Source organism: Caretta caretta, chromosome 3 (assembly GCF_965140235.1).
Source record: "Caretta caretta isolate rCarCar2 chromosome 3, rCarCar1.hap1, whole genome shotgun sequence".
Taxonomy (NCBI): domain Eukaryota; kingdom Metazoa; phylum Chordata; order Testudines; family Cheloniidae; genus Caretta; species Caretta caretta.
In genome coordinates this window covers 195036887-195306136 of record NC_134208.1, presented here as the reverse complement: position 1 = coordinate 195306136, position 269250 = coordinate 195036887, and the positions used below count along the sequence as shown (strand labels likewise).

General features: G+C 43.2%; 1 protein-coding gene and 1 long non-coding RNA gene across 4 annotated transcripts; one reads left to right on the top strand and one right to left on the bottom strand.

The window, feature by feature from the left end:
* Positions 1-34178: 34178 nt before the first annotated feature.
* On the bottom strand, positions 34179-119178 carry SPRED2 (sprouty related EVH1 domain containing 2). 3 transcript variants are annotated; one of them, XM_048842706.2, is made up of 6 exons: positions 118807-119178; positions 64311-64488; positions 63195-63363; positions 60397-60461; positions 38157-38306; positions 34179-37498 (listed from the first exon to the last, which is right to left on the bottom strand). In XM_048842706.2, the coding sequence occupies exons 1-6, from the start codon at positions 118851-118853 to the stop codon at positions 36845-36847; spliced, it is 1263 nt and encodes a 420-aa protein (XP_048698663.1). In that variant the 5' UTR covers positions 118854-119178; the 3' UTR covers positions 34179-36844. The 3 variants fall into 3 exon arrangements, with proteins under 3 accessions (XP_048698663.1, XP_048698664.1, XP_048698665.1); XM_048842707.2 differs by having other exon boundaries at positions 34179-37495; XM_048842708.2 differs by lacking the exon at positions 118807-119178 and adding an exon at positions 80471-80593.
* A 2425-nt stretch (positions 119179-121603) lies between these two features.
* On the top strand, positions 121604-229628 carry LOC142071465 (uncharacterized). The gene is made up of 5 exons (XR_012667497.1): positions 121604-121698; positions 140313-140438; positions 194292-194422; positions 214417-214626; positions 228587-229628. It is a non-coding gene; the product is annotated as an uncharacterized LOC142071465 (long non-coding RNA).
* Positions 229629-269250: the final 39622 nt, after the last annotated feature.

Below are 269250 nucleotides of genomic sequence, written 5' to 3'. Positions count from 1 at the left end.
ATATTTCCCAGATCTCTAAAACAATGAATAGCAGTGTTGTTTAAGATTACCATTACGGCTTACATCCTCCTTGGACTGGAAGCCTTGGGAGGAAGCCTTTATCTATGCTTCTGGGGCAGAAGTACATGATTAGTGGCTAGCCTATCATAAGAAGCCCCAGGGGAGCAAAGAGGACTGGACGTGAAGGAAGGAAGGAAATTGTGTTGGATAAACAAAAAAGAGCCTCAGGAAAGCATTTGAGATGGGCAAGACTTTGTAAAAAGTCAAATGCTCAAGGGACTTATTTGAGTCCTAGCTAATATTTAAACCTTTTTAAAAAGGAATAAAAAGCTTAAGTAGATGAGGCTTGAGCTAAAACTGAATTAATAACATAGCAGGTTCATGTTTCTGTATATTTAGTTATGTTCTAAGCCAACATATTAATAGTTTTAAATATAAATAGCAAGTTTGAGAGCACATGTGTCCATTTGACTTTAATTTCCCAGGGCTGAATTTGAATTAAACGAACAAACAAGAAGTGACAATACAAACCACTTGTAATTTGAGTTGAATGATTAATATTAATTATTTGGTTGACAGTGGCACTTACAGGCCCCCGCTGAGCTCAGGACCCTGCTGTGGTAGGTACTATATAAAGATACAGAGGAGACCGTCCCGTCCTCTGAAAGGAACATCTACACTTCAGTCTGGATGTGTAAATTCCAGCCCAAGGAGACATAGCCGGGCTCACTCGCATCAAGTCAGCGCACTAAAAACAGTGTGTGTCCACAGCAGCATGAGAGGCTAGCCGCCCCAAGTACATTCCCTTCAGAGACCCTAGGGGTGTACTTGTCTGCTCCCATTGTTCTTATTTTTAGCGTGCTCACTCAATTGGAGCTGACACAAGTATGTCTGCTCAAGCTGGAATTTACAGCTCCAGTGTAGATATACCAACAGTCTACACAGATGAGAGATACAAAGGGCGGAGAGGAAATAGAGGTGACAGGACTTGCCCAAAGGTCATGCAGTGGCAGATCCAAAAGTATAACTCAGGTTTACCGACTGCCAGTGCAGTGGCCTTGTTACTAGACCACATGGTCTCTAATTACAATGATAACTGGATTAAAAAGGACCTATGAATGGAAAAGTGGGACTGGAAATCAGACAGACTCATTCTATAGCTATTCCTCTGCTTTTATTTTACAGGGGGGGACACAAATCCGGAACTACTCACCCCTGTACTGAAACAATTCACCATATGCTCCCTCTATCACCAAGGAAAAGGTGCTGGTTCAAATGCAAATTTGCCCTCCAAAAACCCCAACATGTAATTTTCAAGGGAGAAGACATTTACAGGACAAATATTACACCATCATCAAGTTATCCCACCATCAAGTTTGCCAAGAGCTAATAATCAAAAGGGTACGTTGCAGTTTTAAGTCGTCTTTATGCAGCTGTTCTTGTCAGGGGGATAGGGGACTGGCTAGTGTTGTGTCTAAATTTGTTGCAGGTTTCATACATGTAAACAAAAGAGGTTGGGTAGACAATCTGGGGCCTCCTTAAATTAGCTCCAGGGAGATCTGTCAAATGTAACTCAATGTTTAAAAAACAAAAACAAAAGAAAGCGGCTATCCAAGCTAAAAGTGTGTTCAATGATTTTCAGTTTATTGGCAATTAAGCACAGATTTGAAAGCAACATTATTGCACATGCTGAATTACAACTGTAAAAATGGATCACATTTGTTTTATTGTGTTTGATTCCCAGGCTATGATGTTACAGTTTTCTATTACTGTGCAGTTCCGATAACTGCAAGATTTAATTGCCTGTAAAACCACTCGCTTGCTACACAGACAGTAGCGTTTACATAAAAAACAAACAGGGAAAATCCCTCTTTAGGGGCAAATTCTGTTCTCAGTGTCACCAGAGTACAGCAGAAATAACTGCACTGAAGTCAAAGTTACTGTGGATTTACTGTGTACCACGTGACAATTTGATCCTTTTGCAAACATGAGCACTGTGTTACAAACCTGGCTTTAGAAAGAAATGACAACTGCACCAGCATTTGTGGGGGGTGGGCGAGAGATTTGTCCAGTAACATCGTATTTGCAAATTGACACAAACTGCATGACCATGCACAGAGAGGGATCGATCATATTCCCACTCAAATGAGTGTTAAAACACCCATTGACTGACATGATGCAGGATCAGGCCCATATGAAGGAGCTCAACTTGAAAAGGCAGAAAGGCTCTTTTGTGACCAGAGCCCTTGCTTTCTTTTCCATATATGTTCTGTAAAATATATACATCTACTATAAAAGTCACAGCAAACGCTCTCCCACTTGGACCACTGCGGGGCTGCTGGATCTGCTCAGTATATGGGGAGAAGACACTGTGCAGTCCCAGCTGTACTTGAGCCATAGGAATTTTGATACCTATGGGCACATTTCTCGAGGCTTGTGTGAAAAGGGCTATGATCAGGACACAGTGCAATGCAGAGCAAAGATAAAGGAGCTGAGGCAGGCGTACCATAAGGCAAACCATTGCTCTGGTGCTTCACCTAAGACCTGCCAGTTCTATAAGGAGCTGGATGCGATCTTTGGTAGTGACCCCACCTCCACCACCAAGAGCACTGTAGATATTTTGGCAGGTCTGGAGGCAGTGGAAAGAGGACCCAACCTGGAGAAAGTAGTCACTGACGAAGAGGTGGAGTTAGACAACCATATGGAGCTCCTGGTGAGGTCGCCTGGTGGGGCAGGCAGCCAGGAACTGTTCACCACTCCGGAGCTGTCTAGCAACTCTCAGCAGTTGCTCTCCAGTGAGCAAGAAGCAGGAGAGGAGACACCTGGTAAGTGGCTGTGGTTTGTGTAGTGCAGAGGTGGGTTCAGGGTATAGAAATGTATAAGGCTGGCTGTGTTTCTGTGAGCTGGACATTTCCCTGGGTAGCTAATCAGTATAGCAGAACAGGGTATTGATGCATGCTGAGATCTCCCAGGACTCCTCCAGAGAGATCTCCAGGAAAGTTTCCTGGAGATACTCAGTAATCCTCTGCTGAAGGTTCCTTGGCAGAGCTGCTTTTTTCCTTCCCCATTGTAGGAAACTTTCCTGTGCCATTCGGCAATCACTTGTGCAGGGACCAAAGTGGCACACAGGTGACCAGCATAGGGAGCAGGGCGGAAGCCACAAGTGTAGTAGATGTACCCTCGCCTCCCTGCTTACCCTCAGCAGTGAGAGGTCTGCTACAATGAACCCCGCCTATGGACAAGTGTGGGAGAATTTTATTTTTTCCCTAGGCGGCTTGCAGAATGCTCTTTTCCCCCCCATGTAGAGCACACTCCCCCCCCAGCCAACACTCACCATGCTTTGGTGTTTGTAGACATGTGTGCTTGCCAAGGGTGAGTGAGAAAGTGACTGTTATGTTGCAAAAGGTGTATTTAACTGAAATGTTTCAATGCTGTGAGTGAATTTAACAATCATGCTTCTGTGCATTGTTCCTTGTGCTTTGGCAGATGTGGCCTTCAGGAACACCCCCACATATACACCAGCCGAGTATCTCCGCCAGATAAGAAAGTGCCCAAGACCCAGCAAAGAAGACATGTTCCGGGCCATACTGCACTGCTCCAATGCAGAGAAAAGGGAACGTAAGGCATAGAGGGAAGCTGAAAGGCAGGACAGAAAAGAAGATCAGGAGTTTGTTAAGGACACTACTGAGCAGGTGATTAAAGTCACGGAGGAGCAAACGCAGATGCTGAAGTCCTTAATAATTCTGCAGACTGAGCAGGTACGGGCGTGCCTGCCCGCCCCTGCAGCACATTCAGAACCCTTCTCCATGCCCCCCCTCCCCTGAAACTCCGCCCGCACAGTCCTTTCCACTTTCCGGGACGTCTTAGCTTCCCCTTCACTCCACCCCCTGGGACAACTTTCAGAATGATAGCTGGACCTACACAGAGCTCTAAAAGTCTGCCCTTCCCTGGCACCTCCTTTCCGTGTGTGTGTGGGGGGGGGGGGGGGGGGGGGATGGCAGCTGTTCTTGTGCAATAAAAGCAAAGTTTTTGAAGGGTAACATCTTTATTTGTTTCCTACGAATTGAGATAGCAGGCACTGCCAATACAGACACAGGCGGTTTAATCCTGTGCTTGCTGGAATGTAAGGCTCCAAAATGTCACCATTGCTTCCTAGGACAACTACATGTAATGTAACATTGCAGCACCAATCACAGGGATATACATTGCTGGTTTTCATTTTCCAAGTGTTGCTTCAAAGCCTCCCTGATTCGACTTGCCCCACTCTGGGCCCCTCTGACAGCCCTGGTATCTGGCTGCTCAAAATCAGCAGCCAAGCAGTCTGCCTCAACACTCCACCCCTGAGCAAGCTTTTTACCCTTAGCTTCACAAAGATTATGCAATGTACAACAAGCAGCTATGACCATGGGAATATTATCCTCATTGAGGTCTAGCCTGCCATAAAGGCATCACCAGCGCATCTGCCAAAGGCACATTCCACTGTCATCCACCACCTACTCAGCCTGTTTTTGAACTGCTCCTTACTGCTGTCCAGGTTTCCCGTGTAAGGTTTCATGAGCCACGGCTGTAAGGGGTATACTGGGTCTCCCAAGATCACTATAGGCAGTTCAACATCCCCCACTGTAATCTTCTGGTCTGGAAAGAAAATCCCCGCTTGTAGCTTTCTATACAGGCTGGTGATCCTGAAGATATGTGCGTCATGTACCTTCCCAGACCGCCCTGTGTTGTCGTCAGTGAAACGCCCATGGTGATCCACAAGTGCCTACAACACCATAGAGAAGTACCACTTCCTATTGACGTACTCCATTGCAAGGTGGTCTGGTGTCAAAATTGGAAAAAATGTGTGCCATCTATCGCCCCTCCACAGTTCAGGAAACCCATTTCTGCAAAGCCATCCACTATTTCATGCACATTTCCCAGAATCATGATCCTTCATAGCAGGATGCGATTAATTGCCCTGCACACTTGCATTAATGTAGCCCCAACGGTTGACTTCCCGACTCCAAACTGATTTGCGACTGACTAGTAGCAGGGTGGAGTTGCCAGCTTCCACACAGCAATTGCCACACGCTTCTCTACCCCTGGGACAACTCTCATTCCGGTGTCCTTGCGTCGCAGGGCTGGGGCGAGCTCCGCGCACAGTTCCAGGAAGGTGGCTTTCTGCATCCGAAAGTTCTATAGCCGCTGTTCGTCATCCGAGACCTGCATGACGATGTGATCCCACCGTTCGGTGCTTGTTTCCTGAGCCCAAAAGCAATGATCCACCATCTGCAGCTGCTCTGTGAATGCCAAAAGCACTACAAAGTTGCTCCTATCCATATCCTACAGCATGTCAGGCAAGCGGGAGTCATCTTCAGTTAGGAACTTCACGATTAACTGCACTGCCATCTGTGATGTCTTCATGACAGTTATCAGAGCATAGGAGAGCAGTGCGGGATCCATCCCTTCTCACAAAGATGCCGGGGTGCACAGCAAAGAAGGGCTGTTGAAAAATGCTGCAAAAGAAAGCCAGAAGCCCATGGAATGCTGGGTCAGAAAGCAATGCATCATGGGACATTGAGCCCAATCCCAAGATGCGCCACGATCTGCTCTGCCTTCCCACAAGACATAGCAGCAGAAGGTGTCAAGCTGGACTGTGGGATAGGTACCCACAGCGCACTGCTCACACTGTCAATGTTAGTGCCCCCACTGAGGATGCGCTCTGCTGATAGAGGGAGTGAGTGTGAACATGCAATACCCTTTTTTATTATAGTGCTTTTTGAGTGTCGACATAACTTTTGTCAACAAAACTCTGTAGTGTAGACAAGGCCGGTTACATATACAAGGCCTTGGTATTGCTGGGTGTGAATGGGCCTGATGGGTGTGAATGGGCCTTGCAGTCAATTAGAGCTCTATGCAGCACAGTCTTCTTCGTATAAGTCACAGCTTGCATTGCACAAGGCAAGAGGCAGGGGTGAAAACCTGGCCTTACTAGAGCTAATGGGAGTTTTGCCATCAACTTCTCTGGGGCCAGGATTTCCCCCCCACAGGTCTTTGTATAGGGTGCAGTCACATTTTGCTTTTAAGTGTACAAGACCTTAGGGGAAAATGCTGAGTTTGCCCTTAATAACGTAAGACACTTCTTTTGCACTCGGCAGGGGTTTTATTTTCCCTGAGCAGTATATAATTAATCAAATTATGCCCAAACCATACAAGAAATATTCCAGATGGCACCACAGCATGTAAAAGAGGCCCAGAGTACAACCAGTCTGGGAATATTTCTACAGAGAACTAGCAAAAGGTACAAATTACTTCGTGGGATGACCATTTGTGAAGTGTGTGCTAGGACTGATGACATCTGCAAGAGTAGGGAAAACACAGTAGAGTGGCTAGTCATTAGAGCAGGAAAATGGAAGGCAGGGCTGACGGGTATGCCTTCGACTGGGCATGTTGCTTCATTTATTTGTGCCTCAGGTTATCTAGCTATAAACTAGGTGTCATTGTTCAAAAATATTGTGAGGCTTTGTCAGAGTCAGAAAAAAGGCAGAACAGAGTCAGCAGTGGCAAAATAATTAAATTAATAGGCAGCAGGCTTAAAGCAAACACAAGAAAGTATGTCTTCACACACACAGTCAACCTGTGGAACTCATTGCCAGGGGAAGTTGAAAAGGCCAAGAGTAAAAACTGGGTTCAAAAATAATTAGATAAGATCATGGAGGATAGGTCCATCAATGACTATTAGCCAAGAGGTCAGGGATCCAACCCCATGCTGTGTGTGTCTCTTAGCCTTGGACTGTCTGAAGTTGGGACTAGACAAGAGGGGATGGATCATTTGACAATTGCCCTGTTCTGTCCATCCCCTCTGAAGCATATGGCACCATCCCCTGTTGGAAGACAAGATACTGGGTGAGATGGACCACTGATCTGACCCAATATGGCCGTTCTTATGTAAAATAGCAAATTTGAAACACGTGAAGGTCAGACTTTAGTCCAACGTGGAGTGTCTATTTAAGCTTGATAAAATTTCCCAAGGGGACAGGAGTAAAACTCCTCCTCTTTCCTTGCATAAAAGCTTGTTAAGTTTCAAATATCTAAACCACAGACACATCACTGCCCCTCCCCCTCCAAACACAGAGAAACCCAAACACAGGCCGCACGGTAAAGGGGTAGAAAGGCAGCTAAGGAAAAAGGGGGTTGGGGAATACATGCATACAAAGCAGGCCTGTAGAATTGCATACCGAAGAGCAGATGATAGCATTACTTATTTTCACAGACAGCTACTTAGCTGTCAACATAAGGAACAGCCATGAATAGAGAACGGCAGACAAGGCATAAATTACAAGGCCAACTAAAAAGAGAATATGGATCACGTACTACTTTAAAAGGCAGACCAGATGTCTTCAGATGCATTGAACTGTTCGTTCGGCAAGAAGAAACGCTTTCCAGATCGGCTAACTAAGATTACAGTGCATGCTTTCTCTGCTCAGTTGAACGGAGCTCCTCCACTGTGGGGCGAGTCTTTCAGCAACCGGGGCTGTTTGCAGTTAAAAAAAAAATTATTTTTATATATAAAGGAGTGAGCGAATCCATCCAAGTACGTATTGGAACAAAAATGACAAAGAGCTGTGGGTCTGCTTGCCTCCTAACTTCAGGCTCAGTTTTTCAGAGATCTAAGAAAGCCTCTCATGTCTGCGCATGTCTGATTTCGCCTGTAAATTGCCAATTCCATATTTTGTCCCAAGTGCCTAGAGATACGTAGTATCCCCAGCTGACCTGCCCACACCTCTGGGCTAAGTCATCTGGGTGCAGAGGTGCACCTATCTTGGGAAATTCAGGCCCCAGAGCTTATATGGCTGGTCGTCCCCACACATCCCCTTTGCAGTCCCACCTAGCCAACTATCTGGCACAAACCCCAGTTCTCTGCATGTCAGCATGAGTCTAGTCAATCTGAGAGAGGATTACTGCTTTTGCTGGATCACGTTCACCATTCCATTTAAGTGGATTAATGGAGGTTAGCTCCAATTTAGCCCTGCACAGCACTAGCCAAGTCACATTAAGTTCTCTACTACTGGCAGTATTTTTGCTTTTCCCTTGTCATGATGCATTCTTAATAGACTTGTGTGCAAAAGCAGCTTTGTAATGTCTTAGGCTCCTGGTTTCCAACATAGATTTGGCATGTCAAGAACGCTATGAATATTTAGACCTATAGTTTGCTTGAACTCACACAGAATTGACATTAACCCTTTCTTGACTCTGTTATCACCAGTCCTGGGAGACTGGCATACGTACACCATTCCTATATGGATACTCCCCTGCCCTTACAATAGACCTGTCTGTACCCCACGAGCTAGGTCAACACAAAACCACCATTATCTTTGGATTCTTTACATTAACCTCAGGATTAGACTGCTTTGAGGAATTAAAAGCTGGTGAAGGTGTGGTGTTTTCAACAGAGGACTTTAAACACACTCCTCCTTCCCTATGTTATGAAATGAAGGCATAAATTGTTGTAATGCACTGAAATGAAGACACCCATTATTATTATTAATAATTATCAGGGCCCCATTGTGCTAGGGGCTGTACATACACCAATTAAGAGACAATCTCTGCCCTGAAGAGCTTGCAATCTAAATAATGGGCACCTGAGACAGAGAGACTAAGTGACTAGCCCAGGGTCACATGAGAAGTCTATAACAGAGCTGGAAATTGAACCCAGCTCTCCTGAGTCCCAGTCCAGTGCCTTAACCAGAGATCATCCTTCCTCATGAGAAATTTACTCTTTAAGACAGCTATTTATATTTTTTAAATACACTTCCTACTCCATCATGCTACATAGTAGCCTTTACCGAATAGCCAAATAATCTTATTAGTGTTTTCCTGTCATTACTTCCCCATCCCCTCTCCTACTTCAGTGAGTCACACTGGGATTGGTTTGCAAGATCTGAGAGACAGGGATCACGTAATCCAATCTGTACAGTGAGGAACCCAGCATACTCTTGGGTGCTGCAAACTAGTAGGAACAGATGTATGGGGCTAGGTTTTAAACACCCAATCCAAACCTATTCCAGCATCATCTTCTAGTAGGGTTGCCAACTCTGACTAAAGCTATTCTGAGAGATTTCCCCCCCCCCCAACATGACAATGTCATTTTCTTAAAATATTTTATTAAAATCTCCTGGATTGCTTTCAATAGACTGCTGCCGATTCCGGGAGACTCCAGGCAAAACCTGGAGGGTTGGCAACCCTATCTTCTAGCGTGATGTTTGCCTTTGGACCTAAGTACAATACAAATGCAAACGTGTTGAGGGGAGTCACTTGCAACATGTTGTACCACAGTTTGGCTAATTCCTGGTTTTGTTTTACAGTACAGACAGGAGCTAAGCCAACTTTGTAAGAAGCGTTGTAAAGCCTTGCCATGGTCCTGACATCGATGCAAAGCTTGTGTAAATAGGATCTTCTAGAGCATCACTTGTGGTATATAGTGTCTTCCACAGCTTCATATGAAGTTGTATGGGTATCTTCCTCCTTCTCAAATACATCTGAGAAGTATTTACATTTAAAGGAAATACATTTAAAGTGTATAAGCTTGGGAGGAAACCATGTTATTTTAAATTAAATTTTATACAGATATATTACCTTTCAACCCAAAACCACTTTTCAAATGATATATAATAACTTTACTCAGCATGGAAATGCAGCTACCTCTGGGGTCCATAGCAAGAGTATATCTCAGTGTAGGATAGGAAACAAGAAAAATGCTATTCTCCCTTTGAAAACGTAAGCATATAAATTAAACTTTGGGCAAAACAAATAAGAGGGATCTGAAATTTGGAGGCCCACATTTGAAAAAAGTGCACATGCAAAAGTCCAATTTGCATAAGCACAAACAATAGGAATTTATGTGCAAACTCAGCTTGCAAATCAGGCAACTTTTTCAAATGTAGGCCACAATCCTGCAAAGATACATGCCTGGGCTTAACTTTACACACCATGAAGAGTTCCATTGACACGAGGGGGGTTACTCATAGGGCATTAAAGTTAAGCATGTTTGGCACCTTCAGCCATAAATGACCTCATGTAGTGAGGACCTCAATTTTACATCTCCTCTGAGAAAACACACCAACCTCCAGTTGCAGCGTCCCCCTAGACCACATTAGGATATTGTTCCAGATGGCAGCTCAAAGGGAAGCATCTCTTCCCAAACCCTGACACTGCTGGACTTAGTTGGTGAGCACCATCCAAGGTACTACGTGGACTCACTTGTGAAATCAGAAGTGATCAAAGCCTGAAGGTGTAGAGAGGTGTTTTATGTGAGAACATATTTCTGAGGCTTCTGAAGCTAAACTGCAGCTAACCTGACCTACTCGAACGTGTCAATGTGCTAATGTTTGGACCAGATTCAGTGGAGCTCTCGCGTTTGAGTTGTTACTAACAGCAAGACCCAACTATCTTAAGCTTGCTGTAGTCCAGGTATAATTCTCATTACTGATGTGAAAGCCGAAGGAAATCTCTTGACATCACTGACTTTCAGACTTCTCCCAGTTAATGGAAAGATGAGGTACGGGATGGAAAAATATATGAGCAGACTGTTCGTTTTGGCAACAAACAAAAGCAAATCATCCACCTACAACACTTCAGTGATACATCCTATACTCGGAGGTTGAATTATCAGATCATGTGGCTAACCCTGCAGCCAGAGCTAGACTGAAAATTACTTGATATGTGCCTCTCTCCAGACTGGGAAAACTTTCCACATTCCATCACGTAGGCTGCATCAGAGTATACGATTTAAAACCTCCCAACTTGTATATGGCCTTTCAGACTCTTGGATGAAAGTGCTTTACACAATGTACTGGGGGGAGGGATAGCTCAGTGGTTTGAGCATTGGCCTGCTAAACTCAGGGTTGTGAGTTCAATCCTTGAGGGGGCCATTTAGGGATTTGGGGCAAAAATTGGGGAGTGGTCCTGCTTTGAGCAGGGGGTTGGACTAGATGATCTCTTGAGGTCCCTTCCAACCCTGATATTCTATGATCACTAGCACTATTATACTGCGAGCTACACTAAGGCACAGATGATAGGGCCCACATTTTCAAAATGTCACTAAGTTTAGGTGCTCAGCTTGATACATCCAGGCCTGATTTCCAGAGGCGCTGAGCGCCTGTCGCTCATGTTAATGTCAGCGAGAAAACCAGGATCTAGGTCTCAAATTGGGCTCCAACGTTAGTGGATCTATTTGGGACTTTTAGACTTCGCCTTTTCCAAAGTCATGCATTCAGTCAGTGGTAGAACAGCAAATGGAGCAAGGGTCGGCAACCTTTCAGAAGTGGTGTGCCGAGTCTTCATTTATTCACTCTAATTTAAGGTTTCGCATGCCAGTAACACATTTTAACGTTTTTAGAAGGTCTCTTTCTACACGTCTAGAATATATAACTAAACTATTGTTGTATGTAAAGTAAATAAGGTTTTTAAAATGTTTAAGAAACTTCATTTAAAATTACATTAAAAGGCAGAGCCCCCCCGGACCGGTGGCCAGGACCCGGGCAGTGTGAGTGCCACTGAAAATCAGCTCGCGTGCCGCCTTTGGCACACATGCCATAGGTTGCCTACCCCTGAAATAGATTTGTTATGACTCAAGCTCTATCAGGTTCTATTACCCGATTTCCACAGGCTAAACAATAGGTAATAGGCAGAGAAGAATGAGGGGGGATTTGAGAGCTGCTTTCAACTACCTGAAAGGGGGTTCCAGAGAGGATGGATCTAGACTGTTCTCCGTGGTAGCTGATGATAGAACAAGGAGTAATGGTCTCAAGTTGCAGTGGGGGAGGTTTAGGTTGGATATTAGGAAAAAACTTTTTCGCTAGGAGGGTGGTGAAACACTGGAATGCGTTACCTAGGGAGGTGGTGGAATCTCCTTCCTTAAAAATATCTAAGGTCAGGCTTGACAAAGCCCTGACTGGGATGATTTAGTTGGGGATTGGTCCTGCTTTGAGCAGGGGGTTGGACTAGATGACCTCCTGAGGTCCCTTCCAACCCTGATATTCTACGATACCTCAACTGACCTACTTTCATGAGTTAGTCAAGCAAGAATAATCATCTACTCCTGCTTTCATCAAAACCAATGGCTGATCTTCTGCTGATGTCATTTGGAAGCAGGATCACAACTTTGGCCCTTATACTGTACAGGGACTGTGATGGTCTCTCAGGCTGCAGAGGTTACGAACAAGTTGTCCTTTCATATCGGTTTATAAGGGAGGAGAAAGTGTACAGAAAAGCTTTCCACAAATCTAAAATAAACAGAGGCATTTTTGTATTGTTCTATATTGTATGTATTGGCCAGGATTTTAGAAAAAATAAATATTTAGATAAGTTTCCAAATACCAGGCCTAGAGTGAAACCCTGGCTTCACTCAGTGAAAGATTTGCCACGGATTTCAATCAGACTAAGATTGCAGCCCTGATTTTAAAAAGTGCTGAGAACCTAGCAGTTCTTCTTGACTTCAGTGGGAGCTGTGAATGCTCAGCATCACTCAAAATCAGGCCACTTTTATTTAGGATCCTAAATGTGGCCCTGATAATGATACAGGTCTATGGTACAATTATTTCTGAAACTAAGGGATAGGTGAGGCCCAGAAAACGAGTATCTTGAATCCGGTCTAATCATACTCACTGAAAATGATCAAACAAACATGCTCCTCCATCCTCACTGTCATATGTCCACCTAGGATTATTGTGTGTCCTTTTTGGCAGCCAAGAGCACACAGGGAAACTATACAAGAATAAGAATGTACCACTCTTAGCAGGGAAAACTGGAAGATACATAACAGAACTTCAGAACACTTATTAGCTGAGAGAGAAAAGAATAATGATAACACAACAGCCACAACCAGTTGCAAAATGGCAGCTTTAGGGCTGCAGCTGCTTCGCGCTGCCAAATTTATAGGGCTAGCTGTCGCAAAGCATGCTGGGAAAAACCGGTTACTAACCCTTCCGCAACTGTTGTTCTTCGAGAGGTGTTGCATACGTCCATTCCAATGTAGGTGTGTGCACATCCCACGCACAGTCGTCGGAAATTTTTCCCCTCAGTGGTATCTGTTAGTTGGCTCTCAGGCCTTCTGGTGCCATGTGGACATAGTACCAGTATACAGGGCCCTGCCAACCTCTCGCCCCAAGTTCCTTCTTTCTGGCCAACTCTGCTAAGAGGGATAGGAGGGCAAGTCTTGGAATGGACATGTGCAACACAACTCGAAGAACTACAATTACGGAAAGGGTAGTAATTGTTTGTTCCTCGTTGAGTGCTTGCACATGTCCACTCCAATGTGGACAGACTCCCAAGCAGTTGTATCGGTAGTGAGCTTGGAGTTCATGGACACGGTGACTGCAATACAGCTTGACCAAATCTGCCATCGCCCCTGGCCTGCTGAGTGATGGCATAATGAGAAGAAAATCTGTGCACCGACCACCAAGTCGCTGCTCTGCAAATGCTCCGAATAGCGAGCGGTGCCAGAAACGCCACTGAAGATGCTTGTGCTCTTGTGGAGTGGGTAATTAGGACAGATGGAGGTGGAACACCCACCAGCTTGTAGCACATGTGGATACACAGTGAGATTCTCTGAGCTGAGATGAGGAGACCCTTCATCCTATCTGCAACTCCTACAAAAAGCTGGGTGGATTTCCAGAACGGTTTGGTCGTTTCTATGTAGAAGGCTAGTGCATGCCTAACGTTTAATGAGTGGAGTCTCTGCTCCTCCCTGTTCGCATGTGGCTTTGGAGAGAAAACCAGCAGGATGATTGCTTGTTAGCTATGAAACTGGGAGACCACCTTTGTAAGGAAAGCAGGGTGTGGATGCACCTGCACCTTATCCTTAAACAAAACAGTGTAGGGTGGCTCTGAAGTGAAGGCCCGGATCTCTGAAACTCATCTGGCTGAAGTAAGAGCCACTAAGAAGGTCATCTTCCAGGAGAGGTATAGCAGAAAGCATGCTGCCATTGGCTCAAACAGGAGGCCTGCAAGCTTTGATACGACCAGGTTGAGGTCCCAGGGGGGACTGGCTGTTGCACTCTTAAGATCTCTAAGGAAATTGTTAGAAATATTGTTTGAAAAAAAAGTGGATCAGTCATTCACCCAAGGGTGAAAAGCCAAGATCTCTGCCAGGTAGACTCTAATTGATGAAACAGTTAAACCCTGCAGTTTTAAGTGCAGTAGGTACTCTAGAATGAACAGCAATGACCATAGTGTAGGTAAGACACCCCTCTGGGAAGACCCGACAGAGAACCGCTTCCATTTCAACTGGTAAGTGGCCCTGGTGCAGGGCTTTCTGCTTCCTCAGAGAACCTCACAGACCTACTGAGCAGGCTAGTTCTGCAGGGTTTAGCCATGGAGCTTCCAGGCTGTCAGGTGGAGGGACCTGAGGTTTGGTTGGAGCAGACAACTGTGGTCTTGAGAGATCAGGTCTGGATGAACAGGTAGTGGGATCAGTGACGCCACTGAGAGGTCCAGCAGAGTGGCAAACCAGTGCTGGTGGGGCCAAGTCAGAGCTATCAGGATGATCTTCAGCAGAACCTTGTGTACTAGCGGAATAGGAGGGAACGCATAGAACATGGAAGGAGGAAAGTGTCTGCGGGGGACCTGGGGCTGTGACTCAGAAGGGAACAGATCTGGTGACACATCCTATTGTGCCTTGTCATGAACAGATCCACCTGGGGAGTCACCCTCTGCTGGAAAACAACCTCTGTGACATCTGAGCGAAGGGACCATTCAGGGTGATCTGCTAGCTCGTTTTGTGCTCCTGGTAGGTAGGTAGGCCTCAAGGAGAATCGAATGGGCTAAGCAAAATTCCCACAACTGATGACCCACAAATGACCCCTGACACAGGGGGGAAGAGAGAGCTCCTCCCTGCATGTTTATATAGAACATGGCCATCGTGTTGTGTGTGGGAACCGACACTTCTTTGTCTGTAACATGAGGCAGGAACATCTGGCAAGCCAGGCGGACTGCCCTAAGCTCCCTGACGTTGATGAGCAGAGAGCGCTCCTCCAGGGACCGAAGGCCTTGAGTTCCGAAGGGATCTAAGTGAGCTCCCCAGCCCAGTGCTGACGCGACTGCGACCAGGGACAGTGATGGATGGGGCTGTGAGAGAAGAATGCCAGTGCAAACCACCAGTGGGTCCAGCCACCAATAAAGGGAGGCAAGAACCAAATGAGGAACCGTGAGGACCATATACAGATGGTGGCAATTTGGTGAGCACACTGAAGCCAGCTACGCCTAGAGAGGTCTGTGGCGTAGTCTCATGTACTGCACTAGATAAGTACATGTGGCTCAAAAGCCTCAGGCAACTCCACGCTGTCATAACTGAGTGCACCTCAGGGATCACCATGAGTGCCACAACTGCTTGAAACCACCCTTCTGGGAGCAAGGCTCTGGCCTGGACAGAGTCGAGCACTTCTGATAAACTCCATCTTCTGTACTGGGGTAAGGATGGATTTCTGAGTATTTACAAGCAGATCCAGGTCCCAGAAGGTCAACTGGATGAAGTGAACGCTGGATTCCACCTGAGCCCTGGTCTGGTCTCTGAGCCCTGGTCTACCCCAGTTGCTGGGGTAAGGGTACACCTGCACCCCTTGCCTTCTCAAGAAGGCCACTACAACTGAGATGCATTTTGTAAACACTCGCGGGGCTGCTGACAGGCCAAACGGGGGAAACTGTGAATAAGTAGTGCATGTGATCTAAAATGAATTTGAGGAACCTTCTGTGTCCCTGAAAAATTGAAATGTGAAAATAGGCGTCTCTCAAATTAAGGGCAGTGTACCAGTCCCCTGGATCTAGGGAGGGGATGATGGAAGCCAACAAGACCATGCAGAACTTTAGCTTCTTGAGGTAACTGTTGAGCTGGAGCAGGTCCAGGGTAAGTCTGAGACCTCCCTTGGCATTTAGGATTAGGAAATAATGGAAGTGGACCCCTTACCCCTTAAATTCCATGAAGCCTCTTCCACAGCTCACACCTGTAGGAGTGACTGCAGCTCCTGTGCCAGAAGTTGCTCCTGAGAGAATTCTCTGAGGATTGGAGCAGGGCAGGTAGAACTGAATTGGAAGGTATATCCATCCCACTTCTACCATGCTTAGTACCCAAAGCTCTGTAGCATGCCCAGAGGAAGAGGGACAAGCAGTCCACAAACAAGGGGTAAACTGCATCTGAAGTCTGACTGGTACGGCATCCTCGAATGCCCCATCAAAAAGGCCTGCTTAGAGCCCCATGAATGTCGGGGAGGGGCAGGCATTGATGTCAAGGACGGGAGTGGAGGGCCTGAAGCCCCTGATTTTCTTCCTGAGAGTCCTGCCAGGCTGGCAGAGGGAAGAACTGGGAGGACTGCTGGGACGATATTGCTTTCTTGAAGTCTCCAGAGTGTTTAAGCCCAGAGACTTCAAAGTAGCTCTGGCATCCTTGAGGCCATAGAGCTTGGGTGTCTGTCTGCTCTGAGAAGAGCAAAGTGCCCTCAAAAGGGAAGGTCCGGGAGGAACCTCTTGCAGGAGGACTGAGGAAGCCATGGATCTGGAAAACTCCCAATTGGCATCTTGGGGCAATGAGGCCTTAAAATTTAACAAGGAATCCCACTGTTAAAGTTGTATCTGCTCAGGATTGCTAACCAACAAGCGCTCATGAGCTGCAGGCCCCCAGTTGAGCAGATCTTCCCCCCAAACAGGTCCAACTTTGTGTCCTTTGCTTTGCAGGGGTCACCCCTTGCAAACCTTGCCACTCACACTCATTGACTGCAGAGACCACAAGAGATCCCGGACCAGAGTAGGTATACAGGAATTCATACCCTTGAGCCAGGACCAAGTGATTCTTGGCCTTCTTGGTCGTGTGAGGTAGGGATGCTGAGGATTGCCACAGGGCTTTAATTGGGACCATGATGACCTCATTGAGAGGAAGAGCCAATCTTGACAGGCCTGCTGCGGTCAAGATGTCCACCAAGGAGTCAGTCCACCACGTCTTCTACGTGTATGCCTAGGTTTTGGACCACCCTCTTCAGCATTCCTGGTGGGCCTTATAGTCGTTGAGGGAGGGTGACCTGCCTGCTCCTGCCACAGCCTCATCAGGAGAAGAGGAGGAGGAGGCCGCCAAACACTGGCAGAGGGCCTTCCTCCTCACCTTCGACACCAACCAGATCCCATGGCATTGGTTCCTGGTGCTCACTCCTGGCCTCAGTACTGGAGTCTGGATTGGGTGCTGCCTGAAGGGGAGGAATTCTTCCCTCAGAGGCCACCAAACAGGAGCACCTCAATTGCAGCCCCTGCATTTAGGGAAACCCCATGCATTCCAGAATGGCCATTGCATGGGTACCAGCCAATGCCCTGGAGATCGACAGCCCTCCTTGGCCTGGGTCCAGCACCGGGTAGCACTGACGTGAGGTGTGATGGGATCAACTCCTGTCATGAGAGGAGTACACCTCCGACTCTGAAGATGAGAAGTCTGTGCCCAGCGACCATGGAGGAGTGGCCCTGACTGGTGCTGGAGAGGGGAAGAGTGGGACTGAGCCATCATGGCCGGTTTCCTCTCAGACAGCACCAAGGGCCTCAGTGCCAAATGGTAGGCTGCAGCCTCGTGTATTCTTCTGCCTGTCAGCACTGATACCACCAACTCTTGCACTGCTGTCAATGCCGGTATTGAGAGAGAGAGAGGAGGTCTCTTGCCACAGCAAAGGACTCTGGGTTTGAGGGTATTGCCATACCACAAGTACCGATGGGATGTCCAGCAAATGGGCTGGAGACAAAGGTGCAGACTGAGCTGCTAGAACTGCAGAGTGGCCTGACAAGGATTGCACTTCACTCTGGACTCTGTGCCTGCCCCTTTTCGGGGTCAGGGAACATCCTCTCTCAGCTGACAGCTTCTTTTGATTCTTCCTCAGCACTGGAGATGGAGAGCAGTGCCGAGACTCCTGGAGGGCAGGAGGAGCACTTCTCATGGATGCAGAGATGCTCGGAACCAAGTTGGAATGGTCTGGCTCCAAAGGAATTCAGCCTAGCCTCCCAATCCTTTTTAGAACAGGGCTTGAAGTCCCTGCAAATTTTGCAGCAGTCCCTGATGTGAGCTTCCCCCAAGCACTTGTGACAGCTGGAGTGTGGGTCGCTCAGGGGCATGGCCTTGCTGCAGGAGGCACAAGGCTTGAAGCCCAGCAAACAAGGCATGGTGCCGAGAGAACTTGGCTAATCACAGAGAACACTAACGACGAATACTTCATAACTATAAACAACAACTATCTACAATTTAGAAGAAACAAAGTCCACTGAGAAAGACCTACAAAAGTAAGGTAATCCCAGTTCTAATGACTATCCTGGGTGGTAAGAAGGAACTGAGGAGGCAGACAGGGCTCTTTATACCAGCACTAGAAGCATGCAGTCGGCAACAGAGCCGACTGAGGGGAAAATTTCTGGTGACTGTGCTTGGGGTGCACACACCCCTACATTGGAATGGATATGTGCAAACACTTGAAGAAGAAAAAGGGTTCCTGTCAGAGGATGACCCAGCACTGGGGAAGTCCCCACAAAAGGTGTTCCACAGGGATGCTGGAATTAGGGGTGCTGGGGGTGCAGAAGCAGCACCCCCTGGCTTGACGTGGTTTCTATCATATAATTTACAGTTGTGTTCAATGGCTCTTAGCACCCCTACTATACAAATTGTTCCAACACTGCTCGTGTCCCTGGGTGAAGGGCTGCTTTGCTGTGGTGTGGAGGAATTACATACATTGTAAGTGTTTTGTGCTCAATGAACAACCTCTTTATCATTGTTACAGTAGATAGGGGACACAATTATGAGTCATATAAAGCTTTGTGCTTCAGAGCAAAAACCAACCACTAACTGCCTGGGCTTGGTAAGAAATATCCTCTATGGGCAGGTCATTCTAACAAGGAGTTTCTTGCATCTTCCTTCTGAAGTTATTGGTTACAGTTGGAGACAAGATCCCAGCCTAATAGGCCATGGGTCTGTTCCAGCATGGCAGTTTCTATGTTCCACACTATTGAATGTTTGGTACAGCTAGCTAATAAAGATAAACGCTAGCCCATTCCCAGCACACCTCCCTTCTAGGGAGGATTGCAGTGACATTTTCAACAAGATGTTGCATCAAAATAGTGGGAAGATAACATCTGTAGGAATCTCCTTTATATTCGTTACCACAGAGGCCTCTCTCTCTCTATCACACAGAACCTACACATTCATAAGGGTCTAGCTTTATTCCCCATGACAGTTGCAGTGTAACAGAGCAAGTCCACCATTTCACAGCACTGTACAGATCATAGCAGCATTCTCTCACTACCCCTCTCCCTGGTTACTTTCAGCACTGTCAGTCACATCTGTAGATCACAGTCCTTCCATTAGGAAGCCGGGGCTTGCATGTTGAGCCTTCTTGAAGATTTATTTCAAAAGCTCAGATAGTCACAAAAGGCAGTTGCTCCACTAGAAAGGTATCAAATTTTCTGTGAGTTCAAAAACTGTTTCTGCTCAGCATCTGGATTCTCTACTCCTCATGCCACAGCTTTACAACCACTTCCTTCACGAATTTGCAATAACCTCAGCATGGATGGCACCTTTTCAGATCTAAGTTGTGTGAAGGGGTTTACCTTTTTTTTTTTTTTTTAAAAAACAAGCTCCTTTCAGGGATGCTCATTTCAGTGCTTGCCATCATGTAGCAACCCTCGTGTGCTTAGACTTTCATTCACCGGATAGTGTTTTAAAGAAACTGTCAACTTGAAAGCTAACCAGATTAAAAACAAACAAACAAACAAAAAAACACAAATTTAAAGTGGTTTGAGGGACTACACCTTCTCTGAATGCTCCTGCCAATTTGTGTGTCTTTAAATCAGGGCTTCTTTTTGTTTTATAGTGTTTCTCTCTTTCCTGGTGGTGTTTGAAAGTCTCATGAGGACAAGGAAAACTGACCAAATTAACACTGAAATGGTGAGACTGTCTATAAGGAAAGTGCTGTCAAATGCAGTGTGAACAAACGGGATAAATATCAACAACATTCTGATCTCTTTTGTTTTGTTCTACAATTTGACTCTCTCACATTCATTCCACGAGCTCAGGTGTTACGAGCGACAATGGCAGGTACATCCTTTGCAGACAGATGTGATATCAGTTGACAGCGTGGCTTTTAGGGGACCTGGAGTTTTCTCTCTTGCATTTTCCACACTTCTCTTTGAAATTTTAGCTTGCAAACATACTTGTGCTTAAACCCGAGCTCCATCTGGTTCCCAGTGCATTCTCTTCCTGCAGCTGGTTCCTAACCATGCGGAATGTGTGATGTTCTCGTAGCAGCATACTGTTATCACCCACGGAGTTATGACTCCACAGCTGCGGACGGTGGCTCTTATTTCATACACAAATCTTTAAAGCTGATGTGCTATGGGCGATGTAAATTCCTTTTCATGGGCGGTGTCCATAGCCATGGTAACATCCCATCGGAAGTGGGGAAGAACGTAAGGCCTAGGAAACTGTGGGAGGTTCACCTTATGGAGTTCCCAGTGAATGTGCCTCTTTGGGAGAAGGGCTTGGAGACCACAGAGAAAGCAAGGGGCGTGGCATCCAAACCAAATCCCAGGAGTGAAATCCTACCCCATGGAAGTCAATGGGAGTTTTGCCAGTGACTGCAGTTGGATTAGGATTTCGTCCCAGGGATAAATGGGGAATGGCAGCTCCAGCCTTGTCTATGTGCTGTTTTTTGCTGACCCTCTCCCACCTGCATTGGGAAAAATAAAACTAAATTCAAAGCCTGTGAAAACACCTGCTCAGTAAATTATTTGTATCTTTACTGCGTATTTAAGTTTTAAATTAAATTGACATAGTTTTGCCACTAACTCCCCGAGATCCTGCATTTTCTCCTCCATCTTCTGCACGGCAATCTGCCAGTCCCCCTCAGGGTATGTCTACACAACAAAAAAAAACCCAAAACCAAAAAAAACCGAACCCATCCTTTGGCAGTGAATCTCAGAGCCCAGATCAACTAACTTGGGCTTGCAAGGCTTACACTGTGTGGCTAAAAATAGCAGCGTAGACGTTTGGACTCAGGCTGGTGGTCAGGCTCCGAGACCCTCCCCCCTTGCCAGGTTTCAGAGTCCGGCCTCCTGTCTGAGCAGGAACATCTACATTGCAAGCCTGACTCAGTTGACTCAGGCTCTGAGACTCCCTGCCGGGTTTTATTTTTTTGCCGAGCAGATGTACCCTCATTCTCCCAGACGTCTAGTGTCCCTTACCCATAGGGTATGACCCTGTTAGACGCACAGGTGGGACAGATGTCTGTATCACAAAGCACTCCACTCCAATTAGCACTCAGGGAGGATATGCATTCACACACCCTACTCTAGAGTACATTTGGCCAGACAGGGAAGGGGCGTGGGATGGTATATGACTGCTACCCATGCTGTGGATGGAGGAAGCCATTTTCCAGTGGCGTTAATCTGGCACCTTTATAATTCCTTGCCAAAAGATCATTCAGGAACATCCCTTCATCTCAGCTGGTTGAATGCACAGGACCAGTACACCCAAGATGTACCGACTTCCTGGCATAACCACAGCTTAGTAGCTGTGTTGTTGCTTATTACTGTCCACTTGTAAACAACCATAATTGCCATTCAGCATTGAGCTAACAAGCAAGAGAGAACTAGGCTGATATACCTTCCAGTTGGGTGACAGATGTTTGCTTCACGGTATCAATAAATAAACGTGTTTTCCTTTTCCCCTTTGGAAGGCTTCCCTTTTCTGGGGTTGAGCCTGGCCAAAGGCCAGTGCGGATCTGGGGTTTTCCTCAACACATTCACATTCATTGAAGCACACCCTAACCAAGCAGAGAGCTCCTTTGGTGAGTCCCAATCCTGGGGCTGTTGCAGGGAAGCCTCTTTCATTGTTGTCAAGCCACAAGGGGCTGCCATGCAGCTGGAGTTCGTTTTTTAAAAGATTCACCATGTCATGCGTTTTCAGCTCATTTTGATAATTTCAAGATTCTGCCTCCGTAGCAATTTCCCCCTCACCTTTTTCTTTTTGCAGCCTGAACCTTAGCAATGCTAATCTCTAGCCATTCCTCTTTGAACATCAGCACCTGCTGGGGAGAGGAGGGCTGGGCATGGACATGATAGAAGCTGTAGGGTGCTCAGCACTTTTGAATCAAGATCTTTAGTCCGTTGCCTAAATATGGACTTAGGACATTGTGTTTTAAAACTTGGCTTCAACTTTTACGTATATTTTATAGATGGGGCAGCACACACTGCAGCTCAGGCTGACTTCCGGTTTCGATTCTAATCCACCTTTTTCAGTTGTTCATAACTTTTTAAACACAAATTCCTTTCAGTTTGAAATTTCCCAACCATATCTTTTTGAAAATTTGGAACAAAAACAATGGTGCTGATTCTGAGATGTGTGCATTAAAAATACTATGCTCCCAACAGAACATCTTCAAAACACGGTTGAAGTTTGGACTTTCTACCTTGGCTTGTTTCATATTCTTAATAAACCACATTTGAAGAAAAATAAGTAGAGACTAGAAGTTTAAAGTTGTGCTTGTGAAGTCAGAAATGTCACATGAGGGCAGAAGAATTTTGCTATGTAAACTTTTAAAACAGGTTGCATTTTTAATGCATCCAGAGTCTGAATCCTCCCAGAGCTAAAGGTGATCTGAATTTAGGTGGTCTCAAATGTAAAGGTGACTTGGATTTGGAAAGTTGTCAAACTTGATACTTCAGGATCAAGAAACTGAAAATTCCATTGGCAAATGTCCCCGCCCTCTTCTCTTTTTAGAAAACTGAACAAGAAAATTCCATCCAAAAACTCAACCAAATAAGCCGACATTAACGCAGCATTCTGGTAGAGAAATCAAGAACTCTAATGTCAGGAAATGCACCATTGAGATTGAAAGCTCAATATTAAAACCATCCCTTGCCTTAAATATATTTTGGTCAACTGTGAATACTATCATAACTTAACAAATGTAGATGTTGAAACAGAAATTCCAGTTTATAATACACTGTGTACTTGACAAATATGATAGTGGTCTAAGGATAAACCACATTTTAAGAGTATATTATATTGCAAAAGGGGGAGAATTCAGACTGAGTTTAACTCAGTGTTTGTTGACTTTGGAGTGGTTGATTTCACTCCAAAGTGTATTTACTGATATATCAGTATACAGTTATCAGTCACACATGCAGGCACAAAGATACTTTTGGTTTTATAGTGCTTTAAAAAGTTACACCAGTCAAAAGTACTGATGTTGTCATCTTGTCTTACCCTGCATAGACAGTGGGCTGCACTCAATGATCAAATAGAAATCAGACCCAAGTCTGTCAACTCTTGTTTACAGGCAAGAAATGGCAGAATCAGATGAATGACACTGACTGGCTGTGCATGAATGCAGGGAGGCTTGCTAAAAATATTTGGAGAGATTTAAGTGCACCGCACCAAAAATACATGCATAGTTTCCACCATTGTAAATATCTAGTCTCTGGTCAAGAGCCAAGCATTTTTATATTTATTTCCACTTGTGCCATCAAGCCATTGAGGAATTTAATCTCATCATTCAAAATGTTAAGAAAACAGCTAAAGGCACATCATCCTGGGCTAGGATGAGGTATTAGAAAGTTGTTCATTCCTTTAAGCATCATGCGCTGAAAGCATTGAACCATCTCTGGTGTTAGTTTTGCAATCAGAGTCTGCCACTTTGTTTGTAAGAACGGGTTGGTCATTTATGAAGCCAAGTTTTATCCATAATAAATTTTGGGAACACACACAACAATGGATATGCTAATGGCTATCTCATGCGTAAGCTTCAACTGTCATGACAGCTGGCTGGCAATTCACATTCCAGCTGGAATTAGCCCAAGACCCTGATTTACGTGTTCTATACTAATTGAGACAATTGGTTTGTTTCATGCTCCATCTAGAAAGTTGGTTGTGTAACCCAAAACTTCGCAAGCAGAAAGCCTGCTAGCAAGAAAGGAAAGATGGTCTTGTGTTAAGGCCTAGTCTAGAATGCAGACTACTTTTGTTCAATTCTTGGCTCTAACACAGATTTCTTGTATGACCTTAGCTATGTCACTTAAGCTCAGTTTAAGTGACATAGCTAAGGTCTCAGGTCCCCACCTGTGAAATGGGGATAAATAACACTTCCGTTATCTGCCTCGTCTATTTAGATAGGCTATTTGAGGACAGGGACTGTCTCTTACTATGTGTGCTTACCACAATAAGACCCCAGTCTTGGCTGGAGCCAATAGTAAATTTAGTATTAAGTAGCACCTAATATTTCATAACAATGTCAGAGCTCCTGGTCCCTGTGATGAGAAGGTGAAAAGCATCCTGGGCTCCTGGAAAGTTGCAAGAGGTGGGAACAACCATAACCATGCTAATCAGTGGCAGAGTGAGAGAGGCGGGTATAGTTATACTGAAAGAGCAATGGATGTGTGCAGACAGGGATGATTCGGAGGAAGGCTTATTCCCCCACCTACACATTAATTAGTTGGTTACAAACCTGTTTTTATTATTTACTAGGTTCTAAAAAAAAGCAGCCATGAGCTTTGTATCTCCTGGCTAAAGGGTTCTGTCCCTGATGGTAACAGTGTGGTGTGGAAATTATTCAACTAAAATACTTAATGATCAGGCAACATTAAGAATCTGACCTAGAAGAAACCTCCCTTGTGTGTATTACAGAGGTTGTATAGATGGAGAGAGATGTATTAAACAGCTACCTACCTCTGGCTGTTCCAGCCGTCTCATGGCTGATTTCCCTTCTCTCCAATCCAGGTAACAATCTGATAGAATCATAGAATATCAGGATTGGAAGGACCTCAGGAGGTCATCCTGTCCAACCCCTTGCTCAGAGCAGGACCAATCCCCAATTTTTGCCCCAGATCCCTAAATGGCCCCCTTAAGGATTAAACTCACAACCCTGGGTTTAGCAGGGCAATGCTCAAACCACTGAGCTAGCCCTCTTCCCCACACCCAATCCAAGGGCTTTCTGCAGCAGACTCCTTCACTTTGGTCTGCAGCTTCCTTTTATATGGGCCAGCTGGGCCCTGATTGGCTGATCCAGATGCTGTCTGCAGCCACAGCCCTAATTGGCTGTTTCCCCTGCATCCACTCCTTTGGCTGCCTGCTGCTCAGCCTCCCTAGGCTGGTTTTAACCCTCTCAGGGCCGGTGCGGGGCAGGTGCCCCGTTGCAGCATGGTATAGAACTTTTTACACAAGCACAAACGCAACATGTGAGGAACAATAATATTATGTAGGCAAGAATCGTGCTATAAACTAAACATTATGTAATATATTGCACTAGCTGGATTGTAAAAAAAAAAAATCTTCCTCATGCTAGGCAGAGAAATGGTGCTCTTATCCCATTGATCTAAAGGGGAGCTGGGGTCAGGCCCTTCATATTTATTATTTCAGTCTCCCACTTCATTTTAAACTCTTAAACTGACCCCCTTATGCTTCCTCACTTATTTCAGTGGCAGGACTTGCGGACGGTTTAAACTGAATCCTGAGCTGATTAGCTGAGACAGGTTCATGAATGAACCAGATAGAATAAAAACAAGGGTGTAGAACAAAAGGTGTGTCAGACTGTGGATTGCTACACAACAAGGACCTATTTACAGCTGAACCAGCACCTGCGTGGAGACTTCTTCTCCCATTTAACGTCACTTAAAGGTTGCTGTTGAACGTCTGATGATAAAAATAGCTAGTAAGTATGCATAATAAACCTGTACATTATTTTGCATCATATACAGATAAAGCAGCCCCTAAAACCAAACTGCAATGTGTGATATTTTGATTGGAGAGTGGTGAACTCAGCAATTGCAATTCAGTGTACTATACACATCCCTACTCTAATTAAATTACCCTTTAGACTCACCTCTTTTGGGGGCAAGAATAATTACTTATTGTATAGTCGTATAGAATTTAGCTTAATAGTGGTAAGCTTGTACCTAAGCTAAATTATGACTAAATTGGCATCACTGAATTTGGTGGGATAAATCTCATGACTGGAATATTGGTACTGAAGGGTATAGCTTGTTCAGGGAGGACAGACCAGGAAAAACGGGAGCAGGTGTTGCATTATACTTCAAGAATATATATACTTGTTCTGAGGTCAAGGAGGGGAGAAGCAGATGAGCTGAAAGTGTCTGGGTGAAGATAAAAGGGGCAAAAGAAAAAAAACATGGTAGGAGGTCTACTATCGACCATCAAATCAGGAGGAAGAGATGGTGGATGAGGCATTTCTAGAACAAAACAAATATCCAAAAGACAAGATCTGGTAGTAATGGGGGCTTTAAGTAACCAGACATCCGTTGGAAAGGTAAAACAACATAACACACCATGTCCCATAAGTTCTTGGAAGATATTGGGGACAACTTCTTGTTTCAGAAGGTGAAGGAAGTAATTAGGGGGACAGACATTTTAGACTTGATTCTGACTAACAGGAAGGAATTGGATGTGAACCTGAAGACTGAAAGCAATTACGGTGAAAGTGATCATCATGAAATGATAGATTTTATGATTCTAAGAAAAGGAGGAAGTGAGAGTAGCAGAAGGAGGAGGATGGAAAAATTCAAAAAAGAAGACTATTTACAAAATCCGAAGTGGTAGGTATGGACCCCGGGAAGAAAATCTAAGGGAAAAAGGAGTTCAGAAGAGCTGGCAGTTTCTCAGAGACAATATAAGAGGCACAACAGCAAACTACCCAATGCAAAGGAAATTATAGGAAGAATAGTAAGAGCCCAAAAAGTCTCCATCAGGAGTTCTTTAATAATCTAACAATCGAAAAGGAATCCTACAAAAAGTGGAAACACAGATAAAGGGCATTTCCAGTTATTGGTCTGGGCTTAGAATTGGAAGCTTGTATTTCTGAATGTAAACAATATGATCACACTCTTCCTGACTATGACTTGTTGAGGTGGTACCTCCTAACATAAAAATGTGTGGGGAATGTTTATGGCTAGAAGGAATTCCTATAGTGGAGGGGTATCTCCTGATTTAGGAGGATTCACATATACAGAATACCGAGCAGACACATTAGTGCCTTGATGATGGATGCATGTCCCATGGATTGGGGGAATGCATGTTCCAGCTTTTTGGTGATGCCTTTTTAACAGACTGGAACATTTCAGTTACTCCAGTAGTAAATCTTCAGAAAGTGAGTTACTTCTTTGAGTCACAGGTTGACGTTATGGAAGAGGACAACAGAGACTAAGAGAGGATATATATGGCCCTGTAAAGGTCAAAGCAAGGAAGGAGGAAAGAAATCTCATGTCATGAGGCCACCTGAAAACATGCTGCACCAAAAGGCCCAAGAAACAAAGCTGAAGAGTTCATGCCAGAACTACAGGGACAGAATGTGCTGAACTGCGAGTTGCAGCCTTTTAAGAGTAACCATGTCCTCAGTCCAGGAAGCATAGATTCCCTGTTTGTGGGGTTAACGGCAATGCAGGCCACAGGATCGTCTATGCAATGATAGCCCTGCTAAACACAAGTCCTGACTCACATTGCAAATACTACTAAGGTGGTCTGCAGAGATTGTGTGGGCTGAGACAGAAAAACGTTAACAAAATCAGACCTAGAATCTTTGAAAAGCTGCAATAAATGCCGTAAGTCAGGCCAGTTAGGTTATACATCTAAAAGGTTTCTCTGCTTTGTGGATGGATGCAGACTTAGGTAGCATGCCTTTGTTCAAAAAGGGCTATTTGAAATGCTTTAAAAGGACATTCTTAGTTCGGAGCATGTCCCATTGCACACTCCATTCCACAAAATATTGACCACAGTTCCGTTACTCTTCAGGCATAAAAAACAAATGGCAACGAATTAAATAATGTAAATAATTAAATTGGCACTCTTGTATGTCACTTCAATATTCGTTTACTGGAAAAACAGCTGGTATTTTCAAAAGTGCTCAGTGTTAGCCTAACTCTGCTCCCATTGAATTAGATGGCAAAAGGTACAATTTACTCACCTACCCATAATTTTTCTGTCTCTGAACTGAGTACTTGGTACTCTGTGATCCATTACATCTGGATCCCCTTTTTCCAAGCATGGAGGCACCTCTCTTTTTTTTTTTTTTAAACCTCTCTCTCTAGTTTCACAATGTAGTAACAGCCGGTGGTACTGTTCAGAGACCTGATTGCCACTCTAGCGTACGCTGGAAAAGGGTTGTGGTTACAGCTATACCAGCAAACTCTCTTAGTGTAGACACAGCACTCTTTTGCTAGTCCCGGTTTATACCAGTTTCACTGGATGAAATAAACTCTGGAGCATAACTGCGCCTACACGAGGGCTTTTCTTTAATATAGAAAAGCTACAAGTGTGAAGAGAGGATTCCAATTCCCACAATGCGGTAAGAGGGCATGGCCTCCTATAACCTCTCATGGAACACATGGTGATATAGGACGACTGTGCAGGTTAACGGCCACTGCTGAGGAAAAACATACAGCTCCGGCGCATGACACACATGTGCACCCGCTTTTGGAATACATATAGGGCCCAAGATGTCTCCATCTCTCCCTCTTCTAAAGGAATCCCCTGTAAGGGAAAAAAAGGAAGTATTTAAATATTTCCCCCCCGATTAGAGGATGCCCTGGGTTATGTCTCTCAGAGCAACAAAGTGTGCACTTTAGAGAGAGAAAAATTTATGATAAGTCAAATTGACTTTTCTCCCTTGTGAGCTCTGGGTGCTCTGTGATCTGTTACAACCGGGCAGTAGCCAGCAGTAAAACCAATCTCCAAAACAATCATCAATAAAAAACTGAGCCAAGAGGAAAAACAGTTTTTATCTGCAGATGAGCTTTTATTGTTTAACTTTTGCTTTTCTTCTCCCTTTCCCACCATATACAAGGTGCAGGCCTCAGAATCACCTCATCTGGGATAAAAATTGCACATAAGGACTGCAGGTGGGTAAGACCTCAGACTTAGTTCCTCTCCTGGCCAATGCAATTGCTAATGGGGACAGTATTTTAACAGAAAGTACAGGGAAAATCCCTCCATATATTAAAAAAAAGAAGGTTCAGAGATTACCTAAAGCATCACATCATTCTACCACTCTCCTGACAGTGTCTTGGGTGCTGCACAAAAGGGTAAGAAGTGGAGAAGGCAACAAGACTCAGCCCCAATAAAGAGCCTTTCTAAGAGCAACTCCAGTATCTCTCTGGTTGAAACACAATGATTCTTGTCCTTTCAAGAGCACCATGAAGATCAAGTTCTCAGAATCCCTTGAAATGCCCAGATTTGGGGACAGTTTCTAGATCTGAGCAGGAAGCCCACAAACTATCCTGAATATTCTCCTGTAAACTGAGAGGTTTTGACAAGAAACTCAAGTGCTGTAGGTCTGAAGGGAGAGAATCCTGGAATAGAAATTACCTACAGACCAGGAGCTTCAAAGGTGCTTAGCTAATGTATTTAGGAGTCAGAGACTATGGGTGCCTGGGCCACCATAACTGATAACTGCTTGAGGACTCAATGGTTTTAGGCAGTGTGGCCTAGTGGATCGGACATTGGATTAGGACTCAGGAAAGCTAGGTTCAATTCACAACTGCTGCTTTGCCGGGTGACCTTAGGCAAGTCACTTCCTTCCATTTTTCCATCACTAACATAGCAATAATGATACTGCCCTCATCTGTAGAGCACTTTGACATCTAGGAATGAAAAGCAACATAAAATAACTAGTTTTATTCTCATATATCCAACTGGCATCTGCTTAGTCAGGTGACCTACAGGCTGCTCTTACTGTCCTTAGTGAGGGCTTGGTAAGCACCCAGCATAGCGTGGGCACTTCCGTAAACAAACAATAAGTAATAAATCAACAAAACTTCCTGCTCTAGGAGCAAGAAAATTTCCCTTGCTTCATTCAGGATTCTTAATGTGTCCTGAGGGGGCACTATTGGTTGCTTCTTATGTGAATGGCAACCAAATTCAGAGGAAATCTTGAGAGGGAAAAGCACCTTCTTAGCTGCTTGCTACTGTAGGAAGTTGTTCTGATGAGTTTCTCGGGACAAACATGTACCTTGAATTGAATAGGGCCCGTTAAAGCTCCCTCAGTGATGCAGAAGGTTCCTGATTCTGGAAATTCCATGGACAATCAGGAACACGTGTAGAATACAGCAGTGCGTCGCCATCACAGAATAGATTTTAATCCAATCACTGTCTCAAAGTAAGTGGAGTACTTGGGGAGTTCCCAGAAAAAATACAAACTGTGAAATATTTCCTTGGGCAACTGTACTAGAACCAGGAATGTCTGCTAGAATGTCCAGAGGCAGGTCAGATCTGAGTGAGAGGACACTAGGGAACACCTCTGAAAATAGATGAAGGCAAGGGACTTAAACAGTTGGAAGGCCCAGTCAGTATGTACAGATAATATTTTGTATTGGTGGACCATCAAGTCATCTCTGAGCTTTCAGTCATAGACTGGACATCAGCTATATTGGTAGACTGGTAAGCCCAGGAGGGGAGAGAAGCCAAAGGCAAAGCGCAGGTAGCACTGGCAAATTGGCACATGAGGACAGGCTCCCCCAATCTCGAAGCGAAGTTTAACAGAATGGTCTGAACTTCATGCAGAAATGGGCTTTGCACATTGTCATTCAGCCTGGAGAGAAACAATACTGGACAGAACTTGTCTGTTCTCTCCCAGCTAGCCAGTGTCTTGAATGAACCCCCTCTCCCTGCATTCTCTCTCTCTCACACAAATAGTTCTCAGGAAAAGGAGTAACTGTTTCTGGTGAAATAAAGTCTGCAATTGCCTGTTTACTTTTCCCAAGGAAGGAGAGGAACTTGAAAGTCTATGGAGAGATTCTCTCAGGTAGTTTTGAGCCTATCAGTCTGATACGGATTTGTAATTGGATTTGGAAGGCTTGAAAGCTATGGAAGAAAGCTTTGTTCTAAGTGAAAAAACGGTGGAAACCAAGGTGTTTTTTACTCTCCTTCTACTCCTGTTTTGTCTCATATACCCTTTTGGGGTGTTTTTTTGGTTACAGTACACTAAGGCATCTTACAGAAGGCGTGAACTGACCACCTCAGAAATGGCAGAGGCCCCAATCTACTGGGCATCCCAGTCTCACAGCTGTAAAGAATGCTGTTTCCACAGCTACAGCTTTTGCTGCTGTCCCAGTCTGTGGCCTGCCCTTTGGAAAGACAAGGGAATCAAACCAACCTGATAGCTTTCTTTGACAGGGTAACAAGCCTTGTGGGTAAGAGGGAAGCGGTAGATGTGGTATATCTTGACTTTAGTAAGGCTTTTGATACTGTCTCGCATGACCTGCTCATAAACAAACTAGATGGAATACAGCCTAGATGGAGCTACTGTAAGGTGGGTACATAACTGGTTGGAAAATCATTCCCAGAGAGTAGTTATCAGTGGTTCACAGTTATGCTGGAAGGGCATAACAAGTGGAGTCCCGCAGGGATCAGTTCTGTTCAATATCTTCATCAATGATTTAGATAATGGTATAGAGAGTACATTTATAAAGTTTGTGGATGATACCAAGCTGGAAGGGGTTGCAAGTGCTTTGGAGGCTAGGATTAAAATTCAAAATGATCTGGAGAAACTGGAGAAATGGTCTGAAGTAAACAGGATGAAATTCAATAAGGACAAATGCAAAGTACTCCACTTAGGAAGGAACAATCTATCATTGCACACATACAAAATGGGAAAAGACTGCCCAGGAAGGAGTACTGCAGAAAGGGATCTGGGCGTCATAGTGGATCACAAGCTAAATATGAGTCAACAGTGTAACTCTTGCAAAAAAAGCAAACATAATTCTGGGATGTATTAGCAGGAGTACTATAAGCAAGACACGAGAAGTAATTCTTCTTCTCTACTCTGCGCTGATTAGGCCTCAACTGGAGTATTATGCCAGTTCTGGGCACCAAATTTCAGGAAAGATGTGGACAAATTGGAGAAAGTCCAGAGAAGAGCAAGAAAAATTATTAAAGGTCTAGAAAACATGACCTATGAGGGAAGATTGAAAAAAATGGATTTGTTTAGTCTGGAGAAGAGAAGACTGAGGGGGGACATAACAGTTTTCAAGTATGTAAAAGGTTGTTACAAGGAGGAGGAAGAAAAATTGTTTTTCTTAACCTCTGAGAACAGGACAAGAAGCAATGGGCTTAAATTGCAGCAAGGGAGTTTTAGGCTGGACATTAGGAAAAACTTCCTGTCAGACTGGTTAAGCACTGGAATAAATTGCCTAGGGAGGTGGTGGAATCTCCATCACTGGGGATTTTTAAGAGGTTGGACAAACACCTGTCAGGGATGGTCTATAATATAGTCCTGCCTTGAGTGCAGAAAACTGGACTTGATGACCTCTTGAGGTCCCTTCCAGTTCTATGATTCTGTTCTATGTGAGCGCAGTGTAGAAGCCCCTTATTCATGCAGTAATGCTTTATGAGCTTTAAAGTGTCACGGAAGTGGTTTTAAAAACACCTGTACAACACAACGGTGTGCTCTCCTCACTTAACAATGGGATTTTAGCGTCGGATCGTAGCCTTTCTGATTGTCCACTGGAACTGGCAGGCTGATGGTAGGAGCAACTAGATACTCAGCAGTGTGGCTTAGATGAAAGCTGTCAGGTTCAACAGGATGGATGGCTAGGCCAAATTGGAATACACAAAGGGAAACTGGAAAGAGAAAATCTTCTACCTGCAGATTCCAGCTATTTTGGTATATGCAGTGGTGTTGTAGTCATGTCCGTCCCAGGATATTAGATAGACAAGGTGGGTGAGGTAATATTTTTTATTGGACCTTCTATTGGGGAGAGACAAGCTATTTTGGTGGCATATGCAAGCTAGCTGTATGGGCTGGGGTGCTGTGCTGCATTGTTAAGACAAAGCAATCAGTGGGTGTGGTAAGCAAACAAAAATGGCAGGCTGGGTAAGACCACACTGTCCACAGGGAGGCCAAACAGAAAGTATGCTGGAACGAAAAGGATAGCAGTATGGGCTACATCATGAAGAACAAGGCTGCACTTGAGGGAGCCACAGGAATTGAGGGTTAATTTGCACCAGCAGGCTGGTAGAATGGGCCAGACTCTCTGACTGGGAGACGGAGGGGAGAGAAATACATTGGAAAGAGTGGGGAAAAGAAAGTGGCACAATAGCGGGCTAAGTTGTGCTGCAGAAACCCACATCTGAGGGAGCGGAGAAACCCGTCGGGCTGCCATGATCATGATGTCACGGGAACTGGTACCAAATATAGGGAAGCCGAGCCATTTGAATGTGTGTGTTTTGGGTTTCTTTGGTGTAAACTCTGGTTTTGGTTTCAGAGTCTGTAAGAGTGAGAGCGGCCCTCAGATGGAGGGGGCTGACAGAATCAGTGAGGGGATGGGGTTTCAAGAGATCAGGCAGGATTGGATAAAACCCCTTTCTGGAATTATTGGGGTAAAAAATCTGGCTACTGAGGCAGTCTGAAAAGGGTAGTGGTGGTGGGGGTGTGTGTTCCTGTGCTGTGGGTTTTCCATAACTTTCTAACTTACCAGCTTCTTAGTGACACTCCTGGACTCAGTATTTCACCCCAGTCAGAACAGCAAATGTCCTTGGCTGGGTTTGGGGCTCTCTAGCTTGTTGCTTCCAAAACGCCAGATCCCTTGCTGCTGAATTTCCACCCCAAACAGTTCAAAGCTTGCCTTCCACCACTGCTACGGTTGGGAGTCAGCCAAGGCTGCCATGTGTCACCTTGCTGTACAGTGACGGAGACCCAGAGTTCCTGTGATCTTAATTGGGCCTGCTACAGAAAAATCAAAACCAAACACAATGGGAAGCCTGGAGACACAAAGAGGAGAGTCCTAGGAGAATCTCTTGCTTCTTTGAGTGGAGATGAGGCACTGGGAGACAGCCAAGTCTCTGAACAGCTCCACCCGCTGGCAGTACATTGTCACTCTAGACTAGAGGGAGAGGAAACTCCATCCTTGGAAAATGAGGAACTCAGTTATAATAGAGCATCAGGTGCCCAAGAGGAAAAAATCCCCATTGACCTCACTGGATGCAGATTTAGGCCAGTGTTGAATGCAATCAAAAATCCCACGCTAACTGGAGGAATTGGCATCATGTGTTTGCCTGGCTTAAAAAAAAAAAATTCTTCCTTTATCCCCTCCCCTCCCATGATCAGTTCTCTCTTTTGAGTCACCCGTATTTGTAACAATGCTAGGTCCCGGTCTCGTTTCCAGATTTGCAAATAATGTAAGCAGCAGCATTTTGATACGATGTATTTATATTTACATGGACTATGCTGATCATACATATTAGAAACAATAAAAAAAGAAGTTAACTAAAATGTACATCATACACTTGTGTATATATATATTTTTTACACAGAGGTAAAAAGGCTTATAAAAAATCAATACAACAGGGTTTTAACTTTTAGTATACAGATACATTATGGATGTAGGCTTCAGGCACTTTCATTTGTTAATGTGAGCAATAGCTTGAAAAAAACCTCTTCACAACCGAAAAAAATTTTGGTTAATGTTTTGTTACCACAGATACAAAAATAAAATCTGGAGAATGTCTCTCAAATGATTGATGTCAGTATTGCAAAGCTGACTGGGAAAACACGACACACTGTTCAGCTGCAGTGTGGAGACCAATGAGAAATATTTACAAAGAACGCCTCCATTTTCTACCCTTGTGCCCTTACACCATTGCCTTCACAATCCAAAGAAAATGTGTAACAAGATCTACAAGTATTACAAAAACCAAGAGGGGTAAGGAAGAGGGATTTTTAAAAAGACGACATACATAAAGGCTTGGAGTATGTCTGATTTAGTTAAATAAATAGGGGCACTTAATAGAGACTTGACAAAAAACTGTAAGATCTCTTCTTAGTGTTGTGCTTTGTAGAGGCAAGACCTTACAGATGTTTGTTTATATGAGGCTGGCTTGATGTTTACTAGACATCATTGAGAGATTTGTCATTTGCGATCAGGCACAAAATATTTATATTCCATTCAGTGAACCCAGACACATTACACCAAGAGCAAAAATCCCTCCCTTTCTATTATCATTCCATTTTTTTTTTTTAACCTAAACCCAGCAACTGCTGCAAATTAAGTTTACCAAACTCTACAGTCTATAAGCACGTTGCATAATTAACGGATGGTTTACAAAAAGCTGTGATTAACTCTCAGAGGAACATTCCAACTCGAAAGAATGGCAAGCATTTCTTAAATCTATTTGGCAAAAATAAAAAGTTCCTTTCCTTTAAGACTGATGTCAATGTGCAATAAGAGGGAGGGAAGGGGCATGCATCCACTGGCAATTTACTGCAGAAAAAAATTATGGCAGGAACAGCAGTGCCAGCTTTGACAAGCCAATCCCTAGCTGCCTCAAAATATTCAGATTGTACTATGCTAGTTATAGCTAACTGATCTAAATCTTTTTTGTTTTTTATTTTAATAAAAATTATTTGGCTATTCCTTGTAATATATTAGAAAAATACTCTTTTCCCAGCTAATTACAAGCCTTGTACACAAGACATGACAGTAACATTTTTTTTTTTAAAGTATTCTCATCTTGCTGTATGCATAACACAACTCTCTGGATCCACTTTCAGTATCTGGGTTGTGAGCTGGGAGGAGAAGGGTGTAGGAGACACTTTGGCCCCAATCGCACAAACACTTACTCATATGATGAACTTTACACCTGTGAGTAAGTGCTTCTAAAGTCAACGGGACTACTCACATGTATAAAAGCAGCACATGCATAAGCATTTACAGGGTCAGGTCCTTAGTCAGGAAATGGGAGTGGTAGTTATTTGTAGGCTTTTTATTTTAAATACATATTCTGAGTTACTCTAACATGTGGATTTCATTGTGAATGTAAAATTCTCATGCACATGTATTTATTCTGTAGACCAAAATTTAATTTAAAAATATATTTTTTCTGCATAATCCAACACTTGTTCAATGTTTCTCAAAATCACAATGGGTTATGCTACTACTTCTGTGGTTGCACTGGCTATCTTGTTAATTCTTTGCATAACAACGAGAAGAATTTTTATTCAGCTGAAATATTAGTGTTTTATTCTCAAATAAAGACATAGCAGGGTAATGAAAAGCTCCTTCCCGTTATGTAGAATTCCAAAACTAAAGTTTTATTTGCAAAATTATTTAAGAAAAAAGCCTAAATTTAAATTTCCCTTTCAAGTATTGATCTGAAATGAATGCAGTTTGGGGGACTTTCAGATTCTCAAAAGTTAACTGAAATTAAGGCTCATTTCCCACATTTCAGTTAATATTTGAAATTTAACATCAGAGAAATAATTTAAGATGTCTGACAAAAGAAATGATTATGGACTCTAACGAGAAACTGCAGCTTACATGAATATTTTGGCTTTAGAAAACAAACAGTGACAGCAATACTGTGTTGTGGTACAAGTTTGTTACTAGAACACCTTCTATACATACAATAACTGATCGCAGGTTAAAATACTTTCCGGGTGGGATTTCATTCCATTACACTATATTTCTCAAAGTGCCGATGCTTGCTACGTCTAGATGGTACTGCTCAAGGCAAGCTACGGCAAGACAGATCCATATTAGAGATGTTCTAAAATCCACCACCATCCACAGTTCATATCTCAGAGTCCTTTTAACTGAAAAAATATAAACATGTACACGACATTCTGTTCGATTACAGATTAATAATACAAAAGTCTATGCTGTAGGTTAGTTTGTTAGAACACTTGAAGAGCAAATCAATGCAGAGTGGCCCATGAAAAACCAAACATAAATGATCCAAGTGGTTTCTGGACTCTGTTGGGCACACAGGCTGCATCAAAATATAAAGGATTTGAATGCTCCAAACCAACGTGCTCCTTAACTACAGGGAAAGCATAACACAATTTAAACTTGTGTGTAGTCATCCAGCTGCTTTGTGTTTCCCACCACAGCACCTGCACATAACCCCACAGTGGTAACAAGCCCGAAGGGGCAAGTAACAGCACATACATGGGGCAAAGAAAGACAAGGCGATAAGGGCCATCCACCGGAGGCAAAACTTTTCATCACTGGTGTCACATGAACAAGGGTCTGTATAGTCTCCTTCTGGATCAGACATACAGTGATACAGCATACTGTCCGCACACCACATACAGCTGACTCGACGGATGCAACTTCTGACGCGGTCTGGTGCGTCCTGACACTGACCCCGCCTATTTTCCTCATGATTGAATATGTCCCTGCAATACACGCACCGCGATCTCTCTCCATCTTCCTTCCGTCTTGGTTTGAACTTGACAGGCTGAGTCTTTATCGCAGCACCCTTTATATCTTCACCCGGGTCAAAGTCTGAGCTGTCTACGTAAGGATAATTGTAATCGTGTTTTGAGGCATCACTTTTGGCAAAACGTACGTACGAGTCCACATCATCAGCATCGATGTACTTCCCTCGCGACGGGGCATGGCGGTAGTCCTCATAACCTGTCATCCAAATCTTTTCCCGAGGGTTAATGCGCACTATCTCCTCATCATCATCTGGAAAGCTGACGTGTCGATAGGACCTTTGTATTGACTGCTGGAGAAAAGGCAAACAGTTAATTTTTCTATCAAGAACTGGCAGAGACTTTTGACATTTTTGATCAAGTGCTACTAAGCATCAGTAGTGCATTTGGGAAATAAATTTTAATCAGTGTTTTCTTAGTTTTTTTAAAATTTATCTTGATCACACACATTATTAAAATGATAAAATTAACTTAATTTTCTTTTTTTTTGTATGCTACTAAACTGTGATTAACAAAATAGACAAACCACTTTCACTTTATACTGTGCCTCACTTTCTGCACTAGCATGGTGGTAACAAGCTTTTACATGCTGTGACCCTACGTGGCAACAGAAAATAGCTTCAGAACCTGCATCCCATCTAGACATAAGGAAAGGCATGCTGCTCACTATGCCCCCTCTCACATGTACAATATGCACATATTTGTAACCACCACAGGGACAGAGCCCCAGATTAAGAATCCACATGCCAGCCCAATGCTGCAGTTGTTTGTTGCAGACAGCACAGGTGAGTGTTCAAATTCCAATTTTTTAAAAAAACCCAACCTCCTCTTCACTGAAAACTTTTAAAAACAAAATTCATAAGTCTCTTAATATCAGACTATTTAAGAACTTGATGCTTGAACTTTCTCACAGTATCCCTTTAAGTAAGCAGCAATTAATAAGAAGCTCACTTGTTCTAGTTGGTAGTGGTCAGAGCTATACTGGTCGTGAACGTGACCATGAGTGCAAATTCTGCGATGTTCGCAGGGTGTGGGAGAGGCTAGTATCCGCAGAGGCTGTTCCCTTTTTTGAGAAGAATTAGAAGAGCTGTCTGTAGCATTCTATTTTAAAAGGGAAGGAAAAGATAATTAATTCATACAGCCATATATTACTGCATATAGCTTTGAGATACATGCAGGAACTCAGGTATCGGCAATATTGGCAACACAAAAAAGCAGACACCATTATACAGGTAATCTGCCCCTAAATTCTAGAAAAAAGCAGATGGATCTATATGTAGGTCACAGAAGTTGCTACCACAGACAGAAAATACAATATGCCATAGCCTATGAGTGCTTGGTGAGAGAACACAATTTCTATTTGCCTGGTATGTTATTTGTTGTAATGTACATTAGAAAGCAGGATGTTCATGCTATAACTCCTTCTGGATGGCAAAAATTAGCTGATTGCATCATTTAAAGGAATTTAAATAGGATGCAATCAGACAATGTTAGGTGTGACTAACTGATTTATGCACACAGACTAGATAGTCAGGCTGCAGAAGATTTAGTAATGGTCTTTTGCAGGTTTAAAAAAAAGTCAATTGGAACCTTCTTTGCAGTTCTCTAAGCATTTGCCTAACACTAATGGGTCACAAACTACTTACATAGAATGATCAACTTTTTAAGCTGTTTTTTTTAAAGTTCTCACCAATCTCAAAATTCAGTGAATATTCTTTAATTTTCAAAAGATACGTCCAGTGTTCTTCTAGCCCAGATCTTGCCTAGAGTCTTGAAGTTTTTTGGGTCTGATACTACTGCATCACTGCGTTGCAATGAGTATCTCAACAAATGGGTGATACATCATGTACTGCCATCAAGATCTATCACAAGACCTGCAGCTTCATATTAAGATTATTTCTCCCGCAAGAGAAATTCCAAGGGGTCTTAACCAGCATCTCTATTTGATCATAGATTTGAGGATATAACAAATAACTTCATGTGCAATCTTGATTGAGAACTCTGAATCTGATGTGCAAACAATATGCCCACCATATTGATGCAGACCATCCATTGAGCCTGTTTCAGAAACTGGTCCAGCTTTTCACCTGTACCATAAATAATCCAGAGTGTGATTTATTTAACAAGTTCTCTTCCACTTGCATGAAATCCTTCATTGTATCAGCACTGAAACTGGCAGAAGTGCCCGAACACCTCATTGCACCTGTTGGCACCCCTGCCAAGAAGTACTGGGAGAGTGGAAGGAACGGATGGCAAGAGAAGTCACAAACATTGCCTAGATACCAACGAGAAACACTGTACTGTTGCATAAGCCTGGAGTTGTATTGATGCAGGTGTCTTGAAGTGTCAGAGAAAAATCCCTGCAGGATAACAATCCACGGCCAACAAGAGTATGAAGCTGTTAATTAGTATACAGCCCATCACCATTTTTTTGCCTCCCATGATGCCATGGCATATGATTTTAAAAAGCATTTTATGCTGCAACTGATGTACGAGCTGGGATTTCTGTTGCTTGTGCGCTAGCAGTCTTCCCTCTCACTTCAGTCACTGCATGCCACCAGTACGCTTCTTGGGGATGCGTTTAGAGAAATGTGTGCCTCTGGGGCCATTTCACAAAAAGTGGCGGAAAAGCGTGCTACACCATTCCAAAGCATCGCTAGAGAGGTCTGTAGGAGGATCAATATTCTTCCTCAGAGCCATCTAAAACCAGTTCAGTTCCATTAGTTCATGAAGGTAGACCGTCAAACCTGAAACTGAAGGAGGCAACACTCTGTCCACAACGTGAGTATACATATCAGTACTCCCCTACCTCCACTCATCTCAAACACTAGGACTGCTGAAGAAGTTGAACTGCTAACCCCATGGCACAGTCCCATGACAATCATTGGTGACCAAGAAATCCCAGGCTGTTTCAGGCTTGTTATCCACATGGACGCTGAAGTCACCAAGCACAATTATTAAATACGGGGTAAGTGAAAATGTGAGTTACCCACATTTATAAAAGGAGTGTGCGTATAATGTGTCAGATACGGTTGGTGGGGAAGAAAATACAAATTATCCAGTTTCTGTGTGAAAAGATCTCTATTATAACACTGCAGTAGGTTTGCTTAAAAAAAATGCTTAACTTACATTTCCTTCTCAGAATTTGAGACGTTCCTTTTTCAAATGACTTCGTCATTTACAATTTTAAAAGCCTAGTCAATATATGTCATTAGTGAAGAGCAGTGTGTTAATCATTTACTACAGTCCATTTCCCACTAAATGTGTTTGTTGCTCAAGAATGGCTAATCAGGTGTCTGAGTAATATCCTGAGATAAGCACTGATCACAGAACAAGATGAGAAAAGACTACTTCCCAACAGTGACAAAACTGGACTGGTCACCTTGCCTCTGCTGGCTTTTCAGAATAGTTTCACCATTTGTTATGCAATATACAGGATGACTATATAAAGAAATTTGAAAGATTCATGCTGAAAATATGAAGCAATGCAATTTGAGGCAGGGTCAGAAGTCAGTTGCTCAAGGGAAGTAATGAAAGCCTTACCACTTGGGATTTTTAAAAGCAGACTGAATAGGGCACTAAGAAGTGTGCTGTCAAGAATGATTCTTGAATGATACAATAAGCCTTTCTAGATTTTATGATTCCACAAAATAAAGTAATCATGCTTTTAAAGTTAGTCAGGAGATACACGAATAATAGCCTAAACATAATCTGAATCTACATTACATTAGCTTGTTCGTCGTCTTTTTTTTTTTTAAGCATAAAACAAACATCACTAGCTGACCAATGCTCTGTGTTGCTTTACACTGCTTTGCTCACTTCCCTGTGTTATGCAATCCCATCTGCTGAATCAACCATGTTTGGTTTGGAATGTGGGTGGAGACAGAACCACTCTCTCATATCCCCTTCTCTCCGCCCATCTCACGCTTGCCGCTGAAGTGTCCCAGAGCCCCACCAGCCACCACCATTCTCAGACAGCAGGAAGATGCATGGAGACAGTCCAACATCTTTCCCCAGCCTCCCTTTTCACGTTGGGAAGGATGAGCAAAACTAATCATTCCTTTTCTTAAGCAAGTTATTCCTCTTCCCACCAACCTCCAAGTATCCACAGGGATGGGGGGACTTCTCCTCTCACCAGCAGCAGTGGTGTTTTGGAGAGCCACTCTTTGAGGCTCCAGAGAGAGAGAGAGTGTATGTGTGTGTGTGTAGTCAAGTGAGTTATAGTTTTGCATGTGTTTGAACTTGTACTGATGCAGCTGCCTTAAAGTGTCAGAAAAAGACTATCACTGCAGGATAACACAAAAGATGGGTGCACAACAGGGTGAAGAAGGATGACTGCACAGCTAACATCCTCTAGAGAGAGTAATTTTGAGGCCTGTGCAGAGCTGCAGAGCCAACTGATCTTCATCCCAAACAGGAGCAATAGTGATCAATCATTAGGACAATGTATCCTGCTCTCCCAGGGAGAGGCTGTTTAAGCAGTAGGGCTGGTGAGGAGGGACAAAGACCTAACAGGTCAGGAGATTGCAAGTTCTCTTGATTGACAGCTTCCTCCAACCACCTACACATCTGTGAGGATCTTCTATGTGGAATCTACCCCTTTGTGTATTTACTATAGTCAGATGCACTAATTTAAGAGGAGTAGCACAAGCTATTTCTTCTTATATGACTCTCTTTATCCAGTTGGATCATTGGGGGAAAAAAAACTGAAATGGCAACACCATGGAAGAAAAACCACAATATCTGGGCACATAAAATAAATGATCAGACAACTATTGGGTTAAGTTTGTGTCTGCAGTTTCTCTGCAGACAATCCGTCTGGTTTACACTATTTTAATGTGTGTAGTTTGTGCACAATTTCAATAGCTCGATTGGGGTGCAACCATCTTTCCAATGAATTCATGAGATGTCATTCTCCCAAGATTCCTTCAGTTAAATCTTATAAGAGCAAGTCCCCAAGTTGGGATGAAGCTCTCAGGAAAAGACTAGTGCCTTTGCACTTTTGATTTTGGTAGAAGTGAGGGGAGAAGAAAATACTTTCTTCTTGTGTCATAACACACCAGTTCCTCCCTCATCAATGAGATTTTACATACATAACCCCCACCCACCAAGAAATATTTTGCAGGATCAGATTTTCAAGTCACATCTAACATTGTATTTGTTGTGCTTGTAAAAAGGCCAGGTTGAAAATCCCTTGAGAATTTGGGCTGTAAAGTGAGAGAATAAAAAAAAAATTAAAAAAAGTTAAAATTATAAAATGATTTCTTGCGAACACAGGCAAACTGAAGTGACTAAAAACCAAAACTAGTCAAAGAACACATTTTTGCCAAGAACTTGTAAGGTAAGTGGTTATTGGATAACCCTGAAAGCGATGCTGCATAAGGACAGATTTAAGAAAAAGACTGTACATTTAAAAAATATCACTACACAACTGCGGTAATACACAGAAACCTGAAGCAAATGTGAGATTGTCTTTCCACGGAGTTCAGAGAAGATTTGAGTGTACACAGATAACCGTGGTTACAGTAAACCTGGGTTAGGATTTTCTAAAACAGGAATAGGACTACAATTTCTTAAATGATTGGACAGTTTCCTAGTCACTATTTATACAAATAGCAAAATATAAGTTTAGCAAGTTAGTTTTAATATTACCTTTTTGTTTGTTGGAGTGGTAACATATAGTGGCAAGATTACTCCCATGACTGTGCTGTGTTAAATCAACATAACTTAATGCAACGTTTACATGGATTCTGTGCACAAAATCTTCTGATTAAACTGCATCTTAGTCTGCTTCTGGTATTATTAAGTTCTCTCTTATGTTGTACAAGGCTTGATTAAGACTCCCTCACACTACTAGCATGGTAGAAGGGGACTTAGTATATATGAGAATCAGGCGCATGAGAAGTTTAATTAGAATGGTACATGGTGTCAAATGTGCATAGAGTAAAAGCTCTGAGTTTTTTCTGTGTTCTTTAAATACTCTTGACTAATTGTCACTGATACAAGGTGTCAGACATGTCTCTTAAAAGCAGAGGACAGAATAGAGTTTTCACAACAGAAAAAGCAATTTTAATGTCAACAAATTTTAAAGTAAGAAATTTGTGAATTAAAGCCACCATTCTAATACGATCTATAATCATCTTGTATGTTCTCATATCCTGGACACATTTGGTAAGGAAAGGTCTCACTTTCTAACTTTCAAGAAGTTGATATAAAAGGAGTAGTGAAAAAAGTTATATGGGATGTTATTCAGTTATATGGGAAGTTATGCTGACAGCAATGGCTAAAGCTATCGCATGTTACAGTGATGAGTGCGGTACAACAACCTAGACAGAAAAGAATGTTCTTTCAGCCTACAAGTTCTGTTTATGAGACTCCGGAGAGTCTCTCGTTATTTGGGCATCTTCTCTTTGTGCCTTGCCTCTGCCTTAATAGATTTCTCTTTAGTAAGATTAACTAGATTATTTCACTGGGAACATGGACATTGTCATGTACCTTAAAAATCACACCCCTTTCCTCTTCAAAATCTTTGGTGGTTGTTTAACTTAACCCTCTGTGCAAAGAAGGAGAGCCTGCCCTTGTGAGGAGGGGTACTTACTGCATGGTAACAAGCTTTGTAGTGTTGCCACACTGCATCGTTAGTATATTAGTAAGTGCACAAGCAAGTACTTTCAGTAATTAATTTTTTCAGGCCTCGAAAGAGCATTCTGGTGACAGCTTATGACAGTCTGTAGAATCAAGAGCTGAGTCTGCATGTTCTCATTTACAGAGATCTGCTTCAAGATTAGCAAAGACACCCCTTTTAGAGCTGATGGTAGGACAGGCCTTTTCAGGTGACTAAACACCCAATGTTACTTACAGGCTTATCTTTCAGAAATCTGTATACACACTACCAAGGCAAGAGGAACTAATTGGGAAAAGAGCACTCGTGGGCGTGCACACACGCACAAGCAATGAGTAACTTTGTTCTGTGTCCATCTGCTGGTAGGAGCATATAACACGAGAAAATTCTACAAAACTAGCTATTTGATAGCAACTGTCATTCCAAGAAAACCTGGAATTAAAAAACCTTAAACAAAACCAAGTTAACTGAGCTAAAAAATTGTGCATCCACCCACACGTTAAAGGGTTTGCTCTTTATAACTTTTTAAAAAAAACCATGAATTCAGCTGCACACAGTTCATCAGACTGAACTGATACTTTAAGTCAATAAGAGGGTCATTTATTTAATTATAACTATCCACATTATTTTAGCTGGAATCCATCACCAAAATAGAACTCAACAGCTGATGCAAACTTTTTAAATTCTCTCACTGCATGCCTTGCAAATATGTTAAGCTTTGTTTAAAAAGGCAGTAGTATTTATTTATTACGAACTTATCTTTTTGCAGAAATAAGCAGAGGATGAAGTAACCGCCTACTTATAATCACTTCTGATTTGATTTTCATAAAACATTTACAAGATGCAGGGAAATCAGGCCCTTGACAAATCTCATGAAGCAGGTAGATGAGGGAGGAGGGTTATTAGATGCAGTCGTTTACAATGGATTTCTACACTATGCAGAGTTAAATTTTCAGTCCCCCACACTCAGATAAGCTGATGACACGTATTCTTCCTCTCCATCTATTAGCAATACGTTTCTATAGAAAAAGTTGATTACCATGAAATATTACAGTAACCCTCTTCCACTTCCTTAGTGGACCACACTAAAAGAAGAGGATTGAATGGAAGTGTTTGCTCTAGGTTTTAAAAAAAAATTTTTGTTTGGTTGCTGACTCATCAAAACACATTCATTGTTTAGCTTTATTAAAACGTCACAAAGAGATTTGCCTTCTCCTTTGAGAACTTTCTGCAACATTTAAGAGAATAAAACCAAATTATGGTTGGTTTAACAACTCTCCTGTGTGCATTTCCAAGTAGACTGAAATCTTTGCATGTTTTCTTCAAGTTACTAGAGACAAGGGAAATCAAACCAGATTTGTCTATGTTTAAAAGAGCATGTGGAAATTACAGCCTCTCTCCTGAAGAGTGGTGGTTAGATAGTCATTTGCCCTGTGGTTCTGAATCAACCCTCTTCCTGTCATCACTAAGACAGATGGTCCAAGCTAGCACCAGGAGGCAAATTCCCCTCCCCCCACTTTAAATTACAGAGGCCAGGAGGCCAGGCACAGCTTCATCCACTAATTCCAGATTCCACTTCCCTCCAGCATTCTCCTCAGGCTTCACTAACATTGTTGTGTTATACACTGAAAGGCAATTCCCTAATCCTTTTTACTGTGGTAACAGGAAGTTGTCAATCATCTCCTTGTCAGGCTGCCAAGGCTGCCTCTCTTTCAGACCATGTTTACATGCTAAGTTTGGCCGGCTCAGTGTGTCACCTTCAAGAGCAGAAGGCAGAACTGAATGACGAGCAAGAAACAGAAATTTCTGGCTGCTCCTCTGCGCGGATTGCTAGCTCTCTTAATTCTAAATACGTACCCCAGAGCCAAGGAAACTAATGACGTCTGTTTTAACATATCAGAAGAATGGCTCGCCATTTACGAACCTATCTTCTTATTGAGAACAACTTCCTTAGTTATATGTAATACATAACAGAAGTTTTCAGCCTTTACTACTTTGTGAAATTTTCAAGTATCTTAAGAGCCAAAAGACAACAAAACATTTGTGTGTATTTTACAGTTTAGATATTAGTGTAAAGAGCTGTGTCCATAGATTAAAAAGGTTTCAGAGTAGCAGCTGTGTTAGTCTGTATTCGCAAAAAGAAAAGGAGTACTTGTGGCACCTTAGAGACTAACAAATTTATTTGAGCATGAGCTTTCGTGAGCTACAGCTCACTTCATCGGATCACTTAAATGCATCCGATGAAGTGAGCTGTAGCTCACGAAAGCTCATGCTCAAATAAATTTGTTAGTCTCTAAGGTGCCACAAGTACTCCTTCTCCTTTTTCATAGATTAAAAAGAATCCTGACCGGAGGGCAGAATCAGATAAACCCTATCTTACATGTAGAACTATTATCATTCCTGTTACTTCCACTGAATGCATCCGATGAAGTGAGCTGTAGCTCATGAAAGCTTATGCTCAAATAAATTTGTTAGTCTCTAAGGTGCCACAAGTCCGCCTTTTCTTTTTGCAGATACAGACTAACATGGCTGCTACTCAAACCAGTCTGGCTATGTTACTGTTACTCTACTCTCACTCACCTAATATATTTATTTCAGGATGCACACTAATCATATAGACTCTTCTGGGTAACTTCAGCAGGATTTAAGGAGGGGCAAAAGACTATAATTGCTGAGCCACGGTCCACACAAGTATACAGAATTTCCTGAAGGGACACCAAGAGGACATCTAGTTCATCCCTGACTGATGTTAGTCTAACCTGTTCTTAAAACCTCCAGTGATGGGAGTTTCCACAGCCTCCCTAGATAACCTAGTCTAGTGATTTAACTATATACAAATTATTTTACAAATAAAGTTCTCTCCTCCCCCATACTCTCCCACCCAAAACAAAGCAATGGGATTTATTACTTTAACCAGCTGTGACCCACATACATTTTAGCAACAACACACAAAGGGCTTATCTAAACTAGGATAAAAAGATGTATTTCAGAAATGTGTTGGCCAACATGTTTTAATTCACTAGAGCAGTGGTCCCCAAACTGTGGGGTGCATCCCCTAGGGGGGCGGAGAGGGACGTTTGTGTGGGGGTGCACGGCGGAGCCTGGGCCAGCCCCCACTGGGGGCAAAGAGGGAGTGCCACCCAGCCTCACTCTGCCCCGCCCCCTACTCTGCCCCTAGCCTGGTCCAGCTCTGGTCCCAGCCACAGCTCCACTCTGCTCCTGCTTTGCCCCCACCCCAGCTCTGCCCTCATTCCCCCCCAGCCCAGCTTCTCCCCTATCCCCAGTTCTGCCCCCAGCTCTGCCATCAGCCCAAGCTCCTCTGCTGAGCCAACTGTGCAGTAATGGAGGGGGAGCGTGGACAGATTCCATTATTGGTAATGGGGGGTGTGGCAGGAAAAGTTTGAGCACCACTGCACTAGAGTATCCAGGACACATTGTATGTGTGTCAGTTGGTTGAGGTGAACCTCAAGGGGTGCCTAGGGTTCACTTTGACCAACTAGCACATGCTAAAACAAAACTTGTCCTGCTTACAACAGTGTTAAAATGTGTTAGCTAACACATTTTAAAAATACACCTTTTTAAAAAATCTTGTTTTAGACAAACCCAAAGGCTAAATCTAAACAAACTCAGCGTGCTGTTAGACATGATGTAATCTTCCAAGCAGATACATGATGTCCGTCTTATTCTCTCACACCTACTATAAAAATAGAAAGCTTCCATACAACCTCTTCTTCTCCATTCCAAAAACCCTGTGCTTAAAATCAGACCTACAATTATTTAAACAAACCAACAAGGTCAGAGAGATTTGGACTGCCACCCTTAACTATACTCTGTCTACATAGTGCATAGGTTCCTTGGGTAATTTTAAATAGCAGAGACAGACTGGATAGAGTTACAAAGTCGGATTCTCCAGTCTGCCAAGTTCGCTTGTAGTGCTTATGCAGCATAAAATGAACTGAAAGTGGCTGGAGACAGCTAAGTTGCCCCCTTCTCCAACCACATTTCCATCCACCTCAGAACTTGCCTGTCAGTGTAACTGGAGGGTTGGGGCGTCAGAGTTTGTACAGCTTCATAAAGTTTTAGCTACTGCAGTTTTAAAATTCAAAGTCCCACTGTCAACAAGCATCATTCAGGATCACCTTGTGACAAATCAAGTGTGAAGCTCGACTGTGTGAGTGTGTGCCCTTTTCAATTGTCACTGGTTGAGTTCAAGAGTGTTAAAAGAAACACAAAACTAAGACAAGCTGGAAATACCCTTTCCCACTGCTTGGTTTGCATGAAGAGAGGTGTTAAAACTAACACAAAAGCGTTTTGAGGCTAGATCTCAGAATTAAGTAGGGTCATTTCAATACAGACATTTGCCCTTACAAAATTATTTTTCCAAACTAGAGAAACCGAGACACTTTCAAGTGATATATGAAAGTGTGAGTTTGCTACAATACATTCATTCAGAACACAGGTTTATTCACCTAGGCGAGAGACAGCAACTTTGAAAACGGCGACTGTTCAATTCATTTTGACCTCTGGCAGCATTCACAGCACAGCCCAAATGATGTATTTTATGATCTGAAGGAGGATGCATTTTTCTCAGGTTAGAAATCTCAGATATAGGAGCATTATGCGTGTGATGGTTCTTGGTATTCTGAAGAATACCTGATTGCTTCCCATTACAATTATATATAATAAAGCAATTAAATGTAATGCACAAAACCAAAACAATCATCATATGAAATAGTGTTGCCATCGTCCGTTAACCTGAGGTGCTAGGCTCATGGGGCTGGCAGGGCGTTTCTCATTAAAAAGCTGCCCCCAAATTCCCACACTGGCCGTTAAATAAAAAAAAAAGGAAAACAATATAAAATGATGCCTAACTGGCACATCTTATTACAAAGCTTACATGTTTTGGCAAGATACAACCGTAAGGAAACTTACATCACTGCAAGAGACCACTTTTCAATTTCCTACAGGATATATCACTGTCCCACTGCAAACCTGACTGCATATGTATATGGGAAGATAGAGAGCCAGGAAATACACTATAAAACTGTTTTTAGAGAAGGGAACTGGAGGCAACAGAAATTGCTTCTTTTAGGTAAAGGAAAAGTAGTTTAGCACAATTAATAACTACTATGAATTATAGAAAAACTGCATGTTAGCAGAATCCATTACTAGAAAGTGTGTGTGGACTGTAGATATTATTTACAGATTTGCTGAAAAATTCAGCATTGAAAACAAATGCTATATGTGCCTCTTTACACATACAGTAGAACCTCAGAGTTACGAACACCTTGGGGATGGAGATTGTTCGTAACGATGAATAAAATATTATGGTTGTTCTTTCAAAAGTTTACAACTGAACACTGATTTAATACAGCTTTGAAACTTTACTATGCAGAAGAAAAATGCTGCTTTCCCTTTATTTTTTTAGGTTTCAGAGTAACAGCCGTGTTAGTCTGTATTCGCAAAAAGAAAAGGAGTACTTGTGGCACCTTAGAGACTAACCAATTTATTTGAGCATGAGCTTTCGTGAGCTACAGCTCACTTCATCAGATGCATACCGTGGAAACTGTAGCAGACTTTATATATACACAGAGAATATGAAACAATACCTCCTCCCACCCCACTGTCCTGCTGGTAATAGCTTATCTAAAGTGATCATCAGGTGGGCCATTTCCAGCACAAATCCAGGTTTTCTCACCTTCCACCCCCCCCCCCACAAATTCACTCTCCTGCTGGTGCTAGCCCATCCAAAGTGACAACTCTTTACATAATCAAGTCGGGCTATTTCCTGCACAAATCCAGGTTTTCTCACATCCCCCCCACCCCCATACACACACAAACTCACTCTCCTGCTGGTAATAGCTCATCTAAACTGACCACTCTCCAAGTTTAAATCCAAGTTAAACCAGAACATCTGGGGGGGGGGGGGGGAGGGTAGAAAAAAACAAGAGGAAACAGGCTACCTTGCATAATGATTTAGCCACTCCCAGTCTCTATTTAAGCCTAAATTAATAGTATCCAATTTGCAAATGAATTCCAATTCAGCAGTTTCTCGCTGGAGTCTGGATTTGAAGTTTTTTTGTTTTAAGATAGCGACCTTCATGTCTGTGATTGCGTGACCAGAGAGATTGAAGTGTTCTCCGACTGGTTTATGAATGTTATAATTCTTGACATCTGATTTGTGTCCATTGATTCTTTTACGTAGAGACTGTCCAGTTTGACCAATGTACATGGCAGAGGGGCATTGCTGGCACATGATGGCATATATCACATTGGTGGATGTGCAGGTGAACGAGCCTCTGATAGTGTGGCTGATGTTATTAGGCCCTGTGATGGTGTCCCCTGAATAGATATGTGGGCACAATTGGCAACGGGCTTTGTTGCAAGGATAAGTTCCTGGGTTAGTGGTTCTGTTGTGTGGTATGTGGTTGTTGGTGAGTATTTGCTTCAGGTTGCGGGGCTGTCTGTAGGCAAGGACTGGCCTGTCTCCCAAGACTTGTGAGAGTGTTGGGTCATCCTTTAGGATAGGTTGTAGATCCTTAATAATGCGTTGGAGGGGTTTTAGTTGGGGGCTGAAGGTGACCGCTAGTGGCGTTCTGTTATTTTCTTTGGATGGGCTAGCACCAGCAGGAGAGTGAATTTGTGTGGGGGGGTGGAGGGTGAGAAAACCTGGATTTGTGCTGGAAATGGCCCACCTGATGATCACTTTAGATAAGCTATTACCAGCAGGACAGTGGGGTGGGAGGAGGTATTGTTTCATATTCTCTGTGTATATATAAAGTCTGCTACAGTTTCCACGGTATGCATCTGATGAAGTGAGCTGTAGCTCACGAAAGCTCATGCTCAAATAAATTGGTTAGTCTCTAAGATGCCACAAGTACTCCTTTTCTTTTTATTTTTTTAGTAGTTTGTGTTTAGCAGTATGGTACTGCAGAGACCATTCTGCCCACATAAAGTTACTGAAGCACTGGTATGTAAGTGCTTTGTCAAGCACTTTGAGGTGTTTGGAGAATACTTTTCACTTCACCTGTTCCCTAAAACATTTTCAGAACTGTGTGGTGAAATTCACAGACAGTGAAATGGCAGGGTGATTTGGTGAAAAGGGATGGAAGTTATTGTTTTAAGGCCTGAAACTCATACAACAGAGGATGTGTGGTTCAGAACACTTTAGAGCTACCAATTCCATTTTCCTACACTCTTGGAACAAAATCCAGCTTCACTCTCCAGTGATAATAATTTGGTTGCTTTTTAAGTTTTTTTTTCTTTAAAAGTAACTAAATCTTAGTCACATTTTAAAAACCTCTACCTTGCAACCATTTCCCCCAAGGGTTGAGCTTGCTACATGTAAATAAATTGGGGGCGGGAGGGGGAGATCAGTTAAATATATTAGAATGAATCCATTTTATGCACTACATATCTATGCAACTTTCACCACAGTGGATTTTATGACTGATCCTCTCTAATCTACAAACTGCAATGGAATATAGATACTTTATAGCCGGAACTATATGATTATTCTTGTAGTTTAATCAGTTTAGGAACATAGGAATTGCCATCTCAGCTCATACCAATCATCTGTCTAGCCCAGTATCAAATGCTTCAGAAGAAATCATAACTTGATTGTATTGGCAGCAAATTTAATTTTAATGTAGCTTTTTTCAACCTATCTACTAAAAAAACCCAAAACACTGTGGACAAAGGCAGAATCATGCCTTAACATGACACAGACGTGAATGAGAGAAGGTCCCACACTTAACAAGGGATTTAATTTTTGAAGTGACTTCCTACAGTAAAAATCTTTCCAACTAGTGGAGGTTCCCTGTTGATTGCCCAGGACTAGTTAGTAGCATAATTAATCTGGTCAGATAGTCCACCTCTCCATGGTGAGGCAGGGTCCAGTATACCTAGACCATCCCTAACAGGTGTTTGTCTAAGGTGGTCTTAAAAGCCTCCAGTGACAGGTATTCCACAACCTCCCTTGGTAACCTATTCCAGTACTTACCCAGCTTAAAAAGACTGTCCTCTAACATCTAATCTAAATTTCCCTTGCTGCAGATCAAAAACGATTATTTCCAGTCCTTCCTCAGTGGACATGGAGAACAACTGAACATTGGCCTCTTTATTACAGCCCTTAATATATTTGATAACTGTTAGAAGGTCCTCTCAGTCTTCTTTTCTCAAGGTTCAACATGCCTTTAAAAAAACCCAAAAAACCAAAAATCTGTTCCTCACAGGTGCTCTACTCTCTGAGCAGAGCAGAACAATTATCTCCCGTGTCTTACATATGATACTCCTGTTGATAATACACTCTGGTATATTAGCTTTTTATGCAAATACTCCATATTATTCGGTCATATTCAATGTGTAATCCACTATAACCCCCAAGATAGAGGAGAATAAGAAAAATCAAGTCGTAAGTTCTGTATATTCAACACTTATTCATCCACCCACACATCTCAATATTCTCTCATATCTCTGCCACAGAGTATGTATGGGTCATAAATATAAAGGGAAGGGTAAACACCTTTAAAATCCCTCCTGGCCAGAGGAAAAACCCTTTCACCTGTAAAGGGTTAAGAAGCTAGGATAACCTCGCTGACACCTGACCAAAATGACCAATGAGGAGACAAGATACTTTCAAAAGCTGGAGGGGGGGAGAAACAAAGGCTCTCTCTGTCTATGTGATGCTTTTGCCGGGGACAGAACAGGAATGGAGTCTTAGAACTTAGTAAGTAATCTAGCTAGATATGCGTTAGATTCTGTTTTCTTTAAATGGCTGAGAAAATAAGCTGTGTAGATTCCTGTTTTTGTGTCTTTTTGTAACTTAAGGTTTTGCCTAGAGGGATTCGCTATGTTTTGAATCTAATTACCCTGTAAGGTATTTACCATCCCGATTTTACAGAGGTGATTCTTTTACTTTTTCTTCTATTAAAATTCTTCTTTTAAGAACCTGATTACTTTTTCATTGTTCTTAAGATCCAAGGGTTTGGGTCTGTGTTCGCCTGTGCAAATTGGTGAGGATTTTTATCAAGCCTTCCCCAGGAAAGGGGGTGTAGGGTTTGGGAGGATTTTGGGGGGAAAGACGTTTCTAAGTGGGCTTTTTCCCGGTTATATATTTTTTAGACGCTTGGTGGTGGCAGCAATAAAGTCCAAGGGCAAAGGGTAAAATAGTTTGTACCTTGGGGAAGTTTTAACCTAAGCTGGTAAAAATAAGCTTAGGGGGTTTTCATGCAGGTCCCCACATCTGTACCCTAGAGTTCAGAGTGGGGAAGGAACCTTGACAGTATGCAATTCAGGAGGATTCCATTAGAGGTAGGAAGCATTGTCAAAACACAAGACATCTTAGTGTCAATAGAAAGAAAAGAATTATCACCAAACTGTACATGAGACTTATTATGGGGACGTAAAATTCAGCGATCAGTCTGTTGGAACAAATGAAGACAGAGATCTGGAAGAAGTGATGAGGCAGGAAGGATGAGAGTTGTACTAAGATACAGGAACATTTGGCCAGTGTAAGTTTGGCATTCAAGTAATGGGTTCTGATGCACAGTAATAAGTTTTGTTTAATGCAAAATACTTAAGTACCAAAAAAATCTTATCTACTTCTAAGTCTTTCATTTTTCTTCTTTTGATAAAGCAAAGAGGTTTTTTTTTTTTTTGAATGAGGATTTGGGGAGGGGATCAGGTTCACTTTTCTCAGCTGGTATTTTCGACCCAAACGGAACAGCTGTGGTTTGCATGCGAGCCCAAAAGCCAACCTCAGAGGATGTGGGTGGGAGTTCTGAGCCCACAGTCATACATACAGAACAGCAACAGGAACCAGGAGCAGCAGCTACGGTTGGTTGCTAAGCAGCAGTAAGAACATAGGCAACATATCACCTGATTTCACTGTTGTGGCTTTTCCCTGAACTCTGCCCAGCCTATAGAAGAGTCAAGCTGGACGGTGGAAACTGTCTAGTCCTCTTGGCCTTTGCCCTGCCCTGTAAAGAAGCACATTGCCTTTCTGCCACTATCTCATAGCCCTGTGAAGGGAAGCCACAACCTGCTGCTGCTGCTCAAGCTGCTGTCCAAACTAATGCAGGAGTTGGTGCGGACAGAAGAATCCTACCACCCTTCAGCGTTGTCCACAGAGAGTCCCTTCCCCCAGAACAAACAGACTACATTGTTTTCTGACAAAAAAAAAAAAGTATATTCCAAATTTAAATACAACTTAAAAAAATATCCTGTGGCCAGTAACAAATTCTTTAATGAGGTTCTAAGTATTATCTCTTAAAAAAAATGGCAGTGGTTCTTGACAAGAACTCTCTGAGTGTGAACTGACATGCTAGCAAGAAAAATCAGATTTAGTGCATATTCAACTTACATAAATCTTATGAATCTTAAAACTGGTGCCTTAGTGCACTTGAGACCCACATGGGAGATGAAAGTAGGGGAAAGGTTTCATGGAAAGGCAGTGGGACAAGATCTGTTTTTTAAATTATAAAACAATGAGAGATGGAAAAAAAAAAAAAAAAGCCTGCAGTGTTAACATTTGACATAATCTGTAATGACATGGCAGGTAATCGGGTCTGAGACCTAAACGGTTATTAGCAGCAGCCAAACCACGTGATAAACACCCAACAACCTCACAATTTTATCCCCGGGCTATGGGAATTTGTGATTATACATGCCTATTGAGAAAATGCAAGAGAAAAAAGGATCATTCTCGACACGTACTTTAGGGCTATCTCAACCGAATGTTCAGTATACTAAGTGAAAGATCCAACGTATTCCACAGCAGGCTGGACCTATGTTCTAGTTCAAGGATTCTATCTAACGTATTTGTATGTTCCCCAACTCACTCCTTCACTGTAGTATCTGAGAACCTCACAGTCTTAAAATGTATTTATCCTCACAACTCCCCTTTGAGATAGGAGAATACTCTGACCCCCATTTTACATATGGGGAACTAAAGCACAAAGACTTGCCTACAATCCCACAAGAAGTCTGTGTGGGAGCAGGGAATTGAACCCAGCTGTCCAGAGTCCTAGGCTAGCAGTATAACTAGGGCTCTACCAAATTCATGGTCCATTTTGGTCAATTTCACAGTCAGAGGATTTTAAAAATAGTAAATATCATGATCTCAGCTATTTAAACCTGAAATTTCATGGTGTTGTAATTGTAGGGGTCCTGACCCAAAAAAGAGGAGGGGTGGGGTTGCAAGTTTATTGTAGGGAGGGTTGCGGTACTGCTACCCCTATTTCTGTGCAGCTGCTGGCAGAAGCACTGCCTTCAGAGCTGGGCAGCTGGAAAGTGGCAGCTGCTGGCCAGGAGCCCAGCTCTGAAGGCAGAGCTGCCGCCAGCAGCAGTGCAGAAGTAAGGATGGCAAGGTACGGTATGGCCACCCTTACTTCTGCACTGCAGCCTGCAGAGCTGGGACCTTAGGCATCAGTCACCGCTCTTCGGCCACCCAGCTCTGAAGGCAGCGCAGAAGTAAGGGTGGCAATTCAGCGACCCCCCTAAAATAACCTTGTGACCCTCCTTCAACTCCCTTTTGGGTCAGGACCCGCAATTTGAGAAATGCTGGTCTCCTCAGTGAAATCTGTAAAAGCACACAAAAGACCAGATTTCATGGTCCATGACGCGTTTTTCACGGCCATGAATTTGGTAGCGCTGCAAGTATAACCACCATCGTTCCTCTTTAGATTATAGATTCTGCAGGACTCTGGTGTAGCAGATTGGAGATTCTTCAGCAGTTTCATTTAAATGGAGAGGTTTTGATTAAATATTAAAATAGTCAGTACTGTAGCATGTGTTAGAATTTGATACCAAAGTAACTATTTTACATTGGCATATTAACAATTGAATGTGGGAGGGGGGAGAAAAGAGAGAAAGATATTTGTATTTATAAAACAGAACTACATTGAGGAAGTTGTCAAGGGGAAAGCTAGAGAGTTTTTCTGCCACTGGGTCCACTTCTGGCACACAGGAAGGCTACTTGGATTTATACGATACACAGATCAGACCAATGTTTCTGCTAAGATTGTCAACAGGTTTCAGAATTAACAACCACTATTTATTTCAATGGGCTGTTTACACTGCTCAGAGCTATTCCTTCACACATTCTGCAGACTCAGGAAGACACACTCCATCGTTCAGTGGACAAAGTTCTCGTTTTTCAGTTGATAATCATATGGGAGAAAACCTTTTTTTTAATTTTAATTTTTAAAAGTGAAAGCTTAGATTTTGAAAAATAATTCTCCAGCAAGGGATGGAGGATTCAGCTGTAAATTCTGTGGCTGCAGAAGCACAGAATACATTGTGTCTGAAGTATAAGTGATACTTCCGAATTGAAGAACATTTAATTGAGGAAGGCAGTCTGCATGTAGACTGGATTAGTGAAGGCAAACAGAACAATCCCAGATCCTTGGAAAGACAGTGCTCCCCCAATGGAAACAGAATGGATGGCTAGCCTTACTCAGATTGCATCTCTTGAGAGGAAAATTTATAATATACAGGGACATGTGAAATTTATTTGCAAACATATGGAAAACATTTATGGATTCTAGTGAGGGTCTGGAATTAAAGTAATACTACTATATACCCGTTGAACCTAAATGAAGGTTTCATCTTTAAAACATGCATTTTACCTGCAAGCCAGTCATTAGTTTATGTAGTCTTTCGGGGTGTTTTGTTTTCTGTTCAGGTATGGCTTTGGCTTTCAATGAGGGAGGGAAAATTTATCAAATAATTATAGGTCTAATTCCCTCGTTCCCACCCCCTCCACTTACTTCCAGCCATATTATTTACCACTACATGAAGTGAACAGAACTAACCATACAAAAGCACTATTATCCTGTGGTGTCCGCTGAAAGGATCAGACTTTGGTGCCTATCTATGCTAGGGATTTTGCATTGATATAATTACATTGGTAATTTAAACGGTCAGTGTAGACACACCTCAAACTGGAGTAAGCTACACTGGTGCAACTCTGTTTTACACCAGAGTACTGCATCTAGACTGGGGTTTTACATACATGTAGCTATATTGATACAAATATCTCCAGTATATACAGGTCCTTCGACTGAACAGATTATGGTTGGGATTTTTAAAAGTGACTTTGTGCTCTTACATCATCTGGGCACTTTTGAAAAATCTCACCATAGGTATGTTTTTTAAGTTGTTATGGTTTTATAAAATATATAAGTACACTAAAAAGAGAAGTAATGCATCTTCATCTTGAAGAGCCTCATAAGAGAACGCTGATGACATCCTACTAGTGCATACAACAAAGGTAATTTTTCTTCATTCTCTTTCAGTCTTAAAGGACTAAACAGTAAGCAAATAAATAAATAAATAAATAAATCCTAACCAAAACACAATTTTGTGGCCTGACAAGGTCCCTTCACTCCATCATCATAAATCCCAGCTCCCTGATGAGATGAGCTATAAATTAACAGTCCAAAACCTCTTAAAGATACTGGAAAGGGAAAGTTCAAGTTTGAGTTCTTTTACTAACTTGGGCAACCAAAGAGGACAACTTGACAACAACACTCATTGACTATTGGAGCAATATCATAAATTGTGAACGGATGGCTTAAATGGTGGCAGAGTAGCCAATCACCTGATACAAATGCTTTCCTGCTTCACAAGTACAGTAAAAGCTGTTTTATCTGGCACTTCACTAACCAGAAGTCCTATAAACCGGCATTTCTGATCTTCACTGAAATTCTGGTTTATAGTCCGGCGCAGGAGGCGGTGCGGGGTTCCAGATCCGGGGGGGGGGGGGGAGCGCTCACCTCGGGTGGTTCACCGCAAGTGGCGACCTGTCCCAGCTACTCCTAGGCAGGTGGCTCCGCACGCTTCCCCTGCCCCACCCTGAGCATAGCTCCGAAGCTCCCATTGGCTGGGAACCATGGCCAATGGAAGCCGTGGGGGTGGCGCCTGTTGGTGGAGGCAGCGTGCGGAGCCACCTGCTGCACTTCCGCATAGGAGTCGCTGGGACAGGTCACCGCTTCCGGGGAGCCACCTGAAGTGAGCGCCACCCAGATTCAGCACCCTGCACCCTCTCCTGTGTCCCAACCCACTCCCCGAAGCCCCCTCCAACACCCAAACGTCCTCCCTCTTAGTTAACCGGAATTTTTCACTTACCGGCTCCTCCCATTCCCCCAACATGCTGGATAAAACAACTTTTACTGTACTATGGATTACATGAGATTCAACGTTACGGTCAACAGAGTGGCACAGAAACAGCCTTCTAGAGACTATCAACAGCTACAAAAGACAACCCAAAGCATAGCCACCTACAATTAGTGAAAAATGGACATGGCCCTTGGAAACCCAAAGACTTAGCAACCTTACTTTTAGTACATAAATCAACACATTATCTTGTTGATAGAACTGCCAGACAGGTTGAAACAGAAGAACCCGAGGCATAAACTTCCACCATTCATCTTAAGTGGATGCTGATCACAGCTAAGTTTTGACTATTTGCATGCTAAGATTATCAATAAACGTAGCCTGAAGGACATCATGGAGCTTGACTGTTTCGAGTGTAATTATATGAAAGAGGTGAATCTTGGGTCCCACCCCCCGCAACAAATCTCAAGATGCACATGAATAACCCATCACTATAATAATAATATGTCTACAGATACCTTATATGTGTGCTTCACTGGGAGTCAAGTGGGAAAAAAATTAGTTTATTTTTCAGTTCTGGCTTTGAACACTAAATGGAGGATTGATGGTATATTTAAAGTAGCTGCTGCACAATTTATCCAGCTTTCCTAACACAAACATTAAACTACTGCCAACACTTGTTCCTATCTAAAAAACAAAGCACCCCAACTTTCTATTCCCCTAGAATCTAGACATGGGCCCAAAACTAAATATTATGGACAAAACCATGGGAATTTTCAGGCCTCAGTTACTTCCATGGATCCATCTGGTCCCTCAACAAATTGGACTGATTTTAGGACGAATATCCTTAGCTATTTTCCACATTTCCCTTTAAAGCACTTAAAAAGCAATGTAAATGGAACGTTCATTTGGCAGCTTCAACATCTCTAACACGGCTAACAAAGCTGACCTGTACGCATGACAAGTTTTGAGTACCTCCACTTTACAACAAACGCTCAAACGCAATACACAAGCCTGAAGAGACGTATGCATTTCAAATGGCACCAGAACATTGTTTTCAAGGATCTTGTAACTCTTGGATAAATACTACAAAAGAGTAAAGCACTCTGGCTCCAATGAGGCCTTACCCTCTCCCATCTCGGATTCTATAAATCACTTCTGGCAGGTAGCTGGGAAGCAGCTGCTAATGATAGTTTTGCTCTGGAGCACAGGAAGTCACCTTTTAACCCTGCCTGCTGTTGTTTGTCTCTTAGAACTGTGACAAAAGAACAGATGTGAACAACATGCCAACTGTCAAGAGGATCTGGTCAAAACACTACAGGAAACCTGTCCAGACCCACACCATGCTTCTAATGGAAGCTCAGCTAAATTCATCTTGAGCTACCTTTCAGCTTTGGGCTCTCCCCTCCCCCACCCCAGCCCCCAAGCCTGACATTCACAGGATTTAACTGAATGTTTCCTGCTCCATTTCCTCCCTCCATTATCCTAGATATGCAGAAAAAGCACATTTTTGAAATGAGAAATAAATGAAATATTTTCACACTTTCACAGCAATGAAATGCAGTGTTAAAGTATATTTGTTACATCTACTTTGGATTCTGAAGATATCCACCTTTAACCCTCTGCTTTCTCCAATGTTTTTCAACAAACAGTTCATTTACAATGTAAAGAAGGTGGGTATGCGCATTACTGGAGCTGAGCAAATAATCTGAGCAAATAATCTTAATTTAGCTGTTTTTCTGCCCATGGAATAATATCCATGACCTGACTGAAATTTCATTTTATATATTTATTCAACCTTTTTAGCTTATGGATGGGACAGGGACACTGTCTTTTAGGAAAGCTCCAGACACATTTTTGATGCTACTACAAAATAAAATAAGAAACTACCATGATAAACAAGAACAAATAATAATGAATGGCTGACTTTCTACTGTTATGTAGTTGCTATTGGTCAGTAAGTCACAAGATCTGGTTTGCTCCCCAATTTGAATAAGCTTGGATGGACTTCTTACGTTAATGCTTGCACAAGCAAATTTAAAATTCAGTTTTCATGAGTAACCACAAACATGACTTCAAAATTTGATTTCCAGAAACACGCCGGTAACACTCAACGTCTCTAAAACTAGCAGACAGCTAACACAAAACATGAACTCCACCAAAGCCAAGTCATTTGAAAATTAAATTAAAACCTGTATTTTATTTTTTTGGCATTATCTACTCAGCTCTGTGACACTACGAACATTTGTTCTACATGCGATACTACAGTGATGACAATGGGAGGACTTTAGAAGGCTGAATCTTCTTTTGGGCCATGGAAGGCAGAAGATGAACAGAGAAATATCACTTACAGACATTAAAGAAAATCATGATGATGAAAAAAGGGCCATTCAAAATTGATCAAGTGAACCACAGTGCAAAAGAGAACAATTTCAAACTAACTTTACTTACTGTGAAGACATCATCATCACCAATCTCAGCCTCATTGTGGATCGTTGAAGAGGAAGTAGTAGATCCTAGAAAAACATTATTAAAATATATGACATTTCTAAACATCAGATATTTTTAAATTAAAAATTGGTGGATTTTATTTGGATTTTGACCACTGGGATTATCATGGACCATTACATTCTCCAGATGAACTCACACAATAAAATTATGAAGTGAGAAAGTGGTACCAAATTAACAAAAAGAAAAGTATGTCTATTGCTAAGTAGGTTAGAAAGGTGACAACCAGAAAAAGTTCCTATGGCTACCCGTACTATTAGGTCACGGCAGAATAATGATAAGCACTTACAATCATATAGTATTTTCATTTTCAAAATGTGATAAAAGTATAATGAATGAACATTTAGGGCCAGATCTTCCAACTAATGTAAATCAATGGAGCTACACTGAATTACATCAAGCTAAGGATCTGACCTCTGAAGTCAGAAAACTTATTGATTTTACTAAAACAAACAAAACATACAAAAAAGCTCAATCAGAAAGGGAGTCAATCTTTAGCATTCAGGAAGTAATGACCTACCCTGAAGAATTTTTGTTTTAAAAGATATTTGTCAGAGAGCTCTCTCTCTCCTTCTCACCTCCCCCCTGTAAACAAAACATGTAAGAACTGACAGAAGAAAGAACAAAAACAGGCAGAAGAATACATTAATTTGAGGAGCTTCTGATTAACCTTGTGGTAACTATTAGGGTTTAATATGAAATTTGCAAATTTCATCCAAGAATCCTTCCTTCATCTCATTTAACATTTTATGCATTTAAAAAGGGACACTGCGGTATTCTCTACATTTTGGGGGGGAAAAATAAACTCTGTATGTGGGCTTTTAATATTAAGCCAGAATAATCACCAAACTTTATTGTACCAAAACTCTCTCCCTCCCACATCGCACACAGTTTTTTTTACTGCTTATGAGTGCTGAGCTTTTAGTAACTTTTTTTTTTAATTAAGTTGTTTGTACTGGGGCAGACAATGAGTTACATTAACTCTGAAAGATTTTAGAAGTTAATCTTATTTGTGGCATGCTAACCTGAGTTGAGTATTCATGAAGACATGCAGAGTTAAAGGCAAAATTTTCACCTAATGAGCAATGTGCATACATATTCAGGTTGAAAGCCCAGCCCCCATGACTCCAGAGCTGTACAACATCACTAATACCAAACAGAATTTCTGTAGTTCTGATACTTCAAGAAACAAGCTAAGGATTAAGTTTTGCTTATAAGAATATTTGAATGCAGTGAAGCTTCAAATGCATATGCTTGGTTGTGCTAATTTGACCAGATTTCATAGACAGTACTGAGATACAGTGACTCAAATCCAGAACTTTGAGAACTAGTTATTGGTTTTAATTTGGATAGCCCTATTTGGAAGTTAAGTAAGAGTGCATCCATCAGGCTTAGTCTGTTCTGTTAATGTGATAAACACAGATGCACTGATTTTGAACAGTAGCTAAAAAATAGCCACACAGCTTTAAATTTATACTTGAATCTTGAATTCTACTCTACTTCAATACATCTTCAGTTAGGAGTTGCTGCCATGTACAAATGTCCTCAAATACCATTTTATTACCATTTCCCTTCAATACAGAGTATATACATTATTAATATATTGAGATTCAGTGTGAATTATATTATAGAAGATACCACATTTAATGCCCCAAAGAGCTTACAGTTTATATGAGACAAACAAGAAAAGGAATACAGTTCAGAAGCATAGGGCCTAATCCTACTCCCATGGATTTCCGTGGCACAGGGTCAAGCATATAATGCATGAATGACCACTGACAATTTGATCTCACCTCTCAGTGGAGCATCACTGAAAGGTCTGCTTTAACGGAGGGAACTGAGTGATAAGGCATGGACGAGAAGTTAGAGTGCCATGTATTTGTGATGGGACAGCTAAAAATGTTCAAAAATTAAAGATCCCAAAATATAAGGAACTAGATTTTTTGCAAACATATCCTAAACTTAATCAACTGTTAATATTTATTCCAGTCATTCAGAAAAAAAGGATAGCGTTGGCATCACAACTACCTACGTATCAAATAATTGATTAATTATTTTTCACTGAAATGAGAACAAAATACAGGATAATTTTGATTTGAAGATACATTTTGATTCTCGTTTGATGGCAATATAATGCAAAAAGGAAATGTTTATAACAACCTCAAAGTATGTACCATTCTTTTTAATTAAAATAAAATTTTTGATGGGATAAAAAATATGAAGCCTTCAAGCACTACAGTTCTCCAATTAAGTTGAGATTTAACATAATTAATTTTGTCGAAGAAAAAATCCTTATGATTCATTCAAGTCCACATAGGAATTCATACGATAATTTAACAAAGCACAACAAAAACATATCATGAAATAATTTCCAGTGCAGCATTAGCTGCATGTACAGAAAAGGGACCTAAAAGACAAGATGTGAAATACCGGTACTTTGTTCTTTTGCTAGCTATAGTTAGATCCACAGCTATAAGTAATGCATCTTTTCATCCTAGGTCTTGATGGATGAGGGTACATAGGGATGGGAAACTCTGAAGAAATGCCTGAGTTAAATCCTTCCCTCCCCAAGAGGCTACTAATCTAATTTTCTGCTGAACAAGAACTAAACTTTATTTTAAAGGCTAATTGGCTGACCGCAGTAAGAAATGTGAGAAATGCATTCAAGTTAGCTTGAGTCCTGTCTCTGGAACCTCTCCTCTGCAAAGAAACAAGCAGAATGCTGATACAAGCTTCAGTACCTTCATTGAGGTCTTCAATTGCTTTCCGCACTCCTCTATCAAATGCTCGTGCATCGGCAGGACTTTGAAAAGTGAGCCCAAACTTCCTGTTGTCAACCTTCCAGTGATGAAATGTAGGATTTGCTTTAGTATAGACCAAGTCCTTTTTTACAAAGCATTCCAATACCACCTAAAAAGTTTCAGCACAAAAGTAAGGTTACATTTATACTTGAAGGGCAGGGTTGTCACTGTTTTAGTACAGACCAGAATCTCCTGCCCCACAATCTCCCCAACACAAAACAAGCAAGTTATAAATCTGTTACTCTGGTGAGAGAATATCGTTCAATATAAAATCATGTCAAAAGCAGTTATAAGTGAAACAATCACTTTAAAAATCCCAGCTCTCTTGACAACAAGACCTTCTTAAATCTACACTATACCGTCCACTTTTATTCAAACACCTATTCTAAACCTGTACCAAACCACTTTGCAAGAGGTGGATTTTTAAGCTTTTCCATTTTATAACTGGGTATCCTAGAAGCAACAAGAAAAACTAACCAACAGGGAATTAAAACAACAGTTGTTTTTTTAAACTTCCAATTCATATTTGAATATAAGTTTTATTCATTTTATTTTGTGCAATAAAAGAAGTCTTCTAAAAAAAAGCTATTGGAAGGAACTGAGCTTGTCAATTCATAAAAAGACAACTTGTCCTCACATTCTTACTCTACCTTGAATAGCATGCAGCATAAATAATTCATTGCCATTTTAAAGGCTTGCACTGCATTACTCAGTACAACGTGACTGGCTTCATGAATTCTTTACACTTCAGTTCACTTCTCACATATTCTTATCAGGTCTTAGAAAAATAAATGTGTCAGTTTCATGTTTTAGGAATTAAAGGTGGACTTTACATATTGCTGTTCAACATGCAATTGCTATTTCAAGGAGATAACATGGCAACCTAAAAAGCAGATCATGATAATTTATTGTTCATTTGAATTAGGATGGGGTTACTTTGCACAATCTGGCATTGCTTTCCAGTTTTTTTTGTTCGGTTTTGAAACTCCTAAAGATATGTTGATTTTGGGTAGCTTTCCTAAGAAAACAGACAAAAGTTGAATTAGGTTCTATTACCAGCTTGTCTTTTTGCCTTTCCCCATGGATTAGAAATCCACTTCTTCCGCTGCCCTCTGGGTAAACGACCTTGCAGACGCCAACTTTACTGAGTCCGCCTCCTTCTTGCGGTAACCATCCCCCACTGGAGTCATCTCGGGTCATAACCACAGCTTTGACTCGCACAATATAGCTGTCACTGTAACAACAACAACAAAAATAACTGTGTGAGATTACATATAATCTTACAAGAGTTTTATTTATTGCAATATTTAGAAAGTACGGATCTAGACTCCAGGTACTTGCAGAGCAATTTCAAGTTTTATCTGAGGATACACCTTTACCCTGATATAATGTGGTCCTCGGGAGCCAAAAAATCTTACCGCATTAGAGGTGAAACCACGTTATATCGAATGTGCTTTGGCCTCGAACATTTCCGTTATTATTAGTCACTCCCCGCCCCCTGACTGACCCCTCAGAACCCCCGACCCATCCAACCCCCCCGCCCCCGGCTCCCTGTCCCTGACTGCCCCGACCCCTATCCACACCCCTGCCCCCTGACAGGCCCCCCGCGACTCCCACGCCCCCATTTCCCATCCCCTGACTTCCCCGTCCCCAGAACCTCCAAACCATCCAACCTCTTTTGCTCCCTGTCCCCTGACCGCCCCCCGAGACCCTCTGCCCCTTATCCAACCCCTCAGCCATGGCCCGGCACTCTTCACACGCCGCTCAGAGCAGCGTGTCGGAGCCAGACACGCTGACGCGCCAATCTGCCGGAGCGCGCGGCCCCGCCCCGCCCCCCAGAGCGCTGCTTTACTGCGTTATATCCAAATTCATGTTATATCGGGTCATGTTAAATTGGGTCATGTTATATCGGGGTAGAGGTGTAGATATGAAAGTGTTTATAGCAGATGTTCTTTACTGGCAGTTGCTATACAAAACAGCCACTATACAAACAGCAGTAATTGCCCAGTCTAATTTCAGGAGCTCAACACACCACAATCAAGCTTGAAGCCTTTTACCCCAGCACATCGGGAAAAGACCTTGAATGGGAGACAAGCCTTGCAACATGCCCCGCAGATCTACAGATGTGGGCTCTATTGGGCTACAAAGAGAAGAAAGTTCCAGGGCTGAATACTCCTTGCTGAAAAGCATCCTGCCAGTAGTCCCCTCTTGAGCAGGGGAAAGGATTCTAGCTCTAGTGACTCCCATGATCACAACTGCTGAAGTATCACACAGGGAGAGTGGGAACTTGTCAGATACCAGCGTCCAAAACATGTAGGGCTACCTCCCACCCTGAACACATTAAATTACATTTGGAAACTCATCTGCAACTAGCATAACATGCTCCCTGAGAGAAAGAATGAACCTTGCAATATCCTACGTAAGCATGCCCTCTGGGCACAGGAACAACTTGCCCAACACTAATCTTTAGGATCACACAAGAACACTAAGGCAGCTCCACCTACCCCGTAGGGAACATAGTGTTCCACCAAGATCTCATGGGCAGCGTTGGAAGCAGCTCACAGAGCTAAGAGAATCAGTGCTGATACCTGACAAGGAGCAGATCAACCAGTGCAATTTCCATACTATACCCAGGCCTGAAACAAGAGTGGAATCAAGGAAATCTGAGGATTTCTGACACTGCTAGACTTGTCTCACCATTTAGAGATGTTACTGAAAGCAAAAGGAGAGTAGTCTTGTCACCTTAAGAGCGTTCCCTTCGAGAGACACCCATAAATGCATTAGTTTCACCAGTCTTAGCTGGCAACCAAAACAAGACTTTCACACATCATGGAAGAGAGTCCAAACAGAAGGTGGCAGAGGTCAGTCCTGGACAAAGGCGTAATTACTACCCCATTTACCACCAATCTGAGTCAAAAACCCTCTATGTCTAGCATGTGGCCAGTTGTACTGACTGATCCTAAGGATAGTTCTAGTGGCCATCAGGTCCCTGAAACTGAAGAGTCACCATGCACGTCAACAAGCATAATCACAATCGGTTCCGATGCTACAACCGACATCTGATCACCTCATACAGAGACACTGTAGCACATTAGTGAGCCTTGTGGACCTGCACTAGTCTCACTTTTTTTTACTGGGGAATATTAATGAGGAGTATGCTTGTAAATTAATTGACCCACTGCATAAGGGTAGGAAAATACAGAAGAGAAAACTAATTACTTGATCTAGTAAGTTTTCAACACACTGTCAAATCAAACAGACCCAAAAGTTTGTACTAGTAAATGACACAACCTGTTCAGCCCCCAAAACATACTGTCCATAAAAAGGAAGGTAAATCTATGCAGCATTCCCAAAGGATGCCTTTCAAAATAGTTAGACTTCAACCTGAGGGATGAGGCTTGAAATTTATTTTTTGCGAAAGTTCTTGGCATCTGAACAAACTGACAGTATCTCTTTAAACTTGACAAGATCCGGCTAAGGTTAATAGAAAGGCAGCACCATTCGTCCTTATACATGTAGTAAACCGGTTTTTTAAAATTTACCAACACACAGTTAATATTTCATTAAAAGTTGTTGGTGTTTGATGTATCACTTGCATTTCTCAAATGCAGCCAGGCTCTAATATCTAGTAAGTCAACAACCGTGGTCTTGCTTTTAGCTTAGCGACATGACTCGGAAAACATTTGTTAAAAATAAATATCCTGTTTATTTCATGTTTCCCTCTCCCTTTAATGGTTTATTTTCCACTTTAAATAACTTCAAAAATATGTTTAAAAATAAGCTTTGCATGTAGTCCAAAATTACCATCGCCCAAAAACCAACCAGTACTTCATGCTTATTTGCATCCTATGGATTTTACATACACAACTAAGTCAGTCTGGCCACTGGGGAACAGCAGAGAAATAGCATGAGAAACTTTGGTACAATAAAGACTCTCTCTAAACACTAAAGTGAAATTAATGCAATGATTTATGAAAAATAAAAGTCAAAAGGAGGACTTCTTACCTATTAATAAGTAATAATAAGGCTTATTACAGATCAACCACCTGGTTCACTTTGCAGTCCTTTGGTACTGTTATGGTGTGACCTCAACACCAGTGTACCCCCTTGCGTGACGGTGTGATGGGCGTACAGGGTGTGATCCCCAGTATGCAGTCTGCTTGTATGCAACTCAGAGGTAACAGAAGTTCAAACTATTTCCCAAAGTCTCTTCAAAAATCAACCCTTCCTCGTCTACCCTCACCCTTCTTGTAACTCCAGACTCTTCTTTCACTGCTAGTATTTGACCACTAGCCCCTCAGACAGAATCTCCCTGAGGGATCTGTTCTCCTGCAGACTCAGGCCCCTTCACAGGCGACCTAGCTCCTTCAGATGATGAATCCTAAGTGTCCATTACCTGATGCCTCTTAGGCCCACCTCTCTAGTGGAGAAGCAACTAATTACAGCACAGTGCAATAGATGTAACTAGAACGTAAGAACATAAAACAGCCATACTGGGTCAGACCAAAGGTCCATCTAGCTCAGTATCTGTCTTCCGACAGTGGCCAATGCCAGGTGCCCCAGAGGGAATGAACAGAACAGGCAATCATCAAATAATCCATCCCGTTGCCCGTTCCCAGCTTCTGGCAAACAGAGGCTAGGGACACCATCCGTGTCCATCCTGGCTAATAGCCATTGATGGACCTACCCTCCATGAACTTATCTAGTTCTTTTTTGAACCCTGCTATAGTCTTGGCCTTCACAACATCCTCTGACAAGGAGTTCTACAGGTTGACTGTGCACTGTGTGAAGAAATACTTCCTTTTGTTTGCTTTAAACCTGCTGCCTATTAAATTTCATTTGGTGACCCCTAGTTCTTGTGTTATGAGTAAGAGTAAATTAACACCTCCTTATTTACTTTTTCCACACCAGTCATGATTTTATAGACCGCTATCATATCCCCCCTTAGTCGTCTATTTTCCAAGCTGAAAAGTCCCAGTCTTATTAATCTCTCCTCATATGGCAGCCATACTAATTGTCTCCTAACCCCTTTTATCTTGTGATGGGGTTTTGCCTTGTCACAGGTATGCTAAAAGCAAATTCCAAGACAGGAGTGTATCTAAAAGACACCCCAACTAGCACTGTTCTGTATTTTAGCCACAGGATGCACACAGAGACTAGTAGGAAACAGGAGAAAAGAAACGGCGACAAGTAAAATTATTTTTCTCCTGCACCCCCCAGTTCAGTTTGGTCACTTGGTATGTCAAAAACAGTACCCAGAGCAGAAAGGCAGAGATCTGAGATCTACTTGGCTGTATCATGCAGAATCTGTCTTCTGACGAAAGCCTTCATAGAGGCCTGACAGTTTAGCTTATGATAGTGATAAAGGTATGGATCGATGCCTATGCTGTTGCCCTGCAGAGTTCATAACAGAACTCCTCTTTTCCTAGAAGATCCAACCACCCACTCAGAAAATCTTCAGAAGTCACCCAAAAACAGAGAGTATCCTAAGGAAACTGGAAGACCTATCAAGTTTGGCAAAACATAGGAGTCTGCCACACAGTGGAGCCTCTGGGTATATCAGGAGTTACGTAGTCTGTTTTGTGGTGATGGAGAGTTCTAGAAAAGTCTCTCCATAACGGTTTCCTTTTGATCAGATTTATCTACTGGACTTTTGGTTCTCTTATTGGATTTGCATGCAATACAGCTTCGTAAGGACTGTCTAATGGTTTAAGTATGGCTTTTATTCCCCTATACACAGCCCTGTACAAGGTAGAGTTTCACCTTCTGTTTGCCCTGGGCCTCTGCCATTACTTTTTCATTGGCTCTCCATGACGTTTTCCAACATATTTTGATGTTGTCATAAGCGGCTTTGCTTGGACATCTGCTTTTAATAAAGTCATATATGCCTGCATTGCTGCCCATAGCTCTGACTGATATGCAAAGCATCCGTAGAATGGAGATTAAGTGGCTAGGGATGTCTTCAGAAATCTTGCTCCCAGCCCTCAAGACATTGAAGCCTTCTATAGCAGAACGTCAGATGAGCATGTCCAGAGTCTGATCCAGACATTAGTATTTTCCCAGTAAAATGTGTTATGCAGCCAATGGCTTCTACTAAAAATAGTTTCTAAATTTGATTCACAGTAACTTTTAAAAAATTGATTTGCTCCACTCTGGATACCAAGTGGCCAATTTACATATGCTACATTCTTTTCAAACAAAAAATTGACTGGCTTCTAGAAAACATTCTCTATGGTAATGTTTGAACTCTCTACTCCTGTGCTTTGTTTTTCATACAGTTTCTCTCTATGCATTAGATTATCTCTACACATTGATTACTCAAGATTAACTATTTGTCTTTCTTCCCCAATTCCCTCTGGTTTTTCTAAGTTTGCATTCCTTCTATTTTGGGCTTAACTGCTTCTATATTACATCCTTTAGTGTTATCAGGGAGTATCCATGGAATTTCAGCCTTTATTTTAAGAAAGAGACACGAACACAATCTTAAAAATACTCTTCCATAGAACAAATGGCCTGTTTCCTTTTTTTTTAAACTTCTTGAGTGTATTATAGCTCAGACTAACATTTTCTATACAATCTAGTACAAACTTTCTAGTCAGAATTCAGAGCCTTTCCCCTTCCTGAAACAGCACTGCTAGGAACTTTCTAAAATTTGTTAATTTTGCCTTTGCTTGATTTAACGACTAATTCCGATCACCAATATTTCAGATTTCTATGGTTTAAAGGTTGCATGTTTCCATTATCTCAGATAATTCTCTCTCGTCATTGACAAGCTTCCCATGTTCTTCAGTTTTAAATATTAGTAAAACTCTGGGCTTGAATAGTATTTTTAAACTACCCTCCCCCTCATATTTACATTCTCGTGGGGGCATTAAGTGAATCATATGGCTTTTATTAAAACATCTGTGCTGATGTTCTGACCTGTGGCTCTTTTACAACCTTTAGTACCAAGGCCTGCAACTGTATCTTAGTGTATAACAGCTCCCTGACTAGGCCCTGGTCTACACTAGGACTTTAGGTCGAATTTAGCAGCGTTAAATCAATGTAAACCTGCACCCGTCCACATGATGAAGCCCTTTATTTTGACTTAAAGGGCTCTTAAAATCGATTTCCTTACTCCACCCTGACAAGTGGATTAGCGCTTAAATCGGCCTTGCCGGGTCGAATTTGGGATACTGTGGACACAATTCGACGGTATTGGCCTCCGGGAGCTATCCCAGAGTGCTGCATTGTGACTGCTCTGGACAGCACTCTCAACTCAGATGCACGATTGTTTGCCGTTGCTCTGACGCAGGGAGGGGCGACTGACGACACGGCTTACAGGGCTGGCTTACAGGGAGTTAAAATCAACAAAGGGGGTGGCTTTACATCAAGGAGTATTTCAGGCAGGACTTCACAGAGGGTTCCAATAAGAAATGGTGCACCTAAGTTATTGTTCTTATTGGAACAAGGAGGTTAGTCTGGCCTCTGATTGATACATGGCTAGATTTACCTTGCTGCACCTTCTCTGTGAGTGACTGCAGTGTGACCTAGAGGAATGAGTCCCCTAGACGGGGGCCAGGGGGTGGTTTGCAAATGAGTACAAAACAAATCTCATCTATTCCTTGTTTTGATACACTCCATCTATCTTTTATATCTTTGGCTGGCAGCAGACAGTGCAGAAGGACTGCATGCCATCCACATCTCATGGCTGCTCGGCGGAAGATGGTACAAGAGGACTGCTAGCAATCCGTATCATCTGCCTGCTCACCATAAGATGGTTCAATAGGACTGACTGCAGGACTAAAGAGAATGACCTGATCAAGTCACTCCAAATTTAGTCCCTGTGCCCATGTCTGCCCAGGCGCTCCTGATCGACTTCACAGAGGTGACCAGGAGCACCTCGGACATGACGATGACGGCTACCAGTCCTATTGCACCGTCTGCTGCCACAAGGCAATGGGTTGCTGCTGCTGTGTAGCAATGCAGTACCGCGTCTGCCAGCACCCAGGAGACATATGGTGATAGTGAGCTGAGCAGGCTCCATGCTTGCCGTGGTATGGCGTCTGCACAGGTAACTCAGGAAAAAAGGCGCGAAAGGATTGTCTGCCATTGCTTTCATGGAAGGAGGGAGGGAGGGAACGGGGGCCTGACGATATGTACCCAGAACCACCCGCGACAATGTTTTAGCCTGATCAGGCATTGGGATCTTAATCCAGAATTCCAATGGGCAGCGGAGACTGCGGGAACTGTGGGATAGCTACCCACAGTGCAACGCTCCGGAAGTCGACTCTAGCCTCGGTACTGTGGAAGCACTCCGCCGAGTTAATGCACTTAGAGCATTTTCTGTGGGGACACACACACTCGAATATATAAAACAGATTTCTAAAAAATCGACTTCTATAAATTCGACCTAATTTCGTAGTGTAGACATACCCTAGATGTCTCAATCTGACACTGAACGTGGGAAAAGACAGACACTTTGTTAATTGTCACTGACGGTTACACTACTGAATCATATTCTGTGAAAGTTGGTTTGGTTGGATTGTACCCAATGTCATCAGCCAGGAATGTCTTAGAAGTTTGATCCAAGTCTACTCAAACCAATGAAGAGACTCAAATAGGCTTTGGATCAGGCCCCACATCTGGAAATTGCATAAGGCCAAAAAGTCATCCCAAGGACACTGCCACAGGGACGTGGACATGGACACGAATTAAGTCAGACCGAACTACAGAGTGAAGAACACAGAAAAACTGAATATGGAGGTTAGCTGGTAACAAATACAATTCAATAGAATACTGGTATAAAGTGTGAACTACTAAAAAAAGAGAACATTAAACGTATTTTCACCTGACTGCAGACAAGTGATAGAGCAGCCAGGTAGACTGGTTTGAATGACAAGTGGCTGGACTAATGTTATAGCAGCTAAAAATGGTTGTTTAAAGACTTAAGATTATAATTGATAAGAATCCGAACTGAAGGAACCAACATGCGATGAAAGAAATACATTTCAAAAATATGCCCCAAATCCCTGTTTTCTACAGTTGTCCAGGGCAGTGTATAGATAAATGCAGGTTCTATAGAGAAAGACATGACTTCTCCATTTTAAAGACTGTAACTTCAGGGGACTCAGGCTTTTTCATCCGGAGACAAATCTAATTTCCGCCCTGAAAATGAGATCTTTATCCCCCTTTGCCATAGCAAAAGCAACACTGCCGGACAATACTTTCCAGCTTGTGAGACAGGAAGAATACTAAATTGCTCTCCTAATACAGTCAGTTGGAATTCTGTCTACAGCTGTTACCAGAAGGTCACATTTACATTGTACGCTCTTTAGAGCAGGGACAGGCTCTCCTCCTTCATGTATCACCAGACACAGCACTGTCACTATTTCCAGATATACTAACTATTAAAAAAGACCTAGGACAATAATTATTCTTTGGTTCCACTATTAAGGCACTGAGATAGAACTCAGGAGACCTGGGGTCAACTTCTAGTTCTGCCAAACTTCACTTAATGTCTCTATGCCTAAGGTCTCCATCCATAAAATGGAAGCAGCGATGCTTTTCTATTCCACAACAGCATAGATAAATACCTGGGAGGTGTTCAGCTAATATAGTGTTGGGTCATATAAGTATCTAAATTCTTCTGTATGCAAACTGTTTATTTTCTTTGCAATATAATTTCAGGTAACTGCATTATGGCCTTGACTAGTTGCAAGCAACTCATTCTCTATAGTTAAATAATAATAATTTACAAATCCTATGTGAGCATTCAGAGCAGCAAGAAACTCAGGATCTTGTTGATACATCCATCTACTTTTATTGTGCTGCAGCCATTTTTTTCAGGAGATCTATTCAGAGCACGTACAATATTTGATTAACTTCCATTTATAGTATATTGAATGCCATTAAGGTTAGATAAAGGGCAGACTTCTACTGTTAGAGTAAAACTACTAGAGGAACTGGAAGTGGCTTAAATTCTTCCCATTTTATTGGCCTCTAAAAACTTTAAGACTGCCCTTAATTGCTGGGTTTGTTTAAGGCCTACATACTATTCTGTTTGTACAATCAACTCTAGGGCACCAAGTTGATGGACTCTCCCACACTGACTGCAGAGCAGATTTCCCACTTCCTCACAAGTGACTGTGGAGGTATAGTGGCCCTGAGGAGCCAGATGGGGCTTGACAGTCCAAATGAGTTACTGGACACTCTGTCAGAGGCTGCCTCAACTTTTATGCGCCTCTCCATATTGGTTTCCCCTGCATTAGAGCACCCCACGGTGCCTGCTTGATTTTTGAGGCTAGAAGCTGATTTTTTCTGTGGGAGCTTCAGACCTCTTTGCCCCACTCAGATCTGGGGTCCTGTCAAAGGGTGAAACAGTCATTCTGCTCGCCTGTGGGGCTTTCTTGACTAACCACCGTCTACAGGGATTAATGGCCACCTGGTGGCTGTACCTTCCCTGCCCTTCTATGAAGGCCGACCTCAGAGGACAATGCCATAGGCCCCCAGCTGCTGATCGTGATTCACCACAGCCATGTCTCCTCCTCCTCCATCTCCTCTTAAATCTGATGTGGCTTTTGGTTCAATTAAGTACTTTTGAAGTCCCGAAATATTTTTAAGGTTAGCATTATACTGTGATTCTTAAAAGGAAATTGATTGTCCTTAGCATTTTGGACCTCTTCGAAAAAAACAACAGCATGTAATTCTTCAGGACGGATTCCCCTTCACACATGCCCCCCTGAAGATTATTTTTAAAAATACTGTAACAGTGCACCAGATGTTGGAGCACATGCCCAACCCCAGTGCCCTCATAACAGTCACGGTCCCTTTAAAACTGGAGTTTGTAGTCACAGGAGCAAGCATATTGAGTGGAGTCCCACAGGGATCAGTTCTGTGTCCAGTTCTGTTCAATATCTTCATCAATGGTTTAGATAATGTCAGAGAGTACACCTATAATGTTTGTGAACAATATCAAGCTGGGAGGGGTTACAAGTACTTTGGAGGATAGGATTAAAATTCAAAATGATCTGGACAAACTGGAGAAATGGTCTGAAGTAAATAGGATGAAATTCAGTAAAGATAAATGCAAAGTACTCCATTTAGGAAGGAACCATCAGTTGCACACATACAAAATGGGAAATGACTGCCTAGGAAGGAGTTGTGTGGAAAGGAATATAGGGGTCATAGTGGATCACAAGCTAAATATGAGTGAACAGTGTAAATATGAGTCAACAGTGTGCAAAAAAAGAGCAAACATCATTCTGGGATATATTTGCAGGAGTGTTCTAAGACAGACATGAGAAGTAATTCTTCCACTCTACTCCACGCTGATTAGGCCTCAACTGGAGTATTGTGTTCAGTTCTGGGTGCCACATTTCAGGAAAGATGTGGACAAATTGGAAAAAGTCCAGAGAAGAGCAACAAAAATGATTAAAGGTCAAGAAAACATGACCCTATGAGGGAAGACTGAAAAAATTGGGTTTGTTTCGTCTGGAGAAAGAGAAGACTGAGGGGGGACATGATAATAGTTTTCAAGTACATAAAAGGTTGTTAAAAAGAGGAGGGAGAAAAATTGTTTTTCTTACCCTTGGAGGATAGGATAAGAAGCAGCGGGCTTAAATTGCAGCAAGGGAGGTTTAGGTTGGACATTAGGAAAAACTTCTTAACCGTCAGGGTGGTTAACCACTGGTGGTTAACACCTGTCAGGGAGCTCTATAATACTTAGTCCTGCCATGAGTGCAGGGGACTGGACTAGACGACTTCTTTAGATTCCTTCCAGTCCTATGATTCTATGACCTATAGGAAGACTGATAACTGGGTTCCTGCCTCCTAGGCAGGAGAGGATCAAGGAAGACCCAGCTTGTGTTTCTCCATAGCAGTCAGGAGAGGTTTCCATGGGGGAGGGATGTCACCTCTTCTCTCTTCCCTCCAGCTTATGGAAAGCAAGGGGAGGTTTTGTTACTAAATGTTTGCGCTTTTTGCATCTTCCGTTACTAAAATTCACCATGAGGCAAGGGATATCAAACTAAACTCAAGTGTTAAGGCCTTATTTGGACTGCACCAGATGGTGGGGGGGAAGGTGTAAGCTGATGAATGTGCCCACTGGCTCTGGTCCTAATGAAGAAAGTCTTAATTTCTTGAGGCATCAGAGTCTTGCCAATGGGGCAAGAACAAAGTATTGCAGAAGAAAATAAAGTCCAGGAGCCAGAAGTCTTTCAACATCACTGTCACCAAAGGACAACTTTGGAATCTGAATCAGAAGAACCTAATGAGGAATTCCAGGAAAGACTCTTATAGCTTCAAAGGCTTCAGGCAGGCAAGCAGTCATCCAGATCTTTTACACTCAATCCTTTCTTTTGAAGTGAAGGAAAGGTCGATCTGAGTTAAAAGGTAGTAAGAGCATTAAGAAATACATCCTTATCAGCTAAATGCCTGGACATTCAAAGTAAAGGTTTCCAACATTTGAAGTAATCTGAAAAGTGGAAAGTGTGCAAATTCAACAGTTAAGGTCAACCTAACAGCCTTAACTCTGCACTCATAATGCTGCTAGCCTCCTGCTAACCTCAGAGTTACACACACCTCTGAAATGGAGGCCGTTTATAACTCTGAAATGTTCACAACTCTGAACAAAATGTTACGGTTCTTCTTTCAAAAGCTTACAACTGAACATTGACTTAATACAGCTTTGAAGCTTTACTATGGAGGAAAAAAATACTGCTTTTACCCATCTTAATTTAAATGAAACAAGCACAGTTTCCTTACTTTGTCAAATCTTCTTTTTAGCCTTTCCTGTATTTTTCAGTAGTTTCTGTTTAACACAGTGCTGTACAGTGTTCGCTTCTTTCCCCCCCCCCATCTCTACTGCTTGATTGCGTACTTCTAGTTCCAAATGAGATGTGTGGGTGACTGGTCAGTTCGTAACTCTGGCGTTAAGTAACTGAGGTTCTACTGTAGTTATTTTAGGTCTTCCTGAAGACAGATTTGAGATGCTTTGCAGAGCAGGCATTGTGAATTCCTGCCATTTGCTCTAGGATACTATGATACCACCAACCTATATGCTAAAATTAAACATGTAGGTGGGAAGTAAAGGAAAAAGGGACTGAACTGGTAGAATAGGTGAGCAAGGGAACTGCTGCAGTTAGGGTTGCCAACTTTCTAGCCGCACAAAACCAAACACCCTAGCTCTGCCCCTTCCCACGAGGCCCTGCCCCCCGCTCACTACATTCCCCCTCCCTCGGTGGCTCGCTCTCCCCCACTTTCACTGGGCTGGGATGTGGGAGGGCTCTTACTGGGGCTGCGGGCTCCAGAGGGTAGGGCAGAAATGAGAGGTTCAGGGTGCGGGAAGGGGCTCTGGGCTGGGACAGGGAGTTGGGGTGCAGGAGGGGGTGAGAACTCCTGCTGGGGGTGCAGACTCTGGAGTGGGGCAGGGGAATGAGTGATTGGGGGTACAGGAGGGGGCTCTAAGCTGGAGCAGAGGGATTTGGAGTGCGGGGGGGGGCTGTGGGTTGAGGCAGAGGGTTGGGGTGCAGGAGGGGGTGAGGGCTCTGGGCTGTGGTTCAGGGTTGGGCTCTGGGCTGGAGATGAGGTGTTTGGGGTTCAGGAAGGGGCTCCGGGTTTGGCGGGCGGGCTCAGGGCTGGGATGGGGGTTGGGGCTCGGGCTAGCCTTGGGCAGTTCCCTGTCAGTGGCACAGTGGGGGGTGGGAGGGGCGCTAAGGCAGGCTGCCTGCTTGTCCTGGCACCCAGTGGTGCTGGAACATTTTTAGTAGTGGGGGTGCTGAAAGCCAGCCCCCTTACCCCATCCATCACACCCCCCCCCCCCTCCTGAGGCTTGGAACAGGGCTGTGTCTCCGGGAGAGAGGGACCTGGACATGGATAAGGGGGCCAAGGCCACAGCTGGGGGCGGGTCTGGGGCCAGGATCGGAGCCCTGGGCAGGGGCCAGCAGCCGGGACCCCATGCGCGGGGCCAAGAGCAGAGCCCCAGCTGTGAGGCCAGATGCAGGGCTCCGGGTTTGGGGGCAGCAGTTGGGGCCCCAGGACCAGAGCCCTGGGTGAGGGGCCAGCGGGCCCCACGAGCAGAGGCCTGAGCACAGGGCCAGTGGCTGGGAGGCAGGGCGTAGCCGTGGAAACCACGCCCCGCACCTCTACTTCCCACACCTATGCTGGCACCGCACGCAGCAAACAGCCAGCAGGTCCGGGTCCTAGGCGGGGGACCCAGGAGGCTCCATGCGCCGCTGTCTCCCACAGGCACCTCCTCCTGCTGGCCCGGTCCCAGGCAATGGGAGTGCGGAGCCGGTGCTTGGGGCAAGGGCAGCGCGCAGAACCCCGTGCCTCCCCTGGCCTAGGAGCTGGACCTGCTGGCTGTTTCCGGGGCGCAGTGTGGCGTCAGCCAGGACAGGTAGGGACTAGCCTGCCTTAGCCCTGCCAACTGGATTTTTAACAGTCCCGTCGCCAGAGCTGACCGGAGCCTCCAGGGTCCCTTTTCAACCAGGTATTCTGATCAAAAACCAGTCACCTGGTCTCCCTAGCTGCAGTGCTTGAGTGTCTGACTGGAGAGAAGCAGCTCTGAAGAAGGCCTAGTAGCAGCGTTGTGAGTAGGTGAGTAAGAAGGACAAAGCTGTGAACATCAGTGAAAGGTATATTGGCATGGATGGTGGCAAATGAAGTGTTCATTTACGTTTTTAAACTCAATTAAGAGACTCTTTTTGAATGCGATATTTCTCCTCTCACACATTGTCAGTTTAGAGTAACACAAAACAGAGAATAAAATGAAGTTTGAGGAAATTCAAGTACCATATATACTCGATCATAAGCCAGTTTGTTTATAAGCTAAGCCCCCCAAGATGGATAAGTAAAATTGGAAAATTTTTATGACCCATTCATAAGCCGACCCTATAATTCAGGAGTCAGCAAACTCTGTCTCCCAGGCCATCAGGATAAGCTGCTGGTGGGCTAAGATGGTTTGTTTACCTCGAGCGTCCGCAGGCACGGAGGTAAACCTAAGTAAACCTGATGGGCCAGGACAGCAACTGGTGAGGAAATTTTTTTTTTCGGGGGGGGGGGGGGGGGGGGGGAGGAGAAGCTGGGTGTCAGGGGAGAGCAGCGTGGCCAGAAGCGGAGAGACTCTGGCCCTGCCTCTTCCCTTCTGGCTCTGTTGGCTGTGGTACCTCTCCTTGCCCCCTCCGTTGCGGGGAAGGGCTGTGTCCCACCTCTCCCGCTCTATACCCGTTCATAAGCCGACCCCCTTCTCTGATGCTTCCCTTTTTTTACTAAAAAAAATTCAGCTTATGAACGAGTACATATGGTAAGTTTCCGTTTACTAAATTTGTGATGCTCATTGTTTGCTTCAATGATGATCTAGAAAACCATATGGAAATTTTAGCTGCATTGTAAGGTCAGTTTTAAAGCATAGTTACAATTTTATAATACCAGTCAAACTACTGTTCAAAGCTGTTTTAGAGAGATTCTCATTGAAACTTCGTTCAGTGTTTGTTGTGGCAGTAATAATGGATTATTAGATTATTTATTTGCGTAGAGACTTGTCTTAAAATACCAAATTGTTACATTTAAACAGACTAATTATTCAATTAATCATTTCAGTTGTACATAAACTCTGGGACACACATTCAAGAAGCAGCAAAAGAAATTCAGTTTAAACTAATAGTTTTTGAATGATGCACCCTGTCTCATATTAAAATGCAAGGGCAATGACAAGCAGAGTAGAAGAGAAAAATCTAAACTAAGATATCCCAGATTTTACACAAGACCACTGCTGATTTGGGCAGAAAATCCTTGTAGATTTCAACAAAATTCCCCACAGATTTCTGTTGCTCATTACTATTATCCCCTGTTGTAATTAGCATGTTATTGCACGACAGATGGCATTTGTTTCATAGCATATGCAAGATAAATGAAGAGTGCTCGTTTAGTATGTCCAGCCAAATAAACAGGCAATTCAAGAATTGCATCATGAATTACAATATTTTTAAACCAGCCTTACCTACTTTCATCCTTTGCTACACACCGATCATAAAAATCCCATTATATTTATTCTGCTTAAACTAAAGCAAGCAATGACATGGTTTGAATGAGTAATTATCAGCAAAAATAATAAATAATGCTAACACACACTTATGGGGGGTTTCATCTCAAGACGGCCCCGTTTTACAGATAAGGAAATGGAGGTACAGAGAAAAAAAATGCAACTTGCCCAAGATCATAGAGCAAGTCAATGGAAGAGCTGGGCAGAAAACCCTAACCTCCTGACTCCCAGTCCTGTGCCATTTCTACTGGATCCTTGTCTTTTACAAATGAGATTTTTCTTGTGATCCTGTACATAGGTATCACAACCGCAAACGAACAGAAATTCAGTACGCCAGACATCAAGTCATCTCCTTATTCCCAACAATTTTCAGTTTCAGAGGCTAGAGCTTCTGGTCCTGATGCAGCCATATTAGTGAACCGGCATGGGGAAGCTTACACAAAAACACGTCTGTCTCCAACTATAGCCATTACTCCTTAAACATTTGATACATTACAAATTTTAGATGATTGATAAATGTGGTATATACACAGGTTTGAAACGTACAAATCAGCAATTCAGACAATACTTTTAGTGCATGTAAAATATATTTTTTTCATTCGGCTTCATTTGGTGAATGCAGAATGCATCTTTTATTTCAATCAGAAATCTTCACTTTAGTACATATATTACAATATAACAGACTAATCTGTAAGAATATTTTGCAGATACACGAAGGCTATTTCAGTAATTCAGCACAAGCTCATTCTAATTCACAAAAAATAAAAAAGGATATATACCATGAACACATTCACAATTTAAGTATTTTCCAGGTAAATAAATCATAAAAATTATGCTCCTAAGTTATATAAACATAGTATAGCATGCACAATTCAATCCACCTTCCTTCTCTTCCTAACCCCTCACATCAATTACTGCCCATGAAGAGGGGGCACCCACCTAGACAAGTTGTTTCCTAGGCAGCATCTATTTTCCTCTCAGAATTTTATGAAAGGATGAAGATTAAAAGATTGATATTACTTATGAAAACTGACATATTAAGCATAAATGAAAAAATATATGTTCCTTAGAAGAAGTCACACAGTATTTACTTACAGATCATGTACAGAATTAAAGAGAACCAGAGGAAGAAAGGGGAGGCAGAGAAAAAGGAAATGTAAAAATGAAATCATAGGTATCAAGAGAATACATATACCTGCTGGGAGATGCCATTTCTTCTACATTTTATACCCAGGGTGCTCTGTCTTACCATTATTACCACTATAAACCTTCTGATAAAATGGATCGTCTTTTGCTGACCTGAGTACCAGCTGGCTGCCTGAAAAGTGGCTTCCCCCCATGTATGATTCAGTCTCCTTGACAAATATACTGCATTGTACTAGATGAGTCATCAGAGGGTTATTCTGCATATTATTGGCCTGTTGTATCATTACTCATATTCAACATCCTGCTTCTCAGAATTGAGGCACGCTGAACTGACTGAAGATCTCTGCCCCCTTGCCATCCCAGTTCAATGCTATGTTTTTTTAAAGAAAATTCTGTAGCTACCATTAATTAGTAATTCAGCAATTTCATAATAGCTCACGAACACACTGCTAAAATCAGTCAGAAATTACACAGAATCATTATCAGTGAATTGTCCCAAATTACAAAGAGGTTCAAAGTTGAAAGCAGGTATAATCTCTTTAGTGACTCCAAATTGCACTTTGTGCTAGCTGTTTATGCTGAATAATGTTCACATTATATCATGTTAATCCTAAAAGTTCTAACTACTTGACACTTCTGTAAGCAGCAATCTGCACCTATCAATGGGCTGGTCTACGATACAATTTATAATAGCGTTTTAGTACGTGTTCACGGACGTGATTACAAATTGCAGTGTAAACAAGATCAATGTATTTCCAAGTACCACATATAGTTAAATGCAAAAGAAACTGGAATTAGCATAATGTTAACATTGAAGTTCTCAAGTCAGGAAATTCCCAAAAGTTTCTACCACAGTGTTGGCCACACATATCACATGTAGCATTTCTTATTCCTGTTTTTCTTATTAAATGTAGAATAGAATGTATTACTACTTAGGTTTGTCTTTATTATATAATATACAGTACATGTAACTTTTAAAGTCACAATTCAAGAAAGCCCTTAAGCACATGTTTAATTTTAAGCATGAAATCAATGAGACTTAAGAACATGCTTATAATTAAAAACATGTTTAAGGGCTTTAGTGAATTGGGGTTTTCATGCTTACTCACCCTTAAAGTTACACACATTTCTTTGGATTTAAATTTCCCCATTTTTTTTTTCTGAAAACAACAATGCTTCTACAGAACTGCCTTAGCATTTTTTTTCCTGCCATGTTTAACACTTGTGAAAATTCCAGCTCTAAAAATATTTATAACTTTAAAGTAGTGACCTGATTTATGAATGAATAATTTTCCTTACAGACAGACAAGTCTGAAGATTCCAGCTTCAGCCATTTTTGAGTAATCCAAGCTCAAAGTGTGTAATCAGAACATAAGGTAAAATTATTTTCCCCTTGATGTTCGCATAACTCAAAAATATTGCACAAGCTTCTTTTAAGAAGCCTGGGAGAGTTCAGTCCAAAAGATGACAAAGTTATGAGAAATGAAAGGTGTTTAGAACAGAAAAATACATTTTATTTTAAACTACAGCAGTCTCTATGCAGGACAAGTGAAAATGCCAGGGTGACCCATTTATAACATTGCTTTATTTTGTAGCATACACAGGACTCTAATCATATTCCCAAGCCTTGCTAGAGACTTGGATAGCACAAAACAGGAACTACACATTTTAACTTTGTTGTAACTAGGTCAACTGACAACTGTGTTGTACCCTATCCCGAACTCTTCTGTTCATAGTGTAGAAAGGCCCTTAAATTTGATGGGTAATTGTTTTCACTAAAAAGGGGGACAATTAAGGTATGACCTCATGAAAGATCAACAGTGGCATGGCATATCTTGATGTGCGAATATTTACAACTTCCTTATATACAAACAGATGGTGGCCTGCCCTGCATATTTGTGCAGGGGTGTAAGTTGATGCTTTACTTTCCTGTTCTGGCTTCCCAGGTCGATGGGGGTAGGGAAAGAAGCAGGCTCTGCAGAACCACTATCTCCATTCCTAGAAAGGTGGCTCTGGCCCACCAATGCACTGGGCAGTGCAGCTGCACCAGGGAGATATACCTTGAATCAAATATAGAGCTGGCACAGGTTATGTCTCCTTGGAGAAAGGGGAGATCTGGAAGATTGAATGATAGTCTCCTTACAGGGCTGCTCCTGAAAGACAGACTATAATACTGGCTAAACTTCTTTTCTGTTTAAGAATTGTTTCAAAGAAACTGAATTCTAAAATTAGATCCATTAATCCGAGGATCAGAGAAACCTAAGTGTGAAAGCCAAAAGAGTGAAACAAAAAACTAGGGAGTTAATTTTGCTGCACCATCTGGTTTTCAAAGATTCTTCTAAAGCAGAGATAAAATACAGAATATTATGTAGCTTGTAATGGAATATCAGCCTAGCTTGTCACTCTTTCAAATACCCTCCAGGTTTGAAGATATACTACCCAAACTTCAGCTCCCAGTTTGGCAACAGCGCTACAATCCTTAAAAAAAAAACCAACCCACCAGTGTTTGAGACTAAATGCATGTATTCCCACTTGTTTTGTGCTGCATTGACTATCCTCTAACATTTTAGTATGCTTCCTGACTTGGACTACGGTGTGACTGTTCTAATATATGGACATTCTTTCTAATTTGGAGTGGAACACATAGTTTTGCTACTAGAAGACTAAAGTAAACATTACAATTGCACAGTTAACAAGGCACTACATCTGTGTTCCACTGCCTATATGCCCACAACAAGCCCAGTTCAAAGAGCTGAGGCAGTGATCTGGGCAAGAGGAGACTATTTTCCCTGTGGCTATTGGAGTAATTACAGTTAAGGAGAAGGAAGTCAACCACTTAAAAAAAACAAAACAAAAACAAGTAATTTTAACAGGATTAACATTTAACAGCGAAACATTAAAAATGGGTCACTTGTCCAGTGGTGCTGTGTTTTATCTGTATGTCTAAGACATTTTTTTTTTTAAAAGAAAGCGCACCTTAAAAGGAGTACTAAACAACCTTTAAAGTCTTCACTTTGAACAATTTTCTCTCCAGAATTTAATGGGTGCCTATTACTTCCATACACCCTTCCTTGCCCACAAAGGTTTCCAGTGAAACCTTTCTCCAAGTCACATTGTACTCAAAAGTTGTGATCAGAGCAGTGATGGGAAGAGAATGCTCTAGTCTTACACCCTTAAAAATCATGTCAAATCTTACAATATGCTTATCTCAAAAACAGTTGAAAGTCTACTTATTTGTAGTCAGGTAGTGTTGAAAACATCCCAACCAATAGCAGGATCCCACTATGCTACACACTTAATTTGCTGGTGAAAAAAAGCAAGACTATAAAAATGACTAGATCTAATATAATGAGGTAATTCTCTCAGGGTTGTTCTTTTACAGCCATGTTATTCCAAAGTTATATCCCTAAGTATATTAGGCAACTAGGCTTCATAGCGTAGACAAAGCATTTCATAAGAGACAAATGGTCTATAAACATCAGGCGTGAAGCATTTTTTTTTTAAACCTGGTTATAACATGATTTTGATTCTGTCCAGAGTCAGGGCCAGACAATGTTTACAACTCACAGTTCCCCCACTACATTAAATGTCATTACTTAAGCATTTCATAGCGCAGAGGGTCCTAATGCCTTGGAGTTTAACTAGAAGCTGTTATAGGGAAATCAAATATTTATTTTTGGTACCACCATTGGACGAAGAAAAAGGTATCAAGGATTCCTTCCCTCTACTTCCTGCAAGGATACCTCAGCAGCAGTGGCCTCTTCCTATTCTCCACTCCCTCACACACGACCAGCAGCAAGTGCTTTCAAACTTAATTTTTTAATATTTTTATAACGAAGTCCCTGGACAATAACAGCAGGCCTGAAACTACCCTATCACTAACCTCACAGTCACACCACTTTATGCTCCTCCCACCACCCTGGTGCTCCACACAAGAGGAGTTCCAGACAGCGGCAGCACTGCGATCTAGTCACCATGGGAAGCAGAGGAAGTGATGTTGCATTCTGACAATGGAAGTGTTTCCTATTCCCCCTAAAGCTCTAAAGGGCTACAGTTTTTCATCCCCTGACACTGACAGAATGCTCACAAATGTTATAATTCTTGTAAATATTCTGGAATTCAGGTGTTTTAGAATGACAGCAAACCAAACTGGCTGCTCTTCCAAACTGAAAATTAGCAGCAATTTCCTGCTAGCAAACCTGGGGGATGTTAGAAGACCACACCACTCCCTCCTGCCACTTGCCAGTGGTGAGAAAACACATGGTCACGCAGCGGGTTATATCTAACAGATTTGAATGGTACGTGTGTTTGGGAGAAAAAGAGGAGGAAAATGGGAGACTGATTTCTACTGTCTCAGAAAATTTTCCCCAAAGCTGGGAGCTCCTGAACCCTGTTACTCTAAAGGTGTAAACAAAATACCCACAGTGAAAGACCAGCAAAACTAGGATGAGAAAACCAGGTGAGCAAAGTCAAAGTAAACTGCATATTCGATAAACTTGAGAGAGTTTGGACAACAGCCCTTGAGGATCGTAGAGTGAAATCCTGACCGTAATGAAGTCAATAGTAAACATTCCCATTGACTTCAATAGTGTTAAGATTTCACATCTTGTCTCCTACTTGTCAGAATACTGAAAGAAGCTAAAGGCCATTACACTTTTTAAAACTGTCTTTTGAGAGCCTCCCTACCTGAGGCTCAGAAGGATTTCACATTAAAAATCAAATGGGCTCTTCAGGTCAAACCAGTACAATGGTACAAGCTGAGACCAATGATGTTACTGGTGAAGTAAACACTTAACTCAGAGCTAGAGTACTACTAATTCTTAGGAAACGAGTTTCTCTCCTTTAAGGAAGTAAAAGAGAAACTGCTTGAGAACTTCTGGATTTCCCTGTGTTTTATTATTTTCAGAGTTTTCTACCCTTGAAGAGATTTTTTTTTTTTTTAAAACAACAGAAGCTTTGGCCTTTCGAATGCAACCATTTCTCTTTAGATGATCCCTAGAAGCTTTATAGGAGACTGTACAGGGTTCTCACAAGAAGTCTCCCCTTAAAAAAGGGCAATCGTGATTGTTTGGAAATCAGAGCAGCGTGCTCAACTCCAGTTTGACTCTTCACAAATTGTTTCATTTCATGTGAAAATATATTTGGGCTGCTTAAATATGCTACATATGCCAGTATAATGTCACTACTAAATGGTAACCACAAGTACAAAGGTGACCCCCCCCCCCCAGTACATCAACAGATGCTGGAGAATGTGTGTACCAAAAGGCAAACAGTATCATATACGGTGGGCTTGTACCAACATTTCCTGTCCACTTCTAGTCTACGAATCTGGAAACGATTGCAGGCATTCCTTCAAACACCTGGGTATTGTGCACACTTGACAATTCCATGATCTAATGTAGATGGACACCCCGTTATTAAATAAACGGGTCCAGATGACATGACAAGTTGCAGAGGTAATATTCCTTGCAGCTTCAAACTGAAAAATCCACTTGCTTGACAACCATGGCAACAAAATGTATTTGTTTAAAAGTATCCACCTCAATACTATTGAGGCCAATGGCTCTCAGCAATTTGTGACAGCTACATTTACTTGTTTGTGTATGAGATTTAGGATCTTTTAGATAAAAAGATAAAAGAATTTACATTCTCTTCAATTTTGTGCATAATAATTATTGCTGCGATGGATATTTTAAAGAATGCTGTAAGATTTCAACCGGAGGTCAGAGGGATTTGTTTTTCTGCTTGTTTTCTTTGAAAACGAAAAGAAAAGTTAGCATCTTGCCAGATTCCATGTATTTATTAGCCGTTTCTGAACTGGACGTTTTAAATGGATACTACACACCAAACTGAAGACCCTCCATACCAAGAAAGCACCAGTTTATAACATATGCTTTTCTTCTAACCACACCAATCTTCAGTATTTTTCAGAATATACACAATGACGTTTTCTGTGTCCACCCTTTGTCAACATTGTGGTTTCCATTTTCCTGTGAGAACAGCACCAGCGAGGGCAACCTATGACTTTCCTTATGAGGTACTTGCTTGTCAGAAGTGAGATTTCCCCCCTCCCTTCTTAAATTTTTAAGATAAACTTAACTCAAAGGCAGGCAGGAGGGTGGGGATTACCTACCTTCTGACTTGTCACCCCATTCACCCAAAAATAATAGTTGCTAGGATGGTGACTAGAATGTGTGGCTGAATTTTGCTGACAATTTCACAAAATGTTGAACATTTTCATTTTGCCCATTTTTCCTACCTGAATTTCACTTGCCCTAATTGTGGGTATATCCAAACCACATGTATTTAGCGGATGCTAGTGGAACAATGGATGCTTACCTGGACCCCAAATTGCCAAATTTTGCCCAAATCCAGATTTATTTCAGGTAATGGTGACATAATATTCCCCAATGTTTTGTTATACCAATAAATTAAAAACCAGCAGGATCTTATTAAAGGGAAAAAGGCAAAATACATTTATTGTGAATACAGAAAGAATCATAGTAAGCAGTTATAGTTATAGTTATAACATTCCATTCAATCTCATATTTATTCACACATTCATTCATACAAACACACACAGGTTCTGCAAGGTTGTTATCATAGTTACCAGCCTTAGAGTTGCTCATGCCAAGCCACTGGCCAGGTGGCTTGGACATGAGGAGGGAGCAGGGCCTTGTCAGATGCTCATCTGATGCTCCTGGAAGTTGGTTTTCAGAATCAGACCCCAAAGTTCTCACTTTCTAGAGTCTATTTTTATAGGAATTTCTTCGTATGCCAGTCTATGGGAATTGCTTCATCATGCTGTTGCTGAATCAATCAGCAGATGGCACACTCCTGACGGCTCCGTGCTGCCAGATGTTATCTTGTTCTTTGGTTCTCCCATTCTTGAGGCTGTTGGGTGGATTCCAGTCTGCCCTCCGGGGGTCCTCTGGTTATTTTCACTTGACGCCTTCTTCAGCTGATGGACACTGGATTCTTAGGCTGGCACCTCTCTGATCATTCAGTTATTATCCACACCAAGCATCCATCCACATACACCCTCTATCTCTATTTAAATCACAATTGTTAATACAAGAAAAGGCGGGGAGTCTCTGGGTGCTGTTTCTGTTGTTAGAGTATTGCTTTGAGTCTCTCTCTCCATGAATTGCTTTGAGAACAGACTCTGTCTTAGAATGTACTAACACAATTAGCAGCTTGCAAGTTTCACACACAGAGGGAGAGAAACAGTACCAAAAACCAAGAGACCTCTTAATTAATAATACCCTGGAATTTAGACTATGGGGAATCAAACTCATTTGTGATTTTAATACAGAACTTCTTTAATATGATCCAACATAGGACCCCAAATTGCCAAATTTTGCCCAAATCCAGATTTATTTCAGGTAATGGTGACATAATATTCCCCAATGTTTTACAGAAAGAGCAAAACAGACTTCTGTGCACAAGCTAAAAATCGGGGCTTCACCCAGTTACACTATGTCTATATTGTCTCTGGAACTGGAGGAATGACAAAAGGGAAAATTCTACACTTAAAAGGTACACGGTTCTACTTTGAAATGGACACACTTTTGGATCAATTTCCCAGCAGGAAAATGCAGAGATACAGCATGAAAATAAATCACACCAGAGGTTACACACCAAGTTGAATAAAAATGGTCAGTACTTCACTCTGCATAATGAACATGCATCAAAGGAACAGATCAGCCTTGTTAAAATGTTAAAATGCATAAAGTAAACAAAATCTTTTAAAAAGGCTGATCTAATGGCAATGTGTTCCCCAGGTGCCATGGTGAGGTCACGTACACAGATGGAAGGTCCATGCCCAGTATTCGAACAGGATGTTTTGGCTCAGAAACAAGGTGATTAAGCAAACACAAACTGCCAAGTGGATTATCCGAAGTCCTGCAACCACTAGAAATGAATTTTCAGAGAGTACATATTGTTGGTAATTACATGGTAATATACATATGCTATCCTTCTTAAAATAATTAATATATACATCTCAGAATAATTAACAGGGGGACTGGACATCATAATTCACTTGCCGATACAGTTAACATCCTGTACCAAATCCACATCTCCTTGAATCTAACCAAGTGATGCTTCCAGTATTTAATATAAGGGGCTGCTTCAGAGGTCACATGTCTAAAATAGAATAATTTTGTTTTGTACAGGAGCAGAAGAAAACCACAAAGATTATGCCTTTTTATCTTCAGCTACCATCTGCAACTAATAAAAATCTATTCCTTATGTCTGAAGTCCACATCAGATTTCCATGTAATTAGAAAATCTGGAGGTTCTTGGCAGTATTAAACATTAGGATCTATAAAGGACTGGATAAAAAGGAAGCCAGACAGGATCCCTTTTTTATCCAGAGTAAGTTGCCCGTTTACCAGTGCCAGCATCACAGCAATGCAAACTTTCAAACCCACATTTTCTCCACAGCAAGTGCAGCGTGGAGGAGGAGATAAGTCACTACAACTGGGATATCAGGGATAGTGGTGTAATTCAGCACATGCCACAGAAACTTAACATGTTGCCAAGAAAAGTGTAAGTTACTGGAGGCCTAACAGATCAACCCAGCTTTAATGGATTTAGCGATTTTAAGAAGTTGGTGCTTAATGCAAGAGTTCAATTCCAAACAGAAAGTCTAGGCAGAAAGCCAGCTACTCATCCACAAATGGAATTTGCATAACCACATGAACAGTTCAGGAATCCTTCCCCATTTCTATGGGGGTTCTTAAGTCCAAGCATTCTGTGTTGAGCTTTAGCCCATCTGTTTATTCAGAGGCAGCAACTCTTTCTACTCTCTCAAACTGGCCACTAACCTGCTTTTCATTTGCTCAATCACCATGGCATTTACACTGTTTAGAAAGATGGGATAGGCAAGCTTCATGCAAGGCTACAGCTGATGCCAATCCACGGAAAGTCCAGCAGGAAATGTTCTGGGAACTTGTTCACTTATCTCACAGAGATGAAGAGTGACATACTGATCTCCAGCAAAGGCTGGGAAGTCACTGTACTCCAGGTTAATTAGCCCATCACACTACCAATATCTTGAGTTTTAAGTCGTGGACTCCCATCCCCATTTCTCTAATATGCTGGGCTGTGGGTTTGGTTTGACAGCATCTTCCACTGTCCAGTAGCCATCGAAGTATAAGGTGTTGTGAAAGACAGCAGAACAATTATAAAAACACCACATTATGTCCCATCTACAATGGAGGCAAACAACATGCTAACTGAAAATTTTAAAACCACGTTTTTTACCACAGTGTTTTCTGTAGCACATACAAGCCCCTTCAACAGTACTACATCCCATTAGCTAGCATGTTCTCCTCCTCTATAAAATAGAGAATGTTTTTATAGTCCTTGATTACACAGTGAGCTGTTCAACAGTGGAGCTGAGAACTGATTTTCCTGAGAGCAGCATCTGAAGCCTACTCCTCTCCCCAAAGAAGATAATTTGTTTCTGTGGTCTAGTTACACTAATCCAAAATTATGACTTCTCCTTAAACCCATCAGTCAAGGCAGAGGCAGCCAGTCAACAGTCAAGATTTTCACACCCATCAATTCTGGGTTAGAATACAGAAACCACATTCACAATTTGGATCATTAAGACTGAATCAAAAGTTACATAATGGGTCTGTAGTGGATTCTGGAGTTGATCCCCATCCCCTACATAAATATATTTTAGGGGGACTAAAAGACATCTATTCAAAAACTGAGCTTAGTTTAGCTGGATGGAGAACAAGTTAATAGCATAGTTAAGAGAATGACTGCTCCCATCTCACTGAAGATGTTCAAGAAAACAAGGGGTCTGGGTTTAGTACAATAGTACAAACTGTTGATTAAAAGTTAATACCTCACTTATGTAGGCCCTTCCAACCAATGATTCCAGTGAAATATCATGTCAGTCTTGGAGCTGATATTAGATGGAGCAGTATCCCTTCTGCAGAACCAGGCAGTGTGCAGACAAAAGGATTCTAGTTGCACTTACTACTGAATATTAAATTTAGCTAAAGTAGTGGCTAGCCAAAACTAACACAAAGATAGTGACCTCTGGAATTTGGGGCTACATGCAGATGTCCTAAAGGATGCCATTGGCTAAAACATACAAAAGGCACTTTAACCCGCCAACAATGCTTCATTGAGATTTTTCTAGCAAAAAGCTTTATTACTATGGACAATTTCCTATCATTCAGAGCAAAATTTAAAAAAGAACTAATAAAAACTAATTTGATAAAGACAGATAAGCATGTACAGGAAATACTTCTAGGAAAGTCCTGGTCCTCTGAAGATTATTAATCTACAGTACTGGAGACAAAACCATGCCTGAGGAAATAAGCTAACTATGAAAATAGGAAGAAGTAGAAGTTTATTTTTTTAAATGTTATTTTGAGTGAATATTTGTTTTTGTGAAGCTAAAGATATTGGCAAAACCCTCCCAGCTGCAGGTCCTACTACTCTATACAAGGACAGTTGCAACAAAAGCATCTTTACACAAGCCCACCACAGACCTCTGTTCCTTGCCCAGAAAGGCCACGTTCCAAATCTACAAGCTATTTACCTCACTAGCCACAGATATTGCTATTCACCTAGTTTAGAAACCTTTACAAGTCATAATGTTGGCACTGTAGCTAAAGGTGCATAGATGATAATACAACAAAATAGGGTTCCTTTTCCATTGGCTTTTCCTAAAATAATATGCTGAATTACTAATCTGTTGACAGCTTTCCTCAGGTAAATGCTGTATTACAGACGCAGTGTCAGAGTTTGGTACTATAGCCACAGATTTGACCAGTCATGACAAGTTGTGCAATTAAGGTAAAAGTTTCCATTAAAGACAATTATTGCACATGAGCAAATAAAGACAAGCTAAACTCATTCTACACACAGAATCACTTCATTTCACACACATTCTTTATTTGAAAAATTAACTTGTTTGGTATTGCCTTACTGGTTCACCCAACAGTCATTTTGGTTTAGAAAATGTCCCACAATGCGGTAGGGTGCTGCAAGAAAGATGGACTTAAACTGGGATAACTGGGGATAGGGCTTCTTTAGGCACTGCCTGAAATCAGGGCAACAGGCAATTGTCTGGGTGGCAAATCACCAAAAGAGTCCTGCAATTAAAAGATTTATAATATTAAAAGAAAGGAATAAAAATCAATTAAAAAGAAAGAAAACCAAAAAATGGTTAAGTCTGCTTCACACAAGCTAACCTGGTTATATTTGATTGCTAACACTAACATTTTCTTCCTTTTCTGAAGCATGTATTTACTGTCTTCTACAAGAATCCAACAGACACACAGTAAACTATATACAAAATAAATATTTTGAAACAATTAAACTTGTCCTTACATAGTACATCTGAGGAATAGTGCAGTTCTGGATGACCTGTGGTGCTGTATACATTTTTGTTGTTTTTAATCACAAACCCCCAAACAACTTAAACCCACATCCATTTGTTCTATTCCAGTAGCTATTTTAAAGTATCAAGTGAACCTTCATATAATCTGGGAGCCACAAGAAATCTGAGAATTTAAGAATAAACTTAAGGTGAAAACTAAAATAAAGAGGAGTGAAGCCCATGTGTAAAACCCTGACAATGGAGCGCAGTAAGCATAGAAAAATTTGATCTTACTTTCAAAGAAAATGTTCTCTTCTCTGATCCACAATGCCATCTTCTTGTTTCCGAAGATAGTGCCATTAATGAATGGCAAAATGATTTATTTTGTGGATAATGGGCACCCCAAGTTTCTTTGGTTATAGTGAGACTCCTGGTGTCTGATGTTAGAGAATGATGAATTCCAGAACATCTTCACCAAAGCAGGAAGTGACAAAGAATTTCAAAGCCGAGGAAGTTCCTAAATACTGTAGGTCAGCTGCAACTTGTTTGTACTGAAAGCATTCAACAGTCTGAACTGGGACATTCTTCTCTTACTTTGGAGAATAACTCAAATTGTGTCGGCTTTGCCGTTTCATCTTTAATACAGTCTATATCTCCAAATTAACTATTCGTTTCCTGCAGTATTCCAGTTGGAGTTGCACTCTAACCAAACTACGAACATAAATTAACAATTGTTTCGTGTACACAACTTAAATAACTGTTTGGTACCCAAACTATAAAGTACCACACCACAGTATTTATATTTTACATACCTCAACTTGTACAAGTTATTGCTGCAATTTAAAAGAGATTAAAAATAGCCAAACTAACACAGAAATAAAGATTTGGCTGTAATATACCTTAACAGGTATGAAAAGTAAACAACTTCAAATGTTCTCTCAAAATAAATATTCCGCTAACTAGCTTAACACAGTGTAAAACTTCAAAGTGTGCCCCTTTCAGAGTATAGTTATAGTCAAGAAACTAAGTCCCATTCCATATTCCATACCTACTGCATATGAAGTGCCCCCAATATTTATTCACTGTCAAGTGTTTTCAGTTTACAGGTCAAATAATTATTTTACAAAATTCTGCTTATGCCAATTTGCTTTATGACCTGATGCATGTATAAAGTGAAACTTTGTTCTGCCTCATGCTTTGTCACTAAATAAGAGATTTTGCAAATATACAGTTCATTTGCACCAACACTTAGTTTCTCACAAAAATAGGGCTGGAGTTATAATTGAAAAGTGACTCTAAAAATACTCATTTTACATAGCTGTTCCCCCAAGACTGCTTTTTTAAAGTATGTAAAAGCACCCTGACCCAGGGAAATACGCTAAAATAAATGCTAAAATAAAATAATAAATAAAATAAAAGCCAAAATAAATAAATAAAAATGATATGCTAAAATAAAAAATGGCTTATTTAATATTGCTTGCTTTCCTGACAGTTAAATATTTACTGGGTTAGGACTTGCCCAGCCACTACAGAATTACAAGCTGTGCTCTGTTCTGCCTTACACACCAACATCGTTAGCTAAGTTTAGGTTTTTTTTTTTTTTAAAAAAGGGCAACCCTTAAAGTTGAGATTAAGGTGGTACAAACACAATCTTTGTCATGCCTCTCCAAAAAACCACCTCGTGCACCTGCTGACGAAAGGAGGAAGCAGCAAATGAAGATATGTATCAGTGGAGAGAGAGGAGCCCTCTTGTCTCTCAGACATTTGCCAGACAGAGACGACAATCCCTCAACCCTGCCCCTTATCCCCCGCTCAAATCCCAAGACAGCCCCAGGAGAAGGGAGTGCGAGTGCCACTGAGGGGGTCAAGAAACTGACATGCAGTGAAGCAAACCTGCCCAGCGTGCTCACATTTACTTCAGTTAACACATACAGCTGCAGCCACATTGACCCCACAGGCAGGAGGCGGCAGCATTGACTCTGGTTCGGAAGGTGGATGAGGGGGGAGGGTCTGGGTAGGCCTTAAAAATTTGGCTCCAGCAGACTTCTACTCCCCAGACCCTCCATCTTCTCCTCTTGAGAATCCAGGTACCTGAGGGCAAGGAAAACTGCACCCTATGTCTTGAACCAAGACCGGAGGTAATTTGCTTAACTTATTTCCTCTCCAGCTCTCATTGGAGGAAAACCTGGGAGTGCTGCCCTCTGTGAAATACTGTATAGCACTCTGGATCTCTTTGGCTTCTCCTTCCCTCCCCAATCCCCAACATACTGCCATATCTGATCATTTGGTTAGGGCAGGGGGGAGGGAGAGGAAGCCTACCTCTGTCATAAGCCAGTGGGAGTCTTCTTTCCTAGCAGCAGGAAGAATTGAGAAATTAGACTTGGGAGAGCATTCCGTATCTGTGCATACAGTTTTGTTTTAGTTTTAAATTACATGTAGAAAAAAGCAGAAAACACCTACACTACAAGTGACCTTACTTTGATTATAACATGCCCAATAAAATGTTAAGAAATTCCCTTTTCTGGCATTAAAATAAATAAAATTAAATATAGCCTAAAAATCCCTTTAAAATGTGTAAAGGTTTTTCTGCTCTTTTTTGATATTTATAAGGATCTTTTCAGCCAGGAAGAAATTGGCCGGGGGCGGGACAGTGGAAAGTGACTGCCCACCAATGCTGTTTGATGCACAAAATAAGCCAACTGAAAACAAGAGAGAAAAAAATATTTCACTAATCTTAGGCATTACAATTTAACAGCAGATTCAAAATCTACAGGAAAGTGATTTTCAAGTTGATAGTGTCCTTTGGGAGGGGACCTTCATTTTCCCTTAGGTAGTCAATGTTGAAGTGAATTTTATAAGCAAACAGAGAAACTGCACTACTTTTTGCTCAGGAAAAGGGTGGTCATGAATCAAAACATAGGAGAGATTAAAAAAACCAAAACACTGATGCTCTCTACACGACATGCAACCCTTCCCTTTTCACAAGGGTTTCATTAATTCTAATTTGAGCATCCTCTAACAGAACTTAATATTTTTGAAGTATAGAAATAGTAGCCTGGCCTCAGTGCTTTGATACATTGCAGTGGTACAGGGAGCATCAGTGAAATTAATACACTTGCACAGGACAAAAATAAGCCACTATTGACTTTAATGTGTACCAGGCTAATCATTGTTAAACAGGTTCTCTTCTATCAGGTTATGTTAAAATCATATCAGTATCTTCCCCCAAGAAGCAGAATTTTAGAGCACTAAACCTCTCATTTTGTTCTCAATTTAAATGCCAATGCTGTGTCAAAAAACCACATTTTGCAAATATTTAAATAGCCAGTACATAATTTTTAAAACCATGTTTTTCAGAATTTAGATTCAGCATCAATATGCTTTACTGGATTATATGTGGATATTCTAGGCTCTACTCACAGTCCTTTCCTTGGGAATTTGTGTATTGCCAACACATACATTATAACGATTCCCTTCCCAACAGGATGAGAATTGGTGTGTTATACCAATATACAGAAGCTTCATCCACTTTCACTAGCTTCTCTATTATCAATTCTCCTCCCTCCAGAAGTATTTGCAGAGAGAAAGAGAGAGAGAGAGCGCGCACAAGTGCAACCACCAGTGAAAGGAACAAGTGAGTGGGCTTGATGCTGGAGATTCGCCAGTACTGCATAGAGGTGGCTACTCACAGCCTGCTGCCAGGAGCAGCTCAAGAGGAAAGCACTATCACAGATCCCTGGGTGGTTCTTCATAAGCAGCAACGCTGTTCCCGAAGGTTTGTTGAATACCCTGACTTCCAACTCACTGCAGTTCCTCCGACCCAATATTCGGAAGTCCCCTTACAGTCAGACTCATTGGACTGCCAAGGTCCCTTTGTACACCGCACAGTTAAGACTCCCTTCTCCCTCAAGCCTGCAGTAGGAGAAGAGAATTAATATAGGTATTGTGCTGGTCCCACAAGCAAAGAATCTTAGCAAAGAGTCAGTTCCTTGGAATTGCTCTCACACAAGTCAAAGTCTTCTCAACTTCCATCCTCCCTAAGAGAGCTTGTTTCATGCTATGAAGTGGAGGATGGGACTAGGCAATAAATCCAACCTAAAATTAAAACTATTAAAATCAAATAATCCTCAGCGAGTGGTTTACTAAGGGGAGCAGAATTTAAAAATGTGAGATTTGCAAGCGGGAACAATACTTAAATTGCTTACAAACATTTATTGTAAACCTTTCTCTGTTCCGTGCAAAAAACTTTACAGCTGAAGTCCACCTATTTCTGGTCTCATCTTTATTTGTTCTAGGAGATGGGAAAGAAAATATTCAGGTTACCAACCTGCTTCAAAGGAAGAAATTGTGCAGTACTTCTTCACAACAAGTGACTGGTACTAAATTAGTTGGGCTCCCACCTTGTGTCTTGTTAGCGTATTGCATGCCAATTAGTGTGCACTGCACTAGGGGGCCAGTCTCCATTTTCTTCCCTCCACCTGCCAATAATTAGCACATCAGGTACTTCAGGCTAGAGTCAACAATGGCCCCTCAAATCCCTTTTAATGCATTAAAAAAAAAAGCATTTAAAAGATTAAAAGCTATTAGCAACTTTCTGAATAGCTGGAGAAAGGCTTTGTCAGAGACAACCTTTCCGCACCACAGTCATTTTTCACCTGTGTGCACTATCCCAAAGCTACATTCAGAAAGTCCTAGAAATGCATTTTTAAAAATACACTGCGCTCACCATGGTTCTCAAAGAGAGCTCTCAGCAAAGGCTAGTCAAAGAGCTTCTCAGTTTGCTTATCAGAGACCAACTCCTCTGGAGATTCTCATGGCTTCTAGATTCTGTACAGCTGTGGTTGCCTTATGTCCATGAAGCCACAATAAACCATTCTTCCCTTCATCCGTTCTGTGTAAACAGTTTAGATACTGATTTATAAGGAATCAATTGCCTTCAAATGTCACTGTACACCTTTCTCCCTGCCTTTAAAAAGCCTACGTGGTTCTCAACTAGGGGTCCAGCCCCCTGGGGGGCTGAGAGCAGGTTTCAGGGGGGCCGCTAAGCAGGGCCAGCATTAGACTTGCTGGGACCCAAGATAGAAAGCCGAAGCCCCATCCCATGGGGCTGAAGCCCAGGACCCTAAGCCCTGCCACCTTGGGCTGAAGCCGAAGCCTGAGCAATGTAGCTTCATGAGGGCCCCTGTGGCATGAGGCCCCCAGGCAACTGTCGTACTTGCTACCCCCTAACATCGGCCCTGGCTTTTATATGCAGAAAGCCAGTTATTGTGGCACAGGTGGGCCATGGAGTTTTTAGAGCATGTTGTGGGGGAGGGGGCTCAGAAAGAAAAAGGGTGAGAACCCCTAAGTCTAAGAGGCAAAGAAAAAACAAACAATTAAGTCAATCAGTATTTGACACCAGCACATACTTACAGGGAAACTAGTCAGATTCATGCCAACTTAAGTCATAACGATGATCCAAGTCAGTAATACTGGGCTATGTCTACACTAGCCCTTTTGTCAGTAACACTTTTGTCGGACGGGGTGTGAAAAAAACTACACCCCGGACTGACCTAAGTTTCACCGACAAAAGTGCCAGTGTGGAGATGTCTCCTGCTTATGCTGCTCGTTGGAGGTGGTTTTAATTTCGCTGGCAGGAGAGCATCTGTAAGGTCCGTAGTGTAGACATAGCCTGAAACCTCAGTGGTTCAGGAGCCAAACTGGCAATCAACATTACCCAGAAGAGTCACAGTAGTATGAATTCATTGTTTTTGTTTACTATTTACACATATTATTCTCACAGCAAAATGACTGAGAACAATTATTTTATCAGCTACAATTAGTTAGTATCATAATAAAAGTATCCTTATTGGTGAATAACTTATATTGGTGAATAATTAAATCTCACAGTGTTTTAATATCATGTGCTGCAAAGAGCTGCAGGAGACACATTAAAGAGCCACTTGCAATTCGTGAGCCTCAGTCTGAGTATAACTGATCTAAATAGAAGACATGAAAAGTTTGCTGGACACCTGCTAGCTCAAAGGCTAAATCTATAACTAGGGAGATGCCAAAGACAAAGGTCACAAAAACTCACTGATGAGAAGCCCATCACCATTCTGACCAGCAAATACTGCTAAGGAGGAAGGTACCAAAAATGCTGCCCCTGGATCCTGCTTGGGGCTTCTTGTTTCTTTCCCGTATGTGACAAATAAGTATCTCATAGAATTTCATGCTCCACCCACCCTCTATAGCTATTAAAAGGGACTGTTGTCTCTCTCCTGCTTTCCAGACTCCTGGGGCTACTCCTGGTGGGGCTGGACAGGATCTCCCCCATTTTACAATTCCTCCAGCCTTTATTTTTTGGATGGTCCTTCAGTTCCTCACTCTGAAGCGGCTCTTAGTTTTTCCAAACAGCAGCATGAAATGGACATGGTTCTTCTCAGTTTCACAGTTGCTCACATGGTTCTGGAAAGCAATAGCAGTTAAATTGACCAGAGTCTTATTTCAATCTGCTGGTGTTTGGCCAACCAATGCAAATAGCATTGGCTGAAGAGGTCATTGCACTGGTTCATATTGTTCATACCTGCAAGGTTAAATTTTATCTTATGTCAAATGACAGCTTAATTTTTTGGTTCAAGTCCCATTGCTTGTTAGGGCAAGTTATTCACCTGAGGCAAGTAGATTTTTCAAGCTTAAATCAGAACATAAACCACACTGAAGAACTTAATAGTTAACTGAAATACCGCACCAACTCAACGTGTGTTCTGAACATCTTTCAGGACGGTGAAACTCCAAGAGTGGGAGTAATTTGGGGTGGGGAGGATTAGTGTTTAATTTGAGAAAGAAGGAACATATTCAGCACACCTCTGAGTTAAAACAAAATTATTCTGTCCAAATTCATGGTTAAGAGGGATCTGCAGCATGCTCTGAAGTTATGACATGCCCAATTCACATTTTAGCACCTTCTATGGCATGCTGCGGATAGGACCCAGATGACAAAACTGATTACATTTGCAGGTCTATGCAAAATGCTGCATACATGAACCTCATGTAAAGTTCACATAATTCCTGGAGTGTTTGAATTTCTCCAAATTACTAATTGTACATCTGTGGCAACCCTATCTGTGTTATACTTTTTCAAGGGAAACTCTATCTTAGATTCAATTATCAGCTTAAAATATTTGGTCAACATGACAGAAAGCTGAAAAAAAGAAAAAGTCAACCAAAATACCTATAGCTTTTGCTTGCAAAGCACAGGTTTGGAATCTAGACAAATGTGTATCAGTCATTACTAGCCTAAATTAGAACAATGATCTTTACAATATCAAGCACTGACATGTCTAGGGAACTCATTCTGTGTTTGTAAACCTGAATGGTTTCTTTGAGGTACCAAAACTTGAATGTAGCCAAAGGGCTTGCTGGGAACTGAAGCTTATTACCATACAGGAAAATTTGGATCTGGCAAGCCACTCCCCAGTCAGACAAAAATATTGGGAATATGCCTTTGTATAACAGAATTATTGGCTTCAAGTCCAGAACACGGAAAATGGCTTCGAGATCAGGGCCAAAAAGGGACTCGAGAGAGTTGCTCTCTACTGAATGATTTCATCTGAAGTGTGGTCATACAGAAACACACAACAACTAGCCACAGGGTTTTGTTTGTTTGTTTGCTTTGTGACTGGAGGGAAAAAAGAGACATTCACCACTTACCATATTTAGAACTTTCAGGCAAATGGCTTTAACAAAGTGAAAGCAAATCTACAATGGGAAGTTACTACACACAGAAAACAGAGGTTTTTCTTGATTATGCACATAGAGGAGTTTAGTATAGGCTAGTATTTTGATGATGTCCTTGAATGGATCACAAACCCACATTCCTACAAAGTATCTGTATGTATTGATTTTATCCTAAAATGTCTTGCACATATGTGTGGGTTTACTCCTTTGAGAATTCCCCTCTTCCCTCACTCCCCAAAAAAACAAACCCCAAACCAAAATTCAAGGTCTACAGTTTGTGGCTATAACATTCACTAAATTATTAAATACAAGCTAACTTTCAAAGATACCAGCTGTGATGGTAGTTACTCAGCTTAAATAAAGGAAAGAAATTCAGAGAAGGGCTGGCATCTCCTGTCATTCCTGCACTGACTTATTCATTGCTTTTGCAACTCTAAACTTATGGACAAAGTGCCATTTTAAACAGAACAACCTTCCTTCTTCAGGTGTCTCCACTTTCACCTGTTTGTGACAAAACCATGACACATCTGAACTATTTTAAATATTTGGAGTAATTAGCAATGACTTAAAGTAGATGAGTGAGCACAAGACTGGGAGCCAGGAAACTCTACATTCTCATCATAGGTTTCAGAGTAGCAGCCGTGTTAGTCTGTATCCACAAAAAGAAAAGGATTACTTGTGGCACCTTAGAGACCAACAAATTTACTTGAGCATAAGCTTTTGTGAGCTACAGCTCACACTAACAATTTTATTTGAGCATAAGCTTGAAGTGAGCTGTAGCTCACGAAAGCTTATGTTCAAATAAATTTGTTAGTCTCTAAGGTGCCACGAGTACTCCTTTTCTTTTTGCGGATTCTCATCATAGCTCTCATATCAACTCCCTTGGAAGCTTGGGCAAGTAACAGTCTCTCTTCCTCAGTTTTCTCCATTTCTAAAAGAGGGGAATCCCCTAGCTTACAGGGTTATTGAAGGCTTGACTGTTTGTAAAGCAGTTGGAAGATGAAAAAGAACTACTGTAAATAATGTGATCACAATCTCTGCCATTCCAGGTCTTTACCTCTCCAGAGAAAAGCCTACCAAATGCATCCAACCAATGCTGCTATGTGCACAAATGACAGAGAGAAGAACCCGTAGAATCAAACTCACTAGTAGCAGGACTTGAATCCAGTATCGTGACATGGAATACCATGCCACTCTCTTGTACCGACTCCTCTGAACATACGTGTGTAAATATTTCCAGTTACTATTGTATCTGGCCTGAGGCAACTAATTATTTCAAACAGGCAAGGTTTCCATTGTGATTATTACAACTCCTCCTGTTTTAAAGAGATACTTTCAATGAATTCACAAGTTTGAATGACACATTTAGCAGATGTCAGCCCGTATCATGACTGGTATGCATTAAATAATGAACCTTTATGATCATTAAGATTAAGGCACAGTCCAGATTTCTAATATTCCACTGTGCATACTTTGGAACACTTCTACTGAAGTCAGACCAGGCCTCATTCTACCACCCTTACTCACATTGTATAGCACACCATACTAGGCAAGTGGTGCCATTAACTTCAATAACGCTATCCGCATAGTAAGATATCACATCTTGTCAGCAAGGGTGGGCGAATTAAGCTCCAAGATTTTGCCACAATACGGAGGCCAGGTCTACACTCAAAAGTTAAGTTGACCCAGATGTGTCATTCAGGGTGTGAGAAAATTCCACACCCTGAGCGACATAGTGAAGACGGCCTAACCCCTGGTGTAGCTGGTGCTAGGTTGACGGAAGAATTCTTGTCGACCTAGCTACCACCTACTGGTGAGGTGGATTAACTACGTTGATGGGAGAATCCCTCCTGTCACTTTAGTGAGTGGCTACACTGAAGTGCTACAGCACTGCAGCTGTGTCACTGTAGTGTTTCCAGTGTAGACTAGCCCTGAGATAGCAGGATTCTTGTGAATCTGCATATTTGCATACAGAGAAGAACAGATTAGAGGCACAGTAAGGGATACCATGCAGAGGGTGTGCCAAGCTTCACAGCGTACCTAGGACTTTAATTAATAGCAAAATAAGGTTGAGGCAGTGGATTGCTAAGGATCAAGTTTAACCCCTTTGGTGGTTACATGCACATATCATAAAAAATTGGCATAGAGATGTTGCCCTTTTCAGATTATGAAAATTAGTTGGACCTTGGCTTCATGGCCTGTAACACTACATGAAGCAAAAAAACGGTCACTCAAATGCACGGCACATTCTATGTCATTATTTAAAGAAAGTGACTAAGCCAACAATTAAACTAGTATCTATAGAACATTCAACAGTTCTGGGGAAAGTTTACATTCAGACAATAACGTCAGGCATTTCTGTTCAGTAGAAAGTGTTGAACTAACCTAATTCTTCATTCTAAATCTGAAAGTAAAGTGTTCTCTACACAATATGGATTTATTTTTTTTTTTTTTGGTTATAGCTTGTGTTTTGATTGGTGGCAGCCATGCTGCTCACCTCATAATATTTTATGTATAATATTTTACTTGAGAAGAAGATCCAGCATTCTTCTATGTTCAAGATGAGTTTTAATGCCACTTTCAAAGTATTCTTAACACTTTGTTCCATTTAACTTTCATTTACGAAATATAAAGGAGGCATCCTCTTTGGACACAAGCTCTCGGCCACCGTCACATGGTCAGCCCCTAAACAACTGTCTTCTCCACATGCAAGGGGTGCACCTCTAGGTGCTCTTGAATATCTTTGCAGGTGACTACATGAGCACAGTAAGCGCAGTTTTGAGCATCTGCTTTACAACACTGAGCTGCCACAATCACTGCAAAGAAAAACACAACCCAGACTACTGGCATGGAACAAGGAAGGGACTTGGTTGAGTATGAACAAGGACATACTGAATCTTATTTAAATGGCAGTCTGAGCTAGGGTAAATCCTGCCAAGTGCTTGGTTTCTGTATAGTAGTTTGAGCCAATTAAAAAAAAAAAAAAAGGAACAAACTAATATCCAATATCTTTAAGCGAGAATCCCCTTTAGTGAAGATAGGAGTAAACATTTGGCTACTCTACTGTACCACAGTCTGCATGACTTTGGTTAGTAGCAGAAGTCTCTCTTGCACACAGCCAGGTTACAGAAGCTAAGAGTTACTGTTTTACACAGATCAAAGAGAGAGACTTCTTGACCTCCAAGAAAGTCAAAGTAGCACCAGATGAAAATGTCCCAGTGAAAATTTTGGAGTATGAAGGAATTCCCTACCCGAAGCAAACACCTAAACATGGGCAAAGATGACTAAAATGTGAAAGATCACCTTGACTGTTCCAAATAAATCAAACACCTGGTATCTAGCTCTCATATGCTCCATGTGAAATTTTTTAAACAGCAAGTTCACTCATTCTTTGGAAATTTGGAATCCTACAAAAGAAGCAAGTTTTGAGCTCAAAAGGGAGCTAAGTCCCACTGACTTTCAATTAAACTTTTGCAAATGGGACTTGCATGCTTTTAAAAATTTTACCCCTTATCAAAATTGTCCTTGGAAATAACTTACGTATTGATTGTTATTATAAATCAGTCATTGAAAGTGCCATTCTTAACTTAAGCAGCATACTGCATGCTAGTTCACATTACAAAGAAACAGACAATAAAAGATGTAATGTTGATCACTGTAACAGGACTTGGGTGGCCAGGCAGTCTAGTGGTTAGAACACCTGGCTCTCAGCCCCCTACTGGCTGACTGGCTTCAGCCTTTAAGGCTGGGGTGAGGGGAGGGAGACCCGGGCCCTCTCCCAGGGAGGCGTCCAGGGCAGGGAGTCAAAATCTGCTGCCCTGGGCTACTTCCTACCAGTCTATTCAGTTTGGGGTGTGGCCCCTCTAGTCTAAGCTGCAGGGCGGCTTGCTTCCCACAGGATTCCCTCTGGGACCAGAGGATGCCTTGCTGCGGTCCTAGACTACTTTAGGCAGGACAGCTGCAAGTTGGCGAGGGCAAGCCTCACAATGTTTCTGTGGTTTGCTCACTCAGTTTCCCTATGCTGGGGGTTCCTCTGTAGCCTCCCTTGGCTGGGAAACCAGTACTTACTTCCAGGGGGCTGCCCTGACTGGCAGGTACCGGTGCTCTATCCCTTCAGGCAGAGAGACAACCAGCTTCTGCCTCTTTGCCAGTCAGCCCTGAACGGAACGTCCTTCTTTTATTCCCCCTCCAGGCCTGGCATCGGCTGCAGGTATAGCGGAGTGGGGCTAGCTGGGCCCAAAGGCTTTCTTTAACCCCTGCTGTGCTGGCTGGCAGTTTCTCTGCTTCATGAAAATCATTAACACCACAGCAAGTTAGAGGAAAATTATTCTAAGGAGCCTAAGACTATTTTCTGTTGAAATGAATAATGGAATAATGAAAACGCATGGGGTCCTTCAGTCATGTTGAAGAGGACTTCAGTAGCATAAAAAGTTGAGGGGCTTGTCCCCCTTCTCATCTTCAGTCGTTGCACTAAGGTGTAGGGTGGAATGCTATTCTTTGTATTTTCACAAAACAATCTTCCCAGCAAATTCACTTGCAGAATGAGCAGGCTGCTGCTCTATAGTGCCATGGATTTATGTTGAGTTCTGTGTACCCTTGCCTACAGCTGCAGCCTTTCATGAAGAAACATGCTTGCCAAACAGACGCACGGATAAGCAAGACATTTAGCTGATTGTCTTAAATCCTCCGGCAAGGTTTACTTTCATAAGATATGTTTGTGGGGATTTCTATTTTAAGGTTTGTGGCTAGACCTGAGTGGAAAAAAAGTAACCTCTTTCACAAAAGACTTTGCTACTTGAAATTTGGTCTGAGGGCAAACTATCCTGAAGATGCAGACACTGGAAGCACCAGTGGGCTGCTGATGAAGTGGGAGGGTGAGCTGGCAGGTATGAAACCAGGTATAAGTAATCCACCTCCCAGAGAAGCGGTAGCTAGGCAGACGAAAGAATTTTTCCATCAACCTAGCACTATCTACATGGGGGTTAGGTCGGCTTAACTATGTTGCTTAGGGGGGTGGATTTTTCACACCCCTGAGCAATGTAGGTGGGTAGACCTAACTCTTTAGTGCAGACCAGAACTAAGCATTATAAGTATTATTTAAGGATAATTATTCCCCTTTGAGAAACATACAGAATATTTTTCTATTAGCTACTCTGGACATCCATGCAGTTTCTACTTCAAGTATTTTATTCAGATATCAAGAATCTATTGGTTGCTGGTGTAACACTATTATTTGCCCACACTAATATCCACATTAAATACACCTCAAAAGCACCGGTGTAATCAGGAAAATAAAGTGTCATTTAACAATTATATCACCAACATCAGTAGAGGGCATATGCACACCAAGGATATTATTTTGTAGCAGTAACATCTAAGAAGGAAGTTACCCCTCATGCTCACTGCTGGTTTATAACAGTGTTCTGCTTGCTCAGATCAAATGCCCAAAGCTCTCTCTTTGAACTAAGTTAAACAGCCACATCTGAACTATGCTGCATGGACTCCAAGGCGCATATATTGTATTCTTCCCATCAAATGAAGATAGTGTATATAAAAAATATAGCAATGAAATATTTATTGCATGTGTTCTTTTCTGACCTCACAGCATGCTGGGATAAGCTGTTCCTCTAATAACTTGATAAAGGTAGCCTATACTTCCATAGTGATATGAGTGCTCGTGCACACATCCCCAACATGCCAAGCCCACAAGAATTATTTTTCACTAAGCTATTATTAAATATCTGAATGCTATTCAGACTAGGACACAAGACAGTATGAAATTGTACTACCCTTTTAAAGTGCTGAAATTTGGTATATTTGGCTAGCTTTATTCTTGCATGTGAGAATAATCACGAACTGGTCCAGAGCTACTGAAATTATTTTTAGTTTAGCATCTCATATATGTGTGTGCACGTGCACAAGGGAAGAGCACATGAGATAAAAGCCACAGCCAAGCTATCATAAATACAAAATACTTTATGGATCTTAAGTTATCAATAAACAACATATCTCCAAATTCACTACAGTTATTAACTTGGGGAATATTCTTGGCTACTATTATTTTGAAAAATGAATTAGAAACTGGTTAAATGAATAATCTTTTGAATTAACTTTTTAAAAGTAAATGGTTACAATGTATTTGACAGGTCTGCTTCTTTATGAACATTTCAGTTTGATATCTAAAAGGTGTACTTATTTTCCAGTATGTACTTTTATCAGGCAATTTTGGAGGGGCAGGTACATTGGAATTTTGTTTTTAGGCATTTACCAAAGGTGATCTGCAACAAAATTTAAGTCTGGTCATTACAAATAAGGTCGAGGCATACAGGTTGGAATTTTCAGAGGCACCTCAGGGAGTTAGGCCCTTGGCTATCTTAACTCCCTAGACACCTTTGAAAATCCCAGGCATACTGATTTCTTTTACAGATGCTCCGAAGTTATGTTCCACTAGCTCCAGCTCCAAGTGATGCCCCAACTATCAAGAGCCCCACTGGAACCTGGCCCATTAATGGAGACTATTCCCCCTTCCAGTCATTAGTTGTATACATTATTGAATATCAAAAAGCTATTTTAAAAGGTTAAGGTTATTAGTAACCAACCACTCAGAAGTCTGGAAATGTCAGGCAACTTTAATTTGATCCCCTGGCGCACATACACTATGCGCATGTCTACACTGCAATAAAAACATGTGGCACCAACTCTCAGAGCCCAGGTCAGCTGACTTAGACTTGTAGGGCCAAAAATAGCAGCATAGAAATTTTGGCTCGGGCTGGAGCCCAGGCTCCGACACTCTGCAAGAGGGGTACAAAAGACAGCTTCTTGTGTGAAAAGGATTGCAAAACAGACACAAGGATAGAGTCTCACCTTCTATTTTTTGCTTTTGTCGATTTGTGTCTCACTTAATTATCTTTATGTTTTTAAATCCTCCTTTTGAAAAAGCAATCCATCTAGAATAACGAGAGTGATGATCCCCAGAAACCTTATGACTTATTACATTTAAACTGATGCAAATTATATAAATACAGGAAGAACTTGTAGAAACATGAACTAACTTGACTAATGGCTCAGAAGTAGCTGTTGAGGTCTACTGTGTAATTTGTTTTTAGGAAGTATTTTTAAAAGGCACCTCACCTATGTGATAAGATCTTTAGAGCTATTATAGTTTATGTAAGTACATGGAAGAATGTTAAAAAGAAACCAGTCTTGCAAAACCCTCACTAGTAGACATAGTGCTTACAATGAGAATCTTTCTATGACCTCCTGCAGCATTTGGTCCTCAGTGTGTATATCAGACTCCACTCAGAAAGATGCTACATACATACAATATTGCAGGTCTCAGTAATACAGAGTCCTATCCTGCAGATAACTAAGTAGTTCTGCTGAGATATGGAACTACTTGTTTAAGTAAAGTCACTCATATGCATTAAGTGTTAGTTGGAGCTATCTTTCTTTATTTACATATACGTCTTCAAGGAAAATAAGAATCATGATTTACAAAATTTCCTTACAACCACCACCACTTTCCATTATTAAAATTGTAAGCATTTTAAAAGTCTCTGTTATTTTTGTCTTGTCTCCTATTAGCTTACTTTCTGCATTTCAGTCAGTTGGGACAATAAAAATAGATTTGTCATCATCACTTTTGTGAAGTCAGTTTTTAATCAATTTTACTTTCTGGTTCTCATGCACAATGCCACAATCTCTGGTTTGAAAACATGATGGGGAAAAGTTTATTTCTTTAAAATAACTGTTTCTATAGGATTTATGTCCCTGGAAGCTTTACTAATCGCCACTTTATAAAAGCTTACTTTTTACAAAATTTAAAGTTTGAACTAATTTGACTGACAGTATCTCTTATTTCTAAGTTTAATTGATTTTATTTGGACTAATTATTTGACAACTTTCATTTTAAAACCAAGTTGATTTAAGTCATATGAATACAAAAGAGTATCAAAAGTATTCCTTACAAAAAGGACAAACGCCAACATAATTTATTACCTTTCCTCCTGCCTCCCTCCGGCCACCGATAAAATAAATAGTCTCATTTTAATAGCATGTAAAAAAGGGGAGGACAGGCAAAAGAATACAACTAGCCTGCTACCCTGTTGTGCCAAGTTTTAGTCAGGGGTGAATTATGATGGCATAGTTATGAATCCTGAAATATAAAGTTTTCACTACAAATTGTTAAGTATAAAAGCACCAGCATGCACCACTAAAATATTAAGCGTCAAACTACTACGGTCTGAATCAAACTACTACCACTGACTCACTGGGTGGCCTTGGGAGAGTCACTTAGCCTCTCTATCTTAGCTTCCTACCTAAGAGACAGAGTTGGTAATACAAGAGCAAGCCTGCTGTGGCAATGAAGTTAATCTTAGAAATACGGTACCAAACTTTGAACATTTAAAGTTCTATACATTTAACAGAGTCCTTAAAATTAAATAAATGATTTCATAAACTTCTAGGGCTCAAAGGACAAGATGGTCTATTTACCCTCATACAAGCATTTAAAAGTCAGCCTATTTGTAAATAGCTTGCAACAGCCCATGTAGAAGCCATGCAGGAATGTTTGAATTTATGCTCTCATTAACCCTATGGATGCCTCCTGGCATCCTTCCATTGCACTACTTGGCTAACAATATAGGACAAATGTCTAGCTGGTGCTTTGAAAAGCAGTTTTAAAGATTATGAGAGTTATCAGCTTTAGTTCCAGTGTTGTGGGCTGCCAATTCCCACTCTAAAGTCACTAGGAAGAAGTCCTGTTGCCAAAGGAGAAGAGGATGTGCAAGAGGAAATACACTGAGGCCTGCCCCTGCTGCAACCTAATATCGGAGCATTAGCCAACAGAGTCACAACCTTAACTCACTTTTGTCTCAACTTGAGGCAAAACACACTCCTCTTTATATGTTGTAACTTGAAGTATTAGTAACCTTATAGCAGCTTTGGGGCATACCTTTCTGCTCACAAACCACATAAACAGGTAGATTACTTTCCACGTGTTAAAATGCAGGAGCACCAAATTGTTAAGACATGTTAATGGAAAAAAATATACTGAAAACATGGGTGAATTAGCTTCCTGGCTTTCACTGAACATAGCACGTGACATAGTCAGCTATGGAAGCAATGTGATAGGGCATTAAAACACCGCTCATAGAGAACATTTGGTGTCACCCAGTAGGGACCACTCTATAGGTGCTGTTTGGCAGCACTTCAGCTGCAAGAAACAATTCATTACTGATTTTTCACAATGCAGACCACTCTGCCTGTTTCTGAGTGGTGTTTAAAAGAAAAAAATAAATACATACAAGAGGAATCCCTAGCAGAAGGGTGAACGGGTGGCCTTTTTGAGTTTGGGTGATCTTTTTAGAACTGCTTTTTCCACTGCATAAGGACAAAAGAAAAAGATACCATATGAGTCAGTGAACTATAGTCTCATCTGGAGACTCTAGTTTAAAATAACCTTTAGGTCACAAGTGAAGTGGTGTTAATGGTATCAATCTAATCCTCAATGTGCATTAATCCAGATAATAAAGCCACAGTTTAGTACAATTACAAATGCTGAAGGCAAGGGAGGAACCAGACTGGTGTTGTAGGCCACAGACAGAGGGCACTTGGTCAGCTGTTTGGGGAAGAACGAAAAGAGATTTCCTCTAGCGTTTGAGACTCTTCAGTGCCATCATCAGACTTCATGAATACAATTTAAAGAAATTTTAATAAAAATGAAAACAATATTTTCCCCACAACAGTAACTACTACACATACCTGTTTAAATAAGTACATTGGCAGTTAAATTATTCAATATTATAAAATTACTGAACAGGAAACTAATCTTGCTCAGCTACTAATAGTTTATTAAAGCGATGCTACGCATTTCAATATATGACAAAAAACAGAGTCCGGGGTGTTTTCTAATAGAATTTAGACTAATTTGAAACTCTAAGCATATTTTTTTATTCTGAACAATACTACTATTAAAATCTAAATGTTTCCAAGTCTTCACATGCATTGAAGTGCAAAGCAGAATTCTCTTACAAATTTAGGCCCTGATCCAGCAATAGGGCTCCAAAAAAGTGCAGGGGTCTGTCTGTACAAAGCAGCTTGCAGGATGGGGACCTTCACTTTCACATCGTACTTACTGATGTTTAAAAGCTGCCATCAGCTTTTGCACAAGACTCTGACTTCAGTGGGAGTCCCTCATAAAGAAAAGGGATGCAGAACATAAATTATCCAAGTAATATCTGGCACAAACGTTACGGCTTTCTACGTAGGGAAATCCTCCAGCGCAGCTATAGTGGAAGAATTATTCTGGAATAAAGTCACTTTCATTTCAGAATACAGTGTCCACACAGGGAGTTAAACCAGTATAGATAGAGCAGAACTCTTATAAGTCTTTCAGTATAGCCATGCTGGTCAATTTCCCCATGTAAACAAGCCCTTACTGTGTTTCTTTTTAAATGGGGTTGGGGGTGAGAATTAGTAAGACCAAACAAATGCAACGGCAAAAGGAAGAGGAAGAAGGGAGAAGAAAGAAGGAAGAGTGTATGGAAGGCAGGGATAACAAGGCAGAAAGCAGAGGTATCAAGGAAGAAAAGCAGGAGGAGTCTGAGGAAAAACAATTGGGGGGTGGGAGGGGGGAGAAGTGTCCCAAAATCAAGTAAGGAGCTGACTTCACAGACTAAGAGTTTGGAAGATGCTCCGGTATCCTTTGCTCTCACTTGGAGTGAGGAGGGCCTTCATTTCTAGTGGCTGGTTCTGCAGCTGGGAGCTGCTCCTCTTCTTTCCCCTAGGCCTTATGACTGGGGAAAAGTTACAATACCCCCTCTTCAGTTCCTGTTGTGCGTAGTGTACATTTGTTGGTGATTCCATTTTCAGTCCATTTCAGTCTATTTGGCAAAGGAAATAAAAGTGCAAGGATTCTCCTTATACTCCTATTTGCTACATTTCAATCCTAAATATTTCATAGCAGTCCAGTGATGAAAGACTTGCAGAGAAAACAAAGAGAATTAGCCATCCATTCACCTCAACTAAATGGATAACTGGCCTAAGTATTGTGTTTCTGGCTCTCTGTGCACAAGATGCAAAGCCAGGTAGGCTAGAAATTCACTCATCATTTCACAGATTCTACTAAATGAAACATATACCCTCACATCAGAGCTTACATACCATCATTTCTTGCTGTCTACACTACCATGGCAGTTTAAATACACAGACTCACTAGTCTGTTCAGCAAATAGGTTACGTAACAAAGACTCCACCTGCAGTTTCTGATTATGTAGCTCTGTGTGTGCCCATAACATAAACTTGTATTCATGTAAATTTCAGTTTCTCATAGGAAGGCATTATTCTGCCTTTTAACAAACATGCCCAATCCGCTGAAGTCAGCAGGAGCTGCACATATCTTCTTGAGCAGAATCTAGTCCCAAGATACAAGAATATATAGGGTGCAGCCTTGCAAGGCTACAAGTCTTCTTAATCCCTTGACTTCAGTGGAAGTTGAGTGCACCCAGAATACGACAGGCTTGAGTCCCTGTTTTATACCATTTGCTTTGGATTTGTTCTAAATGGCAACAGTCCCTCTGAAGATATAAAAGGTATTCAACTGCCTGACGACTCCTCTCCCAGGTTTTACTCAACTGGAGGATAATTTCCTCCCCTCCAGCACAGTGCGAGATGATGAGTAGAGTTCATTTAATAAACCTGACAGTGAGTGTTGGGAAGCAGAATAATTGGATGGCTCAAGGGATTTATAGTGGCATTCAGTTGCCTTTTGTCTGAGCTGTAGCTCATGAAAGCTCATGCTCAAATAAATTGGTTAGTCTCTAAGGTGCCACAAGTACTCCTTTTCTTTTTGCGAATACAGACTAACACGGCTGTTACTCTGAAAACTGGTTCTAATATGGCTCAGTCTGAGAGACTACAAGTGAGTGCCATCCAATGGTGGTTTGCTGGCCTAACACACAAAGTTATAATTTAAATCCAGCTCTCAGAGAGCTACATTAAAAACATTCCACTACATTGGAGACTCTTGTTTGCAACGTTAGGATTTAATAAACCCGCAGAGGAAATAAACCTTTCAGCCCTAAGTGGCTGTTTTGCCAGGTCAGGAATGGGGCACATTGCAGGGCGGTCCATTGCCACTGCCTGGGCTGCATCTGGTTTATAAGTAGCAAACAACCTCTAGGTCCAGGGCTGTCAACCTGAGAACCACACCTGCCCAGAAACAACAAAAAAGTTTAAAAGGATGTACGGACTATGGACTTTTTTGTCTAACTGAAGTCAAATTATTTGATTCTCCCTTATCACCTCAGCTTCCCAATACCTGAACTTGCTGTTCTGTAAGCTGAGCTTGTCTGTAATTCAGAGTCAAGTGCTACCTCTGGTGAGAAATACGGTGCACTTCTACCAGCTCTGTTCCTCCCCTGTTGTCTTGACCTCTCTTCCTCTTGCTTTCTCACTTGACCATGTGCCACATATCCTCCCCATAAACCATTCAGGATGTAGCATAAATACATAAATAAACAAACCTAGGAGTCCCTTTAAAGCCCTGGCCTGGGATAAGGAAGTAGAAGGTGCTAGATTCAATTATCACAGCTCATTAAGAACTTCCCTTGAAAACAGTTAGTTCTCAATGTAATTGAATCCATTAGCTAGTTACTTGTAGTATTTTTTAAAGTAACGTATAAACATCAGAAATAATCATATTACATTTTTAGGCCACAGAGTGAATGGTTACATTTTGGCAAGCCTGCATTTCCTGTCCCAAGCGCAAGCAATGATGTCACGACACACAGTATGGCCAGTGTCTTCCTGCACAGCTTGTACTCATGACCAAAAAAAAAAAAAAAAAAGCAATCAGTTGTTTATTACATCTAGGAGAAAGCAGTCAGTAATGTGCAATACACAAAGTTACTATGAAAATGAGACAAGTCTAATTCTAAAGGGCAACCTTAACGCTTCACTATGTTCAGTATTCACAGTAAGCACAGTGATGATTTATGGTTTTGGGATCAGTGTATCTAAGGGCTTGGCTACACTTGCGAGTTACAGCGCAGTAAAGGAGCCCCGGGCGCACTAGCTCACTACCCGTCCACACTGGCAAGGCACGTAGAGCGCTCTGACTCTGCGGCTACAGAGCTGCTGGTTCTCCACCTCGGCAAGTGGAATAACATTTGCTGCGCCCCTGCTGGAGCGCCGCGGCACCAGTGTGGACGAGGTGTTGCTTTACTGCGCTCTGATCAGCCTCTGGAAACGTCCCATAATCCTCTTAAGTCAAGTGGCCACTCTTATCATTGTTTTTGAATCGCTCCAGGAATGCGGATATGCCCTTTGAAAGCTCCGTTTCTGACAGCTGGCTGTTCTTCTGCTCCGAGACAAAGCAAACCATTAGTGTGGAATGCTCTGTGTGTGTGAGAGGCGCACCGGGGGTGGGGGGAAGAGGGAGGTCTGCTGCTGTCTGAACTTACAAGACAGCATGCTGACATGCTCTCAGCCCCCCAAAAACCCACTCTCTCTTCCCCCACATACACACAACACACTCCCTGTCACACTCCACCCCCGCCCCATCTGAAAAGCACACTGCAGTCACTTGCATGCTGGGATAGCTGCCCATAATGCGCCGCTCCCAATGCCGCTGCAAGTGTTGCAAATGTGGCCACGCCAGTGCGCTTGAAGCTGTCAGTGTGGACAGACAGCAGCGCTTTCCCTACTGTGCACTCTGAAGGCTGGTTTAACTCAAAGCATTCTACATTTGCAAGTGTAGCCATGCCCTGACAATAAAACCAGCTGCAAAACATGCCAATGCAAAGTTAATATTCCACTTTAAATTGTTATTTGAAACATTTCAAGAGGATTGCTAGTCATATTTGCAAAGTTTGGGATGTGTCTCTACTGTTTCTAGGACCAAGTTTCTGCAAGGTCAGCGTACCATGGCACAATTGCTACAGACTTCCATAAAGCAACTTTGACACTTCTAATCAGAGTCACAAACTATTTGCTCCCCAGCCAACTTAATGCCATGAATAAGCTACAGGTGCCTGGTGGAGGAGCTAAGGCCAGTTTATTTCTGAAGGAGAGCATCCACACAAGGTGTCAAGGTTCCTTCCCCATTCTGAACTCTAGGGTACAGATGTGGGAACCCGCATGAAAGACACCCTAAGCTTATTCTTACCAGCTTAGGTTAAAAACTTCCCCAAAGTACAAACTTTACCTTGTCCTTGAACAGTATGCTGCCACCACCAAGCGTTTTAAACAAAGAACAGGGAAAGGACCACTTGGAGACTTCTTCCCCCCCCAAAATATCCCTGCAAGCCCTACTCACCCCCTTTCCTGGGGAGGCTTGAGAATAATATCCTAACTAATTGGTTACAAAATCATCAAAGACCCAAACCCCTGGATCTTGGAACAATGGAAAAATCAGTCAGGTTCTTAAAAGAAGGATTTTATTAAAAAAAAGAAAGGTAAAAATCATTTCTGTAAAATCCGGATGGAAAATACTTTACAGGGTATTCAGATTCAAAACACAGAGGATCGCCCTCTGGGCAAAACCTTAAAGTTACAGAAAACAGGAATAAACCTCCCTCTTAACACAGGGAAAATTCACATAAAACAAAAGATAAACTAATCCGCCTTGCTTGGCTTACCTATACTGGAGACTTGGATTAGGATGGGTTGGAGAAGATGGATTTCTGTCTGGCCTCTCTCAGTCCCAAGAGAGAACAACCACGTAAACAAAGAGCACAAACAAAAGCCTCCCCCCCCCCAAAGATTTGAAAGTATCTTGTCCCCTTATTGGTCCTTTGGGTCAGGTGCCAGCCAGGTTAGCTGAGCTCCTTAACCCTTTACAGGTAACAGGATGCTGGCCAGGAGGGATTTTATAGCACTGTATACGGAAAGGTGGTTACCCTTCTCTTTATATTTATGACACAAGGGTTTAATGTGCTATAACTTCACATTTTAAGTTAATTTGTCTTAACTTTCCTGAGTGTCCCCATATAGACAAGCCCCGAGACTAACTTAATTATCTTGACACAGTACAACAAACAACACTACACACAAACAAATCTCATTTTCTGACCTTTTCCATTTAATTACTTCCTGTGACTTCTTCTGGAACTGGGGGTATGCATTATGCTCAATGAAAGTAGCATTAAATATAACAATCTTTTTGTACATGCAAATTCTGATGGAATCTTATATTCTTCCCAGTGAAACCTGTAAACACAACACCAGCAATGTGCATTTAGGATTTGAGTTACATATTACCTGCCCATTTCTTGAAAATAAATTAACATCTGTACAGAACACAGAATCAACTAACCTATAGTCTTCAATTCTAAAGACAATTGTAGTGGAATGGCCCAGAGGAACATGGAATTTAACATTTTTTTTTTATATATCTCCTAGCTTCAATTCACTCAACACTACATCTTAATTAGGTTTAAGTTTTATTAAATATTCGCAAGCCCATTAACACCAACATGAATTAGAAGTACTGTGGTGATATGCAGATGGGGAAAGGAATGGGGACAGAAATAAAGCTCTAGAAGCAGAAAGAGGCATTCTGTGCAATGACAAATGCACCTTCAAATATTGATCTTAATGTTTCAAACACTCAGTTTGGATTTACAAATGGTTACAGAGTTGTTCCAAAGTTTGCTCAGCTCAATACACTAAAACAAAAACAAAACAAAAAATTACCTTGAAGAAGGTTGTTTTAGAATACATCTCAACAGTGGCCATTTTTGTAATCTAGTTACATTTGCTCGTAGTGTACTCAGTGAAACTAGAATAACTAAGCAAATCAGAGCCAGATATCAAGGGCAAATAGAAGAGCTTATTACCACTGTTCGGCGAGCTTAAGGAAATTGATCAGAGTATTGGTCCTTACTTCTTTTTCCTGAAGTGAAAAACAACGTACAAGTCACAACTTCAGCAACACTATCCATCAGTTTAGGATAGGAGGTGAAGAATTACTTATAAAGGAAATTACAGAGAATATTGAGGCAAGTCATAATGTAAACTGCCTGAGTTGTACTGCATCAAGCCATGTTTCACCAGAACAAACAAGAATACTCTTGCAAATACTTGCTCAGGATGTTTAACGACCACAAGTGGTCAGGACCTTTGTTTTACATTTGACCTGAAAGGCAGCACCTCCAATAGCCATGATGACAATTAGCACTATATGGGGAAACTGGTTCAACAGTAACTCAGACTAAAGAGCGCTGCCCACTGAGGCTCCAGCACCACTTCCACTCGCCCATGAGATTTTCTTGTACATCACACATTTAAGTAATGGCCAGGGACAGCTTTGCTTGGTTAAACTGTGACGATCCCAGGGCAAACTAGTGTGGCATTGCTTCCCGCCCCCTGGCAAAAAAACCCTGTCAAAATAAAATAGTCATGAGTTAGTTTCCTTTTTAAAAGCGTGACCGAAATGTAAGTCTAAACAGTGGGACAGTTAAAGGGAAAAATGATTCTAAAACAAATCAAAATGAACCACTGAAAAACAAAGCATCAGATTTCTGAACAGAATTCTCTCAATTTTGTAATATGCTGTTTTAAATCAACATCCATCCTGGCACCAACCCCCAAATGCACTTAGAATACTCTGTCTTCTAATACCATAAAAAGTACAATATTGTTTAATTAGATAAAAGAGCATAAATACATAACCACTAACCACCTTAATCCACTGTAAACCAGAAAGTTAATTTCTCCACTACAGACTAACTGTGCTTAGACGTGGCCTAATAGGCTGGAAAGCGTGGCAACCATTTTTTGTAATACTACTAAAAAACCCACCTTAGAGTTTTTGTTTTAAACCTAACTTAATTAGTGGAAAAAATCCATACGATAAACTGGACTCTTACTTGGAAGAATTGCCATAGTCTGCTAGACTTCAAAATAATTTATTATTAATCTAGCCGATCACAATTTCAGAAGCTATGCATATAGTTTACAGCTTCTCCATTGAGAAATGTGAAAAATATAATCCCTCTTAACACCTGGGTTGAAGTTAAAAGCCATTTCCTTCACCACTCTTTCTGCCTCAACCTGATTTAGTGTTGGTTCGGTTTTTAGTTATAGCGATAACATTTGACACTCCACTGAACTACCATTTTTATTGTAAACAGGAATAAAGCTGTACATTTTTTACAATGTTTTAAAGTACCTGTGAGCAGCTGGGTATTTTAAGTATGGGGCTAATGCCAAATACTGGAGCATATATCCATTTTATATGCTGAGACTCACTTTTCTGTCTGACAAACCCAGAAAAAGATAGCCAGGAACAATGTTTTGGTGAGTACATCTCTTAAATAGGTTTCTGTAATATTACAGTAACATCTTTGTTAATTTATTTTTGAGACCAGTCTTCTCAATAATTATGAAATAAATGCAAACATGGCATTCCCAGCATTTACCCACAAAACAATCTTGTAGAAGTATTAATCTATTTATTTGCAAATACTGTTAACACTGACAGGTTTAACTGGAGAACAAGAAAAAAGCATTACAATATTGGAGGAGTTCAGCTCTTTCTACTCTGTTGCTATTGAAATAGAAGTGTCATGCTAACAGTCTGAGTTGTATATTAAATATCTTGTTCATTTTATTGATGACTACTGCCATATTGCACTGCAGGAAGGTTACATACCTAAGACTTGACTTGATCCTGCAAACGCTAAAGAACATGTGCTTTATGTAAATTTAAACATGCATGTAAGTGACTGCAGAATCCGAGCCATTATTATAATTGCCACAATGGAACAGTTGAATAAATTATACTACAACTCCTTTTTTCTTCAACCATGTCAAATCAAGATTTCTGGACAAAATGTGAGGGCATGGGTCTGAAGAACTCATTACTAAATATGCATACAAAGATTGTAAGCTGCAGAAAGCAGAGGGTAGTGCACTTTTAATAGGCATTTCCCCACACCAATTACTTTTAAGCAGAGTCCAATGTTATTTGATGGTTTGACATTTAACCTTTTATTTAGGTCTACTACCATTCCTTGCATATGATGGGCAAGGTTCATTATTTGCAACAGGTATATATATACACCCAGTGGAATCCCCTAGTCAAGTGGGGATACCGCATTCCTGCACCAATCTTCACGCAAACGAAGAGGCAGGAACCGCTCTTCCGAACGCGTTGATGGCCACCCAAATTAGGGGCAACAGTAACACTATGCTCCCCACGCCTGCGAGATTACACCTTCGACATCGACCGCACCTCGCCTATGCTGCAAAACTGAGTCACTTCCCCTTCAGCGGAGCGCATGGAGGAGGAGGTGGTTTGGGGCCCACGAGTGTTGTTTTTTCTGTAGAGGGAGAGTTTCCCAGCCAGGCAAAGCCGCTCCCCGCCAGGCCCTGCGGGCAGCAGCCGCGCACCAGGCAGCCGGAGCGAGTGAATGGGACAGGCTGAAGGTTACCGGATTTGTGAATGCCAGGATCATGTGACAATAACGGGAACCGTCCTATTCACAAACAGCCGCCGCCGCCGCCGCGCCACTGGCTGAGCCGGCCCACGGGGCAGGGAGAGGCGAGCTCTGCCCCTGCCCGCCTCCAGCCATGCACCCTGCCCGGCGGGGGAGGCCGAGCCCAGCCCCAGGGCAGGCTCCGCGGGGGTGTTGCAGCGCCCGCCGGCAGGCCAGGCACGCTCCGCCGGGCGCCCCGGACCGCCCCGTTCGCACGGGACCGCCGCCGCCCCAGGCCCAAGCCGCTGCTGGGTCTCCGCGGCAGCCCCGCGGGGCCGCTCCGCCAGCGGCCAGCCCCGCACGCCGCGCCAGGCCCTCGCCTGTCTGGACGGGGCTTTTTTTTTTTTTTTTTATGAATGAAAATGTGGTATGCAAATGAGGCGATTCAAGAAAAAAGAAATGGCGGATGTGAGGGCTGCAGCGCGCACACCCCGGGGGAGGGGACTGCCCAGGCTGGAGGCACGGGCCGGGGGCTTCCAAGAACCAGGCTGGGAGAGCCGGGAGCGGGGGGGGACAGGGTTAGTAGGACCGTTCATATGGCCCAGGCACAGACAACACACTGGGCCTCCCCGGCCGCGGGACCTTCCTGCCCCCTCCCCGCCAGCAACAAAGGCTGCAGAGACACGCACCGTGCACCCAGTGCACCCAGCAGGGGCCCTGCAACCAGCAAAGGGGGGCGGGGGGGCGCACAGGCTGGGCATGGCTGCAGGGCGCAGCAGGCATGCACCGCCCCCGCTGGCTTGGCCCGGGGTACCCCCCAGCAGCCCTTCCACGCACAAGTGCCGTAAGTTTGCCCTCCCCCCCCCCAGGTGTTTCTCTCCCGTCACTTACTCGTCTGGGTGGGTTTCCTCGGTCATTTTCTCCACCTCTAGGCTCATCCGCCGCCGCGGGCAGCCGGGCTGCGCCTCCGCATCTTCCTGGGCTTCACATTGCGGGGGAGGCCGCCCGGCTGCGGGCGGGGGCTCGGGGCGGGCCCGGTCAGCGGGCGGCGGCACGAGGAGCAGCAGCAGCAGCAGCGCCCGGGTGCAGCCGGCGGCCCCGCGCGAGCCCCATCCCCGCCTCAGTCACTCCATGGCCGAGGCGCGCGCCGCCGCCGACGGCAGGAGGAAGCTGGGCGGAAGCGATGACGTGATCGGGCAGCCCCGCCGCTGCCAAAGCCGCCGCCGCGCGGCAGCCTCCACGCCCGCCGGAGCGCGGGGACTGCGGAGCCCGAGCGAGCCGGGGAGGGGCGGAGACGCGTCTGCGAACTAGGACCTCCCCCTACCTCCTTCTCCAGCCGGCCGGCCGGGCCCAGCCGCGCTCGGCGTGCACGGGGCGGCGCTGCGCCAGCCGCCGCCTCTGCTCCCCGTAGTGCCGGCCGTGCCCCTCCCGCTGCGTGGGCTCCCCCCCACTCGTGTAACCCCGGCCGGGCCCCTCCCGCTGCGTGGGCTCGCCCCCCCCACTCGTGTAACCCTGGCCGGGCCCCTCCCGCTGCGTGGGCTCGCCCCCCCCACTCGTGTAACCCCGGCCGGGCCCCTCCCGCTGCGTGGGCTCCCCCCCACTCGTGTAACCCCGGCCGGGCCCCTCCCGCTGCGTGGGCTCCCCCCCACTCGTGTAACCCCGGCCGGGCCCCTCCCGCTGCGTGGGCTCCCCCCCACTCGTGTAACCCCGGCCGGGCCCCTCCCGCTGCGTGGGCTCCCCCCCACTCGTGTAACCCCGGCCGGGCCCCTCCCGCTGCGTGGGCTCGCCCCCCCCCACTCGTGTAACCCCGGCCGGGCCCCTCCCGCTGCGTGGGCTCGCCCCCCCCACTCGTGTAACCCCGGCCGGGCCCCTCCCGCTGCGTGGGCTCGCCCCCCCCCCCACTCGTGTAACCCCGGCCGGGCCCCTCCCGCTGCGTGGGCTCGCCCCCCCCCACTCGTGTAACCCCGGCCGGGCCCCTCCCGCTGCGTGGGCTCGCCCCCCCCCACTCGTGTAACCCCGGCCGGGCCCCTCTTGTTGCGTGGGCTCGCCCCCCCCACTCGTGTAACCCCGGCCGGGCCCCTCCCGCTGCGTGGGCTCCCCCCCACTCGTGTAACCCCGGCCGGGCCCCTCCCGCTGCGTGGGCTCGCCCCCCCCCACTCGTGTAACCCCGGCCGGGCCCCTCCCGCTGCGTGGGCTCGCCCCCCCCCACTCGTGTAACCCCGGCCGGGCCCCTCCCGCTGCGTGGGCTCGCCCCCCCCCACTCGTGTAACCCCGGCCGGGGCCCACCCGCTGCGTGGGCTCGCCCCCCCCCCCACTCGTGTAACCCCGGCCGGGCCCCTCCCGCTGTGTGGGCTCGCCCCCCCCCACTCGTGTAACCCCGGCCGGGCCCCTCCCGCTGTGTGGGCTCGCCCCCCCCCCCACTCGTGTAACCCCGGCCGGGCCCCTCCCGCTGCGTGGGCTCCCTCCCACTCGTGTAACCCCGGCCGGGCCCGCCCCGCTGCGTGGGGTCGCCCCCCCCCCCACTCGTGTAACCCTGGCCGGGCCCCTCCCGCTGCATGGGCTTCCCTCGCACCCATGGCAGCGGGGCCTCTCCTGCTGCATAGGATCCCTTGTAGAACCCCAGCCCTCAATACTGCATGGTGTCCCCCAGATAACCACAGCAGAGTCTCGCTGTGCTGCATGGATGCCCCGGTGTAACCTCAGCTGGGCCCTTCTGTGCTGTATGTGATCCCCCTGTATCTCCAGCCCCCTGTACACCATGGGATCCACCCCAGCTAATCCCACCCAGGTTCCTCCGTGCTTCACGGGATCCCCCCGTGTAACCTTGGATGGGTCCCTCCGTGCTGCATGGGATTCCCCCCCGTTTAACCTTACCCTGTACCCCCAGCCTCCTGTGTAGTATGGGACTCCCCACAGATCATCCCAGCCTGGCTGCTCTGTGCTGCATGGGATCCTTCAGACATCCCCAGCTCTCAGGACTGTATGGGCTCCCCCAGCTGAGCCCTCCCCACTTTGCATGGGATCCCCCATATAACCCCAGTCCCCTGTACTGCATTGAGTCCCCAGATAACCCCAGCCCCTCAGTAAAGTATTGGATCCCCCATATTACCCCAGCCGCGCAGTAGTGGTTCTGCCCCCTATACAATCCCATCTGTCTCAAAAATGCATTTGCTTCTGTATAAATCGAGCCTCTTGATGCATCTGATACCCCATATAACTCAACCCCACAATATAACCCTGGCCCCCTCAATAATGCATCTGATCCCTCGTGAAACCCAAGACCCCAGGAATACATCTGCCCCTATATAACCACAGCTCTGTCTCAAAAATGCATCTGCCTTCATATAACCCCATACCCTTCAATAACACATCTGATACCCCATATAATCCAAGCTTCTAAGGACGTATCTCTCTCTTATAACCCCATTCCCTGGAGCCTCAGATCCTATGCTTATTTTAAGGGACAATATCTGTAACTGCCCCCCCCCCCCCCCACCACCACACACACACACACACCCTTAGTATCTTTGCAGGAATGTCTTCCACACCCATGTGTTTCAAAGCAGTTAAAAGGCGCACCTTTTATGTTCCCTTCCCAAATACCCCTACTCGGAGCTGCCAGATATGAATGGGGAAGGCTCTTGCTCCTGCCCACCAAACGCAAAGGCCATTCATGCAAACAGAGCTGGAGCAGCGATTCTGTCCTCAGCTCACCCCCTTGTGCTCAGGGACTGCAGCATTTGCTATAGCACTAGGCAGCTGTGCACACGCTGGGACACCCTGGTAAGTGGTAATGCGGGAGATAAGGGATTTTTTTTTCACTTTCTTTGCTTCTAGGGTTGTAAATCAAATCCCTTCATGTTAGTTTCATGCATTTGATTTGTTTTTGCATTTTTCATTGATTTTTGTCTTGTTTTCTGTTTGCCTTCATTTCACTTCCCAGGGAGCTCTTTGCTGTGGTGCCAGGTGGTTTGGTGGAGTTCAACACACTCTCCCCCAAGCAGCGTCATGCTTTATAATAATAGTAATGCTTGGTACTTGTCTTCACACAAGTCTGTAAGCTGCATTGAATGATACTGGCATTGTAAAAGAATGAATAATAATGTTATATATTTATATTACTTCCATATTTTCAGCACTATATAAATATAGCACCTTATTACAGCAGATCCTCTATTTTACAAACCAATTGGGGATTGAGGTGTTCATAAAACTGAATATCTCACAATTACAGTAGGCATGGTGTATAAGTTCCAGTGCATCACTTTCTTGCAGTTCTTCAAACCACTGCAAATCGATTTCCAATGCATTGAAGGCATCAGAACGTGAGGGATGTTAACTTGTTCTTCATCAACATCACATTTGTTCTGTATTTTGTTTCTTCCTGTTTGGAAAAATACTTCATATCACTGGTTTTTCGTAAGATTGTTGTTTGTAAACTTGAAGTTCTACTGTGTTTCCAAGTATTAGAGGGGTAGCCGTGTTAGTCTGTATCCACAAAAACAACAAGGAATCCAGTGGCACCTTAAAGACTAACAGATTTATTTGGGCATAAGCTTTCATGGGTAAAAACCCCACTTCTTTAGATGCATGGAGTTTGTTTTTGTATTTCCAAGGGTCTCAAAGCACTTTACAGAATAAAGTACTTACTTTATAGATTAAATCAAAAGCCTGTACTATAAAAGCTAGGCTATACACAGACACAATGTACTATAATGGCTCCTCCAGGAGCCTTCCAACATGTTTTGCTTAACTTTTAATTGAAGAAACTTGTTTATACATCTAATCAGACAGCAACAAAGAGACATTTCACTTTCTGTTCAGTCTCTCTCTTCTTTTGCTGTTACTTGTTTTTATAACTCACTTTATTGTACACTTATAATAATTATAAAGCATCTTCCCCAAAAGCGTATTCTAAAAAGATTCTTACACAGGGAAATAAGTCATGATTACTGTGTACTCCTGCAGACACTTGCTACCAGCATGGTGCTTACTACCATGAATAGTCCTATTGGTTTGAATGGGACTACTCATTGTAGTAGGCATTATACCTGGCAAGTGTCTGGAGGATCAGGCCCATAGTTAGGACATATTATTCTCCAGTTCACTGACACCATGGGTTGTATTATTGTTCCAATCTGCACTACGAGTTCTTGTGTGGCATGCAAGGCACAAAATAGTTCCATTGTAGCGTGGGTCTCAGTGATCTTGAACTAAATACCAAGACTGTGGCTAACCTTGTGTACCTGCACATGGAATTAAAGGGATTAAGTCACCTCCTTCCTCCCCTGCACTGGCCACCTGCATCACAGGTTATACTGTTGTGTAGACTGGCCTCTGCTTAGCTGCTACTACTCCCCCTCCCACACAAGTGGGCAGGGTCCGGATTGCTCTCCCATCCCCTCAACACACCAGCCAGCATAGCTAGCCAGCGAAGAGGTAAACCACAGGAATAGATAGAGTTGGTTGTGGATTACTGGCAGCAAGGGGGGAACTAGGGCCTCATTTGTAACTCTCTCAGCCATAGTTTGGTCCTTGGTCTGCTCCTGGGGCAGCATAAATAACCTCCCAGTCATGCCTTAAATTATTGACTAGGTTTAACCACCCCTACCATCAGGGGTTTTTTAAAGTAAAGAAATAACCAGTTATTAGCTGTGTTTTACATCAATACCCTGATTTCTTAACAGGAAAGGGGCTGATGAATGTCTGGGATAGGACGTGTCAGAGCCCTGGGAAGCTGACACGCAAATTTTCAGCTGTTAGCATGTGGCAAGGCCTCAACTCCACTATCCCCTAGGAACCAGCTTTATGAAGACTGAAAGTGTGATGCCTGTTGTTGCTAGGAGCTGCAGCTGAATGCCCTGGGGGCTGGCAAGGTCATGCATGTCTGAGAGAGAGAAGCTGCAAGTAAAGGGGAGCTGCTTTTCCAGACCCAAAAAGGCAGGAGAGAGGAGTGTGGCCCTGACCCACTGGCAGGTGGGCGACACCTGGGAGGGGCAAGAAGGGTTACATGCCCCCCTCCAGATGCCTGGGGTGGGGCACATTCAGCAGAGAACCACAGCAGTGAAAAGAGCAGAATATGGGGCCGCTGGGGCCCGCCCCCAGGCCTTCCATGCAGCTGTGTCTCCTGTCTGGGGTTTGTACAGCCCCGCCAGAGGGCAGGGCTGGGAATGGTACAGCCACAATGGAGAACAGGGTTGGGGGTGGTACAGCCACGCCAGAGGAGCTGCCGGCGTGGGGCCACCCGGCGGCTCCACATTCTGCTTCTTTAGCTGCCCTGATTCCTGGGAGAGCCCTGCGATTCAGATATCTGTATCTGCTGAAATCAATACCGAGTGCAGCGGGCGGATAGAGGCTACCCCCAAGGTAACGTGGGATGGGGAGAGCGTGGAGGCCCCAGGCTGGGGGCGGGGCAGGGTGGAGTCACGTGGGGAGGTCATGTGCCCCCCCCTTTAACTGGTGCCATGCTTTGTGTGTCTCCCATGAGTTGCCATCGGCAGACTAATCGTCAGCTCCTCTCATCTGGCAACCTTCTTCCTTTCTTTCCTGTAGAAGAGGGGTTGTTGAGAGTTGCATGCTATCGTTAGAAGTGAGGGACAAAAGAATGAGTCCTGTGTTCCCATACAATCCTTCTCAAGTCATGGACAAAGAAGCAACTTGCCCATCTTAGAAGCAAAGAGCCATTTCCATGAGGCATTTTAATACTGTTGCCTCTCGGCCCAAGCAATTAGCCAATATTCAGTTCCTTGCCAGGTTAGGTACTCCTTTGATGATATTCCATGTATTTACAATGAATCTACACAAAGTCCTATTTCACTGAACACAGTAGGAACAAACAACAGGAGGCAGTTTCCTTTCACAGAAATCCATGCCTGCTTTCCAGCTGGTCCTGTGCCCCAAGGAGCTGTCTCAGGGTCATGATACCAATGCTTCTCTCACTGTCCACTTGCTTTCTCCTAGCTCTCTGCTTCTCACAGACACGCACAACTACTGGGTTTTCAATCAGCCCCTGGGGAACCCCTTGCCCACGTAACCCTGCTTCTGACTGGCTTTGCATGTGGTCTGGTCTCTTTGCTGATGGTTATTGATTCAGCTTTCTTACTCCACAAAGAAGCCTACAATATTTGCTTTTTACTGTACATTTATCCTGGATTAAAGGTAGCTAACAGCATGAGCTATGTGTCTTCCGGTAGCCAGCACCCTCCTGCATAACAGTATCTATGCAGGTCCGCTGTGTTGTTCTTGGCTAAAGAGGGTACTGACAAAAATGGTATCATTCTTTACATGCGACTGAATGTCTGCAAATACATTGTGAAATCCTTTCCTAGCTCTGAAAAAAACAGAAAAAAAGTCATTTTCAGTTTGCCCCTAACAAGTGAAAACCCAGTAAGTATAAATATACATGAGGGACAAACACATGAGCAGCTGTAGAAACTGATTTTTGGAAAATAAGATTTAATTTGTATAGTCGAATGACCCTTACAAAAGGTGATAATGAAAAACCAAAATTCCACCATAATTGATTAGTAGTGGGAAAAAAAATATTTCCGTCCGGTCTAAGCTTTATTTCCAAGAAGGTCATCTTTGGCTGCTGTCCTGTGGAAACTCCTTATCTGCAAAGTCTACTTCTTATTCTAAATGGGAAATACCTCTTTTTAGCAGATACATTGAACTTAATTTTAAAGGGAAGTCAGATCAGTCTTAGGTAATTGTGAGTGGAAATCGTGGCACGTACATGTCCAACTACCTGATTGTGCTTGCAAATCTAAATGGCGTAATTTGTGCCAACAACTATTTGAAGGCTCAGAATTGGAAGCTGTTTTTGGAAAACTTGGCTCATTACGCACTTCACAACCTCTCTTCCCCACAGGCAGAAGTTGATTAAATTTGCAGGGTCTATTTCAAGTCATTCTTACACCAGTTTTGTGCTGGTTTAAGTCAACTTATTTCAGTTGGTTTACAGTGGTGTAGGTGAGCTAAGAATCAGTTGATAGTGTCTAATACCTTAAAAGGAACAAAACAGTCCTGTAGAGATACTGTAGGAATCATACGCTTTGTTTTGTCAAAAAGAAAAGGAGTACTTGTGGCACCTTAGAGACTAACAAATGTATTTGAACATCAGCTTTTGTGAGCTACAGCTCACTTCATCATACAGCTAAATTCAGTGCCTTGCATAATGACAGGTTTCAGAGTAGCAGCCATGTTAGTCTGTATTTGCAAAAAGAAAAGGAGGACTTGTGGCACCTTAGAGACTAACAAATGTATAAGCTCACAAAAGCTTATGCTCAGATACATTTGTTAGTCTCTAAAGTGCCACAAGTCCTCCTTTTCTTTTTGCAAATACAGACTAACATGGCTGCTACTCTGAAACCTTTGTTTTGTCAGTTCACCACATTGTAGAAGTTAAAATTACTTTGTCACCATTTTTTTCATAGTGCTGACTTTTGCTTTTGCTCTCTGTCATTTGTAAATATCCTCTTACAAGCTAGAAAACAAACGTACTTTCCTTAATGATTTGGTCCTTGTCCTATGCGTAAAGCACGTTTCCCCACTGTGTTTCTGGGTTGCTGGGTTTACAAAGGCCGTTAAGTTCTATTACACCTTTTAATGCCAAAATGTCTGTGTACAGCAAAAGTACTGATGATGTCAGCAGATTACTGAAAATAGTATTTGGTTGTTAACTGCTGCAGGACCAGAATGAGTATAGAAGATAGAACTAAGACATAGCAGGGGTCATGTGGAGAAAATAGTGTATCGTAATTAGGCATGGACGTCTTAGACTTGTACGTATCTGTAAATGTCAATAAATATCAGTTTCACTGTACACACAAACTGAAGAAAAAATATTTCTATTGATGATCATAGAAAATTAAAGATAGGCAAAGTAAGAAAAATGCTACTTGAGAAATTGTTGGAGTTTGACAAAGTTATTTACTTAGTATATTTTGACATATGGTGTTGACAAGTTGTGTATTAGTGGTCATAAAGCTTTAACGTTTTGAATCTCAATGGCATGAAATAAATGTCTGAACCCGCTTAATTTCCTGCAACTGTGACAATTTGAATAGATAAAAATAAGAAATGCTTAAAATAAAGTTTGATATCTGTTGAAGTTATCAAAATATTAAAATTGAATTCTGCTAAGCCTAGTCATAATTAAAGCTGCAAATCATTCACGGCTTCCATGACTTTCCGAGACCTCCGTGAATTTTGCAGCGCTGGTGCACTGACCCCCCAGGACCACCCCAGCAGCTGGGGAAGCCCCAGGGTCAGCTGCACTGGCCGCTGCTCCGGCAGCCCCAAGTAGCTGGTCCCTGGCACTGCCTTGGAGCAGCGGTGGCGGGGCTCTGGGCCGTCGCCGGCCAGACCTGCAGGCCCTGGCTGACCCTCACCCAAAGTGGCAGCAGCGCTACGGGCCACCCCCTGCCCGGACTGGTGGCAGCAGCGGGAGGGCCACGGGCCGTCCCCCACAGCAGTGGCAGGGGGCCCCGTACGATCCCCCCCGCCAGCAGCAGGGGGCCCTGGGTTACCTCCAGTGGCAATGGGCCCCGGGCTGCCCCCCGCAACAGAAGCATCACCCCGCGCTGCCCCGCCCCCAGCAGCAGTCTTTAGGAGCACCCCCTCCCCGCAGGTAAGGTTTAGTCACAGGTACTTTTAGTAAAAGTCATGGACAGGTCACTGGGCCATGACTTTTTGTTTATTGCCCGTGACCTGTCCATGACTTTTACTAAAAATACCTGTGACTAAAACGTAGCCTTAATCATAATGCATATGCACAAGGGGTCTGAATTATGATTGTGGGGGCAACCTTAATTCTGGCATTTCCTAACTCTTCCATGCTTAACTTTGCAACCTTAATGTTCTTTTAATGTAATTCTTTTGTTTGTAATAAATACATAATGGTCAGATATGGACTCCTCTTAGACTTAAGAATTGGATTTTGTACCATAACTCATTATAAAAGTAATTTCCCCTAGATCTCAGATTTGATCTCTGGTCTCACTATCAGAATAATTTGATTGTTATTAACATAACTATTCTTTGAATTGTTTCCCCTGCTATGCAACTTGAAATATATAGCTATTCAGTATCCCTTTAATATTTATGAATACTAAATGATAGTTTTGTGGTATTTGAAGCTACCATGCTGGTCCTATGGATAATGACTTACAAACATCTGGCTTTTCTGAATGAAATATCTGAAAGATACAATGGTGGCTCTAAGCCATAGAAAAGATTGGATATTTTGAATGTCTCTCAGGGTTACATATTCTATTTGTATATCCCTCCTTATTGTTTGTTGCATACAGTGTTACTACTCACACAGAGAATGCAGTTTTCCCTGTGATGTGATCATTCCAGTACAGAAAATTAGCCATTGGTGAGAGTACTTTAAGACAGCAGTTTCAGCTTAGTGTCTAGCTGCATGATACGACTGTTCTACATTCTGGTTTTTAAGGAAAGTTTATGATGCAAAGTTATATTGTAACTACTTTAAAGAATATAGTGTATTCCAAACTGATCCTTTTTGACAGGAAAATGGAATTCACCAAACTTAGTTGTAGCATTAGCTGGCTCCTATAGTTGCTTTGGTTTAATGTGTCATCTTTTACAATAATACAGTTATTAGTTAAGTCTATAGTTAAGGTTATTTGCAGACTTCCATTCTAACCTCCTGCTTTTGCATACTCTCATCTTTTTTAGAAGTTCTTCTTTTGGGCTGAAACTTATTTAGAAGCCTAAATATGAGTTTAGGCACCTATCTTTAAACATCCAAGTTGAATATTCTGGTTTAAATGGCTTTGTCACTGACTCATTCTGTGACTTGGGATGAGTGAGGAATAAACCCTATAGTCCTGAATCTATCCATCAGAATAGTCCTTTGGGAAGCCGATTGTATTTTAAAAGCAACAAGAACGAGCATCAATGTTTTTCCCAGTGACGCTTCTCAGGGTTTATAGCAAAAGCAAATAATCTAAGCTTGCAAACACGAACAGTTCAGTGTAGATGCATTCCTTAGATTGTAATGTTTTGAAATATAACCTATAGATTCTTCACTTTGGTTGAGATTTTCCGTTGGATCTTTTTTCAGTGTAGGCCTAGGAGGTGAGCATGTATGTTGAGGATTTTTTGTCACCTGCCAGTGGGAAAGGAAACAGAGTTATAGTCAGCAGTGTTGTATCTTCACCAATGTGTAATTTTGAGATAAACAGAGAGCAGCCCTGCAGGATATAGAGGCTCTACAGAGTTGTAACATCATGTGGGAGAGCGAGATATGGCCCACATTGCTGAAGGCTGCTGCTTTGCATGAGATCTGGCAGTCCTAAAGTTCTTGTTAGGTTTTTATTGCATTCTGTTTTGTTAATGGATGGAAAATACTCATTAACTTCTCTTATGAAGTTCTTTTATATTTCTTTATGCTTAAAAAGTATTTTTAGGCTATTAAAAAAAACCCGTTTCACTTCTCTCTCCTGTTCCCATTAAGAACTCTGATCTAGCCTGAGTAGTAAACATTTAGAGATCTGTTCCCCTCATTGCACGATGGTTTATCTCATGTGCATAACTTGCTTTAGATGTAAACAGAAGACGATAAACCCAAATCTTAATCTTAGATGCACATGACATGTTGTCCTTGGGGCACAGATAGTGTTAAAGTTCTTTGCTCTTGAATGGAATTGTGCGATGGGTTATTAACACCATACTAGTATCCTGCCTCTGAAAGGGTTAATGTGGGCCTCAGAGGCCAGTTAACCCATCTGTCTGCACCTGGAGGTTGGGCCGGGCTTAATTAAAGATGAAGGCAAGCTGGAGAGGAGCTAGGTGGGTGAGTATAAGGAAAGGCAGCACAGATTAAAAGGAGGCTGTAAGAGGGACAAAGAATGCTGCAGCCTCTGAATAATGGAGGGTGGAAACTGGAGAGATACAGAGAAACTGTGGGATAGCGAATGCTACATCAGTGAGCCTTGACAAAAGAGCAAGACCTGGGCCTCCAGGGAAGAAATCCAGGAAGACATTCAACTGAAGAGGAGCTTCAAGGGAATTTACTTCCCTGTGATGGGCCTGATGGGAGAGGGAAGCAGGGGTGAAGGAGAATCCTGGATTGGGTCTGAGAGAAACCCAACTGATGAGCAGATGGCCTAGGGGGTAGATAGGAGTGAAGGATCCAGAGTAGAGGCAAGGCTCCAGTGTGGTAACGCTTGAGAGCCAGCATTCTGCAGAGGAACAGAGAGCTGGGGGAGGACCCAGGATGGATTAAAAGTTTAAGCATGAGGAAGGGGCAGAAGTTGCTTTTATTGTGGTTTGCCTTTCCCTTCTGAGTTTGGTTAAGAGACTCCAGGGAGAAGAAGCGGAGGGGCACTACTCTGACAAAAAAGTGGAACAGGAAAAGAGCCCCGGAAGAGAGGAATATGTCATATTTGATGACCAGTGTTGTTTGGCATATTGATACCCCAGAAGTGGTGGGACTAAAAGTGACGTGGCTGGAAGGCTGAGTCACAAGAAGAGGCAGACTACCACATGACTGAGTTCAGGGTAGCAGCCGTGTTAGTCTGTATTCGCAAAAAGAAAAGGAGTACTTGTGGCTCCCTAGAGACTAACAAATTTATTTGAGCTTAAGCTTTCATGAGCTACAGCTCACTTCATCGGATGCGTTCTGTGGAAAATACAGTGGAGAGATTTATATACACAGAGAACATGAAACAATGGGTGTTACCATACACACTGTAATGAGAGTGATCAGGTAAGGTGAGCTATTACCAGCAGGAGGGGAGACCTTTTGTAGTGATAATCAAGGTGGGCCATTTCCAGCAGTTGACAAGAACGTCTGAGGAACAGCAGGGCGGGAATAAATGGACACAAATCAGACATCAAGAATTGTAACATTCAAAAACCAGTCAGAGAACACTTCAATCTCTTTGGTCACTCGATTACAGACCTAAAAGTGGCAATTCTTCAACAAAAAAACTTCAAAAACAGACTCCAACGAGAGACTGCTGAATTGGAATTAATTTGCAAACTGGATACAATTAACTTAGGCTTGAATAAAGACTGGGAGTGGATGTGTCATTACACAAAGTAAAACTATTTCCCCATGTTTATCTCCCCCGCTGTTCCTCAGATGTTCTTGTCAACTGCTGGAAATGGCCCACCTTGATTATCACTACAAAAGGTCTCCCCCTCCCCCCACTCCGCCCTCCTGCTGGTAATAGCTCACCTTACCTGATCACTCTGGTTACAGTGTGTATGATAACTCCCATTGTTTCATGTTCTCTGTGTATATAAATCTCCTCACTGTATTTTCCACTGAATGCATCCGATGAAGTGAGCTGAAGCTTACGAAAGCTTATGCTCAAATAAATTTGTTAGCCTAAGGTGCCACAAGTCCTCCTTTTTTTTATATATTTTGTGTGTTATTTTACAGTGGATTTTTTTTCTGTTGATGGTTTTACATGCATGGTTATAGTAAAGATGTTGTTTAATGACTTAGGTAAAATACAGTTAATGCTACAACATCATGTATTGCTGGGAATTTCCAAATAGGGCCCCACTCAAGCACATTCCTTACTTAAAGCACATGAGTAGACCTGTTGACATGAAGTTAAGCATGTGCATAAACTCTACAAATATTATAATATGTTCTTCTGACACAAAGGTTAAAAACACCTTTACTGTTTGGAAACACTTAAGAAATTAAGTCTAGAGCCTCCCTGCCCTATCTAGCATGTATTTCTGACCATTTAGGCCTCTGGGGTCCCCTGAAAATGTAGGTCAACATAGCTACGGCACTATGCTACACCTCCAGTGTAGACGCAGGTAGGTGAACAGAAGAAAGCTGCTTTCAACCAAGCTACCTTGGCTTGGGGAGGTGGAGTTCCTACAGCAATGGAAAAACCCCTCCTGCCACTGTAGTCTGTGTTTGTGCTACAGGATTACAGCAGCATAGTCACGGCACTGTAGCTATGTTACTGTAGTGCCCATGGTGTAGACATGGCCTCAGTCTGTGCTCCTGACCCCTCCCCATGATGGTATAACTAGATGAAAGCAAAATATTTTGATTCACTTAGACCAGTGCTTTCAGAGCTCAAACTTGAAATCATTTGAACAGTTAACACAATAGAAGCTCAAAAAAAAAAAAAAAGAGAGATTTACAAGTACTTTCAATTGCAACATTTCCTCCATCCCAAATTGGACTGGGCAGGTGTACAGCAATCGAATGTCCAGCCTTGGGAGTGTACTGGAAAGACTGAGATACACAGTGCCTAAAGAATGGATTGCTAAACTCTTTGCATTTCTGCATGATTCTGAAATCGATAAGTCACAGCATAAAACAAGAAAGTTGAAAGGAGAATTCAAGGGTACCACAGAGAATGACTGCGATGCTTTCTCACAGTGCCCAGGAATGTGAGTCATCTTGTCCCCCCCACCCCTGCCCTCCTTCGGCCTCCAGCAAGAGGAAGGCATGATTGTGCTTAACTGGATGTGAGCTCTCTGACACCTCTAGTCTATTAGCCACCCAAACAAGCTGTTCTGGGCAATGTCAGCCCTTACTTTGTTTTTCAGGTTAACAAGAGGTGTACCCCAGAGTCTGAGCAACTTTTAAGGGTTTTCCTCTGGTGTTCAGCTCTTTATCCACTAAAGACTCACAGTTGTATCAGGTTTGCTGTCCCAAAGGAATAGTGTACACAGCGACTTCAATGACACCACACCACAGCACTGAGTTATATTTATAGTGAAAACAATCATAATTTTATCGTCAAAGATTAAGATTTAAAAGATAGTGGAAAAGGATAATGGAAACAGAAAGGTTCCATATCAAACCAGATCATAACACACCTTCTATTGATTAAACTTAACTTTCTGCCTAAGAAAGTTTAACTCACCCCAAATGTCTTTTCAGCGTTTCAACCAAGCCTGGCTGAGACCCAATTTTCATTAATGTAAATTTACTGTCCAAGTACGACCTCTGGTGCAAGATATAGGGGTGTCTCCTTGCCTTCTACTTGTATCATTGTCTGCCCCAAAGATAGGACAATCCCCTGTGGTTCAGTCCCTGGTGTCTTCCCTCCCTGTTGACTTCATTTGTAAATGAGGCTTCCATTGCAGAAAGAATTCCAATGAAAAATAACCACATGCTCCTTCAATATTGTGGTGATTGCCAGTATATTGAACTTGAACAGTCCCAACTTCTTTTACAGAGGCCCTGTCAAGTCGATCACCGCATACGAATCTGGCACAATAAGCATACACAAACATTTTAGTCACACAAACATGTTCACTGTTTACAGATGGATACAGATGTATAGATCTAGTGCTTAGGTATTGACTTACTTTCATTTGCAGTAACAGAATATGTGGCCTTTCACATGTTTACCATCAGTTCAGGAAGACTGTGGAACATCAGCCACACCCTGATTCATACTTCCATCACAATATAATGAATGCATGAAATGGAAGTCAGTATTACAAAAACAGTAAGGCTGCAGTTCTTCTCAGTGCAGTGGAGCACCTTTTAACTGCTTAAGCTCCACATTAAGGATTTAAGTGATGTTTCTCAGCCTTTCCAATCTTGGGAGTGGCTAGACTGCTTGATAGGTGTCCGGTTTTCGACTGGAACGCCTGGTCGAAAACGGACCCTGGCGGATCTGGTCAGCACTGCTGACCGGGCCATTAAAAGTCTGGTCGGCAGTGCAACAGGGCTAAGACAGGCTCCTTGCCTGGCTCTACATGGCTTCCAGAAGCAGCTGGCATGTCCCTGCAGCACCTAGGCGCAGGGGCAATCATGGAAGCTCCACGCACTGCTCCCGCCCCGAGCGCTGGCTCCACGGCTCCCATTGGCTGGGAACCACATGGCCAATGGGAGCTGTGGGGTGCCGCCTCCGGGCACAAGCAGTGTGCACCGTGCAGAGCTGTCTGGCTGCCCCTGCACCTAGGAGCCGGACATGCCAGCCACTTCTGGGAGCTGCACGGAGCTAGGGCAGGCAGGAAGCCTGCCTGAGCCCTGCTGCACTGGAGACCAGGGAGCTGCCTGAGGTAAGCGCCTGAGGCTCAAGCCCGCACCCCAAATCCCCTCCTGCACTTCAACCCCCTGCCCCAGTCCTGAGCCCCCTCCCAGAGCCTGCACCCTCTTCTGTCCCCCAACCCCAGCCCTGAGCCCCCTCCTGCACCCAAATTCCCTCCTGGAGCCCATGTCCCCTCCTGCACCCCAACCTCCCGCTCTGAGCCCGCTCCCACACTTCAAACCCCTTGGTTCCAGCCCCCTCCTGTACTCCACATCTCTCATTCCCAGCCCCACCCCAGAGCCCGCACCCCAACCTCCTGTCCCAGCCTGGAGTCCCCTCCTACACGCTGAACCCCTAAGTTCTGGCACCACCCCAGAGCCCGCACCCCCAGCCGGAGCCCTAACACCCTCCCTCATCCGTACCCCAGCCCAGAGAAAGTGAGTGAGGGTGGGGGAGAGCGAGTGACGGAGGGAGGGGGAATGGAGTGAGTGGGGGTGGGGCCTCGGAAAAGGGGCGGGGTGGGGCGGGCCTCAGGGAAGGAGTGGGGCTAGGGTGTTCACTTTTATGGGGTAGAAAGTTGGCAACCCTACTGCTTGAGGTTGGGAGGATTAGGCCAGGTTTCTGGTTCAATCCCAGCCCAGACTGATACTGATTTAAAGTTATCGGAGATTAGATTAGATGATCATAATTGTCTGTTATGGCTTGAAAAATCTGTGAATTAAAACAGTCTTAAAGTGGCCTACATGATGAAGTGGCAATTAAAATAATTTTTTTTTCTCATTTAAAGTTAAGCTAACATCATCCCACTCCTGTGATAAGTGATGATTTTTGTCCTTAATTTGATTGTTTATTGTTATAGAAAAGAATTACTTGGAATATGCTGGAAAACAGCAATATTTGTCATGACTTGTTTCCATAGTTTGAATAATTTTACAGAGTGTATGATTTTTAGATAATCCTCTTGCTTGATGCACAGTTTATCAGGGATTGTGAAGTGCACACACTGATCCATGGTAGAGTAACGTTTGTATTAGATTTCTCCCTCTCCCCCTCCCCCTTAGTTCAAATCATGTGCTTTATTTTACAACATTTACACTGCCATTATCACATTCAAATAAATGCCCCATTTTTTCCTATTTGGGAAGATAAGATCATGCATTTCATACACATTTGTTGAGGATATCTGTCCAATTGCAGCTTTGTAAATTGTCAGTCATCACTACATCTAGAGGGTGATTTACAGAGAAAGAGCATACACAATACTTGTCTGACCCAGCTTCCACTGAAGTCACTGGGAGTTGGATAAGATCTTTAGAAGAAAGAACTTATTTCAAGAATCGAGAACATAGATTCTGAGAAATATTGCAAAATCATAGGCCCTGATCTGCAAAGGCTTAAGCATATGCTTGTTTTTAAGCCTGTGAATACTGCAGTTGACATAAGAGGGGATCACTCGTGCTTAAAGTTAAACGCACATGAATCTTTGCAAAATTAGGGACCTCCCTTTGTAAAGCCTTTCATTTTCAGGTGTTCCATGTTACTGATAGAACTAGATCCATACCCCTCAGCAACCTATAGGCTCAAAACAACTGCCAGAAGCAGTACTAGAATATGTTGCCCATTGTTCCAAGTATTCTACCAATTTTTTAAAACAAAGAACTTAGGAAAAAAAGGTGGGGTTTTTTGTTAGTGACTGATCATTTTCTTAAAGGGCATCTGTTTTGTTTTTTTATTGGACATATCACATAATGGAGGCTTCTCTGCAGTTTTTAACTTCCCACTCTGCTCTTTTCTGTCAGATCTGCACCACATGTACCTTGCTGCGGTGTCACAGGAAACCAAAGCGCAAAAGTGAGCTGGAAGTGACAGAATCAACGTAACTCTAAGTGCTGTGTGCCTAGTACACATTCCTTTAGCCTGCACAGTCATTATACTAACAGCTCTTTATGTATTGCTGTGTAGTGTGCTTTGGGAAACTCGGACACTGAAATGCACCCTATAAAACAATTGCCACTCGGTCCTAACAAGATTTGGATCCTCTCTGATTCTACCAAAATACTAAATTGTGCCAGCTCCAAAGGATCTTACAAGGGGACTGAGAAAGAGATGGGCACCAGTGGTCTGACCAAAGGACCAGGAGGCAGGAATCCTGGGCTCTGACACTGCTTTCCTCTATGGCCAAAGGTTATACCTATCTCGATGTAAAATCCAAACGAGGACAAGCACAGGTAAATTTTACCTTGATGTGGTTAGTCAAGGTCAACTCTGTAAACCTGCCCCCCCCTCCCCAACCAGGTATTAACTCTACTAATTACATCAAGGTAAAGACTACAGTGCTTTGGCTCCACTAGGATTTTACAAGATAGCTATATCCATGTAAAAACACCCCTTTCTCTGCAGTGAATACATAGCCACAGGACCAAACTTTCAAAAGTGGCCACTGATTTTGCGTGTCCAACTTGAGACATCTTGAATCTGACTTTCAGAGGTGCTGAGTTCTAAATGACTTCAAGTTGGGGGCCTAAATACAGTGGCCACCTTTAGAAAATGTTGGACTCAACTTCCCTGTTTCAGTTTCCTTATCTGACCTGCCTCGCTGGATGGTGTGCAAATTAACTAGTTAGGGCCAAATTCTGGTTCTTTACTCATGTTCAGTAGTGCCTTATGCCATGATTAGTTCCAATGAAATCAATGCGCCTGCGGGGTCCCACTGAGTAAAGAGCATCAGAATCTGGCTCTTAACGTTTGTAAATTACATTAAAGATGCATCCGATGAGGTGAGCTGTAGCTCACGAAAGCTTATGCTCAAATAAATAAATCAAATAAAGGTGCCACAAGTCCTCCTTTTCTTTTTATTAAATATGCTGTTATAAGAGCCGCTGAAATAATGGTAAATTCTTTACTTTGACTAGTTATACAGCAGAAAGTGACAGAAGGTTTGTTGTGACTTTGTGTTACAGCAAATACATTATTCCAAAATAAGATCATCTTATTTAACGATTGAATTGCATAATAGCAAGTTCCTAATATTTAGTTTTCAAACATCATGTGTTGAAAAGAAGCACCCACAGGTATAGTGGATAATACTACACCACCACTGATATAATCAGAGCACATATGTAATAATACCTAGTACTTTTTGTCAGTAGATCTCAAGCCATTTTACAAAGGAAGGCAGTATCATTATCCCCATTTTACAGATGGAGAAACTGAGACACAGAGACTTGCCCAAGGTCACTCAGAAGACAAGTGGAAGAGCCAGGAGTAAAACCCAGGTCTCCAGAGTACTAGTCCAGTGTCCTATCCACAAGGTCACGGCTTCACCTTCACTTCATTCCCAAGGCATGTTTATGTATAATAGGCTGGGGATTCTTCCTTGCCTATAAGTGATAGTTTAATAATTGCTAAAAATTCCCCTCTCTGTAAATTTTTGTGAAGGATGAAGATTTTTCTGTCATTTTTTTGAGGTAGGTGTGTGGGTGCTTAGCAACATTTGTAGGGTAAAATCCGAGCCTTCCAAGCCTAAATATTGTACTGTTTTTTCTCCTCTCATATCTATTTAGTTTACCATTATATTGATCATATCAAGAAAAAGGCAGTAAAAGGGCCCAATCAAATTGGACAGGGCTGTATTCTTTTTGACCTGGCCCAAGTAATGCACATCCGTTGTACGTTTCCATCCCACTGTAGTGAAATCTTGCTACCTCCTAATTTCTTTGTGTTTAAATAACTCCGCACAGAATAAACACGTTTCCCCCCTTCCAAATAACTGTTTTCACTTACAGTTCTCTTTGTTTAAACATGAGCCCCTTCCTCTGCACTGGTGCCAACATGCAATTTGGATAAAGCATAAAACCTAGACTCCTGGTTGTAATACTTTTCTTTTTAAAAACTTAAACCTTACTGGAAGACACAGACCATCTCCCTCCTTAAATGTAATCTTTGTAATGAAGGTCTTTATGAAGAATGCATCAAGAAACTTCTTTATAGTATCATGTTTGTGCCTCTACAGTTACGTTTAGTTGACTTTTCTATTGTATTCTTTAGCTTTCAAGGTTTTATAACATTTACCACTTTGCATTACTTTAGGTTGGAATATACTGTAATATGCTATAGTGTACAAACTCACCTGGGTAAGTTAAAGGGAAACCACACTGAAATATAAAAGATATTGTAATCACTGCATCTAATTGCAAAGAAGATCAAGGCTGAGATTTTCAGTCGGGCCTACAGGAGTTAGGTACCCAAAATCCAGTGACATTCAGGCTTCTTTCAAAATCCCAGCCTAAATCACTAAACCCTGAATGGGAGCCCTAACTCTGATCAGTGTTGAAGAACTGCACCAGTGGGAATAACAGGTTGACAATTTGGCCCTAAATGAAAATGGATTTAGCTCCAGTTCTTTGAGCTATGAATCCTCTGCTTTTGTAGGTTAAATTAGACAATTGGGACCGGATCTCATGTACCCTGGTATAATTCCACTGACTTTTTTTATTTTGGATTGATACAAGTGTGAGACCAGAATCTGACTTTTAATATAACATCAGCACATTTTCTTTTGTCTAGGCATAGCCATAAACAATATAACCCTGCAGATCAGGAGTCCTCTGACTCTCTCTGTCAGTCTCTCTCTGAGTTTGTATCAGATTAACAACAAATACCACTGAAGTCCCATGACCCCTTTCCAGTTCCAAATGTGCATCTTCAGAGTGCAATAAGCTGTTACAGTGCTCTGGTGTGCAAACAAACATGCCAAGTTTCATTTCATGTTGGGTGAGACGTCCTCATTTTGGGTTAATTTTAAGTCCGTCTTTAAAAGTAACTCACTGTTGTGAGGAAAGATTTTTGCAATACTGTTCAATTATCAGATATTTGCGATCACTCATTTAAATTTTCACAGCTTGAGAGTCCCCCGTGCTAATTGAGTAGATACAATATTCTCTCATGTCTCGAATTCGCTGCAGCCACAGTTCAGCCAGATTCAATAGAGGGGCTGTGCTGGGTAAGACCAGGGAAAAAGGTAATACAGGAGTTGCCACCATTGGCGGAAACTAACTACCTTGGCTACTCTGGCTGTTCTGCCGTGTGCATCTGCAAAACCACAGTTCTGATAAGTACCTTGAGAGCCTTGAACTGGAATGTGCTATAGATCTTTTTCCTCTCCCTTCCTTTTTGGGGACTGTCTTTCTTTTCCATTGCAGCAGCATTTGGAATTCCTTATTGTTATTGCGTCCTAGGGATTCCTCTCCATGCCATCTAAGCCAGAGCTCTACTCTGAGAAGCTGCCTATGGAAGGTGAGGTCTCTGATTGAAATGGAAAGAGGGACCTAAACCCTTTCCAAGGAGGTTTACTTTTTATTCCTTTCGTTTCCGTATTCTGCAAAAAAGAGAGGAATTTCATCCTATGCCTTATTTGAAAGACTGAGCAGTTGTATTGGGAAGCTCCAAGTTTCCTGGGGTCCTGATTTACTCCCTCACTGAGTCCTTGGAACTAGTTCAAGGTAGAGCTGGTCAAAAATAGTAAAAATGTGTCTTACCAATAATTTTTTTTAAAATTTCATTTTCTTTTGTTGTGTGTGTGTGTGTGTGTGTGTGTGTGTGTGTAAAGATAATGTTCTTGTTTTTTTTAAAATAAAAACACCAACACCCCCCCCTAACATTTTTCAATCTCTGTAAATCAGAAAATTGAAAAAAATACAACCATGAGTTACTTGGCTTTACACTAGTCTAAGGGAGAGGAGAATCAGGTTGTCTCTTTTTAGTTTGGATGTGTATAGTGTGAACAGTAGAGGGAGAGGTTGCGGTCTCTATAATTAGGTTAAGGAGAGGAGACTGGACCAGTTGTTAAGGTGCTAGTCTAGGACCTAGGTTTAAGCTCCTGTTCTGCCACAGACTTCCTGTGTGACCTTGGGCAAATCACTTAGCCTCTCTGTATCTCAGTTTCCCATCTGTAAATGGGGATAATACTTTCCAGCCCCACTGGGGTGTTGTGAGGATAAATACATAAGAGACTGTGCGGTACTCAGGTTGCTGTGTGCATATGGTTTCTCTGTGTGTATGCTCTGTAAGGTGTAAGGGAGTTCCCTATTCTTTGAGACCAGATGGTGGGCGTGTTGTCTGCTGTGTGGAAGTGAAAGTAAGTTTTGCCATGGTGCATGTAGTCACAGAGCTGCAGGCAAGTCTCACTCATTTGTGGTGGAGTAGGGGTGGCTCCAGCATTTCAGGATTCATTTTAAGGTTCTGCTGCCTCTTTCTGTGGGGATGGAAAATTTTGGGGTGTGTGTTTCAATAGGACCTTTCAAATGTCACCATAATCTCCCTCATTTGCACTGACCCAGTCTGAGAGAAGTTCCACAGTTAGAATCATAGGACGTCCCTGAGCTTGTTTTTATCTTCTAGACAAATCTCTCAATGAGGAAAAGTGAGAAAGACATACACCTACAGGTACTGCGAGCGCAACTGTCTGTTGTGGGGCCACAGCAAACCGCCGGAAACCCACTGAAGAGGATGCAACAAATGTGAAAGGTGAAAAAAAACAGTTGTTTTCTTTTTCTAGATGCCTAGCTGCAGGTGGCATTTATGAGCAGAATAACCTCACAAAATAGGCACACATCTTAGGTAGATTTAGATTACAAAAATATTTCGTTATCCTACTGGTAGATGTTGAAATTAAGGGTAATAAAGGTCATTGCATAACAATAGTCTAGAGACAAACAGTACTTAGCATTTTCAGTCTGCTGTATAAATTAACAAATCCTCACAGCGACCAGCCAGGTTGGTAAAGCTTATTTCCATTTTATAGATGGGGAAACCGAGGCACAGAAGTTAAATTACTTGCCAAAACTATACAAAAAGTTAGTGGCAGAGTTGGGATTAGAATTCAGGCTCTCCCAACTCCTTGTGCCATTCTCATTCATTCACCGTGCCCCATGTAAAAATTGTATATGGATCAAGACTTTGATTCACAAGTTAGGGCAAATTTACGTAAGAGGTGAAGCATCCTGAATAAAAATGGGTTTCTGAGGGACTAATTCAGTTTTGCCCCAAAGAGGCAAATTATATGGCTTCCTGAAGTCTCTAGTCCTTATACTGCCAATAGCAGAGGGAGCAGGCCCAGGACATGGAATACAGACTTCTGTGGAGCTAATACAAGTTCAGCAACAAATTGGGGGGGGGGGGGGGATTCTGTACCTGGGGGTGCTGGATGTCAGGTAAGATGGCGAGGAAGTGTTCTAAGCATGGAGGCGTTTGTGGGTGTATTGTGGAGAAGTTGTTCTGAGCCTGTGGACTTTGGGAGGAAGAAGGTGGTTCTGATCTGTGGAACGATTCCACAGGTTCTCAGCCTGGGTGAATAGGTTTGCATGTATTTCTGAGCCAGTGGTGGTTGGGGGAAGCTGGATCACAGAGAGAGAAACATTTTTTTATACCCTTCCCTTTATAGTAAAGGGTCCCCATTTTTCATACTGAAAGGGAGAAGAGAAGAGGACACGCATTTTTCTTTCCACTTCCACAAGAATCTTGCTTATATCCTACCATTATGCTTCTCTGTGACAGTCCCCCTGCAGTGCTGTAGCTTTTCACTTTGAAACTATGATCAATGTACAGGAGAGGGTGGGAGGTAAGTGTTTGCGCACACAATGGGGATCAAGGGAGGGAGCAGCTAGCTGCCTGCAGGCTCAGCCCTACCACTTGCTGTGGCCACTACTGGGATAAGGAGGAAAACAAAGGTTAAAGGGAAATGGGAAAAAGGCCATCAGAAACGAAGTGAAGAGAATATGGTACCATCCACCCCTAAAGAGTCAGCACTGAATAAAACCCTTTCTTCTGGTATGTCTTCATTGCAGAGTAAACTCAGGTAATCAGCACCTGGGCTAGCCTAGCTCAGATGTGAGCAGCCACACTGCATAGCCATAACTGAATCCTGGTGTGCTCACCTTTGTGTGCTGCTAGGATTTCTGGAGGCATATTATCCCATGATTCTTTGGGCTGCAATAAGCTGGGTCACTGATTCTTTCCCAGTCACTTGTGGGAGAATTTGACTGTTGTTCTGGGTCGTGGAGGAACTGTGGGAAGGCACTGGGTGGGTGAATTACCAGCTTCAGTGAAAACAGAACCTGGGCTCTAACCCACAAGCCCAGAACAGGCCAGTTAGCCTGGGTTGAAAGCACCACTTACCTACGGTGAGAGTGATTTGTGTGTGGATGGGGAGAGGGGTTGGGACAACACCCGAATAAGAGCCTGGGTTAAGTCAGCTGTAAAAATATACCCTTGATTGTAAGAATCTTGCCAGTTAACACCTTCTCTGTTTGGGGGAAAGCTATTGAAAAAGGGATATTGGAGCAGCGGCACTTACATCTTAGTCTTGCAGTTGTCTTCTGTCCTCTATTTTCTGTCAGTCTGATTTTTAAATGTGAGTGTGCTTGGGAGATGGTATTGTTATTCCTGGTTGATCTTCTACCAATAAATGCCCACCCTCTCTCTGCCCCCTCCCACTTCCTACCCCCTGACTATCCCCCGCCCCAACCGCCCCCCAGGACCCCACCCCCAATCCAACCCCCACTGCTCCTTGTCCCCTGAATGCCCCCCAGAACCCCCTTCCCCTTATCCGACCCCCCCGCTCCCCACCCCCTTACCATGCCACTCAGAGCAGCAGGACTGGCAGCCGCATGACCCAGCCGGAACCAGCCACGCTGCCCGGCAGGAGCTTGCAGCCCACCCAAAGCGCTGATGGCACGGCGAGCTGAGGCTGCAGGGGAGGGGGACAGCAGGAGAGGGGCCGGGGGCTAGCCTCCCCGGCCAGAGCTCAAGTACGGTCCCGCAGGCCGGATGTTTGCTCACCTCTGCTCTTAGTAGTCTGATAGCTAGAGCTATCATTACCTTTGATACCACTGACCTTGAGGTTTTGTTAATTTGCCTGCAGGATCCTTGCAGAGATGGATGGGAAAGGCAGGGCCATTCTTTCCTCTCTGTGTGGTGTGAAAGGATAGTTTGCGTACCCTTTTTCCTTATAGGCCCTCTCATGTGGAGTCCACAGGGTTCTTGTCATCCCTCTTATTCGATGTGTTTGTGAAGCTGTGAGAGGAGACAATGAGATGGCTGGCAGGGTCATCAGAATGCAGATGTTACTCAGCTCTGCATCACCTTTTCATTGAACTCCGATACTGTGGTCTCCTTGCTTTCCTACGGTTCTGACAGATGTAGGATATAGGTAAGGGCAAGCTGCCTTACACTTATCCCAGGTAAAACAGCAATTATACTGATATGCAAAAGGAAACATCCAGAGTAACTGATTGCAATATGGTTTCTATTAGAAATATTTGTCTGACTTGCTCTTACCATTTGCAGTCTGGAGGACATATTAGATCCATCACTCTTCTTATATCAAGGGCGTAATAAGGCCCAAGAGTGCCATGGTGCAAAATAGGTAAGGGACCCATTCCCGAACCTGAAATCTAAAATTTTGCTTATCTTTATCCTCTTGGAAAATGAGAACTTATCTATCTCATCCATAAATACATGAACACAATATGCAGACTACATCTACACATTTTTGCTTACTGTCTGCAGAAGTTCATAACGAGAAGACCAATGTGTAGGACAAAGTCTTTTCAGAGTTAGGTTGGATTCACTTGCAAAGGAAGAGCACAAAGTCCATCAGTTAATGCTGTGATCAAAAAAGTATGTAATCACTCATCTAAACCATAACAATTTTGAAATTCTGTGATTGTCCGTACTGAATCCTTTCACACTAGATTCATATTGTGTGCAGCACAGTGCATGTCTCTTGTGTTTGGTACTTTCTCAGCAGTTCTTGCTTCTACAGCACAATAGATTCTGCTCATATTTGCAGTGCCATCATATCCCTGTCCTCATATTTTTGATAGTAGTAGACCTATCTTCAATATACTTGCTGGTATTGCTTTCAGGATTAGCACCTGATTGACCACTTATTCTGTGAAATCCTAGAAAACTCTTGTTAATATTTATTTTGGAAGGATTGCCTTTTTCATCTTTTTCTATGGTAACCTACCAAAAAACTTGGTTTAGTTGGTCGATTTTGGATAAATCCTGGGTCATGTCCATTATCTCTGGGTAAAATGGAGCATTCCTGATGTCATCAACAACACTTTCTGTAACCTGGGCTGATAGCAACTGGATGATTTCATTTGGAATTTCTGGTCTGAAGTAAATTGTTGAGCCTTTTGGCTTCCGTATGATGAACAGGATTGTATTTGTCCGATAGTTCGACAACAGACAAAAAATTACTGCTGTTTCCCTCAGCAGTGACCTCTCTACAACCTCTAAATACAAGATTAGACATAGATAAAGTGATGGTGTATTAATGATAAGATTGGGGTTGTGCCTTAAGCAACTGGCCCCTTTTCCTTATTTTCAATTTGAGATCTTTGTCAACGGTCCTATGTAAGCCCCACTGATCATACACTAAGCAAACTATGAAGTGACAGTCAGATGTCTTTGAAAAGTCATGGAAGACAGGAGAGATTCCAGAGGACTGGAAAAGGGCAAATATGCTGCCAATCTATAAAAAGGGAAATAAGGACAACTTGGGGAATTACAGACCAGTTAGTTTAAGTTCAGTACCCAGAAGGATAATGGAGAAAATAATTAAGCAATCAATTTGCAAACTCCTAGAAGATAATAAGGTGATAAGTTACAGTCAGCATGGATTTGTCAAGAACAAATCGTGTCAAACCAACCTCATAGCTTTCTTCGATAGGGGAAACAAGCCTTGTGGATGAGGGGAAGCAGAACATGTGGTATATCTTGACTTTAGTAAGGCTTTTTATACTGTCTCACATGACCTTCTCAGAAACAAACTAGGGAAATACAACCTAAATGGAGCTACTTTAAGGTGTGTGCATAACTAATTTCCAGAGAGTAGTTATCAACTTCGACTTCTGGCCTGGCCAGAGGGTGGGGCCCTGGGTGAAGAGGAGGAGCAGGGGGAAGGGCCACAGTTCCAGTGGCGGTTCCCCCTGCACTTCTACCCAAGTTCTGGTGCACATGAGGGGGGCCCTAGACTGACTCATTCATTATTTTGCCACTGGTTGAAAGTGCTTTGGAGGATAGGATTAAAATTCAAAATTATCTGGACAAACTGGAGAAATGGTCTTAAGTAAATAGGATGAAATTCAATAAGGACAAATACAAAGTACTCCACTTAGGAAGGAACAATAAATTGCACATATACAAAATGGGAAATGGCTACCTACAAAAGAGTACTGCAGAAAGTGATCTGGGGGTCATAGTGGATCACAAGTTAAATATGAGTCAAAAGTGTAACACTGTTGCAAAAAAAAAACAAAAAAAACCCCATCATTCTGGGGTGTATTAGCAGGACTGTTGTAAGCAAGACACAAGAAGTAATTCTTCTACTCTACTCCACACTGATTAGGCCTCAGATAGAGTATTGTGTCCAGTTCTGGGCGCCACATTTCAGGAAAGATGTGGACAAATTGGAGACAGTCCAGAGAAGAGCAACACAAATTATTAAAGGTCTAGAAAACATGACCTATGAGGGAAGATTGAAAAAATTGGGTTTGTGTCGTCTGGAGAAGAGAAGACTGAGAGGGGACATGATAACAGTTTTCAAGTACATAAAGGGTGTTACAAGGAGGAGGGAGAAAAAATGTTCTCCTTAACCTCTGAAGATAGGACAAGAAGCAATGGGCTTAAATTGCAGCAAGGGAGGTTTAGGTTGGATATTATGAAAAACTTCCTGTCAGAATGGTTAAGCACTGGAACAAATTGCCCAGGGAGGTTGTGGAATTTGCATCATTCGAGATTTTAAAGAGCAGGTTAGACAAACACCTGTCAGGGATGGTCGAGATAATACTTAGTCCTGCCATGAGTGGAGAGGATTGGACTAGATGACCTCTCGATGTCCCTTCCAGTCCTATGGTTCTATGTTTCACATATCACTGTATTTATCATTCCACTTATTGAGGCCAAGTCCTCTGATGTTTTTTCCCCTGAATCCCTGAAAAGCCAACAGAGTTTGGTAGTAAATGTTGTCCTGCAGAGGAGAATAGCATAACCAAATCAGTTTGTTTGATTCAGGCCTTTGACAGGGAGTGATGTTGGACGCAGCCAATCAGAAAGAGGCTGCAGGGAAGCAGCCAACCAGGTCTCAGCAGGCTGGTATAAAAGGAGCTACAGCTACAGGGAAAGAGTGAGTTCAGTCTGCTGGCTGGGAGCGGGGGAGCAAGAAGTGCTCCTGACTGGCTACAGGAGCTGTGAGGGCCAAGGCAAGCAGTTATTGGCCACGAGTCAGTAGAGCAGGAAAGGTGATCCTGCTGGGACTCGAGAAAGATAAGGGCTGTTGGAAAGTGGCCCAGGGAAATGCAGTTAGTTAGAGGGATGTGGCATGTGGTTGTTATTTATAGGGTCGCTGGGTCGGGGCCTGGAGTAGTGGCTGGCTCTGGGTCACCCCCCATCAGCCACTGGGGAAGTAGCTACACCTGGAGAAAGGGAGTTTAAACAGGCCTAGGGATGTGCTGCATTTGGAACTGTTACCACCCCCCACCCCCGAAGGGGGCTGAACTGAGACTGACTCAGCTGGAGAGCTAGGGTCCATGAACTGAGTTTGAGAGGAATATCTCAGCTGGAGGGGTACCAATGGAGGGGTACCGTGTGCCCTAAAAGGGGTTTGTTTGGCTTTGCACATGGACTGTGTGTGATTTGGCTGGAGAGCTGTCATCGAAGACCTGCCTGATGAGCGCAGCGGCCAGCAGGGGGCACCGTGAGTGGAGAAATCGAGCTAAAAAGAGCAGACACGCACACTTGATTAAGGGGTGGTCCCATACAGTGAGTGCACTCCGTTACACCTGGTTTCATAATAAGATGCTGAAAAGCATTGATTTGTCTGAGTCATGTGGGAATGGTCCCTCAGAGGTTGAGAAAAAAGGCCATGTTTTTCAATAAAACATTTCTATTCTGAACTTAAAGTTTCTGCACTAAATTTTGATTTGTCAATGGGATTTTCTTTAGACAACTCAGCTTCAACTTCACTGCAATTAGTCAGTAAGATGTCAGTGGATGCTACTGAGGTATAAATATTTTCATTCTGACCCAGAGTCTGCTCCTAGAACACTATCAAGTTTGACTATCTTGGGGATATCAGGATTAAAACATTTTCAACACAGACACTGGCTGCCAAAATCTTCCATGATTTTGTCTCTGGTAGCTGAAGATGTTGTGGGCCCGTCTGATGCAGTGTTAAGAAAACCATCAATTTTTGGCTAATTTGCAATTTACTCACTAATTTAATTTTGCTTCTTGGATTTAGCAGCTCCACTCAGTTGTTTAACATTTTAAAAACAGTGTGTAAATTTCTAGCAATACAAATAATTCACTTTTTATATCTGAGACTTTAAATCAAGTAGCAAGACATATAGTTAGTCAAAAAGCCCAAGGCCTTGAGTCACCATTGTGTGTTACTCCAGTTTCAAGTTGGTGCAACTGTACTGGAACTAAATGTCTGGAGTTGCACCACTGTAAAAGAGGAGTAATGTAATGGGGAATCAAGCCCCAAATCTTTATAGCTGAACCTACAATTTTGCCGATGGAAAAACTTGCAATATGACCACAGGCAGCACTAGCTTTGCATTCACCAATGGTGTGGCACCAAATGCAAACAAGTGTTGTCACAAATTTACAGACCACTCTTGAGGATGTGGTCTCTGTGTCACAGAAACCAAACACAATGATTCATACTGCCATACAATTGAAAACAATTAAAATAATAACATCCTCAGGACTTTTCAAAGATTATGATACCTAGTCCATTTTACATTACTGTGTAAGTCAGACACTTACAGTGTGTCTGTTTCCATATCATCAAAATGTTAATTGAGCTAGATAAAAAGCCAGCCCTCACTAATATCAATACCATCTTCTAAGAACTTCTAAAATACACACACTGTTAGGATTGGATTTGATCCTACCCCACGTGGGTATGCTTCAGCTATTTTGGGCCACTCCATAAATCCAATTTAACTGGCTGATCAGACCAAGTTGACAATGGTTTTCCATGTCAGAATGTTGGATGGGAGCTACTGTGCAAAAGTGAATCTAGTTGCATTAGGAGAAAAACATTATAACAGAGTGAAAAGATATTAATTCTTATCAGGGGCTACTCCCCATATGCCTCCTCCATCTCTCCCCTGGCATCCTCCTTCAACATCTGGGAACAGGGACTTGCTCCCCATCTGTCCCCTCCCTCCCACAACCCTCCCCCCAATTTCCTCCACTCCTAGTGGCCTGTGTCATGGATCAGTGGAATTGGAATCAGAGGGCTCGTGCCCTGGAGGAACCTCCCAGTCCAGCCCGCCTGGCCCCCACACTCCGCAAGACCAGTCTGCCTGTCCTCTGCATCCTCAGCCTAGCCCACTTCCACCGCCTGGCCTTCTGCCTCCCCATTCTGCCCCCTGCCCTGCGCCTTTCTGGGTAAGTTCCTCGCTGTTGGATCAGTGGCCACAGTGCAAGTCCGGAGCAGCAGCAGTCAGGGCAGGGGCCCAGCATGGAGCAGTAGGTACAGGCTGGACCTGCCAGAACCAGCCCTGAGCCAGTCAGGGCCTGAGGAGTGAAGGGCACAATTTTATTCACACTGGGGGATGGAAGTGGCTGGGGAGGGGGCAAGAGGGCTTCTCTGACTGGGTGGGGACTGCTTTTTGCCCCTCTGAGCCCTGTCTGCCCATAAGTAGACTGGAGGCATAACAATGGTGGTGTCTAAGGTAGAGTGGCCTCTGCTGGTTGGACCCCCATAACCTTGTGGCCCTTGGGCATCTGCACTACTTGCACCATCATAGCTATGCCTGTCTTGGATTCCCAGGGGACAGCAGTGGCATGCAGTGCCTTTTTTCATTAATGGGTGGCCCAGAGGCCTCAGGATCTGACACAGACCTTGTCACAGTAATTCAAACTTTTGTAGCCCGAGGCTGGAGTGCGACTGATTGCCATATTTGGGGCTATGGCTGAAAGGCACCTGGTTTCAGGAGACAGCTGGCTCCCAGCCTGGTTGCTAGGCAACCCAGCAAGCTCAGCTGGGCCCACTGAGCCTTCTCCAAATGGTCACGCTTCCTGACTGGGCAGGGAAGCCTGCGGCTTGCTGCTTGAGGCTTGCAGTAGTAACTTTGTGCTTGCACTGCTTTTGCTTTCGCTTCTTCTTCCGCTTCCTGTTCCAGTACTCCTTCTGCCTTGACTCATGCCAGCTTCGTTCTAGTCCATGCTTCCCTGCCTTGATTCTGACTCAGACTCTGACGTTTGGCTTGGCCTCTTGACCCTGACTCCGGCTTACCCTTTAGCTTGGTGTCTCTGATCCAGACTCCAGTTCTGCCCTTTTGGCTTGGCTCCGTGACCCTGACTCTGGCTTCACCCTCAGGTCAATACTTGACTCACCAGTGCTCCAAACTGCCACCGCAACCACTTAACAAGGTTCTTTTCCACGCATTAGGTAGGCCACCCATGCCCCAGCAGCTTATGCCTGGATGCTTTAGCTAGTGGAGAAAGCAAATCTTTACTTTCTGGGGTTGAACACTGCAGGACTGATGGCAAGGCATTCTCAGTGAAAGAGCCTGATCACTCTGGAAGTCTGCTGGAGCTCTATGTTGGCAAGCCTAAGGTATATTGTACCTATCTGATCAAGTTTGTAATTGACCTCTGGATTATTTTAAAGGTAGGATTTACAGATATTTAGATCAAATTGAATATACAATCAGATCACCTTAAGTACTTTGCTAGAGTTTGATGTGGATGATGCTCAATTTGCAAGGAGAGCACGTGTCTTTGGGACTTGCCAAGATCATGATGAGATCAGACCTTTTTAGTTCTGTATTTTGTGATGAGCGCTATATACTTAGGTAATGTGTGATATTTATAAGTCATCAAATAAATAATATGTTGCGTGCTCCAAACAGAAGAAACTGGAGGGGAATTCTGCACATAGATAGTTTTAAGATAACTTATTTTTTTTTCTAAATTTTAAGTCCTCATAACTGGAGCTGGATAACTTCTGATCCACTCTGGTGCATTATTTTGTAATGAAGCAATGGGCTCCCACCATGCATTATTCTATCATTGGAATGGGGACTTAGTTTATATCCCAAAGGGCATAAAATAATAACAACAAAAAGTCATCTAGCTGCATCCCAGATGGAATAATTTTATTTTGTAACCAGGTTTCAGAGTAGCAGCCGTGTTAGTCTGTATTCGCAAAAAGAAAAGGAGGACTTGTGGCACCTTAGAGACTAACCAATTTATTTGAGCATGAGCTTTCGTGAGCTACAGCTCACTTCATCAGATGCATGCCGTGGAAACTGCAGCAGACTTTATTTATACACTGCAGTTTCCACGACATGCATCCGATGAAGTGAGCTGTAGCTCACGAAAGCTCATGCTCAAATAAATTGGTTCGTCTCTAAGGTGCCACAAGTCCTCCTTTTCCTTTTGTAACCAGTGTTTCTAGCACAAATTTCTTCAAAACAGTTTTGTCTTCTAATTCATGGTATTGTCTGAGAGGGTTACTTAAAATGTAAATCCAAAACTGGATTACAGCATGGCATGTGTCTTTAGAAGGAGGGGGCCAGATTTACCCCTTATGGAATGTAATTTTTTTCAGAGGAATTACACCAGGGATGAATTTGGCTTGCTGTTCAGATAGTTCAGTGTGCAGATTGCTGCGGAGTCTCTGGCAACCATTATTCGCATCTAGAAATTCCTCCCTAACTTGATTTGCCTGCGATGATTTACACTTTTAACAGATCTCATAGCCTTGTAAATTTGGGAATGATAAATAAAGGAATACCCGCCCAAACTGCCTTCTGTCTGGCAAGGAATAGAGTTACTCATGTTTTTTGGCAGCACTGGGCTGTTCGTTGCCTGGATTCAACCATCTTCTTCTGGCAGAACTCAGGCTGTGTCCCTAAGGACGTAAAGACCACTTGGAGGGATAGCACACAGATAAACACTGCTTCCTTGCAATCACTGCTCTGATAAGGACCTGAAGATGGCTGTCCCGGGCCATGGAGAAAGGGGGTGGAACCAAGACTCCCAGGAGATCCACTGATTTAGTGGATTCCCATGTCAGCTTCCACTGACAGGCTTATATGGGTCCCTGGCTGGAGTTTTTTCTGTGGATGAACTGCCCCTTGGGCATAACTGCTCCAGCAAGTACAGCAAGGGACGTTATGGTGACCAGATGTCCTGATTTTATAAGGACAGTCCTGATATTTGGGGCTTTTTCTTATATAGGTGCCTATTACCCCCGCTACCCCCCCCATCTTGATTTTTCACACTTGCTATCTGGTCATCCTAAGGGGAGTACATAGGGAGTAAATTATTCCCCTGCACCCGCAGAGGTGAATCAAGTTGACTGACTAAAGAACTGCTCCTATGTTAAGCCCATCTTATTTATGATCCGTTTTCCTTTTAAAACCACTATAGAAAACAATGAGCAAAACGTCCCTGTGGCTTCCTGACGGTTTGTGAAATATTCATGGCTGAATAAGGTTCCCTTGCTTTGTGCCAGCTGGAGATCTCCTGCTTAACCAAAGCTGCATCTCATGATGGTTCTTTGGTATTCTGTACAAAGATTCATTTTCACTCACATTTTTGTCATGAAATACTATAATTTTACAAAGTTTAGTCTACTTAAATGTTAAGATACTAGGATGGAGGGTACTATATAAGTGCAAATTACGTATGTATTTGTTTTGTTAATAACTAAGGCCCATGGTCCTGCAAAGACTTAAGCATGTGCTTAACATTACACACAATCCACTGAAGTCACTGGAACTATTCACAGTGTTTAAAATCTTTGTGGGATTGAGCCTAGTTGTTTTAATGCTGAAGCACAGGCTAATTGCTGCTATACGTTAAAATCTACATTCATCTAGGAATTTTCACTAAAATCTTTTAAGGTCCAGTTCTGCACCGTGCCCAGCAGTAGCCTTGTTAAGGAGGACATAGAGATTGGAGATGTTTTTGGTATGGGAAGACTTCACATTTTGTAGAGTGAAATAACCTTTTGAAACAATGTGCTATATTATTATATAATGGCGTCTGTTGCATGTTACTCTTGTTTAATTTTCTGGCCTCAGAAGGTTGTCTTTACAAACTGCTGACCACCATGGTCAACTATGGCAATTTATCTTATTGACAAAACTTTTTAAAATGTTCAAAAATTTTTATTTAAAAGTAACAAACAGACATAAAACATGCATACATCTGTTTTGAGCAGGATGAGAGCAAATCCAAAGAGAATGCAGCAATGTGTGTGTCTTATGGCATGTGCCTTCTCTTTAGAAGTAAATGGTGTATTACTATCTATTCTCCAACAGTAGTCTAACTCATTGGAATGAAAGTAACTTATGGCCTGTGATACCAGACCATTATAGCTTTGTTTGCAATCTGATAAAAAATCAGCTGTACTAAACCCACAGAAACAGATTTCTTTTAATGATTTTTTTAAAAGGAAAAAATAAGCAGACAACTATATAGAGCAGAATTTGGTTGGTATAACAGCTTCTTTACTCAAACATTCTGAAAATCTGTTACAAATGCTGTGCTAGTGTAAAAATGGAACCATGCCAATTTACACGGGCATGTAGGCATTAGTAGTGCAGTGCCTGGGTATGCAATCGTGGCATCCATTGTGTGTGTCCCTTCCCTCCCTTCGTTCGTCTAGGGCAGTGGTTTTCAAACTGCGGGTTGCAACCCAGTACTGGGTCACGGAATGTAAGGCACTGGATTGCGGCGGCTCTGGTCTCACTACCGACTGGGCCATTAAAAGTCCTGTTGGCAGTGCTGCCTGGCTAAAGCAGGCTAATTCCTACCTGTTCTGACACCACGCTGTGCCCTGGAAGCAGCCAGCAGTAGGTTCAGCTCCTAGGTGGTGGTGGCGGTGGGGCCCACTGGGCTCTTCACGCTGCCCCTGCCCCAAGCTTGGGGGGGAGGGCGGTGCCTGCGGGCGAGAGCTACGTGGAGCCGCTTCCGCCTCTGCCTAGGAGCCAGACCTGCTGCTGGCTGCTTCTTGGGTGCAGCGTGGTCCTCGGTGCCAGGACAGGCAGGAAGCCTGCCTTAGCACGCCTGCTGCGCCACTGACTTGGAGCTGCCTGAGGTAACCCTGCCCCACCCCAGAGCCCTCCCAAACCTGGAGCCCCTTCCTGCACCCCAAACCCCTCATCCCCACCCCCACCCCAGAGCCTGCACCCCCACCCCAGAGCTCTGATCCCCTCCCACACCCCAACCTCCTGCCCCAGCCCAGAGTCCCCTTCCACATCCCAAACCCCTCATTCCCAGCTCTGTTGGGTCATGGGCATCAACAATTTTCTTCAACTGAGTCGCCAGAAATCTTTTTTTAAAACCACTGCTCTATGGTCCCCACAGTCATGGACATTAGAGGAAATGTGGTGGTTTTGGCTTTCAGAGCTTCATGCAAATTTCTGTAGTTTGAAACGAAATCTCAAAGCAAACCTCACTTACAGCTGCCAGATCGGGCCTGGTTTCAGATCAAAACACTGTGAAACTACTGAATTGAGCCTGGTTTCCACTCAAAACCATACGTTGGCATGGATTCACTTGAAACGCAGCCCAGTTCTTGCAAACTTGGTCTGACTTTTAGGTTTGTAAAAAAACCTAAAACAAACTAACTGGTTTCAGGTTTAGTTGTGAAAGTTTAACACGGCTCTAATTAGAACCCATTTTCCTGAGAGAGCCAACGTTGGCCAAAGCATCAGGATTAAGGTTATCCTTTTTTCTTTTTAAAGTCACGATGACATTTTTAATTTCCACCTCAACAGCTGCTGGAGGTAGTTAGAACAGGCGTCAGTTTAACATCTGATCTGAAGGACAGAACTTCTGGGTATATCTACACTGCAGCTGGGAATGTGCCCAGTCTAGTAAAACAGACACGTGCTAGCTATGCTTGTGCTCGCGTGCTAAAAATAGCAGTTTGAATGTTGTGGCCTGAGGGGCAGCACAGGCTACTCACCTGAGCAAGTGTCTGTCTATCCAGGCTCGGAGGCACGCGCTGAGCTGCAGTGTAGACATACGTTCTGCGCTCTTGTTTACACTAACATCTTTGTTCAAATTTCCAACCATTGCACTGCCACTGGTGGTCCCCACATTTGCGAGAATGCTAATGTAGACAGCCATATTTGTTTTCACTTCCTGTCACGGAGTCCCTGGGCAATGCTCTGGAACTGCTCCCCACGAAGCCAGTCAGGACTCTGGGGAAATCTCCTTTCTGTGAGCAGCCTGTCTTCAGGACACACAGCTCACACAACTTCCACCTTCCTGGGTCTGACCTCGGAGCATTCAGCCTCCTTTTCCCCTCCGTGTGCTTGCCACAGCGAGTCCGCCCAGGCGGGGTCCTGGGGAAGCCAGAGGGTCCTGCACCCCAACTCCGCAGTCAGATGTGACTCTCAGCCAGCCAGTAAAACAGGGGTTTATTAGATAACAGGAACATGGTCTAAAACAGAGCTTGTAGGTGCAGAGAACAGGACCCCTCAGCTGGGTCCATATTGGGGGGCAGTGAGCCCGACAACCCCGTCTGCACTTCACTTCATGTCCCCAGCCAGCCCCAAACTGACTCTCTCCAGCCCCTCCTCCTCTGGGCTTTGTCCCTTTCCCAGGCCAGGAGGGCACCTGATTCCTTAGTTCTCCAACCCTTTAGCTCTCACTTTGCGGGGGGAAGGGCCAGGCCATCAATTGCGGGTGTTGGCCATTCTCTGTGTCCAGACCACTGCACACACCTGCCCTCTAGGGCTCTGCAAGGATCATACACCCTTATCCCAGCATCTAGATACTTAAGAACTGAATAGGGAAAATTGAGGCACCCCCACAATATTCAGAGGAAACATTAAGAACAGTCCCGCTTTGTCACATCTCTCTCCCCTTCGAGACCGAACTGAGTGAGGACACTTTAGCTGGTGACCTGGGGAAGTTCGAACTCACCAGTGTTCCCATGGATGCCCCAGCATCTCTCCCATTCCTTGGTGGGAGTAACACCAGGCCCTTCCAGTTTTATGCCCTTCCAGTTTCACGCCCTCCCTTAGGTCGAAGGTGGTCGATAGCACTCACATGCCGCATGTGGGAAGATTTATGCGGCCCATGCCCTTTTGCCACCCCAAACCCCCCAGGGGTCAAACTGGGATCGGGTCTTCTCCCAGCTCTCCAGTCTGGAGGCCTGCAATTTGGGCTCTCTTGGTTAAGAGCCCTCATCTTGACCTGGGCCACATACTGTTCACTTACAGAACTAGCATGTAGACATTCCTTTCTCAACAACCTTGTCTCCCCAACAAGCTGGCCAAACACAGCCACTTGGTTATAGGACTGTTTAACTTTCTTAACAGCTTTCACTCCATCTGAGACCTTCTCAAAGCTATCCACACTGGATCCTTCAACAGGAAAGTCAGTGGCTTCATTCACAACAGAAAATTTCTGGCTGTTAGGAACTGAAACTTTCTTGATTAAATCACTTTCACACCCTTCAGTTGCAGTAAACTGCTTGAAAAGACTACCACGAGGATTCCTTTCCCTAAGGGCTTTTCTATGCAACAATTCACCCTTCACAGAAATTCTGCCCTTACCCTCTTCACCTAGGGCTTGCTGTAGAGGAACACTTTCCTGAGCAACAACAGACTCTTTCTGGGTCTCACTTACATCTAGAAAAAAGAAAAGGAGTACTTGTGGCACCTTAGAGACTAATCACCTCTGGCCCATCAGGCGGATTCCTACACAATCCCCTTTCAGGCAAACTTACAGCTTTCCTAGATAAAAGGTTAGAAGCATGCTCCTTCCCTTTGCCACACACAAGTTCAGGAATCTTTTCCTTCTTGCTACAGGTTTCCACACCATCAGTAGGTAACACAATCAAATCACCTTTATGCTCTCCTTGTGCCCTGGCTAGGATCTCACCCTGATTAGACGGAGTTGCTACAGCCTTTCCCAACAACACACTAGCAATGGGCAAAATACAAGCACCAGAATTGTCTGGGCTCTGGGATTTTACATAGACACTAACTGGATGCAACCTAGTTACAGTGCCATTCTCCCTAGCAGACACAAACTTAGGACCCTTCCCTTCCTGGGCTTTAGCGGAATCCAGAACCAACTCTGAGACAACTGCACTATTCTCAACCAGCACAGGCTGAAAGGCCCCTTCTGTCTGCTCCACAGACAAAGAAGAGCCGGACACACTTTCTCCTTTACCAGACACACAGCTTGTGATCTCATTCTCCTTGTCCCAGCACACAAGGCTGTTCACAGACAACTGCTTGGAGCCCGGGGTAGCTCCCTCCATAGGCAAATCAATACCCCTGACAGACACAGGCACGTTTCCTTCCCTGTCACAATTCTCCACCCAGGTAACAGGTAAGGTACAGGAACACTTATCTTCCACTATCCTCACCTTCCCACACTGCTGACTAGACAAAGCCATCAGCTCACAAGGCTGCCTAGGCTCATCCACACTTTCCTTACCAAGCACCTTGCCACTCCCAACAGATAACCTGCCCTGCCTGTGTCTCCCCCCACTCAGCTGGGGTCTCAGCTCCCACTGTGCTCAGCGTAGCTCTTGCTGTCCCAGTGGGGGTAGGCAGCGAGCTCGCTGCTTTCCTCACTGCATCAGAGCCAGTGTGAGCCCCCAGTGTGCAAGGGGGTGGGGAGCATCTCTCTGTCCCACCCAGCCCCAGGGGTCTGGTTACAGGCAGGCATGAAGCCGAAGCCTAAGCCTAGCAGCTGCTCCCCGCTGCCAGCCAGGTCATCTGCATTTTCACTGACCATTTCCCTCTCCGCCAATTGGTTCCCTGGATTCAAATACAAACCCTTGGCCGTTACAGGAGCAGGGCCTGGATCCTGTCGCAAAGAGACACAGTCACTCCCCAACAGGGTCTCACAGCTGATATCCTGGAGAACCCCAACAACCAGCCAGTCCCACCCCTCCTGGGTCTGCACAGGGATCTGGGCCATAGGCAGGGCGAGGGGCTTCATCCCTGGGACCCTCACACAACCCCTCAGCATCTGAGGCTGCACCATCAGGGGCCTGACAACAGTTCTCTCTGTCCCAGGATCTCGCCACCCCAGGAATGTCTCCCCATTGACCATCACCTTCCGCTCCCACTGAAGGTCCAAGGGGCCCGACCCCAGGAAACACCACACAGACATATAGGTTGGGACCAAGACTGGGAGCCTGTCCACCTCCCCACCCATCTGGCTGACGGAGTCTACAGCCTTGGGACCCAGCAAGGGAGCTAGAGACAGGGCTTTTCCGCAGGGTCCCCCTTGTTCAAATCGCCAGCCTGCTCAAAGGCAGTGAGGTGGACATCCACATCCCCCGCTCCTTAACCAGGGGCAGCAATTTAGTATCGAGGTTTCCTGCGGAACTGGCACCCCGGGGTCTATCCCCACTCACCCCAGGGAAGTCCCCTATGCCTCTCCACTCCACCATCGCCAGTTCATGCTGCTGCTGCTTTTGCAGCTTTTTCTCGTGCTCTCGCTGTCTCTCACAGTCCTCTTGCTCTCTCGGACTCAGCTCCAATCCCGTCCATCTCCGATCCCCCGATGGGGAACCCAATTGTGAAGACCCCCGTCTGGTCAGGGACAGGAGTCTTGGGGATGCCTGGCTACCACTACAGCTGTTCCCAGATCCTGCTATAGCCCCATCTGGGTCAGGAATCTGTTCCTTAGAGCGGTCATCCTCCTCCAGCTGCACGATTAACTGTGCTTTGGTGAACTTTCCAATGCTCAACCCTCTCTTGTTGCACAGGGTTACAATGTCCTTTTTAAGGAGATGGTGATAGGCCGTCACTCCGCTGTCCCCAAGTTGTTGTGGATTCAAGGCCTGTGTGCTCTCAGCTCCTCACGGTTTCCAGGGAGAACCCCTAGTGTGCCAGCCTTTCTCGAGGTCACCACCTCTTTGCCAGGGTCGAGCTGCAGACTCCTCCGCCCCTGAGACTGCTCACCGCAGTTCCCAGGGGGACCCCATTACTGCACAGTTCTTCTCGCTGGTCACACACTCCCAGGGGTTAACCGCCCCCCGAAACCACTCCTTTCTGAGCCTTCAGCACGCCTGGTCCTCATCAATCCCCCTTCGTTTTACTGCTCCCCAGTCACTTACTGCAGGAAGCGCCATCCATGGGGTGCAGTACATCCCACCGCTACCACCAGTTGTCACGGAGTCCCTGGGCAATGCTCTGGAACTGCTCCCCATGAAGCCAGTCAGGACTCTGGGGAAGTCTCCTTTCTGTGAGCAGCCTGTCTTCAGTACACACAGCTCACACAACCTCCACCTTCCTGGGTCTGACCTTGGAGCATTCAGCATCCTCTGCCCCTCCGTGCGCTTCCCACAGCGAGTCCACCCAGGTGGGGTCCTGGGGAAGCCAGAGGGTCCTGCACCCCAACTTCTCAGTCAGACGTGATTCTCAGCCAGCCAGTAAAACAGAGGTTTATTAGATGACAGGAACATGGTCTAAAACAGAGCTTGTAGGTGCAGAGAACAGAACCCCTCAGCTGGGTCCATATTGGGGGGCAGTGAGCCCGACAACCCCATCTGCACTTCACTCCATGTCCCCAGCCAGCCCCAAACTGACTCTCTCCAGCCCCTCCTCCTCTGGGCTTTGTCCCTTTCCCAGGCCAGGAGGGCACCTGATTCCTTTGTTCTCCAACCCTTTAGCTCTCACCTTGCAGGGGGGAAGGGCCAGGCCATCAGTTGCCAGGAAACAGGGTGTTGGCCATTCTCTGTGTCCAGACCCCTTCACACACCTGCCTTCTAGGGCTCTGCAAGGATCATACACCCTTATCCCAGCACCTAGATACTTAAGAACTGCATAGGGGAAACTGAGGCACCCCCACAATAGTCAGAGGAAGTATTAAGAACAGTCCCGCTTCGTCACACTTCCGTATCCTGTAACCTAGAACAGTGTAGGTCTAGACAGCATAATAGCTAAAATGCCTGCAGTTGCCAATGACCCATCTACACTAGTGTTCCCAGTCTAGCTTGCAGTGTTGGTGAAGCAAAGAGAGATTTTTAACAAGAATGCTAGTATACACAGCAACCACCTTGTACTGCTCCAAAATGTCACCACTGAGTGTGAATAAGAGCAGTTATGTTATGAGATTTTTACACATGATCTTTGGACTCAGCAGTGAGAATGCCAACACTTGATTTATACTAAGCTGTATTGGTCTGATTGAAGAAAACCCATTTGTCCATGACATATGTCCTAGGACATGGAAGTTGCAATGATCAGTTTGGAAAGGATGGGTGCTAGAACATCGTTTCCTTTGACATTTGTTGGTCTGTCAGTTAGTTTGTCATGGAAAATTTGGAAAGGAGGCGTTTCAGCATATGTGAGTAAAATCAGAGATTTTAGTCAAGTGTTATGGCCCAGCTCTGCTTTTTCTTTATTCTGTTGCCTTCTGTATCTTTCTCCCCATGATCGTACCCTTTCAGACTAGAGTACTCTTCCCAGAGCAGTCCTCTTCAGGGAGATTGATGGCTGGGCTTCCTTTTTCATTCAGGGAAAGGCTGTACAGCCCCCTTTGTCCCCAGCCATTAATTGCAAACGGCTTTTGACAGAACAGAGATCCTCCGACATTATCCTGGCAGATCCCAAAGGAACAGTGACCTTCCTGCAAATGCCACCTGGATCAATCTCTGGCAAGATGCTTAAGTCTGGTCTGATTGTATATTCAGTTTATGTCCATCACTGGCTATCTTGTTGTACCATTGAAGCTTTTGACATCTACGTGATTGCTGGCCATGTAGTGGCATTGCTTTATACACAAGCTTCGGGGTTTGTTGGTCTTCCATTCTAATAACATGTCCATTCCAAGAAGGCCGCCAAAATCAAACCAGTGCCGATGGAGGCAGTTGCTGGGTTTGGCTTCAGATATCTCCTTTTCTGATCTTGTCCTGCTACTCAGCATGAAGCAGATCACAAGGACAATGAGACTTGAAAACATCAATCTGATGTTTTTCAGCTTTCCTCAGTGTCCACATTTCACTTCCCTACAGTAGAGTTGGTATAACTGTGATTCTGTACAGCCACAGAGTCATAGCAAGCTTGATGTCACAGTGTCCCCAGGGAGGCAACTTGAAGGGCCCAAAACAGGCAGCAGCTGTTGCTATAAACATATTCACATCTTTTGAGCATCCTCCAGCATTATCATGCTGTCCAAATATTCAACAGCTGCCACCTGATCCGTGTCTCATCTGGACAGGTTAACAGTGAGCTGGTTCTAATCTGGAGCTGGAGGCTGCTTAATGGTAATGGCCAAGGACTTAGTTTTATCAAATTAATAACCAGACCAATGCATGCTGCTTCTTGCCTGACCAGATCGGCCATCAGCTGCAGCAACTCACCAGATTGAGCCAAGAAGACATCATCAGTGTATTCAAGATCTCAAAGCAGAATGGTGTTCAGCTTTACACCACCGACAGCTGTCTCCTCAAGCTTATCCATCAACCAGTCAATGACAAAATTGAACAATGGTGACAGAACACACTCCTGTGGATTTAGGAAACCATGTCATGTGTCTGCCATTGACTCGAACTCATCTTTTCGTTCCATTGTAGAACTCTTCTATCAATGACGCTATCTTCTCAGGGATGCTGAGTCGTCTCACCAGATCCCACAAACTTCCTTAATGTGCTGAATCAAAGGCCTGATGGAAATCTATAAAAAGTACTGTGCACTACTGAAGTCAGTTATCTTATCAAAAAGCTGTCTCAAGACGAAGATCTGGCCAACAGTGGAATGACCAGGTCTGAAGCCACCCTGACTAGCCTGGCCTTTGCCATGAAGTGCATCCTTGATTTGAGACACTGAGATGGAAAAGAAACTTTCTCTGGGACCAACAACAGCGTAATTCTGTAAGAGTTGCTATATTCAGGCTTATCACTAGATAGAATAACACTTTTCTTCTAGTCAGTGGGGATTATAGTCTGGAAGAGCCTATGCAGCCACAGTACAACAATACTCTCACCTGTCTTCAGCAACTCCAAGGATGATGTTAAAAACCCCCGGTGCCTTCCCAGACTTCAGTTTATGGACTGCGATGCAGATCTCTCCTTGTTTGAAGGAAGGAGACTCTATTGGAACTTCCTGCCCCTCCTCACAGGGAAGAGGGACTACAGGTGACACACAATTGAGAGCTGTTTTGAAATCTTCCCATTGATACAACTGATCCTGCAGACTTCAGCTGATGCTGCCACCCCAATTCTTCCCTTTAAAAGCTAGGAGATACAATTATGTAGACAAACATTTTAGTTAAGCTCTTGCTTCAGTGTTCTGAAACATAGCTGCCTTGTGCGTTTACACACACAGGCCTGGTCTACATTTAAAAATTAGGTTGACATAGGCTCTCAGGGTTGTGAAAAATTCACACCCCTGAGCATCATAGCTATGCCGACCTACCATCCGGTGTAATCGCTGCTAGGGAATTCTTCTGTCAGCCTGCCTACTGCCACTCAGAGAGGTGGATTACCTACAGTGACAGAAAAACAGTTTCCATTTCTGTCGGACGTGCGTACAGTTCAGTGGCATTGCTGTAGGTATGCCGCTGTAGCACGGGTAGTCTAGACATGGCCCGGGTGGTAGCAGGCAGGGGTTAATTTTTAAGCAGGATGTTTAGTTTTTAAGCAAGGAGAAAATGAACTGAAACTAATTTTTAAAAATACTCCATTGTAAATCTGTAAGAAATGAAATAGTGTTTTTGAAGAAGGTTCGTTATCCCAGCAAGGTGTTAATTACATACCTCTCCTTTCTAGAGAAGTGCAAAGAGAGCTTGCCTGCCCGCTAAAAATGATAGGTGTAATTATTATCTATCAAAGGGGAGTGAAGCCCAGCTGTATTTATCAAAAGAAGGTCAGTAAAACATATGTGTACATGGTTTGCAGTCTAAAACTTAAGAGGTGACTTCATGTTGTAGAAGAACCATTTGTTTTGGAGAAGGAAAAAATATTTGTGTTGGTCGGTGCAGTATGTTTGGTCTGGGGTGATGTTTTTCATTTGGTAATTTGGTGGTGTAATGCAGTGAGTGTATTCCAGTAATATCATTATTTTCTATAACTGCACTTGGCAGTGGTAGAAACAGAGTCTCGAGCAAAAGCAGTGAGCTTGCAGGCCTGGAGCGGGCAATGAAGATCGTACAGAGTTATTCGGTTTAGTCTTAAAAGTCTGTGTGAGAGGAGGTGGGTTTTTTCTTCTTCTTTATTTCATGGACAAAAATCAAAGAGGGCCTTAGAGTGACAAAGGAAAACACCCCGAAACATGGGTGAAGCCCACCCTTCCCCATCCCAAGCCTTCTACTTTGATGGAGTTCCAGCCAGTCACTCAACCAGAACTTTGGTGGCTCTTGGAAATGGCTGAGCCACCACCTGTAAAACCTTCATGCCGTGTAAAATCTAATCAGGCCCTTTGATAACTGTTATCAAACCATCCTTCAAAGAAAGGAAGCCTCTAGATACTCTAAGGCATGCAGTAGTCTGGCAGACCTTAAAGAAGCATACACCTAATATCAGTGACCACCAACTTCACGCAGTCTCCAACCTTCCTTATCATGGTAACATTATTGAGAAAATGATGGCATCTATACACCAGCGTCTGAACAATAAACAAATTTCTATGCTGATACTGCTGGATCCGTCAGCAGTCGTTAATGGAGTTGATCATAGAGTGCTGACCGATATCTTATGGGAATAAATGAATGTCCCAGATCAGCAGAAGCTAGTAGGAAAGGGGAAGCCAGTTTTTTTCTAGCCTAGTTTTTGCCTTAGCTTAAACCACTTCCAAAATGACATAAGCTAAGGGGGGGGCGGGGGGGAAGGTACTCTTATATCAAAACAAGAGTGTCCACACGGAGTGATACTGGTATAACTATGGAGGTTTAATTATACTGCTATAACTGGAAAAATGTCCCGTTTAGACAAGTTCCTAGATTTGGAAATGCCCTTTGTTTTGCATAACAGGCTCTACAGGGACACACTGGTGGCAGTTTTTTTATTGCACAGTTAAATCTTTTTGTCTCCAGCCTATCCAGTTCTTCCTTCACTTTGGGATATAGTGGAATGGACCCCTTGCGGATGAGCACACAGAGGTGTGGACCCCTCTTTCCATGGGATCCACACTTTTTCCATGGTTCTCCTTTTAAAAAGACCATTTCCTCCAAAGGCAAATGCTCCACCATTCTAACTTCCCCAGTGGACTTTATGTAGCCCATCACAATAGCTGTGGTTTGGCCTAGCAGAGTGCTTGGCGTAGCCCCAATTAATGGTAAGGTGTCATACACCTACTCCTTGTCTTGTTAGCTAATATGGGCCATTAATTTGCCCCAAGCAATTATCTGTCCCTCCAGGATATTGAGCACTTCCCTGGGCTGTTTCAGTTTAGGGTTAGGAATCATCTTAAAAGTTTCTTTACAAATCACAACGAGTACTGCTCTTGAATCCATTTTAAATGTATTTAAATGTGCAACAATATTACAGATCTTGAGAATAATCGTGAATACAGTCAAGGAAGTGGACATCACCCACTCACTCATCCTTCCTCCCTGATTCCTTTGCTTCAAAGGATGTGCTCTCAGTGTTCCCACACACTTCCCCTGGGTGGACAGGCCTCCTCTTTGCTGTGTTTGTCCTTGCTACACCCATCATGTTTCTGCCTACGGAATTCAGTGCTTTTAATGGTGCTTCTCTTTTCTGCATGGAAAACTTTTCTTTACTGCTTGCAATTGCCTTCCGCTACTTTCTTGCTCTGTGACTTGCATTTCAACTAGCTCAGACTTTCATGCCTGTTCCAGATTGAGCTCAAACATTAACTGTAATTTTTCTAAAATGCTCCTTATTTAGAATTTCAACCTTTAGACGTTTTCTTTGTAGTCTTCCTTACTGATATGGAAGTGCCACTGCTCTGTTTGTTCATATATATCCCTTATAAAGGCTTCCACGCTTTCTCTGCGCCTATGAGCCATGTGGCAAACGCATGCTTCTTTGTGTATCTCATATCTTTTTGCAATGGAATGTTCCTTACACTTTTTAAGAACGGTATCATAATTGGTCTCATCTCCTTCCTCAGCAAAGGCAAATTATGAATAAATATATTCAGATTCACTCCCTGTTGTGTAAATTAACAAGCTTACCAGTATTTCACTGGTCTCTGTGTTAAACTTTATGTTTCACAGACATTCACACCATTCCAAGGGATAATCAAATGAAATAATCTGTGAAGTGTTGAAATTTGGCATGTTTTCTCCTCTTCTACTTATTCTAGTTAAAATAAGTCACCTTCCTCTCTTACATAAGACAGTGTCAAAAGGTCGTAGCCTGGGACTCAGGAGACATGGGGTCAATTCCCTTCTCTGTCACAGACTTCCTGTTTGACCTTGATCAGGTCACTTAGTCTTTCTTTGCCTCAGTTCCCTATCTGTAAAATAGGGACAATAGCATTTCCTGCTTTCCAGGGGTGCTATGACAGACGCTCAGATACTGTGTTAAGGGGGTCATGTAAGTAGTACCTAAGAGAGAGAGAGATGTGCCAAAGATGAGGAAACGCAAAAAGAGCTGCAGTTAGAATGAGAACAAAGTCTTTCACTCTCTCTTCTTCAGGGCAGAGCTTCTGCCCAGAAACTTCCTGTTTGGGAGCCATCTGCAGCAGAGTCAGTCTCCTAGTAACACACTGGACACAGCTGATCCTCGCAGGGGCTGCCTGACTGATTGCACTTCCTGATAGGTGGCGGGGTGGAGCTAGCTACTACGTCGCCTTGCGGCAGCCAGAGCTACACCCACAGCTGCACTTTCTCCTGCTTCTTGTGGCTGTTCCTTCTCCTGCCCAACCTGCTTTTGTGCCTGCTTCAGTTCCATCCTTGGCACTCCTGCTTTGACCGCTGGCTCCGCTTCCCAGCCTTGTCTTTGGCTCACCCATTGGCATTTGGCTTCTGATCCTTGGCTCTGCTCCGCTTGCAACTGTGCCCTCTGGGCACCCTGTGGTCTTGATTCTTGACTCCAGCTCTGCTTTCCAGACATGGTTCCAATCATTTGGTCCAACTGCCCACGTCCCAGTAGTGATCCTGACAGTCTGAGCAGCCCAAGAGAGAGAGACTGAAGCCTGGGCTCAGCTGCAAGGTTGACCCCTGTTAAGGCCTCCTTTTTCCTGACTGAGGTAATGGCTACCTTGCAGAGGCTGCAGACCTAGATCACAGGTTCTGGCCTCTCTACCTGGGGCCCAGGCATGACAGGAACTACAGATTGTGCTTCGGTCCAGTTTGACGGCGGCTGCGGGACATTTTGTGGCTTTCTGAATCAATGCCAGGGCGGTCAGAGGGCAGGGAACAGGGTGGTTGAATGGGGTCAGGGGTCCCCGGAGGGGCAGTAGGGAAGGAGGGGGGGTTGGATGGGGTGGCGCGGGGCAGTCGGGGGCAGGGGTTCCGGGGGCAGTCAGGCGACAGGGAGAAGGAGGGGTTGGATGGGGCAGGAGTCCCGGGGGGGGGGGGGCATGCCCTCATCCCATAACCGGCCTTTCATACAATTTTCGAAACCCGATGTGGCCCTCAGGCCAAAAAATTTGCCTGTCCCTGTTCTAGGGCCACCAGAAGGTTCTGCAATTTGGACAGATCTGCACCCCTCCGTTCCCTGTTACCCTTGGCATTCCTTGGCTGGTCACCCATAACCTGTGTATCCAGCTGGGATCAGGCACAGTGTGCTTTATGTCAAGATGCTGCTTCCAGTCATGTCTCCCAAGGTGAGGTGTCAGACTCAAACCCTCTACAATGCAGTGGCTAAAGTGGGGATTTCCAAGGTAGATGCCGCCCACTCTGTCATCTCTTCATCCACTTTGGGTATTCAGGAGAAATATTGAGACCATGCTGACATTTCTGACAAGAGGAGGGCAGATTCTTTGCCTCTGCATCGCAGTTATGATTGCCCTAACTCACCTGCACCCCTGAAGCTGACATTCCCTTCGGTCGTATTTACTCCCTCTTAGAACCAGAACTCCAGAGGTTTATTCATCCTTCTACCTCCATCCGTCTTCAGCAAAAAAAGACTGCTCCATGTGCCCCTGTGCTGATTGCTGGGCTCTGAATAGTAACCGTTTGAAATTGCTTGCCACTTGACCTTTGCCACTTATTAATGAACTTTTTGAAAGATTTTGCTGGGACATGTTTTATTTCTAAATTGGACCTTCATGGAGCCTGCAGTCTCATTCATATCCAGGAAGGCAATGAGTGAAATATGGCATTTCATGCTCAATATGGGCATTTTGAGTATTCAGTCATGCCATTTGGGCTGTGCAATGCTCCAGCTATGTTTCAGTGTTTTGTGAGTGACATTTTCTGAGACCTGCTGGACCAAATCTATCAGACACTTGGTACCCTCTGCGGGAAGGTAACGTCAGGGAGCCAGCTGCAGCAGCAGGGTCAAGTCTCTTAGCAACACACTGGACACAGCTGATCCTGACAAGGGCTGCCTGATTGATTGCACTTCCTGATTGGTGGAGCTGGCTAGTACTTGACCCAGCAGCAGCCAGAGCTACGTCCACAGCTGAACTTGGTCCTGCTTCCTGTGGCTGCTCCTGCCCAGCCTGCTCTTGTGCCTGCTTCAGTTCCTGACCTTCTCCATCCTTGACAAACCTAGCATTCATAGAATCATAGAATATCAGGGTTGGAAGGGACCCCTGAAGGTCATCTAGTCCAACCCCCTGCTCAAAGCAGGACCAATTCCCAGTTAAATCATCCCAGCCAGGGCTTTGTCAAGCCTGACCTTAAAAACCTCTAAGGAAGGAGATTCTACCACCTCCCTAGGTAACGCATTCCAGTGTTTCACCACCCTCTTAGTGAAAAAGTTTTTCCTAATATCCAATCTAAACCTCCCCTTCTGCAACTTGAGACCATTACTCCTCGTTCTGTCATCTGCTACCATTGAGAACAGTCTAGAGCCATCCTCTTTGGAACCCCCTTTCAGGTAGTTGAAAGCAGCTATCAAATCCCCCCTCATTCTTCTCTTCTGCAGGCTAAACAATCCCAGCTCCCTCAGCCTCTCCTCATAACTCATGTGTTCCAGTCCCCTAATCATTTTTGTTGCCCTTCGCTGGACTCTCTCCAATTTATCCACATCCTTCTTGAAGTGTGGGGCCCAAAACTGGACACAGTACTCCAGATGAGGCCTCACCAATGTCGAATAGAGGGGAACGATCACGTCCCTCGATCTGCTCGCTATGCCCCTACTTATACATCCCAAAATGCCATTGGCCTTCTTGGCAACAAGGGCACACTGCTGACTCATATCCAGCTTCTCGTCCACTGTCACCCCTAGGTCCTTTTCCGCAGAACTGCTGCCTAGCCATTCGGTCCCTAGTCTGTAGCTGTGCATTGGGTTCTTCCGTCCTAAGTGCAGGACCCTGCACTTATCCTTATTGAACCTCATCAGATTTCTTTTGGCCCAATCCTCCAATTTGTCTAGGTCTTTCTGTATCCTATCCTTCCCCTCCAGCGTATCTACCACTCCTCCCAGTTTAGTATCATCCGCAAATTTGCTGAGAGTGCAATCCACACCATCCTCCAGATCATTTATGAAGATATTGAACATTGACCCCTGGCTCCGCTTCCTGACCCTATTTCCACCTCACCCACTGACTCTGGCACCAGGCTTCTGGTCCCTGACTCTGACCCTTGGCTCTGCATTGTCCTGATTATTGACTCCAGCTCCACTCCGCTCTAATCTCCAGTCCTGGCCACACCCAGAGCTCCAACTGTTAGGCCTGACCGTCCATGTCCCGGTCATGATCCTGAGACTTCCCCAGTGTCCCTTCATGTGTGGCTTCTTGCTAGAGATTTAAAGAAGCAGTACACACATCCCTGAGCTACTGAACTGACTGCAGTATTCATTTTTATGAATTAATTTTAACCCCCCACACCACTTTAAAAAAAAATTAAATACAGCTCCTAAAGAAATTTCCAATCAGTTGCACCAGAAAATGAAGGGCACTGGACTGTGAATATGAATTAAAAAAAAAAAGCCTTATTTACAAATAGCAGGCTAACATTATTTGAAGGAGGAAAAAAGACCTTTAACACTGAATTAAAACAAAGCTACATTAGTTGTGACTGGGTTAAGGGCAGAATAGTCTAAAGAAGATTCTGTTCCCTTCTACCCCAGTGATTAACATCCTGGATAAAAACAAAAATATGTACTGTATGATATCATTACATCTCCTCAAAGCCTAAAGACATGGCTAAGTGCTGGTTTTGGGGAAATGTCTTTTACCAAAAAACAAACAAACAAACAAAACAAAACATGTGTTTAGTGAGGATGTACATAATTGAAATCAAAATCCTGCATTTAGCATGACTTCTTATACATTTTAAGTCAATTTAACATTTGCCTCCACTGGGAATATACATTTCTTTGCTTATGATCCTGGCTTCGCTATACATATTTTCTATTCTCTTTAGGGGTGGTTTGCTTTGTTGCCATAGCAATGCCTTCTAATTCTTGCACTCTCCAGTTTCCTTTCAGGTTTCTGCAGGCTGCAACCAGTCCCTCATCATCATTATCAAATCTCCTAGCAGCTTTAACTCCTTTGTTTTATCTCAACACTAGAGGCAAGTTCAGTAGCATATTTCCAAAGAATTCTGGCCTGAACAGGTTTTCAGCTCTAAATAGATAGTTTCAATAAAGGCAACAGTAATAGGGTTTGTAGCTGCTTGACACTTGCATTGTTCTTGGGATGATCTGATATTTCAACATGGTTATTCATTCATCATCTTAGCTTTTCTTGGGCATTAATTGCCTGCGTGTTCAGATCCTGAGTTTGACGAACTAGGCACACCAGGTTGAGCGTGTTGATTGTACATAGTTTTTCCCTATGCCATTATCCAAATGGCAACCGTGGGCTGGGACCAGGCCAGTTCAGACATATCTGCCCCCTCCCCTGTCCCAACCTTCCTCACATAACCAGACAAGGAAGTTTAAGATACATAGGATGGAGGCCAGGATAGAGTGTTCAAACTGGTGTATGTATTTTCCTCCAGCAGGCTCAAGTTATCTCCACAGCATGAGGCAGTTGTATCCCATACTAGGTCGCATTGGAGCGTGGCAGGAAGGATGGTCTGGGACTAAACTGGGTTCAATTCCTAGTTCTGCTGCAGACTTTCTCTGTCTTCTTGAGCAAGTCATTTAATCTATGCTCTGCCTCAGTTTCCCATTGGTAAAAGGTGGAAAATATTTCCCTCCCATGCAGGAATGCTGTAGGATAAAATCCATTCATGACTGTGGGGTATTCAGATACAGTGGTAATGGGCACCATATAGGTACCTAGATAGGTAGATAGTAAATGTGCCTCTGTCATTTCAACCTGTCCTTGATGGGATAGGGCTGGGAGCATTCAGTGGCTGCAGGTTTGGTCTGAACCAGCCCTGAGCTAGATAGGAGTGCTGGGGTGGGGAGGGGAGGGGAAAGATCCCCAGCATGAAGAGAAGGCAAACATAGTGGACAGGGGGGAAATGATCACTTTCCACACAGGGATGGGGGATGGCATGAGAAGGGGCAGGGAAGGGGGTGGGGGTAGGGGGCAAGGGTGTTTGGTTTTCTGCAAATAGAAAGTTGGTAACCCCAGTTGGTTTCCTGCTGCTGCAGTGTTGCCTGCCTGTGCTCCTCTGGGCATGTCTTGCTCCCTCTCCCCTCTTCTCCAACCACTGCTGCTGTGCTGAGGCAGCACACATATGGGCCCTTCCATGTTCTCTTTGATGCCTTACCACCTGCACACAATCCAAGGCATGCTACTTCCACCAACACAGCATGGCCCATTCTGAGAAGCAGCTCTGAGCTCCTCTGCTGAGTTACTTCCCTCAGGGTTTAGGCTATAGATTAAAAAAAAAAAATCTTTGTCAAAAATGCATCTGGTAACCACGTGCCCCTGACAAATGGGAACTTCTCTACATCCAGCGCCTGCCCTGGCCTCTCTGAACAGACAGTGGTGCTTTGTCTTGTAGTGAGCAATCCAGTTTAACTCTGGCTACCTTATGAAGCTGCCTGACAGGCTGGTGCAAAAGGCAACAGGCTGGATGAGCACATGTGCATATTAAATACACCTCAAGCAACCAGACACCATGGTTATGAGTGTAGTATAAATACCTAGATAGATCGCTCCCCACCAGATCAATCCCCCATCCCCACAAAGCCTCCTAATGAACCCTCCTCCTTCAGTTTGAGTCTTTACAACACCCCTCCCCTGGGCTTGGCACATGGAAAGAAGAAGGCAGGGCAGGGACAGTGGCAGGACTTGTAGGTTCAGGAGGAGGAAAGGGAGGGGACCACCATTTCTGTCATTGGCTGCCAGCCCCACCCCCGGTGCACAACTCACTGACTCCCCCCCCAATCTAAGCTGTGCCCTCTGCATATCCCAGAATAGTAGGAGCCCCAGTACTCCACTGTGCGAGGCGCTCTACAAACACAGAACAGAAAAGTGGTCCCTGCCCCAAAGAGCTTACAAAGTAAGTAAGCTGTTTAGCTGTCTAATGGCTGGATGCGGTTGCTATTTGACATTTGGTTGCTGTTGGAATTAGTTCACATATAAATTGGTGTTTTCTTTAACATTGAAGGAATACATGTTGTGCCATTGACACCAGTTTAAATTAACTCCTACTTTACTACCTCAGAATGAAAATCTGCAGTGCTTCACTTTTTTAAATCCAAGATGATTCTCAGATAAAGTCTTTAGTTAGGAGCTGTCTTCATAAATATTCACTTTTTACGAAGGGTGTTCAATTTGCAGTGTGGGGATATTTATCTTCCAACCTTACAAGCGCTTTGGAATGCAGCCTCCACACAGACTTTAATAGCGAAACCCACTGAGTCTGACTCAGTGACCATTTGATGAAATGTCTAGGGAAGCAAAGAACAACAGCAACAAAAAAAGATTTGCACAGATGCTTTTCTGTGACTAACAGAACGTCTACCCAAATCTGAGCGAGTGTAAGTACATTTGTCATATGTGGGTGTATTTTCCCATATATTCATTTTAAAAGTTATGTACGACCACACTAAAAATTATAGTGTACAAATGAGCATTATGCTATAGTCACTGGGGTGAGATGCTGACTCATTTCTGATCTCAGTATAAGTCATCTGACCACCTTGTGCCTTAGTCAACCCAGCTGGGGAAATGGATAAAAAGAAGGGAAGAGTCCCCTGAAAATCAGATATATACCTAAGCTTTGTGGTATGTAATTTGGGGGTAGAACATTGTAATCAGAATTATACAACTGTTAGCCCCTTGACATCAGTGGGTGTTATGGGTGCTCGGCACCTCTGAAAATCAGGCTATCTAGTTAAGTGCCTACATATGGATTTAAGTGCCTGACCTATTTTAGGGACCCAAGTTTGAAAATGTTGGCCATACAACATCAGCATGTCTCTAGAAGTCTGTCCCCCATCTCAGCAGTATGCAATTCTCTGCCCCTCTTTCTGATATCTGACTTCTCTGTTAAGTGAAAAGGAAGCATTTATGGTACCAAGTTAAATACTTTGCTGTGAAAGGGCCTCATTATCCTTGGAGATAGCTACACAGTAATATAATGTTGCTTCCTGTTGCTGAACCACTAGATGTTTCTAAGTTAATTGACATCTAGTATAACATACAGAACATAATATAAAAGTTCCCAAGATATATATAACACAGACAGTGTGTAAGGTGGCAATACACCGACCGTTACAGGTATCTGTATTGTATGTTGAAGACACTACTAGTAGTAAAGGTCTCACTGAGACTTAGAGAGTTGAGTTAGCCTGGAGTTTCCATACACAAAGCCTGTTATAGGGTAATAGAATTACCACTGATTATCAGGTGTTGGAACCCATCAGGGAGCTTCTAGCCAATTGCTGTTGACTCACTGGGGCAGGAATAGAAGCTAGGGTCTGGGACAGACCATCCTAAAGGAAAGGAGCCCTAAAAGCAGGCAAGCCTGTGGAGGGCTGGGATTTATGGAATACAGCCAAACCCCAGTAAGAGGTGACTCTCTCTTACAACAAGCTTGTAGATTGCTGGAGCTGCATGGGAACTCCACCAACTTACAGGGTGCAGCAGGGGTTAACAGAATAGAATGTACTGAATAAGAACTGCTTGCATTTTGTTTTCCTTGTGGGTGTCACTGATTGAATCTGGGTATGATCCAGAATGGCTTGAGTGATCAAAGGTCTTATTAAGGGATTGTGCCTGCTAGGCTAGCTATCTAGAGGCAGTGACTATGAGAGATAAGAAACGTTATCATTATACAGCAATTTGTATGTATTTTCCCCCACCCAAATTGTTTGAATAGAGTAGTTAAAGTGTATTATGGACAAAGGATTATTTTGGCTATTTCAAGGTGGGGATACCCAGTAGGACAACAGTGACATGAAAGACAGGGAGAGTTAACTCCTAGTTATTGCAAGTCTTTGAGTTGTGTTGAATATTTATTCATACAGACAGAGCTTTCTTTCTCCCAGGCCAGCTAATATGCAAGTGTCATCACTGGACATTTTTGAGAGACCTTTATGTTTTATTACCTCTGTGGATAAAAGGAAGAACAGTAAAGGTCAGCATTTATACATTCTGGAAGGGAAAGCTCAGGAGTTGAAAGGGATTATGGGAAAACCAGAGGGGCACAGATTAAAGAGGAGGAGGAGATGATGATGATGATGATCGGATACAATAAAATCTTCTTTCTGTTCTGGAAATGGAAAATAAGCTCCTTAGAATGCTAAATCTCATAGGTTCCATAGAAGCAAGGCTGGTAGTGAAATTTCCCTGATTAGGAGAAGGTAATTCTGATTGAATATAATCATATTCTTAATGGAGAGTTATTTTTTTCTTTTACATCACTTCTTTTAAATGGGATAGCCCATAATTCCCACTTCCAATGAAGACCAGCAAAATCTGACACAGTGAGTTGATTAGGCAAGATCCTCTTGTGCTGCAGGTCTCTGCCTTGCATAAATCATACCTTGAATTGCTATATAACTCTTTCATCCCCCTGTAGGTTCCTTCACAGTATTTAATACCATTAAATCTTCTTGCAAAAGTTCCAAATGAACATCTAATCACCATTTTATTTATCATGTGATGATAACCCTGTGCATTAAAAGGAAAAGTGCTTAAATATAAACACATTCTTTCAGGAAAACTCTCCACACTGGGGGGCTACAATTTGTCTGAGGGGCTAGTTGTACAGTGATCTGTTATCTCTTTGGGTTCTTATGCGAAAGACACCAACATCAGAAAAGTGTGTTGAAAGCTGTACAGGGAGAATTTCTGAGTCTTGCCATTAAGAGCCAGTTATCACTAAAAAGGAGTCTGTCAAGTTCTTACCCATAGCTTTTTAAAATAAGTGTTTCCACAGATGTTCATAGTAATTCCATGAACGCTTTAAAATGAAACCTGATTCCTTTGAGGACCAGGGTTTGCCATCCCTAATCCAGGAGTAGTTCATTGACATCAGTGGCATTACGCGCGGCGTAAGTTATTATTCAGTGTGAATGAAGGTGGCAGATTCCTGCCCTAAATATTTTTCCTGCATCATTTACATGCCCAGGATTCGCAAAAAGAAAAGGAGTACTTGTGGCACCTTAGAGACTAACCAATTTATTTGAGCATAAGCTTTCGTGAGCTACAGCTCACTTCATCAGATGCATACTGTGGAAAGTACAGAAGATCTTTTTATACACACAAACCATGAAATGCTGGTAACCAGCATTTGGTAACCAAAGCAGCTGGTAACCAACTAGCACCAGCAGGAGAGTGAATTTGTGTGGGGGGGTGGAGGGTGAGAAAACCTGGATTTGTGCTGGAAATGGCCCACCTGATGATCACTTTAGATAAGCTATTACCAGCAGGACAGTGGGGTGGGAGGAGGTATTGTTTCATATTCTCTGTGTATATATAAAGTCTGCTGCAGTTTCCACGGTATGCATCTGATGAAGTGAGCTGTAGCTCACGAAAGCTCATGCTCAAATAAATTGGTTAGTCTCTAAGGTGCCACAAGTACTCCTTTTCTTTCTCCTTACAATGTGTATGATAATCAAGTTGGACCATTTCCAGCACAAATCCAGGTTATCATACACATTGTAAGGAGAAAGAAAAGGAGTACTTGTGGCACCTTAGAGACTAACCAATTTATTTGAGCATGAGCTTTCGTGAGCTACAGCTCACTTCATCAGATGCATACCGTGGAAACTGCAGCAGACTTTATATATACACAGAGAATATGAAACAATACCTCCTCCCACCCCACTGTCCTGCTGGTAATAGCTTATCTAAAGTGATCATCAGGTGGGCCATTTCCAGCACAAATCCAGGTTTTCTCACCCTCCACCCCCCCACACAAATGCACTCTCCTGCTGGTGCTAGCGAGAGTGAATTTGTGTGGGGGGGTGGAGGGTGAGAAAACCTGGATTTGTGCTGGAAATGGCCCACCTGATGATCACTTTAGATAAGCTATTACCAGCAGGACAGTGGGGTGGGAGGAGGTATTGTTTCATATTCTCTGTGTATATATAAAGTCTGCTGCAGTTTCCACGGTATGCATCTGATGAAGTGAGCTGTAGCTCACGAAAGCTCATGCTCAAATAAATTGGTTAGTCTCTAAGGTGCCACAAGTACTCCTTTTCTTTTTGCGAATACAGACTAACATGGCTGTTACTCTGAAACCTGTCATTGTAAGGAGAGTGATCACTTTAGATAAGCTATTACCAGCAGGAGAGTGGGGTTGGGGGGAGAGAAAACCTTTTGTAGTGGTAAACACCCATTTTTTATAAAAAGATCTTCTGTACTTTCCACAGTATGCATCCGATGAAGTGAGCTGTAGCTCACGAAAGCTTATGCTCAAATAAATTGGTTAGTCTCTAAGGTGCCACAAGTACTCCTTTTCTTTAACACGGCTGTTACTCTGAAACATGCCCAGGATTGTTGTTATAAGATGGCTCACCCATGCTGGGTTGCTCTCATGGCTGTTTTTCCCCCTCACTTTATGAAAAGATGGCACTGGAGCATTTGTTGTGGACTACATGTGGGTGCTGTGTATGTCAGGGACTGTGGGCAACCTTTGGAACTACAGAGATGGTGGAGGTTTAGCAGTAAGTCTGAGAGAAAGTTAACCTCATTCTCAACCTTCATCAGCTCATGTGCCTGAGTGGAGGTTTGGAAACTATCAAAGCCACCTGGCAATTCACAGAGGTTTTCTTTTTCATGTCCTGTCTGTGTCATTGTGCAGCTTGATTCTCTTAGCACCCACAAAAATACCTAGCGCTTTTATAGCCGTTCAAAGCACTTTACACACATTACACAATTAAATCTCACTGCACCTCTTCGAGGTAGGGAGGTATTCATCACCATTTTACAGATGGGGAAACAGAAGCAGAAGTGTTTTATACAAGGCCACCCAGTGAGTCACTTGAAGAGCTGGGTGGAGAAGTCAGGAATTCCTGATCCCTGGTCCAGGACTCAAACAACTGAATCATATATTGGTGTGACCGGAAAAATCGAAGGCTGGGTATAATTGTTGTGTTGTCTCTTCCAGAATTCCTTTACACCAGAGTAGAGGCAGACCCTGAAGAATTCTTGCCCAGTTTTGTGAAAGACCCACTGCATGCTGGGATCAGAGATTTGGAAGTGTTTAGTCATTTCTATAAGGACATTCAGTGCAGACGGAAGTGTTCAGTAAAGATGCTAGTGCTTTTACCTTAATACTGAGTCATATATCGGTGGAAAGCTCCTAGCAACAGAGACTAGCAAGCATTCTTATAGACTGCTGTTTTTAACTTTTTGAATCAGTATTTGCTAGACCATATGAAGGCACCAGTAATTTAAGACCCATGGCTCTCACTTTTCTTGATAGTTGTGTTGGTTTCATATAATTTGAAATGCATGTGAGATGTAATGAAAGGGGAAACAAGTAACTGATAAAAATGGCAGCTTAGGGTAGCTTTAAAAAATGTCTTTGTAAAATATTATGGACTGTCTGAGAATTATTCCGAGAGATTCATAGATACTAAGGTCAGAAGGGACTATTATGATCATCTAGTCTGACCTCCTGCACAACACAGGCCACAGAATTTCACCCACCCACTCCTGCGAAAAACCTCTCACCTATGTATCAAAGATGATTAAATGAATGGAGTTTTTGTGGTTTTCTGAATCTTATTCTTTAGTTATTATGCAGCTTAGGGGGCAATTCATCCTTGACTTAACTCCATGCAAGTTGGTAGTTATGCCAGATGTGTAGTTGGTTGCATGCATGCATTATGGGTCATATTCACAAGTGCTGAATTTGTTTTACTATAGACCTTGTTGTTTGAGCAGGCTGCGGAGTTATTTGCCACATGAATCATATAGTATTGTTTCACCTCTCTGGGTTGACTTTACAGGGCTAAAAAGAGTAAAATGTAGTTTTAAAATTATATTTTGATTATGAGTGTGATCAAAATGAACAGACTTATTGAGCAAGAAGGTACCAATTTGACATTGCTGCTTTTCAGAGCACAACTGCTCTGTAAACTGACCAGCGTAGGGCCATGTTAACCCCTGGCTTAGGTAAGTGCGACATCTTGTGGTAGTTTTATTATCTGCACAGAGACTTCTATATCTTTTTATTAAATTGTTTTTCTTTTTCTAGAGAGATTACACATATCACATCTATTAAAAAAGCCACAAAGGCACGGATTAAGGACAGAAGCAGTTAAATCAAACCCTTACAAGTAAACTTGAAGTGCAGTACGTGATAATTAGGCATAGCTGATTGTAGCTCTCAATGTTCATAAAAAGAAAATATCTGTCTAGTCTTTAGCTGCCTGTTTTAAGATGTTATGCTGGCGCCCATCAGGGTAGTATCTGAGCATTTCCCAGGTTTGACAGATTGACATAGTGAGGTCTCTAGTGGGCTTCATGGATGGAGTCCTCAGCTTTTCTCCCTTCTCTGGTTATAGGAAGCTCTGCTTAGGGCAGTGGTGCTCAAACTTTTTCAGTCGTGCCTCCCCTTACCAGTAATGGAATCTGTCTGTGCTCCACCTCCCATTACTTCACAGCCAAGGCTTCCTCAGCAGCTGAGCTTGTGCTGAAGGGGGAGCTGGGGCTAGAGACAGAGCTGGTCTGGGGGTGGAGAAGGAATGAGAGCATAGCTGGGCTGGGTGCGGAGCAGTGGTGTAGCTAGGAGTGGAAATTTGGGTGGGCCCCGAGGTTTGGGCGGAGGGGCAATGACAGACTGTGTTAGCTCAGCTTCTCCCCCAACGCCACGCCCCCTTCCTAGCCCTGGTGCCCCCACACACAGGACTTCACCTGCCGAGCTGGGCACTGGGGCGGCTCAGAAAATGGCAAGGCGGAGCTGCTGGAGCGGAACTTTCTGAAGAGCAGACGCATAGCCCCATCCTGGATTTCAGGTGCCCGAATGATGTTCCAGGCACTGTGGCAGTGTTACATCCCTGCTCAGATTTGGGTGGGCCTGGATGCTAAGTGGATGGGCTGTGGCTGTGCCCCCGGGGCGAGCAGGGGAAGGAGGGGAAAAGTGGAGCTGTGGCTGGGGGGCAGAGAGGGAATGAGGGCAGAGCCTGGCTGAAGGTGGAGCAGGGCTGTGGCTGAGGGTGCAGCTGGTCCAGGAGTGCAGAGGGAGTGAGGGTGCAGCTGGGTCTGGAGGCAGAGCAGGACTGGGGGCTGAATGGAGTTGGGGAAGGAGCGAGCCTGGGGGCAGAGCAGGACTGGGGGCTGAATGGAGTTGGGGAAGGAGCGAGCCTGGGGGCGGAGCTGGTCTGGGGGCAGAGCATGGCGGGAAGAGTGGTGCTCCCTCCCCGCTCCCTGTGGGGGCCACCCCCAACTTTCCTCTGCACTCCCTAAGGGGTGCACCCCACAGTTAGGGGATCACTGCCTTAGAGAGAGGGGTGTGGTGGTGTCAAGGTTCCTTCCCCACTCTGAACTCTAGGGTACAGATGTGGGGACCTGCATGAAAATCCCCTAAGCTTATTTTTACCAGCTTAGGTTAAAACTTCCCCAAGGTACAAACTATTTTCCTTTTTCCTTTGGACTTTATTGCTGCCACCACCAAGCGTCTAACAGATATATAACCGGGAAAGAGCAGGCTTGGAAACGTCATCTTTCCCCCCAAAAAATCCTCCCCAAACCCTACACACCCTTTCCTGGGGAAGGCTTGATAAAAATTCTCACCAATTTGCATAGGTGAACACAGACCCAGACCCTTGGATCTTAGGAACAATGAAAAAGCAATCAGGTTCTTAAAAGAAGAATTTTAATTGAAGAAAAGTAAAAGAATCACCTCTGTAAAATCAGGATGGTAAATACCTTATAGAGTAATCAGATTCAAAACATAGAGAATCCTTCTAGGCAAAACCTTAAGTTACAAAAAGACAAAAACAGGAATCTACATTCCATTCAGCACAGCTTATTTTCTCAGCCATTTAAAGAAAACAGAATCTAACGCATATCTAGCTACATTACTTACTAAGTTCTAAGACTCCATTCCTGTTCTTTTCCTGGCAAAAGCATCACACAGACAGAGAGAGCCTTTGTTTCTCCCCCCCTCCAGCTTTAAAAATATCTTGTCTCCTCATTGGTCATTTTGGTCAGGTGCCAGCAAGGTTATCCTAGCTTCTTAACCCTTTACAGGTGAAAGAGTTTTTCCTTTGGCCAGAAGGGATTTTAAAGGTGTTTACCCTTCCCTTTATATTTATGACAGGAGATATGACCCAAGAACCTCTGGATGCCAACTGGCAGAGGGCACTGGGTTATATATGGGTACAGGGATCTTCTAGGTTCACCAAAAGAATGTCATATAAGGTCTCAAACGAAAGCCTGTGTCACACTGGTCACCATAATCATTGCAAGATGTATGTATGGAGAATATGTAAGGAATTATGTGTGTATATATACTAAAAATTATTATTTCTAGGTCTGTAGTTAAAAACCGATCACTCAAAGGTAGTATGTCTTGAGTCAAATTCCTTCCAGCAAGGGGTGGGAGGTTCTTGTTTCCAAGGTGAACCACTGTGTACTTTCTGTCTTACTGTAGGAGTCTATTAGCATTCTAAGTCAAATGCTAATGAAGAGCTGGCAGATACTTCAGAAGGAAATTAATAAGAGGAAGTACTGAATGGGGGTGGGGGGCCAGAAGAGGTGCCAGAACGGGGGGGCCAGAGGGTCATGGCCCCGCACTTTTAAAAGTGGGAGGGCACATTTTGCCTGCCATAAGGGTGAGCAATGGGAGGAGCGAGCAGATGGTGGGGTCTTGGGAGGATGAGGCAGCAGTGCAGCAGGGCCTTGGGGGAAGAGGCAGTCCAGGGGTGGGGCCTTGGGGTGGTGCAAGGGCAGGGGAGAATGTGTGGTGTGAGGGTGGGGGTTTGGGGACAAGGGGCGGTGCTAGGGCGGGGCTTCAGGGGGAACGGGGGCTGGGGCCATGGTTTGCAGGCTGATGCCCACCCACACTTTTAAGAAGCTTCCGCTGCTCCTGACGGGGGGGTGTGTATGTGTGAAATTATCCTACACTGAGCTGAACATCAAAGGTCTGTTCTGGTATATTTGGGGTGCAGAAAGACACCCTGGTATTCCTTCATTCTGTGAGGACAAGTTGATCTAATGAAAAGGGGTCTCAGCCAGACTGGTTGAAAACACTGGGGAAAGAACTTGGGGTAAGTTCTCATGTAGGAGACCGGGAAATGCCCTGTTGAGTCTCTAGAAAGAGTGTTATAATGTTGTTTGATATGTAACCATTTGTTCCCATGTCACACACTGGTTTTTATTTGAATCTCTATTCCTTCTTAAATAAATTTCCTTTTGTTTTACTATAATTGAACTCAAACACTAGATGTGATACAGGAGCAAGGGTGGAAGGTAAAACTGGTAAACTGTGGCACACTGTTCCTTTGGGAACAGAGGATCTGGGATATCTGTGGGTATCACCGGGGACACTCTCTGAGGGGACTCAAGGGTGGGGGTGTATCTGTTGTCAGCCTGCAGAAGACTGGGTTGGTGTAGCCCAGGGGAGAGTGCTTGAGTGGCTGACCGGCTGGTTGTGTTAGGAGCTTAACACCTAGCTGGCACTGGTAAGACTTCCTCACACTGGAAGCAGGTGGTAACAAGGTGACTCAGCCTGGGGTTCCCTGGGAAGCGTCACAGGGTGTTTGTTTTTGTAAATATCCCAGAAAAGCTTTCTTAAAGAGAAAGGTCTCACAGAGTGACCTGAAGGGGGTCTGGGTCAGTCTAATCTCCTCTGCAAGTTCATCTACAGCCACCAAGAAATCTTTACCTCAAGCTCTTGTGTACTTCATCCTGGGTTTTCTGCTCTGTCTCAGGGGAGAGCAGCTGTCCTTGCAGTTCATAGATGGAGATGTGCTCACTAATGTACCTGGCCCCTGACCTGATCTATTGATGGCTTTGAAGATCAGGACCCAGGCCTTGAACTGCTAATGGAATTGGGCTGGGAGCCAGTGGAGAGACCAGAGCACAGGCTTAATATGCACACAGATGTCACACAACAAGGAGACAGCCAGCTTGTGTTTTTCAGAAGCTGGAACCTTGGCGTTGTTTTCACATTCGGCTAGTGATGCCGTGAATGACACAAATCTGGTCTGGAGGTGACAAATTCATGGGTCACTGTCCTCAGGCCCTCTTTGTCTGGGAGGAAGGGGCGGAGTCTCCTAGTGACCTAGCGGTGAAGGAATATGTATACCATTCAATTACTGGAGCTACCTGATCATCTAAGCTCTGTGATGAGTCAAACAGGCTTTGACAAATTCCTTAAATGGAGGGGGAAGATAATGCCTTGGCAAGTTCTTCAAACCATTCTCCCTTCTGAATAGCATCACTTCACTCTTGCCTGAGTTGAGTCTGAGCCAGCTGCTCTTCATCCAGAAGCTGAAGTGTTATCTGGGAGACACTGTGATATCTTGGTAGTAGGTTTGGTTGCATCTGTGGAAAATGACTTACAGCTGACTGCCATCAGCCTATAGTTGCATCTCACTCTAGTTCCATGTGGTCTCATATAGATGTTGAAAAGGAGGGGAGAGAGAGTATGAATCCCTGTGGGGCTCCACAGGTGAAAGCCCTCAGGAAAGTGGATCAGTTACCCATCATCACTCTGGGTTCCCTTGTGGGAAGTGGGGTGTCTGGGTAAGTGTATCAGCACACTAGGATTCAGGACACCTGGGTTCTATTCTTGGTGCTAGCACTGGCCTGCTGGCTGACCACCAGTGCCTAAGGTTCCCTATCTGTAAATGGGGATAGTAATATTTATATTCCTTTATAAAGCCTGCTGAGATCTAGGGATAAAAGATGTTATATAAGAACAAGGTATTATTATTACTATTGCACCAGACCAGTTCCACTACCCCAAAAATACCCATTTTAACAAGTGCTTCCTGCTGTTCAAGAATCGCAATAAACTAATGCACAAGAGTGACTGCTTTCATGTTTATTTCATTGTGTATTCTTTTCTGGGCAGCTGTCAGCCACAGCAGGCTTTTGTGAGGCAGCACAGATTTTATGTTTTATTTGTTTTTCTGGTAATTTGCAAACATTTTGACTTTGCAACGATAACAAGCTTTATAAATGTTAAGAAAACCTATATTTTGGTATGGAAGTACAGTCCGATTTCTGCAGGCTGTGAAGTAATCATGCCCATAAATATTTTAAAAGTTATGGCCTTTTTGGAAGCAGCTACTGTGTATAACTGTAGAATTTTGGACTGGATGCCAGTTCCATTTGAAATAAAACTGCTTTCTGTGAAACGTTAGCAGCCAGTTTTCATCTTTATATTGGAATACAAAAGATGCGTAGTAGGAAATGCTGTATATAAAAAGAAAGGGCTGATTTTTCAGAGGCTCTGAGCACTCTACAACTCTAGCGGAAGACAATGGGAGCTGTGGAGACTCAGCACCTCTGAAATTCAGGCCTGTAAAAGGGTTGGCTGCCACTTGAGTGCCCCCTCATAGCCTGTTGCCTTCGCTGTGTCCTGCCCCTGTTTTCCTCTTTACCAGAGTTCCCTCAGCAAACGCCACAGTCTCACAGCCCTTTTTAGGGTCTAGGTTTTTATTAAATTAACGAAATTCTCAAACACACACAAAAGCAATCTTCCATTCCAGCTGAAGCAGGGCACAGCCCCTCTTCCCCGAGGAACTGTCCCTTCCTCGGGGACCACTGCAGAAAACCCTCTCTCCCAGCTTCACTCTGTAGTTCCCTCCCAAAGGGGAAGATTAGAAATAGAGTGAGATATGGCAAGACTGCCAGTGTCAAGCAATGGCTTCCAATGACCAACTACTGCTCATTTGAAGGAAGATCCTACCTGAGAGTGGGATTGTTTACCTTAAAAGAAGATGGGACATAATGAAAGTGTTCAGAATAATGATTGGCCTAGAGAAGCAGGAGCTTCTATTCATCCTGTCTCACAAGAACAAGAGGTTATTCAATGAAAGGAGGCAAATTTAAAACTGATAATAGCTAGAAGGATAATAGTTGCTAAAAAGAATGACTTTTTCATATGACACGTAGCGAGTCTGTGGAACTCATTGCCACATGATGGTGTTGCGACCAATAATTTAGGAAGATTCAAAGAGGGATTGCATATTGTATGCTGGTGGCCCTAATCACCAGTTGGGAATAGACAATCAGCCATTCCCAGGTGAGTTTTCTGTCCCTTTCTTCAGGGATCTGTTTATTATCTTTACAAACAAGAGTGCAAAAAGTAACAAACAGTGTGGTTAGGGATTCAGAATGGGGTCCACTATGCTCCAGTAGCTACTGGGTAGGGCCCTCTCTGACCCTGCATGGAGAGTTCCACAGAGTCTGCCAGCCTGGAGCCTCCTGCTCTAGTTACCAGCTTCTTCTTGCCTGGTTTCCTCCCCCGTTACATTGTCCACCTGAGAGTGTGAGCCAATCATGCAATGCTGATCAGCTGTGTCAGCTGATTCCCAGCACTTGCCTCCTGGGCTTCTCTCTGGGATGGGGTCAGCTGCTCCTGGTTCCCTGTCCCGTGGGCTATTAAAGGGGCAGATTGCCATGTTGCATATATGTATCTGCATAACAAGAATATTCAGATTTATAATAGTTAATTCTAAAAAGTTTTGGAAGGGACATGAAACCTCATGCTTCAAGGTTTGAGGCAAGCTCTAACTATTAGTGGTTGGGATGGAGAGCAAGCTATCCTACATGTTCATACTGCAGAGTTTTGTACCTTTCCCAGAAGCATTTGGTGCTGGGCGCTGTCTAAGATGGGATAGTGGACTAGATGGACCATGGGTCTGATCCAGTATGACTGTTCCTATATGCTAGTTGGTGGTTCAGTGGTTTATGTAAAATGAGCTGGTAGTATCAGTCAGTTAACTCGTACCCCTCACCACAGAACTCACTATAGATGGCGCCGATGAATAACCTTTTAGGCAATTTCTACACAGTGCCCAAAGACTTACTGGGCTTAGGGATGGACCTGTGTTCTCCTAGCAGTAGCCCCTTTAAGCAGCTTTCAGACCCGTTCTCTGGCAGCGTAGGGAAGCTTGTGAGGAGATAATAGTTAGATGAAAAGACAAGTAATTGGATGTGGATATTTTTTGCTTCTCTGGCTGAAATTTTGTCCAGGTGTGTAGTGACTGAACATAGTTTCCTTCTGATGGCTGTCCAGTGACCTCTGAAATGAGGTGGGGGCGGCAGAACATGCTGTACTGGAGAGAAGTCCGCTGGATAAACATTGGCTCACGGGTTGGCAGTTTGACACAGAGGTCATATGGGGGGAGACTTTCAAAATACGTCACAGCGGTGCTAGTAGGGGGCCAGATCCTCAGCTGGTAGACATTGGCATAGCTCCGTTGAAGCTGATTTGAAGCTGATTTGTGCTTAGTAATTTACATCTGACTTGCTATATGTGTCTGATGATTAGGAAGTTTTTGAAAGTCATCCTTCATGTCCCTTAGAAAGTCTAGCATAGACCTGAATCTCTCTTCTGTGAGCATTTATAGCCTCATGCTATGTTCCTTTTTCTCTTAGCTTCCAGTCTTCTGTGCTCCAGATCTAAGAGATCTGAACGATTCATGCCAGGAAGAACAAGAATGATGAGAGGCCCATTTTCCCTATTCTTTGATCTCTGATAAGTCTTAGACAGTAAATTATATCTGCTAGCAATTCTTGAATTTATTGTAAGCCTTAAGGAAACCACATTGAGTCTTTCTTTAATAAAAACTGAAGGAGAAAGCATGCTTCAATTAGAAAATCTTTCACTGTCTCTGTTCAATCAGGGACTGTATGACCTTAAATTTGTTTATATTCTTAGTGAAAAGTTTCAGTGTATTTTCAGATCTCAGAGACCCCAAAGCAAAACAAAAAGATGTGGTTGGGAATATAAGGAGAAAGCATGTTTTCTTTGTTTCAGCTTGTATAGGGTCAACAAAAATATTTAAAGAAAATACAGTACAATAAAGGGAATTTCATTAATTCCCTGCTGTTTTTACTCTAATTCAGATGTTGTTAGCTTTTGCCAGTCATTTGGAAAAGGTATTTTAAATAGCTATAGACCTACATGGACAGGAACAGAGACCAGAGGAGGTTAGACAGAGCCCAAGTTTGAATGTAACTCCGTTTAGACAGAAATGGAAGGCCTTCCCTTGCAAGAGAAACCAAAAAATCCCAGAAACCCTGAACCCTGGGAGAGGGCTCCACTTGGAATATTTGGTGCTTTTAAAAGAATGAGGTTTGATGATTAGATATTAAAGTGATAGGTTCCCAAGAACTACTGAAAATAAACAAATATTATAGGTTCTTTTTCTGGCCATCTGCACCTGGGTTTCCAAATGGTACATTTATGGGAGAGAAAAACAGGCTCTGTCACAAACCCGGTGGAGACTGCATGAATCATCTGTTTGTATAGACACATGCACATTGCTGGAAGCAGGCATCATCAGAAAGGCGAGCTTTAAGGCTAATTTTTTTTAAAAGCCTCTAAATGACTTAGGAGCCTCCATCCAGTTGACTTTCAATGGGTATGTCTACACTGCAATTATACACCTTTGGCAGCTGACTCAGGCTCATGGGGCTCATACTAAGGGGCTGTTTAATTGTGGTGCTAAGGGGTTGGGCTGCAGTCCAAATTCTGGGTCCCTCGCAGCTCACAGCACCCCAGAGCCCAAATGTCTACATTGCAATTAAACAGCTCCTTAGCCTAAGCCCCACAAGACTGAGTCAGCTGCCATGGGCGTCTAATTGCAATGTAGATGTACCCTATGAGACTTAAGCTTGCAGGTGTCTTAGGGCCAGATTTTTAAAGGTATTTAATCACCTAAAAATTATCAGGATCTTAGGCACTTTAGAAAATCCCACTAGGTTCTTATCTGCATCATTAGATGCCTAAATATCTTTAAAAATCTGGCCCTTAGTCATTTTTGAAAATGGGACTTGGGCTCCTAAGTCACTCAGGGCACATTATTCAAAAGTGCTTGATAGTTCTGTCTGGATACAATTACATTTAGGCTTTGAGACAGCTTGATCTCCGCTGACCTTAGTTCATCTCCCTGTCTATATACTGGCATGCATGTGCGCACACACACACACCATCTCCGAGGGGTTAAAAGTAGAACGTTTTTTTCGTCCCAGAAATGTGTCATACTGAAACCCTGGTGCGGCGGGCCAGCAAAAGAGCCCCTGCATTGCTTAATGGCCACACTGGGTCTGGGAGCGTGGCTGGTGGCAGAGCAGCTGAGCAACGACTCCTCCCCTCTTTGAGCTCTGTGGAGGAAGTCGTATGCTGGCCCGGCTTAGGCTGGAGTGAAGAGTAGTGATACCAGTGGGCTAGGAGAAGGGCTGCAGGATCCATGTTTATGAAGCTCTAATGTCCCCACCATGCTGGTGAAATGGGCACTTGATACTCCAGCACACAGGCTGCACTAGCGTCCAAGGAAGAAATTGTCTTGCAGCCATGCATCCTGCCCCCGGCTTTGAGGAGGATGGCTTTCAGCTCCTTAATGTCCTGTGACTTCTTAATGCCCAGTTACTTCCTGTTAGCAGTAACCTTTGTCGTATAGTAGTATTAGGAACAATGTACTTTCTCGGTTGCAGTCTTTAGACAGCAAAATGATCACATGCACAAGCAGGCTTCCTATCCCACTCACCGGAAGTCCATGGTACACATTGTAGAAGGACAGAGAGGCCCAGATGTAACATATTGTAACAAACCCTGGCAACTGAAGGACAACTGGGAAGTCTCATGCTGCAAACCCTTATTGTTCAGAACTTCTTAGTTATAGAGGGGATAGGATTCCAGTCCTCCTGTCATCAGATGTCCTGTTGAAAAATTTTAACTCCACCCAGTAGAGGGCAGTGGAGTACATAAACAGTGGCAAGGTCACTGCGATAGTCTATACATTGATGGTTATTTAAAAGTAATCATTCCCCCCACAATTGTGACATTGTAGCTGCTGAAAGAATTGTGGCATCTCATATCCCACAAAGTAGACATTATGGGTACGTGCTAACCATTAGTGATGGTGGGAGTTTATAATTGAAACCCCAGCACACAACCTCAGTTACAACTGCACAAATGTATTTGAACCAAACAGCCACTTCCATCTGAGACCAATTCCTCCATGCTAAAGGCAGAACATTTCATTATCCTCATCTTACAAGGGATAAGTTATTCTAACAAGCCACTTGTACCATCTCATTTCTTTATGCACTATTGATGTCCTTTTTTTTTTTTTTTTTTTGGTTGAACCCTGTAGTCACTTTGCCCCGAGTTTTAAGAGAAGTCAAAATATATGGACTTTCTTGGGGTGCTGCATCACTTTAAATAAATTTAGAAATCTTTCACTTTCCAGCAGAATCTCAAGGGGAACATTCACTCACTTTGCGTTTAAAGTAAGTGGAACACAAAAGGTCAGGTGTGTCTTGGCATTTGGGTATCAGCCAACTTAAAAACCTTTGCTGGTTGAACTTTCAAAACTTATTAAGATTGATACAAAATGATTTAAATAGATGTTTGAGCTCTGATCCTGTTGTCAATTTCACAAACATGTTCTATTAGGGTGACTATTCTTCTAAGCGTATTTTACTCCTCCCTGGTGATACCCTGCCATCTACCTGTAGCATTTCCCATAGAAAGATGTATGTGATGGATATCCAGCAATTATAGGTGATACACATTAATTTTTTGTTTGAACCTTTTTTGCAGCTTCAGCAAAGTAAAGAAACAGCATTGAATGTTTCAATTTCCTGACCTTCCTCATCAGTTATAGAAGCAAAGCAGTTGCCATAATTAAGCCTAACCACACACATCAGGATTGGTAGGTCAGAAATTCTAGATGTTACAAGTTAACCCCATTCTTTCTTTGTGATTGCATATTGAGGCTCTGATTCAGCAAAGCATTTCATCACATGCCTAACTTTAAACAGGTGCTTAAGTCCCATTAAGGTCAACAGGATTTAGGCACATTTTTAAGCACTTTGCTGAACTGGGGCCTTTTGCTCTAGAAAACACATCCAGTTTGTTAGCAGTCATTTTATATTAAAGATCACTCTTAAATTAGGTATTCATTCAAGCTATAAATTCAAATTAATCTGCCAACAAACCTTTTCCAAAGAAACTTGAAAAAATTTGAGGAAGAAAACAGAGTAGGAATATCAAATGCATCCTTTGCCTTTTAGAAGAACATTCCATTTCTGAACTGGTGTATTATGATTCCCCCCAAATGGTTCTTAATTTCACTTATGCAAGCAACTTCCAGTGTTTCAACCTGCAAGCTGTTTCATATGCACACCGACTTTAGGAAGAAAAAGCTATTCCTTGAATCCAGCTTGAAAATTTACTTTCTGTCTTGCAGCTAATCTCCCCATTATTACCTGCCCTTATTACTGGGCCAGTTCCTGAGGTCTTCGCTCAAATTTACCATAGCCCTTACTCCCGTAGCAAGCTCCCATTGCAATCATTTGAGCAATCAATAGAACCTAGCCAGAGGAGGGAAAGAGTTAAACTTGAGTGAGAACCTCAGGATTTGGCCTAGCAATTCATAATTGAAGGCTGGTCTCTTGAGCCCAGCGGTAATTTGAGAAATCTACTGCAATTTCCTGAAGTCAGGAATGAGTTAAAAGAATGTGACACATGATTGTTTGTTAGTCATTTAACATTTGTATATAGCCCCTTTAGGTGTGTATGATGCTTTATAGAAAGAATAAATGCATGGGGCCAAACTCTCCTCTAAGCATCCTGTGAGGTGCTGAACACTTGCATTATATCAGTTTGGGTTTGGAATTACTCTGGGCTTAGGCGGGTGTACAGAACAGCAGAATCTGGCCCTCTGGTTCCTCGTATATATTTGCATTGCTGTTCCACAAATTAATATTTTTAATGCAGCATGTCTTTGAAATGCCATTGTCATTGCACTTCTGTTGTACCCTGTCCCAATTAATAAAATTTGTTATGAAATTTTAGAAAAACATGCCAAATTTTAGCCAACTGTCAGACAACTGTGAAAAACTTTTACTCCATTTTAACATGCATCTAAGCTGCCCAAAGTGTTGGATCAGAGAAGTGTGGTCCCTTTAATTTAAATTCCACCTTGAAAAAGCTAGTCCAATGTTGATCCGCTTTCTCTAACTTTCTAAGAATAAAAAAGTATGGCTATTGATTTATAACATCCAGAGTGGTTTCAAAATTCATCATGTATGGCAGGTCCGATTTCATCCAAAAGGAAATATTAATTCATAGCCTGCATTTGGTAATGTATCTCTTATGAATGAAATTCAAAGTGTGAAAATTATCATCTAATCTATCTAAATATATATGTAAATGTGTGTAGAAAACAAACTCATTATCTTAGGCTGAACTGATAATTAAAGGAATCACTTTGAGGATGGCAAGAATGACTACAAGGATTTTTCTGCAGTAAGTTTGATGGGAAACTCCATTTTATTCCAAAATATACATGGTACAGTGGAGATCACTATTGAATAAAGAGTTTTTTGTTATTTAGCTCACTCATATGAGCAATATCCCTTGGTACATGCAGTGTATTAAGAAGACACAAATGTATTTTAATTGTATGTCCCCAAAATGCTCACTTTTACAATGGTGTAAATCAATTGTAACTTTGTTGATTTAAATGGAGTTACTTTGGATTTACTTCAGTGCAACTGAGAAAAGAATTTGGCTGCATTTTTGTAAATAGTTATTTCTAACTATTCATTTATCCCGCAGTGTTTGCATACTTATGCATTTTTCAGTGTCCATATAGCTCAGTCTCATAGGCTCTAAGACCAGAAGGGACCTTCATGATAATCTGGTCTGACCTCCTGCACACTGCAGGCCACAGAACTTCATCCACCCACTCCTGTAGTAGGCCTATTACCTCTGGCTGAGTTACTGAAGTCCTCAGATCTTGATTTAAAAACTTCAAGTGACAGAGAATCTGCCATTTATTCTGGTTAAACCAGCAGGTGACCCATGCTGCAGAGGAAAGCCAACAACCCGTAGGGTCTATGTCAATCTGACCTGGAGGAAAATTCTTTCCTGACCACAAATATGGTGATCATTTAGACCCTGAGCATCTAGATGAGACCCACCAGCCAGACACCTGGGAAAAATTCTCTGTAGTAACTCAGAGCCCTCTCCAATGGCCAGAAATGGAACAATAGATGGAGATATTTGTTAACAGCAGTCGTGGATGGGCTATACGCTGTTCTAGGCAATCTCATCATACTGTCCACTCCACAAACTTATCAAGCTCAGTCTTGAAACAAGTTAGGTTTTTTGCCCCCACTACTCCTCCTGGAAGGCTGTTCCAGATCTTCACTACTCTGATGATTAGAAACCTTTATCTAATTCCAAGTCTAAACTTATTGATGGCCAGTTTATATCCACTTGTTCTTGTGCCAGCATTGGCCCTTATCTTAAATAATTCTTCTCCCTTTGATGTATGTATAGAGAGCAATCATATCTCCCCTACTCACATACATATCTCACATACTGCTACCCTCGCCTAAACTCTCCCCCTTCTCAGCAGTCCTCTTCTCACCTTAGGTGCCTGGCTGAACAACTGGGAGGTCCCTAAAGGCAGCTCCGCATCCCCCGCTGACATGCCAGCGCCCATCTTGGGACAGGAGTCCTTGCCAGGGACTAGGACCAGGGTAAGCCAGCAGGCTTGGTTCACACCCGTGCAGAGATGCCAGCTCAAGGCCTGTGTGGCATACTGAAGCAGTGCCTGGACCTTGTGCTGACCATGCAGAGGGGTGAATTTCATCTTCTGTGCCTCAGTTTCCTCATTTGTAGGATGGGGATACTAATACCTGTCACTTCCTAGAGGTGATAGGCTGTTCAAGTAATGTTTGTGAAGTATGCTGAACTCACCGGGTGGAAGAAGTTATGTAGGTGCAATAAGTTATTAGAGAATTGGGTACTTGTACTCTAGAAAGCTAGATAACATGATTTTTTGTTATTAAAGAATGACTTGCAACTCTGTGCTATCGACTGTTTAGGAATAAAACTACCTTTTCATGGGATATTTATTACTGAAGAAGCTTGTTATTTATTCAGCTACACCTCCTTTTAATATTGTCAATAGCTATGGAGATACTAAATAAATATAATCAAACGTATTAGGAATTCTATACGATATTATTTATCCAAAGTATTTAAATGTGTTTAAATTTATACTCTATAAAAGATAAATTGATTTTGTACATATCTAGGATAAAAACTTATCTGGGGCTTTGTGTGGGGCTGTACTGAGTTTTGGTAGTAGTGGTGGACAGCATTATCAATATCATGTTTCTAGACAGGAAACTTCATTGTTACACAGAATACACAATTATTCTCTGAAATAGAATACATTTGCCACACTTTGTTCTTATATATCACATTGACTGAAGGCTTTGATGAATGTTAGTTGATTCCCACTGGTAAATTTTTTAAATGGGATTAGAGTTGTAGGAAAACATTTTATTTAAAGGTAATTTCAGAAGGATATATAGATTAATTGACAGGCAGATTAAATTACTTTTCTGTAATCTGGAAAGTGATTTATCACTGTCACAGCCATAGTGGTTTTTAAAAATGCCGAACTAATAGGGAAATGTGTCTTCTGGCTAAATTGTGCTCTTGGATCTGTACTGCAGAATGATGTAGACTCCAGTGTTTTGTTTTCTCCAACCAAAGTGGCAGAGTGCTACACATATAAAAAGAGCAGAATATCTGAGTTGAGATCAACCACACTGATATCCGTTGGTTCACAAAGCAAATATAGGCCCTTATCCTGCAAGCTGTGCTGGACATTCCACAAATGTACAAGGAAGAGAGGATAAATATTTCCAGTATGAGGCCTGTAAAAATCTTCTGTATCCATATTTCTCTGGGTACAAAAGATTTAGGGACAGATTCTGTCCTCCACTCCAACCTCTTTTATGCTGCTCCAGCCACCTATTAAGGTAACCATACGTTCTGGTTTGGTTGGGACAGTCCCCTTTTTAAGTTCAGTCCCAGCTGTCCTGATGTTTTTGGGAAGAGTGGGGGAGGGGGGATCGAGTGGTAATGCTAGCCCCATGCAGGGGGGAGGCAGGCTTAGGCGAGCAGCCATGCCAGCCCCGTGTGGGGCAGGCAGGGCAGGGCAGGGCTCAGGTGAGCGACTTAGGTCAGCCCCATGTGGAGGGGGATTCAGACAAGCAGCTTGGGCCAGCCCCATGCTGGGCCAGCCCCATGTGTGTTGGGGGGGAGCTCAGGCTAGCCCCACACAGTGTCCCGTTTTCCATTCCAGAGCTGTGATGCAAGGGCCAGTGAAGAATTTCCCAGGTGCAGGCAAAGTATAGGAGTGCTGTAAATGGTTCCATGCAATTCACGTCACTGGAGGGGGGGTCTCTGTAGTGCATGCTGCTCTGGAGATGCAGGTCTTCTCCAGACCATGAGCAACTGATTGGCAGCCCTTGGGAGGCAGCCATAAACTAGAGCAGCCTCTGGCTACTCGAATTTTTGCGGGGTGGGGTGGGTTGGGGGATGTTTCAGCCCTCAGAACAGCCTTGCTGTTTATGTTGCACTCTCTGGGCTCTGCTTCCTGGTAGGGTTGCCAACTTTCTAATTACATAAACTGAACACCCTTGCCCCCCCACCCCTTCCCTGAGGCCCCACCCCTCCCCATTCCCCACTCACTCCAGCCCCCGACCCGCTGGTTGCTCTCTGTCCCCCACCCTCACTTACTTGCACTGGGCTGGAGCAGGGGGTTGGGATGCTGGAGCGGGTGAGGGCTCCAGCTGGGGGTACAGGCTCCAGGTGGGGCGTGAAATTAGGGGTTCAGGGTGCAGGAGAGGGCTCAGGGCTGGGGTAGGGTGTTGGGGTGCGGAAGGCGATGTGGGGTGCAGTCTCTGTGAGGGTGTTTGGGTGCAGGAGGGGTTCCGACCTGTTTGGGGTACAGGCTCCAGCCGGGTGGTACTTACCTCCAGCAGCTCCTGGTCAGCGGTGCAGTGGGGCTAAGGCTGGCTCTGCACTGCTCTTGGAAGCAGCCGCCACGTCCGGCTCCTAGGTGGAGGTGCAGTCAGGCAGCTTTGAGTGATGCACGCTGCCTGTGCCTGCGGGTGCTGTCCCCGCAGCTCCCTTTGGCCACGGTTCCCAGCCAATGGGAGTTGCGGAGGTGGTGCTTGGGGCGGGGGCAGTGCGAGGCGCTTCCGTGATTCCACCTGCATGTAGGGACCGCAGGGACATGCCTGTCGTTTCCAGGAGCTGCTTGGAGCCAGGGCAGGCAGGGAGCCTGCCTTAGCCCCACTGCACCACTGACCAGACTTTTAATGGCCCAATCAGTGGTGGTGACCGGAGCCACCAGGGTCCTTTTTCGACTGGGCTTTCCGGTAGAAAACCGGATGCCTGGCAACCCTACTTCCTGGTGGCACAGACCAGGGCCTCAGCCTTATTGCTTGTGTAAGTAAGGAATGGTTTCTTCACCAAATGTCCTGCAAACAATGTCTCCATTCCAAAAAATGACGATTTTCAGCCAGGACATTTTGCTCATTGGTGAAATTTCATGGCAATGTCTATTTTTCACAATGAAAAAAAACAGGAGTAGCTACCTTTTCATGCAGTGTGTTCATGCAGGGGGAGGAAAGAAGGTGTAAGAGATAGGATAAGGAAAAAACATTACCTCTGGCACCTCAGATAGGGACAGGGCTGGCAGGAGCACCAGGTGGGCAGGGGAGAGTGTGGGGGGGAACTGCAGGTGGAAGGCGTGGGGAGGGTTCCCCCGCTTGTCCAAGCCCAGGGCCCCACAGAACCATAATCCACCTCTGACAGGAATGATGAGTCAAATACTGTGTTAGATTCCACTGATCTGGAGCTAGAATGGCTCCATGCCAAGCTTGTTTCTCTTAAGGAATGTGCTGTAACACTTGGAATTCCACCTTGGAACATTTTTCTCCTGGGGTGGATTTTTCCCTTCACCTGGATACAGAACAGGCTACTTGCAGACTGGACTAAAATGATTCACAATTTTTCTGGGTTCTGAAACCAAAGTAGGTCATCCATTCCTCCCTGTTGAAGGGAAAGGACTGTCGAATCATGGAAGTAAATGTGTGGTGTCAGAGAGAGGGCTTTGGCTTCTTAGACAATGAGCTGATGTTGCAGGAAAGAGGATTACTGTGCTGGGGTGAGCTCCATCACTCAAATACTGGGAAGAGCATCTTTGGACATTGCCTGGCTAGTCTGATAAGGAGAGCTTTAAACTAGGTCCTGTGGGGGTTGGTGACAAAAATCCAGACAATGTGCTGGACAAGAAGGGAGGGGCTAATTTCTGGAAAAGTGTCTAGAAATCACAACTGCATTAAAGAGGCAAAAAGAGAAGCAATAGGGCTGTCTGCAAAATATCTTAGATGCCTATATACAAATGCAAGGAGTATGGGGAACAAGCGGGATGAACTAGAAGCCACGGTATATGAAGAAAATGATGACCTAATTGGGATCACAGAGACTTGGTGGGACAACTATCATGATTGGAGTACCAGCATTGAGGGATATAGCTTGTTCCAAAAAGATAGGTATGGGAGAAAAGGAGGCGGTGTTGCACTGTATGTCAAGAATGTGTGCACTTTCTCCGAGGTCCAAGGCGAAGTGAGTGACAGACCCACTGAGAGTCTCTGGGTGAGGATACCAAGGGAAAAGAACAGGAGTGATGTTATGGTAGAGGTCTATTATATAGACCACCAAATCAGGAAGAGGAAGTGGGTGAGTCATTCTACAAACCGGTAACAAGGTTAGCTGACACACAAGAACTAGTATTAATGGGGAATTTTAACTGGAGGATGAAGGGGCAATCACTAGCAGCCAGCACAGATTTACCAAGAACAAATCATGCCAAACCAGCTTGATTTCCTTCTTTGACAGGGTAACTGATTTGGTGGATACAGGGAATGTGGTGGACATAATATTCCTGGTCTTCAGCAAGGCTTTTGACACAGTCCCACGTGAGAGTCTGATAAGTGAGCTGGAGAAATGTGGGCTCGACAGAACTACCAGTAAGTGGATACATAATCGGTTAAACAACCACAAACAACGAATAACTATTAATGGAGTGATGTCAGAGTGGAGGGAGATCTCAAGTGGGGTTCCACAGGGATCCGTTCTGGGTCCAGTATTGTTTAACATCTTTATTAATGACCATAGAGAGCACGCTGATCAAGTTTGCAGATGACACAAAGCTGGGGGGCGGGTTGCCAATACTTTAGAGGCTAGAGCTAAAATTCAGAGGGATCTTGATAAATTGGAGAACTGGGCTACAGGCAACAAAATAAAATTCAGCAAAGATAAATGTCAGGTGCTGCACTTAGGGAAGAAATATCGAATGCACAAGTACAGAATGGGGTGGGGGGGGGGAGAAACTGGCTTGGCAGCAGCATGGCTGAGAAGGATCTGGGCTTTGTGGTGGATCACAGCCTCAGCATGAGTCAGTGATGTGATGATGTTGCAAAAAACACAAATGTAATGTCAGGTTGCATTAACCGAGGCATAGCATGCGAGTCATGGGAGGGGATAGTGCTGCTCTGCTGGGCGCTGGTTAGGCCTCAGCTGGAGTCCAGTTTTGATCACCAGTGTATAGAAAGGATGTAGAGAAACGAAAGGATCCAGAGGTGAGCAGCAAAGATGATCAAAGGGATGGAATGCAAGTCTTATGAGCAAAGGCTGAAGGAACTGGGTATGTCTCGTTTAGAAAAGAGGAGTTTAAGGGGGGGCATGAGAGTGGTCTTCAGATATTTGAAAGGCTGCCATTTAAAAAAAAAAGGGAGAAAGGTTGTTCTCTCTTACCACAGAGGGCAGGACAAGAGACCATGGGTTCAAACTACAGCACAGCAGATTTAGATGAAATCTCAGGACAAATTATTTCCTATTGGTAAGAACAGCAGGACAATGGAACAGACGCCTCGGGAGGTTGTGGAAGCACCTCCCCTGGAGGTGTTCATAAGGAGGCTGGAGAACCACCTGTCTTGGATGATTTAGACACAACAATCCTGCATCTTGGCAGGGGGTTGGACTAGATGACCCTTGCGGTCCCTTCTAACACTGTATACATATAGATATAGATATACATAAGTACATGATTCTATTATTCTAAAACCACGAACTACAAGACTGGAGCAATATGCCCTATATACCACATCTCAAAAGCTACATGAATGTTCAGACTATTGTAAAGTGCATTCTGTTCGCAGTCCTTGTGAATAAAGCTATCCTCTTATTTGTGGTTGTTTTTCAGGCTGATCAAAATCCATATATCCCCTGCCAAAGACTTAATGTACAATGTTGTATATTAGCTTGCCTTTTTCCATGTCGAATCTCATTTTATTACTTTCTGCCCATGTTTCTAACTCTCTAGGTGCTTTGTATGGCTGCATTTCTCTCCCTTGTCTGGAGCTTCAGCTTCTTTCCTCTTTAGAATCATCTGCAAATTTTATTATTAACTTACTGTTTACGCCTTATTTCTGATCATTTTGAACAAGACTGGACTTAGCGAAAATTCTCCTTGGCATGCCATTAAAGACCTCTTCCCCACTCTGCAGTTATAATCCTTTGTTTATGGTCTTTCAGCCAGTTTTCAGTCCATGTGACATGGTTTATATCCAAACGGAATACAATTAATAAGAGCAAGATTTCATGGAATACTGAACAAAGTACTTTGCTAAAGCCAAGTGTGTTACATCTAGCATGTTCCCTTCAGACAGTCATTTTATAATTATGTTGGCTCTGGTTTTGTTTTTTAAAGGAATCAAGGGCATCTGTCAAATGCTGGTCCATATACCTGTAAATCCATGTTGAAACTCATATGACAGTATTCAGGGCTCACTTCAGTGAAGCTCTTATAAATGGGTTTAAGTTCCCTATTCAGCAGTATACATAAGTACATGCTTAAGAGTGGGGGCCCCAAAGTAAAATGTTTTTCCCATTTAAAATTAAACTGGGGAGGTACACTCTCCATCCCAATTCACCAAGCTTTCATCCTGTTACCAGGGAAGATGGCAACTTTCATTTGGTAAACTCAGAGCCATTCTTTTTTTCTGAAATATTGACACTTCCATAGATATTTATTTGATATTTGGAGTGTGTGTGTGTATATATATATATATATATATATAGGAAGGCAATTTTACCCCTTGTTTAAAAGTGAAACAAAACAAAAAATCCCCTATATAATGCAAGTTATGGGCCCGATCCTGCAAACATATACTAACAAGTATAGGGCCTGGTCCAGTTCCATTAAAATCAATGGAGTCTTTCCACTGACTTCATGGGGGTTGGCTCAAGGCCAGAGTGATCAGTAAGTAATCCTATCCATTTAACTTAAACTTTCATTATATCAAGTTATTGGGATTTCTACCATGAATTCTCCCTATGCTTGGTAGTGTGTGTCTGAAGATTGCAACCCAGATTCCTTTGCTATAATGGCTGTAAAGGATTTATTGTAAATATGTGGCCATTACAGACACTATTTTGAATTAGCAGGATTTCCACAATTAAATTTAACTTTTTGACTGAAATTTGTTTTTTCCCCCTCACACCCTTCTAGTACAGATGCCTACAAATACTACTGGAGGAATAATCATAAAACCCATTCGATTTTATATATATATTTAAAATATATATATTTTAAATGCTCCTTTTAGAAGGTAGATTAAATTATATAGAAAAATCCTTATCAGGCCATGTTCATGTGGGTGTCTAATGTTAGATAGAGGAGTTTGAAAATGTTGGCCCACACTGAAATGATTATTGAAGTTTTCCAACAATAAATATTTTCCACTAATAAAATATTACAGGGCATATTCAAATCCTTAGCCCTGATCCTCCCAAGTCTTACTCATATACTTAACATTGCACACCATGAGTAATCTTCATTACCTTTAATAGGACTACTCAGTGCACGGAGTAGAGCATGAGCTTAAGTCTTTGCAGGATCAGAGCCCTTGGCAGTATGGTGCTGGGCAGAACCTACCCTGATAGTAGCCTAGAACAGCATGAATTCACATATGTCCTTCTGGATTCAATAACATTTCTGCACACAGAGTAAAGTACAACAAAAAGGAAATGCATCCAGGTGAGAGCAGAAGTCAGTCCCATCCCACACCTTCCTCATAAGGAAGAGTATCTCACATTTCCTCCAGGAGCTCTCGTGTTGTTAATGTTTTGAGAATGGGAAAGGCCTGGGTTGTGGACAAAGCAGCCAGTGAGATGCAGGGAGGGAGGTCAAGGAAGCCCCTTACTAAAACTCTGAAGGGAGACGATGTTTCCTTTAATGGAGTTCACTCCCTGTAAGAGTTCAGCTCAGCTGACTGTGCCTTCGAGGACACCCTTGTGGCTTGTAAAAATACAGAAGTGCAAATCTTGTGCCTTCGAAATGGAGCAGGTTACACCAGGTGGCCAGTATTTAAAACAAACTCACAAAACTTCCCAGGAGAGGATAAAAATGCTCTCAGTAATAGGCCTTACACATGTGTGTGTGCGTGCATAAGGAGCCCAGTGATGGGAGAACTGAGAGCCTGATCCAAAGAGCATTGCAGTTAATATTAAAAGCCCGCCTCACATTGACACAGGCATAGTGGATTGGCAAAGTCCTCTGAATACGTGCATTTTTAGGTGTTATGTTAAGCTGTATCACATGGAGGAAGGCCCGTATCACCTAATGCAGAATTTACCCCAAATATCTCCTCTAGCAAGTGGAGACACGATATAAACCTTAACTAGAATGTGTGGTAGAGCAGAGTGAGGTCAGTTACTCAGGCAGGATGGGCGTTCCGAAATAATCCAAGAAGCTGTTCGTGAGCACCAGTGTTTTTACACCTCTCCCATCTTTTCATTGTTTCTTCCATGAGATCTCCCAGTGTACAACTCCTCTCAGCAGTTTGCACACAAAATGAGTTCATGGCCTCTCATCAAACGGTACATGTAATGTGTATGCTCATACTAAGATTTCATAATGATCTACTTTAATTTCCCAGGCACACATTCCTGAAGGTCTCTAGGCGCCATGACAGAAAGTACTAAAAACATTGTTAATGTACTGCAAATAGACAGCATGCCTCAGGCTATAAACTACAACAGAAGCAGAGGCAAACAACAACAAATCACACCAGGTACATTGGCCAATAAACAAACAACTCCACAATAAACAGCATAGGAGAAAGGAAATATAGGCAAGCAGCAGCTGTCCTAAAGTGGCCATTTTGAAACTGACTGCTGCTTGCTGCATTCCCCTCTTTGCCAGCTGGTAAATATTCCTGCCCTTCCCGTTATGTTTTCACATTCTTGCACCAGCCGTTGTAATGGCCTGGTCTCAATAAACAGACCTGCCTAAGACAAAGTCTGGAATGCTGGACAGTTCAAGTGGCTGCCTAATGACCAGAGTGAAGGACACAATGCAAATACAGCAGAGAAGGTCAAAATATGCAGAGATCATTTTTAAACTAAGGTGAAGATCCATCCATGTAAAACCTTCTGCTTTGCTTAAGCCCCATGTCTGACCCCCCCCCCCCACAGAGGGTAAGACAGGAACACAGGCAGACTGTAGGCACAGAAGGACATTGTGACTTTATATGCTGCACTCTGTACTAGTCCTCAGCTGGCTCCTGCAAAAGAGGTTGTTGGGGCATACTGGGGAAGGGGCTACAGGATCACAGCTCTGTGGAGCCAGTGGCCTTAAAGCACTGCACAGCTCTGAGTAGCCAGGTCGAACTCTGAGGTGATGTGTGCGGAGAAGGAATCCTTCTCCCCCTCCTTCCCAAATGTGATGATTCGCTACAGAGTTGTTCCCATAGGCTGTTATATGCTGCTCCCCCATGCCATGTACAAGGAGGATCTAATAGGCCTGCTCCCATCTGTTCCCTACTTGCTGCCACTCGGAGAACTTAAAGAAGGGCCTCTGCACCATACTGGGGGCTATGCAACCTTAGCATGGTCCTCTGGAATCCTACACCTGCCCAGCCACTCACTCAGACAGCGGAGAGCTACACCGACTCCACTGTTAAGGGAAGCCTTGAGAAACTGGGCGGTTTGGAGGAACCTTGAATTGTCCCAAGGAGAATGGGGCAAGGGTGGATGCCAGTGACCACTATTTCAATTCATAGGCTAGGATAGCCGCTAGGGAGAGGCCCCACCACCTCTGCACTGCTTGTGGGGTGGATTCGGTCCCCTCCAGCCATTCCTGCAGTTCCCCCTGGGAAGAATGATTTCTTGAGTTTGCACAGGGATAGGTTGAAAGAAGTAGATCGAGTGCTCCTCATTGTGTTTCAATGCACCAGCCAAGGAGGGGGAGCTGAGAGGGGAGCACTGCTCAGCCAGACCAGGGAGCTGAGGGGGATCTGGAGGGTGGGGGAGCTGCGGCTCAGCCAGACCAGGGAGAGGAGGGGGAGCTATGGGGGGAGCTGCTGCTCTGTCACACTAGGGAGAGGAAGGAGAGTAGTGGGGGGAGCTGGACCTCAGCCAGACCAGGGAGAGGAGGGGGAGCTGCCCTCTGAGGGACCTGACCCCTGTGGTTAAGTTTTATTTGAATAACTTCACATTCTTGGTGTTAGTAAATCATAGCAAGAAAATCGAGAGGACACAGATTCCATATGAGATAGAAGAAAATCAGTACCTGAATAGATGGGCTGTTGTACATAATGAACTTGCCTGCCTTACGCACCCCTTCCTCCCCTCCCCCCAGTGCTATCGCATGAGTCAGAGTGGGTGTATCATAGATAATTAGCCCATGTTACCATTCGTGTTGGAACAACTACCTTGCAAAGCTACCTCTTATCATGAAAGAACTGCCAATTGAATGACCTGGACCAGACAGCTACGTGACCTATTCCGTTTGAGAGACTACCCTGCAGTTTGATGCTTGTTGGATTAGGAAGTGTGACCACAGTAATTAGCAGGACGTTTCTGGATCTGGACATGGCACACTAAACGCAGGACAGGCTCTTTGAGAAGGCTGACCTTGGTGAATTAGGAGTGGGGTGCACAGAGCTGGGGGCCCTGGGATGGAGAGAGGAAGAAAGAAAGCTAGAGGGCTGATTCTACATTGCCGACCTCGATGTAGAGTTGATAAGGTGGATCTGATCCTAGAGATTGATGGCTGAAAAAAGGCTTGCTGATGACCCTGTAAGTGGAGAGTTTATGCATGGAGCAGGACAAGTTAAAACAGACCGATTTCCCTGCTCCTGCACACACATGCTCCTAAATGCCAGGAGAGTCCAAAGGGATCAAGTGTTAGATCGATTTGTTCTATAGGGTACAAAACATGATTTCTAGCAGTTGGACAATTTAGAGGGAAAATGTGCACAAGAGTCTTTTGTGGAGCGTAAATAAAGCAAAGGTACATGGGGGGAAAATTATGCTATCCAAACACCTATCTTCTCTATCAGCAAATGTTGCCTTAAAGGCAAAAGCTTGTTTTTTCAGTGTGCTGTGCTTGTATTAGTCACACCCATTTATTTTTGGCATAATTCACGCACTACTTGAAACTTGGCAAGAGTAGGGATATTATGGCCAAGATTCAGTCTTGCTTCAAGAGTTTCTATGAATATGAATGCCTGAAGTTTACAGAGGCTTACTCTGTCACTATAGCAACGCATATTTGTTGTGAAACCCTTGTGTTTTTAAGACAAGAACCTGTACATTAAGTTCACATTCAATAGGATGTGTAATGCTGGTGACTATATATATAATTTTTATTGAGTTTCAAATACCAGGGAAAGGATAAATTTAGGGTATTAGGTAAAATGTGATTTGATCATAAACACACTAATGCTTAGTTAGATGGAAGTAAATTAGTTTTGGGGTCCCTTCTTAGGAGGCACTGAGCACTCTCAGTTCTCACTAAGGTCTAAATGAGTTCAAGGTTCTCAGAAGTGGTACTCAAAACCATGCAGGAGCATGTCCTTTATTTATAATAATGTAGACCTAATGTAGCATCCAGTGTTTAAAGGGACATTGTCAGTTTGCCTTTTTAAAAAATGATTTATTAAGGGAATAAACCCCCCAGTTTCTGAGAGACCAGTACCATTTCAGTAATCTGGTTTTGATTTTTAGAAAAACATATTTTTTAAAAAAATGCCTGCTTGCTCGTTTATGTTCATACATAGGCCCTACCAAATTAATGGCTGTGAAAGATGCATCGTGGACCGTGGAATCTGGACTCCCCTGTGAAATCTGGGTATTTCAGGAGGGGTTGCAGTATTGTCACTCTTCCTTCTGTGCTGGCTTCAGAGCTGGGCAGCCAGAGAGCGGCCGCTGTTGGCTCGGTGCCCAGCTCTGACAGCAGCGCGGCCACCCGCAGCAGTATGGAAATAAGGGTGTCAATACTGTGACCCCCCCCTACAATAGTCTGGAGACCTCCCCGCAACCTCCTTTTGGGTTGGCACCCCAATGGTTACAACACCGTGAAATTTAAGATTTAAATAGCTGAAACTGTGACATTTAAGATTTTAAAAATCCTATGACCGTGAAATTTACCAAAATGGACCGTGACTTTGGTTGGGCCCTATTCATAAGGGAAAATTGACTAGGGGCATGATCCTGTCATGAGCTTTGTACAGGCAGAACCCTGCAGTGAAGTCCATAGCGCTCTGTGTGGGTACAAGGGTCATTGCAGGATTAGGACCTTACTGAATGTGCATGAAAGATTGTCAAATACACAGAGAATGTAAACTGGAAAAAAGAGGGTGTGTTTTCCCTGCTGACTTCTTTCATCTGTAATAATCTTAGATGTTTCGGGTAACCAGCATAGGTACAAAATTTTCAGATGTGAATGGGATTTTCCAATTGATCGTGTCCCTTTAAAGTGATATTAAGGGCCATGTTTTCAAACCAGCTTCTAAGGTCTGGTCCTCTAAAGCAGTGGTTTTCAACAGATCCCTGGAGGTCTGCAGACTATGTCTAAGGGGTCCACAAAAGGTTGTCATTACTATAGAACAGTGGTTTCCAGCCTGTGGTCCACAGATTATGTCTAAGCTTTCCAGAGGGCTCCACACCTCCATTCGAATTTTTTTAGGGGTCTGCAAATGAAAAAAGCTTGAAAACAATTGGTCTAAAGACTTACACACATGCTCAGCTTTTGCATTGTGAAGAATTTCATTGAAGACACCGTGTGTAAAATTAAATGTGTGTGAGTCTTTAAAGGGTCAGGACCTAAATCAGTGCACACCAATTTTGCATGTTCAAAAACACCAAAGAAATTCAGAATTAATGCTGTTTTTCCACCCACTGACTTGGGTCTGTATTTCAAAAGTCTAATATCACCAGGCAGGAGGTTTATGGGGAATAACTCCCATCAGTACGAACAGCAATTATGTGACCCAAATCCCTGAAGTATCAGGAGGGAATGGACACATATGTCGTAAAGCGTAAGGGAATAGTTCACTTTATGGAAGTGACAGACGTGCAAAACTATATTTTTACATGAAGCTGTTTTCAGTTAAACAAGTACATAAAAATATCTTAAACAGAAAACTTTAATTTTGTGGTTGCAACCTTATGTATTTTAAAATGGCCAAACCCATTTAAAATTTTTTTGGTTAAAAACCACTTGCCCTTCCCTTCCCAATTCCTGTAATTCTTCACTTCTGGGCAGCAGCTTTGCAGTAGTAGATAACTGTAGAGCTGTGAGATATTTGGGAGATTATGCCTGGTAAGCAAGCTCTGAAAACCAATTGTCTTTGTTATTTTTTAAACTTATTTTTATTTGAGGTCTTGCAGTAACAATATAATAAATGATCAATGTATAGTTTTTCGATAATAATTATGCAATTTTTCTTTAAAAAAAAAGCCTGTTGGAATATTCTACAGTAATGGTCCAATTTACAGATTACATTAATGTTACTATAATGCTTGGAGTATTATTGAAGAATAGTGTAACTTTTCATTTTTATAAAGAGTACTACTACTGGTTACAGCTAAGGGTATATATTAAATATACTTTAAATAATGTCAGATGCACCCAGAGTAGCAGATGATCATTGTTATGTCTTCATAAATCCAAAGAAATATTAGACTATTAATACAGTAAAAAGTATGCATTTCATAGAATATCAGGGTTGGAAGGGACCTCAGGAGGTCATCTAGTTCAACCCCTGCTCAAAGCAGGACCAATCCCCAATTTTTGCCCCAGTTCCCTAAATGGCCCCCTCAAGGATTGAACTCACAACCCTGGGTTTAGCAGGCCAATGCTCAAACCACTGAGCTATCCCTCCCCCCCATAACTCGTATTTCATATTTCATAACTCATCTGAGCTATATCGTCTTATAAACAGTTTCTTTGGTCACATTTGCTGCTAATAACTTGGAAAGCTAATACACTGGAAAGCTGGAATGTGTAAATCACAGGATGAAGTCACTGATCATATGCATTCAGATTTTAAACCAATGAAAACATAAAATCAAAGGAGATTGAAAATAAAAGCCTGGATAATTTTACTTGCCATCTCACTGGGCCTTGGGTAAACTGAGTAAGAGTGAATGGATAACATTAAAGGCCATTTTTTAAAAAAGTAGCCTCTAATTATTAAAATTTCATACACAGCTGAATGCACAAACAAAATCTGCTTGAGCAAAATTAGAGGTTAGGTTATGGCTGACATAAAACGTCCTATGCAAGCATATAAATGTACTCTAGCCTATTTGATGGCTGGTTGTAAGCCTCTCTGGGTTTTGGTAGCAGGAGATAGACACTAAACCTTGGACTGGACTTTTGGGGAGTCATTTTGCTGGGTCAGCTGTGGGAGTGAGCTGGCGGGGAGTAATACCTCATGGTAGTTCAGATGTATGAGCATTTCCTGCTTTTATTCAGCATCCCAGTAGATTAGTGGTTTTGACTTCAGTCCTTCACTAGTACACCCTGTTCTCTATTGCACTGATGTCCATTAGGTTTCCATACACAGAAGCTGTCACTTTTTCCAGGGCAAAGATGTTGGCCTTTCCTTTAGTGCTTTGATAGGCAGCCTGACTGATAGGTAGCCTGACCACATGCAGTCACAAAGAGTTGGAGCTTGAGATTTCTGGCTCCCTTAAACAGAACAAATGCTACTAGGCTGCAGAAAGAGTAATTACAGATTACTTTCAGGATCAGGAGGCAGCAGTCTTGCTCTGAATATTATATTATAATGTCAGTAGCTCAATTGGCTCCCATCATTGGAGCACATTGAAATTTTCTGGCAACACAGTGCTGTGATTTTCCCTTAGTCTCTTCACATGCCTAATTGGCAAATTGGAGTAAGTACGCAAGCTTGGAAGAGTTATTTTGCCCAAGTTTGGCTTTCTAACTAACAGCTGGCTGTAGCTCCAGGTCCAAATAGATTGCTTTGGACATTTAGAAGAAATGCACGCTTTGCAACTGGCCCACTGGATGTCACTGTGATGCTCTGCAGAAATTCAACTCTAATGAGATTTATCTGGCTGCAAACAAGATTAATAAAAACAAGTTTGGAAATGTCAATTTCAGGTGTTAAGCTTAGTTCTACTTCTAACTTCTTTCTTTCTGAAGCTTAATGATGTTTTGCTTTGGCTCTCGACCAATAGCCCTTGCTGATGATCCAGAAAGTAATATCAGCATTAGTCTTTGCAAGATATGGCTTACCTGATATCTTTCCTTGAGTGGAGTTAAAGTGATACAAGCACAAGATGGGATGGAGAATAAATTCTGTGAAAATAGCTAAAGCTGGAGAAAACTGAAGGCTAAACTGATTTAGGAGGCAGTTGTTGCTTTCTAATGAATAATATTACACAGCACTTTTCATCCCTAGATTTCAGGGTACTTTACAAAGAAGAGAAAGATCATATCTCCTATTGTACAGATAGGGAGCCCGGCGATAGAAATAGGAAATGACTTGCCCATTGGTACATAGAAAGTTAGTGACAGAACCAGGAGTAGCACCTAGGGCTTCTGATTTCTGATTCTATATCCACTGAACCACACCACATAAGCTGAGGCCGTGCCACAAGGAAAAACATACGGATTAAGAAGTGGTGATCAAGAGCAAAAGGAATTAGAATACAATACCCGTAATTAGTAAGACAAGTATTTTTCATCTCTGATTATTCTCACTAATGAGGAGAAGTTTTCACTCCTTGAATTGTAGGATTTACGAGTGAGTAGAGGCAGCCAGAAAGACGTAGTAATCAGCGAACAAAGAGAGAAGGATATTTGTGCTTCGTTCACAAAGTTCAGTCTGCCTGAACCAGATCCTGGGCTGGTGCTGCGTGTACGGACGCTGCACACTAGAAAAATGAGAACCAGCAACTGCAGCAGCACAGGGCATAAGTAGGGTCAGGCTGCTTCATATTCTTTGGTGCAGGGGATGCGGCCTGTGACGGTTTAGGTCCTTACGGGGGCCCGCATGTATCAATGAGCAGCACACCCGGACCCAATGTACTCTTAGTAGAAATAGGTTGTGTCAAGGGGCTGGACTAGGACCAAACAGAGCATTTCTTGTGCACATTTTTTGGAGGGGATCATTAGGCCTGTCTCAGGTTGAACCACTTTAACCAGATGGGTATAGTTAAAGTGGTACAACCCCCCTAGTGCAGACGCAGTTATACCTGCATCGGTGATCTTCCTGATAACACCATCCTGGCTACTATGGATGTAGAAGCCCTCTACACCAACATTCCACACAAAGATGGACTACAAGCCGTCAAGAACACTATCCCCGATAATGTCACGGCTAACCTGGTGGCTGAACTTTGTGACTTTGTCCTTACCCATAACTATTTCACATTTGGGGACAATGTATACCTTCAGATCAGCGGCACTGCTATGGGTACCCGCATGGCCCCACAGTATGCCAACATTTTTATGGCTGATTTAGAACAACGCTTCCTCAGCTCTCGTCCCCTAAAGCCCCTACTCTACTTGCGCTATATTGATGACATCTTCATCATCTGGACCCATGGAAAAGAAGCCCTTGAGGAATTCCACCATGATTTCAACAATTTCCATCCCACCACCAACCTCAGCCTGGTCCAGTCCACACAAGAGATCCACTTCCTGGACACTACAGTGCTAATAAACAATGGCCACATAAACACCACCCTATACCGGAAACCTACTGACCGCTATTCCTACCTGCATGCCTCCAGCTTTCACCCTGACCACACCACACGATCCATCGTCTACAGCCAAGCTCTGCGATACAACCGCATTTGCTCCAACCCCTCAGACAGAGACAAACACCTACAAGATCTCTGTCAAGCTTTCTTACAACTACAATACCCACCTTCAGAAGTAAAGAAACAGATTGATAGAGCCAGAAGACTTCCCAGAAGTTACCTACTACAGGACAGGCCTAACAAAGAAAATAACAGAACGCCACTAGTGGTCACCTTCAGCCCCCAACTAAAACCCCTCCAACGCATTATTAAGGATCTACAACCTATCCTAAAGGATGACCCAACACTCTCACAAGTCTTGGGAGACAGGCCAGTCCTTGCCTACAGACAGCCCCGCAACCTGAAGCAAATACTCACCAACAACCACATACCACACAACAGAACCACTAACCCAGGAACTTATCCTTGCAACAAAGCCCGTTGCCAATTGTGCCCACATATCTATTCAGGGGACACCATCACAGGGCCTAATAACATCAGCCACACTATCAGAGGCTCGTTCACCTGCACATCCACCAATGTGATATATGCCATCATGTGCCAGCAATGCCCCTCTGCCATGTACATTGGTCAAACTGGACAGTCTCTACGTAAAAGAATCAATGGACACAAATCAGATGTCAAGAATTATAACATTCATAAACCAGTCGGAGAACACTTCAATCTCTCTGGTCACGCAATCACAGACATGAAGGTCGCTATCTTAAAACAAAAAAACTTCAAATCCAGACTCCAGCGAGAAACTGCTGAATTGGAATTCATTTGCAAATTGGATACTATTAATTTAGGCTTAAATAGAGACTGGGAGTGGCTAAGTCATTATGCAAGGTAGCCTGTTTCCTCTTGTTTTTTCCTACCCCCCCCCCCCAGATGTTCTGGTTTAACTTGGATTTAAACTTGGAGAGTGGTCAGTTTAGATGAGCTATTACCAGCAGGAGAGTGAGTTTGTGTGTGTATGGGGGTGGGGGGGATGTGAGAAAACCTGGATCTATGCAGGAAATAGCCCGACTTGATTATGTAAAGAGTTGTCACTTTGGATGGGCTAGCACCAGCAGGAGAGTGAATTTGTGTGGGGGGGTGGAGGGTGAGAAAACCTGGATTTGTGCTGGAAATGGCCCACCTGTTGATCACTTTAGATAAGCTATTACCAGCAGGACAGTGGGGTGGGAGGAGGTATTGTTTCATATTCTCTGTGTGTATATAAAGTCTGCTGCAGTTTCCACGGTAAACATCTGATGAAGTGAGCTGTAGCTCACGAAAGCTCATGCTCAAATAAATTGGTTAGTCTCTAAGGTGCCACAAGTACTCCTTTTCTTTTTGCGAATACAGACTAACACGGCTGTTCCTCTGATACCCCAGTATAGCTATTCCCATATGGGAAGGGGAATCAGCTATACTGGTATAAGGCACCTATGTACTCATATAACTGTACTCACACTAGGGGATGTACTGGAATAACTATTTTGGTAAAAAACACACCCTAACTGAAATAGTTAGAAAAACTGTGTGTGGACAAGGCTTTAGTCTCAAAGTCATCACCTAAATAGGGCTTAATCTACTAAGGTTGTATGATGTTTGGGGCTGGGACTTTTTTCTTCTTCTCTGTTTGGACAGCACCTTGGACAATGGGGTCCTAATCCTGGATCAGGGCCTCTAGATGTCACTGCAATATAAATAACAGTAAGAGCATACCTGTAGGACCTAGTTAGTCCTCTCATAGAAGTACATGGCAAAATTCCCAGTGACTTAATTGGGATAAGGATCTGGACCAGAATGCATTTGCAGGGCAGACTGAATTTCATTTCTGATCTTCTAGGAAATCCAGTGTGCAAGCAGGTAAGAATTGCTGGGATGTAAATAGCTCCAAGATACATTTGTTTATTAAATAAATATGAAAAAATGGTTTTTATTCTGAAAGTACTTCTGGATGTGTTTCAACTTGACTTCTCTGTACAAAGCAGGATCCCAAGCCTTTCCTAGTTATAACATAAATCAGGAACTGGGAATTGCATGACTTGGAGTTTTGACACTTGTCACTCAGAGAAGAGAGTCTCCCCAAAGAGATTTAGTGAAGGTGTAGGGTATGTTCTCATGTTCCAAACACAACAATGGTACTTAGCACTTAAAGCACTTTACAGTGTCAAAGCCCTTTATGAGCATTAACTAAGCCTCATAAAACCACTGCAAGACAGTAAAATAAATGTTATCACCAATTTATAAATAGGAAGATGACAACAGCATGGGTAAATGGCTGGCCCAAGGCCACACAGCCAGGATTACAGACTTTGGAGCCCCTAACTCCAAACTTCTTGCTTAGACCACACCCCCGGAACTAAAATATCAACCTATAACTCACGACCTGGGATTGCAGCATGAGAGAGATGAATGACCAAATAGGAATTCCAAACCTGTGAAGGCCAATAGCTAATTTTTCTGCAGTACAGAGCCATATTCCAATTCTATGTGATTGTGTTACAATGAGGTCACCGATGCATGAGAGCTGCCTGGGAAGTTCCATCATTGTACACATAATCCCATGTGTATGGTTAACCACTTTGAACAGGTGATCGGCCGTTCTATCTGGCTATGCAATAAGAAGCAGCGACTGCATCCAGCCAGATCCCTATTAGTTACACAAATGTTATTCCACATCAGGGTAGTAACTTGTCCTCAGTATAGACTCAGTCCTGCTCCCATTGAAGCGAAAGGAAGCAAGATCAAGCTCTGTGTTAACACAAGATCCATCTCTTTCAAGGCCTGATCCAAAATTGATTCAAACCAATCAGAAGAGGCCCACTGACTTATGAACTAGACTAAATTTTGGTCAAACCATGTCCCGTTTTGGAAACTTGGCATCAAAACCCCATAAGACATCTGAATGTGCTGATAACTTTTTTTCTGGAGAATGGAAGAATCTGAACATGTCAACAGTTTGGCACAGAAGCAGTTGGGAACCCCCCAGCACGCGCCCACACACACACATAATTCCAAACTTCAGAGCACCACAATGCTGTTTTGAAGGCAAAATTGAGTGCCTTAGATTGATATTACTATCAGAAATGCTGCAAGTGTTTCAATATATTTGTCAAATGAAAGAATGACAAAATTATTACTACAGCTTTAGATATTTCCATAATCACACAAGAAGGACCACCTGTAAAGAAAGCTCAAAGTTACGCTGTCATTGTAGGACCAGAGAAAGTGTCAACATTGATTTAAGAACAAAGTCACACAGCTGACTTTATTTGTTCCTGATCTTCCTCTGTGATATTTCAGTGTGTTTATACAGTGTTACCCCAGGCTGACATTTTCTACGTGTCCAAATTAGTTTAATTTAAAATTGCAATGCATTTGAAGACAGTGAATTACAGTTCATATGCAATAATCTTCCAGACATTTTCACTCTTGCCAGTGATTAGCTCTTATTAACACCACTAATGACTGAATTTGAACAGAATGTTATTTCAAATTACATTAAACTGATGATAAGCACAACATTTCAATTGTTTGGAGTTGAGGTGGAAAAATGAGTCCCTGAAAGCTGAATATGGATTTTTCAGCAAATCAGAACACTAACTATGATGTTTGTTTTAGACTTGAGAGTCTAGACTGAGAAAATACTCTGAAATGTGTCACATTGTCATTTAAAAATGTATGCTTCTAAAATTATGAAAAATATTCTGGATAATAAATAAATCCTTTCAGCCTCGAAGGGCTCCGAGTGGTAAGGATGAGTGAAAACAGAGTTTAAGAATATGGGGAAAGTGGTTTAAGTAACAAGACTGAATAGTAAAGCCCATCAAAGCCATTAAAGCATAAACCAACAGATTTCCAAAAGTGAGAGTCGAAGATTATTTAGCAGGGTAGAGAAGCTTTGCAGGACCCATTTCAAATGAGGGATGGAACAAAAGAATGAGCAATTGCAGATTCAGTGGAGATTTATTTCAGTGGAAGGGAAAACACTTGCTGTGATACCAATTAACCAACAAGATGAACTACGTCACAAACCCGCAGTATTAAAAATGTAAATCCCAAGCCCAAGGGTGCCTGAAATGCAGGTCAGACAATTTGAAGAGAGAATGCATAAAGAGATAACAAGAGCAGCATTCAGTCTGCACCGCTTGCCTGATTATCTCTTTGCCTTCATGCCTACCATACCAGCTCACAATAGGACAGTGTCAGTGAAAGGAAGCAAGAGGACTCGCAAATCTGGAGAAGCAGCCCAGGAAGTGTGATAAGTTGCTCAGCTGCAGACCACAGAGACCAAGACAATGAGGGGAAGGAGGAGAAGGGGATATAAAAGACATTCAGGAATCTCAGTGAGAACAGGTGTAGGAAGAACAAACGTGAAGGAATCATTGCTCGGAATTCCAAATCCTAGGCCCCAGTCCTTCAAACACTTACAGACATGCTTCATTTTAAGTATTTAAGTGACCCCATTGACTACAGTGGAACTTCTCACATGCTAAAAATTAAGCACGTGCACAAGTGTTGGCAGGATCAGGGCCCAAAACATCACACTAGGGAGGACCCTGAATCCAATTGCCAGATCTCCACTCCCCTTGAATTTTGGATTCAGATCTGGAAACCAGTTGGGGAGCCCAGGCCCATCTTGACATCACAGTGTCAATCATATGCCGACCAATAACCATAACAGGAAGTAGTCCAGTTCTCACACAAGACGAATTAGGGGGTATTTATGTTTACTCAGGTTACCCTTAATAGTTCTAAAGGTAAATACAGTTTATACGGATTTTTAATCACAGATTTAATTCTAACTGTTGTGAAGTATTTGTTATACAGCAAGTGGAGGAATACTAAAAGCCCCTGAAAGCACAGGAAACACAGCCTGATACATAGGACTGTATTGCCATAAAGCAAACCTGGAACACTGAAACATTATCTTTAATAATCAGAGGTGTTGCTTCACTATTTTAAATCTATGTTATCACAAAGACTTACTTCTCTTTGATTTATAGTGGAGAGATTATCATTTGAGTTAAATGAAAGTTCATAGGGAAAGGAATCCTAAATAGGAATAATTGAAGAGATTCAAGGTTCATTTGCGTTTATATTTATCACGCCAATAGTCTGAAGAAATGCACTTATTTAAAGGAAAATGACAGACCATAATTTACAGACTTTGCCTTTATGGCATCACTTTATTATATATCTCATAATCAGAAATGTTAAGCTTAAGCAGTAATTTATACAAACCGTATTGTCAGAGTTATAAATATCACTAAGCACTAGACTTATGTATCAGTGTCATGCAAGTTGAACCTTTGGATGTAAAGAATTACCCATAATGAAAGTATTCTGTAAAGAACATACTTAGTCCCATCTTTTCCAGTGCTGTTTCATACACTGTGATATACAACTTCTATTGCTCCTTCACATTTTTAAAGTCACTTTCTACAATTCTGGTAGCACATAACTCTGAAATGTTAGGGATAGATTTATAATGCTGCTAGATAATTTGGGTCTTATATTGAAGTAAACTAACACACCTTTAGATCTTCTCGATGGATATCTACGTACAGAAAATATGACGAGTTGCAGATTAAAATAACCGTATTTTCCTTTGTGAACAAAGAATTCAATATTTTTGCAAAACCAATGGCCTTTCAAATATTGTCATGGTTGGGATTGTAATTTTTGCATGCTTCTAATGTTTGAACTGATTCTATTTAAAATGCCCCTGCATTGCAAGGAAGGGAAAAAGCTAACCTGAACAGGGGTTCAGTAATACTGCTTGAAGCACTATAATATTTAAAAAATGCTTACTGCCCCCTCCACCACCACAGTCTAAAGTCATTTTGTCCATTGGCTGCATGCCAAAAACAAGTCTTTGACCTGGTCAGGAATTGCGGCAGGGAGTCCAATTAGCAGATGCGGGAAGGCTGTTGGAGAAAAACCAGACACTCTTGTTTAGGGGTCCCACCCAAACTCTTGCTTGAAAGTAAAGATGGTCAGGCTAGTAGCAGAGGAGCTGCAGCTGTAGATTGTCTGCATTAAAAGTGAATTAGTGGGATGTGAATTTATAGGCTGATTTCCTTCATTTGCATTGCACTTAAAAAAATCTAAATGTCTAATGTTGCTTGTGAAGGTCTGGGTTATTCTTCATGCTGACCACTAGAGGGAGAAATTAGTCAAGGTAATAATGCTGTTTTGCTTAAATTACTATATAATATTTCTGGGTGGAAAAAAACCACCTTCAATGAGGCAAGTGCCAATCAATATCCTACCTATTTCTTTGTATCTTCTGTACCTTAACAAAGAGCTATGGCTGGGAGGTTTACCCTCCATTTGTTAACTCTTCGTATTCCACACAACAAAGCTGAATAATAAGCAACAGGTTTTCCTTTATTTTGGTAGCCATTGAATTTTAATGATATTCCTCTGTACACTGCCAATTTTGCCTTAGATATCCAAACCACCCTCCCTCCATATCAGCAGTATTACCTACACACCTTCACGTTTACTGGAAGAATACCTAAAATACCGCCAGTGCTGAGGTAACTGTTTAGTTTTCAAAGGCGAGGTCTGAAGTGTGATTGCTTGTAGTTGCAGTTGCTGAAATTATTACATATGCAATTAGTTTCTCTTGCTGCTTTAAATGTTAGATGAGAAAATCTAAGGGAGCCTTTTTCAGGAAAGGTGTAGAGCATTCAGCGTAGGGTGACCAGATAGCAAGGGTGAAAAATCAGGACAGGGGGTTGGAGGGCAATTGGCACCTATATAAGACACAGCCCCAAATATTGGGACTGTCCCTATAAAATTGGAACATCTGGTCATCCTAATTCAGTGTAAGAGCAGGAAGGAGAAACGTTACTGTTTTTAGATGAGAAACAGGCACTTATAAGCAAAAAACTGAAGAAGTGGGATGATACATTTAATGAAAAAGCCTGTGGATTCAAAACCCTGCATTTTATTATCCAGCTGGGATCTCTCGTTACTAAATAAATCAAATTTCACAAATTATTTACAATAATAAATGACCGGTCAGCCGCATTGTGAAGCTGCAGCCATTCGGAACAGGGTGGGCTGTGAAACGGAGACGCTTTCCAATATCTGAAAACCTCTCTCTCAAAATTGTAATTGCTTAGGGAAAGAGATTCTCTACTTCATAAAATGTTATGTACTGAAAAGTGAGCGACTCATCATTATGGGGAGATTACCTCTTACCGGTAATGCAACTTTCCCTCCAAGGGGCAGAAAAGTTGGGGCCTGATTCTGCTCCCATTAAATGGGAGGTTTGGGAGGTTTGCCATTGACTTCAATGCAAAAAGGATCAGATCCTGGCCATTTTTATTGGCTAAATGTCTTATGCATTCAGGATATATGCTGTTACTAAGACTTATGCTGGTAATAAGGGACATATTGCTTCATATATAATTACTTCCATGAGTATCGAATACAAAGATATTTAAGTGCAGTGAGCCAAATTCATCCAGGCTGCAACTCCACTAACTTAATAGACCCACACCAGGGACACATTTGGCTCAGTGTGTATAGCACAGCTATATAAATAATTGCACAGAATCTAAACAAGCACCCTATATTTACTGACAAACAACAAAAGACTATTTAGATATACATCAGCTGCACATACCAGCGTAAAATAATATAGGAAATATATTGGTTTAATTGTTCTAGTACAATCAACTGATATTAATACATTGTGAAAGGATCCTTACACGTACTGTACATAGGATTTCCTTAAAGTGATACAATCAGCGGTCATTAAATATATATTTTAAGGGGATTTTCATTTCATATACCATGTAGCATACTAATACTCTGCATGGTATCCAAGCAACTGGCAATCTTTAATGTATTTATCATCACCACAACTGTTATTCCCATTATACAGATGGGAGACTGAGATACAGAGACATGCAAAATCTCAGGCACAACGGGGAATTGAACCTGTAGCTCAGAAGTGCTCAGCCAGCATGTGAACCACTGGACCAGTCTTCCTCATATGTAGCAGCATACCATGATATGGAACAGATTTTCCTACGATCAGATGGTTGCCTGCCTTACCAATACAATAATTGGTCCCATAAATTCATGCATTCAGGTAAGTCACGGCTTGTTCTTCCTTGTCTGCCTGATCAGCAGAACCCCATTGTTTATATCTGTCTATATTTGGTGTTTTTATATTTACTTCTGGCTTTTTCTAATCTATAGAAAATGCACCGAAGACACCGTGTGCCATGGATTTTAAACAAAATATAGAAACGGAAAATACTGTGCACCGGCCATGGAATTTAAGGCACAGAAGTTTATCCAAAAGTTTAAAAAAGCAAATGCTATTTAATTTTTAGTACTTTGCTGAGGTAGCGTGTGCCATCAGTTTTACAAAGCCACTGTTTGCTTACCCTGGCACAGAATAGCAGAGGTCTAGCCATATACGGGCACCGCACTATTTCATGTGCCAGCAGTGTCAAGAGTTACCAAGTTTTAGTCGAGCCTGATGAAACACGACAGGGCATACATTATGGTATCATAATGCATGCCTAAGTGCATTTGCCAGCTGCATTTAGGTGCAATGTATAGCTCAGATATCACTGGAATTCTACAATGTTTTTTTACCTGTGTGCAACAACTATTTTCTCAGTACAATTTACATACCACATAAATTAAGTGACAAGAAGACAAAAGTAGTAACATTTAAAAAATAAATATCGACCCCCCAATGAAAATCAATCCATGGCAGAGTTACTGAACTCGCTAGTTTTTTGAGGGGAATCCCTCTTAGCATTTTCCCCTTCTTTTTTAAAGCACTTCTACTATTTTATCTGAATATTTATACAATATAGTCTTTAGGAACCTGCAGGAGACAAACGCCTATAACAGTCCTCATGATGGTGACAATTTAAACCTAAGAGGCTCTGATATTACTGGGAATCCGTTTGAAGTTGCTGCAGCTTGTGGAAATCCAGCGGTTCCAGAAAAAGAGACTTTTCAATTAAACAACATTATTCTTCTCATCAAAGACAGATTTTTGCAGACTTTTAAATTGGCTTTAAACTGCCAGTATTAATCGAGTAGTAGAGTTCACCCTTGGCCTTTCAGCGCTGAAGATCCAAGCCCAAATTTGTCTCCGTGCCAAGTGGATAGCACGTAGGAACCGGAAAGATGGCTTATTTCTTTTAAGGAAGAAAATGAATGGACAGCAGGCACAAACTTATTAAATTGTTCCAATCTGCTCTTATTGACACGTATGTGATTGCTGCAAATGGACTCAGAACTGAGAGAATTCCAACAGCAAAGCAGCATGATTCTCACCAGGGCTCCCTGGCTGAATCTTAGCGCACCGCTCTTCCAGCAAGGTTCAGAGGTCTTTTTTGCTCTGACCCCAAATCTGCTCATCTCTTCCAACTCATTTTCAGCTCTGACTATGTGTCTGTTACCCTGCTCAAAACCATTAACCTGCCTGCCGTGGGCACTTGGACCAGACCTCTAGGTCTTGTCTTTCTTCACGTTGCCCTTCAATTAAAAATCCATTTAAAAACAAACAGCCCGCCTATGTGCTACTCCTTCCTTAGCATATTTTAAAGACATCTATTTAAATGCCCCAGTGCTAGGGTACGTGATATGTATGTTGCTCTTCTTTTTCCTCATAATCGAAGGGTGAAAGAGTCAATCATGACAGAATTTTCCTCATCCTTCTTCCCCACCCTTACCTGTGTCTGTCTTTCTTTGTCTTTGTCTCTCTTTGTTCTCTTCCTGCCCCTGAGGGAGACAATCACACTGTGTCCCTACTCTTCTCTCTGCAAACCTCCTGGTGCATCTAAACCAGAATACTTAACTCATGCATGACTAAGACCCAGAAATGGGAGGAAACATAGGGAACCTGAATTCCCCCTACAGGCACCTGCAATGTGGTTGATATGCAAATTTGGCTCTGCTGCTTTGCCCCAGGAGACAGTTAGAGGATGTTGGACCTACCAGTGGTTACCTTGTCTAGGTACATGGGCTGAAAAATGCCCACAGAAAAATCACTGACTCTGCTACCTGTACTGCGAGTACTCTACAGCCAAATGTCATATTAACTAGCTGTTGATATGACATGCTATCTAGCTGCCATGCTATCTATCTAGCCCAGCTGTCTGCCTTGGAACACCTCCTGAAACTTACCACCATGCATAAGGGGCTTTTGTGGAAGGGTTATGTCATGCTTCCTGCTTAGTCACTGCAGGGTTTGCAGTGAAGTGAACCACTGTACCTGGTGGACCCTCTATAGCTGCTTCCAGTCCCTGTGGCTCAGGCCCCTCCTCTTATACCTCACAGCCAGAAGTCCTGGAACTTCATGTAACTCCATTCATTTCAGCCATCTTACAAATACTTCCACAAGCTGGAAGAAGAGGAGGAGGCAGAGGCTAAAAAGGAATCAGCCTCCAGAATTTGGTGAGATGCAGAAGCTTTTTCATAATATCTCTGACTGGTCTCTTGTGCCCTTGTGAGGAAGGGGAACTCCTCCCCTGAGGTCTCTAGCTTTAAAGGGAAGGTTGAGTTTCATGTTTATTGCTGGAGGTTGAACCACAGCCATGAAGCTGCTTTCGTCCATCCTGCAGATCTCCTTGCTGTCAGACTCCAAAACCAACCATGGCAGGAACTGTAATTGTAGAGAAGGACGGGGATTACAGCATTTTCCCCATTCCTCTGTCAAGGGAATCCTGTGTCCATTTCTGTAGGTGAATCCAGGCTGCTAGTTCTTTCTACCTAGGGTTCATAAAAGATGTTCAAACTTCCCGAAGGATTTGCTTAGATACAAGTTTAATCTCATAAATTGAGGACCCCCTCCGCAACACCCTCACTAACTTTGCCTTTCAGAAGACCTTACATTCCACTAGTTGGATGACTTGGAAGAGCCTGGTGGGGGCCTCAGAAAGCATACTGCTTATAATGCCATGCAGTTAATAGCTTGTGGCAACTCCTGTTCACCAAGGGGTCCAAATGGTTCGAACTTGCCAGTATCCCTAGGCTGAAGCAAGTGAAAGAGATCTTGCACTGCTGCAGCCTGACAACCACCTTTCTATAGGATGTGGCCCATGGTGGCATCAGCATTTCATTCAGGGCAATTCTACCATTTTAAAGCACTTCTAAATTGCCCTGGGCAATTTAACACAGCATTTTTCTAAGGACTTTTTCTTTCCTAGTAATAGCATAAATGGCTGACCTGTTCATTGGCCACTCCAGCAGGTTTCAACTTCTAACTTGGTTCGTGTATTCTAACTAGGTTAGTATATTCTCCTCTGATTCTCATCAGCAATGGCAACACCACTTGGGGCCAACAGGTCACAGCAGAGGTAAGGGAGAGAATGGGAAAAGTTCAGCACCAATGTTGTGTTGCTAATATTTTATCCAAAATGTCTTCCTTACCCAACATCCCAAAGGCTCATATGCACAAAGAGGAGGAGAGGAACTGTGAAATCTATTCATTTGTTTTCTCATTGGAAGAAAAGATAGTGCCCTCATAACAAAGGAGGAAGGTGTCAACTCTTGGCAAACATACATATGGGGCCAGATCCTCAACTGGTGTAAGTGTGAGTAGCACCACTGTTATACATTGAGTTCATCTGCTAGAAATGCGTACAGTTCTGTTCCTACAATTGATACTGGGTAGAGTGATGGTATAGCCCAGGGTTCAGTTTGCATAATTAGAAAGGGGGGAAGTGGAGAAAGAGAATATTCTATTGGGGGTACAGAGAATACCTGGGAGAGGGAGGGATAGTCTTAGAGCTGATTGGGAATTGTTTGATGAATCATTTTTTGTAAAAAATAATAATAATTACTTGAAATTGAAACAGTTTGCAAAACAGGATGGGGTTTGACAAAAAAAGTTGAAAAAACAGTTTTGAAATTGTCAAAATGTTTCATTTCAGCATTTTCAAAATGAAAATTTCTAATCTTCCAGCTCAAAATGATGTTTGGCTTAGAAATTAATTAGACTGAAAAATGTAGAAGTGGAAATGAAACATTTTGAAAATATCAAAATAAAATGTTTCCGGTGATCCAAAACAAACAAAATTTCAGTTACTCAGTTTGTAAGTACTTGAGATTTTGTTCTTTTATCCTTATTGGAGACAGGAGAAAATTTTGAATTCTTGAAAATATTCATGAGACAGGAAAACTATATTCTGCCGAACTCTATATAGGCTAGTTCCTGGAAGAGTTGTTTCCTTTGGTTGCAATTCACCCAGGGTAATCAGGTAATACAGAGAACTAAGAGCAGGGAAGATGGATTCACTATCCCCAACCTATGGCCAGGCGATGGGGCTGTGAAGCAATCTCTGTATGACCTTTGGCAGGAATAGGAGCCACACACCACCAAACCTCCACTGGTTGGGTTTTGGGCCACTGGGACCTGAGTAAATGGGTCTCTGTTGACCTCTCCTTGGCGCACCTCTAATGGCTCCATCTGTGCTTGTCTATTTGGAATCATCATTGAGGGCCACTCAGAGGCAGTTGGGCTGCTGAAGATGTGCACCCCCCACTCTACCCTCGCCACTGCCCACAAACACTCTGTGTGCCACCGCTGTGGGGCTTACAGCGTACAAAGGGACTGCCCAGGGCTCTCTGCACCTGGCTGAATATAATCCCTTTTGCTTCCATCTTCTAACATCTGCTTAGCTAAATTGGGCCCTAAACATGTCACCAATGGGAAATCCAGGAAGTAAAAGGCACAGAACTCGCAGACACCCTCCTATGGCAAGAAAAATAATATTAAAGAAAAGAAAGGCAAAATATCGTGGCTTGTATCCTTTTCCTTGTTGTATAATGGTGCTTATGGTTACTTAATCAGCCACCAGTGCAGTTTTGCATGTGGAATGTAATCAGCTACTAATTTTTATTGCCTCATATACTTCTCTGCCAAGAACATTATCCCTTAAATAGAGGCTTTGTAATAATACCTTCTAATTTCCACAACTTCATTGTTAATTTCCACAATTTCTACCTTACAAGTATTAAAATTGCAAGCTCTCTAGCTGCCTCCCTAGATTGTTTCAGTTTAATGATTGTAAATCCAGTCTTTTCTCTTTGGATTTTTTTAGTCCTGGAAAGAGCAGACTTGTTTTTATCTTTCTGCATGAGGACTTTTGAGGAGCACAGTCAGGAAGGAAACCAGTGTTATTGTCAAGGCATGTTGATGACTATACTGTATACATATTCATGTTCTTAGGGCCAAATTCTCTTCAAGTGCCAAGCCCAAGGTTGAACACAGGGGGCTCTTCATGAGGGCGAGGAATCCTCACACCCTGGGCAGCAGCACAGGTGTGAAGGAAATGAGCATCTGCTAGCCCAGCCTAAGAAATGGAGTATGCTATGCAGCCCCAACACTCCTGCCCCCTCTCTATGGGCATGAGGAAAGGGGAAGGACCAGAAGATCCGTGTAGTGGCCAAACCTCTGGCCTCGCCCCCCCTCTTTCTATTCCCCAGTCCAGTCCTTCCCACGTCTTCTCTATACAATGGTGCACAGGGAGCCCCTGCAGAGCTTGTCACACAGGAAGAGAACACCTCCTATCTGACTGCCTCAAATCCTGTTTCCTCCTTGTGTAACCGACTGATTTATGTGTGCTCCTGATCCAGAGGATATGAATCTGCTACCGCCCTCAGCTACAGAATGTGTCCTTTTTCGCTCAAGCTGTAGAGACTAAAACTGGAGGTTATGGGTTCAATCAGTGTTGGCCAAGATGGCAGCTGCCACACCTACACAACAGACCCACTTGGGTTCCACTGCAGGATGTGTGTGTGTATGTTTGTGGATATAGATATATATATATACACACACACACACACTCCTCACTGTTGGAGTGTGGAGGCTGGATTTCCTCCTTATAGAAAAAGATAAAGGAAAGGTAGTTGGGTTGATATTGATTTTGCAGGTTGATCAGTAGAGCTGGGCAGGAAACAGTTTTCCTGTCCTGCAAACATTTTTGAGAGTTCAGATTCCCCTCTCCCACCTTGAATAAGGATGAAAAGTCAAAGATCTTGAAAATATTCACAAACTAAAGAAACAATTTTGTTCCTGTTTCCTGTCAATCTAAATATTTTGATAATTTTGAGATATTTTGTTTTGAATTTGATCTTTTTTCTTTTTTTTAACCTTATTTTCATTCTAATTAATGTACATTTCAAAATGAAAAGTCATTTTAAACTGGAAAACTGGAATTTTTCCTTGCAAAAGTGTTGAAATGAAATGTTTTGACAATTTAGAAAGTGTTTCTTGACTTTTTTCCAAGTTGGGAAATTCATTGAACCTGACCCAGTTTTGTGAACAGTTTAGGTTTTGACATATTGGCGGTTTCTGATGAAAAACAATTCATCCGAGAGTTCCCAGCCAGGTATAATGATTATGGTGGTGACTCTGAAAGAAAAGTGAAGCCATGAGTAAGAACGTACTTTTAATCCTTCCCATCTCCTGTCTCTCTCTCTCCCTATTTGTTAGTTCTCACACTCCTCCACAGACTTAGGTGTGAAATGTCATCTGGCGTTTGAGTCTTTTCGATAGTTCAACCAATTTTCTCAGGCACGCTTAATCCAGGAGCCTACTGTTGCTGGAAGTGCAAGCATAGTCAGTTTGAGTCAAGGGCCAAATGGAATGCTTTAGGGTCACAAAAGCCCCCAATGACTTCCCACATTATATAAGATTTCAGATGTTACTATGTAAATATGCTGTACCACCACCTCATGACTGTGGCATATCACCTAAGCAAATCAGATTGGGATCTAGTCAGTGCTTGCATGGATGAAAAATCCAGATGTTAGAGATTTGGCAGATGTCATTTTCCTGAGTTATCACCTAACAGAATCCCAGGGGACACAGCTGTTTGCACTCACTACCTCTTTGTTAAGATGTAAAAACTGAGGCTCCGTGCTCTCAACTGTACTAAAGATTCCCCTGCTTCAAGACAAGAAGTGATAACAGGCCTTCCAGACAAATTCCAATCTGGATAATTACATTTGCCCTACCTTAAAAAAAAACCTCCTTGTAAACTGGTGGAATGAATTTGCTGGTGCTGGTGTGATGCCTCGGTGTGAACTTTACTTTCCCATTACTAAGCAGCTGTTCTTCTGACCCCTTCTGATCACCATGGCTGTTTTCATAGGGTTTCCTGCTTTCCCTGTGAGAGTCTGACTGGGAATTGAGTCTCCAGCACTACCTCATTGATCTGCCAGAATGGCTAACCAGGAAACTAACTCTGCACTTGCTGAAAAGGAAGTAGAGCTTCTGGACACCATCACATTTCCCCTATTATTTTAAATAAGACTGGATAGGGCCAGATTCTCTGCTGGTGCAAATTGGCACTGTTCCATTGTAGACAATAGAACAGTGTCAATTTATTTCAGCAGATAACTTGATCTATATTCTTCACATTTTCTTGGGAAGAATACAGTCTAGTTTCACTGGCACAGTTTGGCTGCCACATTCTGCCAGGAACTGGCCACATTTTAGTGGCGGGGTAGTGATCCCTGTACAGTATATACAACTTGTAAAGCATGTAGGGCTCCTGCTGGGTGCAAGGTGCTATATATTTTATGTGGGTTGCAGGTAGTGTAATCAAATGCAACAAGGAATGTGTAGTAAGCACTGGAAAATATTGAAGACTGGCTATTTTCTTTTTCAGTATACCAGCTGAAATCTGTTTTCTTAACAGTTGGGCAAATATTTGATTATTTTCCATTTTTTTATATTGGTATTTATGGGCCACCTTTTGCCTTTCTTTTATATCTCCGTAATCCATTGACTTCAGCGGGGTGGCATAGATGTAAATGAGGACGGTTTGGCTCATTTTCTCCAACTGCTCTATAATTTGTTTCTCTAAGTCACGAGTTATTAAACTCCCTAAAAGTCATTCCTGTTTCTACTGTGCAAAAGGAAAAATAAAATGGAGCCAAAGTATGTTGGGCATAGTGAAATTCACTGGAAATAATTCTCTTTTAAATAAGTTGCATATGTGGTTCTTTGTTTGGTATTCACAGTGTACTGTGGAGACACTTTCAGAAATGAACTCATTTTAAAAAGAGATAGATTTACACACACTACAAGAAAGCAGCCACTGGCAGTATTGTATACCATATCAAATCTGGGACTGTTGTTACATATTTGAAGTTAATTTGACACTGAAGTAAACAAATCAAAGTGTGTTTATACAATAATTAGACCATATTCTCAGGATTGTGGCTCAGAAATTTTGTCACAGTTACTGAAATACTGATCCATGGTTTTCTTTGGTTTGTTTACAGAATTCCCTAGCAACACAAAAATAAAACTGTCGGAATTACATAAGTACAAGTGTAATGGTAAAATCTATCTTTGTTTGCAGAGTATCTGTAGCCTAAATATATAAATCAAAATCAGTAGCATTGCTCAGGCTCATATTTAAAGTTCTTAAAGTGTAAACAGGCATATTTGTGAATTTAAAAGAAAGATCAGGGAACTGGACTGTCACCCAGACTGAAAATAAAAATCCAGCAATGAAATCAAAGCACTAATTCTTTTGTTAATATTCTTTGTATTATTTCTACAGTGCAGAAAGAAGAGTGAAAAATAGTTTTTTATAAAGATCTATTTGTATGTATATGAATCTTTACATCATAAATTCTCTGATACTTGCCAATCACAGTAGTATATGTATGCATATGGTACAAATACAAATGAACACAAAAATAAACAAAAAGAATAAACATGTAAGATACATATTATATTCATTCCATTCTCAAATATACCAAACCTTGTGCACAGATGGCTGCTTGAGTAGGTATAATAGTCTATCCATCCCAGATCTGGGAACATACCTCTTCTTGTGTTGCTGACTTAGGTGAGGGTAATGAACATTCCCTTATGTCCATTTCTTTTATGTTCATAATATCACATATCACTTCTGTTGCCTCTCCTGAATGCAGAGCTAGCTGGTTTCAGTTAACCTGGGCCTAATCCTGCAAAGGGCTAAATGAGTTTCAAGTCTCACAGAAATTAGTGCATTTTGGATGAATGGTTCTTATAAGTTTAAAGCTTTCTTCTTCTCAGACAGCCATGATGCAATTAAAATGTGCAGACCTTGATCTAGGAATGGATGCTCTTTTCTGTAGTATCTGGCTGGTGAATCTTTCCCATATGCTCAGGGTTTAGCTGATCACCGTATTTGGGATCGGGAAGGAATTTTCCTCCAGGTCAAATTGGAAGAGGCCCTGGAGGTTTTTTGCCTTCCTCTGTAGCATGGGGCATGGGTCACTTGCTGGAGGATTCTCTGCTCCTTGAAGTCTTTAAACCACAATTTGAGGACTTCAATAACTCAGACATAGGTGAGAGGTTTTTCGCAGGAGTGGGTGGGTGAAATTCTGTGGCCTGCGTTGTGCAGGAGGTCAGACTAGATGATCATAATGGTCCCTTCTGACCTTAGTATCTATGAATCTATGATAGAGAGACTGCAGTGGTTAAAAAAATAGAGCTGGCAAAAAGGACCGTTCTAACTCATTGGGGTGAAGTTCAGGCTTTATTGAAGTCAATGGGAGTTTTGCCATTGACTTCCGCAGAGCCAGGATTTCCCCCTTAGGAGTGTGTACTCCAAGTGGCTGCTGGTCTTTACTGAATACTTCAACGCACCCTAGGATCTGCAGCACATATTCCCTACAGTTTAAAGCATAACGTATGAGCAAGTTGATAATAAATATTTCCTACTGGGAACTGTTTAGCTGAAATTACATCTTTGTCTAGTAAATAACTCTAGAAACATCTACTTGAATTCTACTAACACAAAATGTTCTATCGTTCTTATATATTTGTGGGTGTGTTGTAAGATTAGCAAAGTATCTGATTGTGGATTCTAACTCTTGCTGTGCCTGGTTCAGAAATGGTTGATTCAGATCTGGGTACCAGGGAACCTTAAACCCTTCATTCTGGAAGCCAATACTTCTCAACACCGAATTTTCCTCCTGGGAGGCAGATGTGGCTAGTGATTTGCTGAGTTTTTGTTTAGACTGGGTAGGATGATAAATGGACTGTCTGGGGTCAAAGCCAATGTCCTCTGCTGGATTAGCTTGCTGCAAACAGCCAGCCTCCATCCACTGCTACTTGGAATGTCATCTTCATGATGTACCAGAACTCTACCATTCCCATGTGGATGTTCTGGGCCAGTGGGCACAGTGCTAATGCCAAAACACCATAGGCCTGATTCTCATTTACTCCATGGCTCTTCTGTGTTGCTTTGTCCTTAGTGTAAATGAGAGTCCAGGCCTATACCTGACTAATATTATTGTAAAGAGTTTCCCCCATCCTGATTTCTTGTAAAGTAGGATTTGAAACACATTTGTTTATTAAGAGTTCCCTGTGTTGAAAAGTACAGTTTACATTGCCTTTGAAGAGAGAAGCATCAGGCAGACAGGTTTCTAGGGTTATACAGTGATAGAGGAAGACAGTAATTAACCAGTGACTTAACTGTCTCTTAACCCCTTCCTATTTTGGAAAATAGACATGTTCTAAAAACAGAACTGGAATCCCCGATGTTGTTTACTTTATCAAGATTATATTAAAAAAATCGATATCTAATTTTTCTATTACATTTTAGCGTAGCATCATCCTAGCCCTTCAAGATCATATCCTATTGATCCTGCCTTTAATGACTTTGAAATTTTCAGTGATTTGTTTGTGGAGAATACTGTGCCTTGTATAGATTTCTCCGTGTTAGTTTAAACGCTGATCGTATACTTGGTGAATTAATGAAATAAAAATAGCTTTGTCAATAAGCAAAAGCGAAGCCACTTCCAACATTGTTCTGTAACCACGGCTTTCTGCAACCACTGCCTACACAAAATTAGTTGGTAGGATTAAAGAACATATTCCTCTTTTATCCCATGTTTGAGTACTTGATCACAGAGGCATAGTTTAATCCAAACATCAATAGCACCTCATCAATTCAGTCAGATGCAGCTGTCAAAGTGGACTTTTGGTTTGTTTAGAGCTTTATGTTTTATCCTTTTTTAAGGTCAGAGAATATTTTCTTTGATTTTTGATGCTGAAATCTTTCTTAATCTTCTAAACTGGAGAAACATCTGTTAAGATTTAATGGGGCGACTTTTGTCTTAAAATTGGAGTTTGTCTTGCAAATCTTCAATATTGAAACATGGAAGAAAAGTACAAACACGTATTCCTTAACCATTATTAGCCCTGCTTGGTCAGTAAGTGATTAAACTAGTTAAAGTGGAGCAGTAGGCAATGTGTTCTCTATCTAAATATTGCCGCTCTGGACTCTGAGTTCAGTTTTATTTTGTTTCACACTGACGTTAGCAATTTCCCTTTACCATATCACTTAACTGAGGATCTGAGAGGCAGATTTATGGAAGCTTTGGACGAATGAGACAAAAGTGATGTAACCAGGTGAAGCCGTCAGAAATAGAAAGGAATTTAACCTGCGTCCCTAAGCCTCTGTGTTGTTGTATAACTTCAACAGAATTTAGTAGTTAATGTGTTTGGATGTAGAGTAAATGGCATCTAAAAATATATGCCCCTAAAAACATACAGACAGCTGTCACGTCTACTGCCTGAATATATTAGTCATTATCCTAATTAACAGATGCAAAATCAGCAGGATTTTCATAATGTAAGCATTTCATATCAGGCAAATTGTAGTCATTCTTAATGGGACCTAGTCTAACCATAGGGTTTGATCCTCCAGCTCCTATGTGAGCAGGGCTTTGAAGCTAGTGGGACTATTCATATGAGTAAAAACAGTCAGATCAGGACCATAGTTCTTTCACTTAACATATTTTCATTTTCTTAATTTGGTTTAATACACTTGGGAACATCCTTTGCTCTTATTGGAAATCGTAGACTAGTACATGGGGTTTTAAAGAATAAAGCTGTCACCTTAATATCAGCTTGTCTTAAATATAAATATATATTTTAAGGTAGGCAGCTCACACGTAGTTACGTATTTAGGGCCTAATGCTCTCCACTCAACACCAACGGGAGTTTTACTGGGGTGAGGAGTGCTGGATACGGGCTTTAATAGATAAATATTCACCCTTTCTTACATTTGCAGGGAAGAACATGTTGTTCTGTTATTGCAGAGGCAGTACTGGCATGACTTGTAAACCTCTGTAAAGTGCTGTAGTCCTGCCATTCATAAGTACCAAGAACCAAGTACTGCATGAAAAGAGCAAGGTCCTGCCAAGTTTCTTGCCACTTCCTCCTACATCTGACAAGGTTTTCAATTAGCAGCTTGTAGAGGCCCAGCCTGTGGTCCTATTTTCATGCAATATGCATGAGTTAATTCCTCAGAAGGGGATGAAACTGCAAAGGAAAGAAAAATAGCCTTAGATTTGTAATTATATATATTGGAAGAAAAAGAGCAGTTTATTGATGGTATGATTTTCTTTCTGGGTGGGGACTAATATGTTGGTTCTATAGGGTCTTGAAAATGACTGAAATATCACATATCTGTAAAACAAAATAAGGGACTAACAATTTGTTCTCCCCTCAGTACTCATGTGTAACTGGTTAACATTAAATATCAGTATCAAGGGGAGAATCGATGTACTTTATTAATGAATCCCCTTCCTTTCCTAAATGTATTACAAAGAAGATTTTTAAATGAACTCTGCTCAGTTACAAGTGTCAGCATTTTTAAAATGTCATCCTTTAAACACATTAATGTAATAGAAAGATGCATAAATCATTGGGCCAGATTCTTCACTGATGTAATCCAGTGGAGCTTTGCTGATTGATATTGGTTAAGAATCTGGCCTCCAATTTCTAGCTATCTAAGTGGTTTGTCTACACGGCACTTAGTACATGGAGAGCTGGTGTGTGAATCTACCAAGGAGTAGCCTGCTGTGCAGTTGCTATCCATGTGGACCCAGCTGCAACGCACTAGAAGTTTCCTTTAATCTACTCCTGTTTCAAAGTGGCGTAGACCAAAGTGCATTGTGGAACTTCTAGTGTGTTGCAGCAGGGTCCGCATGGACACTTACTGCAGGGTAGATTTATACTCCAGCTTGATGCAAATGAAGTGTTCATGAAAACAAGCCTTCAGTGTAAGATGTCAGGTTTCAAATCCATTCATCCACCAATGTCTGGTGCCTCAGAACATGGAAGGACCTTCTCGTGTAGATCATGGAACACGGGTGTTATGTGCACCTGCCAAGAAAAATGCGTAATAAAAGGCTTGTCGTAGTCTGCACCAGCTTCAGTTTCTGGTTTGCTCTACGGTGTCTTCCTATGCAGGAAGGTGATAAAGGCATGGATGATGTTAGGAAGGTCCAAAGTAAACAGTAACAATCTCCTGTCCAGATGGAGGGGAAAAAATCCTTCCCTGTCATGCTGCTCTCTGATTGTCTAAAAACAGCTGTGGATTTAACAATCCTCCCCCCGATTGTGATCTCCAGTTGGAAATGAGGGAGGGAGCAAAATCAAGACATTCTGTGTTTTGGTTTTTCCATGCTGCGGGATGGCCAGCAGAAGGCTGGTGCATCTGAGCACAGGTTGCAGCCATGTTGAGGCTACTCTGATTTCATGCTCGGGCTCTGGTTTACGCCTAGGTGCCCAGCCATCTTGAGAATGCAGGGAGACATAATGTCACTTTCACCCCTCTCCCTTCCTCCACCAAACAATGCTCAGGAGGCTCACATAATCTGATTTAGCGCTTATCTATATGCAGAAATTGCACTGGCCGAGCTAAGGGTTGAACTTGTATCTAATTAAAAGTTAAACCAGTGAAACTGGTGTGTAGAACAAGCAGTCTTAATTCAGTCCAGACGGGGTGTTTGAGATGACATCCAACATTCCTTGTTGGATGCTAACAATAATGAGATCAAATTACAGAGCAATTTTACATGTAGCCTACATCACTGCAGCCAAGTATTTTGTTGTTAACAAGATAATAAGAGCTCACAAAGAGCCAGGTCCTCAGCTGGTGTAAATCTGCATAGCTCTATTAAAATCAATGGCGTTACACTGATTTCCATTAGCTCAGGATCTGGCACTTAATATTTTAACAAAAATGCCTTTATGATTTGTTCTCATGTTTTCATAGAATCTGTATTTTCCAGTTACTTCTTCTCCTAAAGGGATTTGTGGCTAAGGCAACACAAACCTGGGCCCAGGAAGAGATATTAGACAGCAACCTCTTCTCACGCACTATGAAGATATCCACCTATTCCATGCAATGAGCAGGAGAGTTCAAGGATACATACTGCTGAATGTGCTCGTATGGTTTGGTAATATGTTTGTCAATGCTTTAAATGTAGTCGACGTGTATATGTACGAGATGTTGCGAATTTCATACATAAAAGGAAAAGTATCACATTTTCCCCCAAATTCTTGAGGAAATTACTCTCATATACAATGCCAGAGTTTGGCTGCATTACAGAGAGACAGTGTCATTTGCATGCCATTACCAGGCCATAAAAGTTTCATGGTAGCTGCCTACTATACGTTTTCAATCTTTTGGGATCCTTTGGGGGTCATCCTGGAGGTCGGGTTTGTTTAGTCTGCTCCATACCGGTGTAAAGTGGACTTGAATGCTTAGCCTGTTCAAATAATACACAATCTGATTGTTACTTAAACATAAGTAAGTGCTGTATATATGTTGCAGTTTCTAACATTCTAAGCAGAGTATGATTGCGTATTTGGTGACAAATTGTTTCTCCAAACAACCTAATGTGGCTTTGAGAAGCAAGTCAAAATAAAGGATGAAATGCATTCAGATAAATTAAAAAAACACTTTTTTGTGTGTGCAATTTCTTTTGAGCCATTTTTAAGGTTCCCTCCTTGTATTTGGAATTCTTTCTTCTGTTTATTTTTAATTCTCTCACATTCATACTCTGATTGCTTCAAAATTCAAAAGCCACGTTCTTTACATTGCATTGTTGGAAGATGACTTAATTAAAATAGAACCTGTCTTTTGTGTTACGCACACTGTGCTGATTGGCCTTATAGGTTGTTGTTCCAATCCTATGCTGATCTTTCAAAAAGAATAATAAAAAGAAAGAAAAAAAGAATTTGATCCTTAATATTGACATGTTTTGGATAGCAAGCCTTCATAGGTCTAAGAGAATGAGGAGAGAAAGCTGGATTATGAGCAACTCATTTTTATTTCTTTGTTTTTAAAATACATTTGAAATAAAATCTGTTTTGAAGTCTTCCAGGAGATCGTCTTTATGCTGTTCTCTTCTGACGCTGCTCATCTTTTAATATAACTTTAATTGTGGCAACATAAATAAAAGGTGACATAAAATTATACAGCCCAGTGTAAAGCCATTTGAGGCAAAAGTCTCTTACTGCCACTTTTATGGCTTCACCAATTAGTGATTACATTTTCTCCTTTTTTTAATTCTGTGTCATGCACACAGGATCAGAAATGTCTCTCCTCTCTCTTTCATCCTGTGCTTGTCCCTACACCAATATGATGTCCATGGCGCAATTATGTGTTTGGATCCTTGTTACATTAAGGGATTTAATTTTTTCAGTTGATTTTGTAAGGTAAGTGTTATGGGAGAACAAAGAGAAAATGGACCCAAGGTTCCTCTTTGTTACGAGCAAACCCAGGCTCTGGGTAAAGTCCTGGCTTGTGCTGAGTAGGTGCATTGACGGGAAGGAGAAGAGAGTGCATCTTTTACCCCTCTCCCAGAAGCTGTGCAGGATTCCAGTCTACACCTTTCCAGCACAACATAATAGAACCAGCTCATATGTCTGCCAGTGCATAGTGCCTGAGGAAATGTGGTTTGCTGACTTGGAGGCAGGCACTAGGGGGAAGCACACACCACTGCCCTTGCTCTTTTAAGCTGTGCAAGTGGGGAGGAATGGGACATAAGCAGGTGTACCATGGTATCCCAGACCCTTCCTGTCTGTGCAAGACAGTGTGGCTCAGAGTGTCCTAGGACCAATGCTGTCTGAAATGCTTCTTACTAGTGCCCGAGAAAGGAACAACATCTCCTGACCCAAGCATCTGCTGCAAACCACATCATAAGTCTCCTCTGAGCAAGCTGAGCACAATCCCCGAGGCTGTGGTGAGCTGTTGGGGTCTGGCTTCTAGCTCCTAAAGGAGCCCGGATGGATTGTCATGTGGTGCTCTTGTAGGGGGAATGGGAGCAGCTCCCTGTGCTATACCCAATGCACTAGTGCCACTCTGGGCCAATTTTGCCTGAAGGGAAATTTTCTAACCAATTTCAAAGCAATTAGAGGTGTTGTGTAGATTCAGTTTTAGATGGTTAAGGTCGTGGGACCAGTTTTTCACTGAACTGGTGTCACCTAATAGTTTTGAAACCAGCTAATTGCAAACAAGCCTCCCTACTTTCAACTGGGTCTACACCACTGCTGTAACCAGTATTAACACGATGGAGAACATTTCCCCAGTGTAGACAGGCTGTAAAGGAGCAGGAAGCATATTCCCCTTCTGGGCCCGTTTGAGCCATCCGGCTCTGGGCATTGAGGATGTTTCTGGACATGGCCCTGTTTCTCTCATTGCTTCCCACAGAGCAGTTAGTTCCACACAGTGAGGGCAATATTTGACCCTCAGCTGACAAGTGCTGAATTTTCAGTAACTTTCAAAACATTCTTGTGGAGTGAGAATAAGAGTGATGTGCCCCTGCCAAAATGTAATCATACCGCAAATGCAAAATTGAGATCAACATATAGATTATTCTATAATGTGTTCACTTGAGAGCAGAGGGCAGGGAGTTGAACAACCATTGCAACAAAGTCTAGACTGTTGCAATTTGATTCATTTAAAGGAATTGTGTTATGTTTTTGGCTGTGGTCGTGATGTTCTGTTTGGAAACCGATGATGTCATTGTACCAAGCATATCACAGGAAAAGGCATTCTTGTATTTATGTTGGCTAAGGGTTTAACCAAGTGTACTTGGTGGGCTTAATTTATTGCTTCTTTAACTTTGGTTAGTCACTGAGAGGCTTTATTTATGTTGGTAAATTCAGATAGTGGCCAAAAGTGACCGTACAACTAAAGGAATGGCAAGATTCATTATCAATAAATCACTTGGTTGCCAAGTTTCTTTAATTAAGAACAAACTAAAAAAATTGAATCCCTGGACATTCAATAGAGAACAGGGTGGTAAAGATGGCTGATTAATTCATATATCAGTTACATTCCTAAGGAAACGAGACCTCTGTTTTTTACTGTAGCAAAGCAAGTACAAAAATAAAACCCAAGCCTTGCCTACATTGCTGGATTAATTGAAAGCATATTAAAAATTTTTATAGCATCCCTATGTAGTAAAATAAAAAGCTCAAAAGTTATATTCTTTCTGCAAACATTTTTCCTTACAGTACATGTCCACCCTTAGTAAGAGCTCATTAACTTTTTAAAAATTACTTTTAATGGGCTACTCATTATCATCACCATCAAATGCTTCACTTGTCCAACATTCTAGAGTTTAGTGTGGATTAAAACAAAAGTATTACTCCCTAGATATAGTAGGTATTAAACTACACAGAAATAAAAAACACTCAGTCGAGTTATTGCTTATACACATGTAGTGAAATTGGTAAGGTTGAAGTAGAGGTTTTAAAGTTAATTAATTTCTCAGTCATGTAGTGACCATGTACCCCCGTGAAAAGGGAATATAAAAAGGTTTCATGGTGGAGCTAGCACTTGACTAGGGCTCTGGAGAGCTATGTTCAATTCCTGGCTCTGTCACGGGTGTGCTGGGTATTTCTCTGCCTCAGTTTCCCCATCTATAAAACAGGGATAATGATACTGACCTGTTTTGTGAAGTGCTTTGATATCTATGGATAAAAAGTGCTATAGAAGACTTAGATATTATATAATTTCTAAATCTGCTTGCATATCAGTATTTGTCTGGCATAACTACATCAAAGTGGTGCAAGTAAAAACAGAAACAGATCCAGAGTCAAAATCTGAGCTCTTGTAAATTAGCACAATTCCATTGACTTCACTGGAACTACACAAATCTATACCAGCAGGGAACATGGCTCCCAGTGTAGTTGTTTTCCAAAAATGGTGGGAGTGGAGTGGGAAGCTGAAAATCAAAGTGTTGATTAAGAATTACAGGCATCCTGGGGCATTGAGTTTTTGGGGATTGCTGTGTTTGAACTCCTTGTCGTAATGAATGTCTGAATTCTTCAGAAAGGCAACCCCAAAACAGTTTCTTGGGCAATTTTACTCAAACCCATGAGACATAAAAAATTAGGCCCAGCTCCTCAGCTGAGTTAAATTGGTGTCTCTTCTTTGATGTCAATGGAGCGATGCTGATTTGCACCAGCTGAGGATCAGTGCCTCAGTACCTCTCTCCCATTCCAAATGCATCCATTGTCCATTGTCCTCTCCCCATCCCCAAACTAAAAGAAATGTAATCTGTCCTCTAGTGGCCTCTGTGTCGCTGATGCCCAGTTCTGCATGCTCACAGCTCTTGAAAATACTCATAGATGTCCATAGGTCAAGTACTGTGTATATTGAGAGAGAGAGAGAGAGAGACTGTCCCATAAGTAGATGAAATGAGGCTTTTGATTGGCTTAGGAGGTACATGGTAGTATGTGATATGCTTTCCAGAACCGAGTTCTGAGGAACGTTCAGGCTCTTGCTTCCTCTGCTGGTAAGGGGCAATTTACTTCTCAACCCTGGCAAACTAAAATCCTTGAACTGCCAAACCAAAACGCATCACAAACGCTTTGGTCTAATTCTTCCAAGAACCTGAGTTTACTGGTTTTGAACTGCAAAAGATGTGATCCTATTCATTACAACTGTGCACAAAAAGACTTTGACAGAACCTAGGGTGAATTCCCACTGCTGTCATTAGGACCAGGATTTCACCCCAGTTTCTACTGTTCTGCAGTTGGGATCCAGTTAGTGTGCTCTGTATCTTTGTTCTTAGTCAGACTGAATAAAAGTGGTACTTGTATTTATATGATGTATCTCCAACTGCAAGAAAAAAACACTGGCCCAGGAAGCTGTAGGGCCCCTTTGCACTAGTCTTTTTGCCTCGGGGAACTTCTGGTGGTATAGAGCCATGGTCCTGTTATTTATAGCACCTGACATAAGGGGTGTGCTGGGGAAAGAGGTATGTGACTGGGACACTGCTGCATTGATCTGATTTCCAGCTACTGGAATAGCCCCAAGGAGCTGTGGACAGGCAGGCACAAAATAGAGCACTTTAAAGGCTGCTCTATTTTATGCTGGGGAGGCACTAAGTCAGCACCCAGCAGCTCTCTTATCTCAGTGCAGTGCAAAGCAGGTCCTGCAAGTTCAGCCAGATTGGAGAAACTGCCCAGTGTGTCTGAATATTACCATTGTGTCTGTCGAGGCAGCTCTTTATACCCTACTGTTGGTATTTTGTGCTTCTCTTCTTAAGGGATATGATCAGTGATGGGTGACCTTGTCTCAATATAGCTACCCCCACCAGGGGGTCCCCTGGGTAAACACCAGCCTCATATGTTGATAATGCTTTTGTGTGTATTGGAAAGAACTTCAGGAAGAGTTAAAGGAATGAATACGAAATGAAAGGTTTCTTTACAGGTGGTGAGAGGCCGGAGGGGGAGGAAAGGAGAAGGGAATGGGTTAACTTTATGTTCCAGCTCAACCCGAAGATAAGGAGCTGACTCCAGCGCAAGGCCATTGCACACAGTCTGCTACCTGCCAAGAAAGAAGGGGGGGAGTCCACCCCCCCAACCAGCCGTGAGAAAGGAGAGTTGTTGAACAAAATTGCAAGGGCCACAAAAAGGAGAGCGACAGTGAAGGTCAATGAGGGAAAAATAAGCCAGTGTGTTTTGGAAAAGCTGAGGAAGCCACGGAAGGCCGGTTTGAACTGGAAAACAGAGCATGGGGAACAAAGGTCCCTGAAGGAGATGCCCCCAAGAGACCCCAGGACTTAAAAACCCTCCCAGGAGCTGAGGCAAATCAGCGATCAACAGTGGACCTGGACAACCCGTGCACAGGACAAGAACTCCTGTCCACCCCTCCCCTTCTTCTTCTTATGTTACACCCAGGCTTGGCCAGCCTTGGGTAGTGTGGGTGTGAGTATGAAAGTGGGTTAGGGCTTGGGGCACTAATGCTTTCTTCCTTCCTCTGAGTGACGTGCGGAACCCCCAGTGCTCTCCGCTGTTATTTTATTATTTTATCAATAAAGCTTTAAAACTCAGTTACTTGGTGTGCTCCATCATCTCCTCCCCTAATGGTCCTGTGGCCTCAGACTGATCACCTGATGCCTCAGGCAGATTGGTAACAGAAATCTGCCACAATCTCATACAATTAGGAGCCATATCTAGACATCTGGGGGTGAAAATCTGCTGTCATGTGTTGTGGCTTAAAAACAGCGAGGTCCCAATCTCTTACTACAATCTCTGGTGGTAGGGAATTCCACGGCTGGGTGGCACCCACTGAGAACACTCTGACGCCAGTGCTAAATAGTTGCCTTCTGGGGACTATCAGCCATGATGTCTTTGTGGATTGTACCTGTCACAGGTGAAGTGTGTGGAGAGAGCCAGTCTTGTAAGATGGCTAGAATTTGCTTTCATTAACGTCTTTACAGATTAGGACCAGAACTCTGAAGCAGATTCAGAAATGAATGGGCAACCAATTGTGTTCAATGGTAGTTTTGCCTTAGTAAGCACTGAGAACCAGACTGTGAATCCCCTATTCACTCTGAAGAGCACTAAGCTACTCAAGTGAGTAGTCCCATTCACTTTAATGGGGCTCCTACTCATCAGTGTGACTAAAGCATTCACAGTCTGGCCCTAAGTAAGGAGTTTAGGATTTGGCCCTATGGAAATATTACTTATATACCCAAATCTGATGAGTAATAGCACTTGATGTATGTTCAGTCCAGTTGTGCACCACTGAAGTTCAGGAGTACTTCACCACTGAGTTCAGTGGGAGCAGGATTGGGTCCACATAGCACTTTGCATCCCAGGATTCCAAAGAACTTACAAACAGCCCTGTGACAATGGTGGGATTGTCCCCATTTTACAGAAGGGGAAGCTAAGACATAGAGAGATTTATGGCCTGAATTCTTAATTTAAGTCTGGGACAACAGTCTGTAGGTCCTAGAGTTGATCAAATGTTACTAGGTGGCATTTACAAGAGGAAGGATCGTCCAGTGGTTGGGGTGCTAGCCACAGTCTCAGGAGAGCCAGATTCAGTTCCTTATGCCACCCCAGACTTCCCATGTGACGGTAGACAAGTCACATAGTCTCTTTGTGCCTCATTTTAGAATAGAAGAGAGGTGTGTTGAGGATCAATACATTCAAGATTGTGATGTGCTCATATACCATGGGTACCATCTCAGATATAAAGAAGAAAACCAGTTCCAGTGCTGCATCTATAAGATTATGTTTTCAGCGATCCTGTTCCTAAAAAGACTGTAAATAATGAGGTTTTGGTCTCAGTGTCTGACGTGTCAAGTCTCCTTCCAGAAATAAATATATGACAAGCAGGCCATATTTTATCAAACCGTGTATTTTTACCAGGTTCAAAACTATTTTCCCGTGTGTCAATATTCCCCTGCAAGATCTTGTGTCCTAAACCTTGCAAAGTATCTGAACTGTTGTGGCCTTATAGCAGCTAATAAAAAGGATTACAGGCATTCCTGCAGTTGTTAAAGGAATTTAATTTTCTTAGTTGTAAGTTTCTGTCCCCTAAGGTGGCCTAACCAGAATGGAAATCACACCATTTTAAAAAGGCTTTTGTTAGCACAACCTACTCTCAGAGCCCTTCCCTCTGCCCATCCAGATCTGCAGGATGCTGAGCTACTGTAGTAGCATGATGTAACTTGCACAGATGATATTTTGTCAATGTAAAGGCAAGTGAGACGTCCGTGTAGGTGTGAAGATGGAATGCAGTGCTTTGAATATTTAGCCCTAAACATTGTGTTATGTAGAAATTCTATTGCTATGTTGGAAATGATATAATCTTGCAATGGTTCTCAAATGTTTTCTTATTGCAGACCACTTCTTTAACTGGAAATCCCCTCAAGGGGATCCAGTCCTGATCTCACATCACTCCTTCCAGTCTGTGAAGGGTAACTAAAGTGCTTGACTGCATGGGGAATAATATTAAAACAGTAAATAACCAAGAGGGAGAAAATAAACTCATCTTAATGCAAGGGGTGCTGCTGTTTGGCTGTATCCCCACAATATGTGTCCAGGCTGATTGCTTTTTCTCCCTGGGTGAAGTACTTAACATGTATTAATACTAAATCTTCTCCCATTGCCTACAGGTCATACTTCCCTTGCCTCTCCTGGTTACTTTGCAGCTTGTTTCTCTACAATTTGTGTCCCTTCCATTTTGGTAATAGCCACAAATTTGATCATGGAAGAATTTACATGAAAGAAACACCCACATAGCTCTCATTCAGGATGCAGAGAGGTGCTTGACCTTTTATTATCGAGAAGCATAAAAAGCCTGTGGACACCCTAAGGAAACTAACAAATGTGTTATAGCTGGCAGGAAGTATTAGAGTTGACTGACCAATGATTAGCCATTGTGACAGAAGCAACACTGAAGACTACCTGGAAGTGCTTTATAGACACTGATCGCCAGTTGAGAACTACTGTAATACTGTATTAAATAGTTAATATGTACTTTGGATAGTTACACAAAGCTGATTTGTGAATAGGTTTGTACTGTTCAACTTCTCCAAGAAACACTTTATTCTGACTACTGGGTTTATTAGCGGGGCATGCTAACTATTTGCGGCCATGAATGCATACATCAGTGTTATTACCTATGTATCTTCAACAGCTTTCACCTATCTGTGAATCCTTACAGATAGTAGATTTTAAAGTCAGAAGGGACTATGATAGTTATCTACTCTGACCTCCTGCAGTAAACAGGTTACAGAATTTCACCATGTGATGCCTGCATCAAGCCCATAGCTTCTGGTTGAATTAAAGTGTATCTTCAAGAAATCTTGATCTGAAGACTTCAAATGATGGAGAATCCACCACCTCCCCAGGTAAGTTGTTCAATGGTTAATTACTTTTTCTGTTAAAAATGTGTGCCTTTTTTCTGTCTGATTTTTGTCTATCTTCTTCTTCCAGACACTGGATCTTGTTGTGGCTTTGTTTCCTAAGGCTAAAGAGCTTTGTTGTTATGTCCACGGCCTACACTCAGAGAAATTAGATAAAAACATAAAGTACTTTTGCTGGAAGGTTGCAATGTAACACTATTTTATTTCTTGGAATTCGGAATGGTAATACTCAAGAACCCCAAACCACAGAGACAAAACCATAGCCTGTTCCCGAACACCAGAGAGACATAGCTCAATGTACCTTACTCTAGGGGTATGTCTACACTACGAAATTAGGTCAAATTTATAGAAGTCGGTTTTTTAGAAATCGTTTTTATATAGCCGATTGTGTGTGTCCTCACACAAAATGCTCTAAGTGCATTAAGTGCGTTAACTCGGTGGAGTGCTTCCACAGTACCGAGGCTAGCGTCGACTTCTGGAGCGTTGCACTTTGGGTAGCTATCCCACAGTTCCCGCAGTCTCCGCCACCCATTGGAATTCTGGGTTGAGATCCCAATGCCTGATGGGGCAAAAAGCATTGTCGCGGGTGGTTCTGAGTACATGTCATCAGGCCCTCCCTCCCTCCGTGAAAGCAATGGCAGACAATCGTTTTGCACCTTTTTTCCTGACTTACCGATGCAGACGCCATACCACGGCAAGCATGGAGCCCGCTCAGCTCACTGTCACCATATGTCTCCTGGGTGCTGGCAGACGTGGTACTGCATTGCTACACAGCAGCAGCAACCCATTGCCTTGTGGCAGCAGACAGTGCAATAGGCCTGAAAACCACCATCATCGTGTCCGAGGTGCTCCTGGCCACGTTGGTAAGGTCGGTCAGGAGCGCCTGGGCAGACATGGGTGCAGGGACTAAATTAGAAGTGACTCGACCAGGTCATTCTCTTTAGTCCTGCAGGCAGTCCTATTGTACCATCTTCTGCCGAGCAGCCAGGAGATGTGGATGGCTTGCAGTCCTACTGCACCGTCTGCTGCCAGCCAAAGATGTAAAAGATAGATGGAGTGGATCAAAACAAGAAATAGACCAGATTTGTTTTTTATTCATTTGCTCCCCCCTCTTTCCCTCCATGAAATCAATGGCCGACAATCGTTTTGGTGAGGTCTGTCAAGGGCACCTTGAAAACTTTAATGGAGATTCAGTCCTGCCTGAAATACCAGAGGGAGGGATAGCTTAGTGGGTTGAGCATTGGCCTGCTAAACCCAGGGTTTTGAATTCAATCCTTGAGGGGGCCATTCTGTGTGACAGTTGTTTTTGTTTCTCCTTGATGTAAAGCCACCCCCTTTGTTGATTTTAATTCCCTGTAAGCCAACCCTGTATGCCATGTCGTCAGTCACCCCTCTCTCCATCAGAGCAATGGCAGACAATCGTTCTGCACCTTTTTTCTGTGCAGACGCCATACCACAGCAAGCATGGAGCCCGCTCAGATCACTTTGGCAATTAGGAGCACATTAAACACCACACGCATTATCCAGCAGTATATGCAGCACCAGAACCTGGCAAAGCAAAACCGGGCGAACAGGCGACGTCAGTGTGGTGACGAGCGTGATGAGCACATGGACACAGACTTCTCTCAAAGCATGGGCCCTGGCAATGTGGGCATCATGGTGCTAATGGGGCAAGTTCATGCGGTGGAATGCCGATTCTAGGCCCGGGAAACAAGCACAGACTGGTGGGACCGCATAGTGCTGCAGGTCTGGTATGATTCCCAGTGGCTGCGAAACTTTTGCATGCGTAAGGACACTTTCATGGAACTTTGTGACTTGCTTTCCCCTGCCCTGAGGTGCAAGAATACCAAGATGAGAGCAGCCCTCACAGTTGAGAAGCGACAGGTGATAGCCCTGTGGAAGCTTTCAATGCCAGACAGCTACTGGTCAGTCGGAAATCAATTTGGAGTGGTCAAATCTACTGTGGGGGCTGCTGTGATGCAAGTAGCCAACGCAATCAAAGATCTGCTGATAGCAAGGGTAGTGACCCTGGGAAATGTGCAGGTCATAGTGGATGGCTTTGCTGCAATGGGATTCCCTAACTGTGGTGGGGCCATAGACGGAACCCATATCCCTATCTTGGCACCGGAGCACCAAATTGGCGAGTACATAAACCGCAAGGGGTACTTTTCAATAGTGCTGCAAGCACTGGTGGATCGTTTCGCCAACATCAACGTGGGATGGCCGGGAAAGGTACATGACGCTCACATCTTCAGGAACTCTGGTCTGTTTCAAAAGCTGCAGGAAGGGATTTTATTCTCAGTCCAGAAAATAACCGTTGGGGATGTTGAAATGCCTATAGTTATCCTTGGGGACCCAGCCTGCCCCTTAATGCCGTGGCTCATGAAGCCATACAAAAGCAGCCTGGACAGTAGTCAGGAGCTGTTCAACTACAGGCTGAGCAAGTGCAGAATGGTAGTAGAATGTGCATTTGGATGTTTAAAAGCACGCTGGCGCAGTTTAGTGACTCGCTTAGACCTCAGCAAAACCAATATTCCCATTGTTATTACTGCTTGCTGTGCGCTCCACAATATCTGTGAGAGTAAGGGGGAGAAGTTTATGGCAGGGTGGGAGGTTGAGGCAAATCGCCTGGCTGCTGGTTACTCACAGCCAGACACCAGGGCGGTTAGAAGAGCACAGGAGGGCGCGGTACGCATCAGAGAAGCTTTGAAAACCAGTTTCATGACTGGCCAGGCTATGGTGTGAAAGTTCTGTTTGTTTCTCCTTGATGAAACCCCCCGCCCCTTGGTTCACTCTACTTCCCTGTAAGCTAACCACCCCCCCTCCTCCCTTTGATCACCGCTTACAGAGGCAATAAAGTCATTGTTGCTTCACATTCATGCATTCTTTATTCATTCATCACACAAATAGGGGGACAACTACCAAGGTAGCCCGGGAGGGGTGGTGGAGGAGAGAAGCACTGGGAGGGGTGGTGGAGGAGGGAAGGACAAGGCCACACAGCACTTTAAAAGTTTAAAACTTTAAAACTTATTGAATGCCAGCCTTTTGTTGCTTGGGCAATCCTCTGGGGTGGAGTGGCTGGGTGGCTGAAGGCCCCCCACCGCATTCTTAGGTGTCTGGGTGAGGAGGCTATGGAACTTGGGGAGGAGGGTGGTTGGTTACACAGGGGCTGTAGAGGCGGTCTGTGCTCCAGCTGCCTTTCCTGCAGCTCAACCATATGCTGGAGCACATTAGTTTGATCCTCCAGCAGCCTCAGCATTGAATCCTGCCTCCTGTCATCACGCTGCCGCCACCTGTCAGCTTCAGTCCTCTCTTTAGCCCACCACTTACTCTCTTCAGCCCGCCACCTCTCCTCCTGGTCATTTTGTGCTTTCCTGCAGTCTGACATTGTCTGCCTCCACGCATTCGTCTGTGCTCTGTCAGTGTGGGAGGACAGCATGAGCTCAGAGTGCATTTTTTTTGCCTTCTAATCTTCACTAGCCTCTGGGAAGGAGAAGATCCTGTGATCCTTGAAACACATGAAACTGGTGGAGAAAAAAAAAGGGACAGTGGTATTTAAAAAGACACATTTTATAGAACAATGGGTACACTCTTTCATGGTAAACCTTGCTGTTAACTTTACATACATAGCACATGTGCTTTTGTTCCAAGGTTGCATTTTGCCTCCCCCCACTGCTTGGCTAGCCTCCCTCCCCTCCCCCCCCGTGGCTAACAGCAGGGAACATTTCTGTTCAGCCACAGGCAAACAGCCCAGCAGGAACGGGCACCTCTGAATGTCCCCTTAAGAAAAGCACCCTATTCCAACCAGGTGACCATGAATGATATCACTCTCCTGAGGATAACACAGAGAGATAAAGAACGGATGTTGTTTGACCGCCAGCAAACATGCACTGCAATGCTTTGTTCTACAATGATTCCCGAGTATGTGCTACTGGCCTGGAGTGGTAAAGTGTCCTACCATGGTGTAAGGAATAAGGCTGCCCTCCCCAGAAACCTTTTGCAAAGGCTTTGGGAGTACATCCAGGAGAGCCGTGAATGTCAGGGCAAATTAATCATTAAACATGTTTGCTTTTAAACCATGTATACTATTTTAAAGGTACACTCACCAGAGGTCCCTTCTCCGCCTGTTGGGTCCGGGAGGCAGCCTTGGGTGGGTTTGGCGGGTACTGGCTCCAGGTCCAGGGTTAGAAACAGTTCCTGGCTGTTGGGAAAACCGGATTCTCTGCTTGCTTGCTGTGAGCTATCTACAACCTCATCATCATCATCATTCTTGTCCCCAAAACCTGCTTCCGTGTTGCCTCCATCTCCATTGAAGGAGTCAAACAACACAGCTAGGGTAGTGGTGGCTGAACCCCCTAAAATGGCATGCAGCTCGTCATAGAAGCGGCATGTTTGGGGCTCTGACCCGAAGCGGCCATTTGCCTCTCTGGTTTTCTGGTAGGCTTGCCTCAGCTCCTTAAGTTTCATGCAGCACTGCTTCGGGTCCCTGTTATGTCCTCTGTTCTTCATGCCCTGGGAGATTTTGACAAAGGTTTTGACATTTCAAAAACTGGAACGTAGTTCTGATAGCATGGATTCCTCTCCCCATACAGCGATCAGATCCCATACCTCCCGTTCGGTCCAGGCTGGAGCTCTTTTGCGATTCTGGGACTCCATCATGGTCACCTCTTCTGATGAGCTCTGCATGATCACCTCTGTTGATGAGCTCTGCACTCACCTGCAGCTTGCCACGCTGGCCAAACAGGAAATTGAAATTCAAAAGTTCGCTGGCCTTTTCCTGTCTATCTGGCCAGTGCATCTGAGTTGAGAGTGCTGTCCAGAGCGGTCACAATGGAGCACTCTGGGATAGCTCCTGGAGGCCAATACCATCTAATTGCGTCCACAATACCCCAAATTCGACCTGGCAAGGCCAATTTCAGCGCTAATCCCCTTGTTGGGGGTGCAGTAAGGAAATCGATTTTAAGAGCCCTTTAAGTTGGAAAAAAAGGGCTTCGTTGTGTGGACGGGTGCAGGGTAAATCAATTTAACACTGCTAAATTTGACCTCAACTCCTAGTGTAGACCAGGGCTGGGTTGGCTTTCTCCAAACTGATTATGATCATGCATGCTTCCCTACAGAGAAAACCAGGAACTGTGCCCCCCAAACCCCACTCGTAAAGTGAAAGCTTGAAATTGCAACACAGTCCTCAGTACACCACACCTCTACTGTCAGAAATCTTTAGACTGTGATCAAGTCATCTCTTACCCTTCTGTGGGATAAACAAACAGAGTGAGCTTATTTTAGTCTGTCACTGAAAGGCAGGTTTTCCAGCCCTCAGGTCATTCTCATAGCTCTGCTCTGAACCCTTTCTGGTTTTTTAATATCTTTGTAATGTTTATATCTCAAAATAACACCTGTACCCCAGTGAGAAATTTTAAATAGAACTTTTTAGAAATCTTTGATGAATTCCTATTGGACGAAAACTCTTCTCTCCTCTCTGTATCCTCCTTCCTTCCTTTTCTTTCCCCCCCACCTTTCATTCCTTTATCTTTTTGTTCTCTAGGGGTTTATTTTCCTGTTCTCAACTGGTTTTTGAAAAAAAAAATTAAATAAAGCTCCAAAATTTGGTTAAAAATAGTTTTGAAAGTCAGTACAGCAAAGATATATGAAATGTTATTTGTAAATAATTATGTACATGTAATATTTTTAGAGCTGTGAAGAAGCAGAACCAATACTATGTCCTCACAAATGGTACATGATGTCAGATGTGTGTTCCTGGTCAAAGCTGTCTATATTTGTACAGTCTTAAAGTCAGTCTGTTGCTATATTCCAATGAAGGGATATGTTGGAACTAACAGACAGAAGTAATTTAGCTGCTGAATTTTGAAAAAAGCTACACAAAATGACTAGGAGTCCTGTAATCAAAGAGCTATATGAAAATCGAATTAGAAATTGTAACAACTGTCCATTAACACAAAATCTGAAACCTGGAGAGGCTCCTCGACTGTTAGGACAACTGTATTATTTGACTTATAGGAGAGCAGAAGGGGAAAAAAAACAGGGTACAACCCTAATATTGGAAATTCAGGCTGTGTGAAGAATGCACCATCATGCTCTACATAGCTAATACAGTGGAGAAAGTGTTCAAGAATAGTACAACATTGGGGAAAAAATTATCCCAACAGTACATACAGAGGCAATGATGTGGGTGGCACAATGTAAAAGTTCTTTGAGGGATTAAGGTGCTTTAATTCACAACCCTGATTTTTCCAGAATTTGAGAGAAGAGAATAGAGGTAACTTGATTATTTGAGCCAGTTTCTCCATCTTTCCACGACTTCTTTGCCTCTTTTCTTTTTCTTTTCTAGAACTGGCTTGGTGGACAGCACCCACTCTACTTCCTTCTGCCTCGTGACATAGTTTGTACATTTACAGAATTGCACAGACAGACCTAGGAAGGAGAATATCAGTGTTATGTGCCGGCTGCAGTATGTGAAAATCAGTTATGGGGCCAATTCTTCAGCTGTTTGTAAATCAGCATAGCTCCATTGAAGACAGTTTACACCAGCTGAGGATCTGGCCCAAGAAGTTGCTTTAGCAACAACTATAGTAGTTTATAAGATGACGTCAGAAAAGTTTATAAGATGATGTTTGAAAAATTAACACTCTTGTGTTTTATAGTTTTGGATCTGTTGCCAGTGGTTCTCAACCTATTTACCAGTATGTTACCATAATGTGTTATATGGGCCGCATCCAGTACTACCTGAGGATGTCACATGGGCCGCAGCTCTGTGTTGATTGGGCCACAAGCGGTCCATGAGCCACAGGTTGAGAACCACTGAGCTGTTCTGTACATCTCAAAAGTATGTATCTCAAAAAACTCCACTATAGTGTAGAAGCTAATGAAACAAGTTGAAATTATTATATTAACAATACCCAAACATATTGCATATTGCAAAAGCATATTGCATAACTAATATATTCTGAATGAGTGACGTAGAATGGCATGTTTTTCCTGATATATAGTATGCATTCCCAGCTGGTGTGTTGGTTCTTAAGAGAAAAAGAAACAATGGAAGCCCAGAATTATAATATAGCTAAAAATAACATGGCCCAGACCTTGAGGTGGAAGGATAAACTAAAAGCAGGACCTAAATGCATAAATCAGATCCAGTGACATGATGTCCACTTCTAAGGAGATGTTAATTTCCACGTGTTCTGTGCTCGTGTCTGTCCCTTGCAGACTGGTCAGGGAGTGGAGCTGTCTATATCCACAACCATATCCTCTTTAGCCTTCTATAATTTGTCAGCCTAGATCTCCTCATCAGCCTCCTCCTGGCACTGGCCAAGAGAGCTATCTATCAGTTCAAGAGCAAAGAAGCTTGATAGGGGAGTTTTCTGTTACTGTGCAGCCTCTTTCCTTTCCTTAGTCCATTCAGAGGTGGCATGCTCTGAGTGGCATCCACTGAATATTTGGACTCCTTCAGGGAGCAGTGGCATAGTCTGGGGTCCCCTGCTGAATGTGTCCTTCTAGTTCTTTTCTTTTGTACCTGGTCTTCACCCCATCCCTGTTTTTTCATTCATTGTCCCCGGTAATTTGTTGAGGCCTGAGCGGGCCTGAGCCCCCCACCCCTCCCATGTGAAGAGGTGGACCTTTCATTTTGGCAGACTTCTCCCACCCTTTCCCAGGCGTCAAATAGTCTGAAGACACCCTCCTTGTGCTCAGACAGGCCATCTGCTTGCTGTGGGATCCACTTGACATGTGCGAGTTCCTCTACAGGGAGTTGAGACTGGCACAGGTAAGCAGCTATATTTGTAAAATTGGCCCACTGTGGTTTAAGGCAGGATGCATGAGTAATAATGGGAGTGATTCTCATAGTTCCGTATACACTGGGCCTAAAATGGACCCCCGTGTATCAAGTAATCACATGTTTACAATAAACCTCCCATTATTACATTAAGTTTTATCTGAATATATTCTCCAACATCTGTTAGCCAAAGGCTAGATTATGGGTATAGCATCTGTTAAAAGCTGTAGTTGAAAGACGAGTATTTATATATTGTGTAACAGCAATATACAGGCACAACCCATAGAAAAAAACTATGGATCCTGTTGTTGGACTGGAGTGTTTTTGTTGAATGTCTCAATTAACAAAGGACCCAATTCTGAAAGGGGCTGAGAACCATCAGCTCCCAGCAGCTCCAGCAGCCTAAAATCAAACTTAAAGACATATAACTGTAGTAGTGTTTAGTTCTTAATAATACAATCAAATCAGGTATGAGCGGAGAAAAACTTACCATCCAATGCATCAAGGCACAGTGCAACTTTATACTAAACATTCATGACCGAATAAACAAAGTAAAATGCACATCAATTAAAATATAAAAGAAGCAAAATACTATTTATTATCATAAGCTAGTGGGCAGTTGGAGCAACCACGAAATAGAAATAGGTCTTCAAGTTTCAGTCTGTTCTATGCCTTTTCCGCAGAGGTTGATTATCCACAAAACAATCATAAAAACAGAAAGCAGATCAACAGAAAAGACCAAGTAATAGAGCTGGTTGGGAATTATCTGTCAAAATGTTTTTTGAGGGAAAATGAAGATTCAGCAACATTTTTCAAATTTCCATTGGGAAAATCAAAATGACGTATTTCCTATCAGGTCAGGTTGAGCTGAATTGAAACATTTGAGTTTACTGAAACCAAATCAAAATGTTTTGTTTCAGGTCAGTTTGACACTGATCTGAGTCTGCCTGAGCTTCTGCAGTGCCTCATGCGAGTTGTTATTCCATGCCCTGAGTCTTCCCCGGGCTGGATTACATCTCCAATGATGCACTTTGGTTAAGCTGCCACCGTGCATCATGACAGTCGCATAACCCTGGACCACAGTGAATTGCAAAGTCAGGAAAACGGAGTCTTATCGCCAGCAGGGCATAGAAATACTGAGAACTAGATTCTCACTTCCCCAGGGCTTCTTGTCAGCGGAGTAAGGGTTCATTAGCTGCCCCGCTACTCACTCAGAGGAGGTAGGTGGCAGTAGTGGTGATGATGGAGAAGGTGTGTCTATGTCACCTGCCTGCTCCACTGATCCTAGGCTGGCTGGGGGCCAAAATGCCCCCTGGTGGTAACTTAGAGTAGCTTCAGGGCAACTGCAGTCAGGATATGGTGAACAAGGATCTGGTGGAGCATCATGCAATCCACTATGCCCCCTTTTGCACCGACATACCCCTTACGACAATGGTGGAGGTAGATGTGTACAGCTGGCTACAGCAGCTTTGTGCCACCCAAGCAGAGCGCTGTGATGGGAGAACCTTGGCTGCCCCTCTAGCACAGGTTTCTGACTCCTTTGCACTGCTTCAATCTCTGGAGGCCCAGCACTGAGCCCTTTTTCTCCTGTGCCAGCCACAATTATGCCGTTATTCTCTATTATTCCAATGCCTAGTATTAATGACATAAATAAGAAGAGCCAACAAAGATGTGAAGCATTTTCCAGCCATCTTTGACTTTTAGTTGGGTATTTATTTTGTAATATACAGACCAGCCAGATAATTTTTGAAAAGCAGAAAAACATCTAATTCTTATAATACTTATATAGTTTATTATTGCTATGTCCCACTGCACTTGAAATGAAGGCAGTGTAATTACTTAACAATTGTCTTGTCATCCAGTAGCAGAACCTAAAATTCAGACTGATTGTACAGAGATCAAGCAAATTGCATTTAAATGGTGTGCTCTTCATAGATTTGTGTTTGTGTGGACAATGTAAACAAAAGGCCCTTTGTCATTTAAATTGCACCTAACCAGGAGTCCAGGGTGGTGTGAAATCTGTGTGGACAGGAGAGTGGTTTGTACATAACACCAAGCTACACATTCATTACACATTTGGGGCTGCATAATGCATCGGCTTGCATAAATTGGCTATAGTGGGAGGGGGGTGAAAATCTCCCTAACCCAACCTGCAGAGAGGCCAGGCATAGTCTGGGTCCCAGGATTGCCATACAAAATTAGTGTCCCCAAAAGGTGCCTTTCTGGGTGGAGTCAGGTCATGGCCTACCCTTCCTCCAGTGTTCCTGTGGTCCAGTGCCTTCCACCCCTGGTGTACAGATGTAGCATGAGTCATCTCCATACTCTATAGTCCTCTCTAGAAGTCTAATGCCCCTAGGCTCCACTGCTCAGACATGACATCTCCTCCCCATCCTTTGAATCACTCCTGAGTAATCCCATTAGATATAAGGGATACAAACAGACTAAGAAAAGGAGTACTTGTGGCACCTTAGAGACTAACAAATTTATTTGAGCATAAGCTTTCGTGAGCTACAGTAACGAGAGTGATCAGGTAAGGTGAGTTATTACCAGCAGGAGAGTGGGGGCGGGGGGGAAACCTTTTGTAGTGATAATCAAGGTGGGCCATTTCCAGCAGTTGACAAGAACATCTGAGGAACAGTTGGGGGGGTGGAGTGGGGGGGTGGGGGAGGGTAAATAAACACGGGGAAATAGTTTTACTTTGTGTAATGACCCATCCACTCCCAGTCTTTATTCAAGCCTAAGTTAATTGTATCCAGTTTGCAAATTAATTCCAATTCAGCAGTCTCTCGTTGGAGACTAAGCTAAGCCTCACTCTCCAATCCTAACCCTTTGCGTGGCATAAAGCCAATCACAATTGCCAATATATCAAATTAACCTTGGCTCTTCTTTGACTATTCCATGTAAAAGTCAGCAGGACATGTCTACTGGGAGTTTCACATAACACCATTGCTTCCTTTACCTGCTGCTCTTGCCGGGCTCCCCACAGAGGGTTAATGATCACACAAATGGTTACTGCCTGCTTTTGCCAACACATACGTTATTAATTAAATCTAACACATTTTGAGGGGAAATAATGCACATAGATATCATTTTTCAGAGTAGCAGCCGTGTTAGTCTGTATTTGCAAAAAGAAAAGGAGGACTTGTGGCACCTTACAGACTAACAAATTTATTTGAGCATAAGCTTTCATGAGTTACAGCTCACTGCATCTGCTGAAGTGAGCTATAGCTCACGAAAGCTTATGCTCAAATAAATTTGATAGTCTCTAAGGTGCCACAAGTCCTCCTTTTCTTTTTATAGATATCATTATCACAGGTTTTAAAGAGCACCAGTCTTGCAGTACTGCAGTACTTGAATGCAGTGATGGGCAACCTCCGGCCTGTCAGGGTAATCTGCTGGTGGGTTGCAGACAATTTGTTGACATTGACAGTCCGCATGCACGGCACCCCACAGCTCCCAGTGGCTGCGGTTCACCATTCCTGGCCAATGAGAGCTACGGGAAGTGGCCGTCTGCATGTCCCTGCAGCCCACGCCACTTCCTGCAGCTCCCATAGGCTGGCAACGGCGAACCACGGCCACTGGGAGCTGCGGGCAGCTATGCATGAGGACGGTCAATGTCAACAAACTGTCTCGCGGCCCGCGGGCCACACGTTGCCCACCACTGCTTTAATGTCAAGGTTACAGCTGCGTGATCCCTGGGCCAATGCAGAATAGGGCAAAGATGTTCTTATCTTGTTCTCATCTTTCCTTATTAAGCCTGGGATCTTTGGGTGTCACACAGCTGGGTCAGTCTTCTGTGTCCAGGTGTCTTCCACAGTTTCTAAACCTTATTTTACAATATACATTTGTACAAAGTCCAGCCATTCTGCACAAGCAACACATAGGGAACAAGTTTTCTATTGCTCATTTTCTGAATAGCCTCAGTTTGATTTACAGCTTTTATAATCTCACAGCAGTTGCTGCAGCTTGTGAGATGTCTCAGAACAGGACCCATTTCAACAGCAGCATGAACGTGCAAAATAGAGTTATTCTAACAAACTGTAATGGCCCTTGCTATGATTTTTACACATCGGAGGTGCCATCAGTGAGCCAGATTTCCTGTCAATCCAACTCTGGTGGGATACTTGTTAATATTTGGCTTTTTGAAGTATAAACCTTTTGTCTACCAACCTCCATTGCTTACATTGGACAAATCACCATATGATCTAGATTGTCTGTGAATGAGAGATTAGACCATTTCATGCTTTATGGTCATAAAATGGCCTGAATTACAAAATTAGGTATGTGCAACTTTGTCCCCCGAATGTGCATGCAATAGAATGTCTAATGGCCCAGAGTCACCAGTGCAATCTGGTTTCTTCATGCTGCTCCAGTGAGGCAAAGTAGTCATACTTCTGGCTTAACCAGCCAGTTAAAATTAGTTTACAGTTGCTTTACATGGCAAGGAAAGCACAAAGTAGTCCAGTATGTACTGTGAATCTCACCCATCATGTGCATGCGTGCAGTTACCTTGATTTTTCAGGACAATTGAAACTGTGCATGTTCAGAACAAGTGTGTTTATGAATATTGCTTTGGAGGATCACATGATTCTGAAGCATTGTTTGACCCTTCCCACATCCTTTTTCAAACTGTTATGATAGACCAGAAGTTCTCATCTTTCTTCCTTGGTACTGATGCTTTTATTGATCCTTTGTCCCAACTTTTCTTCATCTCCTCCTCCCACTCCTTATCCTTGCAACAGTTTCCCACTGTCCATGTGGCAAACACAGTCCTATTATTTTAAATCCTTTCTGAAAACCCAATTCTTTTGTGGAGCCTCCCTGCATTTATCTCCAACTACATAATTTCTTGCAGCTGAATTGTTATCCCACAAACAGGAAGGGACTATGTCCCATTCTCCAGCCCCAGCAGCTGCTAGACCCCCCAGACACTGCTCCAATCAAGATTTTGGATTCTTTCTTTAGCCACTCAAATTTGAAGATTCATCAGGTCATGTACCTTGTCCTTTTATATCTTTGTAAAGTGCTGCGTACATTTGTGTTACTATTGAATAATAGATAAATAATTATGATAAGAAGAAACTGTGAAGCTCATAGAAGTGGTGTTAAATGATTGAAAGAATCCATAAAATAAAGTTCAGAACAAAAGAATTACTTCCCCCCCCAACCCAAAATAGGCCAGCCAGGACTCCAAAAAAGACTCTAGACATAGGCACAGCAGACTCCACAAAGCATTGCTTTTGAAAAATTCCAAACCACTACAAAATAGGAAGCTAAATTCACCACTGTGGTAAGCAGTGAAAACTCCATTAACTGCAGCAGAGTGGTGCTCACTTACACCCATTGCAAACCTAGCTCACTGTTGGTAGGAAAGTTTAGCAAAGTGTTTTCACCAGTGACAGCAATTTCCATTTATACTGTGCGGACCCTTCCCCTACCCCCTCCCATGTTTACTCACTATGTCTAATTTTTGCACATTGTCTCTTTTGCCATATTTGGAAGCTTTGGGAAATCATAGTATCATGCTACAGTTGTAGTATGGAATTATGGATCATAGAGTCACTTAAAACCAGTGAGAAAAGGAAGGCCTCTGTTATACCTCTCAGCCCTGGTCTACACTAGGACTTTAGGTCGAATTTAGCAGCGTTAAATTGATGTAAACCTGCAACCGTCCACACGATGAAGCCCTTCACTTTGACTTAAAGGCTCTTAAAATTGATTTCCTTACTGCACCCCTGACAAGTGGATTAGCGCTTAAATCGGCCTTGCCGGGTCAAATTTGGGGTACTGTGGACACAATTCAACGGTATTGGCCTCTGGGACCTATCCCAGAGTGCTCCATTGTGACCGCTCTGGACAGCACTCTCAACTCAGTTGCACTGGCCAGATAGACAGGAAAAGAACCGCGAACTTTTGAATCTCATTTCCTGTTTGGCCAGCGTGGCAAGCTGCAGGTGACCATGCAGAGCTCATCAGCAGAGGTGACCATGATGGAGTCCCAGAATCGCAAAAGAGCTCCAGCATGGACTGAACGGGAGGTACGGGATCTGATCGCTGTATGGGGAGAGGAATCCGTGCTATCAGAACTACGTTCCAGTTTTCAAAATGCCAAAACCTTTGTCAAAATCTCCCAGGGCATGAAGGACAGAGGCCATAACAGGGACCCGAAGCAGTGCCGCGTGAAACTGAAGGAGCTGAGGCAAGCCTACCAGAAAACCAGAGAGGTGAACGGACGCTCTGGGTCAGAGCCCCAAACATGCCGCTTCTATGACGAGCTGCATGCCATTTTAGGGGGTTCAGTCACCACTACCCCAGCCATGTTGTTTGACTCCTTCAATGGAGATGAAGGCAACACGGAAGCAAGTTTCGGGGACGAAGAAGATGATGATGATGATGAGGTTGTAGATAGCTCACAGCAAGCAAGCGGAGAAACCGGTTTTCCTGACAGCCAGGAACTGTTTCTCACCCTGGACCTGGAGCCAGTACCCCCCGAACCCACCCAAGGCTGCCTCCTGGACCCGGCAGGCGGAGAAGGGACTTCCGGTGACTGTACATTTTAAAATACTATGCATGGTTTAAAAGCAAGCATGTGAAAGGATTAATTTGCCCTGGCATTCGCAGCTCTCCTGGATGCACTCCCAAAGTCTTTTCAAAAGGTTTCTGGGGAGGGCAGCCTTATTGCATCCCCCACAGTAGAACACTTTACCACTCCAGGCCAGTAACACGTACTCGGGAATCATTGTACAACAAAGCATTGCAGTGTATGTTTGCTGGCGTTCAAACAACATCCGTTCTTTATCTCTCTGTGTTATCCTCAGGAGAGTGAGATATCATTCATGGTCACCTGGTTGGAATAGGGTGCTTTTCTTAAGGGGACATTCAGAGGTGCCCGTTCCTGCTGGGCTGTTTGTCTGTGGCTGAACAGAAATGTTCCCTGCTGTTAGCCACGGGGAGGGGGGAAGGATTGAGGGGGTAGCCACGCGGTGGGGGGAGGCAAAATGCAACCTTGTAACGAAAGCACATGTGCTATGTATGTAATGTTAACAGCAAGGTTTACCCTGAAAGAGTGTAGCCACTGTTTTATAAAATGTGTCTTTTTAAATACTGCTGTCCCTTTTTTTTTCTCCACCAGCTGCATGTGTTTCAATGATCACAGGATCTTCTCCTTCCCAGAGGCTAGTGAAGATTAGAAAGAAAAAAAAATGCACTTGTGATGAAATGTTCTCTGAGCTCATGCTGTCCTCCCACACTGACAGAGCACAGACGAATGCATGGAGGCAGACAATGTCAGACTGCAGGAAAGCACAAAATGACCAGGAGGAGAGGTGGCGGGCTGAAGAGAGTAAGTGGCGGGCTAAAGAGAGGGCTGAAGCTGACAGGTGGCGGCAGCGTGATGACAGGAGGCAGGATTCAATGCTGAGGCTGCTGGAGGATCAAACCAATATGCTCCAGTGTATGGTTGAGCTGCAGCAAAGGCAGTTGGACCACAGGCTGCCACTACAGCCCCTGTGTAACCAACCACCCTCCTCCCCAAGTTCCATAGCCTCCACACCCAGACGCCCAAGAACGCGGTGGGGGGGCCTCCGGCCAACCAGCCACTCCACCACAGAGGATTGCCCAAAAAACAGAAGGCTGGCATTCAATAAATTTTAAAGTTGAAAACTTTTAAAGTGCTGTGTGGCATTTTCCTTCCCTCCTCCACCACCCCTCCTGGGCTACCTTGGTAGTCATCCCCCTATTTGTGTGATGAATGAATAAAGAATGCATGAATGTGAAGCAACAATGACTTTATTGCCTCTGCAAGCGGTGATCGAAGGGAGGAGGGGAGGGTGGTTAGCTTACGGGGAAGTAGAGTGAACCAAGGGGAGGGGGGGTTTCATCAAGGAGAAACAAACAGAACTTTCACACCTTGTCTGGCCAGTCATGAAACTGGTTTTCAAAGCTTCTCTGATGCATACCGCGCCCTCCTGTGTTCTTCTAACTGCCCTGCTGTCTGGCTGTGCGTAACCAGCAGCCAGGTGATTTGCCTCAACCTCCCACCCCGCCATAAACATCTCCCCCTTACTCTCACAGATATTGTGGAGCGCACAGCAAGCAGTAATAACAGTGGGAATATTGGTTTCGCTGAGGTCTAAGCGAGTCACTAAACTGCGCCAGCGCGCCTTTAAACGTCCAAATGCACATTCTACCACCATTCTGCACTTGCTCAGCCTGTAGTTGAACAGCTCCTGACTACTGTCCAGGCTGCCTGTGTACGGCTTCATGAGCCATGGCATTAAGGGGTAGGCTGGGTCCCCAAGGATAACTATAGGCATTTCAACATCCCCAACAGTTATTTTCTGGTCTGGGAATAAAGTCCCTTCCTGCAGCTTTTGAAACAGACCAGAGTTCCTGAAGATGCGAGCGTCATGTACCTTTCCCGGCCATCCCACGTTGATGTTGGTGAAACGTCCCTTGTGATCCACCAGAGCTTGCAGCACTATTGAAAAGTACCCCTTGCGGTTTATGTACTCGCCGGCTTGGTGCTCCGGTGCCAAGATAGGGATATGGGTTCCGACTATGGCCCCACCACAGTTAGGGAATCCCATTGCAGCAAAGCCATCCACCATGATCTGCACATTTCCCAGGGTCACTACCGTGATATCATGAGATCTTTGATTGCGTGGGCTACTTGCATCACAGCAGCCCCCACAGTAGATTTGCCCACTCCAAATTGATTCCCAACTGACCGGTAGCTGTCTGGCGTTGCAAGCTTCCACAGGGCTATCGCCACGCGCTTCTCAACTGTGAGGGCTGCTCTCATCTTGGTATTCATGCGCTTCAGGGCAGGGGAAAGCAAGTCACAAAGTTCCATGAAAGTGCCCTTACGCATGCGAAAGTTTCGCAGCCACTGGGAATCGTCCCAGACCTGCAACACTATGCGGTCCCACCAGTCTGTGCTTGTTTCCCAAGCCCAGAATTGGCGTTCTACAGCATGAACCTGCCCCATTAGCACCATGATGCATGCATTGGCAGGGCCCATGCTTTCAGAGAAATCTGTGTCCATGTCCTGATCACTCACATGACCGCGCTGACATCACCTCCTCGCCCGGTATCGCTCTGCCAGGTTCTGGTGCTGCATATACTGCTGGATAATGCGTGTGGTGTTTAATGTGCTCCTAATTGCCAAAGTGAGCTGAGCGGCCTCCATGATTGCCTTGGTATGGCGTCCGCACAGAAAAAAGGCGCGAAACGATTGTCTGCCGTTTCTCTGACGGAGGGAGGAGCGACTGATGATATGGCTTACAGGGTTGGCTTACAGGGAATTAAAATCAACAAAGGGGGTGGCTTTACATCAATGAGTATTTCAGGCAGGACTTCATGGAGGGTTCAAATAAGAAATGGTGCACCTCAGTAATTGTTCTTATTGGAACAAGCAGGTTGGTCTGGCCTATGATTGATACATGGCTAGATTTACCTCACTGCACCTTTTCTGTGAGTGACTGCAGTGTGACTTAGAGGAATGAGTCCCCTAGACGGGGGAGAGGGGGAAGCAAATGTGTACAAAACAAATCTGGTCTATTTCTTGTTTTGATCCACTCCATCTATCTTTTACATCTTTGGCTGGCAGCAGACGGTGCAAAAGGACTGCAAGCCATCCACATCTCATGGCTGCTCGGCAGAAGATGGTACAATAGGACTGCTAGCAATCCGTATCGCCTGCCTGCTCACCATAAGGTGGTTCGATAGGACTGACTGCAGGACTAAAGAGAATGACCTGGTCAAGTCACTTCTAATGTAGTCCTGTACCCATGTCTGCCCAGGTGTTCCTGGCCGACGTGGCCAGGAGCACCTCGGACATGACGATGACAGCTACGAGTCCTATTGTACCATTTGCTGCCACAAGGCAATGGGTTGCTGCTGCTGTGTGGCAATGCAGTACCACGTCTGCCAGCACCCAGGAGACATACGGTGACAGTTACCTGAGCGGGCTCCATGCTTGCCGTGGTAAGGCGTCTGCACAGGTAACTCAAGAAAAAAGGCGCGAAATGATTGTCTGCTGCTGCTTTCACGGAGGGAGGGAGGGAATGGGGGCCTGACGATATGTACCCAGAACCACCCACGACAATGTTTTAGCCCCATCAGGCATTGGGATCTCAACCCAGAATTCCAATGGGCAGCAGAGACTGTGGGAACTGTGGGATAGCTACCCACAGTGCAACACTCCGGAAATCAACACTTGCCTCGGTACTGTGGAAGTACTCCGCCGAGTTAATGCACTTAATGCACTTAGAGCATTTTCTGTGGGGACACACACACTCGAATATATAAAACCGATTTCTAAAAAACCGACTTCTATAAATTCAACCTAATTTCGTAGTGTAGACATACCCTCAGAATAGAGTATTTTAAATTAAAAGTCCCATCAAATGTAAATTAATTTGATTTACAAGGGTTCAGATTATATCTATGTACACAGTCAACCTACCCAAAGACCTAGTTTCACAGAACTCATGCCTGAAGTAAATTAAATCCAAGCCCCTATACACATAGTTTCCAGAATCTAGTTAAATTATTCCAGGCTAGGAGTCAGTTCTGATTAGGCCTTGGTTCATAATGGAAAAAATAGATCCTGCCCATTCGAAACTAAGGTCTGACCAGAACTGAGTCCAACTTAGGCTATGGCTACACTACAAAGCTTACAGTGACCAACTGTAACGCTGCTAGTGCAGATGCTTTTCTGTTGCTTAATTACTCCAGCCCTTCACCCACCAGTATAGCACTGTGCACACTGGTGTTTTGGTCGGTTGGGGGTGTAATGAGCCAGCCACTCCCAGGCCCTATTCAAGCCCAAATGATTGGTGTTAAATTTGCAAATGAATTTTTCTGCTGTTTCTCTTTGAAGTCTGTTTCTGAAGTTTTTTTGTTCAAGTATAGCTACTTTTAAATCTGTTATAGAATGTCCAGGAAGATTGAAGTGTTCTCCTACTGGCTTTTGTACGTTACCATTCCTGATGTCCAATTTGTGTCCATTTATTCTTTTATGTAGGGACTGTCTGGTTTGGCCAATGTACACGGCAGAGGGGCATTGCTGGCACATGATGGCATATATAACATTAGTAGACATGCAGTGAATGAGCCTCTGATGGTGTGGCTGATGTCGTTGGGTCCTCTGATGGTGTCGCTAGAATAGATATGGGGACAGAGTAGGCAATGAGGTTTGCTACAGGGATTGGTTCCTGGGTTAGTGTTTCTTTGGTGTGATGTGTAGTTGCTGGTGAGCATTTGCTTTAGGTTGGGGGGCTGTCTGTAAGCAAGGACTGGCCTGCCTCCCAAGGTCTGTGAGAGTGAGGGATCGTTTTCCAGGATAGGTTGTAGATCGCTGATAATGTGCTGGAGAGGTTTTAGCTGGGGGCTGAATGTGATGGTCAGTGGTGTTCTGTTATTTTCCTTCTTGGGCCTGTCCTGTAGTAGGTGATTTCTGGGTACCCGTCTCACTCTGTTCATCTGTTTCCTCACTTCCCCAGGTGGGTATTGTAGTTTTAAGAATGCTTGATAAAGATCTTGTAGGAGTTTGTCTCTGACTGAGGGATTGGAGCAAATTTGGTTGTATCTTAGGGCTTGGCTGTATGGATCGTGTGATGTGTCCTGGATGGAAGCTGGAGGCATGTAGGTAAGTATAGCAGTCAGTAGGTTTCCGGTATAGGGTGGTGTTTATGTGACCATCACTTATTTGCACTGTAGTGTCCAGGAAGGGGATCTCTTGTGTGGAACGGTCCAGGCTGAGATTGATGGTGGGGTGGAAATTGTTGAAATCCAGGTGGAATTCCTCAAGGGCCTCCTTCCCGTGGGTCCATATGATGAAGATGTCATCAATGTAGCGCAAGTAGAGGAGGGGCGCTAGTGTCCTGATACTAAGCTATAGTGTGTGCATAGCCTTAGACTACATGTTTAAGACCTGGAGACCAGCTTTATAGGCATTTAGCTCTCCCTATGCCTTGGTTTCAGCCAATCCAGCTTCTCTACCTTTCCATGCTGAGGGTTTTATTTTTTGTTTTCCCCCCCCCCACCATCTCCCTCCCCATTTTTTTTGTTTGAATGTGGATTTTTGTGTGCATTAACCATTAAACCATTATTTGCCCCCTACACCTACTTTGGAAACACAAAGACTTCAAGGACACAGATAAAAGCAACAAAAGTACTATTGGGCAGGTCCCTATTAGGGTCAATGGGAAGCTGCATGCTGAATTCCTAACACCAGGTGGTGCTGCCCGAGGATATAACTAGCAGCAGGTAGAAGCCTTCTCCCAGCACACAAAATGGTGGCTGCTTGCTAGGTTCTGCTGGACCCAGAATCGAGAAGCAAAGAGTACTCGTTTGAAGTAAGTGTGGTCAGCTCTAATTCTGCTAGTGTAGGGGTAGAAGAAAGTAGTGCTGTCGATTAATTTCAGTTAACTCACGTGATTAACTCAAAAAAAATTAACTAAGATTAAAAAAAATGAATTGCGATTAATTGCACTGTTACACACTAGAATACCAATTGAAATTTATTAAATATTTTTGGATGTTTTTCTACATTTTCAAATATATTGGTTTCAATTACAACACAGAATACAAAGTGCACAGTGCTCACTTTATATTAGTTTTTATTACAAATACTTGCACTGTAAAAATGATAAACAAAAGAAATAGTAATTTTCAATTCACCTTATACACGTACTGTAGTGCAAACTCTTTATCGTGAAAGTGCAACTTACAAATGTAGATTTTTTTTTGTTACATAATTGCACTCAGAAACAAAACAATGTAAAACTTTAGAGCCTACAAATCTACTCAGTCCTCCTTCTTGTTCAGCCAATCACTCAGACAAACAAGTTTGTTTACATTTACGGGAGATACTGCTGCCTGCTTCTTATTTACAGCATCACCTGAAAGTGAGTACAGGCATTGCATGGCACTTTTGTAGCCAGCACTGCAAGATATTTATGCGCCAGATATGCTAAACATTCATATGCCCCTACATGCTTCAGCCACCATTCCGGAGGACATGCTTCCATACTAATGATTTTTGTTAAAAAATAGTGCGTTAATTAAATTTGTGACTGAACTCCTTTGGAGGAGAATTGTATGTCTCATGTTCTGTTTTACTCACATTCTGCCATATATTTCATGTTATAGCAGTATCAAATGATGACCCAGCACATGTTGTTTGATTTACGAACACTGTTACTGTAGATTTGACAAAACGCAAAGAAGGTACCAATGTGAGATTTCTAAAAATAGCTATAGCACTTGACCCAAGGTTTAAGAATTTGAAGTTCCTTCCAAAATCTGAGAGGGACGAGGTGTGGAACATGCTTTCAGATGTCTTAAAAGAGCAACATTTCAATACGGAAACTACAGAACGCGAAAAACCAAAAAAGAAAATCAACCTTCTGCTGGTGGCATCTGACTTAGATGATGAAAATGAACATGCATTGGTCCGTTCTGCTTTGGATCGTTATCAAGCAGAACCTGTCATCAGCATGGTTGAAGCATGAAGGGACATATGAATCTTGAATGCATCTGGCATGTAAATATCTTGCGATGTCGATTATAACAGTGCCATGCGAACGCCTGTTCTCACTTTCAGGTGACGTTGTAAACAAGAAGCAGGCAGCATTATCTCCTGCAAATGTAACCAAACTTGTTTGTCTGAACGATTAGCTGAAGTAGGATTGAGTGGACTTGTAGGCTCTAAAGTTTTACATTGTTTTATTTTTGAACGCAGGTTTTTTGGTACATAATTCTACATTTGTAAGTTCAACTTTCATGATAAAGAGATTGCACTACAGTACTTATATTAGGTGAATTGAAATATATTATTTCTTTTGTTTTTTACAGTGCAAATATTTGTAATCAAAAATAAATATAAAGTCAGCACTGTACACTTTGTATTCTGTGTTGTCTCTGACATCAATATATCTGAAAATGTAGAAAACATCCAAAAGTATTTAAATAAATGGTATTCTATTATTGTTTAACAGTGTGATTAATCGTGTGATTAACCACGATTAATTTTTTTAGAGGAAAGTACCATCTCTGTTGTGTGCAGTCTGGAATTGGTTAATTTTTTAGCTTAACTTTGGGGCTTGCTGTTAGTTAAAATGAAGGATTTTTAATGGAATTAGAATAGCCTTTGTATTAGTCCTTGCCTAACACTCTCCTTGAGGTTCTTGTGCTCTGGGGCAAATGGTCCCATCGCATATAAACCAATTCTTCATTTGTTTTCAAGGTTTTTGTTGGGCCTCCTGAGTTCCCATCCTGTTTCTGGACTGCTAGACAACACTGCCCCTCAGCTAAATTCTTTGCTATAAAAGCACCTTTCCAGATATGAGATACCTGATTGGGAATAGCTTTGAACATCAATGCTGTCACTTCACCCATTATGGGTTTGGTTGGGGAGTCAGGCAAAAACTGTAAGGCAGTTTATTTGTTCTTAATCCCATGACCTCTGCTAATAATATTAACTGACCGACTACCTTCTTCTCCACGATATATTTGGAAACTTTTACAGATATCTATAGGGTGTTTGGAACAAGAAATGCTATCAGTCATACAAGGTATTTAGCTTTTCATAAACACGTGCCACCTTCAAAATCAAAAGCCACTGATCTGACCCATTCAGTAAGGTATAAAGCATTGGTGTATGGTATCTGGTCTCTCTGGGTATATCTACACTGCCAGAAAAGACCCCATAGCAGCAAGTCTCAGAGCCAGGGTCAACTCACTTGGGTCTGCCAGGCTTGCACTACGGGACTAAAAATAGCAGTATAGATGTTTGGGTTGGGGCTGGAGCCCAGACTCTGAGGCCCTCCCCCTTTGCTGGGTTTCAGAGCCTGAGCTGTAGCTCCAGCCCGAATATCCCCATTACTATTTTTAGCCACTTAGCTCAAGCTGGGGTCAGCTGACCCATGTTTTGAGACTTGCTGCTAAGGGTCTTTTTTATAGTGTAGAAATAACCTCAGCGCCAGGTGACTCCATATGCTGTTGACATGGGAGAGATGTTAAATGGGAGAGACCAAAGGGATGTTAGATGGGAGAGACCAAAGTGGCTGTATTTAAAATTCCATTGGAAATGAGAAAAGGGAAATAAAGTCACCAATATGCTTGTCATTAACTTGCACTGCTCTATATAACACCTGACCTGTGTAGGCAGTTATGAATTTGGGCTGCGTCATTCCTGTGGCTTTGTTCCTATTGACCTTAGTCATATGCTGCAGAGTTAGGGGTGGGGGCCACCTGGGCTGTGACCCAGTCACTTTTTGGCTTGGTCAAACCTGAGTACTGCTGTGAGCCTGTGTGCCTAGTCACAGTTATCAAATATGGAGGTGGTGGGTGCAGAGGCTCATGGGCTAAGGGAGTCAGGCTGCTTATGTGTGGCCATGTCTGACAGGGGCAGAGGAGAGTCAAGCAGGAGGGAATCTAGGCTCCCCATTTTAAATGGCACTCCACAGCCCCTAATCTGAGTCATTCAATTCAGAGAGAAAATCATCCACTATGCTCTGTTGGACTAGGTTTAAAAAAATGAAATCCAGTGCCAGAATGTAGCCATCTTACCACTTGTCTCATATTTATGAAAGTGTTAAGTGTTTCATACCCACAGAGTAACCATGACTTTTATTTTAGAAGAAGGGAAAACATCAACACATTGATGGACATGCTTGGATAATACAGAGTATCATATATCCCATCACCTCAGTGTGGGAGAAATACAAAATAAAGTTGTTCATTCACCTTGGAAGATGCAAAATAGCCAATCTTGTTTAGGGGCTAGATTCTGCTAACTTTCTTTATATTGAATAGTACTTTACTGTGTGAATAATATCACTGAAATCAGTGTGGCTACTTGCATTGTAAGGTACCACACAATTTGAGTAAGGGTGGCAGAGCTGAGCCCTGTAGAAAAGGGGTCAACATTTTTGAAAGCAGGCACAAGATTGGCTACTGCAAAAAAGAAAGGACATTGGCATTTTCAAGCTCTATACAGTTGCAAAAGCTTGCTTGGTGGTATTATACATGATTTAAAGTTGGAGGCATAGGGATGCATTTGCACAAACATGTCTTCCCAAGTTTATGGTCCTTGTAGTGAGGCGGTGTGGCTGTCCGCCACCTCGGAGAGGGACGAGCCCATCCAGGTGCCGGAGTGGGTGGAGCCAGGGAGCTCTGAGTCCGCCCCTCAGAGGGTCAGGCGGCGACCTGGAAGTATAAAGGCTCGCCCGCAGAACTCACTGGAGGGCCAGTCACAGGGGAGGCCAGACGCCTCCAGCCTATCCTGCGACTGGGAGGCCCCCGTGGCCCAAGGTGCACGCCAGGACTGGCCTGACCTGCCCTGCGCCCGCTACCCGGAAGAGTTGCCGGGCCTGCCCTGCGCCCGCTACCCGGAGGGGTTGCCAGGCTTGCTGCTCGCCCACTACCCCGAGGAACCCATGGTGCTGGATGCCCCGGAGGACGCCACCTGGACCCAGGTACCACAAGAGGGGGAGTCAGGAAGTCGCCTGGGGCAGCCGACCCTAGGCTGGCTGTAACTCTGCCAGAGCCCATGTCAGTGTGTTGCGGCCAGGATCCCCGCTGACCCAGCACGTCTTCCAGGTCCTTTGGAGGCCTGGGCTTATTGCTACGGTTTGCTACTGCTCAGCTCCTGCCTGAGGGCCTGAGCACCTGACTCACTGTTGCCCCTCCCTGACCTTGGCCCTGGGCTTACGGTGCTTATTTCAGTTGCCACAAGGGCCGCCGAGGGAGACTCCCATAGCCGGACTAATTTCCCCAAACATCAACTGTGTGTAGTGAGCCAGTGTGGCTCCCTGCTGCCCCGGAAGGGGTCGAGCCCCGGCTAGCCTCTTTACAGTCCTCAGTGAAGCTGTCTGATGTTCCTTTGGAAACAGTTACTCACAACATATCCAAATAGCTCCATTGGTAACTCAAGCTTAGGTATGCTATCGGATTTCATGCTCTGCAGCATAGTGCAAACTTGCAGTATTGATGACAGGGTGGAAAAACTCCTATTCTTCATGAAGGAGATGTGGACTCTATGTACATTGTTACTGCACAGCTTGGCAGCTAACCAAGAAGTTGCATTAGCATCAGCCTCTCATCAGACTGCTAGAGTTGAACTCTCCTCTTGGGCATTGAGTTAATCCCAAGGTAAGTACATGGAAGGAAAAGATATTAGCTAAGGATGAAGGACTTGGAAAGCCCTCTGTTCCTTTGAGGCCAATTGCCTTTTGCTGCCTACTATTAATGTTGCAACGTAGCAACAGGATGAGAAAAGATGTGGAGCCCACACACTCAACTGTGAGGTTTTTCAGGGAGGGTGTGGGAAGAAGGATCAAAGAGGTAAAAGTCTATTATAATTTCAGCTAGTAACATTTTTACTGAGACTGTTACACATTCCAGGGGGTACCACACATTCTAAATTGTGCCGTGTAAAACTGTTACAGTTTGGAGTCAGGACTGCAAGGTTTAGTGTAAGCACCGCTGTGATAGATTATACTTTTCAGTTAGGGAGCCACAAGATGGCTAAATCAGGTTTAAAGTTCCTTGAGTACCACTGGCAAAAGTTCTAACCTTGTCACCAATTGTTGCAGAGTGTGGAGAACTCGAGGAACTCCCTTTCCTCTGAAAAACATGGAGTGTAAATTAAATAGCTGTAATTTTTAGTAAAGAAAAAAATAGCTTAGTTAACATCTGTGGCATGAAAAAATAAAGACTGAATCTCAGATTGATGGCTTTTTTTCTATGGGATGATAACCTGGATCGATGTGATATTCTCTGGTCTTCTCTTTCTAGCACTTCTCTCTACTCGGCTCAATGCTGCAAACCCTTAGTCCCACTGACTTCAATAGGAGTGCTTATGTGCTGAAGGTTTGTTGGATTAGGCTGCTAAAGTCCAGTGTCTTTCATATTCTCTCCCCAACCCTTTCTTCCATGGTTGCATATCTCTTACTCCCCTGCCAGGACCGCATAAAGCTCTCCCTGCTGCCAAGCACTCCCTATGCGCCCAGACCCCCACTTATTCTCATTTTAATCCTTATTGAAAACTTTAACAACCAGTATGTAAAAAACACACATTTGTTTATAACAACTAAGAATGGCAATATGCTTGCAATAGTTTAACAAGGAGCTCCCACTAAGTTTTCCCCCTTAGCCTCTGAAATGTTTCACACATACCTCTACCCTGGCTGAGGGACTGGGGATTCTATGATTTTTTTCTCCCCTGCTTAAATGGAACAGGCGCTTTTTAGACAACATACTTCCCAAGAGACATGTGGCTGGCAATGTTTATATTTTGTTCCTAAAGCTATACTTAGTAGAGAAGAATGGTCACCTTGTGTCACTGACCTTGCGGATGAAGACCTTATGAGGTGAGGAATGGGAGTGGGGGGAGTACCAGCCATGTGGTGCATTCTGGTTCATTCCAGTGGCAACAAAATTGTCCTTCAGTTGAATGAAGTATTTTTTATGAGTGCCAGAAAGAAGTCAGCTATGAAAGGGGGTGGGAGGGGGGGGAGAGGAGGAGGTACAGCAGTGTCCAGAGGTGGGGTGACTCTACCAGAGGCAAGGAAATCATTCCAACTGCTCTTTCACTTTGCTGGTGGAAACTTAACATTGTGCTCCTGGGAGTCTGCACCAGCCCATCACTAACAAAAAAAATGGAGGTTATGTCTATTCTGTGGCGACATTAACGATGGTGCTTCTCATAAGAATGGAGGGTTGGGGTTGGAGTCCTTGGCCTAAACTGGCGCTCCCTTGCTCTCACGGTATTTATCCACCACTGTAAAAATGCTACTCAAATAAGAGTGGCATAATGATTTTGCTAATGTCCTTTTTTTTAAGGATGTTGCCTAGCATGGGTGATGTGTATTGTTTGATTTCAGAGCACCATTGGTATTACTGGCTGCTTGTTAACCCTTCCATACTTTGGCATTGTCTAGACCCTACAGAAAGGCTTAGAGTTTTCCAGGAGAAATAGATCCAAACAACATAATATAAATCAATAAAACTTTTCCTCTCACCTCCCCAGCAGGAAGTATTTTTGCCTGTGTGACTTCCATTGTGGGGTGAGAGTTTCTCATGAGTTTTACCGTTCCTTCTCTTGAATAAAATGGTGAGCAGTTCAACCATCTTTCACTGGCTCCATACTTGGCCTGTTGATCTGTCAGCAGTAATAACATCATGCTCACCTTGCTAGCTATACTCCCATACTAGCTAAAATGCCATAGGCTAGGTCCCTGACTATGTCTTTGGAACAACCAGCAAAGAAACAGTCCTCAGAGACACCATCTCAAGTTTTAGACTGAACCCAAGGCTTGCTGAGACAGGACTCTAAGTTCAGTGAGCATGGTGTGGTTATACCTGAAGTGCAGGCGTAATCAGTAACACCCCAGATTTCTGTATCTCAATATGGCCTGGGGTTCAAGGAAGCCTGAGAAAAGTGGGACTCAATATTGGGATCATGCTGGTTGCGCAAACAGTGGGCCACAGCCTCAGCTGCTGTAAACTGGCATAACTCTACTGAAGTCACTACTCTGATTTACACCAGCTGAAGTCTGTGTCTGGATCACTTAATTGACACTTTCTTCAGGGCCATTATTGGCTCATCACCCACTCCAGCCCCTACTCTGCCAGGGCTGCCTCATACCTTCGTTGGGTGGCAGCAGCTCCCAGCCCTGGCAGGGGGTTGGATGGGAGGGGAAAAGCAGTGAGCTCCAGGGGAAGGGGGGAAGAGGAGTGTACAGGGGGCGGCTCCTCAGGGGAAGAGGCGGGGTAGGGGTTCGGGGGAAGAGGTAGGGCAGGGGTGTGGTCTCAGGGGGGAAGAGGTGGGGCAAGGGAGGTTCTGGCACTCCTGCTGGAGTGTCTGGTTTTTAAATATTAACACGTTGGCAACCCTACAAAGAAGAGCACCGTAAAGTCCCCTTTGTGCCTGCGCGAATCCCAGCAGCATGGCAGGTTTGTGACATCATTGGTACTACAGGCCACAAAGGAGACAAGGAGAGGTCAGGGTAAAGTCACTGCAGGAGGAGAATGTGCCCCTTATGAATGAGCGATGGAACTCCTGCTCCAGCATTCACTTCTCCAGTGTCCCATTATTCTTAGAAATCGTAATTGTTTTATAATGCACCAGTGTGTGTGCTTGGTGCTTCATGGAAAACACAGACAGACAATTTTTACTTCAAAGACCTTGACATCTAAATTTTAGACATTATCTGCTGAGTAGGCGAACAGACGGGAGGGGCTGGGGAGAGCAGGTTGAGGGTGTCTGCAATTTGAATTGAAAAGCCTGAGCCTGAGGTCCTCATACAGGCAAAACTCCTTTGGGCTTCAGTCAGAATGACCTGTGCAGGAGGCTCTCAGAATATATGTACAATGCAGCCGTTGTGTTTAAAAACTGCTTAGCTATGCACCCAGCAAGTATTCTGCATTTCTGTTAGAACAGTACAAAGTCCCTAAAGATTTCCCTGGCATTAATTTTAGTTCATTTTAGATAATCCGTGTATGGATTAAATAATAAATGAGATTTACGCTGTTTAAAATGTGTTCTGCATTTAGCATTACTTGTTAGAAATCCACCTCTTAGACACCAACTAACTAAACTGAGAGACAGGACAGAACCAGTTTTTCAGAGTAGTAGCTCTGCCTGTTTCCTCTCCAGGCTTTCATCTTCTCTTTTTTGTTGTTGTTATTGTTGATTGGTGTCACCTCACATGGTTAGAATGCCTGCCTGTCTGTTCGGAGTGTGAACACATTCCTCAGAATGCTGATTTGCTCGTTTCACACCAGTGTCAAAATGACTTATTAAATTCAGCACCTTCTGATACTGAGTGGCTGATGTGTTGCTGTCCAAACACTAAATGACAATAAGCATATGCAGCTGCTGGGCCTAGCTAACTCATTTAGTTTGATAAAAATGTCACGGCAACGTGCTTTAAACCGCTGTCCTTTTCATCATTGTTAATTGCTAGCTATAGACCTTTTTCCTGTGCTTAATACAAGTGTTAAGATGCCGCTCCTTCCAGCCTGATTAAGAATTTTTAAAAAAATGTAGACATCCTTTTCAGTGACAGCATTATTTCATCAAGAGATGGATTTTGCTCTTAATTAGCCAACATGCCACTAGGGATGCTTCTGTCATGGGTGTGAAAGAGCCTCAAGCAGGAGATCAATCTTTGGGAGGGGGAAAAAAATGGTGATTTGGGAATAATTGGCAGCTCCAGTGAATGTGGGTTGGTTATAGCAGTGACAATATGTTCTAGTTCAGTATCGGTACCTGCTTCCCTCTATTGTTTAGTTGGCACATTTCAAACTCAACAAGAGCGATTGAGTGTGCAATATCTGGTGCGTGGTGGTTCCCTCCCCCCTCCCCCTTTTCTGCTGTCATTGATAGGCGGCATAGCTTTCATAATAAACTGCTAAACGGGTTTCACTTTTTTCTTGGAGTGGAGTTTGCTTCGTTATATCACATTTAATCAATACCCCCCCGCCCCGCCATGTTAAAAATGTTAGTGATCTAATGGCTATTTATGAAAGCAAGAAAATTCTGAGTTTGGCTTCTGCTCCAAACTTAGCTCATCCTTGTGTCCAGATATCTGTTTCGGTATAGATCTGGCCAGTGTGAGCTTGCGTTACATGTGCTGCAATAAAGTGGGGTCAGCTAAGATGAAATATCCCACTTACTGCTAAATTGCCTTGGTGGTTTCTCTTGGCTGTCAGATCCCACCTAATATTTTAAGATGGCATTTTAAAATTGTGCCCTTTTTTCTGTAACTTTGCATGCTTCAGAAGTAACATCTGAGATATGAGACAAACATACTGTCAATAATAACGAAAAATAAATTGTTTTGTACGCAAATGATATTAGTAGATGTCGTCATAAAACTGAGAGGAGGGCAAGTAAAATACAAATCCTGAACAAAATAAAACTTTAGAAGGTTGGAGAGTTTGAATACATCAAAATGAAAAATAGGCTATTGTAATATCTACAGGTTGAACCTTGGTAGAAACAGAATTTAAGCAATGATCTAAACCCACTGGAGTCAATGGAAAGATTTTGATTAAGGTTCTAAATACAAAGAAGAAAATGTGATTATTTTGCAAGCTTCCTATGCAGAGATTGGCAGTTTAAGTTCTTCTCCAAATGAAATAAACCTCAACATGGCCTTCAAACTGCAGGCCTGTTAAGGTGTAGCAGTCAGATATGCAATTAGGCATGCTTCTTTTGGTAACAGCAGAGCAGAGCCCATTGCATTGGTATCAAATGAAACAAAAAGACCGGCTGGCTTTAGTCTGCTCCGGATAAGTGCCTAGAGAGCTTTTCATATCACATGTGTGGAGAAGGGCCTGGCTGAGGAATAGGCGTATGGTGTAAAAAAGTGTTGACAAGATGACTGGTTTATGAAGGTTGAGCTCCATCCCCAATTTTGGAAGTAATTTAAGACATGCCCATAGCACCAGTGTATCCTTGAAAAACATAGTGTGGAGTGGATTAGTCACTAGAGCCTGAAACTCGTTCAAATCAGGAGCTACCACCAGGTAAATGACCTTCTGGGTAATAAAGGCTTACAGGAGTCTCAAAAGAAATGTTCATTAGCTTTATCAGGGCTTTGTTAATATCCCACAACGCAGGATATTTTAGTTTTAGTAATTGTTTTAGTAATTGTGTTAGCAAGTAAATCAAACCTTGAATAAACCTGATGAGAAGGTATCAGAGAAACTGGCCTACCTTTTGGCTTTTTCATGAAAGGCTGTTGCGTGAACATGTGTGGAGAGTTCCTTAGTCCAGATGAAAAAATGTAATCAGGCAATTTTTGTATGGAGCACTGCCACATTCTCTTCTCCAATCAGGCTTTCCATAGAGGGGCTGTCCATCAGGTAAAATGAATCAGGCCTGTATATCACAAGGGCTAGTAAACTTGACCACTCACAATTTGTTTTGCAACATGAATAAAGCACTAAGTAATTAAATCAAAGGTAATGCTTTTCTATTTCCCCCCCCAAACATTATCAAATTTGGCCTTAGAGATTCCTGAATTTTGCCAGCAGAATGTGTTGAATTTTGTAGCAGTGGAAGAAATTCTAAATTCCAAGAATAGTGTGATAAAATGCATGGATTTGTGTGTTGACTAAATATATGAAGAAAGTATATAGCTATATTTATTAGGGCTGTTGATTAATCGCAGTTAACTCACATGATTAACTCAAGAAAAGAAATCATGATTAAAAAAATTAATTGCGATTAATCGCAGTTTTGATCGCACTGTTAAACAATAGAATACCAACTGAAATTTATTAAATATTTTGGATGTTTTTCTACATTTTCAAATATATTGATATCAGTTGCAACACAGAATACAAAGTGTACAGTACTCACTTTATATTATTTTTATTACAATTATTTGCACTGCAAAAATGATAAACAAAGAAATAATATTTTTCAGTTCACCTCATACAAGTACGGTGGTGCAATCTCTTTATCATGTAAGCCCAAATTACAAATGTAGATTTTTGTTATTACATAACTGTTCTCAAAAACAAAACAATGTAAAACTTTAGAGCCGACAAGTCCACTCAGTCCTACTTTTTGTTTAGCCAATCGCTCAGAGAAAGAAAGTTTGTTTACATTCATGGGAGATAATGCTACCTGCTTCTTATTTACAATGTCACCTGAAAGTGAGAACAGAAGTTTGCATGGCACTTTTGTAACTGGCATTGCAAGGTATTTATGTGCCAGATATGCTAACCTTTCATATGCCCCTTCATGCTTTGGCCACCATTCCAGAGGACATGCTTCCATGCTGATGACTCTTGTTTAAAAAAATAATGTGTTAATTAAATCTGTGACTGAACTCCTTGGGGGAGAATTGTATGTCTCCTGTTCTGTTTTACCCACATTCTGCCATATATTTCATGTTATAGCAGTCTCGGCTGATGACCCAGCACATGTTGTTTGATTTA

Excerpts from the sequence above, each read along its gene's own strand:
- SPRED2 (XM_048842706.2), bottom strand. The coding sequence starts at position 118,853 with ATGAGCCTAGAGGTGGAGAAAATGACCGAGGAAACCCACCCAGACGA. Across the intron at positions 60,462-63,194 it reads AATTGAAGACCTCAATGAAG|GATCTACTACTTCCTCTTCA; the intron begins GTACTGAAGCTT and ends ATGTTTTTCTAG. Across the intron at positions 38,307-60,396 it reads GTGATGATGATGTCTTCACA|AATGCTACAGACAGCTCTTC; the intron begins GTAAGTAAAGTT and ends CTTTTAAAATAG.